The following is a 288358-nucleotide window of genomic DNA, read 5'->3' on the forward strand; positions in this document are numbered from 1 at the left end:
GGAAATCTGGAAGGCCTTTGGACTGGAGAGCCAATTTCACAGCCTTCCATACAGTTATGTTCTTTTTCAACTTGTCCATTCTCCTGGGGATTGTAGCTAGTCATCCTGCTTGAGGTGATGTCCCTTATGAGTAGGTACTGGTGTAGCTCTTCGCTCATAAATAAAGAACCCTGGATGCTATGGTTATAGCTGGGACACCTGGAACAGGGTGATGACCATGATGGTGGTGGTCATGTCTGGGCAGGGGATGGCAAACAGAAAACATGAATACTCGATAATTTTGAGAAAGTACACATTTCCATTGGTAGAAGGGAGGGGACCCTTGAAATCGACCCTGAGTCATTTGAAGGGGTGGGATGTCTTTATCAGGTGCACTTTGTCAGGGTGATAGAAGTGCGGCTTGTACTCTGCACAAACCTGGCAGGACTGGGTTATTTCCCTGATGGCCTCAATGGAGTAGGGCAGGTTACATGCCTTGACGAAATGAGCCATGCAGGTGATGCCTGGGTGGCAAAGTTCATCGTGTAGTGACTCCAACTGGGATAGAGCATCTGGAGATTCATTGAGAGTACCTGGCCTTAATGCTAGATCGTAAATATAGGTGGAGAGTTAAATCCTCCACCTGGTGATCTTATTCTTTATTTTACCCCTCTTTGCATTATTAAACATAAATGCCACCAATCCCTGGTCAGTGAACAGTGTAAATTTTCTGCCAGCCAGATAATGTGCCTTCAGTGCTGATGGCATCTACAATGGCTTGAGCCTCCTTCTTCACAGATGGGTTCCAAACCTTGTGGCCTTAAGAGTGCAGGAGAAAAAGGCAACCAGCCTACCCACCTGGTTAAGGGTAGTGGCCAGAGCGACGTCAGAGGCATTACTTTCAACCTGGAAAGGTGCATTCTCATCCACCGCATGCATGGTTATCTTTGCAATGCAGCTTCAAACATAGTCAAAAGCTGCCTGGGTTTTCACCGACAGTTGGAAAGAGGTGGACTTTAAGATGAGGGACCTACTGAGCATAGTAGGAGAAGCTGCCCAGGCACCTCCTTAAGGCTTTCATAGTCCTAGAGATCAGGAGGTCTAAGTGGGCGCATTTATCGGGTTCAGGGCCATTGAAGTCATTCTCCATCACATAGCCCAAGATCTCCAGACATTTTGTCTGGAACATGCACTTACTGGAGTTGTACAGGAGGTTCAGGGCCTTGGCCACTTGAAGAAACCTCTGGAGGTTGGCGTCATGGTCTTCCAAAGTGTCCAAATGGTAATGCAGTGGAGTTAAGGGAAGGTGGCCTTCAAACCGTATTCATCGACCATTTTGTCCATCTGTCTCTGGAAGACGGAGACCGCATTGGTAATGCCAAAAGGGACCCTCCAGAACTGATAGAACCATCCATCTGCCTCAAATGCTGTGTAGGGGCGGTCCTCAGAATGGATGGTATGCAGCTTTCAGGTTAATCGTCAAATAGACCTGATAATGCGCAATTTCATTTACCATGTCTTAAATTCAAGGGAGGGGGCATGTGTCCAGGAGTGTGAAATGATTAATTGTTTGACTGTAGTTAATCACTAGCCTGGACTTTTCTTCCCCTTTCACGACTATCACCTGAGCTCACCATGGGCTATTGCTAGGTTCAATGATGTTTTCTTTGAGCAGCCATTGTGTCTCGGCTCTAATAAATTACCGATCCCCCGCACTGTATTGCCTGCCCTTTTGTAGCTATCAAGGAGTGGCAAGATGGCCGCCAATGCTTTGTGCAACACTTCACTTCCTGTGGGTCCCATCACGAGGTGCAGCAAAACATTGGCAGTGAACAGCAAGGAGAGCCGGAGGCTGGTCCTTCGAGACTCGGGACCAGGTTGAGCGATGATTTGGGGGTTGCACATGCAGTTGCCCTCTTTGGGTTCCCTTTAGCCTTCACTCATTGCCCTTTGTGGGGCATCAGGTGTGGTGATTCTGTGCCCATCAACAAAAGTAGCATCCCCAGTCTCAAGTGGCCACAGTGGTCGGTGCTGGGGCTGTGGGGGGCTCACACGTGCCCCAATGGCCTTGTCCTCTGAAAAGGCGCCACTTTCACCCATGAGGTCATCAGCTCCCAGTTGGGCCTGCTTGAGCTCTTTTTCCAGCTCCAGGGTGGTGGCCAAGTCTTTCTTTCCCAATTCCAGCAGTTGCTGTCTCACGCATCTCAACCTAACTTTTGCCAAGAGCGTGTCCCAGTTTTGTTCCTCCTCTCTCAGACAGGCTGTAGCCACCTCATAGTGGCATTTTCTGGTCAGGGCCCACAGTTCAAGAACATAGTCATCCAGCAACTCACCCAGACATTGCTGATGTTGAGAGAGTCATTGCCTCATCGGCACGTCATTCTTGGGCCTCATGGAGCAGGCCTTCAAGCCTTCTATGGCCGACTCATTTGTAGCACAGTCTCTGATGATATCGTACCCTTTGGGGCCGACTCGAGAGAGAAGTGCTGATCTCTGGAGATTATCCAAGTTGAACACATCTTGTGTGGCCATCAAATAGCACTGGAAGCATTCCAGCCACTAGATGAATTCCTCCAGAGCCTCAGAGGCATGTCTGGCTTCAGAAGGGCTTCCATCTCATTTCAAAGCTATTAAAATTGTAACACAACTGAATGCACTCAGAAAAGTGAGGAGTACAAACACACTTTTAATATCTACTATCAATGGCCAGTAGACATAATAGTCCTCAGATTAATCTGAGGTGAGCCTGGAAAAGCAGGGTTTATATTGGGGTAGGTGAGGGTGGAGCCAGCCATCAGAACAATACACAGACAGTGATTTCCCGTTCACGGCATCCAGAGTTTAGGATTACCAAAACCAACAGCCTGGAACATCATTAAGAAGAGTGGACTGGTGAGTTCAGTAATCACAAAAGGGACAGGCATTCCAAGGAAGACCTCCACTGCTGATGGCAAGGAGAATTCTCAACATAATGAAGAAAAATCCCCAAACAAATGTCTGACAGATCAGAAATAGTCTTCAGGAAATAGATGCGGATGTGTCAATGACTTATGTCCTCAAAAGTCTTTATGAAATTTAATACAAAGGCTACACAGAGGAATAACCTGATTTTATTTTTTTGCAGACTTTTACCAGTTGTGTATTGCAGGGATGGATGCTTGGACCTAGCTGTTCACTGTCTATATCAACAGTTTTGCTCACATTTTCTGGAGAATCTTTTTGTCCATATGGCCAACAGGAACCCAACTAAGATAGAGTCAAGGTTCATACAACACTGAACAGACACTTTCATCTCACTTCTTCATTCTGACCTTGTCCAATATGCTTTCATTTATCCTCATCATTTAGACCCTTCTTATCAATATATCTGTCCAAATGTCTTTTGAATGTTGTAATTGCTTCTACTTTTAAAGCTTCCTCTTGCAGTTCATCCCTGATGCAGACCACCGTCTGAGCAAAAAAAAAGTTTCCCCTAAGGTCCCTCTTAAATTTCAAAATTATACAAGTCTGAAGACACTGGGGTTGAGTGCAATGCACAAACATGCTGGTGAAACTCAGCAGGTCACACTGCATCCATAGGAAGTAAAGGGTATCCAAAATTTCAGGCCTGGACCCTTTGGCAGGTATGTCAGCTACAGCACCTGATCAAAGTTCCCATGCCCAAAATGTCATAATGCTTTATGACCTGCTGAGTTTCTCCGGCATGCCATTGCATTGCCCTCTTAAATCTCACTTAAACCAGTGCCATCTGGTTCTAGAATCGTTCACCCTGGTAGTTTGGCAATTCCTTTATCCATATCTCTTGTATACCTCTACAAGGTCACTCTTCAGCCTCTTGTTGTCTACAAAATAAAGTCCCAGCATAACTATCCACTCCCTACAACTCAAATTCTCCAGTCCCAGCAGAATCCTCGAGAATCTCCTATATAGTCTTTCCAACTTATTGATATCCTTCCTACAGCTGAGTGACTTGAATTGCACACAGGACTAAGCATAGTCTCACCAACTCCTTGACCAACTGCCTCATGGGAGTCCCAACCTTTGAACTCAATACCCCATTAAATAAATAAAACCACGTAAATGAGTTTCCTGTTGACTTCCTTCCTGCTGTTGGTTCTGCTCTTATTTAATCCTTGTCCATATTGTTTGCTATTTATTTTCTACGAGCCGTTTGTCAACTTCTTTGTATTGTTGGTACACATTTGAGGAGGTGTGAGTGACCCTCACTTAGTTTCTGGGTTGTTCCATGAGAACAGTTCAGATGTTCAGCATGCTACTTCACAGGAAGGTTATACAGCAATTCATCGACCACAAGGCAGATATAGTTATAGGGACAACATGCAGAAGTTTACCCTGCCAGAAAATTTTAAGAACATCTTAAAGGAAAAATAAACAATTGAGCAAGAAAATTCTAGAGCTTCAGACCTTAGCAGTTGAAAATACAAGTGGGGCTGTGAGAGATTACAATACAGAAGGTTAAAAAGTCAGATAAAGTCATGGGGAAGAGGGAATCCAACAAATATATGGCTGCAAAATTAAGATTGATCCATTGTTTAACTAGGAACCAATGTGTTTCAACAACAGTGGAATAATGTAAACAGGACTTGGTGCAAGTTAAGACAGTAGAGATCTGGACAACCTGTAGGTCTGTCAGGAATGCATTGGATTAAGATAACCAGCACATAGAGAGGACTTCCAGAGCAGATGAACATTAGGAAGATCAAGAAAGAAACTGTCTCTGAAAAAAGCATTGTTACATGTCCCCAAGTTCAAATCTCAAGTTCAAACTGGCCATTGAAACTGAAGACAAATTTCAGCTCGAAGTACCGACCATCCTTTTCTCCAATTGATGCCGCTGAGTTACTCCAGCAGATTGCATTTGGCTAGTGAAACTGTACTGTCTCCCTGGCCCGTTCCTCTCACCTGCAGTGCAGTTCACATTGTGCAAGTGAACTGTTAGATGTGCGGTTTCCTGATTTCCCTGGGCAATTGCCTGGCATGTTTTGCACTGCTCCCTGGGCAAATCATTTGCCTCAATGATCACTCATTCCAAACTACATAAACTGAATGATTAGCTCTGGGCTTTGCAGGCACTGAAGTGGTTGGTTGCTCATTTTCTTCCCTTTTCTTGCTGCCAGATGGCAGTATGTGATAACCTATCCCTGTTAAACCATCCACTCAAGCAGGCAACTGAGAAAATGCAGGAAAGCCAATGGTTGAAAGACACTGACATCCGATGAATGTGTCCATACACATCAAGTATAAATAGATAGTTTTATCTTAACAATTCTTAATATATTTTTCTGCAACTATGCTGTAACGCATTCCCAGGCAGGAGAATTTCAGTCAGGCAGCAGCATTCAAAATGCCCAATGCCCTAATCCACTTATTTTCTTCTTGCCTCCCTCAATCTACCCTCTCTAAGCAACAGATCAACCGAGATCTGACCATCTAAACTTGCATCAAGTCTGACCAGATGAATTTCTCCAGCATTGTTTTCACTTGTATCAAGTCACCCTGCACTCACCGACACACCAGTTAACCAATGGCTTCATCTTCAAATTTGGCAGCTACATCTTCTCAGTGTAGCAGATATGTTGTGATAAATCTATTCTAGTGTCTGTTCCCTCCTCCTTTCATGACTGAAGAAGGGTCTTCAGCCTGAAACACTAACTTTTTCACCTTCCACGAATGCTGCCCTTCCACAAGTGTTTCCGCCATTAGAGATTTTTACTTCTGATTTCCAGCAAGTACAATTTTTGATTTTACTTACTAAAGCTTAGTCATTCTGGGAATAAGAGCTGATGTTTATCAAATCAATGAAGTCGAATGTCATACCGGTCATGAATCTTTGATGTGGCGCTGCTGCCAGCATAATTTGGGAAGGTTTTACAGCAGGCGAAAGTGTCCGTGTGAGCAAATGTCCTACCAAAATCGAACACAGTATTGTGTAACAATATCCTTTTGTTGTCTGGACAAATTAGAAAGCTGATTTTTATTTTCTGCATAAACTGCTGAGTTTCTCCAGCATGTTTGTGTACTCCCATTTCTCATGCGTTTAATCACCAAGACAAATGAGGGAAGTGAGAAGAGTTGTGGTTTGGAAGTTTACAAAGTAACTGAGAAAAAGAATCAAATTTTTTCTCTATGGTAGGGAATTGCTGTGATTTTGAGTGGTTGTAGCTTCTTCAAATGGTGGAGCAGACTGATTAGATTGCTTCACCAAAGGCATAATGGTCTGAATGATCTTTTACTGCATTGTACAACTACAGCTCTAAATAAGAGATGAGAGGAGAAGGTCTTTGAAGTCACTTGCATGGTTTATTTATGATGAAGCTCGGCTTCAGCTGCAGCTCAAAGATGTAATTCAGATGAAAATATTTTAAAAATCTGCAGATGCCAGAGATCTGACTTTTTAATAATGTTCTTAAAATTTGGAGATACAGCAGGTTTAAGGGTCCTTCCAGCCCATGAACCTGCACCATCCAAATGTACCTTTGTGATTAATAATTCAGACATCTTTGGAACATGGAAGGAAGCTAGAGCACTGGGAAGGAAGCAATGCCATGAGGTGGACAATGTACAGGCTCTTTACAGACGGTGGCAGATTCAAACCCAGATTGCTGACATTGCACTAACCACTCCATCGAAATAAAAAGAAACAGAGAATGCTGGAAATGTTCATCAAGTCAGGCAAGAGATGTGGGGAGAGAAACAGTTAAATTTTCAGGAGTAAAACATGAAACTCTGCAGTCACTGTGATTGGAGTGAAAGCACAGTGATATAAAAACAGCTTCTTCCTCTCTCTCGTCAGATCCTTCAATGGGCAAGCATGACCTCACTTTCTCTCCTTTTGGACTAATTTATTTAATTTTAGATGTAATTCAATATGTGCGGCTGTAAAACTGCCACAAAACAACAAATTTCATGATGTTTTCATGATGATAAATTCTGATTCTCTATTAAGTATTTTGAGGCATCCTAATGGAGACAAAAATACCACATTGAGAGAAAGTATTCCTTATTTCTTACAACTGACTGACATTTTTAATATGATCCTCAATGACCAAAATTGACATGTAATAAAGTTGACCAAAAGATAAGATAGATGGAGGTGGGGGAGGACAGGGAGACAGCCGTGGACTGTATCACTTCCTTCCGGGCAACGTCTGACCACCTATCTGCCCGCAGCCCCATAAGGTGATGTAAAAACTTTGGGGAGTGCCCAAGAGACTTCACTAATAGATTGTTGTTTTGAAAAGCAACAGATGAAAGAGATCAGAGTAGTAGTTCTGGGAGAGAGGCTTACTGTTCGAAGAGGGTCATGTGGTTTTTGCAAGCAGAGCGAGAGAGCGAGAGAGCGCGAGAGCAGTTATCATTTGAAAAATCCTGATGGGCCAAGTTTCTTCAGCAAGACACTGACGTGGTTGATTAAAAGAGATCAGTTTGTGCCCAGGAACAACAAATCTTTCTCTGAAAACCAACAAGAACCTTCCTGAGCAGTAACCATTTACCTTTCAAGCATCAAAGTTTGGTGAACTTCATAAATGTTAAATTCTGTGCACAGTATAAGAATTGCCTGCAACCAGTGAACTTGGAGGAATGAAAAAGGACTGGGAATCAAATAACTTTTCTAAACTTACATACAAATTACAAATGCGTGCACTTAGAATTAGAAGGGGGTCAAGTTAGGTTAGTAGTGATAAGATAAAGTTTGATCTTGTTTTCACGTTTAAAGATAATTAAAAGCAATTTTTGTTTAAGTAACCATTTGTCTTGCTGTTGGGTTTTGGGGTCCTCAGGGCTCATAACAGTATACAAAGCAATTGCACTACCAGGCATATAATGGTACAGAACGTATGTAACCTATAATACATGTCTTGTTAATTAATCATAATAAACACCTGTTACTGGTTTATGTACTGTACTTTTGTTACTTTAAAGTGAGCTTTCCCTACTTACAAAAAGTTTATCGTACAACAGTGGGCAGCAGCATCCATTCTCATGTATCACGTGTCTTTTGAGTGTTGTAGCTTTGCTAAGTATAAAATATGATGTTCGCACAACACCCAAATCACATAGCGTCCTATTTCACAATGTATTGTGGACATTAAGCAATGCATGACTATACGCCTTTCTGACCTGGTCCTTCAGCATCACGGGAGTCTTAAACAAGGAATTGTAATCTAATAGCATTGAGAGAGTGCCTCTGAAGTATAGACTACAAGTTTTCATTATAGGAAAGATGTGAATACTATAGAGAGGGAGCAAAGGATGCTGCTTGAATTGGAGAGCATGCCTTATGAGAATAGGTTGAGTGAACTTGATCTTTTATCCTTGGAACCACAGAGGATGAGGGATGACCCAATAGAGGTATACAAGATGATGAGAGATATTGATTGTGCGGATAGCCAGAGGGTTTCCCAAGGGATGAGATGGTTATCACCAGGGAGCAAAGTTTTAATGTGCTTGAGAGTAAGTGCAGGGGGAATCTAAGAGTCAAGTTCTTCACAGAGTGGTTTACTCCCATGGAAATGGTGGAGGCAAGTACAACAGGAGCTTTTAAACAGGCATTTAGATAGGTACATGGAACTGACAAAAAATGGCAGGTTATGCATTTGGGAAATTCTAGGCAGTTTTGTTAGAGTAGGTTATTAGGTCAGCACAACACTGTGAGCCATAAGGCCTGCATTGTGCTGTAGGTGTTTATGTGTTATTTAAATTTGTTATAACCCAGAAAGATACTGGAGAGAGATTTTCCATACTTCATCAAACATTTTGATATCAATTTAATTCCGAAACCTTTGGTGGCCCTCTTCGGTACAATGGGAGGGAATGATTCTTTGTCTTTGGTTTAGAGTAGTGCTATCTCTTTTGCCTCTCTTTTGGCGAGGTGAGCAATTTTGCTTAAATGATAAATGGTTGTTGTCCTGTTTGAATATGGAAAAGAAAAGATTTGTCTTGTATCTTTCCATTTTCATTTTTTTCTACCTTCATTTTTCTTTTATTACTAATTATATATAGTAGCATCCTGCAACACTGTTAGGCAGGGGTTCTGAATTTTTCCCTTTATTATCTTTTTCTTTTTTTTAATGTCGATTATGTAAAAGTATATAGTACTTGGAATACAAATTATGGATATGATTTAACTTGTATTTTCCATATACTGAATGTTTTATTAATTTTGAGTAATTATCATTATCATATTATTTAATTGTATTTATTTGTACAAGTTCTTTATTAAAATCAATTTTTAAAATTTTAAGAAAAAAAGAAATTAAAAATTTAAATAATTTAGACTTATAGCACAGGAACAGGCCATTTTGGCCAACGAGTCCAGTTTACACCCAATTAACCTACACCCCAAATACATTTTGAAGGATGGGAGGAAACTAGAGCCCCCAGGGAAAACCCACACAGACACTGGGAGAATGCACCAACTCCCTACAGACATCTCTTGTGGATGTCCTCGATTAGAGTGAAGACTGATGGGCTTGGCCGATTTCACAACTCTAGCATTTTCTTCTCCTGTTCATTGGCACCTCCATACCAGACAGTGATGAACCAGTCACAATACTCTCCACTGTGCACCTGTGGAAATTTGCAAGAGTTTTTGTTGACCTACTACATCTCCTCAAACTCCTCATGAAATATAGCTGCTGACAAGCCTTCTTCATAATTGAATTGACATGGATGCCCCAGGACAGACCTTCAGAGATGTTGATGCCCAAGAATTTGAAGTTCTTAACCCTTCCACTGATGACCCCACCCCCACACCCCCCGAGCATTAGTTTCTGTTCTCCTGATTTCCCCCTCCTGAAGTTCACAATCAGTTCCTTAGTTTTGTTAACATTGGTGCCAAGGTTATTGTGTGAAACTATTGAATCTGTGATTCGGCTGATAATTGTGGATGGGATTTGGATTTTGCCTAGCCACAATCATGTGTGGAGAGCAAGAAGAGCAGTGGGCTGAGCATGCATCCCTGAGTGGCATCCATGTTGATCATCAGTGGGGAAGAAAAGTTACTTGTGCTTCATACTGACTGTGGTCTTATGATGAGGAAGTCAAGGACAGAGTTGCAGAGGGGTGTGCAATGGCCCAAGGTTTGGAGCTTGTTGACCAGTACTTAAGGAATAATGGTGTTGAAAGTAGAGCTGCAGTCAATAAAGGGTAGCCTGATGTACACATTGCTGTTGTCTAAGGAATTCAGGGCTGAGTCAGAGCTGAATCAGAGTGAAAAGTCCTGCAAGTGGTAGTGGACACAGCCCAGTACAGCACAGGCAAAACACTCTCCACCATCGAGAAAATCTCCGTGAAACACCGCCATCAATGAGCAGCAGCAATCAAGGATCCACACCACCCAGGACATTCTCTGTTGCTTCTGCCATCAGGCAAGAGGTAAAGGTGCCACAAGACTCGTACAGGTTCAGGAACAGTACCTGCCCCTCCACCATCAGACTCCTAAACAACAAACTCAGACCCATTTGAGGGCTCTTACTTGGCACATTATGTATTACTGAGTATTTATTTTCTCGATTGCACAGTTTGTTTGCACTTCCTTCTTGTTTATATTTCTCTCTTCTGCATATGTATCATTTCTTGTGTACAAATCTTTTACATTACCGAGAAGTAGAAAATCTGCCTCACCCACAGGAAAAAGAATCTCAAGTTTGTATGTATTCTAATACTAAATCTGAATTTTGAACTGTGGGTGAACCATCTGGGACTTATTTTAGGATTATTTATTTAGTTTTTTTTTTAAAACTTAAGCAATTCCGAACTTGTGGACATCCCTGCTAGTTGTTGAGGCCAGTTCATTAACTATATTCAGAAGGGAGTTTGATGTGGCCCTTATGGCTGAAAGGGTATGGAGAGAAAGCAGGAATAGACTGCATGATTAGCCATGATGACATTGAATGTGGCTGCAGGCTTGAAGTGTAGAATGGCTGTCTCCTGCACCTATTTTCTCAGCTACTGTGAAGATGACTTGCTTTGGTTTTGAGAGCTCGGAGTTGCACCCCTTGCACAAAGCCATATGCATCCCTGATCGGTGTAGATGGTGGCCAAACTAACAGGATAACTGAACAATTAAGCACTGGCAAAGGGAAAGAAAAAGAGTAAAACAAAGCAATGACTTGAACAAAATAAAAAAATCCATTTTGAATTCAGTTGATGCAGAAAAGACAACGCTAATGTTAGATTGACTTCACTCAATTAAAATCCACTTTCAAAATGTCAAATGTTGGTTTCATAATTAAATGTCAAAGTGCTGCTGAATTTTTTGCAAATTACAACAGATACTTGTAAGCCAGATTTATAAACCCAAGAGATGTGTTCACACAGATGCTTTGATTATGCTGATTTTTCTCCCCCTTTTTCAACAAATTTAATTAATGCTTCACAGGACTCAATGAGGTAAACATTAAATGAGTTCAAGGTTAATAATCTTAACACAACAAAGGAGTAGTGTGATGCCATATAACAGTTACAGCACAGAAACGGGCCAGTTCGCTCCTAATCCATGCTGAACCTTCTACCATTTAGTCCCATTGACTTGTACCCAGCCCACAACTCTAACCCTCCACACCTCTTTTGTCCATATACCCATCCATCATTTCCTTAAATATCAAAATCAAACCTGTATCTACCACTCATTCTACACCCTCTTGTTTCCCCTAAATGTTTCCCCCCTTTAATCTCAATCCATGTCCTCTTGTTTGAATCTCTCCACTCTCAATGGAAAAAACTGTACACATTGACTATCTGTCCCCCTCAATTTTAAATCACTCTATCAATATTCTACACTCCAAGGAATAAAGTCCCAGCCTGCCCAACCTTTCCTTGCAATTCCCTTCCCAAGCACATCCAGCTGAACTCCAGTTACCTAACATTGTCTCCCAGGAGTTGCATCCAGAGCATTTGTGCCGTCCCTGACCTCTCACATCTGCAATCAGAGCACAGGAATACCCCAACTGCCTCCTTAATCTACTCTTAAATCAATTAAAATAAGCTTATCAACCTTAACACTGTGAGCACTTTCTCAGCCTCTACCACTGAAGCCCCACTCCTTTATCTAACTCACTCTTTATTAGTCCTTGCCAATTAACTCAATTACTCAATTAGAAAGGCAAAAGTCATGACCCCCTCCCTTTTTAAACCCTCCTAAAATCTACATTACAGCAATACTCGACCCACTGCAGACTCTGTCTCTCCTCCACCTGAAAAGTTGCCACCAGCAACTTTTGGCCCAAGTTGGATGTCATCCTATGGAATATAGATAAATTACAGTTGATGAATTATATATTAAGTTATTTTTTTTTTTTAAAAGCTTCCAATTGAAAGCCATCATGGTGGTTTTTGTGTTTGGGTTAACTGAAGGAAACATGGATATTTCATACAAACCAGCATCCTTTAGCTACACTTTCACTTGAATGGGTGTAGGTAAATATTAAAGAGAGAAAACATTTCAGGACTAAGACCAACTATGTGGAACTGATTGCTAGGTCAAAACTGATGAAAACTGATGAAACTGATGAAAACTGAATGGACTAAATTGCCATATATCATTTGATGATTCCACAGACCATCAGAGGAGCAGAATTAGGGTTTTTTGGCCTAATAAGTCCACCTTGCCATTCCATCATGGCTGATTTCAGTTTAAACATATAGAACAGTTACAGGCCCTTCCAGCCCATGAGCCTGAGCTACCCATATACCCCAAAGAACCTACAACCCCTGTATGTTTTGAAAGGTGGGAGAAAACAGGGCATCTAGAGCAGGGGTTCCCAACCTTTTTGTTCCTCTGTACTCCTTGGGCATTTTTATAGGTTCCCATGTACCACTAAAAATTAAGGATTAAAAAAACACGACATTGTGCAATCTGACTAGTGGTTATTCTCTCAGACCCAGTGTACCCCCTGAAAAGTACAAATGTACCACTGGGGGTACATGTGCCCCAGGTTGAGAACCCCTGATCTAGAGGAAACCCACACAGAGAAGGAGAGAACATGTTAACACCTTACAGAGTCAAATTCGAACATGGGTCATTGACACTGTAATAGCACTGCACTAACCATTATGCTAAACGGGCCACCCATTTACTCTGTTTTTCAAACACATTCTCATGCCTTCTCCCCATAACCATTGATTCCCTTCCTGGTCAATAACCATTGATTCCCTTCCTGGTCAAGAATATCCTGCCCTCCAGCTTAAATATCCACAGTGACTTGGCCTCCACAGCTGTCTGTGGCAATGAATTCCACAAATTCACCAACCTCCCAGGTAAAGAAATTCCTTCTTTTCTCTGTGCTGCAGAGATAAGTTTGTATTTTGAGGCTATGCGCTCTGGTCCCAGACTCCTCCACCATAGGAAGCCAGACATTCAAATTCTTCCTCAATTGCTTGGAATTTTTTTTCTTTTATTCAAGGGATGTGGGCTTTGCATCATTTAATTGCCCATACCTAATTGTCCCTGGGGTGTGCTTGTGAACCCACAATGGGGAGGATGCCAGTATTTTCACCCAGTGATAGTGAAGAAACCATGATATATACCCAGTGTGGCTTTCACAGGGCAACTTCAAGTAAGGAATGAGGATGGAAAAAAACTGTGGAAAAACAGAGACAAACCTAGGCAGGGAAGCTTGCCTAAACATCAATGGAAAGACCTCCCAGTAGTCAACCATTGCAATTCTGAGACATACTCCATAGATTACATGTCTGTCTATGGCCTTGTGTACCATCCCACCCTGACCATGAGAGTGATTGACCATGAGGGTGATTGGAGGAGTAACACCTTATTTTCCGTCTGGACACTCTCCACCCAGTTGGCCTTAAAATTGATTTCTCTGCTTTCTGCTCGCCTTTTCTTTCCCCTCCCCTATCCAGTCTTTCCAGTTCTCCCTCCTTTCCCCCTTACACACCCACCCATCCCTCCTCCCCCTCATTGCTGCTGTCCCCTCCTTCCTCTCTCCAACTATAATTTCCTGCCTTTTCCACCTGCCCCCACCATACCTTTTTGTTCAAACTCCTGCCAGCATTTTTTCATATCATGATGAAGGTCTCAAGCCCAAAACATCAGTTATTTTTACTTTGCTACATAAGGGACACTGTTTGACTTGCTGAACTTCTCCAGCATTTTGTGTTTTAACCTCGCTGGAAAGGCTGATTAGGTGGGAAGTTTTGAATTGAACAGCAAAGAAGAAACAGTTGATGGATGGGAAATTGGAGCCAGTGATGAGCCTGGCCACGATTTACCAGGATGTTGCCTGAAATGGAGGACTCAGGTCAGAAATAAAGATTGGATGTGCTTGGTTTATTCTCATTGGAATGTCAGAAGCTGTGGGGTAACATTATTGGTGTTTAAGAACTATGAGAGGCGTAGACAGAATAGATAGTCAGAATCATTTTTGCCAAGGCAGGGAAGTCCAGCACTAAAGGATGTAAGGTTAGTGAGATGAGGAAAGAAAAGATCTGAGAGATTGGTAGTTATGCAAAACATGTTTGCAGAGGAAGTGGTAGTAGCAGATACAAAGACAACATTTAGTAGTGTTAGAGGCATCTGAGACCAATGCAAGCTGCTGGGATTTGCATCGATGAGTTAGGCTAAATGTCCATTATTGTGCTCTATGACTCACCATCTACAGGATCTAGATCCTCCACTAACCTGACACTGTTGCAGCACAGTGGGATCTGCCAATAAAAATACTCAAAGAGATCTCAGAAAATGTTGAGACCCACCAATCAGCTACAACAGACATCAGGAGTGAAATTCAATGCACCAGCCTTAATGTGCACAGCACAGACTCTGGATGATTGAAGAGATTAATACTTAAAGCTCAAGATCTCAGACCATGAACACGACTGGTCTAAAGAACAGCAAATCCCCTGCTCTCCTGTACACTTCAAACAAATGGACTGTACAAGAAGCATTTTATGCTCATGGAAATAATGACTCTCCCCAAAACCCTTCACATTTTTTTTAGAATTTCAAGCAAGTTAACCTCAGGTTAACATTTCTAGCATTTAATTCCTCATTTCTGTTAGTGGGTTAGATTGGGAAGTCATGAAGCATATCTAAGGACAGATTCCTGTAATAGAAACTCTAATGTAAATTATTTCAAAATCAAGTTCAACATTTTTATTATCTGACTGTAATAGACAACCAGACATGGCATTTTATGATACCTCATTTATTTTCTCTCAAAGCTCATTCTTAATTTTGTAGCCCTTTCAATGACTCAATGTTTAATTTGTACCAATAATTTACTAAAAAAGATCAATCCACTTTACATTTCCACTGTGAATCCCATTGCCATCGAGGAGAATCTGATCATTATCAAAAGCTTTGGATTTAAATGGAAACATTTTATTTTTATAATTTTATTCACAACCAAGTATTTCTGGAACACAGTGCGCACACACATTCACACACAATACACAGCTCATAATAATCACACACACACACACACACACACACACACACACACACACACACACATAGTATATATACAGTATATATTCTATATGTACTGTATATATACTCAGTGTGTGTGTGTATATATACACTGTGAATGTATGCATAAATATATATAAATGTTTTGGGATGATTTATTCAGTTACAGGACACTTTATCAATCTCATAATCTGCAGAAAGATGCTAATTTCCAGCCTGGTAATCCTAATTTTGATGTTCCTGCACCTCCTTCTTGATGGTAATGGATCACTGACACTGTTTGCTGAATAGAAATGGTTCTCAATAATTATTTGAGCCCTCTTTAAATAATGCTCCCAGTGATCTTCTCAGCCATTTTGATGATCCTCTGTATTGGAAGATTAGTCATGGATTACCAGGCAAACATGGGAAAAAAATTCAAAGATATGTTCAAAGACTATTTCAAAAATTCCTGGGAACATCAAAGGAACCTCTGCTTCATGACTACTCAGTAGGAATGAAGCATTTGGGATGACTTTGACAGTATCAAAACCACATCATGGGAGCACACAAAATGCTCACCTCTTCACAAGCTACCGAACCACCTGTCCCATCAGACATCACTGGTCTCATGTGTCGAAGGCTGCAGTTCCCTCATCAGCCTCCTCAGTACCACAGAACCAGATGGATCCTCAATCCCAATAAACTATAGGGACCTTAGAAGAATCAGGTAGAGAGACAAACAAATGATCACTACCTGTGGAGCAGGTTCTAAATGGGAATTGAAAGATATATAAAAATTTGGCACATTGTGCAAAGCTTACTTGGTTGTGAATAAAATTATAAAAATAAAATGTTTCCATTTAAATCCAAAGCTTTTGATAATGATCAGATTCTCTTTGATGGCAATGGGATTCACAGTGGAAATGTAAAGTGGATTGATCTTTTTTAGTAAACTATTGGTACAAATTAAACATTGAGTCATTGAAAGGGCTACAAAATTAAGAATGAGCTTTGAGAGAAAATAAATGAGGTATCATAAAATGCCATGTCTAATTTATCCAGTGCGTTACCAGGAATAACCTTGCACTCAATGTTATCAAAACTAAGAAAATGTTTGTGGACTTCAGGAGGGGAAATCAGGAGAACGCAAACCAGTCCTCAAGGAGGGGTCATCAATGAAAAGCATTAAGATCTTTGAGTTTCTGGCCTCCATGTTGAATCAATCATGAAGAAGGCTCACCAGTAGATATACTTAGTGAGGAGTTTGAGGAGATTTGGTATGTCACCAAAGACTCCTGCAAATTTCTACAGTGTACCATGGAGAGCATTCTGACTGGCTTCATCGCTGTCTGGTATGGAGTTCTCAATGCACAGGACAGAAAAACAGTACAGAAAGGTGTGAACTTGGCCAACGCCATCATGGGCATCAGTCTTCACTATATTGATGATACCTACAAGAAGTAGTGTCTTAAAAATGCAAGGACCCTCTCCACCAGGCCATGCCCTCTTCTCATTGCTACAGGAAGGAGGTAGAGGAACCTGAAGATGCACACACAACATTATAAAAAAAGCTTCTTCCCCTCCGCCATCAAATTTCCGAATGGACAATGAACCACGGACACCACCTCACTTTTTTCTCTTCTTTTGCACTAATTATTTATTTCTAAATAACTTAGTTAAGGAAATGTAATTTATAGCGATTTTTGCACCTGTAAAGCGCAATACTGCTGCCACAAAACAACAAACATCGTGACAGATATTCATGACAGTCAACCAGGTTCTGATTCTGTAGGTTCTCTCTAGTTTGAATTTGAGGGTCTCTATCAAAGTAGTGAACTGTTTCTGAAAGGTAACAGTGAAAGCCATGATACAATCTGGTATTACCTTTTCACAATGATTCTAACTACTTTTAATGACTTTTTGTTACACACCCAACATCCAAAAGTTACAGTCTGAATTGCATTGCTCAGAGAAAGAGCCACTTACAGGGCTCCACTGAGCTTAATTTGTTCAGCAGATGAAACTAAGCCCATCTCACAAATAATATTTAGAACTAGGATTTACATCTCTAAGTAGTCTCTTCGTGATTTAATGTTTTTACCACAACTAATCATGATCCCTGCTGTTGAAAATTAATGCAAGGAAACTCCTTCCTCATTGATAGTTTATTTAAGGAGATTATAATGGTTCTCTCTCATAATTCAATTTGTTGTTTCACTCTTTAATTTTTTAATTGACATTGAATTCTTACCCTCTGATTAATTCTCGGTTTTTACCATTTATTTTCTGAACATTCTCTTCTTGATGAAGGAGGAGGTTTGTAAATTGCACTGTTTATTTGGGATGTCTTGTAATCCTTTGTCCTTGTGCTCCTCCTAATTTATGGAGTTCGGACCTGCAGGGTTAAGATTTTAATGCAACATTGTGTCCTCAGATCTTCTGAATGTTTTGGAATAATTTGCAGAAAGGACTGTGTTGATGAATTTGCTCCTTACTTGAGACAGAACGCAGCTGTCAAGAACCTGGTATAGAAAAGATAAATTTGATTTTCATTTGACAGTCACAGTGATGGATGTACTATGGAACAAGACACTTCTCATATAAAGAATTCAGTATTATTGTGTCAAATATTCCCAAAGAGTGTCAGCCAAAGAATGACTTGATGCAGAGCAGTTTTTCTTTTCTAAGCTTTGCTGTACATCACCTGGGAGTGTTCAAGGAAACATTGCAAAGGGATCTTTATTTTGTATCTTGTTCACCTTTTATTAAAGCCTTGGTTGTTATAACTTGAACACTTGACATTTTCTGATTTTCTTAGGTCTCATTTTCCATCAGATGATTTGTTCAATGCTCTGGCACAACAATTTGAATTAATAATGCATCTTTAACATAATAAGGGAGCAGAGTACTGTAATATTTTCCAGATTCATTCTTTTTGATGATTGAAGGGTAAAAGAGTTTAAGAGATACGCAAGAGTAAAAACTTGAAAGGATATGAACATGAGATAATATTTTTATCTGAATTCTGAAGTTTTGTATGAAGGATCATAAATGACAGAATTTAGACTGCAAGCTTGTTTTACATCCAACTCTTCCAACTTGATTTCCAGATAAATCGATCTATCAGTACTACTAAAGAACAAATAATATAAATGAAGAAATAAGTTCCAATATTCTGGGAATACAGATAACACAGATAAGGGAATCACTGCTCTCTGGAGCAAGACTAGCTGCGGAATGAAGGAAGTCATAATGGAGAAGAACAGAGTGTTTTCTCAAGATGGTGTATAATAGGATATTCGCTACCCTTTAAATAAAACATCCCTTCTGCAAGTATGAAGTAAGGAATATCAGACACTGGGGAGGTATTGTAAGTGAGAGAACATCGGAGGCTTCTTTGAGCTCAACATCTGACAAAATTCCATCTTCATCAGTTAAAGGAACAGGACGATAATGCTGAATCAGAAAGAAGATGGGTTTTTTTATGCAGTCACATTTCAGGTTGTCCCGAAAATTATTGTAGTCCCTGGATGGCACTGTTGTGCAGCAGTTAGTACAGTTACTGCACAGCTCCAGCGACCTAGGTTGGATGCAGACTTCTGCTGCTGTCTGCATGGAGTTTGCACATCATCGCTGTGAGCACTCAGTTTCCCTTGGGCCTTTCAATTTCCTCCCACATCTCTGCACTTGAGTACTGTCTGCAGTTTTGGTCACTACATTGCAGGAAAGATATCACTGGAGATGGTGCAGAAATAATTCACAAAAATGTTGCAGGAATTGATAGGCTTAGGTTGAAAGGAGAGGATGGGACTTTTCTCCTTGATGTGCAGGGGGATAAGGGAAGGCATTATAGAGGTTTATAAAATCACAAAAGGTAAATTTTCATTGTCTTTTTCCCAGGGTAGGGGGGGTTAACGTGAAAGGGGGAAAAAATTAAAAAGATCCTGAAGGGATGGAGGATAGCAGCTATATGGAATGAACTGCCAGAGGAAGTGGGTAAAATTGCAAAGGCCAACAGACATTTAGATAGGTACATGGAAAAGAAAAGTGAAGGAAATGAGCTAAATGCAGGCAAATGTGATTAGCTTGGTCAGCATGGACAAGTTTAGGGGAAGGGCTTGTTTCAGTGCTGTAGACCTCTATGACTCCATGAGACTAAGTGCTGATGGTTTAATTGCCAACTGTGGATGGTTGTTTGTACAGGTGGATGGCAAAATACCTTTAATTGGAGAGCAAATGGACATCTGCTACAGGTAAATAATAGAACTTAGAACATTGCAACACAGTATGGGCCATTCTGCCTATGATGTTGTATCAACCTACGTAAACCTATTCCACAACAATGGAATCCTTCAGTCGATCAAACCCATAATCTTATATTTTTTCTAACATCCTTTATGACAATAAATAAGTGGGGACATTATCCAGTGTGGTCCATTAATGACTCCACATCTGCAGTCATGTGGTTACCTGCCCTCTGAATCATGCCACATTCTTCTGAGACATGACAGAGTAGATACAGAGATGCTTCCCCTGGGTGAGCTACCACAAACCAAGGTCAGTTTCAAAATAAGATTTTGGCTGAAGAGTACTGGATTTCTTTGCCCAGAGCAAAGTGAAGACATTCACTCTCTGAGTATATTTACGATGGAGAGAGTATGAACTCCATACGGACATTGCCAGTGGTCAGGATTGAGCCAGAGTCATGGGAGTTGAAGCAGTAGCACCACCTTGCCACGCAGAAAGACATGGGTAGCTTATTAACCCTTTGGACTCTATGTCCCAGTTTTCAGGGACCACCAACAAGTATATACACTCAATGTTCCTGTTTCCCGGGACTAGTTTTATACCCAACCACCAGCTGGTTCGTTCTGGTGTTTGCACTGTAGTTTACCCATGGACCCAGTCCAGAGTATATATATTATGAAAGGTTAAATATGGCCAGAATCTAAAGGGTTAAGAAACCCAAAGCTGTGTTTCCTGCATTAAAACAACTACACTTCCACAGTATTTCATAGTGTCAGCGAGTTTTACAGCACAGAAGTTGGCCCTTTGTGTCCCCACATATACAGTTTGAAGAAGCGGAAGGATGGGCCAGTAAGTTTGCGGATTATATGAAGGTTGGAGGAGTTGTGGAGAGCATTGAGGATTGTCGTAGGATTCAAAAGGATATAGATTGATTGCAGAATTGGATGGAAAAATAGCAGGTGGAGTTTAAGCTGGAGAAGTGTGAGGTGATGCATTTTAGAAGGTAAAACCAGAAGGCTGAGTACAGATTTAATGGTCAGATGCGTAACACTGTGGAAGAACAGAGGGTCCTTGGGGTCCAAAGCCATACATTCCTCAAGGTTGATGTACAGGTTGATAGGAGAATTAAGAAGGAAGATGGGATGCTGGACTTGATAAGTCGGGAGATTGAATTTAGGAGTCCAGAGGTCATGTTGTAATTCTACATGTCTCTTGTGAGACCACACTTGGAATATTGTGTTCAGTTCTGGTCACCTCATTATAGGAAGCTTTGGAGAGGGTATAGAGGAGAATTGCCAGGATGTTACACAGCTTGGAAAATAATTCTTATGACACAAGGTTATCAGAGCTATAACTTTTCTCTCTGGAGCAAAGAAGGATGAGAGATGACTTATTAGAGATCTACAAAATTCTGAGAGGCATATATAAGGGAGTAGCAAACACCAGAGGACATCTGTACAAGGTGAAGGGAGGAAGGTTTAGGAGAGACAGAGTGAAGTTTTTTACACAGAGGTTTATGGGTGCCTGGAATGTCTTGCCAGAGGTGTTGATGGAGGCCAAAATATTTGCGGCATTGATGCCACTTTAGTTGCCCAGCTCTCCAGCGCATGACGTCCTGTTTTGCGTAAACTGCCAAAATGTTTGGCCTGGAAGTCAGCCTGAAGAAAACTGAGGTCCTCCATCAGCCAGCTCCCCACCATGACTACCAGCCACACCCCCCACCACATCTCCATCGGGCACACTGAACTCAAAACGGTCAACCAGTTTACCTACCTCGGCTGCACCATTTCATCTGATGCAAGGATTGACAAAGAGATAGACAACAGACTCGCCAAGGCAAATAGCGGCTTTGGAAGACTGCATAAAAGAGTCTGGAAAAACAACCACCTGAAGAAACACACAAAGATCAGCGTGTACAGAGCCATTGTCATACCCACACTCCTGTTCGGCTCTGAATCATGAGTCCTCTACCGGCATCACCTACAGCTCCTAGAACGCTTCCATCAGCGCTGTCTCCGCTCCATCCTCAACATTAATTGGAATGACTTCATCACCAACATCGAAGTACTCGAGCTAGCAGAGTCCGCAAGCATCAAATCCATGCTGCTGAAGACCCAACTGCGCTGGGTGGGTCACGTCTCCAGAATTGAGGACCATCGCCTTCCCAAGATCGTGTTCTATGGCGAGCTCTCCACTGGCCACCGAGACAGAGGTGCACCAAAGAAGAGGTACAAGGACTGCCTAAAGAAATCTCTTGGTGCCTACCACATTGACCACCACCAGTGGGCTGATATCACCTCCAACCGTGCATCTTGGCGCCTCACAGTTCGGCGCCAGCAACCTCCTTTGAAGAAGACTGCAGAGCCCACCTCACTGATAAAAGACAAAGGAGGAAAAACTCAACACCCAACCCCAACCAACCAATTTTCCCTTGCAACCGCAGCAACCGTGCCTGCCTGTCCCGCATCGGACTTGTCCGTCACCAACGAGCCTGCAGCAGACGTGGACATACCCCTCCATAAATCTTCGTCCACGAAGCCAAGCCAAAGAAAAAAAGAGGTACATGGATGAAAGAAAATTAGAGGGTTATGGGGTAGGAAGGGATTTTTTTTTTGGTAGGAATATATAGGGTGGCACAACATCAAGGGCTGAAGGGCCTGTACTGTGCTGTAGTGTTCTATGTTATACATTCTATGCCAATCTACGCCAGTCCCATCTGCATTAAGACTGTATCCGTTCATGCCCTCTGAAGTGTCTGTCTAAATGCATGGATGAACCAAAGATGTGGGTGAAGGTAAAGAAAGTTAACATAGAAATTATTTTATTGGCATAGTTGCTGAGCTTCTTCTGCAGAAATAGCACCATGTACCAATCTACAATATCCATGAAATACTTTTCATTCCCTTCAATGGACTGAATTTCAAAGGTAGAACAAAGTATGGCACTCAGCAGCATAGCTGGCCATAAAGGAAACCTGCAAAGTTGTTGAATTTCCTTCCCTGCTGTTTCTCTGCCACACTCTCGTCTACCTCATTGTAACTCAAATGATTAAGGGGACACAGACCATGCTGGCAGCTCTCCACCATTCTCAGCATTTGTTACATTCAGATACCAGTCTTGACAAAGAAAAATAAGCCACTTGATTGTCGAAATCAATCTCAGTGCAGCATTTCCTTGAAAATATGAAGCATAAAAGCAGAAAATAAATTGGTATTGTTCATAGAAATATCGACGAAAGGTTGAAATGAAGGCCATTAGAGTTTTGAACAACAGAAACACTAATATTATATCCTTATTTCTAAAGCCATTTCAATAAAAACATTCTGAAAGCAATTTGTACTCCATTGTTTGCAATGAACACATGATTATTGAACTGATTTCAACAAAATGAAATTTGGAAAAAGGATTTGTCTCACTTAGCATATTTAGCTTATAGAGAACGAGGAAAATTACTACCTTGTGATTTTTAACAAAATGGTTTCCACGGAAATTTATTTATATTTATATGTGAAAGAGGAGGAGTGGTGATTTAATAGAGGTCTACAAGATTCTGAGAGGCAGGCAGCCAGCACCTTTATCCCAGGGCAGGAATAGCAAACACCAGAGGAGATCTGTATAAAGTGAAGAGAGGAAAGTTTTGGGGAGACATGGACAGGGGTGGCTAAAACATTAGGGATGCTTAAAAGGCTCTTTGGCACATGAAAGAAAGAAAATTAGAGGGTTTTGAGCGAGGGAGGAAGGCTTTAGTTTTTTTTTGGTAGGAATATGTAGGTTGTCACAACATCGAGGACTGAAGTGCCTGAACAGAGCCGTAACGTTCTATGTTCAATATGTATATATGAACTGCCTCCGTATAGTTTGTCTTTTGAACTCCTGTGCCTGATGTTGCTCCTACCCACCCCAGTCTGTAAAAAAAGCCACCTGACCTGAAATATTTGTGATGTTTTTTTTATTACAATAAAGAAACTTGGGTCCTTTTTAAACAACTAGATTTATTAACTAAAGCAAACAGCAATAAGACAGAACACACACAGACCAGACCTCACGTGGAGGCATCCATCTTGAATCTACCCAAGATGCAACATTCCCCAGATGCAACACATTCCATCTCCATTCCATTCCATCCCCATCTGGTGGCAGCACTACATCACTACAATATTGACTATTCATTTCTCCCCCGGATGCTGCCTGCTCCACTGAGTCCCCCACAACTCTATTTGCTCCAGAAAAATAATTTCATTGGCTTTAATCCTCTTTAAGACTTCCTGAGAACATGAAAGAAACAAATAAATGCAATAAAATTTCAAGATATTCAATCAAAGTTCTTCAGATTTTGGGTAAATGTGGATTATAAATCAATGGTGTTTTACATAAATAGTGTAATTTAAAAAATATTATTTGCATGTTACAATTGCCTTACAATGTAACACAAACTACTAATACAAATATAATTAATCTGTATAATTCTTTTTATATTTGATTATTGAATTAATTAACATTCTGAAGTCTATTTGGAAGATGCTTGATCCATCCAGTTTTTACTTTAAGTAGGTTTGTAATGGATATTTGGACAGAAGACTTTTTATTGTTCTTCGTGGTTTAATCAGACAGATTGGACACACAGGCAATTCAGCACTTTGAACTCACTTCACCCCTCGATTCAATGAGAGCTGATCAATATTTCATCTCTATTTACTGCCTTTGAGAAAAAAACTTCCTAAACTCCTGTGTTCTACCCTTATACGACTCCATGTTTCCTTCTCTTATGGGTGTCTTTTATGAGGCAGGAGAACACCTAGAAATCCAAGTATACGACATCCACCAGATCCTTCCTTGTAGAGAGCTTCAAGCATTTTCACAACTCAGGACGTCAAGCCAACTGGTCTGTAGTTTCCTATCTTTTGCCTATAACTTTTTCAGAGTCAAAATTTATTGTCTTGAACATGTCATGAAATGTATTGTTTTTCGGCTGCAAAATATTTACAAATTATAAATTACATTTAAAGATAAATAAATTAGTGCAAAGGAAGAGAAAGTGAGGTTGAAGCTGTCCTTGCATAACTGGACATTCATCTTCAAGCTCCTTTGTCATCTTCCTGATGGCAGTGGTTGGGTGGTGAGGATCCTTGAGGATAGAGGCAACGTTCTTAAGAAACCGCCACTTGTAGGTGTCCTCGATGGAGTGAAGACTGATGCCCATGATGGCACTGTTCTCTTGTCCTGAATATTGGCATCTCCATACCAGATAGTGATGCAACCAGCCAGAATGCTCTCCACAGTACAGCTGTAGAAATTTGCAAGAGTCATTTGTGACATACCAAATTTCTTCAAACTCCTCATAAAGCATAGCTGCTGGTTAGCCTTCTTCATGATTGCATTAATGTGGAGGCCCCAGGACAGATCTTCAGAGATGTCGACACCCAGAAATTTGAAGTTCTTAACCCTTTCCACTGCTGATCTCATTTTTAAACCGTAGCGTGACATTTGCTGGGACCTGCACAGAGTCCATAGAATATTTGTAGATTATCACAAATTCCCCTGCTATAACTTCTGCCATTTTTTTCAATGTAATGCAGTCCATCAGGACAAGGAAAGTATCAGCCTTTAGACCCACTAGTTTGCACAGCATGAGCTCTTTATGGATAGTTATTGTATTGAGGTTCTCACCTTCTATTTCATTCGTACCAGGTCGAGGGAACGTTATCTCATTTTTAATGCTGTAATGGCGTTAATGGCAACAAATAAATTTATACTTGATACCATCTTTATTTCGCACTGTGAAGACTGTCGTAAAATAGTTGATCAGGCCTGGACCATTTCCACATTAACCAATATTAATCCCCTATTCTCATCTTCAAAGGGACCTATGTTCACTTTGGCCTCCCTTTCTGCACTACATAATTATAAAATCTTTGACTACCTCTTTTATATCTTGTGCTAGTTTATCTTCATAATTTTTCCTTCCCTTCTTTACTGAACTATATACCTATAGAACTATTGGGGTGGTACAATAGGCTTAGCTGTTAGTGCAATGCTGTTACAATGCCATCAACTGGGTTTGAATCCGGCACTGTCTGTAAGGAGTTTGTACATTCTAACCCGTTTCTCTGTGTGTTTCCTCTGGATCCTCCAGTTTCCTCCCACTTTTCAAAACATATGGGGGTTTTAGGTTAATTGGGTGTAATTGGACAGCACAGGCTGATGGGTCGAAAGGGCCTGTTACTGTGCTGTATGTACATCTGTAGAATACTATAGCCAAAGGGCCCATCTAGTCCATGCCAATCTATGAGTCTGCCTCATCATCTTGACCTGCATCCAGGCCATAGCCCTCCATACCCACCCCATCCATGTACCTATCCAAATTTTTCTCAAATGTCAGTGGAAAAAGCCTACTTTTTAAAGTGTTCCCAATCTTCCAGTTCATCACTGCTCCTGGCAACTTCATATGCATGTTCTTTTAGTTGACGCCTTGCCTTATTTCCCTAGCTTTCCAAGGCTGACTGTCCTCACCCTTATTGTCCTTGTTTTAAACTGGAGTGCACTGTGAGTTGAACACTGTGCAAAATCTCTGAAAGTCTCTGTTCTTTAATTGCCCCTGTGTTTCATACCCTGTGTTCCTAGTCTACACTTGGCAAATCCTTCCACATCCCATTGTAATCTCCCTTGTTTCTTCATAATATACTGGCATTAAATTGAATTATAGCATGCTCTATTTTAATGTCTATGAGCCTGCACAGCCAAGTACACCCATGTGACCAAATAACCTATTAACTCCCTACATTGGAATGTGGGAGGAAACTCACATGGGGAGGATGTACTAACGCCTCACAGACAGTGCCAGATTCAAACTCAGATTGCTGGCACTGAAATATTGTTGTCCTAACCATAATGATAACAATACTTCTTGTGCAAGATATTTAATCATTCTATGATCACCTTTCTGCAATGATCGCTAACTACAAGACCATTAATTGTACCTGTCTCATTGCACAGGGAAGGGGATTTAAACACAGGAATAAAGAAGTCTTTGTGCATTTGGTGTGAAACAAGAAAATCTTCAGGTGCTGTGATTGTAGTTAATACACAAATATGCTGGAGAAACTCAGCAGGTCCCGCAGGGTCCGTAGAAAGTAAAGATATATGACCAACATTTCGGGCATGATCCCTTATGTTTTATGCAATTGGTTCAATGCTGTCATGGCAGGAGGAGATGATGATTTGGATGGAATGTTTCAGCTATTAGGAAATAATGACCCAAGTCCAGTGAGTCACCTCGTTGCATACTCATTCAATTTCAATCTCAAATAATTTATATGCATTGGATTCTATGCAGTACGAGGTGACTGGATTAATTCCCGGGATGAGGGGGTTGTCCACTGAAGGGAAATTGAGTAAATATGTTCTATACTCTGTGGACTTTATAGGACAGGGAGGTGATCAGTGAGAAAGAACTACAAGTTGGACACTTCTTCCTGTATTTCGAGAACTAGTGTGTCAGAGTGTGTAATTGTGAGGATCAGTCGTGTAGGACTGAGATGTGGGGAAATATTTATCTGCAGTAAGTTGAACATGGTGAGGTGGCTGTACATTCCTCATCCTTGAGCAGATTAAATGCTTGGTTTGATTCAAGATTCAAGATGAAACAGGTGTAATATTACACAAAATTGCATTTAGGCTGCCATAAGGCAGATTTTTTTTTGCCAACAGCAGAAATTGCCCAACGCCCAGTACCACATTAAATTAGCAGCAATAGTAGCATATGCTATGGGGCCCTGCATTTTCAAGACCCCCACATTAAATGCTCGCAAGCTATCAATTCTGATCGGAGCTTTCATTGACAGATTTGAAACATGATTATTTGTGTGTGTGTGTGTGTGTGTGTGTGTGTGTGTGTGTGTGTGTGTGTGTGTGTGTGTGTGTGTGTGTGTGTGTGTGTGTGTTTTTATTTATATATATATATATTTATATTTATATTTATATATATATATATATATATACACCACCTTTTATGTTACATTTTAAGGAAGGTGGAGGGCCCAGGGCATGATTTGAAATGTCAAAAAACACAACTGTTTCATTATTCCAACATTGCTCAATAACAATACCTTTGCAGAGGCAAATCGTCACTGACTGACTAGGGGCAGGGAATTCCAAGCAGAACCAGCTGACATGCAGCCTTTTCACATCAGAATGGGATGGAGCCAGTGATAGGGACACATCTTTCCATCCCCCACAAAAAACCAGGTGATCTAAAAGATCAGCATGAGGTGATCGAATCTGGTCTGAACTAAGAACAAATTCTTCGGCACTTCTGTTTTTATTTTTTTTTTAATTTTTTTTAAAAATATGGAATACTTCACGAATTTGCGTGTCATCCTTGCGCAAGGGCCTTGCTAATCTTCTCTGTATGTTCCAATTTTAGTATATGTACTGCTGAAGCAAGCACCTATTTTTATTTTGTGACACTTTTTGCCTGCTTTCTTTTGAAAGAGGCAATATTTCATCAAAAAGCTAAATGCCATTTTTTATTCATAGATGATTATGCAAATAACAATACATCCAATTAAATATTGATAAACAGCACAACGGTTCTTGTTAAAAAGTAGGATAATAAAGGCAAACTAAAACAATTGTTATTTGCAACAAAGCTGAGAAAGTGATCCTGCCCATAATGTGAGTATGAATGTTTAACAGACTCTCTGAAGACCTCATTTCTTGGTAACCTCCAATCTTAAATTTTATGATAAATATAGTTTATTCTCTTGACATCTCCAGTCCTTGTTTTTCTATCTTCTTTCTTTTCATTTTTCTTTTTCTGAGGGTCTGGGGAGGGGGAGTGGGGAAGGGTGGTATAATCTTTGACAGTTATTGATTGAATGAAGTGTATTTATTTTCTTTTTAAAATATTTTTATTGAGTTTAACATAATTATCCATATACAAAATATTAAAATCCAAGACAAAATAATAATGTAAACATTCCATCCCTCAATATTAATTGTGATTATCTGTTAAAGTAGTTATACATATACAGTTTTGGCTTAAAATTTATAAATAAAATATTTTTTAAAAGCGAACCCCGCTCCACACCTATCCTAAAGACAAAACCGGCGACATGCCAGGAAGACCCAGTCGCAGCAAGCTGCCGGAAGGCAACATTATCACTGGTAGATTAGAAGAAGCACGACGATAACTCTGTTGAAAATTATGCAGTGACTGTGGAGATGCAGTTCCACTAGAAATTAATGGGTGGATGATAATGTTGTGTTCAGGAAACAAAATCTTCCAGGTCATGTAGTTAGTAGTTGTGAGTAAGGGTTAGCGTCTCTTTACGAATCCTGATGTTCACCACAAAAGGAAGGAATGGCAGCAAACAAAGGGAGATTAATCTGTAGCTGGATTGTCTTTTCGTGAGAAGTTTACTCTTATGGCTTTTATGTTAATTAAGCAAAAGCCAGTAAGATCAATCTATTTGCCTAATAAATCCTGGCCACTATGCAATTGTGGACATTTCTGGATTAAATTGCAGCCTCATGAATATGTTGATCTTGTTGTGTGTTAAAAGGGTTGCTGTAGCAAACTTTCTCCAGGTAGCCCTTCTAGAGCCACCCTAAAAGTTACGCAATTCTGAAAGGCAAAGCAATTTATCTGCCTGCTGTCTGATAAATGTAAAGCCCACCCCCTCACTCTTCCATTCAGAAAAAAAAAAACAATAGCACATTGTTTATTATGCCGCTGTGTTTAGAATAGACCACAGCAGACTTTTCTCGAGTCGGACCTATTTCCTCAAGTCACTCATGTAAGTTTTTATCCATTCATAAAATGCGGGAGCCTGCATTTGCAATGATATATCACTTTGAGTTCATCTCTCTCCTCTGAATTTAGCTTTTCTTGGCATTTGGTGTCCTACTTGCCTCTTTAATTTTCTCTTTTAAACCACTAAATGTTTTAACATTTATCTGTATTTTTTTTTTAAATTTAGGGCCCCTTTAGGCCCCGCACTAGCTTAATCTGGCCCTGCCGGAACCCATTACAGTCAGAGAAAGAGAAGCAAAAGAGAGACCTCCCACTGTCACTAAGTGTCCGTGCATTCGCCTCCAGCGCTCCCTTTGCCTCCAACTGCACAGACTTCAGACCAAACCACAGAGGTTTTTGGACACAAAGGAGATAGGAGCTGAATGGAAAAGTGATGATGCATTGATCAGCCCATAATGCAGCTGGTTGGCAGAGAGGGTCAACTCCTTCTTTTAGCTCTTGTGGCTTTTATGTTGCAGACCACACCGGGACAATTGAGGAGGGCAAGTTGCTAACGAACGTAATCAGGAGTGACTCTGCAGTCATTGGAGGTAAGGTTAAATAAGGCTGTGCTGATCTCGATAAATGGCACCTTCAGACTTTCAAGCTATATTGGTCTGCAGGCTGAGTCATTGATCCAGGAATTCACAGATCTATCTTGATGATCAATGGAGAGAATTTATGTCTTTCCACATCCATTGTGAATTAATTAAATTCTCAGATTTAAGAAAAAAAGCTTTCAACAGTAATAAATAATTTTGAAACCTATTTCATTCACTAATATCTTTTAGGGAAGGCCCTCGATGTTGTGTTGACCCATATATTCCTTTAAAAAGTACTAAAGTACTAAACCCTCCTGACCCCATAACCCTCTATTTTTCTTCTATCCATGTGCCTGCCTAAGAGTCCCTTAAATGTCCCTAATGTTTCAGCCTCCACCACCATCCATGATAAGCCATTCCAGGCACCCACAATGCTGTGGGTAAAAAAAACTTACCCCTGATATCTCCCCTAAACTTCCCTCCCTTAACTTTGTACATATGTGTCTGGTGTTTGCAATTCCTGTCCTGGGAAACAGGTGCAGGCTGTCCACTCTATCTATGCCTCTCATAATCTTGTAGACCTCTATCAAGTCTCCTCTCATCCTTCTATACGCAAAAGACAAAAGTCCCAGCTCTGCTAACCTTGCCTCTTAAAACTTGTTTACCAATCTAGGTAACATCCTGGTAAATCTCTATAATGACTGAATGCATTAATTGTGGTCTCACCAGAAATTTGTAGAGTTGCAAGATTACCTCTCTACTCCTGAATTCAATCCCCATATGAAGCCCAGCATTCCTTAGGCCTTCTTAATTATCCTATCAACCTGTGCTGTAACCTTGAGGGATGGATGGATTTGACCCCCAAGGTCCCTCTGTTCATTCACACTCTTAAGTAATCCTGTATTCAGCCTTCTAGTTTGTCCTTCCAAAAAGCATAATTTCATACTTATCCCAATTCAACTCCATCTACCACTATTCTGCCAACTCTGCATCCTGTCCATATCTTCTTGTAATCTTCAACAATCTGATATCTTTGCAGTCTGGCATACCTCCAGATTCATAATTAAATATTTATTTTTTTAAATGTGATTTAATTTGGACATCTAGCACAATAACAGGCCATTTCAGCCCACTAGCCCATGCCATTCAAATCCCTCAATTAACCCACAAACCCAGTATATTTTAAAGGGTGGGAGGAAACTGGAGTTCCCGGAGGAATCCCACACAGACACATGGAAAATGTACAAACCGCTAACATACAGTGCTGGATTCAATCCCGGCACTGTAATTACGTTGCACTAACTGCTGTGCTAATATACTGGCCCTCGGGTTAAAGGCAGGTATAACATGTTGGAATGCTGGAGATATCAGTGGGTCATGAAGAATCTATGGAGGCAGATGTATGGTCAGCATTTTGGGTTGAGCCCTTGTTCCAGAACAGGTCAGCCAGCCTTCTGCCTCCGCAGTTGCTGTTCAATCTTTTGAGTTCAGTCAGTATGAAGGAAAATGGAGATGGACAATTGCCAGTGTCACCAAAATCCTGTGAATGAATTAAGTTTAAGGCCAACCAAGGCATGTACTTCAGCAAAGATCAAAGTGGCTTAGCTGATAGAAATTAGAATTGGTTCACCCTAAGTTTAATTAGAAGTTGCCCAGTAAGTGTGAATCATTAAATTTTGGAGAAATAGTATATGAACACCAATATATAAGAGATAAAATCTTTATCCAAGCATTTGATCATCTCAATGTAATATTTTTGCATTGACCCTTCACCAGTTACATTTTATCTACCCCAAACCATTTAAGATGGATTTGGAAGATTAGTTGAAGGATGAGCTCATCATTAAGGAATCATTTGTGATCTTACTGAAGTAAGATTGGCTGGGGCTGAATGGCCTACTGATTTTCCCATTGGCTCTAGTATTATGTCTCAGTTGTGAGCAGTTAGTCATCCCTCAGCCATTTCACACAATCCCTTAATCACCTCCCCAGCTGCCCTGATTTCTTGCATAACCTCATCCAGCTATCTTCATTCCTCAATCCCCATGCCAATCTGTTTCTTTCTCCCTGTCTCCCTCAGTCTCCTGCACCCCCCACCCCTCCTCCACCCATCTTCTCCATTATCACTCACAACTGTCTTAATATTTCCATATGTCTGCCTGAGCTCTTCTTGATAAGGCTTCGTTTCTCATGAGCTGTGCCCATTACTCTCCAGCTGACCTTATGTAGATGGTGTGCATCAACTCCCAATGCAACAGAAGGTATCCTGGGGAGGAAATCTGAAATAAAAGACAGAAGATGCTGCAAACCCTCATCTGTGGAATGAGAAGCAGTGTGGTGCAAGGATGCAACATGTAGAGCTGCTGTCTCACAGCTCCAATGATCCAAATTTAACACAAATGTTTGTGCTTTGTGCGTTTGCATGTATATTCCTGACTGTGTGGTTTTCCTTCAGGTCTCTGGTTTCCTCCCACATCCCAAAGTTTGAGTGGCCACCATAAATTTCCCCTAGTGTGCAGGTGAGTGATAGATTGAGGGGGAGTTGATGAGAACGGGGAGAATTTTAAAAAAATGGGATTAATGAAGGATTAGAGTAAACTTAGACCTATAGCATTGTAAGAGCCTGTGCCCCCAAATATACCAATTAACCTGCATCCCCCATATGGTTTAGGCAGATGAGAGGAAACCAGAGCACTTGGAGGAAACCCATGCAGATACTGGGACAATGAACAAGCTCCTTTCAGTCAGTGCCAGATTTGAGCCCAGGTCGCTGGTGGTGTAATGGCATTGCGATAACCGCTATGCTAACAGGGTCACTGTAAATGGGTGGTGTGAACTCACTGTTTCTGTATTCTATCTCTCACTGACTCTTTAACTCTTTCTTCTTGAAAAATTGCTGTTCTCCTGTTCACAATACTCTCTCAGGGCCATGAGTTAGAGAGAATTGTAAAGGACATAAAGTTTCAGTTGAATTGCAAATTTTTTTTTTTAATGCCCAAGGTATATAGTTTCTGTTGTGTTGGTCTTTGCTAATACTTTTTCTCCTTGCAAAATTCACAGGTGTGATCGCGGTGGTGATCTTTGTCATCCTCTCCATTGTGGCTGTTATGGGGCGTTTGTTGTACAAGCACAAAGGCACATACCACACTAACGAAACAAAAAGAGCAGAATATGCTGAGCCTACAGACACCACGCTGAAGAACAATCCCAATTACCAGGATACTCTGAGTGAAGACAAGAAAGAGTATTTCATCTGACAGCAATACAGACCCTCCTCATTATAACAACAGATTTATAGCAGTCAAGATATGCTGTTTGTTCCAGACTCATGTGAACTAAATGGCCAAATGACAGTCAGAGTTTGCCGAACATGACAAACGGTTTAAACTTTTGTACCCCTTGAAAGGACAGGAGTCTAACCTATTATTTGCTGCGATCTTCAGGTCAGTTCAGGAGAATAGAAAGAAAAGATTTGAAAAGTTTCTGTGAGAACAGCAGAGAAAATATAATTATCATTATATTAACATACTGCATGAAAAATAAGCTACTATAATTGTTTTATTTTCCATTTGGCTCCATTTGCCTTTTCCCCTTCTATGGTCTTTTACACAATACTGATCATACATAACTCAGTCTAAAGTTCCCAGAAACTCTTCTGCCCCTTTATAACATTGATATTTATTCAGATAGCACCTTGGGCATAGAAAAGTAAAGTATTTAACAGAGTGTCACCATATGAGGTTTGATATGCTGCTACTTATTAGGGGAAAAATTAGCAGAATGTTAAATTTGTCTGTAAGGAGGCAGAGAGGTTTACAGAGGGAATTCCAGAGTTGAGGTGCATAAGGTGAAGCTGTGACTACATTGGGTGAAGGGATTAATATCAGGAATGTATGAAAGGGCAGAATTGGAAGTGTGCAGAAATCTCAACGTTTTACACAGCTGGAGAAGATAAAATTTTAAGAGTTTTTGAAACCAGATCAGTTTATTAAACACCAGTGTCATTCCTCACCATGGTCATGGATAGTACATTTTGTCCACATCTTCCAAAGGAGTTTCAGATGGTGTTTGCATTCTTGTGTGATAGAAGATTAAATTGTGATCTGTTGAAGGATGTGAGCAGATCCAATGGGTCGGATGTTATTTCTCATGGTCTTGGCCATGTAATTGAGCTCTATTGTGCAAGCAAGCAATCAGGAGATCCTCATTCACACGAGAGTGAAGTCCCTGTGTAAGTACTGCTTAAAGTTGTTTGAACTCAGGATTAATTGGCTGCCGCTCAGTGAGGTTGATAGATTTTTGTTTAGAAAAGATGTTTGGATGTTATGGATAGGCAACATTAAGATATGGAGAAGCCAATATTCTAATTAAGATATAGAAAAGGCCTGAGTGGCTGAATAGTCCACAATTGTGTGTGCTATGTAACCATTGGACACTTCACAGCCAAGTCGAATAACATCTCACATCAGAACAACACATCAATAATGTGGCTCTATGTGCACATGCACAGACACACACACCCGCACACACAACACACATGCACATGTACACACACAAACACACGCACATGTGCACATAGATGCACACAAGCACATTAAAGCACACATACACAGATACACACACACAAACGTGCATACACTTTTTCACACAGGTACTCAAACACGTGCACGAACGGACACATTCATACACTAAGAAAGAAAAAAACTGCACAAACACCTCCACCCTCAGACTTGGACATCCACACACTTGGTGAAGTCATGGTCTCTTGACAACATCCCATCACCTGGAGAAGTTTGCTAGCATCATTTTTAAGTGGCCTTTATAAAGCCAAAAGCAACTCTCTCAAATCCATTTGTTTTGTGGAACATAAGCTGGATGCATGCACACATTTGGAATGCCAGGGAAGGCAGACTGTTATTAATTCAAAACTACAGTTATAAAGTAAAGTTAAAATGATCAGTAATACCATATTGGTAATTCGTGAGACCTGATAGGTGTGGTAACTGTAGCTTTGATCTTGGAAAATCACATCAGTTTCCCTGATGCTCAGTAATCGAACAGCTCTGGAGTGCACTCAACGTTTCTTCCTCAATGGTAATTTTTCGATACTTTTAATTAATTAAATTCTATGAAATTCTGAGAACTAATCCTATGATCTGACCTTATCAGCATTTCTATAACTTACATTTATTTTGAAATAACTTACCATCTTGCAAATTAATAACCCTCAGATTGTGGTGCTAGAAGGAGCTACATCCATTTTTCAACATATAGAATGTATGTAATATACATAAAATATATAGATATATATATCTGCTTCGTAAATTATTTTGTGATGTACAGCAGATCTTCTCTCAAAGCACAAACTACTTTCAAGGTTATCAGATCAGATCCAAATGTCCAGGGGAAATGAGACAGAGACCTCTATTGTTTGTGAAAACTTTCTCATGACTGTGTAGAAATAATGGGCAATAAAAAAAAAACAGCTTGTCATCTGAGGCTGTTCCAGACCATGGTGGCTGTCACATCTTGTCCAGAGACCTTCTATCACGAATCTCTGGGATTTTGTTACAGAGTGATTGCCTGACTGGATGAGTATTACAAAATCAGGATTCATAATAACACCATAAGACATAGGAGCAAAAATAGGCTATTCATCCCATCGTGTCTTCCCTACTATTTTATCATGAGCTGATGATCCATTTTCCCATTCAGCCATATTTCTGAAGAACGGAGTTCAAACATCCATAGGAACTTCAAATGAAGTAAATACATTTAGATTCATTCCTTCATTCATTCATTCAGGTGCCTTGCCGTTCAGTGTGGCCAATCATGTCTCTCCATCTGTCATGATCTCTGACCCTCCAAATTGTTGTCTCCCCTGTTCTCCTTCGGTGAAGGCTCCATCTTTGAGCTGAGACCGTAATCAGTGTTGAGTTCATGATTATACAAGGGAAAAATACTGAAGTGGTTTCCCGTTGTCTTCTTCAGTTGCAGTATCTGTACTAGACGAGTAACCGTGCCCATTGATCAGCAGATTAATCTGCCTAGTGTTTTTAGTTTTACAACAATAAATTCCAATTTGTAGAATCTGCCTCTAAAAATATTCACCATGAGCAATCCATGGCTTCAAGTGACCCTGATTGGGAAGCTAAACAGGTACTACACCTTGCCCAAAGGTGACCTGTAAGCTATCGGAGAGAAGGAGTGCCTTACACCTCCTTTTACCAAGCAATTGCGCAGCACCAACACAGATATATTTAGATTAAAATGTTAAAAGAATTAAATGACCATAAAACTTCATCTGTCCACCCATGTCCTGCAGGAAAGGAAATCTGCTCTGCCTATCTACCTGGCCTCTGTGGAACTCCACACACTCAGTGGTTCACTGCCCACTGAAATGGCAAGCACATTATTCATTTCACATACATTAAAAACTGTCCTTGCCAGCAGTGTCCACATCCTCTGAACTAATAAATCTGCCTTACAAACTATTCTGTGCCATCATTCAGGAAAGGCACAGAAGCAGGTGGGGGGGGGGGGGGGGATCGTCAAAGGAGATTTTGTATTGTGGGTTCTTTGTATTTTTCTGATTATTCTTTGGCAACTTTCTTCAATTTTACCCAATAATTTGAGTGAAATTATTCCTGTCAGCTAACAGAAACAGGAGGAGTTGATGTTAATGCCTTCTTTGCTCGGTCCTGTAGGCTGTCAGGGCCAGGGTGAGAGTTTGTGTGGAGGCTTCTTTGCTCAGTCCATTAACATCAACCTCCATTATCCATTAGCTCCTCACCAACCCTATCGCTGTCTCTCCCCTTCCCCTGCCTCTATGTCTGCTTTCTTCCATCTCTCTCTCTCTCTCTCTCTCTCTCTCTCTCTCTCTCTCTCTCTCTCCTCTATCCCCCCCCACTTTCCCTCTGACTCCTTTCCTTCAGCATTTACCGAGCCACCCCCTCCCCACTCATTTCTCACCTTTCTTCTCCTGTCCTCTGATCTATGTCCATTTATGGCCTTCTGTCGGTTGACCTGTGCTCCTCCCCCTGCCTTTTATTTCCTCCAACCCCAGCCTTTTTTATTCCCCATCTGCCTGCTTTTTGCTTGTACCTTGAAGAAGGGTTCCGGCCTGAAATGTTGGTTATATAGCTTTACCTCTTACGGATGCAATGTGACCTGCTGGGTTCCTCCAGCAATTTTGTCTTTTAATTTTTAATTGATGGGCCTTTAGAACCAGATGAATGTTTCTATGGCATATATTCCTATTTGAAAGTCTCATCACAACACACTCAGAAGCTGTTAAACTTGATACAAAAAAAATTCAAAATCAAATGCTTAATTTTGAGCAAGTGAATGTGGAACAAACAAAGGCTTTACTGTTATTTAACTGCTGACCATTTATGATTCATATGATGGAGGTGCTGTGGATCATTTAGAAGGTTGTCATAGGTTAAAGCAAGATGTAGGCAGAATGCAGAGTTGGGCAGAGAAGAAGCAAATAGAGTTCAATTCAGATAAGTGTGAAGTGATGCACTTGTTCAAACTTGAACCTGGAGAATGTGGTTAATGGCAGGATTCTTAACAGTGTGGAGGAAGAGAGAGATCTTGGGGTGCAGGTTCATAGATCCCTCAAAATTGCCATGCAAGTTTTAAAGTGTTTTAAAAGTCATATGGTTTGTTGTCCTTCATTAGTTGGGGAATTGAGTTCAAGAGCTGTGAGGTAATGTTGCAGCTCTATAAAACTAGTTTGTCCACACTTGGAGTATTACATTCAATTCTGGTCGCCTCATTTCAGGAAGGATGTAGAATCTTTGAAGAAGGTGCAGAGGAGATCTATGTATGTTCCATGTTCATTTTTTTGCACAGGTGACCACTAAGATTAAATGTTTATACGAAGCTAATCAAACACTCCAAGTCAGTAAATATATTTAGACAAGATTGCTAGATTTTTACATAGTGGGGAAATTACATCGTTATAGAATTAAGGAATATGGGGAAAAGACAGGTCGATGGAGATCAGATTTCAAATTTATTGTCAGAATACATACATGACATCACCTACAACCCTGAGATTCCTTTTTCCTCACAGTAGAATTGCCATTAATTGGTAGTGCAAAAAATAAACTGAACACAGTATGAAAATGTAAGCAATAAAAAGAACTGTAAACAGAAAATGAATGTAAACAAACTGACTGTGCAATACAGGGAGAGCAAAGAAAATCAATAAAATGCACAAGTAAGAGTCCTTAAATTTGTCCCTGATTGAGTTTGTTGATGAGGAGTTTGATGGTGGAAGAGTAGCAGCTGTTCCTGAACCTGGTGGTGAGAGTCTTGTGGCACCTATTCTCTCTCCTAATGGCAGCAGCGAGAACAGAGCATGTACTGGGTGATATGGATCTTTGATGATTGCTACTGCACTCTGATGGCAGCGTTTCCTGTAGATGTATTTAACAGTGGGGAGGATTTTTCCTGTAATGTCCTGGGCTGTGTCCACTACATTTTGGAGGGCTTTATGCTCAGTGGTATTGGTATTCCCATACCAGACCATGATGCATTTATAAAAACATGAAAGGCATTGATAGGTTGGACTGCCAGAATCTTTTCCTCAGGGCAAAAGCATCACCAGGAAAGGACATGTATTTAAGTTGTGGGGGAGGAAGGTAAGGGGAGATGTGCAGGGCAATTTTTTTTTACAGAGAGTGATGAGTGCCTAGAATGGGCTGCTGGGGGTAGTGGTCAAAACAAATACTTTTGTAGCAATAAAGCAATGTCTAGATAGACCCATGAATATGAAGAGGATAGAAGGATATGTATCAAGGGCCAGCAGCAGTGTTTTAAAGTTCACTTGCTCATAGATATATGGGACAAAGGGTTTGTTCTTAGGCGGCACAGTTCTTTGTTCCATCTTCTACAAATAATATTTTTTTTCCTCCAAACCCAACTTGACAAGATTTCTTGTAAAGAAACTTATATCAAATAAAATGAAATTTGACATTTTTACTATTACATTATACATTAAAAAACCCATCTTGAATATAGAAAGGGCATTAGGTTATGGAAAGATGTTCCACAGATGTAATTGCCTCTCAAGAAAATACAAATATATGCTGAATCATGATTTGAATTTTGCAGGAATCTTTATTTATTGTTTTTTTTTGTGTGTGAGTCATTGCAATCACCTTGGCCTGTTCAAAGATTTGTCTCAAGCTGTGAGGACATCAGCAACAAGCTTATCTCCATCTCCTTTCTTTTCAAAGATTCTTTTGGAATTTTTGAATTACCCACAGAGAGTTTGGCAGTTTTCCCTTTTGTTATTGTGGTAAACCACTGCATGTATGTTTAGCTGTCTGGACACACCCCTTGGCTGACTGTACCTGTGACATCCCATAGCCCCCTCCTCAGTTCAGGACAGTTGGCCAACATGGACGTACCTCCATTCTACCAGAAACTGCCAAGTCAGTGCGGAGTGCTTTGCACTTCTAACAACCAGGCAGAGTGTATCTGATAAAGACTACCCGCCCCTTTGAATGCTTGAACATAGATTTCAAAGGACCCCTCCCCACCTCTGACCACAACGTATATTTCCTCAATATAACTGATGAGCATTCACGTTTCCCGTTCGCCATCCCCTGCTCAAACAAACTGTCATAATCATAAAGGTGACTGGGGTTCCTCTTTTATGAGTTGTGTCAGTACCTGCTGGCCAGAGGCATTGCCATGAGCAGGACCACCAGTTACAACCCCCGAGCGAACAGGCCGGTGGAAAGGGAGAACACTATTATCTGGAAGGCCACCCTCCTAGCCTTGTGGTCTTGAGGCCTTCCAGTCTCCCGCTGGCAAGATGTCCTCCCATAGGTGCTCCACTCAATCAGATCACTCCTATGTACAGCCACCAAAGCCACTCCACATAGAAGAATGTTTTCCTTCCCTAGGAAGTCCGCTTCAGGGACAATGCTGCTGGCCTGGCTAATGTCCCCAAGGCCAGTCCTACTCTGGAAGCATGTGAGGAGCCATCAGTCTGACTCACTGGTCGAAAGAATCCATCTCCTCCACGCCAACCCCAAATAGACCTATGTTGCATACACTGATGGGCATGAGGACACAGTCTCTGTTAGGGCCCTGGCACCCTCAGGGGTGCCTGAGACCTTTATTGATCTCCCCGCACCCTCTTCACCTGTCGTTACCCATGATGCACCAAGGCCATGGTGTGCTACCCTAGCCCCAGCAGATGGCATACCAGACTTCACACCATGCATCCACCAAGCCAACACCGACAACCACATGAAGGCATTTCAGACTGTCCAGGACTCGATAGCTGCACCACAGCCATAGCCAATACTACCACAGTCGCAGTGGCACACCAGACCACCTGCAAGACTTAATTTGTACTAATGCCTAATTCACTTCTCCCTGCCAGACTCTTTCTAAAACAAGGTTCTGTATCTACAGCAGGATAGAGTGAAAACAGGATGCTGAAGAAACTTGCCTGGTCAAACAGTATATTTTAAGATAAAGATACATAATCAATGTTTCAGGCTTGAGGCCTTCATCAAGATAACTTTATCTTTGCTACATAAAGTACACTGTTTGACCAGCTGAGTTTCTCCAGCTTTGTGTTTTTACTTCAATCACGGTGCCTGCAGACTTTAGTGTTTTACTACAGCCGGAGACAGTTCATTGAAAAGGATTGCAGCAAAGTTTCATTGGGTTGATTTCCGAGCATGAACAGGTTGTTCAGCTGGGAGAAATTGAGAAGGGGAGGGCTAAAGTTTCAGAAAATGACTGTTGATCCAAGACAATTCTTCAAATTCTTGACAGAGTGATGCTGGGATGAAATTTCCTCTGCTTGAAGCAAGGCTGAGATAAAGAATGAAGCATTTAAAGCAGCGATGTCTTCATTCAGTGGTTTGTGAATCTTTAGAATTCTTAATTCCTGAGGCTTAAGAAAGCTTTACTTTTAAGTCCAAGATGAATAGATTTTTAGATGCTGGAGGAATCAAAGGATGTGAAACTCAGGATGGTGGAGATGAGATTACGGATTAGATTTCATCAAAACAGTGATGCTTTTCAAAACATTTTAACCCTTTTGGCACTGGACATGACATATGAATTCCTGCCTATTACTATCCCACTCACTATTAATTGATGGCAGTGAAACAGAAGTCTCATTTAAGAGGTGACCAATGTGATACTTTAGTTATTTTTCTGCTGCCCGAGGCAAAGGTCTATTGCATGACTCTGCTTATGTGACAGATTTAAATCCGAACAGAGTGATTTCACAATGCTTTGCTCCCAATCTTTCTGTAGAATGATGTCAAATTTCCAAATAGCACAAACAAGAATTATTTTGATGACTGGATTTATTAAATTTTTAAAGTACACCTCATACAACTCATCTGATTGATCTTTTGGTTAACTCGTGACACCCCTGTGGATCTTATTCATCCATGTATTTCAGTTGCCAACCATCTTAAATCAAAGTGAGTGTGAACTGCAGAATGGCACAGATATGTACACAAGGTGGGATGTGAATAGAAATTTAAAGCTCTCTGCGTGGTAAGGAATAGGGAAGATTATCGGTAGTGAAATGATTGGAAATCAGATCTTTGAAAGGGACAGAAAGTGCCACTGGGAACTTGAAACATTTGTTAGATAGGAGGAATTCTTACTTGTATGTAATTCTTGAAGGCAATAGAGTTCATATCTATTTCTTGGCTTTCATGGGATTTATTAGTATCAATAATCTCTATTGGTTCTATTTCTTTCCCCTTTACCAATAAATACACTTAATTTTCCTTTAAGTACCATCAGTGATAACCATAACTAAGTATTAAAAACTATACCATCAAGTTAACCATCAATGATATTAATTATATATTTTAATAATTATAAACAATATAACATACCAACTATTATTGAAAATAACCACATAAGAGTGATTGTTTGTTATGTGGATAAAGTTAAAGCAATTCAATGAATAAATCATCATGTTGCACAATTCTAATTTGAAGGAAACTAATTTGTTAACTTCTGAGGCAATTATTTCAGAATTGCCTCGAAATAATCATTCATTTTTCTTTTTTCAATATTTTTATTGGCTTCATCAAATAAATGTTACATAGGTACATGACAATCATTCACTTTTTAAATCTATCTTTGGTAACATGAGAATCCTTGCATTAATGATCCACCATACTCCAGTATTGAATTCACTCATAATTACTTGGGTATAATAAGTAAAAGCTGGGGGAAGGCCACTCGCCACATGCCTGTCCTTCCATTCATTTCCTGACATGATTTTTTTCACCTTCACATCAATTTCTTGCCACAGCTTCACATTTTTTGAACATAGAAATTTATAGCTCAGTTCAGGCCCTGTGGCCCACAATGTTGTGCTGACCTAATAGGCTATTCTAACTACTGCTGAGATTTTCCCTACTGCATAAACTTCCATTTTCCTCAGAGCACCTATCTAATAGACTCTTGAAAGATCCTTTGGTACCTGCCTCCACTATGATTGCCGGCAGCGGATTCCATGTACCCACCACTCTGTGCGTGAAAACTATACCTCTCATATCACCGCTGTACTTACTTCCAAGCAGCCTAAAATGATATCCTCTGGTGTTAGGCATTTCAGCCCTGGGGAGAAACCTCTGGCCTTCCACATGATCAATACCTTTCATCATATTATACATCTTTATCAGATTACCCCTCATCCTCCATTGCTTCCCCTAATATCTGAAAAAGATTGATCTGCAAATTACACAGTCTAAACATTCACAGTCCTGTTGAGTAGAGAATTCCATCAATTCACCATCCCTGGTTGAATAGATTTCATCTCATATCAGTACTGAATGACCAGCCCCTTATTTTGAAATGGTAATTCCTCATCCTAGGCTCACAATGTAAGATAAGCATCAACCTTTATCTTCACCATAAAGCCCTGAAAAATTATATCATATTAATTCTTCTGTTCAAGAGAGTAAAAGCTCTGAGGGTGTAATCTCTCCTGATTTGACTGTGCTCTCATGATTCCTCTGCTACACCGAAGACTGGGAATCAATTTGTTGAACCATCCGTGCACTCCAATCACAAGTGTGTCCTTCCTTCAGTTGGGAGGCTAAACCTGCAGACAATATTCCATAAATGTTCTCAGCAGGATGTCTCTCCTTTTGCATTTAATCCTCTTCCAACAAAGGAGAACCAATCATTTTCTTTCCTATTTGTTTTGCTGTAACTGCATACGAACTTTCACTAATGTGTAAAATGACTCCCAGGTCACTTTGAACACCCAACTCCTTTCAATCTCTCCCCATTTAAAAATATTTCATCTATTTCTGACAAAATGGTTGATTTCACGTTCATGCACATAATATTCCATCTGTTGTGTCCTTACTCTAGCCCTAAAAACAGAGGTTCTGGAGGAACTCAGCCGGTCATGTAGCGTCCATAGAGGTAAAGATATATTACTGATATTTTGGGTCGGACCCCCTTCCTCAGTTGACCTACCTTGTGGAAGGGCTCAGCCCTGAAACATCGGTTATATATTTTTACCTCCTATGGATGCTACGTGACCGGCTAAGTTCCTCTGTGTCTTTACTACAGTCACAGTGTCTGAAAACTACTGTGTTTCATTTTTCACTCGAGCCTTGCTGATAACCTCCTGAAAGCTTCACTGCAACCTACACAGCCCACTCTGCCATTCAATGTTGTGTGATTAAGAGCATAAGGACTAGGCACTCTGCCATTTAATAAACAAAACATGGATGTATTAATAAAGGAACAAACATGGGCATAGTATACTTGAAACTCTCTTTCAAATGACTGAAATAAGCTGCAAACTCTTGGGGTTTATGTCTGTTTCTCATCACAGTATCATATCTGCCCAATCCAAAGTTCTTTTGTAATCTCTTCTTTCTGACAATGTACTAATGACTAATCCATGCCTGAATATTATTTCAATACCACGCACTCTAATTCTGTTCAATAATTCTACTTGTAGTATCTTATCAAAAACCTTCTGAAATTCAAAAAAAAATCATGTCTCCTCCACCAGTTATACTCCACACCCAATTCACTTTATGTTGACTTCCTTTAGGCCAAACATTCCTTCTTGCTGCACTGAAAGATTTGTTTATGGAGCTGCTAACAAATTTTGCTGAATGTTTATCAGCTGCAGCCTGCAGTCCTAATTGGCATTGAACATTTCATTGGAAGTGTCTGACTGATAAATCGCAGCAGGCACAAACCAGAATGCAACAAAATTAATAGATATTAAAAAAAACACAATATTAATCTAATTTCTAATGTAAAGGCATTGAAAGAATTATGTCAATTCTATTCTAGCTAAATAGGCAAGTGGTAACTTCAAAACATTTAAATCCATGTTTCAATCAATTCATGGCTCAAAAGAAAAGAATAAATAATTTTTAGAGTAAAGGGTAATCTAAAAAGATGACATTGGCATTTAGTGTCAATAAAATTAACTGATCGAAGACTTTGAGTATCGTTTCACAGATTTTATTTCACATGATACATTGTGTAGGGCAGGCAGCAGTCTCTACTGCGATCTGACTCAAAAAATCCACCTCTACAAGCACGCATATTTACACAGAAAGGCAAACAAATTCCCACAGTAAACAGGATTACATCATGGAATAAGCCCATGGAGCCACATCAAGACCTTCACTATAATCTTTGTATATTAAAATCTTAGCTTTATCTAATATAAGAAGAATGTGTCAATAATCACAGTTTGTGTCCTTGAGTATGGTTAAGGCTTCAACTTCTAAATAATGTCTTGCAGAACAGTTGCTGTATTAAAACAGGCTGCTTGTCAATTATGTTAGTGACAGTATCAATTCTTTCTTCATAAAATATCCTCCAGATTTAGGATGCTTAAGGAATAGTGTCAGAAGTGGACAGTTCAACCCATAGGCACTCATTAAAATGAGCCTGACCATCCATCTCAACTGTACATTCCTGTATGATTACGACACCCTTGACCAGGTTGAAACTAGTAATAACTTGGCTAATCTAGAAATATATAATTTAAATGGTCACCAGGAATAATGAAAGGAACCATATTTTAACTGATATGAATAACTATACTGATAACATGTGGTTCTCTGATCTCAGTTAGTTTGAAGGCAGACTCCACACCATTAAAAGAGGATGTATAAAGCTTCCTTCTACTGGTAGTGGAAGCCCAGATTAATGGTTTTTTGGGGAACAATCACTTAATTCAACGCAAAACTAGATATAATATTTGAAAAAGAAAATGAAAGTACAGAGTGAAATTGAAATAAGAATTGTAAGAGCTGATATTGGCACAAGCCAATTACTCCAACTCCAATGGTCATTGGTGAGAATACAATGATTAAATAAAGCAGCTATTAAAAATAAGATTTTTTTAAAATCCTGCATTTTAATATCGTTATTTCATTGGTTACAGGAGATTAGTGGCTGTCAAACTTTTTTTCCCACTCACCTATCACCTATCACCTGAAGTAGGTGGTTGAGAACCAGTGCTGTAGAGCAATGTGAAAACATTTCAAATCAAAATCATTTTCTCTTTCTATTACAAGTAGATCAGAAGGTTTGACATTAAAATCGCTTTATCTGTCTTACATTTCAAAAGTACAGTTTCTTGCAGAAAAGGAGAGATTGTAACATATTTCCACATTTCATTCTCGATGCTGTTCTGGAAGGTTAGTAAAGGGGTAGAAAATGTGTAAGAGTGTGATGTACCAGTAATATTGTCAGTTGGCATTTTGCTAATGTTCACTTATTTTCTACAATGTTTAACTACCTTGTTTGACACTAAACAACGAACAAAGTGATTTTTCTCTTTTCCCCTGTTACTCTGTCCAGTCTTGTGCAAGTAAAAAATACATACACAAGATACAAACCAGTATTGTTAGTAATTTCTTTTCTATGTTTATGAGAAGTGGTGATTATTGGTACTGGAATAGGTGTATTTAATAAAAATAGAATTTTTGGGGATTTTTTTTCTGATTCACTCACTTCAAACAACTAAGAATATTTATTATGCAATTTGTTAATCAAACAAGTCATTGTCACTTGTTGCACTCTCTGTAATATTGTTTCTTCTGATAACACCAGATTGAAACTGAGACTGAAACCACACCTTTTCTGATCTCAAAATTGTATTGTCTCCCCTCTCTCTAACCATTTATGGCCACCGTAAATCAAGTGGTTTGTAACTTTACTTGTCAGGAAGGTGCAACAGCAAACTGCAATTCCTGAGAAGACTGAAGGGGGGGGAAAGGTTACTGGCCACTGTCATGTCAACCTCCTACTGGAGCTCTATCGAGACTCTTCTGGCTGGCTGCATCACAGTGCAGTGCAGCTGCTGCAGAGAAATGGATCAGAGGTCAATCCGCAGGACCATAAGAGAGGCAGAGAGAATCACTGGAGTCTCCCTCTCTCCCCCCAACCCCATCGAAGTGATCAACTGGGTTTATTGTCTGGAGAGGGCACACAAAATCATTGAGGACTCCTTCTATCCTGTGCACAGCATCTTTCAACTGCTCCCGCCAGGGAAGAGATGCAGGATTATCAGAGCCAGCACCGCCAGGCTGAGGAACAGCTTCTTCCCACAGGCAGCATGAATGCTGAATGACCAAAGGAACCGAGACATTCATATTTATGAAACTTTATTTATTTGAATGTATGAATACTTGTTCTGCATATGTATTGTTTGTCTGCATGTGTGTTACATCTGGTTGTGTGCCTGAGTGTTTTGCACTGAGAACTGTAAAACGCTGTTTTGATGGGTTGTACTTACACAATCAGATGGCACAAACTTGGCTTAATTTGGCTCCATTTACTACTACCCTCTGCCATCTATGGGGCAACCAATTTAGAATTTACACAGCCAAGTTTCTGTGGATTCTATGCCCCATGACTTTCTGGATAAGCCTACCATACAAAACTGTCAAATGCCTTAGCAAAATCTATATACACCACCTCCTTCTCTATGCTTCTCCAAATCCTCATGTCCTCTAAATCCTCTCCAATAGTTTGCCCAGCACAAATGGAAGACTTAATGCTTTGTAATTTTCAAGATTCTCTGTATTACCTTTGTTGAAACACAGAGCAACATTTGCCATCCTCCAGTTCTCTGTTACCATTAATGTGGCCAAGACAAATATGGAGATCATTAACACCCTAGCAATCTCTTCCCTCACTTCCCGTATCAACTTGGGGTATATTGCATGTGGCCTCAGAAACTTTTCTATCCTGATGCTTTTTCAGGAACTCCAATCTAATCTATTGCATTTGGTGTTCTCAGATTGGCCTCTTCAGTATCCGTGAATCCAAATGCAGATTGGGTGACTGCTTCACCAAACACTGATGCTCTCTTTGTGGATCTGAGCTTGAATTTCTTATAGCCAACTATTTCATCTCCCCCAACCATTCCTTCATAGATTTGTCTGCTATTGGCTTCATCCTTTATTAAGGTGAGGACAAATGTAAATTTAAGGAACAACATATCATATTCCTCCTGGCCAACCTGAAAGCTAATTTCATAAGCAATTTTTTTCTCATTTTTGGAAACCCCCCAGTTCCATATGATTCCCTTGTTACCAACTCTTCTTTAAATTTACCTGTTTTAACTTTTTTTTCACCAACAAGTATTACCCTCTTTCCAGTTATCTCTCCCTCTAGTCTCTCCAGCTCTTTCATCCAAAAACCTATCACCTTGGCCCTTCCCTAGCTTCTGTCTCCCTTCATACAGAAATTATCAGGTACAGGGAACAATAAATCTTAGGTATGAGGGATCGGAGATTAAGAATAAAGAAGCCTCTCTGCAATGAAATAAGGTTTTGTTGAGTCATTTAGATTATTGTGTACTATGGAATGAAAATGTAATATTAGTAAAGGGTGACCATTATGCTATTGGATTGTGATCAATGTGTTTGGTTCCTTCCTGTTTTTTCAGAAAATTAAATCACTAATCTTATTTGGTAAGGTTTTGATTGGCTCAAGGTTATTCTATGAAATAGACAAAGAAAAACAACTTGGGACAATTAGGATGAAGAATAATTCCCTTGGATAAAATTAGCTATGAATTGTGGTACTCAGAAAGTTGTCAAGGTTCAACGTTCATTTTTAAATGTATTTAAATGTTTAAATTTAGACATACAGCATGGTAACAGGCCATTTTGGCCCATGAGTTTGTCCCACTGAATTTACACCCTAATAACCTATACCTCCGGTATGTTTTGAATGATGGGAATAAACTGGAAACCCCGGTGAAAAGTCACGCAGACACGGGGAGAAAGTACAAACTCTTTACAGACAGCATGGGATTGAACCCCAATCCCGATCGCTGGCACTGTAAAGGCGTTGAGCTAACCACTATGCCAACTGTTCCTCCCTAAAACACCAATATCCCTTGAAACTCTGGTGACAACAGAGGCAACAATTCCATGAAATACAATGAAATAAACTACCCTGATGAAATTTTACAGGGTAGAGCTAATCACGCTGTTGCAACGGAACCATAAAAATGTTGTCAACTTACCTTTCTCATATTTGAAAGTAATTTTGCTTCCTTGACCTCCATCCCATGCAATGTGTCATGGATTCATGGTTTCACAGAGGGAAAGAAAACAAATACAGATCCTTTGGTCTATTTTGCTGAGGCCAATCAAGTTGTGAATTTACATTAATCTGATTTGCCTGCATTCATTCCCTATTCCTGTAAACCTTTCTATCCATGGACCTGTCCAAATTCTTTACCTGCCTCTGCCTTCTCCTCTGGCAGCTAATTCCATAAATTCAGCATCCTGTGTGAAAAACCTACCCCTCAGATTCCCTTTAAATCTTTTCCTCATCTTAAACTATGCCGCACCTTGGCAAAAAGACTGTGAATATATACCCTACCAATGTCCCTCATGATTTTATAAACATCAATAAGCTCACCGCGCAGCCTCCATCACTCCAGGGAAAATAGTCCCAGCTGATTTCCTATTTCCGGCAACATTCTTGTAAATATTCTCTGCATCCTCTCCAGTTTGACAACTTTTTTCTAGCACATTGACTAAAATTGAACAGAATCCTCCAAATGGAGCCTCACCAAAATTTCTAGCGCATTCCAGCATTAACCCCATCTCTCATCCAATAGAACCTCACCAACAATGTCTAGCACATTCCAACATTAATCCATGATCCCATCAAAGATCTCTCAACTTCTACCTTGAATGCAAGTCTATAAGGAGTTGTCATAGCCCCTTTGGGTAGTGAATTCCAACATTTACCACCTCTGTCCCAAACAATGGACCTCTTATTTTGAGGCTGTGTCTCCATTTAACAGGAAAATCTGCAGACATTGGAGTTGAATGCAATACACAAAAGTATTGGAGGGAGTCAACATCTATAGGAAAAGGAATCAACATTTCGAGCCTGATGAGGTTAATTGGCTGCTGTCAATTGTTGGTGAATGGAGATGGATAGGTATTTAGACGTGAGAGAAGTCTAAAGGGAAATAAGGTGCTGGTAAGAAAACAATGGACTGAATGGCCCTTTTGTAGTGAACATCACAAAAATGTGAGTTGAAGTCAATAATTCATTCTTACATCATCGATCCATATTATGGATGTTACGGTATACATCCTGAAGGAGGATGAAACAGGCATCTGATTGTATGCTTGAAGTTACTTTAAGAAGTAATGTTTAAGTGAGGATTCCTGTTGAATACCATTATTACCTGGTATGGTTCTTAAGATTGGAAAGGAAAGAGAACTGTAAGGTAGAATTGATCCCAGCAATGTGGAGAATCAGATTTCCTCCGGATTTTGAAGATTATGTGAGGCCTGAGGAAGTTGTGGACAAGTGCTCAGCCTAATTTTGTGATGTTGTGACTTCAAAGTCCATGAAGTTCAGAAGCAAGAATGGGATGTCGCTGCTCCAATAAACTTTGAGTTATTTAGTTACTCTTAAGTGATATAACAAAATGGTGCAAATTATAGCACTGAATGTCTTTTTACAAGAAATCCCACTCCACACATGCTTTTTCTCCATTATTTATCTACCTCAGCAGAGCCTTTGCAACCTGACTAAGTACCTGGAACAAATTTCAACCCATGATCTATATACAGGAAGTCTTCCAAATTTGGATTAGACAGGGAAAGAAGACTTTCATTTCATGTTCATAGTCCAAAACATTTCAGGCAAGATGTGTACATATAGACAAATATAAAATTATGAGGATTTTAGATAAGGTTGGCAGCCAGCACTTTTTTTCCTGGGTGACATCTGAGGTCATCTGTTTAAGGTGAGTGGAGGAATGTTTTGGGAGATGTCAGAGGTAAGTGAGTGGTGGGTTTCTGGAATCTGGAATGCATTGCTGGGGGGGGAGGGGTGGGTGCTGATGGAAGCTGGTAAAATAGGAACAATTTTAGATAGGCACATGGATGGGAGAAAATTAGAGGGTTATAGGTGTGAGGTAGGGAAAAATTAGATTGTTCAGGAGTAAGTTTAGACAGGTCAGCACAACATCCTGGCCTGAATGACCTGTACAGTGCTCTAATGTTCAATGCCATAATGGAGTTACATCATTATCTTGATTCTGGCTTGTAGTTGCCCTCTACATAAAACCAGCATCCTTCAGGCACATTACATTTAGAATACATATGTCAACAGTTTCATTGATAAAATTAGGTAAAGGGTTGCAGCAATGTAATAAACAAGGCTCATACATACCAAATCTGGCCAGCTGGACGTTTTTATTTTCTTATCTCTGAATTAGTTGGTGTGTTTGCAAGTCCAGCAACAGAGATTAGAATACCTAACCCTGTCTGGAAATTGTGTGCCTCACCAAATATGCATGGGGCAGGTGGACATGCTGTGCTTTTGAGCAAAGTGCCAGGCTATTTTCTTAATGGACACAAAACAAACATCCTTTCGCACCAAGGAAGAACTGAAGAGTTCTCCCTGGTGCAGAGACCGGTTATAATCTCATTCAATTTCAGAAATACAGGTTGAATTTAAACAAAAATAGGTGGTGAAAATCTGAAATAAAAATAGAAAACAATGGAATCACCCAGAAGATGAGGCAGCATCTGTGGAAAGAAAATAGAGTTCATGGTGAAATTAAATAGCTTAATGTGTTACCTGTTGCTAAGAGCTGGGATGCTGGATAGGTTCTACAGGAAGCATTATCTTCTTCTAATGGCCACATTTTGGTCTTATTTTTCATTTTTAAAATTTCATTTAGACGTACAGCATGGCAAAAGTCCCTTCCAGCCCATGAGCCCATGCCGCTCAAATATTCCAATTAACCCATGACTCCAGCATGTCTTGAAGGGAGGGAGAAAACCAGAATGTCCAAGAAAACACATACAGACACAGGCCTTTTTCTTCTCACACTCCCCACCTCTCCACCTCTGCAATTAAAAACTAACTTTATTTCCCTCCCTCACCCATTCTGAAGGGGTTTTGACCTGAAGCATTAACTACACAAATGCTGTCTGCTCTGCTCAGTGTTTCCAACAATTTTGATTTTTTCTTTCCCATAAACAGATTAACCTATACTAATTTTACTGCTTGTGAGAGCTTGCTCTGTTCCAAATCTCCCACATGATTGTATAGATTACAGTTGCTCATTTGCTCTAAAGTTCTTTGTAACACCATAAGGTTGTGAACAGTATTACATAAATGAGAGGCTGTGCTGAATGAGTCCAACATTAAACGCCTCTACTCTCTATTCCAATAAGCATCCAATATCAACATGAAAAAATCTCTGAAATATAATTTTTGCCTTGTGAAAACAATCAAGCCATATAATCTGCTGCAATAAAAAAAAAACTCATAAGGATTTTCTATCACTGCAGTAATATTATCCTGAAGGAAAACAGACCCATTAATTCAATACCTCTGTTAAATCTGCCTAAAGGTTTTGAAGACAGTGGACATCAAAGGATTATTGTTTAGACAGTGGTGCAAATCAATCAGTAACATTTTGCCAGTATTTATCATATTTATCCACTCTGGGTAACATTCTCTCAGTTCCCTTACTAAAACAAATTATATATTTATTCAGAAGCATTTGAATTTATTGGGAATATTTTATATCATGCAGTTATAGTATACAGCACAGAACAGCCCCTACAGCCAATCTGAGATGGCATTCTGAGCTCGTCTAACTTGCCTGTATTTGATCCATATATTTTAAAATCTTTCCTCCCCATATATTTGCTCAAATATCTTTTGAATTACATAATTGTACCTACTTCAACCGTTTCCATTGGCAACTTTTTGAAGATGGAGTCCACAGTGTGTGTGATAAAGTTACCCCTTGGGTCCCTTTTCATTGCCTCCCCATCACTTTAAAACTCTGCTCTCTAGTTTTAAAATTATCAGCCCTCCAGAATAGAAGTTGTTAGCATTCACACCTTTCATGATTTTATATAAGGCCACCCTTGTGTCTTGGTGAGCGCTTGCAGGCGCCTCAGATTGAAGAGACTGCCATCCGTGCGGTACCGGATGTAAACAGCGTCTTCATTGCTGAGATCTTTCATGGCTTGTTTCAGCATCATGCTGAAGAAGATTGAAAAGAGGGTTGGTGCAAGAACGCAGCCTTGCTTCACGCCATTGTTAATGGAGAAGGGTTCAGAGAACTCATTGCTGTATCTGACCCGACCTTGTTGGTTTTCGTGCAGTTGGATAACCATGTTGAGGAACTTTGGGGGGCATCCGAGGCGCTCTAGTATTTGCCAAAGCCCTTTCCTGCTCACGGTGTCGAAGGCTTTGGTGAGGTCAACAAAGGTGATGTAGAGTCCTTTGTTTTGTTCTCTGCACTTTTCTTGGAGCTGTCCGAGGGCAAAGACCATGTCAGTAGTTCCTCTGTTTGCGCGAAAGCCGCACTGTGATTCTGGGAGAACATTCTCGGCGAGACTAGGTATTATTCTATTTAGGAGAATCCTAGCAAAGATTTTGCCTGCAATGGAGAGCAGCGTGATTCCCCTGTAGTTTGAGCAGTCTAATTTCTCACCTTTGTTTTTGTACAGGGTGATGATGATGGCATCACGAAGGTCCTGAGGCAGTTTTCCTTGGTCCCAGCAGAGCTTGAAAAACTCATGCAGTTTGGCATGCAGAGTTTTGCCGCCAGCCTTCCAGACCTCTGGGGGGGATTCCATCCATACCTGCTGCTTTGCCACTTTTCAGTTGTTCAATTGCCTTATATGTCTCTTCCCGGGTGAGGACCTCATCCAGCTCTAGCCTTAGGGGCTGTTGAGGGATCTGGAGCAGGGCGGAATCTTGGACTGAACAGTTGGCACTGAAAAGAGATTGGAAGTGTTCTGACCATCGGTTGAGGATGAAGATCTTGTTGCTGAGGAGGACTTTACCGTCTGAGCTGCGCAGCGGGCTTTGGACTTGGGGTGAGGGGCCGTACACAGCCTTTAGAGCCTCGTAAAAACCCCTGAAGTCGCCAATGTCCGCGCTGAGCTGGGTTCGTTTGGCGAGGCTAGTCCACCACTCATTTTAGATCTCCAGAGTTTGCGCTGAAAATGGCTGCATGCGCGATGGAAGGCTTGTTTCTTCTCTGGCCAGGACGGCTTTGCAAGGTGAGCCTGGTGGGCAGCTCGCTTCTTTGCCAGCAGCTCCTGGATTTCCTGGTTGTTTTCATCGAACCAGTCCTTGTTTTTCCTGGAGGAGAAGCCCAGTACCTCTTCAGTGGATTGCAGTATGGTAGTCTTCTGCTGATCCCAAAAGGTTTCAGGGGATGAGTCCGTGAGGGGGATTGCATCCTCGAGCTTTGCTTTGAGGTTTGCCTGGAAGTTTCCTCTCACTTCGTCTGACTGCAGGTTTCCAACATTGAACCTCTTTCTGGGGGCTTTACTGTTCCTGGACTTTGGCTCACACCAAGACACAGGAGCAACTTGTCCATGAACTACTCTTTGCAGACGATGCCGCTTTAGTTGACCATTCTGAGCCATCTCTTCAGCGCTTGATGTCCTGTTTTGTGGAAACTGCCAAAATGTTTGGCCTGGAAGTCAGCCTGAAGAAAACTGAGGTCCTCCATCAGCTCCTCACCATGACTACCAGCCCCCCCACATCTCCATTGGGCACACAAAACTCAAAACGGTCAACCAGTTTACCTATCTCGGCTGCACCATTTCAGCGGATGCAAGGATTGACAACGAGATAGACAACAGACTCGCCAAGGCAAATAGCACCTTTGGAAGACTACACAAATGAGTCTGGAAAAACAACCAACTGAAAAACCTCACAAAGATTAGCGTATACAGAGCCGTTGTCATGCCCACAGTCCTGTTCGGCTCCGAATCATGGGTCCTCTACCGGCATCACCTACGGCTCCTAGAACGTTTCCACCAGCGTTGTCTCCGCTCCATCCTCAACATTCATTGGAGTGATTTCATCCCTAACATCAAAGTACTCGAGATGGCAAAGGCCGACAGCATTGAATCCACGCTGCTGAAGATCCAACTGCGCTGGGTAGGTCACGTCTCCAGAATGGAGGACCATCGCTTTCCCAAGATCGTGTTATATGGCGAGCTCTCCACTGGCCACCGTGACAAAGGTGCACCAAAGAAGAAGTACAAGGACTGCCTAAAGAAATCTCTTGGCGCCTGCCACATTGACCACTGTCAGTGGGCTGATATCGCCTCAAACCGTGCATCTTGGTGCCTCACAGTTCGGCGGGCAGCAACCTCCTTTGAAGAAGACCGCAGAGCCCACCTCACTGACAAAAGACAAAAGAGGAAAAACCCAACACCCAACCCCAACCAACCAATTTTCCCCTGCAACTGCTGCAACCGTGTCTGCCTGTCCCGCATCGGACTTGCCAGCCACAAATGAGCCTGCAGCTGACGTGGACATTACCCCTCCATAAATCTTCGTCCGCGAAGCCAAGCCAAAGAAGATAAGGCCAGCCATCAGTCTCCCTAAACCTATAGGTCAGAGACTGATGGATTTACAAAGGAGATGGTAGTATTTGATCCAACATACCTGTCTAATGCCTCAAGCTCCCCAGAAAGAGTCAACCCACTGCTTTTTCTCCCCAAACTGGCTTTTTCTGAATGTAAATTTTTCGGAAAGTTTAGTGAACACACTTCCACTACTCTTTCAAACATTAGTCTCCAAATCACTTATCTCACTAATTAAAAATGTTTCTATTTTTTCCCCCTGGGTGTGGTTGCAATTATCTTAAAAGGTTTTGTGCTTAAATATGAATTACCAATGTTCCCACTTGTAGACATGGTTTTCTTGATCTACCATTGCAAAAGTTCTCAATTTTTATTTAGATCCAACAATAATAATTAATGATACTTCTGATTTTTTTTTTAAAGCAGGTTTTGGTGAAGGGTAAATATTGGTCAGGATTTCTTAAACATCTAGCCTGTTCTTCTTTCCAATAGTACTGGGAATTGTTATGCCAAGAGAAAGGTTTGTTCTAAACGGTTTGACAACCAAATTTTTTTCATTCCATTCTCCAGAGTGGGATGCAAACCTCGAATCTCATGTCAACCATCCAACCTCTGCTAAAACCCTTTCCAATGTGTGGGCAATGTCCAGAGAAATACTGTAAAGGGATCTGATCAAATAAGTGAAAACAAAACTAAGTTATGCTCTTTCAGATAATCACATGAAATTTACTTAAAACATAGCTCACATTAAACAGTGCAGGAAAAAAGACATATATTTGCTTCAGGATAATCTTGCTCATTTATAACCGTAAATAGATGACAATGGGTTAATCTTACAGGATGGTTTGTTGGAACTTATTTTCATGTTAATTTTCATTTTGCTAACATTCATTCCATGTTGGTCCAGTCGTACAATTCATTAAATGGTTTATTTCAGCCTATCAGATGAGAGTTGACTTGTGTCTAACTCCCTTTTACTCACCGTGATTCCACAACTCTTTAATTTTAGCAAACAAAAATCTAGGTTCAGGTAAAGGGCCTGATGAAAAGTCGCTGAGTTGAAACTTTTGTTCTGTTTCTCCCTCCTCAGACGCTGTCTGACATGTTCTGTATTTTCAGCGTTTTTTGATTTTGTATCAAACATTTCATCTTCAGGAGAAAAAAACCAAAAAATGCCAAAATACTTAACAGTCCAGACAGCATCTGTGGAGTCAAAGATAATTTTTCAGATAAAAAAAATAAGGAAAATTAAAAAAAACAAGTATGTGTTTAAGATTCCTGCTGAAGGGTTCCAGCCCTATTGCTTTCCATGGATGCTAAATTCCTGCAGCATTGCTCTGCATTGTTTTAATTCCACCTACAGACTCCTGCATGTTTAAGTTGCAAGGGGAGCAAGGTGAAAAAAACACAAAGAGAATGTTTATGATCATGCAAAGAACTGGAATTTCCTCATGTTTTCTTGTATGGAAGGATTCCTGGTACTATTAATTTTATTGTTAGCCATTAGAGACAGAATGAAAAAAAGTTTGAAAAGAGATGCACAACATGATAGTTCTCACAGTCATTGTTGCAATCTCTTTACTCCTCTCTCTCCAGATGCTGCCTGACCTAATGAGTGATTCCAACATTTTTTTTTCTTTCAGATTTCCAATGTTTGTTGCTTTATAGAACATAGAGAATTTCAGCACAGTGTTGGTCCTTTGGCATGATATTGTACCGATCAATACAAATCTAATCAGCAAACTAAACCTTCACTACCTCACACTTATAACACTATTGTTTTTTTTTCCATCCACGTCCCTGTCTAAGAATCTTTTAAATGTTCCTATTGTACTAACCTCCACCACCACCCCTGGCAATGCATTCTAGGCACTCACTACTCTCTGTGTAAAAAAATTACCCCTGGCGTCTCCCCTGAACTTTCCTCCCTTCATTTTGAACAGATGTCCTCTTGTGTTGGCTACTCTCAGCCTGGGAAAAAGGTGCTGGCCATCTATGACTCTCATAATCTTGTAGCTCTCTATTAAGTCACCTCTTATTCTTCTTCTATCCATAGAGAAAAGCCCTAGCTCTGTTAACCTTTCCTCAAAAGATATACTTTGATTTCACCATTGAAAATTTCAACTGATCTCAACCTTTAAAGCTAACAAAGGGTTTTTTACATTTTAGAATGGTTACAATAGCCCATAGTGGGCTATCTTTTTTTTGTATTGTGAGATTTTGAGAGAGTGAGGAAGAACTCCCCTGAACAGATGATGTTTGGAGGCACTTGATAACTCTCCAATTTTTTTATTTACACATAAAAAATACGTCACAAAACCAAGCACCCAAATATATGTTTACAGCTGATGCCATCAGTCTAGTTGAGAGTTTATCACTGCATTTAAGTGATGCCAGTTGTTTCCAAGTTCAATTTCCACCATTTAAGAATCCAAACCACCTTCTAACCACCAGAAAATTATGGTCAATTTCTTTCAACTATTTTGTGTGTTCCATTTATTGAAACATAATGTTCTGAGATGATAATGCCTCATATTATTGTCCTAGAGTTCCAAGTGATTGTCCCATTCCTATTAATATTGGCATGTATGAAGTCAAGCCTAGATTTCCTTACATAAAAATTCATCCATGTTTAGCAGTGTTGTACTCCTTATATAGAAGAGATCACTGGGATGGCAACTTTGGGGATAAGTTGATATAACCTGATGGCTGCTTCTTCTGTCAGAGTTGAGAAAGTCGACATTGATCTGTCCTCATTCAGGACTTGATTTGGGGCCTTAGCACTAATTAAAAGGAGGAGGACTTGTTGGCCTGGATTCCACAGCTCCAGTTCTCATCTGCAGTCAGCTGCAGTTCCAGGTGAACATAGGTACAGCTGACACAAAGTCCAGAATTAGAAGAATGAGAGGTACTGATTTATTGATCCTTGATGAAGGATCTTCTCATTCAGTGAAAGGAAGGACGGAATTGATGGGTGTAATTGGTCTTAGGTGGAAAGCCAAACCCTTCATTTATACTATATTTTAAAATATGTTAACAGTGAAGTTAGTGTTAGTATTTTAATCATTACTTTGTGTTAAAGCTAGCATTTTGTGCACCTTTGAAAACAAGAATCAGAAAATATTGATTTTATTTAAGGATTAACTTTTTTTTCTTCTATTGGGTTATGAGATATACACTGAGAAATGTTTCAGCACAATTGCCTTTAGAGAAAAAAATAAATGTGAAATAAAAGTTACATTTCAATCAACATTTAAATTTAGACATATAGCATGGTAACAGGTCCGTCTGGCCCACAAGCCCATTCTGCCCAATTACACCCAATTAATCTACAATTCCCATATGTTTTGAAACGTGGGAGGAAACTGGGGACATGGGGAAGAACATACAAACTGCTATGGTCAGTGTTTGATTCGAACCTAGGCTGCTGGCGCTGTAGCAGCATTGCGCTACCCACTATGTGATCTTGAAAATGACAAAATTATTGGACTCCAAAAGCAAAACCCTGCCAATATAAACAGACAAAATATTGGAAATATTCAATGGTTCAGGCAACATCCATGGAGGAGGAAACAGATTTAACATTTCTAGTCAATGACCTCTGATTGCCTTAAATATTTTTATAATATAATATATTAAATACATTATAGTAGATACTCAATATGTTAAGGGCTTTGATTGATCTCTTCTTTCAGCTATTGTCAAACATGTTAAATCTGCTCTTTTGATCTTTCTTGGAAATTGGTTCAAATGTTAGCTATTGAAAAGCAATTGGTTTTATCATGAGCAGGGAAAACATTGAGGATTACAGAAAAGAGCTGGGCATAGGACCAATTAGATTACTCTTGCAACAAAAAAAAATGGCATATCCAAATAGCCTTCTTCTATAATGTAACAATTCTTCCCTCAACCACAGATGTACACTTCTCAAATGGTCCAAAATATAATCAGTCTGATAGGTAGTGATGCAAAAATCTGGTCTTGAGGACCAAAGACCAACAAGGTTGTAATCCAAGGTACGACTTTCAAGCATCTGGGTTTTCACCTGCAAGATAAATATTGAATGGCAATGAATTCCAACCCAGTAAGAAACTGAAGCTATATCTATTTATTGAAAAAATGCAACATTGAAGATATGAATTGTGTAAGTGGTCATTCAGATATGTTTCAAGATCTTGGTCATGTTATATTTTATAAAAGGGCTGGAGCATTGTACCTAGCTCACTTGGATGTCATCAAGTAGTTAACAAACACTAACATTATTATAACTAATCCCTCTATTGTTTTCCCTTGATGTACAAAAGACTTTTTTTTTAGTTTGATTGAAATATTAGCACTGGGGCACCTGTAAAACTGAAGATACAAGTTTTCTTTTTAATGATTTCTTTCAGAAAAATAATCTGGGATACAATAACTAAGTCATGACAAGAGTAACTGTAATGCACTGGAGAGGACCAACATTAGATCCATGGCTACTAAAACTCACCCATATTTCATCTTATGCCAGGATCCCTTAATCTTGAGGGGAGAAAATAGTCCTTGTGAGGAAATATATGTGGAAAATGGCTTTGTTGATTGACTAGCTCCTCTATTACATTAATAATTACACTGGACAACATTTTTTTTCAAAAGGTTTGCTTCCTGAAAAAGAATTGGGAATTATGATAGACAGCTTCAAGATGAATAGAAAGATAATTTCAGATTTTCTGTATCACATAGGAAGTTGGAATATCATTAACTTTTCTGAATTTAGCATGTTAATTGCAAAATATTGCTGACACATTGGATTAGTTCAACTGACTTAAAAATGTTTTGCTGCTGGTCTTCATTTGTGCTCAGCATTTAATGCCTCTTGTGTTAGTGGCCAGCACTGATGATTCCAATTGCCATGATATCGCTTTTCCATGGTCACAATGTCCTGTTGAAAACTTTCACCATGTTCGTCACTGACTACAGCAAGATCAGCAGGGAAGATGTCCAAGTCCAAATTCAGAAAATGAATTTTTAATGACATGTTGTTCATGGTTTTGCCTGCTGAAGTAGACTTAAAATATGACAGGAAATCACAAACAGAGGTAAGATCTAAAATAGATCATACATGATAGGAAAATTTTAAGATGATTTTCATGATCTGCAGCCTAAAATCTATAAAATACACCCATAAGGATTCAGGAAGCAAAATCTTTGTTGTCCAGTGTTATTATTGAACATTCAAATAACTAAAGATACCAGAAATTTGTAAAAGAATGCTGCAAAATATTCAGCATGTCATGCAGATCTGTGGAGAGAGAAGTTGCCTTAGTGCTTTAGAGTTGCAGCTGTATATCTTGTTACATTAGCTGATACGAAGGGACATTGATTGAAGATATTAATTATTTCTCTCTCCACAAATGTTTCCCAACATGCTGAAATTTAACAAGAGTTTTCAATTTAATTATCAAAATTCTTAATGTTAGGGTGCAGAGCATTGCTCTGTGGTGGATGTCATATTCCCAATGATCCACAAATATAAACCTGAATCATTGATTACATTGTGAAAGGACATAATTTGATGCAATTACAGCTCCATTGCATCTTGCTCAATAACTTACTTGCTGGAGTTCAACCAATGCAGTGGCAGAGTATTTATTCATTACACTTCGCTGTTTGTGGAGCTTTTTGTATGTCAAATGGAAGATTTTTTGCACGTTATAATGGCAACCATACTTGAAAAGTAAGGCACTGAGATAACACAATGTTTTATTTATAGAAATTCACTTTTTTTCTCATTCCGAATAATAGTCAATAGAAATAGGCACAAGAATTGGACCTCAGATCCATCTGTCAATTATATACAGGTTCAAATGATCAGGTCATATCCAGATGAATGTAGGAGACACATTTTATTGACTCTATCAATGAATTCCAGTGGGAATTACACATTAAATATATTATTTGTTCCATTAATGTATGTTTCTTCACTGTTGCTTCCAACATCTTATCATGTTATTACTGGTCATTCCTCAATGGTTCAAAGGCACGGTTAGTAGACTTGCTGTGCCGCAACTACAGCCACCTGGGTTCGAAATTGACCTTGGGTGCTGTCCAGGTAAAGCTTGCATTCTTGCTGCAACTGGGTGGGTTTCCTTGGGGTGCTCCTGCCTCTTTCCACACCCAAAGATTTGCAGTTAATTACACACTGTAAATTGCTCCTCACATGTAAGTGAGTGGTAGAATCTGGCAGGAATTAATGGGAATAAAGGAAGAATTCAAGTTGGATTAGCATGAGTAGGTGCTAGTGAGTGAAGGGCTTGCTTCCATACTCTATGGCCCTCGGCTGGGTTTACATATATTGGTTCAGGAGGAAGCCTATACATCTTTAATAATAAGTATATATTTATGTAACCCACAAAAAGCTTTGGGAACAAGCTTCCCTTCTCCGTTCTTTCGCTTGCTGGAAGGTAAAAATTATGTCTTTACTCTTAGTAGTGTTTGTTCATCAAATATATTGTAAAATAATTTTAAAACCTACACCCACTGCTTTAACATTGGTGACGAGCTATCAGTACATGGAGATTGCGGCCCCAAGACAGTTCTTCTCCCAGTTTGTTGAACTTCTACTTCTCTTCTGGGGATCTGTGAGGTGGAGAAGAGCTTTGAGCAGATTGAATGCTCATTCGTCTCTGCTGAATTGTCACACAGCACGGTAGGATGTAAACAGGGACTTGTAAAGGGAGTGAAGGCAAGGGTGGTGAAGATTTAATGATCAGTGCCTTGAAGGTCCTGAAATAAATAATTTGATTGGGTAGGACAGTCAGTCATCTGATGCTGCTCCCAGGACCACAGTGAAAATGAACAATACTGAGAAGATATGTACACGCGCGTGCGCGCGCACACACACACACACACACACACAAACACACACACAAACACACACACACAGACACACACACACAGACACACACACAGAGACACACACAGAGACACACACACACACACACACACACACACACACAAACACACACACACACAGACACACACACACAGACACACACACAGAGACACACACACACACACACACACACACACACACACACAATTAAAAAATAACTTTCTAATACTGTTATCCAACATCCTTCATTTCTTACAATGCATAATAAAACTTGAAGTAAAATATTAAAAGGCTACTAGAAATGCCTGATTTAAAGGCTTGTGCTGTATTGAAAAAAATAAGAAAAAAAATCTAACTGAAATAGATTACTTCATGTACATGCGAGGATAGGAAAGAAAATTAGTGCACATAACCCATGGTGTGAAACAGTTATGAGTTCAGCTAAGCTGCACATCAGAGAACAAATAAAGACAAATTATTTGAAGAAATTACATACCTTACACAACAGTAGTATCTGACCTAATGAATTCTTTCCCATTTACTTCAATCATTTACCACATTTCCAGGATGGAGAGAATAATTCTTCATTTACCTCCTGCATTGAATTCAACCCTCTGTGCAGCTCCCAAGAACCTGAGCTTGACTTTGTTCAAGAAGAATTGCTCTTCTGTTGATGTGAGATGAGAGAGGGCAGTGCACAGATTTTGAAGTCACAGACAAATTGGTGGAAAAATTAATTTAAATGAATAATGAGAAACTAATTTCAAATGAAACAGGAAAACCTGCAGATGCTGGGTTCAAGTCCAATGCACAAACCTGCTCGAGAAACTCAGCAGGTCACGCAACATCCACAGGGCATAAAAATGGTGACCAAAGCTTCGGGCCTGGGCCTCAATCAGGAATAAGCAAAAGTCAGGCAACTGGGGTGAGGGAGGAATTGAGGGGAGGGAGGAAGTTGAAGGGAGAGGAGCTGATTTCAATTCTTCATCGAGAAAGTGGATGTGAGAGAGTAACCATTGAATGCTGTCGCTCCTGACATCAACCAAAAAAAGTAGGTAAGGTTGGGATTGGCTCTCTGCAATGCTCAGAAATATGGTCTTCAGTACAAATGCAGCAATAAACAAGAGGATGTTTTATTAACCAAGAGGGGACAAGGCCATAAAATCAATCAGAATTTCTTAAATCAGGGTGTAGAACACAAAAAAATAGCATTCACTAGTATTGGCACTTAAAATGTCAAAAATAGAAAATTGCTCTTGACCAGTGGCCTAGTCTTAAAAAAAAAGATTGCTATGGATTTTGTTATAGATATTATAGCTCTTATGGATCTTTGAAGCAATTTATTAAATCTAGAAGGTGACACCAATTTAATATACATAAACTTGTACTATCTGACACTTGTGGTACTCAACTTTGGAAATCTATGATAGCAAATACACATGGCACCTGCAAAGTCCATTTTTCAAGAGTGTACTCTTTGCTTGTACATGAAGAGCCCAGGTTGTGATTTATTTCCAGAGAGAAAAGAATTAACAATGAATAAACAGGGTTTATTTTTCGAATTCTCCCCTCCCCAACCCTCACTGGAGCTGTTTTTAAAATATAGCACAGATTGCAAGTCCTGGCTGTGGTTTTCAGGGTCTGGAGATCCCGCCATCAGATGAAGTATTCCTTCTTACTTTCATCCACAGAGTCTTGGAAGTTCGGATCGTTCTTCAAAGCAACATCTGCATTCTCGGCAAATTCTGTGCCCTTCGCCTCATTGGTGTGATACGTGCCCTTGTGCCTGTACAGGTAACAGATCAGGACCACGAGGAAACAAATCACCACGAAGATCATGGCCGCTATGACACCTGTGGGTTAAGAAGATAGCTTATTAAAGTCAAACATCACATACATCCCTGAGATTCCTTTTTCCTGCAGGCATGGCAGAATTATCCATAATTGGTAGTGCAAAAATAAACTGTATACAGCATAAATGTATAAATAAAAGAGCTGTAAACCAATAACAAATGTAAACAAACTGATTGTACAATACTGAAAGAAGGAAGAAAATCAATCAAAGTGCACAAGTCAGAGTCCTTCAATGAGTCTCTGATTGAGTTTGTTGCTGAGGAGTCTGACAGTGGAGGGGTAGCAGGTGTTCCTGAAGCTGGTGGTGAAAGTCTTGATGTACCTATACCTCCTTCCTGATCGCAGCAACGAGAACAGAGTGTGTGCTAGATGATGTGGGTCTTTGAGGATTGCTGCTACCCTCTGACGTCAGCGTACCCTATACTCAATAGTGGGAAGGGTTTTCTTGTACTGTCCTAGGCTGTGTCCATTACCTTTTGGAGGGCTTTATGCTCAGGGGTATTGGTGTTCCTTTACCAGGCCATGATGCAGCCAGTCAGCACACTTTCCACCACAGCTCTGCAGAAATTTGCCAGAGTTTCTGATGTCATACCAATCCTTCATGAACTCCAGGGGAAGTAGAGGTGCTGACATGCTCTCTTCATGATGCCATTGGTGTGTTGGGTCTAGGAAAGATCCTCTGAGATTGTGACTCCCTAGAACCTAAATTTACTCACCCTCTCTGCCTCCGATGGTGTTATTTTTGCACCGAGTCACATAGTCATAGGTGTAAAGTGACAAAAGTGTAAAATGATAATGTGTAAGATGACAAGAACACAGACACCAGGACCACATTTGCTTGGCCACCACAAAGTCACATGACTAAATAGAGACATTAAGTTAAACAAGCTATTCTGGAGCTGCTGGTGTCAAGTGCAGTGCACAAATGTGCTAAAGAAACTCAGCACATCACGCATATCCTTTGAGGTAAAGGGTAACCAATGTTTTGGCTCTGGATCCTGTGTCAGTCATATTAATCAATATCAACATAAATCAAGTTTAATTACCATAGGCTGAATAGTTTGTAATTAACACATCATGGACTTGGAGCGCATGGAAACAATGGTGAAAACAAATCCAGCAAAGATCTTTAGTAGGATATTGAATAATTGTTTGAAGGGCAACTTTTGAAGAACGGTGGATAGACTAACTGAATGTGCCTCAAATGGTTTGTTATAATTATGTAATACCATGTTTGTGTTATAATCACAAGCCACCAGGAAGTTACCAAGGAAATGTACAGGAGTCCCAGGTCCGCAAGATATGTGAACACTAATAAAACCAAAAAACAAACATCCATATTCAATCGAGGTAGGACAAACTGGGGTTGTTGTCTCTGGAGCATAAAGATAGTGAGGAAAACCAGCTAGACCTTTGGAGAGGCATAGCTAAAGGTAGACAGCGAGAGCCCTTTTCCCAAGATAAAAATACCAAATACTAGAGGACATGCATTTAAAGTGAGAGGGGAAAGTTTAAAGGGATTGTGTGTGGCAAGTTTTATTTTTATACGCAGTAGTAGGTGCCTGGAAGAGGCTGCAGGTGGTAGTGGTACAAGTAGGGAGGATAATAGTAGCAGTGTGTAAGAGACTTTTCGGTCGGCACAAGAAAATACAGGGACTAGAGGATCAGGAACCAGGTGCAAGCAGAAGAGATTTAGCTTAATTTGGCATTGTGTTCAGCATCGATATTATGGGCCAAAGGCTCTGTTTCTATGCTGTACTGTTCTATGTTAAAAGCAAACACCAAGGTATCCATAGGCAACTTCTAGTTGCCTGCTTTCCCAGTGTGGTCATATTTATACCCAACGCAAGAGATCTCAGATATTGATTCTAGAGTTTATGGGAATAGTGTGAGTGGGGTTAAACGCTAACACCAAATATTCCTTTGTTTATTTGGCAAAGACAAGTTTAGATTCAGATTTGAACCCAGACTTAGCAACAGTGGTGATAATAAAGTGGCTGGAAGTTTGTGGCTGTTCCATCATGAAACTAATGCTATGTCTTGGATTTATGTGCAAGCATAATTTTATTCATTCTGGAATTGAAAGGGCATGTTTATTAGAGATGGCACTGGATTATTCTTACTCATTTAGAAAGATGAAGGAGGATCCTCTGGAGACACAAAATTAGGAAAGAATTAGATAGAAGCAGAGAGATTTCCTCCACTGGGAGGTGAGACTAGAACTAGGGAATAGAGCCTCAAGATTCAGAGGAGTAGATTTTCCAGAGATGAGGAGAAATTGCTTCTTCCAGAGAATCTGTGGAATTCCTTGACCAAGGAAGCTGTGGGATCTGTCTCATTAAACATATTTAAGACACAGATAAATAGATTTTTAAAGAATATGGGAATGAAAGGTTATGAGGAACAGGCGGGTAAATGGAGCTGTGTCCATGGCCAGATCAGTCATGATCTAATTGAATGGGAGAGCAGGCTCCATGGGCTCGCTCCTGCTCCTGTTCCTTGAAGTTCCTTCCAGAGAATCAGCCCTCTTCAATTAGAACTGTTGGAAGTCTCATCTTCCAGAACCTTTAAAATATTCTATTGACCCTATCTTTTAGCACAAAAGTCTATGGACTTACAAAAGAGCAGTAAGCCTTGAATACTGGTGGGCAAGCTATCTGGCCCAGATAATACTAAGTGTGAGAGGATTGTAATATCTAAACCTGACTATTTCATGGAGATATTTTATGACCCTTTCCCCTTTATCACCTCCTTATGCTGACATTTATTTAGGTCTGTTGACAAAAATGTAACCATGAATTTCAATTTGAATTTTCCAATCTGCTTTTTGGGAGTTCGGTAATGCAATTGGCTGCTCAGACAGTTTTACATCATCAAATCTTTCTGGGCTCCAGGGATCCTATTGAATTGGAACTGAAATATAACGTACATTCAGTAGAGTCAAACTTCTGTTGGAGATAACTACTTCTTTCTGGGAAGCTGCTTTCGAGCTAGGTGGCTAATATTTTTCTTTCAAATTGGTCTGAAAACTCAGGGCCAATACTTTTTGTGTTAGGTGTTATAATGAAATTACAAATTCTATCATATTGCTACTTATCAAAGAAAATAAATATTGTTCTTGAGACTCTGATTCACTTGCTTTGAAATGTTATAGCAGCTTTCTTGAGGCTACATCCCATGATAATTAATAATGAGGTCTTCCTGTGAACAACAGCCTCAAAGGAGACATTTACTTCAAAACAGCAAATGCCAGCTGTTCATCACTCTGCAGTGGTATTGTCCCTTCCTGCAGCCAAACTAGCATAATCAACCACTTAACACTGTGACACAAATCAAATGTAGCAAACCCTGTCACTTCAGCAAGGCTGAAACCAACACTGGATTGTGAGCATACAACCAGACTCTATGCATAAAACTCTTAAATATCTCAATCCTGAACCTCTCTTGAATGCGACTCCTCCAACTCAAAAATGGCCATCTACTCTCCACATTATCAGACCCACGGCATCCACTCCATCCCCAGCCCACACATACCCAAACACATTGCTAAAGGCAGCATGGTTAGTATACTGATTTGGGCAACCCTGTTACAATGCCGACAACTAAGACTTGGGTTCGAATCCTGTGCTGTTTGTAAGGAGTTTGTACATTCTCCCAATGTCTGCATGGGTTTCCACTGGGTGCTCCTGTTTCATTCCACCCTCTAAAAGCATATGGGGTATTCAGGTCAAATTGTGTAATTTGGTGGCATTGTTTCGTGAGTGGAAGGGCCTGTTACCCTGCTGTAACTTAAATTTGCAATACCCATCATAGCACAGCGGTTAACACAGTGATAGTACAGTAGCCTGGGTATGAATCTGGCGCTGCCTGTGTAACATGTTTATATGTTCTCCTCGTGACCTGAATGGGTTTCCTCTGGATTCCTCCCATATTCCAGAGATATACAGGGTGAGCAGGTTAATTGGTCATTGGGTGTATTTGGATGACATAGTTCACAGACTGGAAGTGACTGTTAACGTGCTATACCTTCAAATTAAATTAAATAAAATGAACAACTAGCAGGCATGAAAGGAAGATATATGAAGGCAAGAAGATAACAAGCAGAAAGCAAATATTTGAAAGGGAAGAAACAAACATAAAATGCAGAGAAAAGTGGATGACAAACAAAAAAACGCTAACAATAAATATAGCGTATGAGTGAATTGGGCAGCTTCAAAGAGTTTACCTATAGTTCCTTCTTGTGTCAGATGTGTTAACACTAGTCCAGGCATGGTTAATGCACTCTGACATCTGTCTTATGTGCTACCAAATCCTGAGGTAGCAGCACTTTGAACAAGCATTCATTGGTATATTGCATTTTGCCTTTAGTGTGTCTTTACGATTCAAGGTTCATTTTCTTGTCATGCAATAATACAAAAATGCAATGTGAATGAAAATCTTCAATTTTTGCCTTCCGTCAGACAAACAAAGAGTTCTCATGAAGATTGCCTGGCGCTCCTAACAATAAGAGAAAGAGAAGCAATAGAGTGTCCCCTCAGAGACACTGGGTGTCCGTGGAAAACTGGCATCATTCAGTACCTAGGCCTCTGTGGTTCACTGGGTCGCAGGAACTCGAGTTGAACCACACTTCTGGATTGTGACAATTGGCAGCTGCAGCTTCACTGAGCAATTTAGGAAGCGGCAACTGGCAGGAAATGGTGGGATGAAGAGGCCTCTGTACGCCCAGACAGGGAATTTATTTTTCTGTGAAGGTTGGATGGGCAAGAGCAATGCAAAGTTATTAAACAATGTAGAGAAATGCAAAAAAAAACTGTGGAGCTGGGATGCTGAGCAAACAACGTGCAATTGGGGCCACTGAACGGGTCAGGGCGAATCCGTGCGTAAAAATTGTCAGTTCATGTATTGCAGTAGGAATGACCTTATCAAAAGGTCCTGACCTGACACATTGACTCAACCCCATCTGCTCATGGATCCTGCCTGACCCATTGAGTTCATCCCGCTTCTTTGTTTTTGATCTATATCAAGAAACCTGATGATTTTCCAGAGCAATGTTTAAACCAAGATTTACTCTGCATTGTACCATAGACAGAAAAGCGTTGGTGGACTCTTGAAGGGAGGTAAACACGGAAGTCTGAAGACACTGTGATTGTAGTAAAAACACACAGCAAATGCTGAAGGAACTCAGCCGGTCTCACAGCATCCACAGGAGTTAAAGATATGTTACCAACATTTAGGGCCTGAGCCCTTCTTCAATGTATACACAAAATAGCAGGCAGGTATCAGAATTAAAGACTTGGGAGATAAAGGGGGAAGAATGAAAGGGGGAGGAGTCCAAAACAATAAACAAAAGGTGTTGGATACACCTTTTACAAGAGGACAAAAGGTGTTAATTGGTTTTGGCTCTGTGAAAGGGGACGGAGGGAAAAGGGAAGAGAATAAGAGTGAGAAAGACAGAACTAGAGGAAAGGAGACAGGGGTTGAAGATGGGGTGGGCAGGGGAGGGTTTAATGGAAACCTGAGTAGTTGATGTTGATGCCATCTAGTTGGAGAGTGCTGAGACAGAATATGAGATATTGTCCTTCCCATTTGCAAGTGGTCTCAGTCCAGCAGCACATGAGATCATGGATAGACGTCAGCATGGGAATGGAAGGAGGAATTGAAATGGGTGGCCACTGGGAGATTCCCTCTATTGAAATGACTGAGCTCCAGTATCTGCCCCTCCCTCTCAAAATCAGATGGAGACCACCCTAATATCAGCGAACAGAAGAAGTAGATGGAGCCATTTAATAATTCACATTCTTGTTATAATCATGGAGTAAATAATATTAAGCTGTACGTGTAAATGGTCTGGCTATATTTTATTCATTATTGAATTAAAATCTGTGTTAATATGCTGGTGTCCTGTACAGTCAGAGAGAAAGAGAAGCAAAAGAGAGTCCCTTCAGAGACAATAACTTTCCATGGATTCACCTCCAGTGCTCCCGCAACCTCAGCAACCACACGAACTCCATCAGCAACCCAAGCTCTAGATCTAAACCTTCTATATGATCAGGAAGCCCTCAACGCCTGAGGCTGTTCGGGGGCTGTTCTTGTCCTCAGCACCCTCATGAATCCCGGTTCCATGAGGTTCTCGACTGCAAGTCACTGACCACCTGCTATCTGTGTGAGTCCTTCAGCTGCTGAGCCCCTCGCTGGCCCACTACCATGGTCACAATTCTGTCGTATCACCCCCTCTGCTTCGGCTTCTCAGCAGCAGGATGTTTCTCCCCATTTCTAGCTCCCTGCACTGACCTGCTGCTCCCCCCAGAATGTGCAATCCCCCATGGCAGCTGCAAATCATAGGCACCCCCGTCTGGGACACAGACTGTGGATTTGAATTAAAAATACCAGTGACTCCTTCAACAGGCCATTTAAAGCTTGTACATAGCCGCTGGCAATTGGACCAGTTGGCTGCACCCTATGGAGCAGCAGTGTGTCTCTGCTCCACATTCTCCTGGGTCTACACCAGTGGCAGCACTACCGCTACAGCAGCTCAGGCAGTACCTCATTGCTGGGAGATATTCTTCTTTGTTACAGATTTTAGCCCAAGTTACAATTAAGAAGTAAATTTGTCTCAAATTAATGATGTAACAGTGTGACCTCTAAATCACAACTACCCAATTTTTATTACACACAAGGAAAATAAAGCATTTAAGTGTTTCATTCTCAGGGTCAAATGTTATTAAAAGCATCGCAATTAAACAGCAAGGTCCTGAAAAATTAATGTAGACAGGACAAGAACAATTCACTAAGCAACAGTAGAAATCCCACATCAACAGAAGATAAGCAGTAAATCGTGCATCTTAAATTTCTTCTTTTAATCTCAGCAATCAATACCTCATTTAACCTGGCGTTGACACGAGGAAATACACTTCTACCTATCTTCATCAACTCTCACTTGTCCAATACTGTCCAGGCTTGTCAGGTTCCACGTGATTAAACCAGCCCTGTTAACCCTCTTTTAACTTGGGTGATTTCTTAGCTTTCTCTCCCACATCAGCTCCAAAACTCCCTCAGCACAAGGCCTGTGACAATCTGGCCACGCTCACTGGAGAGAGAGTTACTGCTGTGTGCCAGATGGGAAGGTGGCAGCGAGACGTTACATGGTAGCGCAGATTCTTCATTGAACTCAGCGACAGCAAAGAACTGAGAACAGGGCAGAGAGAGTGATTTAGAGTTGATGACAGTCTGCAGGAAGATTGGATTTCCTAATGTGATCATTACTCTAAAGATCTGTATTCTTTGGAGTTTAGAAAGGGTGATCTTATTGAAACATCCACGATCTTGAGGAAGAATGACAGGGTAGATGTTGATATGTTTTCAGTAGAGGCAGAATCACAAAAGTGTGGGTGAAACGTGAAAGTCAGCAGATGTTGTGATTGCTGCGAAAACACAGAAATGCTGGAGGAGCTCAGCTGGCCTCACAGTGTCCATAGGAGGTAGAGATATATTACCATACTATACTACCTTAAGGAAGGGCTCAGGGCCAAAATGTTGGTAATATATCTTTACCTCCTTTGGATGCTGAGAGACCAGTTGAGTTCCTCCAGCATCTCTGTGTGAGGGGATATTGTTACAAGATTAGGGAGGTATGTAGGAACATCTCATAGGGCAATACGGTCAGCATAGTAGTTTGCACAGTGCTAATACAATGGCAATGTCAAGTCCAGTGCTCACTGTAAAGAGTTTTCCGGGTGCTCTGGTTTCCTCCTACCCTCTAAAGACATGCGGGGTCGTAGGTCATTTGGTTACATGGGCATACTTCAGCAGCACGCAGATGGTGGTGAATTCTTTACCTTGGAAAGTTTTGGAGGCAAGATCTTTGGGAATATTTAAAAGGAATCAGATAAATTATTAAAAGATCAGAGAATTAAATGTGGAGCAAGCACAAAATAAGGGTTGAGGATTGAAGCAGATCAGTCATGAAATTTTAAATAGTGGAGCATGCTCGAGAGACTGTGACCTAGTCCTGCTTTATTTTCTTATGCTCTTTTATCCCAATCAAATAAACTATAAAACAGATCAACTAAATAAAGTGGATGACAACAGTGAGACAACGAGACAACGCTGACTGGATACCAGAGTTAAAAAAAAGTATGTGCAAAGACCACCCTGGAGGTTCAATTTACATGGACTTTTGAAAGTGACAGGAAGCATTGAGGCAGTATGGTATTATCCCTGTAATCCAGAATTCAAGCAACCAGCAAAAAAAATCACAGAAAATAAATGGGTAAAAAAATACAGAAGTTTAAAATTGATGCATCTCATCATTAGTTCTCCTCTCATGCAACACACAGACCCAAGCGACCAGAAAAATTGCTTAAACTGCCATCTACCAATCCCCATAGGTGCCGGACACCAGGAGTTTTACTGTAGTTACCAAAGTGCAGAAGTCACACCAAAGTACAAAAGCAGGAAAATAAGCATTTAGGAAGTTCTGGTTTTGCTCAGAATGTTCTGTTCCAGTGACGACAATTTGAGAAGAGTTTGAAAGCTGCAGAGGGTAGCAGAATAGTAAAAGAATGTTAACTGCAAGGTTAAATTGGAGAAGAGTTCACCATCAAGCAAATGAGATTGGGGAGAGTTATGAGTGACTGCAGAATATGGAGGAAAAATATAATCTGAACGACTCAAATATTCACGATGAGTTCCGACCTGAAATTTCAACCATTCTTTTTCTCCCATAGATGCACTTGACCTCCTGAGTTGCTCCAGTAGATTATTTTCTGAAAACAAGGGGAGTTCTGCATGAGGTCTACAAAATTATAACAGGTCTAGGGAAGGGAGATGAAGTACAACTGTTCTCTAAGCTGGTAGTACAAAGTCTAGACCACACAAAAGTTAAGATTTTAGACAACTGATGCAAGGGAAATTTGAGAATTTATTTTAAAAGAAATCATTATGTCAGTGAGTGGAAATGAGCTGGAACATGCTCTTGATAGTTACATGGAGAGGAGAGGACTAGAGGAGTATGGACCGTGTGCTGGTCAGTGGGACTAGGAGGGTGGGGATTTGTTATGGCATGGACTAGTAAGGCTGAACTGGCCTGTTCTATGCTGTAAGTGGTTATATGGTTATATGGTTATATGGACAGGACTGTGGAAAGCAGAACATCAATTTTGAAAGGAAATAGTGTGGGACACAAGAGATAAACCTGAAGGCTTATGAGGCTGGTGAGATCAGATGCTCGTGTGGGGTGGGGGGGGTGGGGGGACAGGATTGATTTACAGAATGTAGCACGTCGAATGACTCAAAGACTTATAGATTCAAACCAAGGCTTTTATTACCAAAAGACTGGAGCATAGTACATCGAGGTCAACCAGTCCAGACTGACCTGGATCTGGTTAGGTGCAGCACCTTATGACCTGGCCAGTAGGTGTGGCTACGGCTCTCAGCCAATCATTAGCGCTATGTACAAATATATACAGAGGTGATAGGATCCCATACTATCACACAGAGATCCAATATGGATTCGATGGGATTTGTGACCTCTTGCTGAGCACATCTGAGCTTTGTGGGTGGGGAGGGTTTTAGTTGTACATCCTGTGATGAATTCTCTGGTCTTTAAGATACTTTTAAACTTCATGCAATATTAACAACTTAGAATTTAACAATATTGAAGGTAAAATACTAATGGTATGGTGTTTGGAGGGGGTAAAGAGATGGGAATTCCTTGTAGGTTGAAACAAAGACCATTTCACATCCGTGACCACTCCCTCCTCCCTCACCACCCCCCCCCCCCCCACCCCGCTTCCCTCCGCTTCTGGCTCCACTGTGGAAACATTGCACAGACAGAAACAATCTGGCTAGAACCACGGGTTTGTAATTAAATTCCAAGGTTCTGTGTGAGGCTTGGCTTGATTACAGCAGCTCAGGATGTTTTTGGAGGAAGATGATTGAAAGTAATCACTCTCAGACTTGCTATTCCCAATATATCTGTATCCACCCACGGGTCCTTTGGAGACTGTAATAAGGCTCAGTTTAACAGGTTTGCTTGATACCTTTCCTGCAGTTTTGCTTCCTTTTGGGTACCCTCACTTTGCCATTACGTTTTCTCAAAACCCATCACATATTATTTTTAAAACTCAATTTCTTAACCCTTCATTTTATTCTGTTTATTTCAATAACTTGGTAGATTTGAGTAAAAATGTTTCCTTAATATGAAACATGGACTTTGGACCATGATGTTTTACTGAACTAAATTAACCTACACCACGACAATTGTAACGATTATATGATTTTTAAAACCACGCCCAGCAATGCATTGCAGGCACCACCTTGCTCTGTGTAAAAAACGTGTTTCTGACGTCTCCCCTAAACTTTCCTCTACCACCTTAAATAGATGTATTCTGCTATCTGTTTTTGTCACACTGGGATAAAGAGTGCTGGCTGTCCATCCTACCTATGCCTCTCATAATCTATGTCTCACATAATCTTATATATCCCTATTAAGTCTCCTTTCATCTTCCATTGCTCCATAGAAAAAATCCTAGCTCAGTCAACCTTGCTTCATAAGACAAGTTCTCCAACCAAGGTAAATCTACTGGTAAATCTCCTCTGCATCCTTTTACAGCATCTACATGCTTCCGTAATTAGGTGACAAGAACTGAAAACAATACTCCAAGTGTGATGTAATCAGTGTTTTACAGAGCTGCAATATTACCTCATGTTACAATCATCCTGTTTTATTTTCCCCTCATTCCCATCAACTCTGCCCACATTCTACTGCTCAGGGCAATTTGGAGAGATCAGTAATCTTTGGGATGTGGGAGAAATTGGAGTACACAGAGGAAACCCATGTGGTCAGAGGGAGAGCATGCAAACTCCACATAGACAATGCAGGACCGAACCAGAGTTACTGGATATCTGTGAGTTGCAGGAGTTTTGCTACTGGGTCACCCATCAATGTCAATATTAAAGGGTAGTTGAGAGTTAACCACATTGTTGTAGGTCACAGAAAGATTGGATAATGGCAGTTCAGATTTCCTTTCAAAATAAATACAATAGATCTCAATAAAACTGCCTGGTCTTTTCAGAGTCAGACCTTTTATTAATTCAAAACAAATTTAATTAAATATTAGTTCTCTTGTATGGGATTTGAAGTTTATTCTCCAACTGAATAACTAATTTATTAACCGTGCCTCTTGCCCGCCAACCAAAGATTCATTCAGAAGTCACGACTAAGGCACATGAGCAATTGAAGGATGCAAAAGAAGACCAAAGTTGAGACATAACAATGGAAAATTGACATAATGCTTTCATTTGAACATCAATGATTCTGTGAATAGATTTGAGATTGTGAGAGAATTAGGGCACAATTTCCGCTCATGAGATCAATGTCACAAGGGGAAGCGCAATATTAAATGGGATGCATATAGTGAAAGAAAATTTATTCACAGAAATGTTGTTTCAAAAACAATTTCTGCCAAATGATTGAGAATTCCAATTCTAACTACCATATTTGACAGCATATAACACTCCGACTGGCATATAACACGACCCCTGCCCCTCCCATTTTTAGCATGAAATTATAGGAAAAAAATCATTTTAGTGTATTTACAGGTAAAACTTGGACAGAATGTGCAACTAGGACATTGGCAAAACTTGTTTTAATTAACGAGAGAAAACCTTTAATAAGAGACGATTAAAACAAGTAGCGATCATAAACAAAAACACAATAAAACATCAACATTCTGCATAAAGATTTTAATCATCTTCACTGCCTGAACATTCAAAGCCCAAAAACTCAGCATCACTCCTTCTGGTATCACTGTTTTCAAATAATGCATCGTCCTCAGTGCCATCAAGGTCCTTACCACACTTCTTAAAAGCCTTAACAATAATTCCACCTCTTACAGAGTCCTAAGAAGCCTTCACCCACTCACACACCTGTGTAATGGTGGGGTGTTTCATTTTTCTTGCTTGTGTTAGTGCACGTTTCTTTTCTCCCATCATATTATTTTTAAACAACTTGTTTATACACACATCTAAAGGCTCCAAATGGCTTGTCAGACCAACAGGAATAGCAGGCATCTGGGTTTTCAGTTCACGTGCTTTCTTTTTCAACGTCTTCAGTTCTGTGTGCCCTGAACTGATCCCAGACCAGAAGTGCAGGTTTTTTTTTAAAAGAATCCACTGGGATGCCTTTGCCCATATTTTCATCAATGATAATTTGATTCCATCTTTGTCCATCCAGCCTTTTGGATGAATATGAACAAGCACACCATGTGGTATTTTTTCTTTGAGGTGAGTCTTGTAAATATTACAAATGACGGCAGTTTTGTGCCATCAACACAACAGGGCAGAACTACTGTGTCTTTACATGACCAGTGGTTTTCACTACAACGGTTTTAGCTCCTTTAACACACACAGTTTTGTTGGATGGAAAATCAAATGTTAATGGAACTTCATCCATGTTTCCTATTTGACTCAGATCAGAAAGAGTTATTTTGCATCCATATATTATAAACCCATGAAATTCTAATAATTTGACTTCATAATCTGCTGGCATTTTCTGTGCAATCAATGTTTTTGTACGCATTGATAAGCCGTGTCATTTCATGAAATGGTGACACCAACCTTCTGTTCAAGTAAAATCTTTATGCTTTTGTTCTTCCAAGCTCCTGGCCTTATGCATTATCATCTTGGTATAAGCACATTTCCCTGTTTCTTTTTCATTTATCACCCAGTTTTTTTTTAACTCCTCCTCAAGTTGTGGCCAATGTGGGGCAGGGCAATGAAGGTTACATTTTCCCTTTTTAGCAGTCTGCAGCCGTTTTTCTTGCTTTCTCCTTGCGTGTACAATTTTTGCTGCAGGCGGTGCTCTAAAGACCTTAGCTGCTGCTATATTACCGTTCACCTTAGCATACATTACAACTTTTAGTTTGTAAGCAATAGTATCGTTTGAGTACTTCCCTCCTCTCGCTATCTTGTGGATGAAAGCCTCCACTACAGTGCACAAAATGGCAGTTCCAAAATGTCGCCTTTGCATGTAAGACTTGGGGTTGTTTTTGAGGAGATTTTTTGGGGAAAAAGGGGGGTCCTATATGCCATCAAGTATGGTAAATATTTGAATAAAAATATTTTTGTGGCCAATGAAAGGGAGAATGCAAGACCAGGACTTCCAGAAGCAGGGCAGAGTTCACTGCCCTGAAACATCTACAGGGCTGAGGTGAAGGTAGCAGGTAGTTCCTCGGGATCAGCATCTTCAATGACTTGACCTGGATCACCCATGATGATGCAATGGCCAAGAAAGAACACCCACTGCCTCTACTTCCTCAGAAGCCTGAGGAAATTCAGCATGTCACCTGCATCTCTTACATCTATAGGTGCAGCATTGAAAAATCAGGGTGCATCACTGTGTGGGTCAGGAACTGCTCCACCCAAGACCACAAATAACTGCAGAGGAATAGAAACGTGGCTCAGGCCTTCACATATCGTCCCCTCTCATTCATCAACTCCATCTATAACTCTCGTTGCTTTGCAAAAGCAGCTAACATATTAAAAAGAATCATCCCACCCCGACCACACTTCTTCACCTTCCTCCTCTCAGGAAGAAGTTTAACGAGTGTGCGATCACTCATCACCAGATTCAAGGATAACTTATTTCCCACTGTCATCAGACTCCTGAATGATCCACAAAAATATATTTTTTTGTATTCCTACATTTAAATTTTGCATTTAATTTTTTTAAAATTTAAATTTACAGCATGGTAACAGGCCCTTTTGGACCAGGAGCCCGTGCTGCTCAATTACACCCAATTGATCTTCAACCCCAGGTATGTTTGTGAAAGTGGGAGGAAACCAGAGCTCCTCAGGAAAACCCATGCAGGCATGGGGAGAACATACAAACTTTTTATAGACAGTGTGAGATTTGAACCCTGGGCCCGATCTCTGGTGCTGTAACAGCATTGTGCGCTGCCCTAATAATACTGCCATTGCTCTGTACCAACTGATCTCTCTCTGTAACCCTTCACTTCCATCCTGTAACTTATTCTTAATACTGATGTCTACTGATCTGCTCCCAATACAATCTCTACAACTGCATCTCGATACACTTGGCAATAAATTTGAACGAAATCATATTTTAGAATCAGAATCAGACTGTGATACACTCATTTCATTCACCCATATGCTTTTTTCCTTTCCTCTTCAATTCCCCGTATAAAAGCCCTTTAAACATTATCGTTGTCACCACCTCCCCTTTGCATATTATTCAAGATAATCAACACCCTCTTCGAAAAACCCTCAGATCTCCTTTCAATTTCTCCTCTCTCGCCGTCAAACTGTGCTCCCTTGTCCTGGACTCACCTGCTCCTTGAAATGAAAATGTAACAATCTCCACCACTCATAATTTAATGAAGGTCATCCCTCAGCCTCCTACGTTTATTTAAAGCATGACTCAGAACTTCACCGGCAGCAGATTAAAGATTTTATCAACCCTACAAAATAACAACAGTGAGAAAAATCAATGGCTCCTATTGAAAGTCTACCATGGAGCTAAAGATGGTAGCAATCATTTTCGGATGTGTTGCATAGTTATGGAAATTCAATGAGACATCCATTTTCATTTTTGTAGCATTGCAGAGAAAATTGTTACATCGACCAATCGTTGGAGCGTCCCCTAGATTTTCAGCAACCGATAGAGAATAAAAAGAATCAAGTATGCAGATGCAAGAAATCTGAGTTAAAGACTGCTGCAGATACGGCAGCAACAAAGTTGACAACTTCTCATTCAAACTCTGATTATCGAACTGCAATGTCAAGTCTGTTAATAATTATGTTTATCATTATACCGGGGAAGAACTGCGAAGTTGAACAACTGCTCTCTGTTGGAGTGGAGCTTGTTGGAACCAGTAGCAGGTCTGTAGTATAAACATAGAAAAAAGGAATGATATCTCTCAGGGTTCTTGATTTAAATAAAGCCTTTTGTTCATCTATTTCTCGTCATTCTCCAAGAGTTTAGAAAGTGACGCTGGTCTATGGCCACCAGACACTCTGTCCTGATAACCACAGAAATGGGAACAGCCAAATGCCATTTTCAAGCAATATTGCAAAGCCTCTCAATTGTGTTAATATGCAGAAACCTATCAATCTGTAGCTCTGAATGAACTAATGACCCAGCTTTGACTGCCCTCCAGCAGGTGTGTCACTCACCAAATAAAAATAATTTCTCTTCCCTTCAATTTTAAATAATCGACCTTTTATTTACAAATTGCATGTCTTTTTCTTGGACTTGTCAGTCACGACTAAAATTCAGGTCTTTGCAAGTGTCTGTATGATAGAACATCAAACACTACAGCACACTACAGGATCTTCGGCCCTCAATACTGTGCCGACATATATATTCCTACCAAAAAAAACCAAAATCCTTCCTACCTCATAACCCTCTTTTTTTCTTCCATGTGCTTCTCCAAGAGTTTCCTAAATCCCCTTGATGCTTCAGCCTCTGCCATGTATTCCAGGCCCCCATAACTCTCTATGTGAAAAACCTACCCCTGATATCTCCCCTAAACTCTCCTCCCTTCACTTTGTACAGATGTCCTCTGGTGTTTTGCTACTACTGACGGGGAAAAAGGTGCTGGCTGCTTAGCTTATCTATGCCTCTCATTCTTCTACCAATAGAGAATACAGACCCAGCCTTGCCACAATATAGCAGGTCCTCCAGCAGTGGAACAAGGCTGATGAATCTTTGCTGCACTCCCTCTTTGGCAGGTACATTCTTTTTTAGGTAATGAGGTTAAAACTGAAGTCAAATCTCAAGGTGCAGTCTCACCCAAGCTCTGTACAACGACAATAAGATTTTCTTACTTCGATTATCAATCCTCATTATAACACAACATGCCCTTTTAATTGCCTCCTTTATTTTTTGTTGTTAACAACATGGTAGAATCATGTTCTAGTCATTGAGATCTGTGTCGCCCAATTACACCCAATTAATCGACAGCCCTGAACATTTTGAAAGGTGGGAAGAAACCAGAGCACCCAAGGAAAACCCACACAGGGCACAGGGAGAGCATGCAAACTCCTTACAGTCAGCGCCAGATTTGAATGCTGAATAGCATTATGCTAACTGCTGTGCAAAGCACACCACTCAGAGTTGGCCTTCAATGACATGTTGGCCTTCACTAATATGTATACAAGCACACCTACGTCTCTTCCACCCTGTCACCTGAATCCACCTTATTGCCCCTTACCTCTTAGCCTGTGCTCTACCCCCCTGCCCATGCCTCTCTCCTCTCCACTTTTCCTCCCTCCACCTTTCTCAACAGGCACCTGCCTATTTTTACTTCTACCTCATGAAAGGCCCAGGCCCAAAACATTGGTTACACTTTACTTCCCATGGACGCTGCATGACCTGCTGAGTTTCTCCAGCACATTTGTGTACTGCACAAGAGAAGATGAAAGGAAGCTTTGGCAGACCTGCTAGTCTTTGCATGAGCATGTTATCCAGAGAATGTGATATTTTGTTCAGCCTGCCTCTTGGCACGTGAATCTAGTTGCTGTGGTATAAAAAATCAGACTCATGCTTCCAAAATGTTTGGGATGGCTCAACAAGGACCTGTTTGAACTTATTAGTTACTTTGTTCATTTGCTACTCAACACCTAATCCAAGGTTTCTCTTTGCAATGTGCTAGTTAATCCCAGTAGAAAATCACTATGGTTTGGAGTCCATTGTTAAATACCAAGCTATCACGGTAAACAAATGGAATTCTTTGCTCTAACTATGAAGACCTCTTCCGAGCCCTGTAGCTTTCAAGATGAGTGAATTTCCTACCTCCAATGATGGCAGAATCCATTTTAGCATCACGACTCACAACAGTGTTTCCAGGCGGAGAGCTTTCTGCAATAAAACAGAGCATTTTGTGACCAATAAACTTTAATTTAAACAGAGACATGTCAACTTGAATTCTAAGGATCTGATACGGTTGGAATAGCAGTTCGCGCAATGCCTTGACAGTGCCAGCGATCGGAACCAGAATTTAAATCCTGCGTTGTCTGTAAGGAGTTTGTATGTTTTCCCCGTGTCCGTGTGGGTTTTCCCTGGGAACCCCAGTTTCTTCCCACAGTTAGAAACATCCTGGAGTTGTAGGTTAATTGGGTATAAATTGGACCACACAGACTTGTGGGCTGAAATGGCCTATGCTATGTATCTAAAATGTATTTTTTAAAAATTAAATTTGTGATGGTACACCATCAGCCTACTGCAGGGGACAACCTCTGTACCTGCAGGAGTGTAAGGGGACAGGACAACACCTGGTCAGTTGCCAATCAGTCGGCCTGAATGGATCAAGCCCCACCCGGTCGGGTGTCAATCACTCTCCAGGATATAAGCCTGCGCCGGCCTCCTGAGGCCTCACACTTAGTTGCTGCAGCCTCAGCCAGCCTGGCTCTGTGGAAGTCTTTGTGGATTCTGTCTAAGAGTGCACCACAATTAAATCCACAAAATTTTCCCACAGCTGCCAGGAAAAACTCCTGAGCGCAGGGAGCCTTGAGGTCGACCCAAGCCACCCGGAAGCCCAGACATGCTTCGAGATCTGGCAGCATGTGGTCGAGGCAATCATCGAGGCGCACGAGGGCGACATCCTGAACTCCGATCGGAAGAGGTTGGTCCTACTCCGGTCAAAGCTGGGTCCCCACGTCTTCCAGGTAACCAAAGGCTGCTCCACGTACAAGAGAGCAATGGACACTCTTGAGAACTTGTACAAGCCCCCCATGAATGTTGTCTGTGCAAGGTACCTCCTCAACACCTGAGCCCAGCAACCCGGGGAGACGGCTGAGTTTTACCTGGGACACTTGCGAGAGTTGGCCCAACTGTGTCTGGCTGAACCTGGGGTAAGTGTAGAGGAGGTTGAGAGGCTGATCCAGGACGCTGTCGTCTGAGGTCTACACTCGAGGGGCATCCGGCAGAAGCTGCTGGAAGACAACATCTATGCCCTAACCAGGACTGTGGAAGTGGTCCAAACCCTGGAAGCAGCAGCCCTGCACATTGAAGCCTTCAATTCCGGGGTTCCACCAGGCTCCCTCATAGCCCTCTCACACTGCAGCTGCAGCCCCAGGATGAGCTGGGGAGGAGAACGTCACTGTGGCACCCCTGTAAGTACTGTGTGTCCTGGTGTGGGTCAGATCAACGATCACGCCAAAACTGCCCAGCTAGGAACCAGTATTGTTCCCAATGCTGCAAGAAAGGCCACTTTGCAAAAGTGTGCCTCTCTAAACTGCCGGCAGCTCAGCGGCCCTCTATGACCTCCCTACCTCCCCCGTAGACTCCCTCACATGCGTGTGCCGGGCAGTGCCGTTGTCCCTGACTTCAACCACACAACATCCGGCCCCGCCAGCAACTGTCACAGCATGTGCCCCCGAGCATCTGCATCAGCCCTCGCCACTTGCTGAGAACTACTGCGACGTCACTTATGGCTGAGTTTAATGGAGTTTAAAACTCATTTCTTCTGCCCCACCCCCCCAGCCCACAATGTAAAGGCTACTCGGCCTTTCGAGTGTCTCGGCGTGGACTTCAAAGGGGCCCTGCCTTCCACAAACTGAAATGTCTACTTCCTCACAGTAGTGGACGAGTACTCACGCTTCCCTTTCGCCATCCCTTGTCTGGTCACCTCCACGACCACTGTCATCAGGGCTTTGGGGAAGATTTTCACCATGTTTGGCTACCCCACCTTCATCCACAGCGACCGGGAGTCTAGTTTCATGAGCTACGAGCTGTGCCAGTAGCTGACGGCAAGGGGTATCGTGACCAGTCGCACGACAAATTATAACCGAAGAGGCAACTGGCAAGTGGAACGTGAGAATGGGGTGGTCTGGAAGGCAGTCCTCCTGGCCCTCAGTCCTCCTGTGCACGGCTACCAACGAGACTCCTTACAAATGTCTGTTCTCATTCCCCAGGAGGTCAGCGACTGGAATGTCACTCCCAGCATGGTTCACGTCCCCGGAACCAATGCTTCTGCGTAAGCATATAAGGACACACGAGGCCAAACCCCTGGTGGAGCAGGTTTTCCTCCTTCATACAAACCATTGCTTATGTTAGGTTCGGCAGTGGCAGGGAGGACACCGTCTCAACCAGGGACCTGGCACCAGCAGGAGACCCACCACACCATGCCACCCTCCAACCCAGGATGACGTTGACTGGGCATACATCCCCGTCCCCATGCAGCTATGGGGCACACAGAGCCTCCTTGACCACCATGGGCCCACTTCAGCCTTAGGAGATGAACCTGCCCCACCCACCCACCCAATACAACCCGCATATGTCGACCCCGGCCCCCCTGGCCACCCCTCTGCGTGGCACCTCAGCAGCCACACACACCCCTGCCACCAGCCCTCCCCCCCCCCACTTCTTCTCTGACCAGTGATCAGGAGTCAGTTCTACGACGGTCACAGAGACCCCGGCAGCCACCGAATCGTCTCAACCTGTAAATATTGTATCTACATAGTGGGTGCAACTCCTTGTTATTGCCCCCCGGGACAATTTTAAAGAAGTGGGTGAATGTGGTGGTACACCACCGGCCTACTCAGTGGGCAACCTCTGTACCTGCAGGAGTGTAAGGGGACAGGACAACACCTGGCCGGTTGCTAATCAGTCAGGCTGAATGGATCAAGCTGCACCCGGTCGGATGTCAATCACCCTCTGGTATATAAGCCTGAGCCGGCCTCCCGAGGCCTCACACTGAGTTGCTGCAGCCACAGCTAGCCTGGCTCTGTGGAGGTTTTTGTGGATTAAAGCCTGTTGTTCAGTCTTTACCTTGTATGTGTCTGATTCTTTCTAACAGCGCACCACAAAATTTAATTTAAAAGATTCCCTCAAACCCTAAGAGAGATTTGTGCAGAGTTATTTAAAAGGTCCTCGGACATAGGGGAGCATCAGATTGGAGAACTGCTAATGTTATTCCGTTGTTTAAGAATAATATGGGGAATTATAGGCCGATGAGCCTGACTTCAGTAGTGGGTAAACTACTGGAAGATATTCTAAAAGACCGAATATACTGTATACAGTATGTACAATCAGATGACAAAAACCTTGAACTTGGACTTACATTACATTGCAGCCTGAATGGCTTTCTCAGTCAGAATGATATGGGTTTAAGTCTCACCTTAGGATGCAAGGAAACATCCATATAGGCTTTCCAATAAAATTTTCAAGGCGCCTCATTGAAGAGGCTAACCTATCCATTGAATGTTTAATCTGCGACATACCATTTCAGTTTAGAACATTTTTGTTCTTGCCAATATCCTCCCTTGAAACAATACTTTGTAAAAAAAAAATAAATGATCTGATTGTTCATTTTTTTTTTCAATCTGGATAAATTAGAACAGGCATTATAAAGTATACAAAAGGAACGAAAGAGGTGCAAATGTTTAGAGAAGGAATTCCTGAGCACAAAACCCAGGCTGCCTGCAGGAGTACTGTAGAATTAAAAAAGAGATAAATACAGTAAATAAAATATTTCACAAACTTGAAAATTTGAATTACTGGGGTGTAGAAGAATGATGTGAGATTTAGTAGAGGAATGCAAAATTATGTTGGGTATAGAGTAAATGCAAGAAGGCTTTTCCAACTGAGGTTGGGTGAGATACAAATCCAAGGATATGGGTGAAATGTGAAAGGGGAAAAAAGTTTAAGAGGAACTTCTTCACGCAGAGAGTGGTGGGAGTATGGAACAAGCTGCCACCTGAAGTGGTGAATGTGGGCTCAATTTTATTATTAAAACATTTTGACAGGTACGTAGATGGGTATGGAGGGATTAAGGACTGGGTGCAAATCATTGGGATTAGGCAGAATAATAGCTTAGCACAGAATAGAAGGACCAAAGGGCCTGTTTTTGCATTGTAATGTTCTATGGTTCTATTTAAAAGTTAGGAAGGAAGTCAGTGATAAGTGGAAAGTTAAGAGAACAAACTGTGAGCAATAATCTGGGTACAGAAAAGAAATATACATTAATCTGCATTATCTCTTTAGGAACACACAAAAATGTAAGTGAAGCTACTAAATATCCGTCATCAGGTCTCTTTGACCTATCCCAAGACATGTCCGCAGATAATATGCACTAATAATACTTCAAAAAATACGAATGATAAATATAATTATAAACAAGTCGTATGCAAATACGTTGAAAGGTGTCTGAATGTTAGAGCCTCATTTCAACAAATGAAGTATCATTAAAAATCATTCATTGTTATGCCAGATTTGCATGTTTTATATAGCAATATTGGAGAATACAGCTGTTTACACATTAGTCTAATATCTGGAGAGCAGTTCAGAAACAGTAAAATAGGAGTGAACTATTAAGCTTTTTAAGATTGTTCCTTCATTCAATACCTTCAGGGCTAATCCTTGAAATCTGTTTCATATTCCGAAGCTTTTTCGCATAACTGCTTAATGGACAGTCTCATAACTTATTTCCATCATAAATGCATTAAGTGAAATAACCTATGCAGCCTACTTTGGTAGAGAATCCCACACGCTCACTACTCACCAAAGGAATTTCTCAACCTGAGGCTATAAATCCTGGTTTCAGGGACTCTTCACCAGAGAAAATGTCCCCCTCCTGCATCCAGACTGTAGAACCCAGTCAGAATTTATTTGTCATTCAGGTTCCTCTTATGACAGTTCAATTATCGCAAGAATCAGCCGGGTGAACTCTTGCTGCACTCCCTCTGTAACTAGTATATCTTGGGTCAAAAAAAACAAACTAAAGCAGTATTCTAGGTGTGGTCTCATCTAATCTCTGTGCAACATTTTTTGATGGCATGAGAAACCAACACATCTTAAGCAGAGGCAGTGATCACTTAAAAGGGCAAGTTTGTTGTCTAAGGTACAGAACGTGCAATTTTGGTAAAAATCCCCCACAAGGCACCAAGTGAAGATCATACATTATGTGCATCCATGCTGATGCTCATTGTCAATTGGCTAGGTCATTATTTTTTTCCTGAATCCAGACAACTCCATATTTTTTAATCTGACATTACAAGATTAAACAGTTATAAGGACAGGTAGGTTTCAATTATCAGGAGGCTGGAGCTTTTCACCCTGGAATATGTGGGAGATTTTATAGAAGTTTTTTTTAATTATAGTGTTACAGAAGAGAAAGTAGTCATCATCTTTTCTCTCAGCTAGGGGAATTTAAGACTGGAGGGCATAAATTTAAGGAGAGAGGGGAAAGATTTAAAAAGAAACCAGAAGGACCATGGTTCAAAATGCAGGGCAAAGGGAGTGATGTTCGGGGTGGGTGTAATTATTCGTTAATTGGGTGGAAATGGGCAGCATGAGTTTGTGGGCCAGAAGGGCCTATTACCGTGCTGTATGTTTGTGGTGCTCTGTTAAACAGAATCAGAACACACAACGTTAGACTGTACAACAGGCTTTAATCCACAAAGACTTCCACAGAGCCAGGCTGGCTGTGGCTGCAGCAACTCTGTGCAAGGCCTCGGGAGGCCGGCGTAGGCTTATATCCTGGAGGGTGATTGACATCCGACCGGGTGGGGCTTGATCCGTTCAGGCCGACTGATTGACAGCCGGCCAGGTGTTGTCCTGTCCCCTTACAGTCCTGCAGGTACAGAGGTTGCCCCCTGCAGTAGGCCAGTGGTGTACCACCACAGTGTTTAAATTTAAAATGTAACTTCTTCACACATGTTAAGGAACAACTGTCAAAATTGATAACCATGGAGACAATTGTAACTTTTGAAAGACATTAAAGGCAGGAACACAAGAAGAAAACATTTAGAACATAAGAAATAGGAGCAGGAGTACACTAGTGCAGATGACATTAAGATTTGAGGCATTGTGCACAGCAAAGATTTGTCTTCAGAGCTTGCAGAGGGATCTGGACTAGATGGAAAAATGGCCTGAAAAATGGCAGTTAGAATTTAATACAGAAAAGTGTGAAGTGTTGCATTTTGGAAGGATAAACCAAGAAAGGACATGCATGGTAAGTGGTAGAAGAATGTCAGAGGGATCTGGGAATACAGATGCATAATTCCCTGGAAGTAGTGTCATATTTGAATAGGGTGGTAAAGAGATCTTTTGGCATACTGGTCTTCAAAACATCAAATTATTGAGTACAGGAGTTGAGATGTTATGTTAAAGTTATACAAAATATTGTTGAGGCCAAATTTGGCGTATTTTGTGCAGTTTTGGTCACCCAACTACAGGAAAGATATCAATAAGATTGAAAGAGTGCAGAGAAGATTTATTAGGATGTTGCCTGGACTTCAGTAATTTAACTACAGGGAAAGGTTCGAACTTTATTCCCTGGAGGTAGAACAATAAGGGGAGATTTCATAGAAGTGTTTAAAATTATGAAGGGGATAGACAGTAAATATGGATAGGCTTTTTCCACTGAGGATAGGTGAGATACAAACTAGAGGACATGGGTTAAGGGTGAAAGAGGAAAAGTTTAGAGGGAACATGAGGGGGAATTTCTTCACACAATGGGAGTGTGAAATGAGTTGCCAGCTGAGATGGTGAATGTGGGCTCAATTTTAACCTTTAAAAAGAATTTGTACAAGTACATGGATGGGAGACGTATTGAGGACAATGGGCTGGGTGCAGGTAAGTGAGACTAGGTAAAATAAATGGTTCTGCACAGACTAGAAGACCAAAGAGGTCTGTTTCTGTACTGCAATTTCTCTGGTTCCAGGAGTTGGCCATCCAGCCTGATGAGTCTGCTCTGCTATTCAATGATATCATGACTGATCTGATGATAGATTCATCTCCACCTACCTGTCTTTTTCCCATATCTCTTAATTCCCTTACTGTGTAAAAATCTATCCAACCCCACCTTAAAGATTTTCAGTGAGGTCACCTTCTGCTTCAATGGGCTGTGAATTCCATAGATTCACCACCCTAGAGGAAATGCAGTTCCTTCTCATTTCTGTCCTAAATCTACTATCTTGTGGCTATGTCCCCTAGTTCTCGTTTCCTCATTAATGGGAACAACTGTCCCAACTCTATCTTATCTATGCCTTTCATAGTTTTATCAATTTCTATATGATCCCCTCTCATTCTTCTAAATTCAAGTGAGTACAATCCAAGATGACTCAAACTCACCTCATAGGCTAACCCCTTCATCTCTGGAATCTGGTGAACCATCTCTGCACTGCCTCCAAAGCGAGTCCATACTTCCTCAAGTAAGGAGACCAGAATTGCATGCAGTACTCTAGATGTGGCCTCACCAATACCTTGTACAATTGCAGTATAACCTCTTAAATTCAATCTCTTTGGCAATGAAGGCCAACATTCCATTTCCCTTCATGATAGCCTGCTGCACCTGCAAATCAAGCTTTTGTGATTCATACACAAGCATTCTCAAGTCCTTCTGCATGACAGCACGCTGCAGTCACTTGCCATTTAAGTAAATATACTGATCTTTCATTTTTCTTTCCAAAGTGAATAACTTCACATTTACCAACATTGTACTCCATCTTCCAAATCCTTGCGTACTCACTCAACCTATCTATATCTCTCTGCAAACTCTCCCCATCTTCTGCATAATTTGAAGGGTCGAATGCAGGCAAATGAACTCAGTTTGGTTGGCATGGACATGTTGGGGTGAAGGTCTGTTTCCATGCTGTGGAACTCTGTGACTAAGATGAGACAGTCTTGTAAGATCGTTGACATTTCCCAAGTGATGCCAGAATAGGACATGCCTCTAGAAAAATGTTGTTCTCCCTGGCCAAAGCAGAGAGGAGATTGAGGAGCCTTTGCCACAAGTAGAATACTAGGCTTAATGACATACAGATTTGAATTTAGAAACGGGAGAGTATTGTTACAATTGAGCAGGAGTTTGTTAAGGCTACACCTGGATTATGACTCACAGCTTTACTCCCTTCAGTGCAGTATTATCTTTTTTTTAAATGTAGACATGCTGCCAAGTAACAGGCATTCTGGCCCAGGCACCTGTTACACTCAATTGACCTACAACCCCTGTACGTTTTGAAGGGTGGGAGAAAACCGGAGCCTCTGGGGAAAACCCTCGCAGACACAGGAAGAACAAACATAACAGAGAGCGATGGATTTGAACCCAGGTGTAACAACGTTGCACGAACCATGATGCTAACTGAAGCCATCAGAGGCAATCCAAAGGAGATTCACCAAGTAACTTTCAGGGAAGGAGAAGACTATTCTATCAAGAATGGCCAAACTGATCGTGTGATTATTCTTAGGAAGTTGAAAGAATCAGGAGGAGGAATGATCTTATTGAACATACATTATTCTAAAGGATCAGAACAAAAGAGATGTTAAGATGTTTTCAATAATAGGTGAGTCTCAAATGAATGGGGCAATACTTCAAAATGAAGGGCTGGTCATTTAAAATGTAGACATTTTTTTTCAGAAGATAATGTAGGTGGGAGGGTGGGTGAATGAATTTGCAGATAATACAAATATGAGCGAAGTTATAGACAGTGTAGAATGGAATCAAGAGTCAAGATATAGATCAGTTAGAGATAGGGAGAAATAAATGGCTGCTTTGTTTAATCCAGATGATTGCCTGGGGCCTGGGTGTCATGGTTTGAGTAGTGGTTCGTACTATGCTATTGGGGAAACAATAACCTGCGATTGAATCCGATGCTCTCTGTCAGAGGTTTGTACATTCGTCTCTTGACCATGTGGGTTTCCAGTGCGTGCTCCAGTTTCTTCCCACATTCCAAATATGTTACAGCAGGGGTGTCAAACTCAAATTCACAGAGGGCCAAAATTAAAAACTTGGACTAAGTCGTGGGCCAAACTAAATATTTATTGAAAATTTTCAACAACATCTGCACGTTTTCTCTTCTTTCAACATATGTAATGTTAAACTTTTTCTTATTAAAATAAATCTTTAATAATAGTTTTGGCTAAACTCTTTCCAGAAGAAGCATTAACAAATGAGAAATAAAATATTCAATAAATAATATTTCTCTAGCCTTTGTCTCTTCTTTGGCTTGGCTTCGCGGCTGAAGATTTATGGAGGGGGTAAAAGTCCACGTCAGCTGCAGGCTCATTTGTGGCTGACAAGTCCGATGCGGGACAGGCAGACACGGTTGCAGCGGTTGCAGGGGAAAATTGGTTGGTTGGGGTTGGGTGTTGGGTTTTTCCTCCTTTGTCTTTTGTCAGTGAGGTGGGCTCTGCGGTCTTCTTCAAAGGAGGTTGCTGCCCGCCGAACTGTGAGGCGCCAAGATGTACGGTTTGAGGCGATATCAGCCCACTGGCGGTGGTCAATGTGGCAGGCACCAAGAGATTTCTTTAGGCAGTCCTTGTACCTCTTCTTTGGTGCACCTCTGTCACGGTGGCCAGTGGAGAGCTCGCCATATAACACGATCTTGGGAAGGCGATGGTCCTCCATTCTGGAGACGTGACCCACCCAGCGCAGCTGGATCTTCAGCAGCGTGGACTCGATGCTGTTGGCCTCTGCCATCTCGAGTACTTCGATGTTAGGGATGAAGGCGCTCAAATGAATGTTGAGGATGGAGCGGAGACAACGCTGGTGGAAGCGTTCTAGGAGCCGTAGGTGATGCCGGTAGAGGACCCATGATTCGGAGCCGAACAGGAGTGTGGGTATGACAACGGCTCAGTATACGCTTATCTTTGTGAGGTTTTTCAGTTGGTTGTTTTTCCAGACTCTTTTGTGTAGTCTTCCAAAGGCGCTATTTGCCTTGGCGAGTCTGTTGTCTATCTCGTTGTCGATCCTTGCATCTAATGAAATGGTGCAGCCGAGATAGGTAAACTGGTTGACCGTTTTGAGTTTTGTGTGCCCGATGGAGATGTGGGGGGGGGCTGGTAGTCAAGGTGGGAAGCTGGCTGATGGAGGACCTCTGTTTTCTTCAGGCTGACTTCCAGGCCAAACATTTTGGCAGTTTCCGCAAAACAGGACGTCAAGCGCTGAAGAGCTGGCTCTGAATGGGCAACTAAAGCGGCATCGTCTGCAAAGAGTAGTTCATGGACAAGTTTCTCTTGTGTCTTGGTGTGAGCTTGCAGGCGCCTCAGATTGAAGAGACTGCCATCCGTGCAGTACCGGATGTAAACAGCGTCTTCATTGTTGATGTCTTTCATGGCTTGGTTCACCATCATGCTGAAGAAGATTGAAAAGAGGGTTGGTGCGAGAACACAGCCTTGCTTCACGCCATTGTTAATGGAGAAGGGTTCAGAGAGCTCATTGCTCTATCTGACCCGAACTTGTTGGTTTTCGTGAAGTTGGATAACCATGTTGAGGAACTTTGGGGGGCATCCGATGCGCTCTAGTATTTCTCTAGCCTTTAAGCTCCTTTTAAATGTTTTTTTTTCACAAGTCAACAAGTCAAAAAAATAACAACATGCTTCAATGAAAATCCAATCTTTCAACTATGAACAGTCCAAAGTTAACCAAAGAAAATATTAATCCAAGCTTAGCTTGCTACACTGTGATTTACTCAGATGCACCTGGGTCTAAACCAGATACTTGGCATCTCTTCTTAGATGCAAGTTCATCAAACTCTGGGGTCAGAGTTTTCCTCCCACCTGTCTTGAAAGGTCCTGTTTTCTGTCTTTCGTTTGGCCATTTTTCATAACGGGTTTATTACTTGTGAGTTAGGCGACAGGTCGCAGATACTAATTAAAGTAAAGAGAGGAGGTGGGGGCGATTAGCGGGCTGACGGGCCGGCGCCAATGCATTCTGGGATTTGTAGTATTAGCTGTGCATGTGCTATACTGGCATGGCGGCCAGCGGGCCAGCTCTAATACATATTTGATATGATCTTGCGGGCCAAATATAATTATATCACGGGCCAAATTTGGCCCGCGGGCCTGAGTTTGACATGTGTGTGTTACAGGGTTAGTAGGGAGCTAATTGAGCCTTGCAGCCCTTTAAGCCAAAGGGCATGCAACTCTGCTGAATATGTAAATTTTAAAAATCCAAACTGTGAGAAGTCAAACATAGTGAAATGTATACGGTTAATAATAGAATCTTAGAAGTATTGATGTACAGATGGATCTGGGGGTCCAGGACCATAGTTCATTGAAATTGGCTCAGCAAGTAAACATGTTGGTAAAGAAGGTTTATGGTGTGTTTGGCTTCACTGGGTTGGGAATTGAGCATAAATGTCCATTGAGATCATGTTGCAGCTATATAAAACTTTCATTCAGCCATACTTGGAGTATTATGTGCAATTCTATTTACCCCATTACAGGAAGTAAGTGGAAGCTTTGGAAAGGGTAACAAAGAGGTTTGCCAGAATATGCTTGGTTTCGAGCATGTGAGCTATGGGGAGAGATTGGACAGACTTGGGTTGTTTTCTCTGTGGCATAGAAGGTTGAAGGGTGACCTGATAGAGTTATACAAAATTATGGAAGGCATTGATAGGGAGAAAGATTCTGTACGTAAATGCATCACACCCCAATGGAAATGCAGTTAAGGGAGATGTGCGGGCCAAAATATTTTTGCACAGAATGGTGGGCACCTCAAATTGGCTGGGAGGAGTACAGGTGGAAGGAGATACAGTGGTAGCATTTAAGAGGCTTCTATATAGATACACAAATACGAAGACGATGAAGGAATGTCTATCAGATACAAGCAGCAGGTTTGTAGTTTGATTTGGACATGGTGTTTGGCACAGACATGTGGATTGAAGGGCCTGTTTCTGTGCCTTTCAATGTTCCATAATTGGAATCTCAGAAATCTTCAACATTTCTGTTTCTTGAGATATTGTGGCAAGTTAATATAATATTAACCATAGTTCATTGAAATTGGCTCAGCAAGTAAACATGTTGGTATTGTTTCTTATGTTCCTGTGTGTTTTTTTTCGGTGTATCTGTGTATTGTGCTTATTTATAGGATAACAAGCTCCCTCCTTCTCAGTCTAACAGAACAGAACAAATATGTTCAAGATGATGTTTTTAATACCTCGACCAGGAGCTATGGTCAAAGGGTTAAACAATTAGGATTGAACTAAGCAGAGACATCATTTTCCTGAGTGGTGAATTTATGGACGTCTCTACCACTGAAAGCCATTGAAGCCAAATCATTAAATAGATTCAAGTCATTGGAAATAGTTCTCAGGCTCAGAAGGGATCAACGTTAAAAAGTAGGAGCAAGAAATTGAAATTGGATGGTCAGTATTATCATATTGAATAATATCAAAATCCGAATTTATTGTCATGAACACACCATGAAATTCATTGTTTTCCAACAGTATTACAGTGCAAACATTCATGTAAGCCACCTTACAAAATAAATAAAAATAGAGCAAGAAAATGAAAGACAGTGTTTATGTTCATTATTCATTAAGGAATCTGATGGCAGAGGGAAAGAAGCTGTCCTTGTGCCGCTGAGTGTTCGTCTTCAGGCTCCTGTACCTCCTTCCCAAAGGTAGCAGAGTGAAGAGGTTAGGAGTCTTTGAGGAATCAAGCTGATCTCTTAAGACACCACCTGTTGTGGATGTCCTCCATGGTGTCGCAGAGGAGATCCAAAGAGCTGAGTGGCCTATTCCTGCCTCTAAAAATCTGTTTTTATGAAAGCCCAATTGGAAAAACAAATACATAGAATACAAAAACCACTCTTTTGGATTGTTATTGAATCATCAGGTAAATGTTTAGACTGCTAATCCAAAGCATTTTAGCTATTTGCATGCAAAACAGATGGCAAAACTTGTTATCTTCAAAAATTGGATTGAATGCAGATGCATAAATAACCACACCCATTAAATATACTGGAAGGAGAAATAGAGAAGGCAGACAGATGTCCACAAACTTGGGAGAAGTGGTGTCAATCCATGGCCAGCAACAACTCCTCTCTTCATTTCTATTGCAGAATAAGAGAGACCCAGCAGCTAGCCCTGCTGAAGTGGGGTGTTACCCACATGGTGTAGATTTATTGTGTTTGGAACACTTTACATTGCACTGTCAAAAGGAAATGTTTAAATCATTGATTGGCCAGAATTCTAAAGTGGATTAGAAAACATATGAGATTTTTGCTGCATCACTGTCCACTCTATTTGATGGAATTATATTGTTTATTGTCATGAGTATTGAGATGCAGTGCAAAGCTTTGCTTTGTGTTCTACCCAGCCCATAGTCACAGCTGATTTTGAAAAAATAAAACAAAGATACAAGGTGTTGTTAGAATAAGTGAAAGAACACCAGGCATGGTATCATTAAGACAAGGTGCTGGGTGGGAATAGAGAAACATACAGTTAGAAAACAATGCAAGGGTATCATCTTTTACCAATGAGGGGTCCATTCACGACGTAGATAACAGAAAGAGCAAGACTGTCCTTGAATCTGGAAGTTTGCGGCTTCAAGCTTGTATTTTTTGCCCAACAGAATGACGGGCGTTGGTGAAGGGTGAAGACAGTGTGAACAGGCCAGGGCTAATTCTTTAATGTCCCCAGCTTTCCTAAAATAGCAGAAGGCATAGATGGAGTCGACAGAAGGGAGGATGGTTCACCTGAGCCACATTCATAATTTAATGTTCAGAATTATTGTCAGAGTACATACATGACATCACATGCAACCATTCTACCCCCTCCACTGTGCATGCATGTGCACACAAAGGAAATTAATGTGTGGACAGTTTAATGAATAAGGACAACAGAAGATTTTTTGCACACACTGACTACTAAAACTGAGAGGGAACATTGCATTCAGCCCTGAAGTTCTTTTTCCTGTGGACAAGGCAGAATTACCATGTATTGGTAGTGCAAAAAAATACTGTACTCAGAAGATATATATACATGTTAACAAAGAAAGAAATGTAAACAAACTGTAATACACAGAGATAAAACATCAATAACTTTCAAAAGTAAGAGCCCTTAAATGAGTCTTTGACTGAGTTTGAGAAGTCTGATGGTGGATGGGTAGCACCTGTTCCTGAACCTAGTGGTGCGAGTCTTGGGGCATTAATACCTTTTTCCTGATGGTAGCAGTGAGAAGAGTGTGTTCTGGGTGATGTAGCAGCATTCCCTGTGGATGTTCTTGATGATGGTTGTGGGTGGGGCTGGTGGGGTGGGGGGGTGGTAGATGGAGTTTGCTTGTGATGGCCTGGGTTGTGTCCATTTCCTTTTGAAACTCTGAAATTTCTTGTAGAATTGGGTAGACTACTTCCCATACCAGGCTGTGATATTTTGCTTGGTGCCATGGAAATATTTGTAAGATAACGTAGGGGGCATTCTAGATTTCAACGAGCTTCTTACAAGAACAGGTTCATTCCAAAAAAAAAACAACTGTGAATATTAACTGATAATGGTGGATCACAAACATCTCCAAGGCTTTGCCAAATGTGGGAGAATAAAATGGAAATGGTGTGAATGGCTGGTGAGATGAATGATCTGTTTCTACACTGTATGATTCTACAGCTTCAGAACTAAAAACATTGGGGCAAATAGTAGGGTTAAAAGGGTGAGAAAGAAAGCTGATGCAGAGCATGTAGGAGGGTGCATTTTATGTTATCTAGTGCAGAAAGATAACAGGAGATGAAAACACATCTGTCAAAGCAATTAAGGAACTGGTGCTTTAGGTGTCTTTAATCTCATGTGCATTTACAATACTACATATTATAAAATCCACACACTCTTGCTTTGTCCACCAATACCCAAGCAAACACATATGTACTCATTTGAACTTAGCACCAGAAGACGATTACCAACGAATATTTTATTCAAGCACCTGCCTGCTAATCTCCAGTTTCCATGAGGCTCCTCCCCTGTCTCCCTCTCTTCCCCATCCCTCTGTCTCCTTTCCTCCAGCTCTCTACCTCCGTCCCTCACCATACAGAGAGCTATCCCCTCCCCCTATCACCTCAGCATTTTTCTCTTCTGCCCTGTTCTCATATTCACCTGCGACTTCATGCCCGTGTTCTTCCCCTTGATGAAGGGCTCAGGCCCAAAACGTTGGTTGGGTATTTTTATCTTTGCTGCATTACTTGCTGAGTTTCTCCAGCAGTAAATCCAAAAATTCTGTAGACACCATGGTTGAAGTAAGAGCACAAAATGCTGGAGAAACTCAGCAACGGCAAAGATACCTAACTGACATTTCGGGCTTGAGCCCTTCAAAGTATGAGAAATCCTCCAGCAAATTTGCATAAACAACCCTGATCACTGATTTTGGTGTACACTATGGATATAGTTAAGATACAAAAAGACAAAGGGAATTTAAAATAAAATCACCTAAAACAATTCAAGTGCAGGTTTATTGTCACGGGTATTGAGGTATAATGAGAAGATTCATTTGGCCAGCAATCCAGCCAAGCAATCTTTACGATATATAGCAGGAAAACCAAAGTATGGTGAGATCAGTTGATATATGAGCTAAAGGCAACGTTACTTTACTGATGTGAAATTTATTCAGGAGTCTGATGATCGGGGAAAATAAATTGTCCTTGAATTTGGTGGTTCTTGCTCTCACTCTTGAGAGGAGGTGAAGAGATTGTGGCTGGGGTGGGACGAGTCTTACTATGTTGTCAGAAATTTGTTGACAGAAGGAGCCAGATTCCACTCTTAAAATTTTTATTTTTGGCCAAGAAATATTGACAGTCAGTCATAAACAGCAATAAATCTCCAAAGTTATGATGAGTTAATGCACATCCAGAAAAATCATGAAAATCAGAGTTTAATTGTGAGCTTCTATTTATCAATAAATGTCAAGATTCCTTCATTGTCATGTAATAGTACAGAACATGTAATATTACACACAATTGCCTTCTGCCTGCTGTAAGGCAGACAAAAAGTCACCATTAGTTTTGCCCAGCACCTCTTACAGTAAGAGAGAAAGAGAAGCAAAAGAAAGCCCCTTCAGTCACCGAGTGTCCATGGATTTGCCTCCAGCACCTCCACAGCCTCCTCAACTGCATAGATCCATGTTCAATTCAGCGGCAAACCAAGCTCCAGATCCAAACCTCCGAAGTGATCAGGAAACCTTCAGCACCTGAGGCTCTCCAGGAGCCCTTCTTGCCCTCAGCGCCCTCTCATATCCTGGTTCTGTCACTTGAACCTCATGAGGCAGTCTCCAGCAGCCCATCCAGGTCCCCTGACTGCAAGTTACCGGCAGTCTGTCTGAATCCCACAGCCATTGAGCCCCTTGCAGGTCCACCTTCCCTGTAGTGTCCTTCAGCCACTGAGCCCCTAGGTTGTCCATTGCTGTAGTCACTGCCCTGTATGGTCATCTCCCTTGTTTCTCCTTCTCAACAGGCTATATTCTCTCTATCTCTGGCACTAAATCACATTGAGAGATTACTCATCCAGAGAAGCCAGGAGTTACAAGGTAAACCTCACGTTAACTCGGAGAATTGCAAGGAACTCCCATAAATTGGGTGGAGGAACATTTTGAACCTGGCACTGAAGATGCATTAATGAATCTATTAGAAATTTGCCAGTTGAACAGATCCAACAAAATATTTCAGTTTTTAAATGATGTGTTTAGTGAAGAATGATGCCTTGTTTTTTTTTTTTGGTCGCTCAGTATGATTAATAATGCTATCATACTCAGGCAAGAGGTGCCAAGACAAAGAAAGGAGTGGGTGAGCCTTGCTAATGACAAATGGCACAACCTTGATAACTCAGGCCCAACATTTGGTCAGAACCGATTCTCTCTGTAAAAAAAAAATGTTATGAAGAAACAAACCATCTGGACCTTTTTCTTAATTGCTCACCTACTCTGTTAGATGACAGATTACAATCATTTTGAATTTCCATGAAATAATCCAAGTGTCTACTTGTTGGATTAAGTATCACACTCAAATCCAATTTGTGTTTTTTGAAGAAGTAACAAAATAAATTTATGAAGGTAGAGCAGTAGATGCGATGTACATGGATTTTAGTAAGGCATTTTACAAGGGTACCCCACCCCCACCCATCGTGGTAGACTCATTCATAAAGACCTTTGGCATGCGTATTCAGAATTGGCTTTCTGTCAGAAAGCAGAAGGTATTAGTATATGGGATGTATTCTGCCTGGCAGTCAGCAACCAGTGGAGTTTTGTAGGGATCTATTCTGGCACCCTGTTTTTTGTGATTTTTATGAATGACCTGGATGAAGAAGTAGAGGGATGGCTCAGTAAGTTGGCAGATGACACAAACATTGGAGGTTTTGTGGATTGTGTCAATTGTTGTAGGTTACAACAGGTTGTAGGCAGGATGTAGAATTGAGTGGAAAAGTTGCAGATGAACTTCAAACCGGATAAGTGTGAAGTGATGGATTTTGAAAGGTTAAATTTGAAGGCAGAGTACTTTATATAGGAAAGATAAAGATACTATTCATATCCACTGTTTTGGATTTGAAACCTTCAAGGTATGAGCAAAATGTAGACAGTTTGAATAAAATGGTGAGGTGGGGCAGGGGGAGGACTACAGGCAAGAAGTAATAGGTGGCTAAGAGAGGGAGGGTACAAGAGAAAATAGGGAGAGGGGATAACTCTGTGAATTGAGAGGGAAGGGGGTGAAGAGCTGGAGAAAAGGGAAAATGGAAAGTGGTCCAGCAGAAACCAGAAAAGTCATATTAATGCCAGCTGGTTGGAGAGTGCCCAGATGAGATATGCTTCTCCCTGGTTTGACAGTGCACGACGCCATGCACAAACATGGGAGTGGGGTGCAGAAATGAAATGGTTGGCCACTGGGAGATCCCAGTCATTGATGCAGACTGAATGAATGTGCTCAGCCAAGCAGTCTCCCAGTCTGCATTCAGTCTGTCCGATGTAGTGAAGGCCACAACAGGAGCACCAGATGTAGTAAATGATTCCCACAGATTCACAAGGAAGGAATGTTTGAGGCCCTAAATGGTAATGAAAGAGAATATCTGGCCACATGTGTGGGACTGCCTGTGGTCACAGGGGAAGGTGTTAAGGGGGCGATAGTGGGAAGGGATGATTGGACAAGGGAGTCATGGAGAGAGCAGACTCCTCAGAAGGCAGAGAGGGGAGAAAAGGGAAAGATGTGTCTAGTGGTCTGATCATATTGCAGGTGACAGAAATAGTACAGGATAATATGTTAGATGTGGAATCTGGTGGGGGGAGTCCTGTTCTTGTTGCCTCTAGGGACAGATGTGCGGGAAATGGAGGAGATGCGGGTCAGGGCTGTTGAAGGTGATAAAGAGGAAGCCAGGTTTTTTTTTGAAGGAGAACATTTTGGATAATCTGGAAAAGAAGACCTAATCGTGGGAGCATATTTCAGATTTTAGATTTATTGTCAGTGTATGTATGTGACATCATATACAATCCTGAGATTCTTTCTCACTCTGGGCACAGCAGAACTACCACTAATTGGCAATGCAAAAAATAAACTGTACATAGCGTAAACATGTGTAATGGAAGATTTAAAGCGTGTTTTTTACTTTTGAAGCCTTTGCTTCTGCAAGGCTGAGAACCTGCTTGTTTTTTTTTAGAATCAGCAGACATAAACTAAATTCCACCGAGGGGCCAGAGATGCTGTTATCTGAAGAAAGGACATCTGTGTACCAAGAACATTTAATCTTTCTGCTTGTTTTGGTCACAGACTGTCAGAGGCCTAGCCTTGATGCAAAATAAAGCATTGTATTCAAAGTGATAACTGAAAATTACATTATTCGATAGAAGCCTAGCATGCTAGCTTGCTCGCTTATCTTTCTTACTGTGCTAGGAATAGGTGCTTGGGTAAGCAGTTTTTGGGTAATATAAGCCATGGTCCCGCTGCTGAATTTTAGACTCTCCGAGAGGTGGCAACATCTCGCAGCAAGAAGAAGAACTTCTAGAGTTCAACTAACGTCCCGGTCGAGGGAGGTGGAAAAGCTGCTACCGGCGCCCCGACAACCTATTACAAATGTGCAGTCGTTGCCTCGTTTTGGCAGTTGGGACCAGTCCAGGTGTTGATAAGTATAATTGGGAAGGGCTAGCATATTGAAGTTTGAAATCAGCTTTTGAATTTGTAATAAACATTTGTATGAACTGAACTGCTCTCAGTGTGGGTGTTTGTTTTCTTTCGGTAGCTCGAACACTGTGACCAATCTAAAAAGAACAAAGTGAGAGGTACAAGTTTACCCAGAACAACATGTAAACACAAAGAACTGTAAAAATCAGATAATGAATGTAAACAAACTGACTATGCAATACAGAAAGAATAAAAAAGAAAATCAATAAAGTGCACAAGTAAGAGTCCTTAAATGAGTCTCTGATTGTGTTTGTCATTGAGGAGTCTGATGGTGGGGCAAGTCTTATACATCTTTCCTGATGGCAGCAGCGAGAACAGAGTGTGTACCGGATGGTGAGGGTCTTTGATGATTGCTGCTGCACTCCGATGGTAGCGTTCTCTGTAGATGTAATCAATAATGGGGAGGGTTTTGGCTATGATGTCCTGGGCTATGTCCACTACCTTTTTTGAGGGCTTTACGCTCAGGGGTATTAGTGTTCCCATACCAAAGTATGATGCAGTCAGTCAGCACACATGATTAATGGAAAGATTCTTCACAGTGTAGAAGAACAAAAGGACCTTGGGGTCCAAGTCATTAGGTTTCTCAAGGTTGCTATGCAGGTTGATAGTGTAGTTAAGGAGCCTTATGGTATTCTGGCCTTCACTAGTGGGGACTGACTTCAAGAGTCATGAGGTAATGATGCAGCTCTAAAACTCTGGTCAGACCACATGGAATATTCTATTCAGTTCTGATCGCCACATTTCACGAAGGAAGCAGACGCTATTGAGAAGGTGCAGAGCAGATTTACCAGAATGTTGCTTGAAATTGAAAATGTGTCTTCTGAAGCAAGGTTAACAGAGCTAGAGCTTTTCTTTTTGGAGTGAAAAAGAATGAGAGATGACTTCGAAGGCTACAAGATTATGAGAGGCCTAGAAAGGGTGGACAGCCAGCACCCTTTATCCCCAGGGTGAAAGTTAAAAAAAAACAGAGGACATCTGTTTAAGTTGAGGGGAGGCAAGTTCTGGGGAGACAGTAGGGGTAGTTTTATTTGTTACACAGAGAGTATTGGATGCCTGGTAAACACTGCCGGGGTGGGAGTGGAGGCTAGTACAATGGGGACATTTTAAAGACTCTTAGACAGGCACATAGATGCAAGAAAAATAGTGGCTTACGGGTGTGAGGTAGGGATGGTTTATATTGTTGAGTAGGTTTCAATGGGTCGGCACAACAATATGGGCCAAAGGCCCTGGACTGTGCTGCATATTCTGTTCCATGTTCTATGCTGGGACATCTAGAAAATAATATTGTCACCAACTTAGAGCAATGATGAAAAACAATTACTACAAATTGGGTTCTACATATTTGGTCCATGATGGATTTATCCACTCTACTGAACACCACATGCCAAATAGCACAATTAACTGCACAGCCACAACATTGTTTAAACCCAAAACACGTTTGTTCAATAAGTAAGTCCTTTATTTTGTTGGAAAGATTGATCAAGAAGCCATGGACTTATTTTTCTTCTACAACATCCAAATCATGCTCTGGTTAAATTTGTGCTAGCATTAAATCACCTCATGACCACAATAAACTTCATTGAGGGCAACACAATTCCTTCACAAGTTATCAAGGCAGACAGCACAAAAACATCACACCATTGCTTACTCATCTATACTAATCCCATTTACCAGCCCTTTGGAGATAGCCAATAATGAATGCCTTGGCAATTCAAGTACTCATCCAGATGTTACTTGAATGTCAAAGGGACTATCTGCTTCCACATCAACTCATGCATTGTGATCCAAGTTCCAACTATTTCATATAAGGGAGAAAGATAACCCTCAAATGCCTTCTAAACTTCCCATCTCTTTTCTTAGATCTTTGAACCCAATGTGGGGGGAAAATATCATCCTCCCTATCTATCCACCTCAAATTTTGTATATCTCGAACAGGTCATCCCTCAATCACCTCGGTTCCAGTGTAAACAAACCCAATCTATCCAGAAGAAATATTCATATTCATCCAATGCCTGGAAGCACAGTGGGCAGCAAATTCCTACACACACCATCAAGTCATACAGCATAGTCCCTTAACCCAACCTATCTATGCTGGCCATCGTGGCATTCTGGACTGAGTCCCATTTGTATGCATTTAAACCTAGGAAGAGGCCCTTCAACCCACAAACACAATACTCAAGTCAAACTAAAGCTCTCCTGCTTGCGCCTAATAGATATCTTCCATCTCCTTCATAATAATTTGTCTTTCAGCATGGTCTATATCCTTCCAAGCCCTGCCTATCCATATTCTTGTCAAATCTCTTTTGAACATTGAACTTCTACAGCTCATTACAGATTTGAACATTTCCAGCCGAATCATTGTTTTAGGGGAGTTAACCAAGGAATAAATACTAACCAGGTTATGGAGGATAGCTCCTGTGGAGTCTTCCACAAGATGAGACGATGAAGGATGAAGATTTAATATTCCAACTGAAAGGGTGGTGGCACCACAGCAATGTCATTCACCATCAATATTTCACTGGAACAATGGGCAAGAATTTTGTTTTTTTTTGAATCTGAGTGGGATTTGAATGAACAGCTTCATAACCTCATGCCCCAGGTGCTATGTTAATTATCATGATCCAGCATATACAACTTATTTACAGTTTGAGAAAGACTTCCAGGTGATTTTCATGGCTGGATTAGAGATCTATAAGGATTTTTAAAACTCACCAGATTAGGGAGATGATTTAAATTGTTCATTCAATTAACCCAATTGAAAAACGAATAATAGCACCATTGTAAAGGAAACTACTTGTTTGTTGTGTAAACCTACCTGTTTTAATTTGCACCCTGAAAGAGAATAAAAACCCATCACTATCCCAGTCTGCCTCATGGCAAGCCCAGACCCATATTGCTCAGCTTGTTGAATGGTGTCACGCCAACAATTTTGCACTCAATGTTAGCAAAACTAAGGAGATGATTGTGAACTTCAGGAGTCAGGGGAATATAACCCAGTCCTCATCAAAGGCTCAGTAGTGGAGAGATTCAAGAATTTAAAATTCCTGGGTGTTAACATCTATGAGGATCTGTCCTCGAGCCTCCATGTCAATGCAATCATGAAGAAGGCTTGCCGGCTGCTATACTTTATGATGTGCTTGAGGAGATTCCACCCACATCTGAAACAATCCATGCCAAGTGGTAGAGAAATGAGTCTCAATTGTAAGGCCAACAGAGGCAGGAGGACAATGAATTGAAGTAGGTGGCAGCACAACTGGATGAGTGCCTTAATCTGACACCCCAGCTCTGTTGGCATCATGCCAGCCTTTTCTTCCAACCCAATTCAAAACCACCGATTGATGGAAATCCACCACATTTGGGAATGATCTGTCAATGTATTTCACTAGAAATTAGACAAAAAATATTTAAAAAAATATATGAAGGTCAGACATTCACATTGCAGAGAATGAAGTGTTTCTTGTCAAGGACCTGTCAAAAGAAAACTAACATTGCTAGAACAAACAAATGCTTGAAGTAAAACGAACAGTTTTGCACACATTTGTGCCCAAGATATTAATCTTTGTTTTCTGGAGTGCTGGCAACCTAATTATAATGAGATTTGAAATGCATCTGTGTGGCATTGAAGTTAGTTCTCCCTCCTGCCTTGGATCAAATTCACAGCGCGGTGTTATTAATTTTCATCCAGTCACTCAGCACATCTAACCTTTCAAATTCTAGTCTCAACATTTTCCTTTTTTTTTTAACTCCCCCTTGTTCATATAAATGGAATGTGACAGAGATTTTTCCCATATAATGCAAGTGCTGCCAACCCTATTTGAATGTGTTTCAGTGATTAGGGAGTTGATTAACACATCAGGCTCATACAGTCATTTCTCCCAGGACCACAGAATGCATGCACACCTCACAGATGGAGAAGAGATGATATCACAGCTCAGGCACAATAAGCATTTTCTAAAATGCTCAATAAAAACAAATCTCAAAGTACATTACAGATTCAAGTCCCTTCCTGTGGCAAACAGTCTTCAACCAGAAACAAACTCTTCCTCCACTGATGCTACATGACCTGCTGAGCGTTTCCTGAACTCCAGTTACATTTCAAATTTTCAGCATCTGAATTTTTTTATTTCTAACTGTGTGGCCTTAGGGAGATTTTATGTTTTTTTTACATAAAATTTGCATGAATTTCTGTTCTGAAGTGTCTCCCTACCTTCCCAGAATGGCCGTTCACACAGGAACGACCAAAACTCCAACTATCTGTATCTCACCGCGAATTTAGATAGAATACATGAAATGCGGTATTTTCATAGGCTGGGCATCCTATTCATTAATCCATTGTTCATGACCCCAGGTGATCCACGAAAATTGCGAGGGGTCAAGGAGGTAAAATGCTGGAATCAGAATGAGTCCTTATTCCCGTTCCAATATTTTTACACAGACTGCATTCCGGGAAATTGGGAATTGGCTGTGTAAAAAAGCATACCTACTCATCAGACTAAATCTATCATGCATTGAAGAAAAGGACATTTCCTCATTCCTGCTTTTAAACATGTTTTGTCTTTTATCACCTTGACATTGAGATGAGTGGATGATCAAAGCCAAAATAATGACTACTCTCAAAGCAGGGAAGAGCCTAAAGATAACATAGATAACAGAGCTGTTGATTAATTAAGACTCTCTTCCTCTCTCAAGAAAAGATCAGAGCTCACAATGAAGTTCAAGATGGTTTATTCGTCACTCAATTGAACAAATACAACTTGATGATGCAGCAATCTCCAGTCCTCGATACAACACACTGCAAACGCACAAACAGATATAACACACACACACAAATGATACCATCTGCACAATATTCATATACAAATATTAAAATTGTTGGTAACTAAATAGTTGAATCACAGAGGGATTATATGAGCAGTTCAGAAGTCTCACTGCATATAGGAAGAAGCTGATTCTCAGCCTACTGGTTCTAGCTCTGATACTCCAGATACTTCCCAATGGGAGTAGCTGAAAGATGCTCTATATGGGGTGGTAAGGTTCCTCCCTGGTTGTGTGAGTCTCTTTAGGCAACAATCCTGTTAAATCCCATCAACTGGGGGAAGGAGACCCCAGTGATCCACGCTGCTGTTTTTATGGTCCTATGGATCTGATGCACTACAACAAACATACCATACAGTGATGCTCGCAGTAGAGCTCTTGTAGAAAGTTGACTGGATGGTGAACAGTGGCCTTGTCTGCCCTACTCTTCTCAGGAAGTGAGGAGACATTTTGTGCCCATAATAGGTCACTTCTCAAGTGGATTCTGAAGGACTTGATGCTCTCAATTCTCTCCATGACAGAGCTATTAATGTGTGGTGGATGGTTGTTGATCCTGGTCCTCCTGAAGTCCACAATCATATCCTTCATCTTGTTGCCATTGAGCCTCAATTTGTTATTCTCACACCATTTCACGAGATTTTCAGTCTCTTTGTAGTGCGACTCTTCGTTGTTGCTGATGCAGCCAACGACTGTTATGTCATCTGCAAATGTGATGACTCTGTTGGAGCTGGATCTGGCGTTGCAGTTATGGGTCAGCAATGTGAACAAATACAGAATGAGCACACAGCTCTGTGATGCACCAGTGTTCTGCATGATAGTGCTATGTGTTCTGCTACCAACCCTGACAGACTATGGTCTTTCCATTAGCCCAGAATCCAGTTACAGAGTGGGTGTTGAGCCCTAATGAGGACAGCTTCTCCACCATTCTCTGGGGTATGATTGCATTAAATGCCAAGCTAAAATTGATGAAGCCAGGCGTATGATGCGTCGTTCTCAGTTTTGAGAAGTGCCTGGACCTCTGCATCCAACCATGGACCCTGGTTAGCCCTGGTTATGCAGCATTTGATCTCTGTGACATCCTCAATGCACTTGTTAATGTAACTAGTCACTAAGCTTGTGTACTCTTTGAGGTTTACATCGCTGTTTTAGGTGGCCACCTCTCTGAAACAGCTCCAGCCCATAGTCTCAAAGCATTCTTAGACCCCTGCTGTACCCCCACCCCCATTTCCCCACCAGTCATATCTAGATCTCCCTTTGAACTGGCTTCATTCATTTAATTAGTGGTCTGTATGCCAGGGTTAGGATATTTATGTGGTCTGAATAACCAAGTTGGGGGTGAGGGGCAGCCTTGTACATACCAGGGACATTGGTCTATTCCACTCCAGGTGTTCTCTCCTCTGGAGGTGAAGTTGACATGTGTTTGAAACTGGTGCATGGTTGAAGTTACTAACTACAATCATGGTACCATCAAGGCTGAATGTCTGTGTTGCACAAATGTCACCTGTTCTCCAATGTCCTTCAGGGAAGGAAATCTGCCATCCGTTCCTGATGAAGAGCACATCTCCAGATCCGTGGCAATGACTACTTATTTTGAAGGTGATTCAGGATCAGTGATAAATGCTGGCCATTACAAATGAATGAATGAAAAGACATAGTTTAAAAAGATTAAATTTATTGAAACATATTTAGTTGAAGTAAAGGATCTTACAGACTCATTTATTGGCCATGAATATTTTTATACACCAATGCAGATCATGCAACATGCAAATTAAACTATGAGGTGCAAAAGGCATTAAGTGTAATAACAGAGGAATGGAAACTTCAGTGATATAAAAAGGTTTGGCAATCTGCAATTGACTCTGTCATGTGTACTGGACCTTGTCAGTAGCTGTTAAAGTTGCTGTTTGTTATTAGACTCCACATTGTTAATGTAATATTGTGCAGTACAAAATAAAAATTGAAAATACTCAGGTCATTCAGTATTAATTTAATTTTAAAATACAGCATGTTATAAGGCCCTTCTGGCCCATGAAACCCTTGCCACTTGATTACACCCAATTAACCTGCCAACCTTGTACATTATGAAGGACAGGAGGACACAGAGCACTCACAGAAAACCCACAAAGGTCACAGGAAAAACAGGCAAACACATTCAAAATGTACAGAGGTTGTAGGTTATTTGGCAGCATGGGTTGTATGTCCAAATTTAAAATTACATTAACAGACAGTCCCAATTCAAACCTTGCTCTCTCTGGTACTAGAATAACATTGTGCAAAGTCAATAGTTCTCTACCTTTTTTCCCCCCGACTTGGATACCACCTTAAGTAATCCCTTACTAACCACAGAGCATCTTTGACATCCTATGTGGTTAGCAAGGGATAACATAAGGTTGTATATGGTGGGAAAAAAAGATAGAAAACCACTGCGCTAAATGCTACACAGATTACTATTTCATATTGTTGACCATATGACTTTTATCCATTTCCCATAGAGATGCTGCCTCAACTGTTGAGTATTGTATTACATAATTTCCATTTCCAGTACATGCAGATTTTTGTTATGCTTCCATAATGTTTAAAACAATGGTTCTCAATCATTTATTTTCCACTCACATATCACTTTAAGAAATCCCTGACTAACCACAGACCACCCATGGCATAGGAAGCCATGGGTGCTCTGTAGTTAACAAGAAATTATCTGGGGTGGTAGGTGAGTGGAAAGAAAAAGGTTGAGAACCACTGGTTTGAAGATCGTAGTGCCACAGAAGAGGGGGAAAAAAAGTGTTCCCTTGATATTACAGGTCTGTTCATTTTTGCCTCCATAATACATTTGCAAGAACCCATAACATTAAAATCCTCATGGATTCATTAATCATCAGTGAAGATTAAGAAGGAGTTTGTGGTAAAAAGAGTTAACACTACCTAATGCAGGATGGGATACCTGACTTGTACAAGCAAGCTGAATTTAAAAGTACTGATGCAAACTGAGAGCAACTTTCAGTAATAAGTAAGGCGCTAAGCGTTCCAATAAACAAGACATGAAGTATTTGAAGAGGAAGTGTCCCACAGTAACTCTAAAAGACTATTAAGCATGTTAAACAATTGATCAGATTTTAGATTTATTGTCAGTGTACATACATGACATCACATACACAACTCTGATTCTTTTTTCCTGCGGGCAAGGCAGAATTACCATTAATTGGTAATGCAAAAAAAACTGCACAGCGTATACATGTAAACAAATACATTGTTAACAGATAATGGATGTAAAGAAACTGTACGATTTAAAGAGAATAAAAACAAAATCAATGAAGTGCACAAGTAAAAGTCCTTAAATGAGTCTGAGTTTGTCATTGAGGAGTCTGATGGTGGAAGGTAGGTTCCTGAACCTGGTGGTGCAAGTCTTGTGGCACCTGTACCTCTTTCCTGATGGCAGCAGCGAGAACAGAGCGTGTGTTGGGTGGTGAGGTTCTTTGATGATTGCTGCTGCTCTCCAACGGCAGTGCCCCTTGTAGATGTATTCAGTAGAAGGGAGGGGTTTGTCTGTGATGTCCTGGGCTGTGTCCACTATCTTTTGGAGGGCTTTACACTCCGAGGTATTGGTGTTTCCATACCAGACCATGATGTAGCCAGTCAGTACACTTTCAACCACACCTCTGTAGAAATTTTCCAGAGTTTCTGGTGCCATACCAAACCACTACAAACTCCTGAGGAAGAAGAGGCACTGATATGTTTTCTTCATGATGCTACTGGTGTGTAGGGACAAGGAAAGATCCTCCGAGATAGTGACTCCCAATAACTTTTTTGGCTCACCCTCTCCACCTCTGATCCCCCAATGATCATTGGATTGTACACCTCTGATTTTCCTTTCTTGAAGTTAACAATCAGCTCCTAAGTTTTGGTGATATCAAATGCAAAGTTGTTGTTGGTGCACCATTCAGCCAAGTTTTCAATCTCCATTCTGTAGGCCATCTCATCCCCTTCCTTTATACAACTCATTACCATGGTATTGTCAGCAAATTTGTAGATGGTGTTAATTATGGTTTTTAGACTGCAGACATGTAACAGCACAGAGTGATACAGTATGGAAACAGCCCCTTTGGCCCATTGCCATATGGTACACCTACTGTGCCTGAACACTAACCTATTTTATTCTCCCCACAATCCCATCAGCTCTCTAAATTACAGTACTCCTTTTCACACAAGGCCCAATCTAATATGGCCATTTAACCCACCAAGCCACAAGTCTAGTTTGTGGAAAAGGCATTAGTGAACTCCTCAGGATACAATGAGATCATGAAGACTTCACACAGATGACAGTGAAGATCAGGTCTGAACCACAGACACAGGAGCCACGAGGCAGCAGATATACTAGCTCCACCACTGTGATTTGAGAAGCAAGTCACATCTGAAAAATACCTATTAACACAGGGCTACAAGAAAATAACTGTTTTTTGGATATAGGATTGCTCTTTCCAAAAGCAGTCATCTTAAACACAGGCATCTATGACATTTCAGTAATAAGAAAACCGAATGACCATTCTGACAAAATCCTAAATAATTTAATGATTTCTGAGGGACATTTCCCCACCAGTTGCATCTTTCTCCCCTCCCATCTGATTCAAATGAATGAGATGTGGGAACCATCTCTCTTTATCTCCTGTCCACAGTCTTTATAAACTGTTTGCTCTGGCACCTATCCCAGACCTAGGACTGTAGCATATTTTTCAAATCCAGAGGCACAGTCTTTGCAGGGTTGTTAAGTTAAAAGTTGATAAAATGTGGCATGATTCATAGTGGGATCTGCAGCTTTATAATTACAGCATATCCCACAACTCATTGCTTTGTCAAAGTAAGACTGCAGTAAACCCTGCTGATCGGAAAAATAAGTGTAAATGAAGTGCAATTAGGTCCTTTAAAAATGTAATGTGCCTGTGGGTTAGTGAATATAGGGCAGATCACCAGATCTTGCAAATTCCTAGATTACCTCGGAAAGCTTCCTTCTTTAAAATAGAACTATGACGAGAAAACATTTGTTGAAAGTATAAAATCAAGGTAAACTGCGGACGATAGAAATCTGAAATAAAAACAAGTAAAACAGAGTCAGCGCCGGTCGGGGGTGGGGGTAGGCGCATCACTCGCTGTCAGACCCACCCCCACCCCCTCCGGTGTCACTAGCGTCTAGTGACGCTTGATGCAATAAAAACAGTGCTCTCATCACCTACATTGGAGGGCCGGATGATGTAAATATCACCCCCCCCCCCACCCACACCATTGAGTGAGTTTATGGGTGTCGCACTAATACACTAATGCCCCCCTCTAACATTCATTCTAGAGCTGACCCTGAAGTAAAACCCAAGTCAGGCATCATCCATGGAGAGGAAAAAAACAATTCATGTTTCAGGCAGAAGATCCTCCATTAGCACCCAGCGGAATAGGAATAGTTGCTTTCCCATCAGATTCCTGAATGGACAATGAATCACACACACTACATCACTTTATCCTATTTTCTTGCAGTCTTTATTTATTTTTGAAATGTAATTTATAGTAATATTTGCACAGTAAGACTGCTGTAAAACAATGAATTTCATGAATTTCTGATTCTGATTGAACCAAGAACAGAAAGAGGTGCAAGCATAGAAATGTGACCATTAAGGTGAAGTTCAGATGCTTTGTCTGACTAATAATCTTGCAAGGCTAGTATTTAGCAAGTTCAAAATCACCATCAAGGAAAGCCATGCACCGGCTTGCATTGTTTTATAACTGTAAAGCTACCAAAGTAAATATTTATTCTGGCTGATGATGCTGAACTTAGTTTTAGTTGACCATTGCTCGGAATGCCTGACACATTTCATTATGTTAATGACTAATCTAATATCTCATAGCAGTACAATAGGATGATATAAAATTCATTTGCTAATATACCAGTCAGTCTAACTGGGCTTAACCAAGAAATGCTGTAGATGCCAGGGTCAAGTTCAACACACAAAAATGCTGGAGAAGCTCATGCTCCATCCATAAAATCAATGTTTTAGGCCAGGAATAATGACAAAGTGCTTAGGCCTGAAAGCTTGGTTACTCATTGCTTCCCATAGATGGTGCATGACCTGCGAAGTGTCTCCAGCACATTTCCACCAAAAGAGCCAATGCACAAAACAAATATTATGGAAATCTTTCTCCTTGGCAGCCTTCCTTACACTGCTAATGAAGCAGGTGGTACAAGTACTCAACAAGATGAACTGCACAAGATCAGGCTGTAAACTATCCAAACCACATTCGCTTCTACATCCCAGGCATATTTTAATCCAGCACTGGTCTAGAATTCTGACTCACAGCCAAGTCATTCAGGAACTCTTTGCATCAAGCTATTTTTCAAATACCATCATCTTTTTTTTTCATAGAACTGGGGATTTGGTGGCACTTTTGCTCCATACATGTTGAAATTAAGATTAAAAATCAAGTGTGCAGGATTGTAAATTCTCCTCATTTCACAGTGGATTTGCCTTCTCACTTCTCACTTCAAACTATTGAAACTTTATTTTTGGATGCTCCACATTCCAAAATCCTTTTTTTTTAGTTCATTGTGATGCCCTGCACTTTGGGGCTTTATCATTCAAATAAAAATTAAATTATAAAGGTGTGATTGCAAGTGGAGTACACAATGTTCTCACTTACCATCTATCATGTCAACCACCCATGTGAACCCAATCCACGCCCTCCCCTAGTTAATTATCAACTAGTTATTGCAAAATACACCAAGAGCAAAACGTAAGACATTCAGCCAAATCTATTCAATTGTTTCACAGAGCATTAAACTCCTCAAAGGTGGATCTTACTTCACTTAAGTAATTTCTCAGACCAATTTCTATAAAATTGCTCCCAAATCACAAATGTAATTGATCACAACTTAAGAATACCTATCTAATTTTATAACTTTCATTATTCAATCATGGCAGGTTCCATTTCATAACTGACATTGCTAAAGTCACATGCTATCTTTGATTAAGTATTTGATCGATTATGTCAATATTTTTCTTTCTAATCCCAATCCACATTTGAAATCAGTTCTCTTAAAAAAACAAAAGTTGTTACACTGGCAAAAGATGCATTCTCACAATTTAATATTCCTGTGATTTTGATTCTTTTGAAAGATCATTTGCTTCCTTGCGTTAACCACTTCCTCGCTCACTAGAAGCAAGTCGGGGTGGCACAGTTAGCATGTTATTACAGCGACAGTGATCAGGTCAAGAGTTCGAATCCTGCGCTGTCTGTAAGGAGTTTGTATCTTCTCCCCATGTCTTCGGGGTTTCCTCCGGGTGCTCAAGTTTCCTCCCACCTTCCAAAACATACCAGGGATTGTAGGTCAATTGGGTGAACTTGGGTGGCACGGGTTCATGGGCTGAAATAGTCTGTTACCATGATGCATGTCTAAATTTAAATTTAAAAATTTAAAGTGACTTGATTCATCTGAATTAAGGAGTTGATTTCAATCACACCTCACCACTATCAATGCTCTTTCCAGCCGATGGACACCAAGGCAAGCCAATGGTTATCAAATTCACAACAAGGAATATGCTGAAAGACCAGCTAACCATGAAATAAACAAAATTTTGGAGATATTCAGCAAGTTAGGCACTTCTTATGGATTGAAAAATAGAGATATTACTTCAGTTTACTCCCATTGGTTCAGCTCCCTCTCTGCAATTAATATTTTTTATCAAATGGGATTGGTGACAGCACCTCCTCCACAATCATCCTCAACACTAGGGCACCACAGGCTGCATACTTAGGCCTCTATCATACACCCACTATATCACTAAACACAGCTCCAAGTTCATGGATGACACCACCATCGCAGGCAGGATCACCAGCAATGACGAGAGAGACAGAGGGACTTGGAACAACAACCTCTCCCTCAATATCATCAGGCCCAAAAGAGATGGCTGTAGACTTCCAGAGGAGGGGAAGAGCTCACTTTCTCATCTGCATCAATGATGCCAAGGTAGAGATGGTGGGCAGGTTTAAGTTTCAAAAGGTTAAATGTCTCCAGTCACTTCTTCTGATCCATGCAGGTCAATAAAATGACAAAGATATTATACCAGTGCCTCTACTTGCTTGAGAAAATTTGGCACAACACCCCCACATACCTCACATTCTGCAGCTCCACCACTGGAAGCATCTTGTAAGGAAGCATCTCTTCATTGTATGGGATCAGCTCCACCTAAGACCACAAACTGTGAATGTGGCAAAGGCCATCACACTCCCATTCAGTGACTCCATCTACAACTCCCACTGCCTTGGAAAAGCAGCCAACATTTAAAAAATGCATCCCATCCTGGATCTAATCACTTCACTACTCTCTATTCAGTAAGAAGTTTCACAAGTTCCAGATCAGTCACTAACAGGTTCAAGGACAATTTCTTTCATTCCGTATCAGACTTCTGAATGAACTTCAAAACATTACAGTTATGCTGCCTTTGCTCTGTCCTAACTAATCTCTGTTATTACACACTTGCGAACTTTTGTCTTATTTCTTGAACTGTTTATGAGAAGTATTTTGGTCTGCTCGCAGACTTATCACCACATCTTGGCATATGTGACAATAAACTTGAACCAGTAAACTTACTACCAGAGAGAACACTTTGCTGAAATTGTTTAAGAGACATAAATTTCCACAAACAAAAGTCAAAGGGTTTAGGAAGAGAGCAAGAACATAGTGCAAGAGAGACAACTCATCCAAACTGAATTGAAACCTATACTAGGCATGAAAGTCCATATGGCCTATTGCTGCTTCTATGTTCAGATGAAACCTCTTATTGAGGATGAGCCATGGGACTACACACTAGGTGATAACTGACAAAAGACAAAGGAGGAAAAACCCAACACCCAACCCCAACCAACCAATTTCCCCCTGCAACCGCTGCAACCGTGTCTGCCTGTCCCGCATCGGACTTGTCAGCCACAAACGAGCCTGCAGCTGACGTGGACATTTACCCCCTCCATAAATCTTCGTCCGCGAAGCCAAGCCAAAGAATCTATTATGTAGCAAGTACAATTAGTTCATTTCATTTCACTAATCTTTGAACATAGTTTACGTATATACACAATGACATTCTCTTTTGCATTTAATCTTAAACAATATATTAAGAAGTATTGTGATCAAAAGACTGATCAAGGTGTTCCTGGAACAGGAAGGTGATCAAAGAATATCTTCCTCCAAATCAGTTTTGCATACAGTCTTTTGCATATACAATATATCAATATTCAAACTAAAATTTCAGTTTATTGAAAGACAAGACTTTAAAACTTGATGTGTGGACCATTACTACTGCAAACCATTCTTCAGTTTATTTGTTACTCTTTGCAGTTTTTTTTTTAGTTGACAGATAAACCCAGCGTTACCATCACCAGAAGTCAAGAGAAATTCTACCTTTTAGAATTCACAAATAACTGTATCCTGCATCTCAAATTCACTCCCATGAAATCTGCAAAAAGTAAATCACTTTCTTGACATGCGGACAGATGCTGCAACTACATTCCAGATATTAGCAATGCAGATGATTTTTCAAGAACACAATTACCCAAAGTGATTACCGGTACATGTATGCTCAAAAACTATTCAGTTCTAACTCTCTTTCACTCTCTGTAGTTTGAATTTCTTGAACAGCACACAAGGTTCTTTGAATATTGTGACTGTCAAACACGGTAGTTCGAATGAGCAGATAGATTGGAGACATTCATGGACCATAACACAAACAGAAAATAAAATTATTTCTATTGTTGCTACTAACTATCCCGTACTGATTAGAAGTTACTTTGTTGGATAAAGATTAAGACATTTTTTTTATTTTGCAAAAACAATGTCCTGTCAAGCTCCATGAAACATGTTGCTTGTATGCAATTTCCACACACCTACCTATTACTTCATGTTGAGAATATACAGCAGTACATTTAAAATATTATCACTTGGAAGTTCACTGCAATACCCTTCAAAGAACCTAATGCATACATACATATCAATAGCTATAGATCGATCAACCATTGTTTTTTTTAAAAAACACACACATAGAGATGTTGGACGAACTCAGCTGGTCGTCTCATAATATATTTCAAGAGAGATTAGTTACAGAATGATACAATATAATTTTTTACATCAATTACATTTTACTCCTCAGAAATTAAATGGATTAAATCCAATTTTTTCATTTAAGTGTTTTAGATGTAATTAGGAAATAGGTACCTTTTTTTTGTACATTCTACCTGGATATGTCCAAAGTTAAGACCTTTTTAGATAGAACTAGGTTTATTTTTAGAGTAAGTTGCAAAAGTTTAATTTCCTCAAGATCCAAATATGTTTTGACTTGGAAATATAATACATAATTGAAATTAAAATTAAATAAATATCAAAAAGAATTCATATAGATTGCTCTAGCAGTAGTGAGGAAATGCATAGCAGTAACTTGGAAGTCAGATGTTTATTTGGGGATGAATAGTATTATTTGAACTCCTTTTCTCACTAAATCATGTAGCTCAAAGAATCTTAAACTGGAGACATCAATTGTCTGAATGCTGCTTGACCTACTGAATGTTTAAAGAATAAAATTTTCATTTTGATGCACAGGGCTTTGTTGGGACCTTACCTGAAATATTATGTACAGACTTGCTCTCCCATATATTTGCCTGAGAGAGTGTGTGAAGGTTCATTAGATTGACTCCTGGGAATGGGATAAAAATGATTTTCTGTAGAGAGATTAAGTAGACTGTTTCCATATCCTCAAGTGACAGAACAATGAGGAATGAAGTCAATGAAACACAAATTCTTAAGAGGACTAACCAAGGTAGAGCATGCACAGTAAATGGTAGACCAATAAGGAATGAACTAGAACAAAGCGTTCCTGGTATACAGGTACCTGTACATAATACCCCTTAAAATGGTGTCACAGATATATAGGGTTGTAAGGAGAGCTTTATGCAGATTGGCCCTCATAAATCAAAGTACTGTGTATGGGAGTTGGGATGTTATGGTAAAGTTGTATAAGACGTTGGTGAGGCCAAATTTGGAGTATTGAGTGCAATTTTGGTCACCTAACTACAGGAAAAATACAAATATATTAAAAGAGAGCAGAGTAGATTTACAAAAATGTTGCCAGGACTTGAGGAACAGGATAGCAGAGAAAGGTTAAACAGGTGAGGACTTTATTCCCTGAAATATTGGAGGGGAGATTTGACATATATAAAATCATGAGGGATATCGACAGAATAGATGCAAACAGACTTTTTTCTGCTGAGGTTAGGTGAGACTAGAGGACATGGGTTAAAGGTGAAAGGTTTAAGGGGATGTTAGGGGGAGCTTCTTCACATAGAGAGTGTGGAATGAGCTGCCAGCTGAAGTAGTGAATGCAGGCTCAATTTTATCATCAAAGAAAATTTGAATAGGTACATAGATGGGGAGCAAGGGAGGTATAGAGGACGATGACCTGGCTACATGAGCTGAAGAGCCTTTTTTGGTGCTGTAGTGTTCTATGGTTCTATGACATGTCAGATTGATGCAGAAATGATATTTCCCCTGTCTGGGTTGTTTATAACTGGGGTTGCAGTCTCAAAAGACAAAATCAAAAAAGGAATCCCCCCCACCCCCTGTCCCCCAAAGAGCAGTAAATCTTCAGAATTTTTTCACCCAAGAGGGCAGTAGAGGCTCAATAACTGAGCACAAACAAGGCAGAGCCACCAGTGGAAAGCTGGAGGGACTCGGAAAGTCAAGACACATCTAAGGAGAGAAATGGAAAGCCAATGTTACAAAAGCTGGACCATTTATTAAGATCACTAGATCACAAGATAAAAGGAACAGAGTAGGACATTCAGCCCATCGAGTCCACTCAGCAACTCCACACTGGGCTAAACTGTTCTCACATCTAGTTCCAAATTCCAGACTCTTCCCCATATCCATTGATACCCTGACTAACTAGAAAATTATCAATCTCCTCCTTAAACTCTCCCAATGATCGGGCCTCCACAGCTGAATGTGGGAATGAATTCCACAAATCCATGACCCTCTGGCTAAAGAAATTTCTCCTCATCTCTGATTTAAATGGGTACCTTCTAATTCTAAGACTGTGCCCTCTTGTCCTGGATTCACCCACCAAGGGAAACATCTTATTCACATCTAATCTGTCCAATCCTTTCAGCATCGAAATGTTTCTATGAGATCCCTTCTCATTCTTCTATACTCCAACAAATACAGTCCAAGAGCCAATAAACATTCCACATTTGTTAATCCTTGCATTCCAGGAATCTTCTCTGTACTCTCTCTAACATTATTACATGCCTTTTAAGATAAAGGGCCCAAAACTGCACACAGTACTCCAAATGAGGTCTCACCAGTGGCCCATGGAGCCTCATCAACACTTCTTTACACTTGTACACTATTCCTCTTGAAATGAACGCCAACATAGCATTCGCTTTCTTTACTGCTGATCTAACCTGGTGCTTAACCTTTAGGGCATCCTGCACAAGGACCCCCTTAGTCCCTATGCACTTCCAAAACTTGAATTTTCTCCCCATCCAAATAATAATCTGCCTGTTTATTTCCTCTTCCAAAATGTACAACTGTACATTTCTCAACATTGTATCTCATCTACCATTTCTTTGCCACTCTTCTAAACTGTCCAAGTCTCCCTGCAAACTTTTAGTTTCTTCAAAGCTTCCTACTCCACCATCTATCTTGGTAACCTCTGCAAACTTCACCACAAAATTGTTCAATCCATAGTCTAAATCATCAAGATAGTTTGTAAAGAAGAGCGGTCCCAACACCAACCTCTGCAGAACACCACTACTAACCGGCAACCAATCAGACCAGGATCCTTTTATTCCCACCCTTTGCTTTCTGCCTATCAGCCAATACTCCACATAAACTAATATCTTTCCTGTAATTCCATGGGGTCTCATTAAGGAGCCTCTTATGCAGCACCCTATTGATGGCATTTTGAAAATCTAAATACACAACATCCACAGCCTCTCCCTTGTTCATCCTACTTGAGATTTCCTCAAAAAATTCCAATAGGTTGGTCAGGCAGGATCTTCCCTTCATGAAGCCATGCTAGCATGGACCTATCATGTCATACACCTTGAGGCATTTCATAGCTTCGTCCTTGAGGATCGACTCCACTAACTTTCCAACTACCAAAGTCAGACTAATAGGCCTATAATTTCTTTTTCCTGCCTCCCTCCTTTCTTAAACTGTGGAACTTCATTGGCGACTTCGCAATCCTCTGGATCCATGCCAGAGTTTAGTGATTTATGGGAAATCATTTTCAATTCCTCCACAAAGATGAAGTGGAAAAGGGAGACAGCAAAAATTGAATGGTGGTGGCAGTGGGGAAGGGAGGAAGAGACCAAGAGGTAATAGTTTACAGGACAAATGAAGGTGGGAGAGGTTAACTGGGAAGGCAGGTAGGAAAGGAGATGGCTGTGAGAATGGGGTGAGGGAAGAGCGGGATGTTTTGGGAATAGGCAAAATACTTGGAGAATTTATGAGATCACAGACCAGCAGGTTCATTCCCACTGTACTGACAATAACCACACCAGCAGTGCGAGTATAAGACAGCTTTAATAAACTAATATGCACACTAAGAGGTCTTGTCTCTCTGCAAGACGAACCTGGAAGGCTAGACTGAAGCTCTGGACTACTTTATATACAAGGTCACCAGGATGACCTTGTAACATATCACCACACCCACCATTAATCAGATTGCCCAGTGAACCTAATAATGATGTTGCCTTCACTTTATACCATCTGATTCCTTTCTTTAACTCTACTCTTTGGTACAGTATCTTATTTGTTGTACTATGTATGAAATATCAAGCTGGACTTCTTACAAAACAATCACGGAGCCTTGGTGTGCATGACAAACTTGAACTCAAGGAAGGAGGGAAACTGTGGAACTTGATTGGAGTGGGTGTTACAGAAAGCTCGAAACATTCACTCAAGATTCCTGACTCTGCAGTTCTTCTGTTTCTCTGTTCAAAGCTAAAATGGTTAGTTTAAAGTAAAAATATAATGCTGGAGAAATTCAGCAAGTCAAATAGTGTGCTTTATATAGCAAAGATACATAACCAACATTTCAGGCTTGAGCCTTTCAGAAAAGTATGAACAAAATGTAGGCAGGCACCCAAACAAACAAAATGGTGAGGGTCAGGACTGTGGTGGGGGTGGTGGGAGGGGGGCAGGTGGAAGAAGAGAAAGCACAGTCCTACAGTGGGAGGTAATAGGAGGATAAGGGAGAGAGGGCACGCCAGCCAATAGGGAAAAGGAGGATGTAAAACACAAAAGTCTGCAAACACTGTGGTTTAAGGATAAACGCAATACTGGAGAAACAGCAGGTCAAGCAGCGCATCCTTTATAGAGGATAGATAAAGATACCTAACTAATGTTTTGGACTCGAGTCCTTCATCATCTATGCCCAGTCTTGTGTAAACTGCTCCCCTCCACATCTTTCTATCAGTTTCACTCAACTAGTAAGAAACACAGGTCAGTCAAGCCAGGCATTTGTTACATACACCTGTAATACTTAAAAGAAATGTGCAAATTAAAGAATTTGGCACAAATTCCAAGCAATATAAATGGTCACTCAAGAGAGAAACTTTAAGTTACACTGCAGAAGGCTTTTGAAGAGATATGTTCTTTAATTATCACAACTTGGTCGCAAGTGGGGTGGAGGGGGGTGCGGGGGAAAGAGGAACACCTTATGCTGACACCAAGTATTCCCAATCGAAAACCTACACTGCAAACATCATTTCTCAACCTGTGATCAACAAGCCACTGGTGGTCCATCCCAACAAATATTACTGATCAGAACAAACAAATCAAATGCAATGCAAGGCTGTAAATTTGACAAAGAAGAATATTCTCAAAATACTTCCCCACAAAAAAAAATCTCAGAACAAAATCCCATTGATCTAGGAAGCAGATTGAGCTCATGAGCCCACCACCCCGACGATGGGTTTGGAATCGTGGTTCAGGCTAAGTGAATGAATACTCAAGATGATCTGTAAGTGGGAAAAAAAAGCTAAGAACCAATGCTCTCCATTTTATAAATGATGCTATGCAAAGGAATATTTGTTGACTTTCAAACATCAAGGTCGTGAAAAAATGTTATTTAAATGCAAATTCTTTGAGATCCACGAGATAGCATAGCATTAAAATTAGGTTCCATGAAAGAAAAAAAACCATGTCACATTCATATGGGCTCAATGGGGACTCAATTCAACAATCAAATTTATATATTAAAAGATACTTTAACCTTGGCCCAGACCTTGCATTTTCAATCTAGAACAGATGTTACTGGATTCAATAGTTATTAAAATTGTAAGAGCAGAGTCGACGTCGCTGCATCAAGATCATATCTTGGACCAGTTCTCACTAATTGGCTTTTAGAACAAAGATGAGATAGTGCAGAGTACCCATTTGAGCCGTATTAATTTTATATTAGTTCAATAACAAAGTGGTAGATGCTAGATTTTACACAACATTATACAGTAAAAGTTACTATTTAGTGATCCAATTAGAAAAAGCAATACCAATCAAATCAAGCTAAATCCAATTTTGACTGGACTGTAATGCTTGATAAATGAATAAAGAGAGTGTACAAATGATCTTTTAATTTTATAAAAAGGTTTTTATTTTATAAAAAGGTATCATCCTCCAACTTTCTATCCTTTTTATTCTAACCTGTTCAGCCTATGCTGGCTTTCAGCATTTCATTTCTACTTCCTCCATTTCCATTCCTATAACTATCTGATCTCTGTTTTTCTGCAACTCAAACCTTCTACTCTTTCCAAATGTTAATTGCTCTACCCCATGTGGCCATGCCACATTTCAACAACCCTGTGAGCACTGACCATTCTATTTTATCCCACTTCATTTCAAAGAGACACTACCCTCCAGATCAAGACAATGCTACTTTCAAGCTTAAGGGGGATGTGACCCTCCCCCTCCCCCCACCTCCAACATTATGCAGTTCAACGGAGGGAAGTATTTAGGTACGGCACAGTTAGCACAAGGGTTAGAATAGTAGCGGATAGTGTAACGCTGTTACAGTGGCAGTGATCTGGGGCTGTCTGTAAGGAGCTTGTACGTTCTCCAAATGTCTACATGGGTTTCCTCCAAGCACTCCAGTTTGCTCCCAACCTTCAAATCATGTGGGGTTGTAGGTTAATTGGGTATAATTGGGTGGCACATGCTCATGGGCCAAAAAAAAGCCTGTTACCGTGCTGTATGTCTAAAAATAATGAAACTTGGAAGGCGCTGCAGCACCCAAGATTTCTTAAGAAGTTGAGGGGTGCAAGCCTTAACAATATTTTACAGGAGCCCAACTAAAAGTGTCCTATCTGGCCACATCATCGTGTGGCACTCCAGCTGCACTGTATTAGACCAGAAGTGAATAAGATCAACAAAATGCCAAAGAGGAGATTGGGGTCTCTCTTTCCTCTATCGAGATATTCATCTGCAGCATTTCTTAAAAATACTTATCAAGGATCCCAAAAATCCATCATACAGCATCTTTGACCTAGTACCATCAAGTAGGGAGATATAGAAGCTTCAAAATCAAGCCTGCCAGGCTGGGAAATAGCTTCTTCCCATAGACTGTGAGATTGATGAACACTATCCTGTAACCTTACGCCTCTTAAAAATGAAACAAGTAAATTATTCTGAAAATTTTATTTTATATTACATCTTTATGTATATGGGTGATTATTATTTGATGTGTATTATCTGTGTGTGCTCCATGGTCCAGAGAAACTCTACTTCTTCTGATTGTATGTACAGTCATATGATAATGACCTTGAAATTGAACAGTTGCTGGTTGCCACTTAATGTAATAAAGGAATCCAGGAAAAAGTCCATGCTGGGAAATGTAGAACTTGCACCCAGCACAATCCTCCACTGAAAAATCTTGTGATTTCTGCTCCCATAGTCTTCTAGCATTGTCAAGGATTGGATTCTTCTCACCATCCATAGCACTAGTCCTCCTGCTCTGTATCTTGCACCTTAGCAGTGTCCATAATCAAGGGATCAGCTGAAAGGTTCTGATACCTCCAACATAGTGTCACTCTCTGAATCCATGAAAAATGGAAACATCTAACATTAACTGTTCCTCTTTCCATAGTTGCTGGTCAACTCAGTCAATTATCTCCAACATTTTTTTACTTTTTAAAAATTTTAGATGTCTAGCATCTGCCATGTCTTCACATTCCATAACACCCCCAAAGGGTCACAAAGATAGGGATGGATAAAACTATGATGAGTGAATGACATCGGAAATTGGAATCGAGACAGCAGAGCTGCCAGTGACTTCTGGATGGAGGATTCAATGCAAGGTTTTGACTTTGAATTCTGAAGAAAGATTTTGTTTTCAATCACAATTGAAGGTTCAATAGTTATTGTTTGTTAGCTTTCATTTCTATAAATGATCCTACTTGCACAAGATAGGAAAAAGTTGCAATACTAACTTGGGCTTAAGGACGTCTTCAAGAAATGAGGCCAGAATGGTTAGCATGGTGGTTATTGCTATTAGAACATCAGCAAACCTTGTTTGCATCCGGTGCTCTCTGCAGTATGCAAGTCCTACTTGTAACTGGCATGGACTTTCCCAGGATGCTCTGTTTTATTCCCAATATCCAAAAACATATGGGGTTGGTAGGTTAAATGGGTGCAATTGGGCAGCACGGGTTTCACTGACAAGAATCAACTTCTAAAATTTTTAATTAAAAAAAAAGAATTAGATATACAGCACCATAACAGGCCATTTCAGCCTACGTGCCCATGTTGCCCAATTACACCCAATCAACCCTTGGTACATTTCGAATGGTGGGAAGAAACTGGAACCCCCCCCCCCTGAGGAAAACCCACACAAACACGGTGAGATCATACAAACTCCTTACAGACAGCATGGGATTTGAACCTCATTGCTAACCGTGCCGCCCCTCGTTAAATCTGTTTTAAAAAAATCTACAATAGAATGATAAAGGTTGTCTTCTTAGCTTTACCTCATAACACATTTATTGACCAGGCCAAAGTTGGGACTGTTAATTGATGTTTGAAGCAAAAAACCCATCCTCTCCTGACCAGAGAGCAGAAATGTAAGTGTGAAGCCAGTGGAGGATAATATTTTTTTGTAATCAGCGTTCTTGAACAATAGTAAGAGCTGCCAATAGTTTTACATCCACAAAATCTCCCTCCCATGACGAGGTTAAAATTTGATTTTTAATTCTCCATCTATCAAGAGTCCACAAATAACACACTTCTCAGCAGGAGTCACCCATATCCATCTACAGATCAAGTTTTAAACAGGAAAGTCTGCAGAATCTGTGACTAGTAAAAACACACAGAAATGCTGGAGGAGCTCAGTCAGTTTCACAACGTCCACAGGAATTAAAGATATATTACCAACATTTCAGGTTTGAGCCCTTCAAGGAGCAAAGAACATCAAGGTGTTAGGGGAAGTGTTCAGACCAACAAAAGGTCTTAATTGGATTTGATAAGAGGAGAGATGAGAATTGATTTAGGCTCTGAAAGAAAATAGAGGAAAAAGGGAAGAGGGAGATAGAGATAGAGCTGGAGGAAAGATGACAGAGAGGAGAAGGCCCCCCTTCCCCCACAACAGGAGCAATGAAAGCAGTAGATGACCCCTGTAGATCCACAAGTGAAATGTTTCTTCACTTGGAAGGACTGTCTTGGTCTCTAATTGGTGGTGGTGGGGGGGGGGGGGGGTGGATATGGGTGCAAGTGGAGCAGTGATCATAACATGATTGAGTTCAGTTTCAAATGTGAAAAGGAAATGCTGATATCAGGTGTGCAAATATTTCAGTGGAACAAAGGAAATTGCAGTGGTATGAGAGAGGAACTGTCTCAAGTTGACTGGAAAATAAGCTAGACAGAGGGATGGAAAAACAGAATTGGTTGATATTTCTATGAGAAATAAAGAAAGTACAGGATAGATATATTCCAAGAGAAAAGAAAATTATGAATGTAAAATGGAGGAAATGTAGCTAACATGAGAGGTTAAGGCTAAAATAAAAGCAAAAGGGAGAGCATACAAGGAAGCAAAAATTAATGAAAAAAACTGGGACTCTTAAAAACATAGGCAAAGAAAGTCATTAGGAAAGAAAAGAAGTTGGCAAATAACATGCAAAAAAATACTAAGTTTTTTTAATATATAAAGAGTGAAAGAGATAGGACTGATTGAAAATGAAGCTGGAGAATTTATAATGGTAACAAAGAGATGGAAGAGGAAATTAATGAATATTTTGCAATGAGGAAGACAAGAGCAATAGACCCGATAGTCAGAGGTCTCAGGGAATAGAATAAGGTACAGTCAGGATTGCTACTGCTTATAAGCTAAATGACTATAGATAGATTTCTCCCAAACCAGAAAAGGTGCCCCATGGGTTCCGAAGGAGGTGGTTTAGAGATTGTGGAGGCATAGGAATTGATTTTCCAGAAATTAATAGACTCTGGCATGGTTCCAGAGGATTGGAAGGTCACAAATATAGTTTTACAGTTTAAGAAAGAAGGGAGGTAGATAAAAAGAAATTATAGGCCTATTAGTCTGACGTTGGAAAGTTATTGTAATGGGTCCTCAAGGATGAGGTTATGAAATGCTTCGAGGTGCATGACAAGATAGGTTTCATGAAGGGAAGATACTGCCTGACCAAACTATTATAATTTATTTTTGAGGAAATCTCGAGTCGGATGGACAAGGGAGATGCTGTGGATGTTGTGTATTTAGATTTTCAAAAGGCCTTTAATAAGGTGCCACATAAGAGGATGTTTAATAAGATGAGAGCCCTTGGAACTACAGGAAAGATATTAGATTGGGTGGAGAATTGGCTGATAGGCAGAAAGCAAAGGGTGGGAATAAAGGGATCCTGTTCTGGTTGGTTGTCGGTTAGTAGTGGTGTTCTGCAGGGGTCTGTGTTGGAGCTGCTTCTTTTTACAAAGTATCTTGATGATTTAGATTATGGATTGAACAGTTTTGTGAAGTTTGCAGAGGTTACCAAGATAGATGGTGGAGTCGGAAGTGTTGAAGAAACCAAAAGGTTGCAAAGAAACTTGGATATCTTAGTAGGCAAAGAAATGGCAGTTAAGATAAAATGTTGAGAAATGTACAGTTGACCATTTTGGAAGAGGAAACAAACAGGCAAATTATTATATAGATAGGTAGAAAATTCAAAATTTTGAAGTGCAAAAGGACTTAGGGGATCCTCGTTCAGGACGCCCTAAAGATTAACCACCAGGTTAGATCAGCAGTAAAGAAAGCGAATGCTATGCTGGCATTCATTTCAAGAGGAATAGTGTACAAGTGTAAAGAGGTATTAATAAGGCTCTATGGAGCACTGGTGAGACCTCATTTGGAGTACTGTGTGCAGTTTTAGGCCCCTTACCTTAGAAGGGCTGTAATGATGTTGGAGAGAGTAGAGAGATTTACCAGAATGATTGTTTAGCAGCTCTTGGACTGTATTCATTGGAGTATAGAAGAATGAGAGAGGATCTCATAGAAACATTTTGAATTCTGAATGGATTGGACAGAGTAGATGTCAATAAGGCGTTTCTCTTGGAAGGCGAATCCAGGACAAGAGGGCACAGTCTCAGAATTGGAAGGTATCCATTTAAAACAAAGATGAGTAGAAATTTCTTTAATTTGAGGGTTGTGCAATTCATTGGGGGAGTTTAAGGAGGAGATTGATAGGCATCTAATTAGTCAGTGTATCAAGGGATATGGCAGAAAGGCCAGAATTTGGAACTAGATGCAAGAACAGTTTAGCTCTGGGTGGATTTGCAGAGCAAACTTGATGGGCTGAATGGTCTACTTCTGTTCCTTTTTCTTGTGATTTCCTGTGGTCACAGGGGTATGTACCCTCAGCAAGTTATACAACATCTATAAGTAAAGGGTAACCAATGTTTCAGCACTGAGATCATGTGTGACGTCAACCATTATCTCAGTTCAAACCGAATGAAATGATGTGCGATAATTGAAACATCTTTTTAGATGCAAATCCAAGGAGGAAGCAATTGTCATCCTTGGCGGGATTGCTTCAAGAAACGCTACTTTTCTATAATCATTTTTTCATTTGTTCGGTAGCAATAAAAAAAAATCATTTTCAGAATTTGAGAGAAACACATTTGCAAAACAAAAGGCGACACTTAAATACAAGTCAAAATTATCTTCTCCCTTTGTAGAGACCAATAAGCAGGCATCGTGATTTTTAACATTTTCTGATTTGTACTGAGAAGCAGCCAAGAGAGCAAAGCAGTATTAACAGATAAAAGTTACTGCTGGCATGTATTAAAATATGTGCTCTTAAACTTGAACATCTCCATCTAATTGGTAGTCATTGCAATTCTTTTAGGGTGCACACTGCATTTCACCATTCTGAATGTTCAAAATGTAAGAAGTATTATTAAAGTGTTGATGTATTCAATATTACAGACGAGTCTGAAAAAAACATTCTTTGAAGGCAACTGTTCTCTTGTGTCTGGTACACTGCGTCAAGGTTGTTACACAGGTTGTACACAGTACCTACAAATGGTCCACTCATTCACGTATCACTTTCCTTTCAGAACAAAGCCACTTCTTTAACATTCAGTTAACATTCAAACATAGCATTAGACAAAGTTAGAAATAGTTCTATATGTAAACAAATTTATTCAATAATCTCATAAAACTATTTTAAAAATGATTCTCCATGTGCTTCCCCCTAAATTAGACTATAATTTTATTTATACTTTTTCTTTATTAACTAACTGCTCTTCATTTGGAATTTCCTAACCAACGGTGAACAGATCCAGATTTTCTAAATCATCCATTCTGCCTACACCATTACTTAAAATGAAATTCTACAGCTTGGCTTCAACAAGGAGTTTCCGGTTCAAACTTCACAATATTGTTTATATCACTTGCTCACAAGTCCTGATGATCCTTAGGAATAGACATGTGCTCTTTGGTCCATTGAGTCTGCACAGATCCAAGACTTGAACTAATCTGATAAAATTATCTTCACATATTACCTGTCACCAGTCCCTCCCACTCACCCATACACTAGGAGCAATTTATAGTGGCCTATCAACCAGCAAGTCTTCGTGATGTGAGAGAACACAATGCATCCAAAGGAAATGCATACAGTCAAGGAAGGACATACAAGTTCAAATACAGGCAGAGAAGAATAGAAATTTTGTTGCTGGTACTGAGTCAGAGTGCAGGATAGGCCATTCAGCCCAACTATTCCATGCCAACCATGGATATTCTGGGGGTAGTTCTGTCTGCCCACATTTTGTGCTTATTCTTCCAAACCTTTCCTCTCATTATCTGTCATAATTGCACTTGCTTCTACTTTCTCTGACACTTTGGTTTTTGATACAAAACTTCCATCAGAGTGATAAAGTTGTCCCTCAGGTCCCCTCTCAAATCATTCCCCTCTCACCTTGAACCTTTGAGCCATTATTTCTGCTCGAAAAACCTCAGTGCTATCCCAAAAGTGGATTTCAATCAGGTCTGATCTTTTCCCCATTCAGTGATTCTCATGTTTTCATCCGAACTCACACTTGGACACTCTCTATTTTTGTATCCACATTGGAAGCAAGTGAAGAAATGCAAGAGATTCCCAATTAAAACAATGGGACTTCTGTCTATGCTCCTCAGGTATTCATTTACAATATTTTATCAATATGTTTCACACTTTGTCAAGCCTCAAGTCAGTGGGATTTGTAATGGGAAGATCACGTGACCTCTCCAGCAGGCAAGAGATCGGAAGTGACCTCATCTACCAAAGGATAGATCTGCCCACCAGTGAGGCTGATGCAGGATTGGCACTTACAGCTGATGTGTGATAGGTCCTCCAGGAGCTAATCAATAGCCACAGGTGAGGCTGATGCCTGATTGGTCCTCGCAGGTCACATGGATGGACCCTCCATTGACAAAGCACACACATAGCCCCGACTGTCTCTCTTTACTGCTCCCTCAAAACCATTGCTGAGCTACAGGCCGTAGCTGACTGTAAGGCTGACTGTGATGGGCCATCCTGGATTCTGAGTTACAGCGGCACTGGAGACCAGGTTCATGTGTATGTTCTTGTTTAGTTATGTGGTATACTGTGCCTGTAGGTGGTGGGCACGACAAGCTTAACCCTCCTTTATTTGTGTACATGGTATACTGTGCCTCTGGGTGGTAGGCACTGTAGTTTTAACCCTTGTTTCACAATCAGGAGTTGAGATTGTTTTTCCTTGCAGATGATATGTAGTTATTTGTATACTGTTATTAGTCTTTGCTGTACATCCATCAAATGTCTTTCATGAAATTCCCCTGTGCCTAGATGAATACCAGCATGTGTCCGACCTTGATTCACCTTGCACCCATTGAACGTATTCTGTACACAACAGGTTCTATCATGACTGTTTCCACTATTGTATTCATGTCAAAACCCACCATCTCATCTGTATTGTATTCCTTCAAATTCTGCCATATTTCCATAACATTGTAGAGTCCAGAAGATGAACAGCAAATGGACTGACCCACACCTTCATTCTACTCCAAAGTTCATACCTCAGCTACGTCAAGCTCAAAGTTCAAAATTAAGACAGCAAGGGACAAGGATTCTGCCCATCATGGCACACTTGAAGTCAACCAGGTTCTTAAAGTGTGGAACATTACACCATTCTGCAAACACCTCTTTTCACCTCAACTTTCATGGTTGTTTCTCTTCCCTCTTAAAATGATGATCACTTTCTTCTCCTTGCATTCCTCTCCCAATTGAAGGAACTTCACTTTGACTTCCTACTTCAAATCATTGTTAATACTTGGTTCTGGAAACATTTGTTCATCTTCCATAGACAAGATGTCATGGTGATCCTCTCAGCATCCATGAGACATGCCAGTTCGCAGAAGCTCACCCTCATTCCAAGGCATTCCTTCTTCCAATGATGTCGACAACAAGTTCCCCAATTTCCAGAACACATCTTCAATTCCAAGAGAATTTGAAAGGCAGCATCTCTCTCACTCCTCCTTCCTCATTGCAAACAGACTCATTGCCTCCTGCAGTCAGCTCGCTCAAGTCACAACAGATTCCTGTAATGAAATATCCCTCAGCACCATCCATGCTCACTCATCAAGCAAATTAAGAAAAGCAAAAGAGACTCAATGAGTTGAGCACCATCCATGGAGAGAAATGGGCTGACAGCATCTCCAAGAACAAAGGAAATGGGCCAAATAGAAAAATTTCCATGGCCTATGGAAAAACTTGACAATACTCGTAGCATTTCCAGTATTACTGTGAGCTGGTGACCTGATGTACCAAAATTACCAAGCCTTAAGAAAGAGGATCACTTCATCATTACTGATTTGGTAGGCTTGCTCTTTGCCAAAAGTGAAACTGCTGTCCTTTCTCACAGTTCGCAGACCAGGGAGCACCAATCCTGAGTTTCCCTTGAGTTTATTTAATTTGCTTTGATCCTCCCAAAATCTTCTGACAGAGGATACTGTGGTGGTACACCACTGGCCTACTGCAGGGAGCAACCTCTGTACCTGCAGGAGTGTAAGGGGACAGGACAACACATGGCCGGCTGTCAATCAGTCAGCCTGAAGGGATCAAGCCCCACCCGGTTGGGTGTCAATCACCCTCCGGGATATAAGCCTGCGCTGATGCCTCACTCAGAGTGGCAGCAGCCACAGCCAGCCTGACTCTGTGGAAATCTTTGTGGATTAAAGCCTGTTGTACAATCTTACCTTGTGTGTGTCTGATTCTGGATAACAGCACACCACAGATACAAATATTCCCTGCTTTCCATTGACTTCATAACCTCTGCTGTGATTCATGGTGCTCATATGCCTCATATGTCTGGCCTTACAACAAACAGCAATATTGCTTCCTCATGTTATTTTGCACCTCCTATTTATCACCCCCATATACACAACAATGGATCAAAAACTAAAATTACAGATGCAAAAAGTAGAAAATAAAAACAGAAAATGGTAGAAAAGTCTCAACCGGTCGGGTAGCATTTGTGGAAGGATGAAGAACTGATGGAAGGCTCTTTGGCCAGAAATGTTAATTCAACGGTGCTTCTCTGGCTGACCCCTTCTCTGGATGACTGACCCCTTCTCTGGATGACTGACCCCTTCTCTGGATGACTAACCCCTTCTCTGGATGACTAACCCCTTCTCTGGATGACTGACCCCTTCTCTGGCTGACCCCTTCTCTGACCGACCCCATACACTACATCCTGTTCAATCAAGATTTCAGAACTCTGTTATAACCTTATGGGGGCATGGACACATATGCAGTTGAACGTTGCCCAAACAGACGTTATGCAGCGCATGACCGTATTTTCTCTTTAATTTGGCAGAACAGTTGGCACGATGGTTAGAGCTATGCTATTTTAGCACCAGTTCTTTGGCTTGGCTTCGCGGACGAAGATTTATGGAGGAGCACCAGTAACCCAGGTTCAAATCTGGTGCTGTCTGTAAGGAGTTTATATGTTCTCTCCATGTCAGCATGGGGTTTTTTTTTGGTGATCTGGTTTCCTCCTACTTTCCAAAACCTTTGGGGTTGGTAGGTAAATTGGGAGGCACTGGATTCATGGGCTAGAAGGCCTTTTACTGTTCTGCATTGTTAAAATTAAATTCCACAACATTATTTCCTTCAAGAAAATATGCCACTAAATCTACAAGCTCACAGAATGCCTGGAATCTGTTCATACTTCAAGCTTCTGCATACATGCATTTCTTATCATCTTCACCACTCTTCCGCCTGTTCACAGAAGCCTGTTTAATTTCAGTCCATTGAACTCTCCCATGGAGACAGGAAAGGTGACCAGCAATATCTTAAAATACTCTTAAATCCTGCTCATTATTTATTTAAAAGAACACTTCCTGTAACTACGTAACTCAAAAGAGTGTTGAATGCAAAAAAAATGTCAAGTTCTGATCCTTTCATTTCCTCACCTTTACAATCAAGGTTAGGAAATTACAATTTCCTGTTTTAAGAATTCTACTGAGCGTTACACCCATTCTGTTAATGGCTTGCCAAACAATTCCAGAATGTAACCTGAAACAAGCCAAGTGAAAACAATTACTTTGTTTAGTTTATTTTCTCCATACTGTGGATCCTGGACCCACAATACCTCCTTGTCAGTTTTTTTTTGGGGGGGGATGGGGGGTGGAGGAGAGGTGAGGCTACCAGCCTCTATTTTGACAACCTTTTACAGGAGCATAATTGAGAGTGACCAATCTGACTGCACCATTTTGTGGTATTGTAGCCGCAAAACATCAGATTGGAAGTCAATGCAGAGGATCATTGAAACAGTCAAGATCATTAAGGCAACTGGGGTCTCCAATCCTCTATTTATGACATTTACCAGGAGCATTGCTCAAGGAATTAATGAAGGCCCCTATCATCCATTGCACACTATCTTTGATACACTCCAATCAAGGTGGAGAGGAGGGTGGTGGAAAAGGAGCCTCAAAATCAGGACTACCAGGCTGGGAAATAGGTTCTTCCCACAGGCTGTGAAATTGATGTAACCAAGTAAATTCCAAAATATTTATATACACTTATTTCACTTATTTTAATTACATCATTCTATATTCATGTGATTTTATCCATCACATGTTGTGTACTGTGTATACACTTTCATTGGTTATACATGTACAAATTGAACTTTATATAGGAGTACAGGCAAGGACATCACACAATGTTCATCTTGATTTATGCTCACATCAGGAGCCACCATCAAGCTGCCCAAAATCTGTACCTGATTCAATGATTGGACCAAAGCCATGATGATGTCTTAAGCCTATTGTTGGTTGCAAACCACAAAAGTGCCATTTGGTTGAATTGTTGAAGGCAAAATGATAGAGGATCCTGCTGCAGACTGATGGTATTAAGGTTCCTTGGATTCATCTGCCTTGCGTAAGGCATTGTTTATTACAATTTAAGGTGGTACACATCTAAACTTAATCACATTTTATGCAGATGTTGACCAACTATGTGAAAAGTGCAAATGTTTTGAAGCTTCATGATACGTTTTGGGAGTGCCCCAAATTAGGATTATATTGGGAGAATAGCTTTCGATCTTCATCAACAATTTTTAAGATTGAAATAGATCCTTTAATAGCCTTGTATGTTCTCTCTTGTGAACCAGATATACCTTTGTTGACATCGCAAGAGTAGGTTTTAGCACGTTGATAGCTAGATGACCAGTTTTAATGAAATGGAAAGATGAACTCTCACCAGCTATGGTTACATGACCTAAGGTTAGAGAAAATTAGATACAATATTAACAATAGAAAGTTTCAGTTTGAAAAGATATGGGGCCCATTCATAGAATACTATCACAATTGGCAGTTTTAGGTCATTTGGATGCTTCAGTGATGCTCTTTCTGTCCTCTGAGGGTCGCTACCTGATCCAGTTTTTTTTTCGGTCCTAGTAAGTAACCTTAATTAGAGGGAAGAGTTGGATTAGTATTAGTTTTAGGTTTTTTTTTCCTTTTTCATTTTTTTTTTAGACAAGTTGATCATATGTGGTTTAATTTTGATCGTCCTAGATCATAATTAGTGAGATATACCAAGCTATGATGAGTGTTGGTATAATGTAACTCAGTTGGTTTATATTCATAATTATTTAAGGTGGTACACATCTAAACTTAATCACATTTTATGCAGATGTTGACCAACTATGTGAAAAGTGCAAATGTTTTGAAGCTTCATGATACAATGAATGACAAATGAACAATTATGGATGAAATTCATTGTAAAATGTATTTATATTAATTATATGATATGTATGGATAATCATGTTGAGGAACTTTGGGGGACATCCGATGCGCTCTAGTATTTGCCAAAGCCCTTTCCTGCTCACGGTGTCGAAGGCTTTGGTGAGGTCAACAAAGGTGATGTAGAGTCCTTTGTTTTGTTCTCTGCACTTTTCTTGGAGCTGTCTGAGGGCAAAGACCATGTCAGTGGTTCCTCTGTTTGCGCGAAAGCCGCACTGTGATTCTGGGAGAATATTCTCAGCGACACTAGGTATTATTCTATTTAGTAGAATCCTAGCGAAGATTTTGCCTGCAATGGAGAGCAACGTGATTCCCCTGTAGTTTGAGCAGTCTGATTTCTCGCCTTTGTTTTTGTACAGGGTGATGATGGTGGCATCACGAAGATCCTGAGGCAGTTTACCTTGGTCCCAACAAAGCTTGAAAAACTCATGCAGTTTGGCATGCAGAGTTTTGCCGCCAGCCTTCCAGACTTCTGGGGGGATTCCATCCATACCTGCTGCTTTGCCACTTTTCAGTTGTTCGATTGCCTTATATGTCTCATCCAGGGTGGGAACCTCATCCAGCTCTAGCCTTAGGGGCTGTTGAGGGAGCTGGAGCAGGGCGGAATCTTGGACTGAGCGGTTGGTACTGAAAAGAGATTGGAAGTGTTCTGACCATCGGTTGAGGATGGAGATCTTGTCGCTGAGGAGGACTTTGCCGTCTGAGCTGCGCAGCGGGCTTTGGACTTGGGGTGAGGGGCCGTACACAGCCTTTAGAGCCTCGTAGAAACCCCTGAAGTCGCCAATGTCCGCGCTGAGCTGTGTTCGTTTGGCGAGGCTAGTCCACCACTCATTTTGGATCTCCCGGAGTTTGCGCTGAAGATGGCTGCATGCGCGACGGAAGGCTTGTTTCTTCTCTGGACAGGACGGCTTTGTAAGGTGAGCCTGGTAAGGTCGGGTCAGATACAGCAATGAGCTCTCTGAACCCTTCTCCATTAACAATGGCGTGAAGCAAGGCTGTGTTCTCGCACCAACCCTCTTTTCAATCTTCTTCAGCATGATGCTGAACCAAGCCATGAAAGACCCCAACAATGAAGACGCTGTTTACATCCGGTACCGCACGGATGGCAGTCTCTTCAATCTGAGGCGCCTGCAAGCTCACACCAAGACACAAGAGAAACTTGTCCGTGAACTACTCTTTGCAGATGATGCCGCTTTAGTTGCCCATTCAGAGCCAGCTCTTCAGCGCTTGACGTCCTGCTTTGCGGAAACTGCCAAAATGTTTGGCCTGGAAGTCAGCCTGAAGAAAACTGAGGTCCTCCATCAGCCAGCTCCCCACCATGACTACCAGCCCCCCCACATCTCCATCGGGCACACAAAACTCAAAACGGTCAACCAGTTTACCTATCTCGGCTGCACCATTTCATCAGATGCAAGGATCGACAATGAGATAGACAACAGACTCGCCAAGGCAAATAGCGCCTTTGGAAGACTACACAAAAGAGTCTGGAAAAACAACCAACTGAAAAACCTCACAAAGATAAGCGTATACAGAGCCGTTGTCATACCCACACTCCTGTTCGGCTCCGAATCATGGGTCCTCTACCGGCACCACCTACGGCTCCTAGAACGCTTCCACCAGCGTTGTCTCCGCTCCATCCTCAACATCCATTGGAGCGCTCACACCCCTAACGTCGAGGTACTCGAGATGGCAGAGGTCGACAGCATCGAGTCCACGCTGCTGAAGATCCAGCTGCGCTGGATGGGTCACGTCTCCAGAATGGAGGACCATCGCCTTCCCAAGATCGTATTATATGGCGAGCTCTCCACTGGCCACCGTGACAGAGGTGCACCAAAGAAAAGGTACAAGGACTGCCTAAAGAAATCTCTTGGTGCCTGCCACATTGACCACCGCCAGTGGGCTGATAATGCCTCAAACCGTGCATCTTGGCGCCTCACAGTTTGGCGGGCAGCAGCCTCCTTTGAAGAAGACCGCAGAGCCCACCTCACTGACAAAAGGCAAAGGAGGAAAAACCCAACACCCAACCCCAACCAACCAATTTTCCCTTGCAACCGCTGCAATCGTGTCTGCCTGTCCCGCATCGGACTGGTCAGCCACAAACGAGCCTGCAGCTGACGTGGACTTTTTTTACCCCCTCCATAAATCTTCGTCCGCGAAGCCAAGCCAAAGAAGAAAGATATGTATATACTATGATATTCCTTTGTTATATTAGTACAACATTTATATAGGATTATGTTAAATGCAATAAAAATATTTTAAAGAAAGGATTTGTCCACCAATTTGGAGGACAGGATGTTGAGCAGTTGTCTGTATTTTCATCATTGAAGTGAAATGAATGTAGCTTTACTGGAACAGCTGGTTCTGAGATCAAGCCTTCAGTGGAATGACCGATTTTGTTCGTCAATTACCACCCATCTTGTGACATCACTTTGCAAGGTTGATAACTAATGTGACACTCTTGGTGTGTTCTTCTAAGATACTAATGGAGAGAGGAATGGATTTCCGGCCTAGAGATACTTTATCACCCCAATTCATAGTCGAGTCACCTGAATTTTATAATCAGACCAATTGTGAAGGAATTTAGCTTCAAATACCTGATCAGCAAGCACACATCAAGTTTATCTTTGCATCTTGACTTCATCAGGTGTGCCAAGTACGTTTCATAAACAACACAGAAAGAGCATTTCATCTGGGACAAACCTGTCATCATATGAGTGAAATGAAATGCCAATTACACACAAAATGAGGGAACCTAAATTGCCTATTTTTCCTGCTTATATCAAGCCTTTTTTCACTATGGTTACAGTTTATTTCAGTGGTACATGGTGCAATAATAAAATGTTGAGTACATTTTCTGGCTTTTAGAATGATGGCAGTGCTGACAAGATCAGTAATTATTGCCCATCCCTCTTTGTAGTGAGGGATAGAGCACTACAGCAGAAAAACAGGCCCTTTGGCTCATCTAGACTTAGCCGAACAATTTCTCTGTCTCATCCCATTGATTTGCAGCTGGACCATAGCCCTCCATACCCCTCCCGTCCACGTACCTATCCAACCTTTTCTCAAATGTCCAAAATCAAGCCTGCATGCACCATTTCAGCTGCCAGCCTATTCCACACTCTCATCACTCTCTGCATGAAGTACCCCCTTAAGCATTTCACCTTTCACCCTTAACCCATGTCCTCTAGTTCATTTCTCACCCAACCTCAGTGGAAAAAGCCTCCTTGCATTTACTCGATCTGTGCTCCACAGTTTTGTGATGGTGCGTCACATTCTTGAACCTCTGGAGACTATTACAAAACAGATAGGTAGAAGTACTGGTCTGTCGTTCCATGGAAGTGGTGACTCAGTTTGACAGGGGTGGAGGTGGCCACATTTGCTTTGCTTGCCTTCATTCGATTGGTTATTGATACTAAGTTGGGACCACATGATTCAGCTGCACAAGGTGAAAGACTGTATTTCCCCTACAGCCGAGAGGCTACTGAACGAATCCCTCAGCAATGCCATCATGCTACCCTTGCTTCAAACTAATTGATCTTTTCCATTGTAATCTTTTACTCTGTAAATTGTGCTCTTTGGATGAATGTTTTTTTTTATTTTTTATTTTTCACATCATACACCACATTAACCATGATACATACTTTTTCCTTTTCAAATATATACAGTGCCATTTTCTCCCCCCCCCTCCTCCCATCCCACCCTCCCTACCTCCCCCCTCCCGTCCATTTAAAGTACAAAATCTAGGATACATTAAACCAGTCAAACAATGTTAACATTCAATAAAAATAAACAAGAAATTCTACTGAGTCAATTCTTTTAATTTCCTTCTCCTTTCGTTAATTTAGGTAGTGAATGTCCCCGGTAGATTTTTGCTATTGTGTTTCATGTAAGGCTCCCATATTTGTTCAAATATTTCAATATTATTTCTTAAACTATATGTTATTTTTTCTAATGGAATACATTTATTCATTTCTATATACCATTGTTGTATTTTCAAATTATCTTCCGATTTCCAGGTTGACATAATACATTTTTTTGCTACGGCTAGAGCTATCTTAACAAATCTTTTTTGTGCATCCTCCAAATCAATTCCAAATTCTTTGTTTTTTATGTTACTTAGGAGGAAGATCTCTGGATTATTTGGTATATTGTTTTCTGTAATTTTATTTAATATTTGGTTTAGATCTTCCCAAAATTTTTCTATTTTCTCACATGTCCAAATTGCATGAATTGTTGTTCCCATTTCTTTTTTACATCGAAAACATCTATCAGATACTGTTGGGTCCCATTTATTTAACTTTTGAGGTGTAATGTATAGCCTGTGTATCTCTTTAGATGAATGTTAAGGATAACCTGTTGAGCTGATTGCAGAAGAACATTTCTCACTGAACTGAGCATTTTATGACAACTTAAAAATTTCAAAAATGACAGGTCTCAGAACAGATGCCTGCAGAATGCTATGAATAACTGAACTCCAGGAAGAATACAGTCCACTTACTACTACCCTCTGCAGGCAAACCAATTCTGAATCCACACATCCAAGGTTCCATGACTTTCTAAATTATTCTGCCATAGGGAACTTTGTCAAATGCCTTCCTAGAATCCATATCCATCACATCTATTGCCCTATTTCATCACATTCTTTTGTCACTTCCTCAAAACTCTCAATTAGGCATGATTTACCCCTCAAAGCTGTGCTGACTGTCCACGAGAAGACCATTTCTCAATGCTCATAAATCCTGTCCACAAGAATTCTCTCCAATATTTTGCCCACCACGGAGGCAACACTCACTGTTGTAGAATGCCCAGAATTCTATTACATTTTGTTTAAACAAGGGACCACATTTGCCTTTCTCCAATCCTCTCTGAGGTCAGTGAAGACACATTGCCAAATCCCCTGTAACCTTTTGCATCTTTTCCTGCAGTAACTTTGCATACATCTCATTCAGACCTGGGACTCATCAATTCTAATGTTTTAAGAAGATCCAGCATTTCCTCTTTCTTAAATGTCATGGTAAAGTTCAAAGTCCTAGTATTCATAACTAACAGAGGAAGGAGTGTGATATTATCCCAGGTCAGAGGAACTTGTAGTAAGCAATGTTTTGTGTTTTCCATCTTTTCTTCCTCTTTGGTAGAGAATGTTAGTTTGCAAGATACTACCTAAATTTGGACATACATACAATACAGGATATACCACCCAATTGCATTCAATTGACCTAAAGCACCCATAATGTTTTGAATAGTGGGGGAAACCGGAGCCTTTGGGGTAAAACCCTTGCGGACATGGGGAGAACATACAAATTCTTGCACAGGATTCGAACCCATGGTCCCAAGCGCTGGCTCTCTAACAGCTTTGTGCTAACTGTGCTGCCCCATCGAAACCAATTATTTACCTCCTCTACTAATTTTGCTTTAATATATGGCTTATGGGCCAAAAGGGCCTGCTGGTATATTTTATCTCCAAATTGAAAATTAAATTAAATTCACTTTATGCTCACCTACTATGCAAATTACTTCAAGGAATGTTAAAACTATAAGCACACAATCATTCCTATGCTTCTACTTTTGATAGAGCAATTGTATTGGTTGCACTCTGAGCACTTTTGAAAATCACTTGAATTGCTTCCTAACTTCATATCGCATCTTCCAGATCATCCACTCGGTCATAGGTTAACTTCTCAAAACAAGGAACCATGAATGAAATATTCAATTGTTGCTATCAGACATGGTGCTGCAGAGTCAGATGTGCGGAGAATCAAAGAGATACAAGCCGCAGAAGATTATTGATAAGTGCTGTCAAGATCAGGATCTACACTGTGGCACATGACAGTTTGGGAACCAGAGTTTGAATGCACACAGACCAGCATGAAGCGTTACATGGAAGGGGGGAAATTTCATGATTTCTCTAGCACAACTTCAAAAGGAAGTTTTGGAATGATGGGATATCACTGTACAGAAACAGATCCTTGAGCCCTTCTGGTCTACATTCAACTTTGAGATATTTCATTTTCATAGCAGGGATTTGATACTAACAAATTCATCTATAAACGGAACCCTCTGCAGCCACACTCTGATTCATCATGAATCATTCCCTTCGTAATCAAATTCAGGGAGTAAAATGGATTTTATTACAGGCCCCTTAACAGGAGATGCAAAATTTTGAAAAATTCACAAACCTTGTATTATTTAAATACAAGTGCCAACCTCTCAAATATTTTAAAGCATTCCACAAGATGAATGCAGGCTCCTGCATAAAACTGGGCAAAGCTATTTCACGGGGAAACTTACAGACAGTGGTTTCAGCAACAACTTTAGCACCAGCCACTTCTTAAGAGACTTGACCCATTGCTGATGTGCTGCATGAGACATTGAGCTTCTGGTCTTTAAAAAGATGCTTTTTGTACACTGTGCTAAACTCTTGCTCTGTTTCCTTCACATATTGGATTACTCTTGATGGAAATATGATTACGCCTCCTTGAACAGTTCCTTAAGATCAAAAACAACCTAATCCTTTTTTTGTGCAGGTGGAGGTTCACAAGATGGTCAGCTGGATAGCTCTTGAAATGAACCACTGCTTGTGCTAGTATTCTAGGTGTTCCTGATACATAACTTCTTTGCAGTAACATTCCAACTGCAGCTCCTCCACTTTGAGTCATCGTGGGCCAGGGAATTCCAAGGGTGCATCGAGAGATATGGCCCAAACATAAGCAAATGGGACCTATTTGGGTCAACAACTCAGTCAGTATGGACAAGTTGTGCTGAAAGGCATTAGATCCCCAAATATGAGGCCTGGTTTTACATTTGGTGGGTCATGCTGCACAGGCCATTTCACTCACGTGCTAAACATCCTTCGATTTGGTCCTCTCTCATGGAAAGAATATCGGATAGAAGAAAAGGACCACCTGAAAGCCTCCATGAAGCATAGAGTCACACAGAGTGTTAAAGCACAGAAAAAGGCCCTTCAGCACAACTGGACCATGCTGGCCGAGTGGTTGACCCAAACCCATTTGCTTGTATTTGGCCCATATCCCTCAATGCACCCTTGGAATTCCCTGGCCCACGATCACTCAAAGTGGAGGAGAAGCAGTTGAAATTTTACTGCATGCATACATAAAATTGATACTGACCTCATTAAGTACCATGCAGAAGAACTTAAATTTATGTACAATAATCGCAAGTTACTCATCATAGAATGTATTTACTGCATTATGTGTTGAATTTCAATACAGTGTATAGATTTGGTAAGAACCAGAATGGACATAATTAGATATAGATCAGCATTTCACGAACACAAAGTCAAAAGACGAACATCAAACATAAATCATCACCCCCAAAGTTTTTCCAAGCAAGTGCTGGTAACACCAAATTTAAACATTAAATAAAAGCTCGTCCATTTCCACAAGGGAACAAAAAGATTGTGTGGCATTTTCAAAGAGTTACACAGGTACTCCAACTACCCTGGGTAACACTAGGCCTTAAATCAGCTACAATAAAATGATCAGGACACTTAACAACATGATAATAACCAAGATAATATCAAAATGGGCCGCTGAATCTCCTGCATTAAAACAATAATCTCATTTCAGAAGTATTTTATTGAGAAGAAAGTACTTTGGGCTCACAAAGGGCACCACAATAGACATGTTGTTTTGTTGGGCTAAAGGCTTAGCTCGATTGTATTCCATTTTGGGACGTACAACAGAAGATATCATAATGCATGGGTAAGCAAAGTTTTTGTGTGTTGAGGAATGAAAAAGGTCATAAGAGAACAAACAAAACTAGTGCAGGAATGAGGAACAGAGAAAGAAAAAGATACGAGAGGCCGCAGATACTGGAATTAGGAACAAAAAATAATCTGCTGGAGGAGAAAAAGAAGTTTGAAACCCTTGAGAAGGAAAATAGTCAGCTTGATGAAAACAGGGTTGGGAGGGGTTGGAGAGGGGCCAGGAAGGAATTGGTGAAGGACAGATGGGGAGGCAGTTGATTGGCGGGTGCCAGACAAGGGAAAGAGAAAAAAAGAACAGGCGGAGGAAGGAGAATCATACAGGGTTGGGTTGTAGACAGAGAAGTGGGTGGGGGGTGTCGGGTGTGATAAGTGAAGACAAAAGCTACCACCACTGGAAAGAAGCAAATTAAAACTTTGAAAGTCTAGTTGACATTGAAAGATTTTTCTTTTATCCCTGGTCCACTTCAAAGGAAGGGATGATGGATGGAGGAACAGACAAGATAATAGAACAGAACTATATGTGTCAATGAATAAGTGTCCAAGTTGTTTATGGGTCACAGGAAGTGCACAGGGTATGAGGCCAAGCAGGTGTGAAGGAGTTTGTATGGAGGCAGAGGTTAAAGAAAGAGGCTTGAGTGAGACCAAATGTGATAGATATTCATTGTCCCGGAAGCTCCCCGCACAACTTTTCTTTCTCTCCACAATGCTTATTGTTACACTTGGCTTTTTAGCACTGTAGAGATATTGCCCAAGGTTGGAGAGGCTTAATGGGAATTAGTTTATATTTCCAGCTGTCAAGGTTCAAGTTACTTGCTGCTGAATGACCGTTAAAGTGTCTAACTCAAAGAAACTGCTTAAGGTTCAGGAGATAAATGTTTAACTCATACTCTTTGCCCATCCTCTTAGCATGATCTAGAGCTCCAGCTGTGGCCTCCTCTGCATCGGAGAGGCTGATCGCAGGCTGGGAGATAGAGCAAAGTTGCTCAGCGAAACTTTCTGCTGTAAAAATCATGGATCCCCAAGTGGTCAATCATTTTCATTCCACCCACAGACACATCTATCTATGGCCTCAGCACTGCCGAACCAAGGCTACCCGCAAAATGGAGGAGTAACACCTAATGTCCTGTCTGGATACTCTTCAACCAAATGGCATGAACATCAACAGCTTCTATTAAATCTCTCCCTGTGTTTCTATCTTTGCCTATCCCCATTTCCTTTCCACTAGCTTCCTAGTTCCTTCCCTTCATTCACCATTCAGCATTCAGAGAGTAACTCCCACCTCTGCTTTTTTTTCTCTTCTACCCTCGCATCCCTATCCTCTCTTTCTTACCCGTTAGTCCACACCCCTCCCTCTGCCTCTCCTCTTTTTTTCAGGCACCTGCCTACTTTTAGCTCATACCTTGACAAAGGGCACAGGCCTAAAATGTTGGTTACCCTTTTCTTCTAGATGCTGCGAGACTTGCTGATTTTCTCAGGCACATTTGTGCATTGCAAAACAAGACTATCTATAACAATCTGAATTAAACTACAATATCTCAAGCACTTGATTTTATCAAAGCTAATAATACCACCAAATCTGCTTTTTAGACTATTTAACACGATAAGAAAACATGTCTGAAATGTCTGTCTTCAATAAATGTGCTTTCCCCTCCTCCACCATCAACTCAGCCCTCACCCACATCTCCATTTCATACTCATCTGTCCTAAGCCCCTCTGCCCCCAAATGCAACAAACACAGGATTCCCCTTCTCCTTACCTACCATCCCACCAGTCTCTGCATGCATCACGTTATCCTTCTGAATTTCTGTCACTTACAACAGAATTTCTCTACCAGACACCTCTTCCCCTCTATAGGGACCACTCCCTCTGTGACTCCCTTATGGACTCATCCCTCACTGCCAACACTTCACTTGTATAATCACAGATTTGATTACTGTGTCCGGTGCTCCCTTTGTATCTTTCTCTACATTGGAGAGACTGGCCACAGACTGGGAGATTGCTTTGTTGAGCACCTTCACTATGTCTGCACCAGTGACAGCGACAACCCAGTGGCCAACCCTTTCACCTGTATCCCATTCCCATACTCACATGTCTGTCCATGGCCTCATGTATTATCTCACCAAGACCACCCATAAATTGGAGGAACAACACCTGATTTTCCATCAGATGGCATTAGCATAGACTTCTTTGGTTTCTGCTAACCTGCTCTCCTCCCCATGTATTCTTTTCATCAGTTCTCCACCCATTTCCCTCTCCTTTCACCTAGCCATTCACCCTCCCCCTGCTTGCTTGTGTGTCCTCCCTCCCTTCTCCACCTATTACCTCCTGCCTTTGCGACCATGCTCCTCCCCCCATGCCTGCCAACATTTTTCCATGCCTCGATGAAGGGCTCAAGCCCAAAAGTCAAAAATATGTATCTTTATTTTAAATATCACTGTTTGACCTGCTGGGGAAGGGGGGGGGGGGGGGGGGGGTTGGTGTGATCTCATTGAAATGTTTCAAATATTGAATAGCACGAGCAGAGTAGAAAATGTTGTTTCCCCTTGGTGGGAGAGTTCAGGACAAAAGGCACAACTTCAGGATTGAAGGGTGTCCATTTAGAACAGAGATGTGGAGAAATTACTTTAGCCAGAGTGTGGCGAATCTGTCAAATTTGTTGCCACAGGTGGCTGTAGAAGCCAAGCCATGGGTGATTTCAAGACAGAAACTGATAGGTTCTTGATTTGCCAGGGAAACAAAGGTCGTGGCGAGCACTGGAGCTTAGTGGGAAATGAATCAGCTCATGATTGAATGATGGGGCATTGACTTGATGGGCTGAATAGACCATTTCTACTCTGATGTTTTCTGGTTTTATTAACCAAGGCAAAAAAAAATAAGCATAAAAATTAGAAGACAAGTTAGGTGTCACAAATGACTCCACAGACTGTGCTGCAGCTAATCATTGTTCAAATAATGATTATTGACAGCTAAATCCCTTTGAAATAAGACTAAGGTAATTAAGTAAACTGGTCCATGAAATAGAGATTGAAACAATATGATCTTCCTAAAGTGAGCGAACTCAGACTGAACGTCTCATGTTTGGGTTTCTCGAACAGGTAAATTCAATAGCTAAAAAAAACTGAAAAGCAGAAGCTGGAGTGTGAAAGTACAAGACATACACTTAGGATAAATTAGTGGGTGGAAGTTGGTGCAGGAATCAACAGACCATTTTCCAAAAGAAGGAGATCAGATTTATTGTCAGAGTACAAATGACATCACATAAAAAAAACATATTTCTTTTTCTGGAGGCGAGATAGAATCACTACTAAATAGGCACTTTCAGGTGGCCAATTACCCCACTTGTAAAGCCCAATATTTTGGCAAAATGTGCCTGTGGGAAGGCCACATGAATGTGCAGGAGGTGCCTGCAAGGCGAGCTTGGTAACCCTCCTCCAAGAGGGATAATCCCCGCAGCACAGTGGCCTCCCCAGCCATCTGAATGCAGCCGCCTAAAAGCGGCTGTATTCTGATGACAGTCAGATGGCCAGTGCCTGACAGCTCCTCTCCCAGTCCCCACACTGTCGGGCGGCCGGCGCAGGCTATCCCCACACTGTGGTGTCTGATTTTGGGAGTGGCGAGAAATGGGCTGGCGGGGAAGGAGGCCGGAGCAGCCGGCGGGGGAGAAGGGGGCTGGCCGAAACAATGCCAGTACCCGACTCGAGTGCCTCCTTCTCCCCCGCTGGCCGCTCCAGCCTCCTCTGCCGGCCGCTCCAGCACCATGAGTGGAGAGAGAGCGTGGCACTGGGATCAGTGTGGGGATGTCCCGCGCGGGACATCCCTGCGCTAATAGCCAGCCATCCTGACTTGACAGCCCAAGGGACAGGAGCTTTCAACGCTGCCACCTGAACGGCAATTTAAAGGGCTGCTTCTTCGGGCGCATTTTTAGCGGAAAATGCACCTGAAAAAACCTATTGGTTGTGCAGAAAAAAATCTATACCAAATGTACACAAGTAAACAGAAAACAAATGTAAACAAACTGTGCAATACAGAGAGAATATTTTAAAAAATCAATAAAGTGCACAAGAGTTCTTAAATGAATCTCTGATTAAGTTTATGGTGGAGGGGTAGCAGTTGTTCCTGAACCTGGGCTGGGAGTCTTCTGGCATCTGTACCTCTTTCCTGAGGACAGCAGCAGCGAGAAGAGAGTATGTGCTGGGTGGCTTGATTGCTGCTGCACTCCGATGGCAGTGTTCCCTGTAGATATTCTCGATACTCGGGAAGGTTTTGTCTGTGATGTCCTGGGCTGCGTCCACTACCTTTAGCAGGGATTTACACTCAGGGGTTTTGATGTCCCCATACCAGACTGCAATGCAGCCAGTCATAATACTTTTCACCACACATCTGTAGAAATAACAAACCTCCACAAACTCCCGAGGAAGTAGAGGCGCTGATGTGCTTTCTTCAAGATGCCATTAGAGTGTGGGTCCAGGGAAGATTCTTCAAGATAGTGACCCCAAGAACCTAAATTTTCTCACCCTCTCCACCCCTGTTCCCCCAGTGATCACTGGATTGTAAACCTCTGGCTTTCCTTTCCTGAAGTCAACAATCAGCTCCTTAGTTTTGGTGACAGTGAGTGAGTGCAAGGTCATTGTCGGTGCACCATTCAGACCAAGTTTTCAATCTCCCTCCTGTATACTGACTCATCACCTTCCTTTATTCAACCCACTACAGTGGTATCGTCGACAAATTTATAGATGGTGTTATTGCCATACCAAGCCACACAGTCATAGGTGTAAAGTGAGTAAAGCACAGGACTAAAAATGCAGCCCTGTGGTGCTCCAGTACTGATGGAGATTGTGGAGGAAATGTTCTTGCCAAATCACATTGATTGTGGTCTGGAGGTGAAGAAATCCATGATCCAATTACAGTGAGTGACAGCAAAGCAAAGTGTTCAAAGTGTTTCAGAACCAAAATGATAATGATTGAAGGTGGTATGAAACCATCTCAGTAAATATTTGAGGGGGTTTGGGCAGGATATGAAAAGAGGGTGAACTATCAACATCATCCACAAGCTCAGTTTCAGTCAAATGACAAGCGCGCAGACTGGCAAGGGGAAGTGAAAGTGGAATGAACTGCAGTCGGGGCAATAGAGAATGGTAAAGGGTGTTGTCAGCAATGTTTGGAGAAAAGGACCTTTGTTAATTTGGACTTCACAGCATCTTTGTAAACTGCAGCCAAGGATACTTTGGCAGAAATAGAGACAGATTCAAATCTATTTATATGGTTGTTTGCAAAATAATTACATCCACTGGGAGAAGGAATAAGATTGATAAATTGACTTTGTACTCAAAATGTAAATCTTGACCTTTCTGTTTACCAGGTTAATAAATCTGAAAAAAATATTAAATATTTCAGAATATCGTTAAACAATGTGATCCATTAGCGAACCTAAATGAAAATTTTGTTCATCCTTCTTTGGAGGACTCTTCAGCCGAGCCCAGGAAAACTATTTACATGTTCTTGCCTAAAGAGCACAGGAAACCTAGAATAGTTTCACTCTTTACTCCTTTGATATCAGACAGCAAAATTCTCTCTTGTGTTATATACATGTTGAAAAACATCCTAACACCAGTTTTCAGCAAGGTTTTTTTTTTAATGGGACATCATTGATTAATTTGAAGTAAAAACACAAAGCTGAAGAAACTCAGCAGGTCAAACAATGTACTTTATATAGCAAAGAAAAAGATACCCAACCAACATTTTGGGCTTGAGCCCTTCAAACTTTGGTATGAAGGTAATCAGACATTGGTGAAGAGCTCAAGTCTCATATGTTGGTGGTGTACTTATATCTTTGCTAAATAACATACACTGTTTAACCTTCTAAGTTTCTCTAACATTGTGTTTGTACTTCAATCATGGAGTCTGAAACTTAGCAGGTCATGCAGCTTCTATAAGAATTAAATAGGAATGAAGATTTCGGGCCTGATCCTTTTTTCAAGGTAGGAGCAACAGGAGGGTGAATAAAAAGGTGAGGGGAGGCAGGGAAGTGGCAGGGGGTGGGGTGGGGGGGGAAGAGGAGAAGAGGGAGTGGTGCTGTTGTGGTCTGGTGCACTGAACTCTATCAGACAGCTCTCAGACACTTCGTCCAACCTCTCACAGGATCCCACCACGGCACATCAAGTCATTATTTCCAACACCATCTCCAACCTCATCACCTCTGGTCACTTCCCTCCAAATCCTATGTTTTGAACAGTGGGAGGAAACTGGAGCACCCACGCAGACACTGGGAGTACGCAGACACTGGGAGTCTGGGCAGGGTTCGAACCCTGGTCCCGATCACTGACACTGTAATACTGTTGTGCTAACCACCACACTAACTGTGTTGCCGTTGATGAAATAGTAATACCAGATGGAAGCAGGGGTATCCAAGTTTAGAGGGGGAAACAAAACATCTATATTCATCCTATCAGGTTAAGGCTGTCCTGGATGAGTAAGTTGTATTGTTCACTTGCTTTTCAAAGGCTTTCGATTCCACAGGCATGTACATACTTAGGTTTGGACAGATCATCCACTTCACTCTATAGATGCTGCCTGAGAGTCTTTCCAGCTTCTCTGTGTTTGCTCAATATTATATCAGCATCTTCATGTTTTGTTTTCTTTGTATCTTTTCACACACTCATGGCTCAATTCATTTCTTGGCTTTTTCAGAATCTCAACAGCAAGACTAAAAGTTTTCTTCATATTATCTTCAATGCGCTGATGAGGTTCAACACATTGTAGGTGGATTGGTCAATATAGCTTTGGCTGTAATTGCATCAACATACAACATTCGGCCCTCAATGTCGTGCCGACTGACATATACCTACCAAAAAATAAAAACACTGGACCCTCCCTACCTCATAATCCTATTTTCTCTATTTGCCTATTGAAGAGACTCTTCAATGCCCCTGTGGCCCCACCCTCCATTACCTCTCCTGGTAATGCACCTATAAATTTGCGTATGTAAAACCCATAGCCTGATGTCTCCCCTAGACTTTCCTCTCTTCACTTTGAATAGATGTCCTCTGGTGTTTGCTACTCCTGCCCTGGGGAAAAAAAAAGTGCTGATTGCCTTATCTATGCTGAAAGGATTCAAGAGTTTTTTTTGTAATCAGAACTGCAGTAAAGTACAGACAAATCAAAAGGCAGGAAAACCCTGCATCATCAGTGGTTTTCAAACTTTTTCTTTCCATTCATATACCACCTTAAGTAATCCCTATGCCATAAGTGCTCTGTGATTAGTAAAGGATTACTTAAGGTGGTATGTGAGTAGAAAGAAAAAAAGGTTTGAAAACCACCATTTTAATCGTAACTAATTGACTCGTTATGTGCACAGTTTCATAACTCCAAAAGAAATGGGCTTTGGCCCATTGAGAAATATTTTTCTCAACCAAAATATTTCAGAAACAATTTGGTCAAGAGCAGTGGTTCTCAACCTTATTCCCATCCCCCCCTCACATACCACCTTAAGTAATCCCTCACTAATCGCAGAGCACTTACGGCATTGGAATTACTTATGGTGGTTAAGTATGTGAGTGGAAAGAATAAGTTTGAAAACCACTGATATAGACTATCATTTCTCCAAAAATATCTAAAATGTGTATATTAATCTTAATGACATATAAAATACTGCTCGTGATATTTCCCTAAATATACACCTGCACTCTTATCCCAACTGAATTCAATGCATTGAGAAGCAAGACAAGAGGCAGATGACTAATTAACGTTGAAGGCATGCTTCGCATCATATTACTAGGGCTTACGTGACAAGCATTCCCAGCAGATGGAGATTTAAAATTAAAGCACTTGAATCATCTTCAGCCATCACAAGCCCTTGCCTTGGTGATTTTGTTTGAAAGAAGACAAAAGAAGGATCATGCTCAATGTGATGGGAGTTTGAGCATCTGAAAGATCATCAACCCTCAAATGGTAGCTCAGGTTCTTTTACCCACCACCACAGCCCGACCTGTTCATTTTCTGAAAGGCCCGACTTTTCAGCAAGAACAGTGTTCGATGTACCTGGACAACCTGCTCATCCAGGAGGGAGATTGAAAACTTGGATGAATGGTGCAACGTCAACAATCTTGCACCCAACTTCACCAAAACCAAGGGGGAAAAAAAATCAGTGGTTCTCTAGTGATCATTGGAGGAAATCAGAGGTGAAGAGGGTGAGAAAAATTTATGTTCTTAGGAGTCACTATCTTGTATTGTGAAGAAATACATTAGCTCCTCTATTTCCTCGGGAGTTTGTGAAGGTTTGGTGTGATGCTAGAAACACTGTGCTGATTGGCTGCATCACGGTCTGGTATGAGGATACCAATACCCCGAGTGTAAAGCTGTGCAAAAGGTAGTGAACACGTCACAGATCATCATAGACCAAACGCTCCCCACCGTCAAAATTATCTAAGGAAAACTGCTGTCAGAGAGCAGCAGCAATCAGCAAGGATCCCCACACTGTGTTCTCACTCCTACCATCAGGGAAGAAATATGGGCCACAAGACTCGCATCACCAGGTTCAGGAACAGCTGCTACCCCTTCACCATCAGACTCCTCAACAACAAACTCAGTGACTGATGCAAGGACTAACATTTGCACTTTCTTTTTGTCCTCTCTGTATTTTCTGCAGAGTTTGTTTATATTTCTTTGTTTATTTACATGTTGAATACAGTTTTTTTTGCACTTCCAATAAATGGTAATTCTGCCTCACACGCAGGAAAAAGAATCTCAGGGTTATATATGACGTTGCATAAGTACTCTAACAATAAATCTGAAATCTGAAAAAAATCATCTATAAATCAAAACCTCTTTTGAAATTGTAGAGTCCTCATTATGTTAGGACTTTCCAAATATGTCACACAAAGTTCCATGCAGAATTTAATACCAAAATGTAGAAATCAAAAGTCTGCAGCCAGTCTATTACAATAGCAAATTCAATTACCCATCCCTCTACTTGTTAAGTTCTATTTTCATCCAAGATTCCTACCTCAGACATTAGGCTTCATGGCACCCACCACACTCTGGTTGTAAAAATACAAACTTTTTTTAAACTTCCTTCTCACCCTGCCATTAAATACCCTAAATCACACTTCCCCTTTTCATTATACACAAGCAAGCATAATTAAGGAGCAATATCTAAGGAAGTGTTCACAGAAGTGGGTTTTGAAAGGAACACCTTAGAATATAAAGAAAGAGAGAGTGGACGACTGTATTAGGGACTTAACTGAAGGAGGCATTGTATCATTAGAAGGATTCTTTAAAGTCAGGGTGATCAAGATGCGAGAATTTGAGAAGAACAGAACAAACACAGGGAGGGGAAGGCCACTAAGGAATTTGAGAATCAAAAAAACAAAATTACGGAAGAAAGGGTTACATAGCATGAAACAGTTCCTTTCAGACAACCATAACTGCATTGACTGTGGTGTAACCCTATTTGCCTGCGAGGCTCTAACACTCTGTCTTTCCTTTCCAAGTTCTTGTCCAGAAACCTTAAACATTGTAAGACTATTTTCCTCCACCACCTCCTCTAGCAGCTCATTTCAATTAAACATCACCCTCTGCAGAAAACTTACCTCTTGGATCTTTATATATCTCTCCTCTGGTCAAAAGCATCACAAGAGTCTCAACACCCACCCTGAAACACTCACATTATTTCAAAATGCCGTTACCTGGGAGAATGGTTGACATTGTCCCAACTCTAGCAGGACACCGTGGAGCAAGAGGTAGAAGAAAATTAAAGTAAATGCAGCTATGGCTCTTCGTCAGGAGACCAGATTAAAGCAGGTGAACGAGTGAGGAAGTCGATCTAAAGCCTCCTGGTCTGAAATGCAAAATGAAAGAGCTCAATCACTTTGAGAAACTATCAATTTCTCTGACAAAATGAATCCTTTCCAGGCACTTGGATCACAATGTTGCATCAAGCCCATTTCCAAAAGGTCAAGCATATTCCAGAAAATGTATCCCCACAGAGATCATTTAAGGCAAAAGGGGCTCATCTGGACCATTCACGGGAACATTAGCATCGGCACTGTTATCGGCAAATATATCTTTTGGTGGTCTTGTTAATCTCGCCAACAACTTCACGAAACCAACCAGCCTTAACAAGGTTTCTCATTGCTTGGAAGAGAACCTACCATGCCTAATCATCATCCTACAAAAATATTAACCATAGAGGTAAATTAATAGCATGAGAAAAAACCCACTCGGATCCTCCTTCCTGACTGACATTATTAGTTAATTGTCTGCATTCTACCCCAAACATATGGAGGGTCCACTTTTAATGAACTAACATGATTAGAGTAACATTAAAATCCTGTGAATGAAACATAGTTTATATTCCATATTTGTCTCACCTTTGCTATCAACTCAGAGTATTGCATCACAGACACAAGATCAATCTTTGTACATTTTTTCCCACTCGCCTTCACCACTCTCCCCCTCACCTTCACCCCTCCCTCCCCCCGCCCGCCTTCACCCCTCTCTGCACCCGCCTTCATCTCTCCCCCATCCGCCTGCCTTCACCCCTTTCTCCCCGCCCGCCTTCACCCTTCTCCCCTTCTCTCCCCACCCGCCTTCACCCCTCTTCCCCACAACCTGCCTTCACACCTCTCTTCTCCCCAACCCACATTCACCTCTCTCCCCTCCGACCCACCTTCACCTCTCTCCCCCAAACCCGCCTTCCCTCCAACCCACCTTCACCTCTCTCCCTTCCCCTCCACCTGCTGTCACCTCTCTCCCTTCCTCCATCTTCACCTTGCCTATATTTACCCTCTCACAGGGTATTGTTTGTCATGAGGTGTATTGTAATGCCAGCCATGTGTCTGTGCTATTACACCTGACAAAGAAAATAAAAGGAAGGGGGAAAAAGTGTCCCAGTGGAGAAGAAATTCAGAGTGTATTGGTAACAAGAACCTGAGAGCCATTATTCTTCCAAGTCAATATAATGGATTACAGTGTGCAGTTAGATTAAGGAACTCAGACACAATTATCCAAAATTAATTGGCACTGTTGAAAGTGCAAAGTTTTACTTATTGATCCAAATTACAATTATAATGACTTGTGCAGAATAATTTCAAACAACCAACCAGATCACAGATCATTTATCTGTGGATTTCTGATCCACTGCACAATCACTTGCACCTGCACCATGACTGAGACTATAATTTATTGTGGAGACAGTAGAATACTAAAGAAGCAAGTATTCTGTAATAAAAGCATTGGCAACTTTTCTTAAGCACTCTCTCATGATCCAATATTATTTGTTTCCACAGTAGTTTTAGGGGTGTTCAGAGAGCGAATGGGGCCAACAAAAGATCTGCAGACACTGTCAAGGGGGAGCTGAGGGATGACTGATAGGATGGGTGGTTTGTGAAACAGGGGCTTTCTGCTGTCTCCACTAGGATCCTGACGAATGGATACCACGTTATCAGTTTCATCCTGCTGGTCAGCTTCTCTTTGAAAGGTGATAGGTCATCTATTGTTCCAAACTGGTGGGAAAATTAAACTTGTCAGGAAGGCACAAGAGCGAATGCACTTCCCGAGAAGTCTGAAGCAGTTAAGGCTACCAGACACCATCATTCAACAGGAGCTCCATTGAGAGTGCCCTGGTTGCTGCATTACAATGTGATGTGGCAGGGGGATGGGATCAGGAGTAGAGACGGAGGGGTTTAGCATGAGGGAAGAAGTCAGAGATAGGAGGGTGAAAAGCAAAAGAGGCAGGCAGGTAACCTCAGGGCAAAAATGTAAAAGGACCACTTTATAGTATAATGGTGATAGGGTTAAGGCTCTGGTAAATACAAGCTTGAAGGCCTTGTGTCTTAATGCAAGGAGTATTCGTAATAAGGTGGATGATTTGAATGTGCAGATAGCTGTAAATGACTATGATATAGTTGGGATCACAGAGACATGGCTTCAAGGGGACCAAGGCTGGGAGCTTAACATTCATGGATTTTCAATATTCAGGAGAGACAGACAGAAAGAAAAAGGAGGTGGTGTAGCATTGATGGTTAGAAAGGAGTTAAAAGCAATAGAAAGGAAGGATGTTAGCTTGAATGATGTGGAATCAATGTGGGTAGAGCTGCAAAGTGCAAGGGGGCAGAAGACGTTAGTGGGAGTTGTATATAGACCACCTAACAGTAGTAGAGAGGTTTGGGATAGCATTAAACAGGAAATTGGAAATACGTGCAACAAAGGCAAGGCAGTTATAATGGGTGACTTTAATCTCCATATAGACTGCATGAATCAAATTGGTAAGGATACTGATGAGGATGATTTCTTAGAAGGTATTCGGGATAATTTTCTAACCCAGTATGTTGAAGAACCAACGAGGGAACAGGCCATTCTAGGCTGGGTTCTGAGTAATGAGGAAGGGTTAGTTAACAATCTTATTGTGCGAAGCCCTTTGGGCAAGAGTGACCACAATATGGTGGAATTTTACATTAGGATGGAAAGTGACAGGGTTAATTCTGTAACTCAGGATCTGAACTTAAAGAAGCGTGACTTTGAATATATGAGACACGAATTGATTAAGTTAGATTGGCAAATGTTACTTAAAGGATTAACTGTAGAAAGGCAATGGCAAGCATTTAAGGATCACCTGGATGAAATACAGCATTTGTTCATCCTGGTTTGGAAAATGAATAACTCAAGGAGGGTAGTACATCCTTGGATAACAAGGGAAATCAGGGAGAGTATCAAGTGTAAAGAGGAAATGTATGGACTAGCCAGGAAAGACAGAATACCAGAGGATTGGGAGAAATTCAGAGTTCTACAAAGGAAGACAAAGGGATTAATCAGGAAAGGCAAAAGAGATTATGAGAGAAAGTTGGCAGGGAACATAAAAAATGACTGCAAAAGGTTTTATAGATATGTAAAGAGAAAGAGTCTAGTAAAGACAAATGTGGGTCCCTTGCAGTTAGAAACAGGTGAATTGGTCATGGGGAACAAGGACATGGCAGACCAATTAAATAGCTACTTTAATTCAGTCTTCACTAGGGAAAATATGAATAATCTTCAGGAAATAATAGGGGACCATGGGGCTAATGTGACGGAAGGACTGGGGAAAATAAATGTAAGTTATGAGGTTGTGTTGGATAAATTGAAGGGATTAAAGGCAGACAAGTCCCCAGGGCCAGATGGTCTACATCCCAGAGTGCTAAAGCCCACGAATAGTGGATGCATTCTTGATAATTTTTCAAAACTCTTTAGATTCTGGAGTAGTTCCTGAGGACTGGAGGGTGGCTAATGTAACTCCACTTTTTAAAAAGGGATGGAAAGAGAAATCAGGGAATTATAGACCGGTTAGCTTGACATTGGTAGTGGGGAAAATATTAGAGTCAGTTATTAAAGATGTGATTGCGGCACATCTGGAAAGTGGTGAATTCTTTGGTCAGAGCCAGCGTGGTTTTATGAAGGGAAAATCGTGTCTGACTAATCTTACTGAATTTTTTGAGGATGTAACTAGTAGAGTGGATAGGGGAAAACCAGTAGATGTGGTTTACCTGGATTTTCAGAAGGCTTTTGATATGGTCCCACACAGGAGATTACTGTACAAACTTAAGGCACACGGTATAGGGGATATGATATTGAGGTGGATAGAGAATTGGTTGACAGATAGGAAGCAAAGAGTAGGAATAAACGGGTACTTTTCGGAATGGCAGTCATTTACTAGTGGGGTACCACAAGGCTCAGTGCTAGGACCCCAGTTATTTACAATATATATTAATGATTTAGATGAGGAAATAGAAAACATCATTTCCAAGTTTGCAGATAACACGAAGCTGGGTGGCATTGTAAGCTGTGTAGAGGCTGTTAAGTGTGTGCAGGGTGACTTGGACAGGTTGGGTGAGTGGGGAAATGCATGGCAGATGCAATATAATGTGGATTAGTGTGTGGTTATCCACTTTGGAGGAAAGAATGGGAAGCCTGAGTACTATCTTAATGGTATCCAATTAGGAAAAGGGGAGATGTAGAGACCTGGGTGTCGCTGTGCATCAGTCATTAAAAGTGGACAGGCAGGTGCAGCAAGCAATAAAAAAGGTGAATGGTATGTTGGCGTTCATATCAAGAGGATTCGAGTTCAGGAGCAGAGACATATTGATGCAGTTGTATAGGGCCTTGGTGAAATCTCACCCGGAGTATTGTGTTCAGTTTTGGTCTCCTTATCTGAGGAAGGACATCATTGCCATGGAGAGAGTGCAGAAAAGGTGTACCAGATTGATCCAGGGATGGTGGGACTTGCATATGAAGAAAGGCTAGAATGTCTGGGCTTGTACTCGCTGGAGTTTAGACGATTAAGAGGAGATTTAATAGAAATGTTCAAAATTCTTAAAGGATTTGACAGACTAGATGCAGGAAGATTGTTCCCAATGTTGAGCAAGTCTAGAACCAAGGGTCACAGTTTAAGGATAAAGGGGAAGTCCTTTAGGACTTAGATGAGGAAGAATTTTTTCACTCAGAGGGTGGTAAATTTATGGAATTATCTGCCATAGGAAGTGATTGAGGTCGGTTCCATCGCTATATTTAAGAGAGAGTTAGATTTAGTACTTGTGACTAGGGGGATCAGGGGGTATGGAGAGAGAGCTGGAACCAGGCACTGAGTGGATGATCAGCCATGATCAAAATGAATGGCAGTGTAGGCTTGAAGGGCCAAATGGCCTACTCCTACACCTATTTTCTATGTTTCAATGGTTTGCTACAGAGAAATTGTCTGGAAGTCAATCTACAGGACTATAAAAGTAGCAGAGAGGATCACTGTGTCTCCGTCTCCCCTCCCCACCCCCCCCAACTCCCACAACTCCATCGATGCGATCAACCAAGATTGTTGTCTTAAGAGGATGTACAAAAATGTTTAAGACCTCTTCCATCCCTCACAAAGCATCTTTCAGCTGCTCCCCTTGGGAAAGAGATACAGCACCATCAGGCTGAGAAAGAGCTTCTTCCCTCGGGCAGCGAGAATACTGGACACCAAAATGATCTGCACACACTAAGCCTCTGAGACTTTCACATTTATGAAACAATATTTATTTATATATGAATACTTGTCCTGCATACTTGTCTGTATGTGCATTATGTCTGGTTGTCTGTTTGCACGTCTTGCACCGAGGACTGCAGAATGCTGTTTTGTCAGGTTGTACTTGTGCAGGCAGATGATAATAAACCAGACATCTCCAAGTTGGCTTTGAGAAACAGCTTTCAGTTGATTTAGTTGTCCATCTTACTGTGCTTACTTGTGACATCTGATCTCAAGCACAAAAGAATGTGGCCAATCCAATGGAGTAGGCTGATCTGTAAATAAGGCACTGTCGTTCAAACTGTTGGCCTCGGAGAGGAGTCTGATATTGGTTCCCTTATCCTGACAATAAACAAAAGCATAGGAAGCAAAAGGTAACCAATATTGCAGGCCTAAGCTTGTCATGGACAATGAAAGCTGGAAGATTGGAACTCAGTGCCTGAAAGGGTTATGGAATTAGAAATCCGCACCACATTAAACTCTCGACAGCTAAATAACCTGAGATTTGTGGAGAAGATCAATTCCTGACTCAGGAGGGATCTAGACCTACTTCAATTCCCTATTGCCACAACAGGTCAAAGAGAGACCACCATCTTGTCAGCCCTTCACTTTACATTGGATTATCTGGATGACAAGAACATCTACATCAGACTGTTAGTCATTGACAAGAGCTCAGTGCTCAATAACATCATCTAGCAATACTTATTACTAAACTGAGGGATCTACAAGTCTGTTTATCCCTCTGAATGTGGATCCTCACTTACAGACCCCCAAATCAGTGTGAATTGGCAATGTCACCTCTTTCATCCTGATCACCAACACAGGCACCCCAAGGCCATGTGCTTTTTCCCCTACACTGTTCCTTGTACGCTCATGATTGCATAACCAACTTCAGCTTCAACTCAATCTACAAATTTGTTGACCACACCACCACTGTTGGCCAAATAACTGGGAATAATGTCTCATAATACAGGGTGGAGATTGAGAACCTATGGGTGGCGCCAGAACAGCAATATTGCTTTCAACTTCAAGGAGACCAAGGAGCTTATTGATGATTTGAGGAAGGGGAGCCTGACAGACCACGCATCTGTTTGCATTGATGGGAAGAAGGAGGAGAGACTCGGAACCTTCAAGTTCCTGGGAGCCCATATTTCAGAAGACATTTCCTATAGCCAGCACATTGAAGTAACCATGAAGAAGGTATACCAACACCTCTATTTTTTCATGGGTCTGAGGACATTTGGCATGTCATCAAAGAGTCGATCAAACTTCTATAGATGCCCTGTGGAAAGTAATGCTGACTGATTGGATCACAGCTTGATTTGGCAATTCATGTATCAAACATAGCAGAGTCCATGAAGGATTCTGACACCACACCCCCCCCCACCCCCCTCACCCCATCCATTGCAGAGAGAAGGTACAGAAGCTTAAGAAACAACACCTCTAGGTTCAAAAGGATTTATTTCCAACTGCTATCAGACTCTTGAACGTTCCATTAATGCACTAATCATAGACAGTTCCAACAGCACAAATGCACTATTGAAAGTCACCTTTTTGAAATCTGATTCCTATGAATATTTATTACCTCTTATTTTGTTTATTTTAAATTTTAGACATACAGCATGATAATAGGCCACCAAATTACAACCAATTAACCTACCTTCCCCCCTCCCCCCCAGTCGCTGTACGTCTCAAATGGTGGGAGGAAACTAGGACTCCCAAAGAAAGCCCACACAGACATGGGGACAGCGCAGGATTCGAAGCTCAATCCTGATTGCTGGCGGTAATGGCATTGCGCTATTGGCTTCGCCAACCCTGCTGCCCAAATACATCCATGTGATAATTAACCCATGAATCCCATATGTCTTTGGAATGTGGGAGGAAACGAGAGCACTCAGAGCAAGCCCATGCAGTCACAGAACATACAAACTCCTTAGAAAATGGGGAAGATTCATACGCAGACCATCGGAGCAGCAATAGGCTTGCCAGCCAATCAAGTCTGTTCCGCCATTCATTTTCCCACCCAGCCCCACTGCCTGGCATTCTCCCCAAAAATCAAGCACCTATCAATCTCTCCCTTAAAAACACTCAACGATGGCCTCCACAACCACCTTTGGCAATAAATTCCACCAATTCACTACCATCTAGCTAAAGAAATTTCTCCACATCTCTGTTCTAAGTGGATGCCCTTCAATCCTGAAGTGTACCCTCTTGTCCTCAACTCTTCCACTAGGACAAACAACCTTTCTACATCTACTCTGAACATTCAAACTGTTTCAATGAGATCTTCCCTCATTCTCCTAAATTCCAACGAGTACAGGCCAAGAGCAGTCAAACATTCCTGATATGATACGAAATAGTGGAGAAACTCAGGGAGTCAAACAATGTACATTATATAGCAAAGATAAAGATATATAAGGAACATTTTGGGGTTGAGTTTTTCATCGAGGTTCCTGGTATGATAACCCTTTCATTCCTGGAATCATCATTGCTAACTTCCTCTAAACCCTTGCTATTGGCAGCACATCCTTTCTGAAATGAGGATCAAAAAACTGCTCATAATGCTCCAAATGAGGTCTCACCGATGCCTTATAAAGCCTCAACATCACATCTCTGTGCTTGCATTCCAGTCACTGGAGCTGCAATAGTGATAACCCAACCGTTACATTTACAGTACTGCTCCTTATAGTTTTTCTTTACAAGTACAATTTTGATGCATATGTACACTGTACAATGTGTATGACAATAAAGTCATTATCATTAAGAAAATACTTAGGGTAGAACTTGAAGTCCCATAATCTGTCATACCATAGGCTAAGAACTTGGAAATGGGCTGAACATACAGTCTATTGGTGAACATCTAGGACATGGACTGAATTGGTTTGTATACCATAAGTTCCTGCAAAAACCAAAATGGATTGAAAAACCCAATTTTAATCAGCAAAATTATACAACATATTGAAGCATCGCCTCATAAGACATATAGGTTTCAAGGGAGAGTTTATTCATAGAAAATGGATCTTTCTGTCCAAGCCATGAATTAACTATCAGTATGTCACTAATCTAACATTTGATATTGTAGTGAATATCTTTTTTTTTTAATTTGAATGGCAGAACTGAGAGGCAACAAACAGAAGTAGTTAAAATTGTAAAAGGAGATTGATGGTGTCTTATGAAGGGGATCAGACTGAAGTGAAACTCTGGGCTCACTTATTATTTCTCATGTTCGAATGTCAACTATGAAAAATTATTTCCACTGGTTGGGGAGAACAACAGACGGGGGATCATTTAATTGTCATGGAAACCTGTGGAGTATTTTCATTCACCCCATGGGGGTGGTGGGGGGTGGGGATGTAAAGCCATGAACCTTACACCAGAAATGTATGGTTAGTGTCCAGGATTCAAATCTGTGTGGTCAGTAATGAGTTTGTACATTCTCCCCGTGTCTGCATGAGTTTCCTCCAGGTGCAGCTGTTTCCTCCCACTGATCAAAATGTGTTAGGTCAATTGGGTGGCACGAGCTTGTGGGCAGAAAGGGTCTGCTACCATGTTGTACATCTAAATTTAAGAACTAGGAAATTTAAGAGATGCTTGAAGAAAAGATGCTTTTGGTAGCTGGGAAGCAAGGATGAGATAGAGACAGTGCAAGTGCATCAGTGCCCATTGAGAAAGGGAGGTAAATGTCTGTTAATTACAAATGATTGGTCTGAAGGTGAAGTAAAAAGGAGTTGAAGGAGTACACAAAATAATTGAAATGATGGAGCTGCAACACAGAACACAGCAGAAGCTGGAAATCTGTAGAAAACCATAATAGTGGAAATACCCACATGGAAAGTTCTCCCAAATAGAAGAAAAAATCTGAAGGGAAATCCAGTGGAATCTTTAAAATCATGAAGGGTAGATACAGAAAGGAAGTCCAAATAAAAGGGCCATAAAAATTAAAAATTGCAGATGCTGGAAATCTAAAATAAAAGCAGTAAATGCAGAGATGATCAATAGTCTCTTGGAAGAAAGAAGCAGTCAAACATTCAGAGAGATGTCCTGCCATCATAACATTTATTTTATTTTGGCTGAAACTTCAGCACTTTAAAATAACATTGCCTGAAAATTCAACAAAAGGGATTAAGAACAATTTTTCTTACCCATTAAATGAAAACAATGTTGAACATTATTCACAAGAATGATTCCTGGAATGAAGGGATTAACATACAAGGAATGTTTGACAGCTCTTGGACTGTACTCCTTGGGAGTTCAGATGGATGAGGGGAACCACAGAAGCATTTTGAATGCTGTGAGGCCTGGAGAGAGTAGATGTGGCAAAGTTTTTTCCTACGATAGGGGAGTCTATGACAAGAGAGCACAACTTTAGGTTTGAAGGGTGCTTATTTAAAACAGATGTGGAGGAACTTCATTAGCCAAAGGGTGGTGAACCTATAAAATGTGGGGGCCAAGTCATTGGGTGTTTTTCAGGCAGATTGACAGGATATCAAAAGGTTATGGTGAGAAGGTAGGGGAGTGGGGCTGAGTGGGAGAATGGATCAGCTCAGGATGGCAGAGCAGACTCAATCTCGAATGGTCTTATTATCAAATAGACTTGAAAGATGCATGTCTTGGGTTGCCACTTGTGCCCTCTGTTGTTAAAGCAAAACATTTTCATACTGTGAGAAATTAGTGTAGCAGTTAGTGCAATGCTGCTAAAGCATCAGCCATCAAAACTGGGGTTCAAATCCTGTGTTGTCTGTAAGGAATTTGTTTGTGTCTGCGGGGATTCCTCCAGAGCCTCCAGTTTCCTCCCACCATTCAAAACATACCGGGATTGTAGACCAGTTGGGTGTAATTGGGCAGCCCAGGCTCATGGGCCTAAAGAGCCTGTTGCCATGCTGTATGTCTCAATTTAAAGAAGGCAAATGTAATTTAAAATGTACATTATTCACATTTTTTTTTAAACTTTCATCTCTTGGAGGAGAATAAATTTGGCTTATTGCAGTTCTGGTCGGCTTATTACGTGTTGGAGGTAGATGCTTCAGAAAGGATGCAGAGGAGTTTTGCAAGGGTGCCTCCTAGATTGGGAAATGTGTCTTATAAACCAAGGCTAACAGAGCTAAGGGTTTCCTCTTTAAAGAAATGAAGGGTGACTTAATAGGGAGAAGATTATGATGGGCTTAGGTATGGTGGGCAGCCAGTACCTTTTTCCCTGGGGCAACAATAACAATAACAAATACCAGAGGACGTCTGTTCAAAGTGAGTGGAGGAAAGTTTAGGGGAGATCTCAGAAGCAAGTTTGTTTTAAAAAAAAACAGAGTGGTGGTTGTGGAAACTGGTACAATAGTGAGATTCAAAAAGCTCTTCAATAAACCCACAGATATAAGAAAAGTAAAGGGTTATGGGTGTGTGATAGGGAAGGATTAGATTGTTGTGGAGTAGGTTTACATAGGCCAACACAAAATTGTGGGCAGAAGGGCCTTTAAAATGCTATAATGTTCTATGATCTATGTTCTTATGAAGAGTTCATTGTCATTTACACAAGTACAATATACCGATGCAATGAAAGTCTTACTTGCTGCATAATAATGACTAATGTGCAAAAGTACATAATAATTTTAAGACTAATTAGCACAAGGCCGCATGAAGAGAATATACAGTGGAAAATAGTAGTATCAACAGAAGGAGACAAATAAATCAGGACCAATGAAAGATCTCCACCTGAAACATTGACTCTCGACATCCCTCTATTGATTCTGCCCAACCCAATGAGTTCCTCCAGTTTCTGCATTTGACCATCTATAGGGGCGCCACACTTATTGCAACATTGTTACAGCATCAGTGATCGAGACTTTGGTGCAGATCCCATACTATCTGCATGGCTTTTCCCCAAGTGCTCTGGTTTCATCCCACCCTTCAAAACATACCAGGGTTATAGTTTAATTGGGTGTGATTGGGAGGCAAGGGCTACTAATATAGGCATATCAAATGACAGTGAACAGGTCAAAAATGTCTGTTATATTTTTATAAAATAACCTTTTATGGTTCCCCATCTGGCAGGAGTTTGCAAGTGGCGGGTATACCATTCAAGTATGAATGCCTGCCTATAGGTGCTATGCCTGGATAGCATTTAAAAAAAAAGCTTTTCACTGCATCTTGGCACATTTGCAAATAAACAATTCAATAATATCAAAATATAGATTTTTCACTGTTCTAATCAAACAAAGTACCCAAGAAAATCCTGTTTGCTATTGATAATATAGAGGTATAGGTGCCATAAGACTGGTACCGCTAGATTCAGGAACAGTTGCTACCCCTCCACCATCAGACTCCTCAACAACAAACTCAAAGACTAATCTAAGGACTCTTACTTTTGCACATTAGTCATTATTAAATATTTATTTTCTGTTATTGTATTTCTTTCTTGTTTACATTTCTCTCTTTTGTATAAACATCTTTTCCAGAGTAAAGTTTTTTGCACCACCGACAAGCAGAAATTCTGCCTGGTTTGCAGGTAAAGAATCTCAGTATGTGCTGACATGTATGTACTCTGACAATAAATCCAAACTTTGATCAACTTTCAGGCAGAGTTTCACAGAATTCTTGAAGGTACAATAACCTAGTCGCAACATTACTTGACTACTGAGCATGTCCCAACAACGAATTCTGGAACATAGTGAAATAGAGAGAGAACAAAGAAAATTAAGATAGATATCAATAAGATAGAAAAAGTGTAGAGAAGATTTACTAGAATGCTGCCTGGACTTCAGGAACTGAGTAAATGCTAGCAGAACTCAGCTGATCTTTTCAGCATCTATAGAAGACAGTTAGGCAACTCAGGAACTGTGTTAAGGGGGAAAAGTTAGGGTTTTATTCCCTGGAGCATTGAAGAATGAGGGGAGATTTGATAGAGGTATTTAAAATTATGAGGGGAATAGACAGAGTCAATGCAGATAAACTTTTTCCACTGAGGGAAGGTGAGGTACAAACCAAAGGACATGGGTTGAGTGTAAAAGGGGAAAAGATTAGGGGGAACTTCACACAGAGACTGGTGAGGGTGCGGAACAAGCTGCCAGCTGAAGTGATGAATGCGAGCTCAATTTTAACATTTAAGAGGAATGTGGACAGGTACATGGATGGGAGAGGTGTGAAGGTCAGTGAAACTAGCCAAAAAATTGTTTGGCACAGACTACAAGGGCTGAAGGGGCCTGTTTCTGTGCTTAATGTTCTATGGTCCTGTTACAGCGCTGTACAAACCCTTCAGCCCTCGATGTTGTGCTAACGTTTGTAAATCTACTCCACGGCAATCTAATCTTTTCCTACTGCCACCTTATAACCCTCTATTATTCTCACATCCATGTGCCTAAGAGACTTTTGAATTCTCCTATTGTACGAACCTCCCTCTCCAACTCCAGCAATGCATTTCAGGCACTCACCACTCTCTGGATTAAAAAAACTTGTCTCTTGACATCTCCCCTAAACTTTCCTCCACTTACCTTAAACTGATTACCTCTGGTATTGGCCATTGTCGCCATAGGAAAAAGGTGTTGGATGTCCACCCTATCTATGCCTCTCATAATCTCTACTGAGTTGCCTCTCAAAGAAAATCATTCTCCTGCAAAAAAGAAAATGACCTGTTAGTGCATGAAACAGGCAAGCCAGTTAACCCCAAAATTCTTCCACTAAGAAACAACTCAGGACCTGGCCCATTCCCCTCATTATAGCCTCTGCCCTTTGTTTCCTGTCCCTGCTGTGCTTCTGAGTTCATTTTGGTTGGTCTACATTGTAGTATGTTCCTCTGTATGTTTACAGTTTAATAAATAAATGCTCCATGTTTACCTTCAATTAAACCATCATTAATTACTCAGATAAAATAACATCGCCATCAGTTATTGTATCCAACTGGAGTTTGTTTAGCTAGCATTCTCATTCCCAGGAATGTGCTACCTTCAGAATGTTGGGATATCACTATCTTAACACATGATGCTCATTCATGATGGCTAGAAACAAAAGAAAGCATTGATACTTCCAGCTTTAGTGACATGCAACCTTTAACCATGGAAATGTTTAACCATCAAAAATGTTGGTCTTATTTGTACTTTGAGTGTTTGCAGATGGGCAGTGAACGGATCATGCAAGGACATCAACTTTGAATTGTGAAGGTGGTGAGGTTCAATTAGTCCTTTGTGACTCCCTTGTCCACTCCTTCCTATTAATCACCCCCTTGGTACCTTCCCCTGTGGCTGCAGCAAGTGCCACACTTCCTCCCTCACCACCATTTGGGGCCCCTGAACAATCCTACCATGCGATGCAACACTTCACTTGTGTGTCCAAAGGAGTCACCTACAGCTCGTGGTGCTCCCATTGTGGCCTTATCGTTGGGGAGACTGGGAGATCACTTCACTGAGCACATTTGCTCTGTGGGCATCAGTGACAGGGATCTCCCAGTGGCCAACCATTTCAATTCTGCACCCCATTCCTGCATTAACAGGTCTCTCCGTGGCCTCATGTACAGTACTGTCAAACCAAGATCACCTGTAAAGGAAGAGCAACACTAACTTTCCATCTGGGCACTCTCGAACCAGGTGGCATTAACATTAACTTCTCTGGATTCTGCTAATCTACTCTCTGTTCTCCCCCTCTTCTTTATCCCTCTGAATCCTTTCCTCCAGCTTTCCACCCCCTTCCCTCTCCATTCAAATTATCCACATTTTCCTTGTTTGCTGGGGTGCCCTTATTCACCCATTACCTCCTGCCTGTGGGTTTGTGCTCCTCCCCTTGCCATCCCCCCCCCCCACCATTTTGTTTGGGTGCCTGCCTACATTTAATGAAGGGTTCAAGCCTGAAATAATTGATTATACATCCTTATCTTTGCTACATAAAGTATACTGCTTTACCTGATTAGTTTCTCCAGCATGGCGTTTTTACTTCAATCACAGTGCCTGCAGATTTTTGTGTTTTACTCAAAGTTTAATTTTTTTTTACTCTCTTCAAGAGAAAGATGCTCAAGTACGCTCCTCTGGATTCAAGGACAGTTCCTTTCCTGCTGTTATCCATCTCTGGATAGACCTCCCATGAGTACAAGATGACGCTTTGCGTTGTTTAACTATATTTTTTTCTCTTTTCCCTTACATGACACTACATTCTGCATTTTTGTTTTATAAAAACACTGCCTCTATTCTCACACTACCTGATGTACTATGTAAAGGCGGCAAGCCTGGATGACAAGCAAAACAGAGCTTTTCACTGTATCTTGGCACATTTGATAATAGACAATTCATTTATATCAAAAATAGATTTTCACTGTCCTAAGCAAATAAAGTACCAAACCAAAATTCTTTTTGCTATTGACTGACTTTCAGGCAGAGTTGAAGAATTCACAATGAGCATCTGTTGAAGGTACAGCACAGATGCAACATTACTAGACTGCTTAGCATATCCAACAATTAATTCCAAAACACAATAAAATAGAGGGAGAAGTAATCTCCTTATGTAAAAAAATAGCAGCCTACATTTTGCAATCAATGCTGAAAGTCTTCCATGCATTTCCCTCAAAGCGATGAACACGTTTGCATTGGAAATTTGATGATAATAAGTTTATTATCATAAACATTGTTCAATTTACATGTCTTACTTGCTGCAGCTGAACAGGTACTTCATTTAAAAACAATCTACAAAAGTATATATTAAATTAAAAGGATAATAAATACAAAAATAGGTAGATCATATATTCAGTTACCATATGGCAAAAAAAAAGTAGCATTACAATCATCCAGACAGTCCTTTTGTGTTGTTGGAGCAGTCTCTGATCAGTGTAACAAGGGAGGTTCAAAAGCCTGATAGTAGTTGGAAAGATAAAGTTCTTGAGCCTAAAGGTGCTAGTCCTCAGGTTTGTGGACATTCCACTTGAAGGTGGCAGTGAGAACAGGTTATGACCAGGGTCTTTTATGATGTTGGCTGCCTTCTTGGGCAAAATACACATTGGTACAAATTGCTCTGTATGGGTGCAAAGGTTTATGTACACAAAACATGAAGCTTTTATATTATGAACCACAGAACTAGGAACTGCCTGGTGAAATGCTTGATTCAAAATAAACGATTCAAAGAAGAAAATATTTTGCAGAATTATTTTTGGAGGGTTTTTTTTTAAAGTCGGTTTCAAATCATAAAGGAAGACTTGGATTTTCCAATTGACTGTTATTTTATTTAAGAACTGAAAGAATGACATTCCATCTTTGATCTAATTTCACTCGCATTTTTCTTGTACTATTTATATCCAAAGTTGTTTTAACCATTGCTTCAATCAACTTTAACAACTGTGTTAAAAATGTCTTCATATCCAAGGAGGGAGCTGAGTGTAGAGTGGTACATATTTCTCTCACTCAGGCCCTCAGTGATCTACATACCTCCATTCTGACAACCCTCCGAAGTCTCTGCACTCTTCTGGCCAGATTCTCTGCACATTCCACTCCTTATGATTGACAGCTCAGTTGTTGGGTCTCTCGAGTGTCACATTATAATTATTCTCTTGCCTGCCCCTCGTATTTCTGCGCCCTTGGTCCTCAAAACAGTTTTTGAGATTTTTGTTTTCTATTTAAACAATCAACACCCCTCTTAACCTTTGTTGCTTGAAGAAGAACAAACCAAACCTATTCTAAATGTAGCCAAAAACACTCATTCCTAAAACTGTTTTAGTACATCTTTTCAAAGACATTCACATCCTTCCAGAAATACACTAGGAATAGAACTCTATACCGCTTTCAAATTGTTGCCCAACCAAGTGTTATTGTGAAAAGTTCAGCAATCAGTTCTCTGCTTTAGAGTTGTGCTTTTATTTATGAACCTGGCCTTCCATTACTTTTAATGATTGATGAACTATCACACCCAGTTCCTCATGTTCCCATGTACCTTCTAACATAAACTACTGTGACACAGAGGAATAGCATTCCAACACTGCAGGAGATGAATTCACAAGAATTATTCCGTAATAAACAGGATTTCCTTGTCCAAATACCTCCTAAATAAGGGTAAAGGAGGTCATGTAATACATGAAATTCTTTGACTTTTTTCCCCATAAAGTAGACAGAGTCCACTTTGTTCCACACCCTTCACAGAAATAAAGCCCCAGTGAGGTCACAGCCCTTGTTTTACAAGACCAATGCTCTAACCACTGAGCTATCGGAGCCTCTATTAAACCATCTGTGGCTACGTCCTCTGTATCTGCATGACAGTGAGAAGTTATTGTACTGCTTGTTTAGAACAAACACAAAGCAGAGTGAATCCATGTTGAGTTATATATAAAAGTCCAAGCTCAACTTCAGTGTAGTGTAGCACCACCTTTCCTGAGAGATAAGAGGATTGTGAAGAGGTTATATACTCCATCAATTTCAAGAATAGGAGGGATTTTCAATTTGTTAATTTATTTCCCATTTATAGAACACTACAAAAGAGTACAGGCCCTTTGGCTCTCGATGTTGTGCTGACCTATATATTCCAACCAAAACAAAAACTAATCCTTTACAATGTGGCTATTAAGAGTCTTTTAAATGCCCCCATTGTTCCAGCCACCACCACCACATTAGGCAAGGCTTTCGAGGCACCCACAAGTCTGTGTTTTTAAGAAAAATCTTACTCCTAATTCCTCCCTTAAACTTTCCTTGCTTCACTTGGCACAGATGTCCTTTGGTGTTTGCTATTCCTGCCCTGGGAAAATGGAACTGGCTGTCTCTCTTATAATTCTTTTGAGATTATTATCTTTTATTTTTCCCTTTGCATGGGTTAAAATGTTTTGTACATTTCACACACCTGCAAAACTGCAGCAAGACTTCCATTGCATCTTGTTAATACTTGTTAATATAATAATAAATCACATTCTTTCATTCATACATCTGCCTATATTCCAGAAATGGAGTTTGCTCTGCATAAAAGCAGATGGTTGAAGGATTTGTTCATATTAAAGGAAAACATTAAAACATTTGCCAATAGCCAAGCATTAATAACACTGGATGGATGACAATCTTTTCAAAAGGTTTGCTTCCTGGGTGGGGGGGTGGGGGGGGGGGAAATTGGGGATTATGATAGACAACTTCAAGCTGAACAAAAAGATAATTTCAGATTTGCGATATTATGTAGGAAGTTAGAGAAACATGAAATTAACTTTTATTGAATTCATCTGTGTTACAGGCCCAGAGGATCCCAAAACCCAGCAGTAATAAAAATTCACCAAGACAAATGGTTACTTAAACAAAATGTACTTTTTATTTCCTTTAAAAACAGGATCAAATTTTAACTTATTACTATCAACTTAACCCCATTCTAATTCTAAGCGCATGTGCATGTAATTTGTACATGTTCAGAAAAGTTCTTTGATTCACAGTCCAATCTCACTTCTCACTCCTCCAAGTTTAGGCAATTCTTATATTGTGTGCAGAATTTAACATTTATGAATTTTCACCAAACTCTGGTGCTTAAAGGTAATTGGTTACTGCTCGGGAAGGTGCTTGTTGGTTTCAGACAGAGATTTGTTGCTCGTTGGATACACACAAACTTATTCCTTCTGATCAGCTACTTCAGTGTCTTTCTGAAGAAACTTGCCCCATCAGGGTTTTCCAAATGATAGCCTCTTCTTCTGCAGGTCACCAGAGTTCCTTTTGTTTCCCTTACTTCAGGTGAAACACTCTAGCCAGCCATTTCCTCTTGTATGGACCACAAGGGTTTTCAAAAGGCTGAACTCAGACCTCATAACCAGTCTTCAAAATGGGGTTTCAACAAGCTACCAGCTTGCCATGACTGCAGAAACCAGTTCTTTATTTCTCTTAGAGAAAGCCGGTTTGGTCTCTTCTTTCTCTCTGCTTGCAAAACCACATGAGCTTCTTAGAACAGCAAACTGCAGCCAGACAGATTGGAGAACCAGACCCAAACTTCTAAGTCCGTTCATCTGTTGCTTTCAAAACAATAATCCATTACTCCACAGCAGGTCCAATTAGCACCTAATTGTGAAGTCTCTATACGCATTCTTCCAAGTTTTTGGAACGGTTCTCGGAGCCTGGACTATCTGGCTTGAGCAAAGATCTGGTATTTTAAATGAGATTGGGTTTGTTTGTAACCTACACTACCCCCACAATCTATCTCCTCCAAAAACATATCAATGCATAATATAAAATATAATTCGTCACAGCTGTTTAATCACATATTGATGCTGACACATTGCATTAGTTCAAATGACCCAAAAATGTTTTGCCACTGATTTTCCTTTATACTCTTCATTTAATGCTGCTTGTGTCAATATGCAACAATAGTCAACCATATAACCATATAACAATTACAGCACAGAGACCATAATTGATGGATTCCAGTTGCGCCAATACCTCTTTTCCATGGTCGCAATGGCCTAGTGAAACCTTTCACCATGTTCGTCACTGACTGCACCAAGGTCAGCAGGGAAGACATCCAAGTTCTAATGCATAAAATGAATTTTCAATGACATGTTGTGCTTCATGGTTTTTAATATGCTTCAAGCATATTAAAAATATGACAGGAAATCACAAAAAAATAGGGTTTATCTAAAAAGTGGTACATGATAAGAAAATTTTAAGGTGATTTTCAATATCAGTGATACAAAATTCATAAAATACACCTGAAGTGTTCAGGAAGCAAAATTTTCATTGTCAAAGTGTGAACTGTTAAGATGATTAGCCAATATTTTTTTAAAAAGGAAGATGAGAAACCCTCAAAAATCTTTAAATAGTTGGGACTAGGAAGACATTGATTGAGTGCTAGATTTTTATACAATAGCAGATTCAGAATTCAATTAAATAAACACTAGGGGAAGCAATCCCATTGTGATGGGAATCACTGCACTAACCTATTCATCAGCATAAGAATTAGGAGCAGGAATAGGCCATTCAGCCCCTTGAGTCTGTTCCACCAATCAACAATATGGCAACTGATCAAAGAGGAGCCACATCTACTCCACCTAAAATTGGGACAATGCTAGTTCATCTTTTGCTGAACTTGATAACTGATCCATGTCTGCAGCTTGGTCTTGCCACAATTGCCCAAAGTTACACAGGAGAAAACAAGCTCTCCAGTGATATGCTATGGATATTCACTGCAACAGGGGTGAAAAAGTTACATTTTTTCAGCCATTATTTTTAAATTAATTGAGCTTAAAATAATTTAGACATTTAATAGTGTCAGCAGCAATAAAATGGTGGGGTTTGTAGAGCTGGTGCACCTAATCTTCATCTGGTTCAGTCTTAACCACAATGCCTATCAGACGAAGGGCCCAGGCCTGAAGCTTTGGTTACCCTTCACTTCCTTCGGATGTTGCATGACCTGCTGAGTTTCTCTAGCACGTATGAGTATTGCCCTCGACCCCAGCATCTGCAAACTTTCTTGTTTAACTCAAGGGATTGCTTAAGGTGGCATGTGGGTGAAAAAATAATTGAAAACCACTGTTTTAATTGTACCTAATTGACTCGTTATGTGCACGGTTTCATAACTTCCAATGACCATTTTTCTCAAGCAAAATATTTCAGTGACAATTGGGTCTAGAGCAGTGATTCTCAACCTTTCCCTCCCCGTCCCCCACCCCACCACTCACAATCCCTTACTAATCACCGAGCACCTATGGCATAGGGAATACTTAAAATGGTAGGTGAGTGGAAAGGAAAATTTTGAAAACCGCTGGATTAGTCTAATGCAAGAACAATGAAGGCTCCTATTATTGTTATGTAATAATACATAAAAATGTAATATACATAATAGGCCAACTTTTGTCTGCATTAAGGCATTGGCTGGTGCTCTTTGCAACAAGAGAAAGAGAAGCTGAAGAGAATCCTTTCAAGACACAGTGTCTGTGGATTCACCTCCAGCACCTCCTGCAGCCACACAAACCCCTGCTCAAATTATTGGCAGCCTGAGTACCAGGTCCAAAACTCTGATACAATCAGGAAGTCTTCAGCACCTGAGTCCCTTCAGGAGCACTTCTTGCCCTCAGCTCCATCTCAAATCCCAGTTCCAGGCTCCCATGAGCCAGCCTCCAGCAGGGTCCTTCAACTGCAAGTCACCAACACCCCTCAGCTTGTGCAAGTCCGTCGGCCACAAGTCGCCGACTGCCCGCAGCCTATGTGTGTCGTCCTTCGGCTGCGGAGCCCCTTGCAGGTCCACGGCTGAGGTCACCATCCTGCAGGGTCACTTGCAGGCTTCTCTGACTCAATGCGGTTTGTTCTCTCCATTTCCATTGCCCTGCACTGGTCCACTTCTCCCCTTGAGTCTGCAACCCCTCACAGTCTGCTGCCTAGCACAAATACCATTATCTTGGGCGCAGACCTCCCTGATCACAGGATTTTTTAAAAAAAAAAACACCTGATGTCAGCTCCTTTAACGGTTGTTTAAAGCACGTATGGAGCAGTCAGCATCAGAACAAGGCAGCAGGACCCTACGGTAGAGCTCTGTGTCTCCACTCCCCACTTTCCTGTTTCTGCACCAGTACAGCAATTCCGGCATTGCCGCCTCTTTTTTATGGTTATGGGCTAGGAGGTTGGGAAGGATTAGACTGATGAAGAGTAGGTTTACATAGCTCGGCACAACACTGCAGGCCAAAGGGTCTGTACTGTGCTCTACTGTTCTACATGTTTGGGTACTTGACGGTCTGCAAGGACTGGGTCTGTTTGCATATCACATGACACTATTTAAAATAATTAAAGCAGATTCCCAGCTCTCTTTTCTTTGCACAGTATGAAGGTCTGCTTACTGGCTTCGATTTCTGTCTAAAGCCAACAGAGCTAATATTTTTCTAAAACATTTCCATGGCACCAGGTACACATGGCCAACAATGTTAACACTCTTTATCTAGATCAGGCAAGCACTGAGGTGATCTAGCCCAATCCATATCATTATTTTAAAAACACTGATTGGATTGACAAGATAGTAAAAACATAGTGCTAGAGAAACTCAGCAGGTCAAACAGTAGACTTTACATTAGCAAAGATAAAAGATATATGAGCAATGTACATCAGAGTGACGACTCGTGCTAAGGACATCGCTTTGCTGAGGATCTTCACTATGTCCTCATCAGTGACAGGGATCTCCCAGTGGCCAACCATTTCAATTCTGCACCCCACTCCCACGCTGATATGTCTGTCCATGATCTAATGTACTGTCCCACCAAGACCACCCGTAAATTGGAGTAACCCTTAATTTTCTGTCTGAGCACTCTCCAACCAGATAGCATTAACATCGTCTTCTCCCGTTTCTCTGCGTTCTCCCTCCCCTTACCCTTTGCTTTTTTTCCTGCAGCTCTCCACCCCTTTCCCTCTCCATTCACAGAGCCATCCCTCCTCCCCCTCACTGTCTCTCCCCCCCCCCATTTACTGGTGTGCTCTCCCTCCCTCCTGCCTCTGGTACTGTACTCCACCCCCCCTCCCTCCCCCACCAACCATTTTGTTTGGATGCCTAGGGAGGCATCTCAGACATGATGAAGTGCTCAAGCTAAAAACATTAGTCATGTATCTCTATCTTTGCTACATAGAGGATACCGTTTGACCTGCTGAGTTTCTCCAGCACTCTATTGAAATTCAAGATTCAATTTATTATCATAGTAATAAAACAGTGTGATATTACATGAAATTTCTTTTATCCTATTGCAAGGCAGACAGATTCGCCATTGGCAGAAATTGCCCGAAGCTACTCTTACGGCCAGAGAAAGAGAAGTAAATGAGAGCTCCCCTCGAGCATCCACAGATTTACCTCCAGTACTTCCGTGTCCGGTCCAAACCATCAGCGACCCGAGCTCCAGATCCGACCCGAGCTCCAGATCCGACCCGAGCTCCAGATCCGACCCGAGCTCCAGATCCGACCCGAGCTCCAGATCCGACCCGAGCTCCAGATCCGACCCGAGCTCCAGATCCGACCCGAGCTCCAGATCCGACCCGAGCTCCAGATCCGACCCGAGCTCCAGATCCGACCCGAGCTCCAGATCCGACCCGAGCTCCAGATCCGACCCGAGCTCCAGATCCGACCCGAGCTCCAGATCCGACCCGAGCTCCAGATCCGACCCGAGCTCCAGATCCGACCCGAGCTCCAGATCCGACCCGAGCTCCAGATCCGACCCGAGCTCCAGATCCGACCCGAGCTCCAGATCCGACCCGAGCTCCAGATCCGACCCGAGCTCCAGATCCGACCCGAGCTCCAGATCCGACCCGAGCTCCAGATCCGACCCGAGCTCCAGATCCGACCCGAGCTCCAGATCCGACCCGAGCTCCAGATCCGACCCGAGCTCCAGATCCGACCCGAGCTCCAGATCCGACCCGAGCTCCAGATCCGACCCGAGCTCCAGATCCGACCCGAGCTCCAGATCCGACCCGAGCTCCAGATCCGACCCGAGCTCCAGATCCGACCCGAGCTCCAGATCCGACCCGAGCTCCAGATCCGACCCGAGCTCCAGATCCGACCCGAGCTCCAGATCCGACCCGAGCTCCAGATCCGACCCGAGCTCCAGATCCGACCCAAACCTCTGTCATGCTCAGGAACCCTTCAGTGCCCTCGGTACCCCCCTCACATCCTGGTTCTGAAACCTGGTTCCCCTCCAGCCAGTTTGAGCCAGACTCCAGCAGCCCACAGTTTCCGTGGGTTCCACTGGTCCTCTGCCCTTGTTTCCTCCACTTAAACTTCTCAGACAAGGTGGGGGAGGGGGGGGGAGTGAAAGGGTGATCATCCTGTCCTCTAGTGTCCTGCTCCAGTCCTTCACTTCCCCCAGAGTCTGCAACCCCTGTGGTCACAGGATTTTAAAAAAAAACTCTGTTGGGTCCCTCAAAAGACCATTCAAAGCCCATGTGGAGCTGACAGCAGTCGACTGGATGGCTGGACCCCATGGGAGTGCTGCATCTCTGTTCCCTTGCTGCCCGCTGGCCTGGACCAGCGGCAGTGCTGCTGCTACAGCAACACCGCCATAATCCTTTAATATGTGAAGGTCTGCTTACTGGCTTTGATTTCTGTCTGAAGCCAGCAGGGCTCAGATTCTTGCAAATCATTTCCATGGTACACATGGCCAACAACAGGCACTTTCAGGTGGCCAAAATACCCCGATGTAAAGCCACCTATTGTACTCCAATGCAGCTGTCGGGTGGCTACCTGAAAATGGAGAACCCGGCTAGGAGGAACACTTACCTAACCTTCCTCCTGTAGGTATAATCTCTGGCTCCAAGAATTCCCCCATTGCACCTGAAAGCAGCAGTGAGACTACAACTACAGTCCACAGGAGCCGGTGTTCGTTCGGACGCGGCTCTCCTTCAGCTGGCACGTTCAGGTGACAGAAAGGAGTCTTCTCCACAGCCAAGTGAACATCCCAGCTGTACTCCCCCAGCTGCGTCTGCTGACACATTTTTAACCATTTGTTTCTGAACCCGTGTGCGTCCGAGCATCTGAAAGCGGCTAACGTTAACCTTCTTTATCCAGATCAGCAACCACAGAGGCGATTTTGCCCAATACACATCATTATGTTAAAAACACTGAATGGAATGACAAGAACAGGATTGTTCTGCAAAGGAGCTGGCTCCGATTAAATGGGAAGAATGGTCTCATTTGGGTCGTGTTACTCTATGGGGTGAAACACAGATTATTTCCCCCTGACACAAGCACACAGCTGCACTCTTAAACAGCGGTCCCACTTATCACTGGCCATACAGGACGGATCAGCTGAAAAATAGAATGTTCTGTCCCAGTGAGAATCTTCCCACTTAACAGCTGGCAAACTGCATGCTACTGGACACAAGGGTCATGCAGTGGACTAAATGACTGTAATTAGCATGCTGCAGACATAAAGCCTTAAAAGAATCACAGACCACCAGAAGTTGTAGGAATTAAGTGTGAAATGACTTGCCAAACCCCTGAAGGCTCCAATGAATGTTAAATGCCATTACAATACTGTTGTGTATTTAAATTAAAGCTGCCTGCAGTGACATCACTCAGATTTTTTTATATACATTCATTGCCCTTGAGAAGTTTACTTGAAATACAATCTTTTCCTCTGTAATTTTTCAGAGAACACGTTCAGGAGTTTAGCAAGGCTGAAAGAACTCCACAAAGTAAGGAAGAATTTTACAAAGCAGTTGAAACCAACTTGCTCTGAGGAAGAAAAGTAAAAACATAAAAACTCAGCTCTTGATACTACCTCAGAAGGGTTGTGGCAAGGAAGGAGAATAAATCTCTCTGCTTCAAGCTGCCCACTTCTCGCAGCCTCAGATTCCTACTGGCTGAAGGTGAAACATGGAAAAAGCTGTCTTTGAACGTGACTGCAGGCTTCTTTGAGGTCTACAACTGGGAGGGCCAGAGCTCTACCCCTTGAGATTTCCTGTTGCACTATTTGCTGTGCGCCTTTCAGAGCTGGGACCAATTATTGACACAAACCCCTCCCATGCAAATTCAAAGCAGCTGCCTTCTGATCTCTGGGGCTATTATGTAATAAGAGGCCAGTTTGCCGGGAGATTCCTGTAGCTTCAATACGGCCGAGCCTCTCTTGGAGATAATTACAACAGCTCCCCATCCTGTCCTTGCATAGAATAACTTGAAAATAACTCCGTTCATCTATTCCACAGCTCCATTATACAGCATTTTATGCTTTGTAATATTAAATGATGAATCTTTCCTGCAACTGATCCTTTACTCCCATTTTATATATGTCCCTCATTACAAAATAGGAATCTGACTCAAAATACAACAAATCTCGGCTTTGTTGGGGAAGGCAGTGGGTGATGCGCTATCAAGAAGTTGAAAGACTGGAGTTATAGAACAAAAGGCTTTTATTCACAATAAACTTGAAGGTCATCCTGTGTTGTAACCCAGGCTTTCTGGGGAGGGGTTTTGGTGTTGGAGCCTTTATACAGGGTCTAGCCTGAATAAGAGCTCTTACAATTGGAGGGAGAACAAATGCTTTAATTAGCTTGTAACTAAGGATAGGGTTTCATAATAGTCTTCCGAAGTGTTCTGGGCTTAGGTGGGAAACCAGGGTTATATGTGAACAGATGGGGGCAGGCCAACCATCAGAACAACACCCTACCAGTGAATCGCAGTTCACTGCATTCACCCCTTCCTGTAGAATTTAGGGTCTGTGAAGACAGAGAACATGGGTTCAGAAACAAATGGTTAAAAAAATATATACAGTTATTTACAAATTTACAGATTTAAGTGGTCCGAGGGTCTGGAGATTCTGGCGGAGCCCCTTAAGCACCTGTGGGCCTTGGACTCCTTGGGTCTCCTGGTCCCCTTGTGAGGGAGGAGAGGTGGGCTGGGTCTCTTTCTCAATGGTGGAGGGGGGTGCACTTTTCTCCTGACCTGGATCACCTGAGGCCCTGACTGGGGGTGGCAAGAATGAGCTCCATGGTTTGCAGGGCACCTGAGGCAATGGACTCTCTGTTGTGGCATGGTTTGCAGGGCACCTGAAGCAATGGACTCTCTGTTCTGGCAGGTGCCAGGTCTCTGATGGAGACGGTGTCCTCCCTGCCATCCAGATACTTCACGTAGGCGTAGGTGGGATTGGCATGGAGCACTTTCACCCTTTCTACCATGGGGTTGGTCTTGCTTCTCCTCACGTGCTTCCTGAGAAAGACTAGACCAGGAGTAGTGAGCCAGACTAGGAGTGTAGTTCCCAATGCCATCCTTCTTTCAAAAGTGAATAGGAGCTCATGAGGAGTAGTATTGGTCGTAGTACATAGTAGCGACTGGATGGTATAGGGAGGACTTCCTGCCACCGTGAGTCTTGGCAAGTTTGACAGCCTTCCAGACTGTGGCATTCTCCTTTTCAACCTGCCCATTCCCCCGGGGGCTTTAGCTAGCAGTCCTGCTGGAAGCGATGCCCCTAACCAGCAGGTACTGACATAACTCGTCACTCAAAGGATGGGCCCCAGTCACTATGAATATAGCTAGGAAACCCAAACAGAATGAAACTGGAGTCAAGGGCCTTCATAACTGACGAGGTTGACGTGTTTGGGCATGGAATGGTGAACGGGAAGCGGGAGTACTCGTCAATGACAGGGAGGAAGAAGGTCTTCACGTTCATGGAGGGGAGATGTCCCTTAAAATCGATGCTGTGCTGTTCGAAGAGCCTGGATTACTTGGTCAGGTGCGCCTTTGCAGAGCGGTACAAGTGCAGTTTGCACTCCGTACAGACCTGGTCATTTCCCTGACGTCTTCCATGGAGTAGGGCAGATTGCGCACCTTGACAAAATGAGCCATGCGGGTGATCCCTGGATGGCAGAGCTTATTATGCAGAGACTGCAGTTGGCCAGTGTGTGCAGAGGCATAGTTTCTTCTGGATAAGGCATCTGTAGGGTCATTAAGGGCTCCTGGCTGATAGGCAATATCATAATTGTGGGTGGAGAGTTTGATCCTCCACCTGGCAATCTTGTCATTCTTGATTTTTCCCCTCTTGACATTAGTAAACATGAAATCAACTGAGTGCTGGTCAGTGAGTGAAGTGCCAGTGATGAAGTAGACAAAGACAACGTGGTCAAACAATAATCTTGGCTTTTATTAGTAGAAACTCATGGTACAATAATGAAAGACAATAGGTGCATACACAGTTATACCCAAGGGGAGTGTCCTTAACAGTAGAGATAATGCACAGCCAGTGTTAGTACAGCAAGGGTTGCCAGAGGGGAGACAATCAGCTTGGCAGACATTCACCACAGTAATTCTTCTACCATCCAGGTAGTATCTCCAGTGCCTTTCAGCTTCTACAATGGCTTGAGCCTCCTTTTCCACTGATGGTTCCAAAACACATGGCCTTGTAATGTCCATGAAAAAAATGCAACTGGCATGTCTGGTTGAGGATAGTGGCCAGGGATATGTCCAAAGCGTCGCTTTCCACTTGGAAAAGTACATTCTTGTCCACCACAAGCATGGTGGCTCTCACAATGTGGTTCCAGAAGTAGTTAAAAGCCACTTGGGCTTCAGCCGAGAGGAAAATTTAGTGGCTTTTAAGAGAGGGCGAACCTCATCAGCGTATTGAAGGATCTACTGGGCGTAAAATGAGAAATAAACCAGGCATCTCCTCATATCCTTTGTGGTCCCAGAGATGGGGAGCTCTAACAGGGGGTGCATCGTATTGGGATTGGGGCCAATTATGCCATTCTCGACCAAGGATAGCCAGCTGTTTAGTCCTGAACATGCACTTGTCAGAGTTATATGTGAGGTTCAGGGCTTCCGCCGATTGAAGAAACCACTGGAGATTGGCATTATGGTCTTCCAAGGTGTGGCCGCAGATGGTGACGTTATCGAGGTTGGGGAAGGTAGCCTTCAACCCATACTTGTCCCCCATTCTGTCTATCTACCTCTGGAAGATAGAAACGCTGTTGATAGAAATGACCGTTAGCCTCAAATGCCACATATGGATGGTCCTCAAAACAGATTGGCAGCTGGTGATAAGCAGCTTTCAGGTTGATGGTCGAATAGACCCGATACAGCATAATATCATTCACATGTCCAAAATACGAGGGAGGTGTTATGCATCCAGGAGTGTGAACCAATTAATAGTTTGGCTATAGTCAATTATTAGCTTGGACTTGATTTCCCCTTTTACCACTACCACTTGCACTCTCCACTGGCTGGTTCTAGATTCAATGATACCTTCATTCAGCAGATGTTGAGTCTTAGACTTTATAAACCCTTGGTCTGCTGTACTGTACTCCATTTCAGGTGGAGAGCAACGTGTCCAACTTTGCCCTGGTTGCCACCCTGAACCAGGCAGGTCAGCTCATGGCCTTCTTCTCCTGTACCCTCCAAGGTCTTGAAATCCGACAGTCCTCCATCAAGAAAGAGGTGGTTATGGCACTGGAGGCATATGGCAGAGAAACCCTTTATGAATGCTCCATGCATGTAGGTATGCCTACAGCCCTTTCTCTGTCACATGGAATTCTGGGAGGGCAGGTCCACCATTGCTTTTTCCCCACGGTATTTATAAGTTGTTCGCGATAGTGCTACCAACTTACCCACGCTGTTTAAATTGGGCACTATAGCGCTATAAACTTTCCCACATGATATAAATTAAGTGCTATAACACTACCAACTTTCCTACGCTGTTTAAAAATGGTCCACTATTGCTATTTGTTGCTCACACTTTCCCACAATCCGTATAAAGGTTTATATAGGTCGGCCCAACCACAGGGCTGAAGGGTTCCTACTGTACTGTTATGTTATAATTATGTATGATTAATTTTGTCATAATTATGTATGATTAATTTTGTTCAAATATAAAATGATGATACATTTATCAGGATTTAGGGCAGGTCCACCATCACTCGATGCATCATATTGTCATCGGTAGAAGGTAGAACAGTTCTAACCCCGGGGATGGCTGCTTGCAAGTGTGAAAACGTTCAGTGTCCCAGTTAGGAGTGGTCAAGGGTGAAAGGCTAAACCCCCATTCCTATCCCAGGACACTGAACAGTGAATTTAGTGGGATGCAAGTGTGAAAGGGGCTATTGAGAGTATAGATAGATGTGTAGGGGAAGGGTGAATAACTAAAGGTATAGAAGTTTACATGGTAAAGTTATAAGTGAAAAGAGGCTCAAATGCCAGTTAATAAATGTCAGCACAGACTGGTTGGGCTGAATGGTTTTTGTCCATCCTGAATAAACAGATCTAATACAAACAAACAATAAAATGCCTTGAAACAGATTGAAATGAATTAAATAAAAAGAAATTAATTTAGCATTCCCTGAAAAATTGATTCTGCAATTTAATCTCTCTCTCTCTCTCACTCTCTTTCTCTCTCTCACACACACTCACACACATACACGCAGATACATATTTTCAGGCATCTATTGAAGTACAGTATAGTATATATTTATTTGCTGAGTTCTATTTTGATTCCATTCCTGCAAACTGCCTTAGAGTGTCTTCTCCTTCAAAGGTGAGTCATTGCTTAAATACAAGATTCCTATAATCTTCAAATCTATAAATATTCTAGGTATTCTGCAGGTTTAGGTGCAAATATATTTTAATAAAAACAGTTTTGAAGATATTTTGTGATGTTTTACATTTGAATAAATTGGCTGAAGAAGGCTTGCATAGGCATTCAAATAATAATCAATTCAAAATCAATATTTTGAATTAATATTGACCAGCACGGTTAGTGTAGCGGTTATGACAATGCTGTTAAAGTACCAGCAACTGGGATTTGAATCTGGTGCTGTCTGGAAGGTGTTTGAACGTCCTCCATGTATCTGCATGGATTTCATGTGCGTGCTCCAGTTTCCTCCCAGTCTTAAAAGTGTTCCATGAGTTGTCAGTCAATTGGGTGCCATTGGGCAGCACGGGCTTGTGGGCCAGAAGGGCCTGTTACTGTGCTAAACGTCTACATTATTATGCCAGACATATTCAGGAGAGAAAATCATTTGTAACTCCTGGGATATTTTGCTTCTAACTGAAAACACATCAAAAATTATAATAAAGGTTGGCCCAGAGGTGAATGTCAGCCATACTACAGAGCTGAGCTGAATGTTGTCATTGAGTTTCTACTCAGACAGAGCAGAATTGTCATTCCTCAATCACTGTGACAATATGATGAAAAGGGTGCACGAGGGGCACCTTGGAATGGAAAAATGCAAGAGGAGGGCCCGCTCTGCTGTTTATTGGCTAGGATAAATGCTGACATTGACAGGATGGTCACAAGCTGTGAGACTTGTCTGAAACATCATGCAAAGCAACCAAAGGCACCTAAAACCATAAATGATTTACCAGAGGAGCCATGGCAGAATGTTGGGACTGATCTGTTCTACCTGGATGGAAAGAATTTCCTCCTGGTTATTAACTATCCTGAGATGGTGTTCCTTCACAACATGTCTGTTGCCTGCATGAAGTCAATCTTTGCAAGACATAGCATTCCTCAAATCATCTACAGAGACAATGGACCATACTACAGTTGTAGAGAATTCCAGAACTTTGCAGAAGAGTGTAATTTTTGACATGTGTCTTAAGATCCTCTGCATCCATAGTCAAAGGTAAAACAGGGAATGGAGTTCACATTGTTAAACAGCTGCTCAAGAAAGCACAAGACAGTGGCTCAGATCCTTATCTAGCTCTTATGAGTTACAGAGCTTCACTGCTTGAACATGACTCCTGAAGAGTCGTAAACTATGTACCACAGTTCCCTCCTCTGCAAACACAAACAAGAAAAGATGGAAATAAAAGCATCTTCAAAGAAGACAAAAAGCAAACTATGGCAAGTCAGCAAGAAGCATAGGGCCACAAGCACAACATGACACAGCGAGACCCAGAGATTCCAACACTTGGGACTAAAAGGCCACTGTTCTGGAGGAAGCAAACCCAAGATTCTTCACTGTCAGAACAGAGGATGGTCAAATACTGAGGAGGAATCGAAAGAGCCTGCTGAAAACACAAGGGACACTGCAGGAACAGACAAATACAGAAGATCCAGCCTGCACAGCAACAGAGGTAACACCACCAGTGCGAGACAGTAGTGGATCAGCGGAGCTGACACATGCACCTATCAAACACCTTACAGACAAAAAAACTGCACATTTAAAAAGTTTGTGCTGATGATGCTTGTGTTTAACTTTAAATTGAAATGAATACTGTATACCATGTCATATTGCTAGATTGAACATCTAGAGGAAAAGGGATGTAGTGATTGGGAGTTGGTGATCCTCCTGGCCACTAGAGTGAGGCAGAAATAAATGTTCCACCTCAGATTAGATGCAAAATGGATGTCCCATGAGATCGTGAGTTGATATTAAAATATAACCACTTTTTTCACAAAAATAATGGCTCAAAAATATCCTTATAGGGACTTATATGTCAAGTTTGAATTAGGGTGATAATAGTGAGTAACACTGACAGTGATCATTGTCACTGTGTGGCTCACTAGTATCACCACTATCTATCATTGAGGGTTGGTGGTGGACTGTCAGGGAGAGCAGGGATCAGTGTGGATCAGTGTGGATCTAAACCTTCCCAACCACACACCCAATATTCAAATATGCTAGAGGCCATGGGACCAGTGCAGGGACTGACAGTGGGTCGCCGGGAGAGAGCAGGCAAGTGGGACCATTGTGGGGATTGACAGCGGGCCGCCGGGAGAGAGCAAGCAGCGGGACCAGCGTGGGGACCAACAGCGACAATTGTTTTTATAAAATGTTATCTGCTCTAGATAAACTGCTTTTGTTATCTCTTGTAAATTACAACAGTATTGTTATTAAATAGATTTTTACTGTTGTCCTATTGCATGCTTTGTCCAAGTTATTTTCTGCTTTACTGTACTGTAGCTACATATTTCAGAAACCTTAAATACTTAACTGTAAATACACTAAAAAAAATTCTTAATAGTTCCTGCTGAGATTGGAATGGTGGGGGGGGGGGGGGGTGGCTTATATGCCTGTGTCTCTTATTTGCCATCAAACATGGTGGTTAATACAAAAGAACCCAAGTTTCTTTATTACAATAAAAATGAACACATCTGGGAGGTTTGTTTGCTGACTTGTACATGGGCTCTAGACTGAAGTTTATGTCAGAATGCCAGCAAATGATATGGACCTGATGCACTAATAAAGGCACTTTGACATATTCAGTACATAATCTTTGCATTCTGCATACCCTGATGAGGTTTCATTATTTCATTGCCATGTTTGGTAATTTGAATGCTCAGGAATACAGAATTCTCCAGAAGGTAACAAACATAAATAAATAGTAGGGGCCCAAATAAAAAGGTGGTGCATCTGCCTGTTCTTTCTTATACCTGACGAAGGACCTAAGCCTGAAATTATGGTTACCCTTTATTTTTTTGGATGCTACATGGCCTCTAGCATATTTGACTATTGGGTGTGTGGTTGGGAAGGTTTAGATTGTTGTGGAGTAATTTTTAAATTTTAAATTTAGACATACAGCCCAGTAACAGGTCCTTCCAGCCCTCGAGCCCATGTCTCCCAATTTCACCCAATAGACCCACAACCTCGATATGTTTTGAAGGGTGGGAGGAAACAGGAGCACTGAGAGGAAGCCTTAACAGACAGAGGGAGAATCTACAAACTCCTTACAGAAAATTCAAACCTCCGTTGATGTTGCTGTAATGACGTTGCATTAACCACGACGTCAGTGGTTCTCAACCTTTATTGCCCTAGACCACACTTTAATTTTTTTTGTAAAATGTACACCCCACAATTAGCATTTAAAAAATTATATATTCAAAAGCATTTTTAATTAAATAATTTACTGCAAATGTATTTCAATGCATTTATGGTCAGGAATATACTGGAACACATATTTCATATTCAACTACTACTTCAATATGTCAACCATCTCAAACACATGTTCATCAATTGTTGTCACTTCAATGGGAACCTTGGCCCTGACACTGGCTGCAGATTTTTTTGATTCAGGGGACTAATTTTGTTAATTTCAACCTCTTCCTGATCAATATACCTCACATATGCCAATAACAGATCCTCACTGTCCCATATGATAGATTCACCCAGTTGTATTGAGAACTTTCATGACTTCGACTTCTCAATAAGCTGTTTTCAACATCTTGACACATGTCATCCATTCTGTCGCAGACACTGCTATTACTCTATGGCATTGCTCGGACATCTTTGTCATCCATTTGCATAACTGTTTTGAGAAACAGTGCGCTACGCTAACCATGCCTTTGACATAGATCAGCAAAACACCTTGGGATAAAGGGGCAATGTTCTATGTTCTGTAACCACCTTATTCAGCTCAGCTCCATAAACAGTTTTCTTAATTAGAATCCCTCCGTGAGTCACAGGAATTATGAACCCTTTGGATATTGTTAACCAGTGAACATGCAGGAATGTCCACAATATTCTTTGTTGTAAATCCCCTAAAGACTGCAGTTTTTTTATATTTAATCTTTCCATAATTTCATTGAAATGATACTAAATGTAAGACATATGTGGGACATCAGACAGTTAGTGACATCTGAACCTTCTGATTGTTAACTTAACCAGCAGTGCATCAGTCCTCATTAATGGGAGGAAATGGACCAATGCCTGGGGATGTACAATTATTTAACTGCACTGTCTGTTCATCATTAGAAACTTTTTTTTAAACATGTCAATTCTTCCTCTCAACAGTAACTCTTCATGCCAAGCTTGTGCAGAAATATGATATGTTTTCTTTAAAGTCAAGGAGCTCCACTATGATGGATACATTACGTAAAAGTCATCGAAGGGGCATGGAGGAAGGAAAAGAATGTGTGGCAGGCAAATGGGTAGCAGGCACAAAAATATGTAATCAAGATTGATTTGCCAGAAGGAATTCTTTGCATCCAAAACTGAAAAAATGGTGCGTCGGCCATCTGCGCGGCAACTTCCTCCATGGTACACATTGGATGGTGTGGTCATTTTAAAGTTGTACTGAGGTCTCTCAGGTTGATGCAGATCCAGATCTCCTGTCCCTCTTTTTTCTTAGCAGCCATCATGGAGGACACCCACTCTGTGGGCTCAAAGACTGGGGTAATCACGCTCAGGTCCCGCATCCTGTCCAGCTCAGCCTTAGCCCTGTCCTTCATTGCTACCACTATACAGTGTGCCAGACGAACCACTGGCCTCACTTTTGGGTCGAGCCGCATGGAGTATGTCACTGGTAGTTTTCCCTGTTCCTCCGTAAAAAGGCCATTGTACTCAGAAAACATTCTGTGCATCACATCATCTTTGGTCAGACTTATCTGGTGCACCTCTCTGCTGAATGAAACAAGACTTATGTCCATGCTTGCGCTCAGGCCCAGCAGAGGTAGGACGTTTTCTTGGACTACAAAAAAGGTTAGCATGTGCAGCTGTTCTTGAACGTAGCACCACAGTTGCACTGTACCATTGGTTCTAATTTTGCTGCCCCCGTATGCCACTAAACTTGTTGGCAGAGCACGGTATGACCTGTTCTGACTTGCTCAGTAGGTTGAACATTCTTCGTGACACAATTTTGCACTTGGCTCCAGTGTCAACTTTCATGTCTGTTGCTTTACTATTGATCCTCATTGTTACAAATGCTTCGTTATTCCTTCCGATTCTTGTTGGGTCTCCTGTCATCTGCAGAATCAATCCATCAATGTAATATTCATCATCTGAGTTGGTTTATCTTTGCTCAGGTTCCAACTGGTTAATCATCTTTCTGTATCTGGGTCTCGGGGTGAGTTGCTGCCTAGCTCCATAGCAGCTGCTGAATTGGTTCCATTTCCACATGCACTGCATTGCTGACTGAACGCCGAGCACATCTCTCGTCTTGCCACATGGTTACCACCGCAGTTGCCACAATCCATCCTGAGTGAGAGTGTAGCAGGGCTTGGTTGGCTTCATCTTCTTCTGGCTTCTGGCTTGTAGCCACTGCATGTTTTCAGGTCCTCCCTGGACTGCGTCTATGCTTGTGCCTTGCTGCTGTGGAGGGGCTAGCTTTCTGCTGATCTTTTCTGAAGTTTCGTAAGCCAGATACGTGGAGATGGCCTTTGCGAGCATTAGTTCATTATCTCGCAGCAGTGCCTTTCTCGTTGCCTTCACTGCAGATGCCGCAGACTATCCTGTCTTTAATCAACTCATCACAGAGCGCTCCGAAGTCACAGGTCCTTGCACTGATTTTTAGGTCACTGATGTACGTCTGAATTGACTCGCCAGACTTCTGGTTCCCGTTATTAAATCTGTGCCTTTCCATCATTAAGTTCTTTTGTGGTTTGCACATTTCTTGAAATTTTGTTTTTAAACACTTGGGGTCCTCTCTTGACTCAGCCAGGCTGATAACAATACCCCCTTCACACACCTCGTTTGCATATACGAATAACCTTTCCCTTTCAATGGCCTCAGAGCCCATTGAATATAGTAAAATGTACGCTTTGACTTGGGCAGACTTATCACTATGCACTGCTGCAAAGAAAATGTCGTATTCTTGTTCAGACGTGCCAATTCTCGGCCACATTGCCTTTGAACATGAGTAGGGCAGGCCTCTGAATCAGTCTGCCATTGTGGCACATTCACAAATGTGTTGCAAATGTGGCGTTGGTTACTCGCTTTTCTCTTGAAGGCTTTGGGTTCAGACTTTTGACACCACATTTGTTGATGCATCGAATAACCAGACAGCACAAAACGGCACCCTCTGATGAATGCTTTACTGTTAAATTCCACAAGTACAATGTATAACAGGAGCCCCTGGAAATGGCGTCCACCACCAACCAAGCTCCTTTTCCTTTTTCAAATACCGCCCTTTGCGGGGACTCGTGCATGCGCAATAGCTTCGTAGAGAGTTTAGTGGCTGCAGCAGGTGCAGGCAGCCAGTAGAAGCGGCTGTCTACATTACTGGACTGCAATCATATCCTTTATTTTGGGTTCAACAGAAGAATGGGACTGGTGGATTTCTGGAAAAGGAGGGCAATGTGGGAAGGTTGAAATCACATTACACTGCATTTGAGAAACATACAGTAAATGCAGTATCCAGGAAATAACAACATGAGGTTCTTTATGCTGCATGAACTTGACATACTGCAGATGAAGTAAATGCACAGCAATGTAGTAGTGATGATTCAAAACACTTGCTGATATCAATCTCGTCTTTCTAAAGGAGTCAGATGGAAAATAATTTGGAGAGCTGTTGTGAAAGAGCAGAAGATGGAACTGAATGGAGGGTTGAATTTTGCACTAGAAGAATCTTAAAACTTACCAGCCATCTTCTCACTCCTCTCCCTCCCAGCCTCAAATACTATGAGACTATGAAGTCCGCAACAAATGATTGATACCATTTAAAGAATTGTGTCATGCGATTAACTATTCCCTGAGCATAAAATATATATTGCAGTGACATTTGACAATGTCCACAGGGTCTCTGGAGATGATGTCTGGCTGCTTTTTGGAGGTGGAGAAACACCGCTTCACACAATTTAATTTACAAATAAAGTATCTTTGTTGATTTAAATTGGAGAAAGTAGCTACTTCTTCATGCCATGGTCATCTTGCAAATTGAGCAAGTTGAGGATTCCACCTTACTTCTCAGTTTACTGATGTGTGAACTGACCTCGCTCATTAAAGCAGCATCAATCTATTGCTGGAATAACAGGAATGGATGTGAGTAAATAACAGGACTTGTTTTGCTGTAGAGCTTTTAATGATGGCATGACAGAGAGATACAACACAGAACAGGCTCTTCAGCCCATCAGGTTCACACCAACCATAGAATAGTACAACATGGACAGAACCTTCAATCCATGATGTTGTGCCAACTGATTTAAGCATCGTTTAAACCTTTCCCCACCTCACAGTGTATACCTTCCATTTGCCTATCTAAGAGACTTTGTACCACCAACAGCCCCAGAAATGCATTCCAGGCATCCACTGACCTCTGTGTAAAAGAATTACCTTTGATGACTCCCCTGAACTTTCCTCCACTCACCTTAAACAGATGCCCTCTGACATTGGCTATTGCCACCGTGGGAAACAATTGCTGGCTATCCATCTATTGTTGCCTATTATAAACTAATACTCTTCTATTAAGTCACCTCTTATTTTCTGTCACTAAAGAGAAAAGTCCTAACTTGGTCAAACATTCCTCAAAGTGTATGTTCTCCTATTCAGTCAATTACCTGGTAAATCTCCCCTACATCCTCTCTAAAGTTTCCACATCTTTTCTATAATGAGGCAAGTAGAACTGAACACAGTAAGTGTGGTCTAACCAGAGCTTTGAACAGTTTGCATTATTTCCTTTCTGCTCTTGAACTCAATCCCCTGACTAATGGATGCCAGCTCACTGCCTGCCTTCTTAAACACTCTCGTAACTAGCACAGTATCCAACAGTATCCATGGTCTTGGAACCTAAGAGACCCGGTTCATTCACATTGCTAATAATCCTACCTTTAACCATATACTCTGTCCTTCACATTTTACCTTCAAAAGTGCATTACTTACCTCTTTTCCATATTAAACTCCATCTGATGATCCTCTCCCCAACCCTGCATCTTGTCTATACCCTGCTGTAACCAACAATAATCTTCTATACTATCCACAGCATCTCCTACCTTCAGTTAATCTGCAAACTTACTGTCCCATCTCTCCACTTCTTTGTCCAACTCATTTATGAAAAATCACAAAGAGCAGGAGTTCCAGAACTCCACTTGTTACTGACCTTCAGGCTGAATACATTCCATCTACTACCACCTGCTTGCTGCCTTCTGTGGGCAAACCATTTCCGAATTCACAGGGTGAAGTTTCCATGGATCCATGCCTCATGACTTTCAGGATTAGTTTACCATTGTGAACCCTGTCAAATGCCTTACTAAAATCTGTATAAACCACATCTATTAAAACACAGTTAGTCTGTGTGACGGTACAGATTCTATCACCATTGTGTATATGTACACATGTACAGATTGAAGTGTAGGAATACTATGGTTGGCTGAGAGCGTAGCCACACCTACTGGCAGGTCTTAAAGGATTGCTCCTAGCCAGACCAGGTCATTCTGGACTGGTCGACCTATGTGCGATTTGCTCCAGTCTTTTAGTTAATAAAAGCCTTGGTTTGGATCAACAAGTCTTTGCCTCTTTCGACGTGCATTACAGTCTGCATTTATATTCTTCCATACATTCTTCAACTCCATAGAACCATAGGACATTACAGCACAGAAACAAGCCCCTTTGGCCCTTCTAGTCTGTACCAAACTATCATTCTGCCTAGTCCCACTGACCTACATGCATTCCACAGCCGTCCATACCCTTCCCATCCATGTACCTGTCCAAATTCTTTTTAAATGTTAAAATTGAGCACACATTTACTACTTCAACTAGCAGCTCGTTCCATACACCACTACTCTCTGTGTGAAAAAGTTCCCCCTAATGTTTCCTCTAAACTTTTCCTCTTTCACCATTAACCCATTGCCTCAGGGTTTGTATCTTATCTACCCTCAATGGAAAATGCCTGCCTATATTTACTCTGTTGATCCACCTCATAATTTTAAATACCTCTATCAAATCTCCCCTCATTCATCTACGCTCCAGAGAATAAAGTTCAAACCTGTTTAACTTTTCACTGTAACTTAGTTCCTGAAGTCAAGGGAGTTAAGGGTTATGGGGATAAGGCTGGGATTGGTTTTTGAAAGAGAAAGATCAGCCATGATCCGATAAATGGTGGTGCTGGCTCAAAGGGCCAATTGGCCTACACCAGCACCTATTGTCTATTGTCAAAATCCTAATAAATCTTCTCTGCACTCTTTCAATCTTATTGATAGCTTTCCTATAGTTGGGTACCAGATTGAGTCTCTCATCCACACAACCTGCATATCTTTGGGAGTCTGTGGGAACACACCAGAGCACCCAAAGGAAATCTATGTTGCCACAGACAGTGCATGCAAATTCCATGTAGACGGCACCCAAGGTCAGGATTGAACCCATATCTCCCGTGCTACAAGGCAGTACTTCTACCAGCTGGGCCACATTCAGTGCTTCAGAAGAGTAAAGAATGTTTCAAGTGTGAACACTGCTGTAATGCAATTTGTGAGCAAGTTCCCGAATAACAAGCTATCCATTCAGTTGTATAAATCCGAACAAAATGTTTCCTCCTAACTGACGATCAGCACGGGCACGCCACAAGAATTTAGGCTTAGCCTACTGCTCTACTCACTTTACACCCATGACTGTGTGGATAGTGTGACAGATTATGTTGTGTTTGTATTGTATATAGATGTTTTTGAGGGATAAATTGGGACAGTATTTTTTTAGTGTAGGTCATATATAAACACTTCAAAATAGATCTCATTTAAAATACTAGAGCTTTGCTCAAGCCAGACAAGGTGGCACCTGGGACTTTTGCAAAAACTTTGGGGAGTGCCCAAGAGACTTCACTAATGGATTGTTGTTTTGAAAAGCAACAGATGAAAGAGATCAGAGGAGACGTTCAGATCTGCAGGCTGTCTGGGGTACAGCTTGATGTTCTAAGATGGTCGTGTGGTTTTTGCAAGCAGAGAGAGTTGAACAGGCTTTTTCTCTGAGAGAGAGAGAGAATTCAGTTCTGCAGTGTTACAGTTAGCAGCAGCAGCTGGGACTGGAACAGGACAAGCTGGAAAGCTTGTGGAAACACCCCATTTTTGAAGACAGGTTGTGTGATAGTACAGATTCTATCACTAAACTGTATATGTATAGATTGTAGTGTAGGATGATTGTGATTGGCTGAGAGCATAGCCATGCCTACTGGCAGGTCTTAAAGGGTTGCTCCCAGCCAGACCAGGTCATTCTGGAGTGGTCGACCTACATGTGATACGCTCCAGTCTTCTAGTTAATAAAATCCTTGGTTTGGATCAACAAGCCTTTGATTCTTTCGACGCGCTCTACAGGTTGTGGGTGCTTGGTCAAATCCCTTGTGGTTCATACAAAAGGAGAGGACTGGCTGCCTAATGTTTCACTTGAAATAAGGGAAACAAAAAGGAACTCTGTGGTGAGCTGAAAGAAATAAATTATCATCTAGAAAACCCTGATGGGGCAAGTTTCTTCGGCAAGACACTGACGTGGCTGATTAAAAGGGATCTGTTTTTGTCCAACAACAAATCTCTCTCTGAAAAATGACAAGAGCCTTCCTGAGCAGTAAACATTTACTTTTCAAGCACCAAAGCCTGAAAAACTTCATAAATGTTAAATTCTGTGCACAGTATAAGAATTGCCTGCAACCAATGAACTTGGAGGAATGAGAGTGAGATTGGAATGTGAATCAGAACATTTCTGAACTTATACACACATTACATACATATGCACTTAGAATTAGAAGGGGGTTAAGTTAGGTTAGATAAGTTAATAGTGATTAAGATTAAGTGATTAAGTGTGATCCTGTTTTCATGTTTAAAGATGGTTAAAAGCAACTTTTGTTTAAGTAACCATTTGTCTTGGTGAATTTGGATTATTGAATGAAGCAGTGTATAATTTATAAAGGACAATTGCTGCTGGGTTTATGGGTCCCCTGGTCTCGTAACAATAGTCAAAATTAAAATGCCATCTACAAATTGGCTGATAACACCAGAATGACAGATGACAATGAGAAAGCGTATAGAAGTGGGATAGATCAGCAAGTTGAGTGGTGACATCAACCTTGCACTCAATGTCAGCAAAACCAAGGAACTGGCTGTGGACTCAGGAAGGCAAATCCAAGATTACATGAACCATTCCTCATCAAGGGGTCCGCAGTGGGTCCCTGGGTTTCAGCATCTCTAAGGATCTGTCCTAGTGCTTCAATGAAATCATGAAAAAAGCTCACCAACTTCAGAAGAGTTTGAAGGGATTTGGTATATCCCAAAAGCCTGGTGCAAATTTCTACAGGTGTACCATGGAGAGCACGCTAACTGGTTGCATCACTGTCGGGTGTAGAGGTGCCAATGCACAGGAGAACTCCCCAGTACTTCAACCCATGAAATAGAGAGGATCTTGTTTTAAAATCACCCACTAACAGAGGAAGATGCTGGATTTTTAAGGCATAATTTCTTGTACTGTTCACTGCAGTGAGAACAGATCACCTTTTACCTCAGAGTAATGAACTGAAGCAATGGAGTCATACTTACTATTGGAACCAACAGCAGACAAAGACTGATATTATTTCCAGTTGAATGGAGGTTTTATAAACAATCAAAAAGCAGATAATCAGTGATGTTTAACTAATCCTGGATTCAGCTCCAACCCTATACAAAACAGATGAAATAAATGCATGTTAAATTCTAACGAGCAAGATAGCTCAGAGAGAATTTGGATTATTGAATGAAGCAGTGTATAATTTATAAAGGACAATTGCTGCAGGGATGGATCATTATTTCCTTCTCTTTTTGGTTTAAAACATCTTCCAGCTATGTTTTGGCCATAAGGCGAACAGCATATGCTATGCTTGATAACCATTAGAGTTCGTAATTCATCACTTAAAAGTTTTACAGCAAAGACCATTATAAATCTGGAAGAAGAGGGGCAAGTGGCTATGGAGATAACAGCATTGTTTGAAACTCGTTCATGTATGTTGTAGGCCAGTATGTATATTGCCTAATGCCCATTGCCTGGACTGGGAAGTTGCTGGGCCATTTCAGAGTGTAATTAAAGCAGTGATGGTTTTGATGTTGGCCTGGAACCATGTAGAGGCTAGATAGAATTAGGCAACCAGATTTCCTTCCTCACAAGTTCAAATTCAAGATTATTATCATCCAATTGCACAAGTACAACCTGACAAAATAGCCTTCTTTGTTCCTCGTTGCAAAAACATGTAAATACACAACCAACATAACACACATACAGACAAGCAATGCATATGCAGTACATACATACATATATAAAAGTAACTAAATATTGTTTGATAAATAGTAGAGACTCAGAAGGTTATTATGAGCAGTAAATCAGATTGGTTTTTAAAGCAAACCAATACTTCCCTATTGATGATGACTGAAAATAGCAAGTTGGCCTTGGAAAACAACCAATGAGATGAAAGAGAGCCCTTCGTTTCTCTGGTGAAGGAGGTTTAAACATGATGCATAAGATCGTTGAGTGTACTCAGGAGAGCTTGGAGCTGGTCCCTGAGCTACTCCTTTCATGAACAAAGAATGCTCTTTTTCTTGAAATGTTTGGCCGAAATAATCAAATCCATGAAGCATGACATACCTTATCTGACAGTAATCGACCTGCAGTTATTTAGGCCACTAAAAAATTGAAGGACACAAAGTATGAGAAAAGCTATTGAAGGAGCAATGATATGTGCTTCAGTTATAGGGACCCTGGATATAGAAATGTAGAACCATAGGGCCCAGAGATAGGCCCTTTAGCCAATCTTGTCTGTAATAACGAGAATCACAATCAGAATTTATTGTCATGAATATGTCACAAAATTCGTTGTTTTGCAGCAGTGTTACAGGTGCAAATACATTTTAGAAATGAATAAATTAGTGCATAAAAGGAGAAAATTAGGTCAAGTCTAGTTCATTGTCCATTCAGAAATCTGATGGCAGAGGGGAAGAAGCTGTCCTTCTGCACTGGGTATCCTTCTTCAGACTCCTGTACCTCTTTGGTGATGACAGCAATGTGAAAAGGGAATGGCCTGGGTGGTGAGGGCTCTTGCAAGGCTGCTTTCTTAAGACACTGCCACTTGCAGATGTCCTTGGTGGAGTGGAGACTGATGCACGTGATGGTGCTGGCCAAGTTCACATCTCAACGTGGTGTTTTTCTTGTCCTGTGCATTGACACCTCCATACCGGACAGTGACATATCCAGATCAAAGGCTCTCCACAGTATACCTGTAGAAATTTGCCAGAGTCTTTTGTGACATACCAAATCTTCCAAAGTTGGCGAGCTTTCTTTGGAATTGTATTGACATGAAGGCCCCAGGACAGATCCTCAGAGATGTTGACACCCAGGAACTTGAAGTTTATAACACTTTCCACTGCTGACTCTTCAATGAGAACTGATTTGTGTTTCACCTTCCTGAAGTCCACAATCAATTCCTTAGTTCTGCTAATGTTGAGAGCAAGTTGGTATTGTGGCACCACTCAACTAGCGGATCTATTTCACTCCTGCACATTTCCTCATTGCTCATGGAGTCATAGGTGCAAGAGTGAGTAGAGCAGTGGGCTAATCATGCATCCTGTGTTGATTGCACTCTACAAAACATTTTTTGCTTCCTTTAAAAAAATATGGTTATTTAGACAACTTCAAGCTAAAGACAAAAATAATTTCAGATTTGCTGCATCACTTAGAAAGTTTGAGAAACATTAAATTACATTTTATTGAATTTAGCATGTTTAATCACATATTGATGCTGACACATTGCATTAGTTCAACTGACCTAAAAATGTACTGCCGCTGATTTTCATTTGTACTGAGCATCTGATGCCTCTCATGTCAGTGTCCAACAAGACTAGGTGCAAATGCAGAAAATGAATTTAAAATGTCATATTGCATATGGTTTTGTATGCCTCAAGTAGACTTAAAATATAACAGTAAATCAGAAAAATAGATCTATGTAAACAAAAAGGTGACACGATTGGAAATATTTAAGGTGATTTTCATGATCAGCAGCCCAAAATTCACAAAATACACCCAAAAATGTTCTGGAAACAAAATGTGCATTGTCCACTGTTGTCAGTGAGCAGAAGACATTGTTTTTGATTTGTACTGACTGTGGTCTTTTGATAATATGGCATGTCCATTAACATAATAATGTTCAGAGTCTGAAAAGTGACAGGACTATGAATAGAACAATTATTATGCCAGAATTGCTGTTATTTTTGATTTAAATGTTAAATTTGATTTGCCTGTAATGTCAAAGTTAAATACCGTCATTGCCATGATTAAATGTATTATCGTTTGTGAACATTTAGATCAAAAGCAATGTCAGGGTACGCCAATTTATTGAGAACTACTTGAATGGCTTGCAAAACAAAGCTTTTCGCCATATTTTGGTGGAGGTGACAAAAAAAAACAACTCCATGCAATTCAATTCAATAACCTTCCCAGATATGTTGAGTGAGTGGGAAACTGCTTGGATCTTAATGACATCTTTGAAATCTGTCTTCCAGCTGTGTATGAGTGTAAGCATTTATTTAAGTATAATGAAAAGTCAAACACGGAACTCTCTGGACACTGTGGTTGTAATAAAGATATGATGAAGGACATCATCTTGATCAAGGGCTACCTTGATAAAGGGTCAAGCCTGAAACATTCGTTATGTACCTTTATCTTCGCTATATAAATTACCCTGTTCAACTTGCTGAGCTTTGCAGCATTGAGTTTTTATATAAGTATAATGTACAATTGAACTGAATTTCTTACTTTTTGCAGCCGCACAGGTACTAGATAAACTAACAACGATAGTATAGGTTAACAAGAATACAATAGGCCATGGGACAGAAAAATAAATTAAAAATATGTTTAAATAAAGACTATAAGACCACAAGGGGCCATATCGTTGGTGTAGTAGTTAGCATAATCCCTTTACAGTGCCAGTGATCGGGTGCAGGGTTCAAATCCTGCGCAGTGTGTAAGGAGTTTGCATGTTTCTCCCCATGTCCGTATGTTTTTTTTTCCCCTAGGGGCTCCAGTTTCCTCCCACTGTTCGAAACATACCGGTGGTATAGGTTAATTAGATGTAAATTGGGCGGCATGGATTCATGGGCTGAAATGACCTGTTACCATGCTGTATATCTAAATAAATTAAGACTTAGGAGCAGAATTAGGCCATTCGGCCCAAAGTGGCTGCTTGTCATTCAAACCTTTAAAATAAATGTATGCATACTGTAGTGTGAATAAAAGTTCTCATGATTGAAGGGAGAACAAACACTTTTATTAGTTTATAACTGTGGGTAGGGTTTCACAGTAGTCATCAGAAGGGTTCTGGGTTTAGGCAGGATACCAGGGTTATATGTGAGCAGAAGGGGGCGGAGCTGAGAGGTGGGGAAAGCCATCAGCACAACACACTACCAGTGAATCACAGTTCACTGCACATACAGCATGATAATAAATCCTTCTGGACCACAAGCCCGTGTCTCCCAATTACACCAATTAACCTATCACCCCTGTTCATTTTGAAGGGTGGGAGGAAACTGGAACACCCAAAGGAAACCCACGCTGACATGAGAAGAACATATAATCTCATTAAGGACAGTGCCAGATTCAAACCAAGGTCTGTGGTGCTGTAATAGCTTTGCCTAACCATTTCGCTAGCTGTGCTGTCCATATCATGGCTGATGTGTTTTTCAACCCCATTTTTCTGCCTTCCCTTCATGGCTTTTGATGCCTGCACTAATCAAGATAATCAAATAAATATGCAGTGTCACCACTGGTTGTGATTCTATGTTCTATGACAGACATCCCAGTGGGTGGTGTACCTCCATCAGAGCTGAATACATTGGGAACCACCTACATTGCAATCAGGTAGGCCACCAAAAAAGAGCAAAAACTTTATCCTACGTGGGCAGGCAGGCAATTTCCGTTGTTTTCCCTCGATGTCCCTTCAGCAACATTCAGAAAATAGGAGAAGGATGCTGGCAATTCATTCTTTGAGTAGAAAAACAACTCCCTTCATTTTGCAGAGACTCCAGCCAAGAAAATGACCAGTGAAAGGAAGGAAAGTCTAGTCACATCAAGCTGCCAAGCTCTGGATGTCATCACTATTCACACTATCATTTGAATAGTTGCTCAACCAGGTGTGCACATCATCCTGACTTGAATATGTATTGCTGTTTCTTCACCTTGCTTGGTCAATACCTTGAAATCTCTCTCAAGAAGCATTATGAATACTCCAACACCTCATGGACTGCGATGGCTCACTGCCACTTTCTCAGGGCCAAGTCGCGTTGGAGCAATTCTTGGGACACATACAAAAACAGACATCCAGTGCTGCTGGAACGTCATAAATTTGGTGAAAGGCACCCTTTGGTAGGCCTGAAACTTGTTGGTCTCCCAGCAAAAGGAGATGTTGGTGAGGGAATGCAAATGAGTGGCACATTCCAGGCTGCAGGAGTACGTGCTCAGGGACACACTGAGGCTTGGCACAGCCAATGCAATGAATTTGTGGAGAAGGGCCACCGTTTAGAGTCCTTTTGCCATGAAACAACAGAGGTGGGAGTAACAGAGTCTAGTTTGATTGCATTATTGTGTGGCATGGTAACTGAAAAGCATCAGACTGGAAGTCTATTGAGAGGATCATTAAAATAGCTGACAAGATCTCTGGAATCTCCCTTTCTTCTATAGATGACATTTACAGGGAGCCTTGCTTAAATGGTGCTCAAGGAATTATTGAAGCCCATCTCCATCCAGTGCACAATATCTTCAACCCACTACCATCAAGAAGAAAGCACAGGAGCATCAACATCAGGACAACCAGGCTAGGGAATAGCTTCTTCCTGCCGCTGTAAAACTGATGAACATTATGCTGTAACTGTGTAAATCATCCTAAATATTTATACCATATATGCTCATGTAAAAACCAAAGTAGTCCAATTTTATTGTTAAATTTGTGGAGTCGACAATGGCATGGTGTAGAGCAATTAAAAGCTCTCACGACTGGAGGGAGAACAAACTGTTTTATTAGCTTATAACTATGGGTAGGGTCTCACAGTAGTCTTCAGAAGGGTTCTGGGTTTAGGCGGGAAACCAGGGTTATATGTGAGCAGGTGGGGGTGGAGCCAGCCATCAACACAACACACTACCAGTGAATCCCAGTTCACTGCCTTCATCCCTTCCTGTAGAATTTAGGGTCTGTGAATGGAGACAGAGAACATGGGTTCAGAAAAAAAGTTGAAAAATATACAGTTATTTACAAATTTACAGATTTAAGCGGTCCAGGGGTCTGCATATCCTGGATGACAGTGTCATATATAGTGCAGTCCCTGATGACTGCATATCCTTTCATTCCTACCCTCAAATCGAGTGCGAACCTCCTGAGTTCATCATTGTGGAAAACATCTCTGGTCGCATTCAGGTAGGCCTGGAATCAATCTAGACAGAACGTGAACTCCTCAGCCACATGGGGGGGACAGAGGGTCTATCAGTAGCATACCAGGCTTGAGTAGCACTTCCATCATATAGGGAATAAGCAGAAAAAATTGTAGCATGAATAAAAGATCTCACAACTGGAGGGAGAACAAATACTTTTATTAGCTTCTAACTATGGGTAGGGTTTCACAGTGGTCTTCAGAAGGGTTCTAAGTTTAGGTGGGAAACTAGGGTTATATGTGAACAGGTAGGGGCAGAGCCAGCCATCAGCACAACACATTTCCAGTGAATCCCAGTTTACTGCACATGGATACTACTTTTTAGGGGCTGAAATTCAGACTAGAATCCAAACTACCATATTAGTAGCAGATATCCAAAAGATCTCTAAACAAATAAAGAATAAAAAACACAATTAATTAAAGCAATAATATAGAGTCTTCACATCAAAATCCATGTCCTACCATGGGAAGGTAGGAAAACCATGTCCTACCAGAACCATGGTAGGTATCTGCGTCATTGGAGGTGGGAGTTCCGATCGGTGAGCACTCGGAGCTGAGGCGAGAGTCTGCGCTCGAGACTTTTAGAGTCTATCGGGAGGATCATTAAAACAGCCGACATGATCACTGGAATCTCTCTTTCTTCTATAGATGACATTTACTGGGAGCCTTGCTTAAATAGTACTCAAGGAATTATAGAAGCCCTTGCAGTTGACGCAAGCCAAAGTAAGAGATTACGGTCGACTTTTAAATGAGAGATATGGAAAATTCCAGATTTTTTTTGGCCAAAATCAGGCATTTGACCTTTACATGAGATCAACTTTGACAGTATCTATTTTAATTATTTATATGATCATTAGTAGTGTGTTTTTGTGTGTGCGACATGGCCTGGAGTGACGGTGTTTTGTTGGGTTATATACATACAATCAGATGATGTCAAACTTGAACTACAAGAAGCCATAGTAGTAGCAATAGTGTTAAACAGCAAATTTGAAGATTAAGGTTACAATGTACAGTAATGAAATGTATATTTGAATATGACACTGAGGATGCAAAAATTTTGCATGATTTTCCTTAGTACAGCGTTTTATTGGGAATAAAATTTAGTTTAAAAAAAATACTGCGATAGCTGTGAAACCCATGATGAATGAATTTTTTAAAAAAGACCCCCCCCCCCCAAATCTTGCCTTCTACAAGACCTAATAGTGTGAATATGTCTGGGATTGTCTGATCTTGGAAGCTAATCAGGCTCAGGACTAGTCAGTACTTGGAAGGGACACGCCTGGGAAGACCAGGTGTTGTAGGTTTTTGTGAGGGTGGTAGACAAAAGTTAAAGAATTTCATGTATGTTATATTCTAGACGTAGTATTATGTGACAAAAATGGAACCTTTATCTTTCAGTGGAGAAAGAACGGAGCAAGGAAATTAAGAAATAAGATGTGGCCAGCACTTCATCACAAGCAATTTATTCTCAGCTCAGTCCCGATGGCTATGCATTTACATTGTATCTGCAAACCTTTCATTTTAGCACAAGAATTCTCCAGGCTTCCTGCCCAATATTTAGCTTTCAGGCATTGTTACTGAAAATTACACATACAAGCCAATTATGGGACAATGGCCTGTAGCATTGTTAGCTGAATTTCAACCCACAGTGACTGTACCTCAAAGAGTTTTTGCCTGCTGTAAAAAAAAATTTTTGAGGATAATTATCATCTTCCTCAAAGCTGAAAATAATAATCCACTTGGTGAAAGCAGCAGCAGCCTGGAGATACATCAAAACAAGCTCCGTAGCTCCACATTTTCTTCAAGTCACCTGCTGTGGCAAATGGACATTGGAGACATTTACATGAATCAAAGATTTCTGCCCATGTAGAGTCCTGACATAATCTGACCATTTCTGCCCATGAATGCTGCCTGATCTGCTGAGTTCCTCCAGCTTCTCATCATTCACTCAGGATCCCAGTGTCTGCAGTTGATGTGTTTCACTATGCCTAAACCAGTCTTTATAAATGTTATGATACTGAAGGGAGAATGATAGGTGCTTTGCTACATTGTATGAGTAAATGTCTGTAGTTGTGTGTGTGTGTGTGTGTGTGTGTGTGTGTGTGTGTGTGTGTGTGTGTGTGTGTGTGTGTGTGTGTGTGTGTGTGTGTGTGTGCGCGCGCGCGCGCGCACATCTGGTGATTTTTAAATTAATGCTTCAGAGGAATTTTTAATTTGGCTGCCTGGCAGCAGTAAAAAGATTGCCACCCTTATGCCAATTTAATGGCAGCAGTCATTGCTGGAGATCACGGATTTGCACAGGAAATGGTGCCATCAGAATATTGAAAGAAAGATTCAAAATTCTTCTTTATCCTGTAATAAAACAGAAAAAGTAATATTACACAACATTTCCTTTAGTTTACCATGATTCATCATCAGTAGAAATTGCCCGGTGACCCTTAGAGCCAGAGAGAAAAACGAAAGGGAATCCCCCTGAGTGTCAATGAGTATCCATATAGTAGGTAGACTTATTGCCTCACACTTCCAGTGATGTGGATTCAGTCTTGGCCATTGGTGCTACAGTTTGGAAGTTACTCCTTCCTCCTGTGACTGCACCAGTTTCCATTGGGTGACCCAGTTTACTTGGTTTCTTTCCACATCTAAAGGCATGCTGGTACCTTAATTTGGCACTGTGATTGGCACTCATGTGTAAGCCAGTGGTAGAATCTTGAAGATAGGTGCTTGGGGGTCTGTGGTAGAATAAAATAGGATTCGTGTGGGATTAGTGCAAATATGTGTTTTGACACTTATGTGATCTGAGTGCTGATTTCTGTGCTGTATTACTACTACAGAGATTTGTCTGTTTGCTCTCTCTGTCTTTCTTTTTATCCCTCTTGCTCTCTTCTCTGCCTCTCCCCCACCCCCTTTCTCAGGCACACAGACAAGACATGCTGGCAGGAATATCTCTCATCATTATTTGCTGTAGCTGTGTGATCTGATCGATTCCAGCATTTTCTGTTTTCTTTACTTGTCCTTTTTAAATTTAATTTGTTCATGGAATTGTGATTGACGGTATGTTTGTTCATCCCTAATTTCAAGTGAATAGAGGGGTCAGTTAAGCATATTAATGGGTCTGGATGTACATATTGGTCAGACCCAGTTATATGGCAAATTTAAATTATAGAGACTGCGAGGGGGAGATGGATAGGACAAAGGCAATAGTTCAGATAGGGATGGACAGGGAAGGCACAGAGATTTTACAGTGATTTCTGATTGGTAGAATAATTAGGGAACCTAGAGACAAGCTAAAGATGTGAATTTCAAAACTCGCTGAGATCTGAAACCAAAAGGGGAAAGCTGTAAGTGCCCATTTGATCAGGCAGTGCCTTTGAAGAGTGCAAAGTTATGTTATATTATGGATGGATCACCAACTGTAGAAAAGGCCAACCCTGTACATTGGTTATTTAGCGGGGATCTAGAATTCAATATTGAACCAAGCCATGAAAGACCTCAACAATGAAGACGCTGTTTACATCCGGTACCGCACAGATGGCAGTCTCTTCAATCTGAGGCGCCTGCAAGCTCACACCAAGACACAAGAGAAACTGGTCCGTGAACTACTCTTTGCAGACGATGCCGCTTTAGTTGCCCATTCAGAGCCAGCTCTTCAGCGCTTGACGTCCTGTTTTGCGGAAACTGCCAAAATGTTTGGCCTGGAAGTCAGCCTGAAGAAAACTGAGGTCCTCCATCAGCCAGCTTCCCACCTTGACTACCAGCCCCCCCCACATCTCCATCGGGCACACAAAACTCAAAACGGTCAACCAGTTTACCTATCTCGGCTGCACCATTTCATCAGATGCAAGGATCGACAACAAGATAAGCAACACACTCGCCAAGGCAAATAGCGCCTTTGGAAGACTACACAAAAGAGTCTGGAAAAACAACCAACTGAAAAACCTCACAAAGATAAGCGTATACAGAGCCGTTGTCATACCCACACTCCTGTTCGGCTCCGAATCATGGGTCCTCTACTGGCATCACCTACGGCTCCTAGAACGCTTCCACCAGCGTTGTCTCCGCTCCATCTTCAAAATTCATTGGAGCGCCTTCATCCCTAACATCGAAGTACTCGAGATGGCAGAGGCCGACAGCATCGAGTCCACGCTGCTGAAGATCCAGCTGCGCTGGGTGGGTCACGTCTCCAGAATGGAGGACCATCGCCTTCCCAAGATCGTGTTATATGGCGAGCTCTCCACTGGCCACCGTGACAGAGGTGCACCAAAGAAGAGGTACAAGGACTGCCCAAAGAAATCTCTTGGTGCCTGCCAATTGACCACCGCCAGTGGGCTGATATCGCCTCAAACCGTACATCTTGGCACCTCACAGTTCGGCGGGCAGCAACCTCCTTTGAAGAAGACCGCAGAGCCCACCTCACTGACAAAAGACAAAGGAGGAAAAACCCAACACCCAACCCCAACCAACCAATTTTCCCCTGCAACCGCTGCAACCGTGTCTCTCTGTCCCGCATCGGACTTGTCAGCCACAAACGAGCCTGCAGCTGACGTGGACATTTACCCCCTCCATAAATCTTCGTTCACGAACCCAAGCCAAAGAAGAAAAAAAAAGAATTCAATATTGAATTCTAGCATCAGGCGAGTTGATGTTCTTTAATTTTACACTGACTCTCAATGTAGAAGACATTAGATTGTGTAGAAGACCATAGATTGATAGATCATACTGGCTGGGATGGAGAATTAAAGGCAACTGGCAGACTGAGGGCATTGCTTCACAAAGCATCACCCAATCTGTGTTAGTGTACCAGTTAACACGAGACTATTATACACTAGTGACCTAGGTTCGATTTAGAAGCTGTCTGTAAGGAGTTTGTATGTTCTCACTGTGACCTATGTGAGATTTCTCTGGGTTTTCCAGTTTCCTCCCACTTTCCAAATCTTAGGTGATTATAGGTTAATTGGGCAGCATGGGTTTCAATGGCTGGAATCAGCTTCTACTACAGTAGAGGAACAGGCCCCTTCCATCCTTCTCGACTGTGCTGAACTATTTTACTGCCTAGACTCACTGACCTACACCCAAGTGCATACCATCCATACCTCTCCCATCAAGGCACCTTTCCAAATACTTCTTAAATGTTCAAATAGAGCATGCATTCACTGTGCTGTAAATAAAAATAAAGCAAAAATTAAAACTGAAGACACCAAATCATGCACTTAAAGTGAAAAATGTCCAAAGTCAATTGCCGCTTCACTTGAAAGAACTGTCAATTTCGCTGGAAAGTGGGGAGAATGAGGTCACTGCACTTTCTTGCAGTGCACGGGTAAGTGAGCTCTCTGGCCTACTGATTCAGATTTCAGGTTTATTGTCAGAGTACATACATGACATTAAACCACCCTGAGATTCTTTTTTCTGCTGGCATGGCAGAATTACTACTTAGTGCAAATAAAAAACAAATAAAGAATTTTAAACTGATTACGAATGTAAACAAACTGACTGCACAATACAGAGAGAATAAAGAAAAACAACAAAGTGCCAACTAAGAGTTCTTAAATGAGTCCCTGATTGAGTTTGTCGTTAAGGAGTCTGATGGTGGTAGCAGCCTTTCCTGAACCTGGATCCCTTTTTTCCCACCCTTTGCTTTCTGCCTATCAGCCAATGTTCCACCCAATCTAATATCCTTCCTGTAATTCCATGGGCTCTCATTTAAGCAGCCTCTTATGCGGCACCTTATCAAAGGCCTTTTGAAAATCCAAATACACAACATCCACAGCCTCTCCCTTGCCCATCCTACTTGAGATTTACCCAAAAAAAATTCCAATAGGTTAATCAAACAGGATCTTCCCTTTATGAAACCATGCTGGCTTGGACCTATCATGTCATGCACCTTAAGATGTTTCATAACCTCGTCCTTGAGTATCAACTCCAATAACTTTCCAACAACTGACATCAGACTAATAAACCTATAATTTCCTTTTTTTTCTGCCTCCCTCCTTTCTTAAATAGTGGAACTACATTTGTGACCTTCCATTCTTCCGAAACCATGCCAGAGTCTATTGATTTCTGGAATATTAATTTCAATGCCTCCACAATTTCCAAAACCACCTCCTTCAGAACCTGTGGGTGTACCTCGTCCGATCCGGGAGACTTATCTATCTTTAGTCCATTTTGCTTTCTAAGCACTATCTCTTAAGTAAACTTGACTGTACTTAATTCTATTTCCTGAGAACTCTGACTATCAGGTATATTGATATTGAATTCTTCAGTGAAGACTGATGCAAAATACTCATTTAGTTCCTCTGCCGTCTCTTTGTTACCCATTATAATTTCCCCAGCATAATTTTCAATTGGCCCTATATCTACCCATCTCTCTTTTTAACTCTTCATATATTTAAAAACCCCTTTGTATCTTTTTGTATGTTATTTGCCAACTTCTGTTCATAATTCATCTTTTCCTTCCTAATAACTTTCTTTGTCTCTTTCTGTAAGTTTTTAAAAGTTTCCCAGTCTCTGTTTTCCCACTAATTTTTGCTTCTTTGTATCCCCTCCCTTTTGCTTTTTCTTTCGCCTCATCCTGTCTTGTTAGCCACATTTTTCCATTTATAATTTTCTTTTTTCTTGGAATATATCTATCCTGCACTTTCCTTATTTTTTTGTAGAAATATAATCCAATTCTGCTCTGCCGTCCCTCCATCTAGCCTACTTTTCCAGTCACCTTGGGCCAGTTCCTTTCTCATACCACTGTAATTTTCTTTATTCCACTGAAATATTGACACACCTGATATCAGCTTCTCCTTTTCACATTTGAAACTGAACTCTAACATGTTATGGCCACTATTCCATTACTTTTAGTTCCCTAATCATCTCAAGTTCATTACACGGCACCCCAAAACTGCCGATCCCCTGGTGGGCTTATCGGCAAGCTGCTCCAAAAAGCTATCCCTTAGGCATTCTACAATCTCTCTCTCTCCAGAGATCTAGCATCTTCTTGACATTGCCAATCCCTTTTCATGACATGCTTTTTTCTACATCCAGCTGTAACTCTTAGTCCCCTTCCTGGCTGCTGTTTGGAGGCCTGTATATAACTGCTATTAGGGTCCTTTTATCCTTGCCATTTCTTAATGCAACCCATATGGATTCCACCTCTTCTGCCCCTTTGTCCCTTCTTTCTAGTGATTTAATACCATTGCTTACCATTTGGGCTACGCTGTCCCCTCTACCTATCTGCATATCTTTCCTACACACTATACACCCTTGGACGTTCAGCTCCCAATCACATCCATCATTAAGCCATGTCTTGGTGATGGCCACAATTACAGTACATTTAGACCAGTACCTGTTACCGATTTTGCTGCATTTCTATTGTACAGCAAATTATCCTGTTTTTTCACCTACCTGTCCTTTTTGTCTTCTTTGCTGCACATTATTTTTGATTTTTTTTTTTAAATTTTCCTCTTTCTCAAACCTAATATCCTGATTCCCTTCCATTCTAATCTCAGCATTCACATTCTGGTTCCCATTCCCCTGCTAAGCTAGTTTAAAGCCTCCCAACAGCTCAGCAAAGCTGCCTGCCAGGATATTGGTCACTCTCCAGTTCAGGTCCAGCCCAACCTTTTTGTAGAGGTCAGACCTTCCCCAGAAAAGATCCCAATGATCCACAAATCTGAACCCCTGCCCCCTACACCAACTCTTCAACCATGCATTCATCTGCAATTAATTCCGATTCCTACCCTCTTTGGTGTGTGGCATAGGCAGCAATCCTGAGATTACCATCCTTGAGGTCTTGCTTTTTAACTTATTTCCTAACTCCCTGTATTCATCTTCAAGACCTCATCCCTACTCCTGTTTACGTCATTGGTCTCCACATGGACCACGATGCCCGGCTGCTCACCCTCCCCTTCTAGAATGCTATGAACTTGATCAGAGATGTCCCTGACCCTGGGACCTGGGAGGCAACATACAATCCGGGACCATCAATCTCATTCACAGAACCTCCTATCTAGTCTAACCAACAGTATCCAACATGGCATACCTATTGTTGATGGGAACAGCCTCAGGGGTACTCTGCACTGTGTGCATTTACCCTTTCCCTCTCCTGTCACCCAGCTACCTGTTCCTGAATTTTAGGGATGACTACCTCCCTGAAACTTCTGTCTACAACCACCTCTGCATCCCTCAAGATCTGCAGTTCATCCAACTCCAGCTCCAGTTCGCTAACTCGGTTTATAAGGAGCTGCAGCTGGATGCACCTTCTGCAGGTGTAGTAATCAGGGACAAGTATACTGCCCCAGATTTCCCACATCCCGTAACCAGAGCAATCCACTGATCCACTTGCCCCAGATAGCACCATTTCCTGTACAAATCCTTGATCTCCACCTATATCTTCACTGAAGGTTGTTGCTTTTTGACTGTAGTCCAGCGATTGCATCTGAAATACTTTTCAAAGAGCAAGTTCACTGGGGAAAAATAATATTATCAGAAAACTAGCACTCTCATGTTAAAATCCCAAAAGAGAAAAAGTAGAAGCACTCTTAGTGACATCCTCAAAAACAGGCATTGGATTGGAAAATAACACCAACAAACATTGACCATACCCAGCTGGTCCCAGATTCATGCTACGATTACAGACAATAGAACAGAAATAGACAAGGAACCATAAACATCCTCTTCACAGCATTATCAGCTTTGCTGTTTGCACGGGGCTCAGTAGTTGGTCCACGTGAGCCACATTTAAAGATTAAATTAACGATTGAACAACTCACGGGAGCTTTTTTTTAAACCAACACTGAAACAAAAGCAGATCTTGACTGAAAATCAGAAATCAGTTTCACTTGAGTTGGGTTAAAGGTACTTATCAAACTTCCAGGGCTGTGGTTCAACGGCTGTTCGGGCATAGCATTTGTGAAGGCAAAGGAATGGTCAATATTTTGGGTTGGGAGTCTACACCAGGTCTCAACCCAAAATGTTGACATCTCCTGACATCCATAAATGCTGCTCAAACTACTGAATTCCTCCAGAGGTTTGTTTTTTTCTTGCTCCAATTATAGCATCTCTAGGTTCTTTTGTCTCCTGTTTCATCGAAGGATTGAAAAATGGCAAATATGTCCATCTTGTTTAAAAAGTCCTGGGACTTACAGACCCATGAGTCTTACATCAGTGATGGGTAAACTACTGGAGAGGATTCTTAGGGACAGGGTTTACAAGCATTTAGAGAAGGATATTCAGCATGTCTTTATGAGAGTGGTAATTCATGCCTCTCAAGACTAATTAAGAATTTTGAGGAAGTAGCAAAATAAATTGATGAAGGTAAGGCAGTAAATGTAATGAAAATGGATTTCAGTAAGGCAATTGACATGGTTTCCCATGGGAGATTCATTCAGAAAGTTATGAGGCATCAGACCAGGGAAACGTGGCTAAGTGGATTCAGAATTGACTTGCTTGCAGGGAGGGTAATAGTAAATGGAATGTATTCAGCCTGGAGGTCAGGGATGAGAGGGGTTCTGCAGGGATCTGTTCGGGGACTCTGCTATTTTGATTTTTATAAATAACCTGGATGAAGAAGTAAAGGGATGGGCAGGGGTGGAGTGCTGCTGGAGCTTGCTGGATCAGCACTCTGCCATCTCATCCGCATTGTCCGGCACTTCATCGGGCCAGTTTGGGACCGCTCTGGCACCTCAAGGGCCCACTCAGGGTGGTGGCAGTGGTGGCGATGGCTCAATGTGGGATCAATGGCCATCTTCATCACCCATAAACCCCCACGTAGCTGGAATTGCTCTGTCAGTGCCAGTGCCAGGGAAACACAAATGCCTGTCGCTTTGAACCCCCCCACCACCACCACCAAGAACTATTTTATATTCTGGACATACCTATTCCTTTCACAACCAATCATATAACTTCATAGTCTACAGTTCGCTGTCAACATGGTGGCCACCAAGGCCATATTTTGTGAGACCTTGTTGCCATTTTTGGTGAGCCCCAGCACCTAAAAAATTTGTGCTGCACCTCTGTGGATGGGAGAGGATATAGACAGGATGCAGAGTTGGGCAGAAAAGTTGCAGATGGAGTTCAATCCAGATGTATGAAGTTATGCATTTTGGAGGATAAAACTTGAAGGCAGAGTACATGGTTAATGGGAAGAACCTTAACAATGTGGATAAACTGATGGACCTTGGTCTCAAATCAATAGGTAGGGTAGTTAAGAAGCCTTACAGTATGCTGGCCTTCATTAGTCAGTGGATTGAGTTCAAGAGTCATGAGGCAATGTGGCAGATCTATAAAATTCTGGTTAGACTACCTGTGAAGTGTTGCATTCAATTCAAGTTATCCCATTGCAGGAAGGACATGGAAGCTGTGGAGAGGATAGAGGAGATTTACCAGGATGTTTCCTGGATTAGAGAATGATTCTTATTAGGCAAGATTGACTGAACTAAAGCTGTTCTCTTTGGAGCAGAGAAGGATGACAAGTGACTTAATAGAGATTCACAAAATTATGAAAGGCATAGATGAGATGAATAGCCAGCACCTTCTTCCCAGGGTGGGAGTAGCAAACACCAGAAGACATGTCTACAAGGTGAGGAAAGGAACATTTATGGAAGACCTCGGGGTAGGTTTTTCTTTAACACAGAGAGTAGTGGGTGCTTGGAATAGAATGCCGGGGAGGTGGTGGAAGCTGGTACAATAGGGAGATTTAAAAGACTCCTGGAGAGGCACATAGATGCAAGATAAATAGAGGGTTATGAGTGTGAGATAGAGACAGTTTAGTTTGTGAGGTAGGTTTATGTAGTTCGGACAACATCATGGGCTGAATGGCCTGTGCTTTGCTGTAAAATTCTATATTTTAAATCAGCCATTCTACTGATAATATAGCTGATTAATTAGTCTAGTTCATTGTTCTCAGAGACAATTGGATTCAGCATTAATTTTATCATTAGGTGCTGAAAAGGGTTTTGACAGATTAGAATGGATTTATTTATTTAAAGTTTTGCAAACATTTCAATTTGGGCCATTATTTACGAACTGGATTAAAGCTTTATATATAAATCCTTTGGCTAGAGTAGTTACCAACAGGCAACTTTCTTCTTTTTCATTAACTAGATTGGCTAGACAATGCTTCCCCTTAACTCCTGCATTATTTGTTTTAACAATTGAACCATTGGCACAATCAATAAGGCAAAATTTTAGTATTAAAGTGAATAAGGAGTATAAAATTAGTTCGTTCACAAATGATGTATTGATTTATATAACAGATCCTGAAAATTCTTTAATTTCTTTATATAAAAAATTGCAGGATTATGGAGAAATATCTGGTTATAAAATTAATTGGGTTAAAAGTGAAGTTATGCCATTAGTAGAAGATTATGATCGTTGTATCATGTAGCTCAATTTAAGTGAACATATAACCAGATTAAATATTTAGGTATTTGAATTGATAGAAACTTAAATAATCTGCATAAGTTAAATTATGTTCCATTATTTAATAAAATTAAAGATGATTTAAATAGATGGAATGACTTACCTATTACCTTAATAGGTAGAATGAATTGTATTAAAATGAATATTTTTGCAAGGATTCAATATCTTTTTCAATCCATTCCTTATTTAGAACCTCAAAATTAATTGTAAGGACATTTTTTTATGGAAAGAGAAAATGTATAGGGTACCTTTGGAAAAATTAAATTGGAAATTTGAATTGGGTAGTTTAAAACTTTCACATTTTCCAAATTATTATAAAGCTGCACAATTGAAATTTATTAATGCAATGCTTGATCTCAATAAACCTTCTATTTGGGCAAATATGGAGTTAGATAAAATTGATGAGAAGTCTATAATCAGAATTTATTTATAAATGGAATTCAAAAGTGTTAATTGGCAAGGATCCACCAATTTTGAAACATTTAATGGAGGACCATCGCCTTCCCAAGATCGTGTTATATGGCGAGCTCTCCACTGGCCACCGTGACAGAGGTGCACCAAAGAAAAGGTACAAGGACTGCCTAAAGAAATCTCTTGTGCCTGCCACATTGACCACCGCCAATGGGCTGATATCGCCTCAAACCGTGCATCTTGGCGCCTCACAGTTTGGCGGGCAGCAACCTCCTTTGAAGAAGACCGCAGAGCCCACCTCACTGACAAAAGGCAAAGGAGGAAAAACCCAACACCCAACCCCAACCAACCAATTTTCCCCTGCAGCCGCTGCAACCGTGTCTGCCTGTCCCGCATCGGACTTGTCAGCCACAAACGAGCCTGCAGCAGACGTGGACTTTTACCCCCTCCATAAATCTTCGTCCGCGAAGCCAAGCCAAAGAAGAATAAAATTTATTATGAGAAAAGGAAAGATTTCAGTGAAAATGCCTTTATATCAAAATAAACTTTTTCCTTTTACTGTAAATAAACAGTTTTTAAGATATGGAATCAACTGGGGATTTAAAAAAAATTGAAGATTGTTTTGAAGCCAGGAAGTTTGTATCTTTTAATCGAATGAAGGAGAAATTTCAAGATCCTAGTAATACTTTTCTTGTTATTATCAGGTTAAAACTTTTTTATTGGGAAAACTAATCATAGTTTAAAATAACCTATACAATCTGCTTTGGAATTATTGCTTACTAAGGAAGAAACATATAAGTTTATTTCTGAGATGTACAAGTTAATACAAATTAAAATGTCTAAGTTGAATATTCATAAATCAAGCTTGAAATGGGAACTTGATCTAAAGAGGAAGATAGACCAAAATGTTTGGAGAAATTTGTGTAAGGATAATATGACTAAGGTTTTAAATGTAAGATATAGATTAGTACAGTATAATTTTTGTACATCATTTGTATTTAACCCCTCAAAAATTAAAGAAATTTGAATTAATTTCTTTGGATTTGTGTTTTTGATGTGGAAAAGAGATAGGTACTTTATTTTATTCAACTTGGACTTGTTCTAAAGTTATGAATTTTTGGATATAAATTAAATTGTGTTTGGAGCAAGTATTAAAAGTGAGTTTTTGCTTGATCCAATGTTGTTTTTATTAGGAGATATTGTCGACTGCTTTAGGATTGAGACTGACTATGTACCTAATTGAATTTTTATGTTTAGCTTTGGCCATTTCTAAAAAGTGTTTCGCTATTACTTGGAAATCTGATTTAGTTTTAGGAATGCAAAGATGGCATATTGAAATGAAATCCTGTATTCTTCTAGAAAAGATAATGTAAAATTTGAGGGATAAATATAATTTTTTGTAAGAGTATCGGCCCCATATTTAAAAACTCTTGGTTTGAAGATTTAATCTCTCGGACGCTCCAATGGGCTCTCGGTCTCTGCAGCTAAAAAGTTGATTATTGTTGCTTTTAAGTGATTATCTCCTTCCTTCTTTCTTTGTAGGTGGAAGGGGGAGGAGAGAGGGTGGATGTGGGAGGTTGGGGTGGGGTTTTACTTAATTATATAATATCTGTATGAATATGTTATAATTAATGTTATATGATTTAAAATGTTATAAAATGTACACATTTAAAAAATAAATAAATCTCTCTTCATTAGCTCAAAAAAAAGCAAATCGTTCACCTTGCCTGTTGAGATTTTCCAAGCATTTTCTGTTTTTGTTACTCTTGTGTCTGTTGAACTCATCAAAAATCTTGTAGCATTATAAACTGTTGGAGAAATTAAAGGGGACAAATGTGTGAAAAACAATTTGGAAGCTTTTCCAGGGTGAAGCTTTAATGGATAAATTGATACCATTAAAATGTCACATTGATTTTAGTCTGTTGGTCAGGACTGGAGCCAAAAGTAAAGTTTCTTTAGAGGTTTTATCACTGGCCTGTTCTGCAGTCATGGAAGAGTTCCAAATTCAGAGCACCTGCATCTGTGAGCACCACCACTTCAGACTAAGCTCTCTTCCTGTGTAGACATCAATTGCTCATGTCAGTTTCAATGCAGCTATCCTACCTGCCATCATACTTATCATTTGATGAAGTGAAACTGAACGCCATGACCTGAATGCATGATAAAATGTCTTTCACAAAAAAAAATGCAGTACTTAAGAAAACTTTAAGGAAATTTTACACAGAAATATTAAATCATACATCAGTAAAATGGCTGACATGTTTAGTTTTATAATGAAATGGGGACATATAATTCATTGTCCACAAAAGGCTTTGGAAAATTGCCAGGATATGTGGCAAAGCTTCATATTACATTGTTGGAGATGCAAGTTACCACCAATATGAGAAACTGGAGCAGAATGCAAACTGCTGGGGAACTTCAGCAGGTGAAGCAGCAAATGTAGAGGCAAAGGGGTGGTCCAAGTTATAGGTCGAGCTCCTACATCAGAACATTATTGATGTAGAAACCCAACCCAAAATGGGAACCATCCCTTTGCCCACACAAACGCTTCAAGACCTGCTGAGATTCCTCAGCAGTATGTGTTTGGTTTATTTTACAAAGGTGAATGGACGATAGTTTTGAGGAGACATTAGATCTACTGCACTTAATTTTTATGGAACTTCACAAGTGAAGATTAACACTCTGCCATAAAAGTGCCAGGTAATGACTGCCACAATAACAGGGTAACTGAACCACTTATCTTTGAAATTCAACGTCATTACAGTTTTCCTACCTGCCATCAAAAACATCGCATCACATAATAAACTCATGGGGTTCAGCCATATAAATACAGTGGTGTATCAAAGTCAGAGACTTTGAATCTGGGGCGAGTTACACATTTTCTAATATGTTAAACTTTCCATCATCAACAAGGCACAACCTCTTCACCTTCCTGGATGAATGCAATTCCAGCAAGAGCTCAAAAAAGCTTAGTATGATTCTGGACAAAACAGTTCACATGTTGGGCAACTCATCCACCATTCTAAACATTTATTCAATAACTACATCGAGGTTACAGTGGAAGCCATTTATTCACCATGACTGTTTCAATAGCATCTCCCAAACCCACATCCCTTCCCATCAAATGGGACAAAGGCAGCAGGGTGGATGGGAATACCACCACTTGCCCTTCTCTCTCTCAGTGTCACCTGGTAATAGATTGCCATTTCTTCCTCCTGATGAAGTCTCACTTGAGGAGACTTCACCAGGAGGACTGCTGCAGTTTGAGGAGAAAGCTAATCCCCTCCCCTAAAGGCAAATTAGGCAGAGGTAATAAATCAGTGGTTCTCAACCTTTTTCTTTCCACTCACATACCACTTTAAGTATTCCCTATGCCATAGGTGCTCTATGATTAGTAAGAGATTGCTTAAGGTGGGTGGAAAGAAAAAGTTTGAAATACCACTGTTTTAATCATACCTAATTGACTCATTATGTGCACAGTTTCATAACTCCAAAGGAAATGGGCCAATGACAATTTTTCTCATGCAAAATATTTCAATAACAATTGGGTCTAGAGCAGTGATTCTCAACCTTTCCTTCCCACTCACATACCACTTAAAGCAATCCTGTACTAATCACCAATGGCATAGGGATTACTTAAAGTGGTATGTGAATGGAGAAGGGTTCAGAGAGCTCATTGCTGTATCTGACCCGACCTTGTTGGTTTTCGTGCAGTTGGATAATCATGTTGAGGAACTTTGGGGGACATCCGATGCGCTCTAGTATTTGCCAAAGCCCATTCCTGCTCATGGGTCAGATACAGCAATGAGCTCTCTGAACCCTTCTCCATTAACAATGGCGTGAAGAGAGGAGTCACGTGATGGAGTAGTGGCCGGACGGAGAACTCCAGCCCTCTCCAGAAAAGTCGGGAAAAACAAGAGAAAATACAAAGGCACAGAAATAAAAGTTAAAGAAAAGTGAGTATAAAGGTGGAAAGAAGATGGAGACAAAAGAAGAAAAATCAAAATCAACGGTAAGAAGAGAGGAAGAGAAGACAACGGAGGAAAAAGGTGAAGGCCTTACCTGTCCGAAGAGGCCCGCTGTGGAGAGAGGAGCCCGCTACCTCAGGTCGGTAGAAAAAGAACTACAACAATGGCTCACAGAGCCGAGTAAAAGTGCGCAACCGCGCATGCGTGACTCCTCGCGCATGCGCGATGCGCATGAAAAAAAACACACCGACGGGAGGGGGGACCAGCTGGGGAGTCGATCTCCACAGCTGGCAACGACAGCTGCAGAACACCTGCAGCAAGAGGAGAACACAGAAGACAATAGAAACAAGAAAGAAGAGACGGAAAGGGCAACAAAGAAACAACAGATGGCCAACCCAGAGAAAGAAGAAGAGGAAGAATACAGTGAAATAGATGAAGGGAAAGGCAAGGTAAAGGATATACTTGCTCTTGTTAGAGGATACATGGAGTCATTTAAAGAATGGCAAACACAGGAATTCAATGATTTAAGAAGAAGAATAAACAACACAGAAGAGAAAGTGAATAAAATAGATATGACCTTAACAGAAATGGGGAAAAAAATGGACAAGATGGAAGAACGGGCAGTAGCAGCAGAAATGGAGGTAGAAGACTTAAAAAAGAAATTGGAGGAATCTAATAAAAAACTAAAGAGACACAAGAACTACTAGCTCAAAAAATAGATATAATGGAAAATTATAACAGAAGAAATAACATAAAGATAGTGGGCCTTAAGGAAGATGAAGAAGGCAAGAATATGAGGGAGTTTATAAAAGAGTGGATCCCTAAGACCCTAGGATGTCCAGAACTACAGCAAGAAATGGAAATAGAAAGGGCACATAGAGCATTGGCCTCTAAACCACAACCACAACAAAAACCAAGATCTATTGTAGTAAAATTCCTAAGATATACTACAAGAGAAAAGGTACTGGAGAAGACAATGGAAAAAGTAAGAGAGGGCAACAAACCACTGGAGTATAAAGGGCAAAAAATCTTCATTTATCCAGATATAAGTTTTGAACTCCTAAAGAAGAGAAAAGAGTTCAATACAGCAAAGGCGATTTTATGGAAGAAAGGGTATAAATTTATACTGAAGCATCCTGCGGTATTGAAAATATTTATTCCAGGACAACAAAACAGACTGTTCTCGGATCCAGAAGAAGCATGAAAATTTGCAGAACAATTACAAAAATAGACTGAGGGAGGAAGACGGGTAATGAGAGTAAAAATGATCACGATTGATATGTATGTGGGTAAAGACAAAAATAGACTGAGGGATGAAGACGGGTAATGAGGGTAAAAATGACCACGATTGATATGTATGCGGGTAAAGAGGTATAAGAGTGAATAGAGACAATGGGCATACGTGAAAGTATCTGTAATTAGAGGAAAACATAGATAGTATAGACAAGAATTAATAAGGGAAGGTAATGGAATAGAGAGAATAAGGAGGGAATTAAAAGAGTGACCTTTGTGACATATGAAAAGTGAAATCTTTTCTGGGGGGGGCTGGGTGGGGGAAAAGAGCGGTCACTGCAAAATCAGTTGACGCTTGCGAGTGGATTCGCAAATCCAAATGGAAAGGGGAGATGTGGTTGTCCGACAAGGGATAAAGGACAACTCAGGAGGGGAAGGGGAGATTGGGGATAAAGAAGATAGAATTAGGAGAATAAGGAAAATGTTGGATGTTGTAGGAATGTTGTCTGGTAAAGAGTTGAAAATAAGAAAACAGAAATGGAAAAGGAGGAAAGGTAATGATGGAAAAACGGAAAGAGAAGATAAACAAAATATAAAATGGCTACGCTGAACTATATGACTTTAAATATTAATGGAATACATAACCAAATTAAAAGGAAGAAACTACTAAATTTACTGAAAAAGGAAAAAATAGATATAGCATTTGTCCAAGAAACACACTTAACTGAATTGGAGCACAAGAAATTAAAGGGAGATTGGGTAGGACATGTAACAGCAGCATCGTATAATTCAAAAGCAAGAGGAGTGGCTATATTAATTAGCAAAAATGTGCCATTTAAAATAGAAGAGGAAATAATAGATCCAGCAGGGAGATATGTTATGATAAAATGTCAGATATATTCGGAACTTTGGAATCTACTTAATATATATTCACCTAACGAAGAAGATCAAAAGTTTATGCAAATATCTTTTTGAAGGTAGCTAATACGCAAGGGAACATACTAATAGGAGGGGATTTCAATCTGAATTTGGATCCAAATATGGATAAAACGGGGAAAAAAATTAACAGGAAGAACAAAGTAACCAAATTTATAATTAAATCAATGCAAGAAATGAAACTTGTGGACATATGGAGGAAACAAAACCCAAAAGAAAAGGAATACTCATACTACTCGACTAGACATAAAACATACTCAAGAATAGACCTATTTTTGTTATCAGCTAGTATGCAGGATAGAGTAAGAAAAACAGAATATAAAGCGAGAATGCTATCGGACCATTCACCCTTAATACTGACAGTAAAGCTAGAGGACATCCCTCCAAGTATGTATCTTTTTTCTTTGGCTTGGCTTCGCGGACGAAGATTTATGGAGGGGGTAAAAAGTCCACGTCAGCTGCAGGCTCGTTTGTGGCTGACAAGTCCGATGCGGGACAGGCAGACACGATTGCAGCGGTTGCAGGGGAAAATTGGTTGGTTGGGGTTGGGTGTTGGGTTTTTCCTCCTTTGCCTTTTGTCAGTGAAGTATGTATAGATGGAGATTAAACCCCATGCTACTTAAAAGACAGGATTTTAGAGAATTTATTGAAAAACAATTAAAAATGTATTTTGAAGTAAATACGGAATCAGTGGAAGATAAGTTTATACTATGGGACGCAATGAAAGCATTCATTAGAGGACAAATAATAAGTTATGCAACCAAGATGAAGAAGGACTATAATCAGGAAACAGAGCAGTTGGAAAGGGAAATAGTAAACATAGAAAAAAAATTAGCAATAAAGGAAGATACAACCAAAAGAAGAGAACTGGCGGATAAAAAAATAAAATATGAAACATTACAAACACATAAGGTGGAGAAGAATATAATGAAGACAAAACAGAAATATTATGAACTAGGTGAAAAAACACACAAAATCTTAGCATGGCAGCTTAAGACAGAGCAAACTAAGAAAATGGTATTGGCAACAAGGAAAAAAGACAAACAAATTACATATAATCCAAAAGAAATTAAGGAAAACTTCAGAGAATTCTATGAACAATTATACCGAACTGAAAATGAAGGGAAAGAAGGGAAAATAGATGAATTTTTGACTAAAATTGAACTACCAAAACTACAAATAGAGGAACAAAATAAATTAACAGAACCATTTGGAACAGTAGAAATACAAGAGATAATAAAAAAATTAACAAATAATAAGACACCAGGAGAGGATGGACTCCCAATAGAATTCTACAAAACATTTAAAGCCCCTCCTGGATGTAATCAACCAGATTGATGAGACACAAAACTTACCAGATTCATGTAAAACAGCAATAATTACAGTGATACTAAAACAAGGGAAAGATCCACTCTCACCAGCGTGATATAGACCAATATCTTTGCTAAACACAGATTATAAGATAATAGCTAAACTATTAGCAAACAGATTAGCAGAACAGGTACCGAAAATGGTAAATTTAGACCAAACTGGATTTATCAAAAAAAGACGCACAACAGACAATATTTGTAAATTTATTAACTTAATTCATGCAGTAGAAGGAAATAAAGCACCTGCAGTAGCAGTTGCTTTAGACGCAGAGAAGGCCTTCGACAGAGTAGAATGGAATTATTTGTTCAAAGTATTGCAAAAATTCAGTTTACCGGAGAAGTATGTTAATTGGATTAAAGCATTATATAAGGGACCGTTAGCGAAAGTGACAGTAAATGGACATGTATCAAAGCAATTTAACTTAAGCAGGTCAACGCGGCAGGGATGCCCACTATCACCATTATTGTTTGCGCTAGCTATAGAACCACTAGCAGAATCGATAAGAATAGATAATAATATAAAAGGAATAAAAATAAAAGACAGGGAATATAAAATCAGTCTATTTGCGGATGATGTGATAGTGTACTTAACAGAACCAGAACTATCAATAAAAGAACTATATAAGAAATTGAAGGAATATGGAGAAGTGTCGGGATACAAGATAAACGTAAATAAAAGTGAAGCAATGCCTATGAATAACGCGGATTTCTCAAAATTTAAGAAGGAATCCCCATTCAGATGGCAAATGCAGGCAATAAGATACCTAGGTGTACAAATAAACAAAAATCTAGGCCAATTATATAAACTCAATTACAATCCACTAATGAAAAAATTACAGGACGATTTAGAGCATTGGAAAGAGCTACCACTAACACTGATAGGAAGGATAAACTGTATTAAAATGAACATTTTTCCAAGGATACTATACTTATTTCAGGCATTGCCAATACAACTGACAGAAAAATTCTTCAAAGAGTTAAAGAAAATAATAAGGAAATTTTTATGGAGAGGGGGGAAACCGAGGATAGCACTAGATAAATTAACAGAATGGTATAAACAAGGAGGCTTACAATTGCCAAACTTCAAAAATTATTATAGAGCCGCACAATTAAGGTACCTATCAGATTTTTATCAAACAAGGGAAAAACCAGACTGGACGAGATTAGAATTAGATAAAATAGGGGAAAAGATACCTGAACACATATTATATAAATGGGACGAAAAATTGGTACAACATAGAACTTCTCCAGTATTACACCATCTCCTCAATATATGGAAGAAGATTCATGTAGAAAGAAATAAAACAAATTATCAAATACCAAAACTAATATTGACGCAAAATAAGCTACTCCCTTTTACAATAGACAACCTTTCCTTTAGAAAATGGGAAAAAAAAAGGGATTAAAAGAATAGAAAATTGTTTTTCAGGAAGTAGATTCTTATCCTTTGAACAAATGAGAGATAAGTACAATATAACTGGAGATACAGCGCTGGCATATTACCAACTGAGATCCTACTTGAAAGATAAATTAGGAAGCAATTTGAGTTTACCAGAGGGAAGTAACCTTGAATATGTGATTACAGATACAATGTTAATCAAAAGATTTATAACAAATATGTATATTAAACTGCAAGAAAAGGAGAATGAGGAAACAAATGGTAAAACTAAACAAAAATGGGAACAAGATTTAAATATAAAGATAAAAAAGGAAACATGGGAGAAATTATGTTCTGGAACGATGAGAAATACAATAAATACGAGGCTGCGTATGATACAATATAATTGGTTACACAGACTATACATTACACCGCAAAAGTTAAATAAATGGGACCCAACAGTATCTGATAGATGTTTTTGATGTAAAAAAGAAAGGGGAACAACAATTCATGCAATCTGGACATGTGAGAGAGTAGAAAATTTTTGGGATGATCTCAATCAGATATTAAATAAAATAACAGAAAACAATATACCAAAGAATCTAGAGATCTTTCTCCTAAGTAACATAAAAAACAAAGAATTTGGAATTGATTTGGAAGATGCACAAAAAAGATTTGTTAAGATAGCCCTAGCCGTAGCAAAAAAAATGTATTATGTCAACCTGGAAATTGGAAGATAATTTGAAAATACAACAATGGTATATAGAAATGAATAAATGTATTCCATTAGAAAAAATAACATATAGTTTACGAAATAATATTGAAATATTCGAACAAGTATGGGAGCCTTACATTAAATACAATAGCGAAAACCTACCGGGAACAAACATTACCTAAGTTGATGGAAGGAGAAGAAAAGAAAAGAATGGACTCAGTAGAATTTCTGATGTATTTTTGTTGAATGACAACATTGTCTGACTGACTTAATGCAACCTAGATTGTATACCTAAAATGGATGAGAGGGGGGGGGGGGTGGGGGGTGGCTTGGGAGGAGGGAGGGCGGGGGGAGAAAAAGTCACTGTATATGTGTGAAAATGAAAAAGTGTATATCATAGCTAACGTGTTTTATGGTGTGAAAAATAAAAAAAATAAAAAAAAAACAATGGCGTGAAGCAAGGCTGTGTTCTCGCACCAACCCTCTTTTCAATCTTCTTCAGCATGATGCTGAACCAAGCCATGAAAGACCCCAACAATGAAGACGCTGTTTACATCCGGTACCGCACGGATGGCAGTCTCTTCAATCTGAGGCGCCTGCAAGCTCACACCAAGACACAAGAGAAACTGGTCCGTGAACTACTCTTTGCAGACAATGCCGCTTTAGTTGCCCATTCAGAGCCAGCTCTTCAGCGCTTGACGTCCTGCTTTGCGGAAACTGCCAAAATGTTTGGCCTGGAAGTCAGCCTGAAGAAAACTGAGGTCCTCCATCAGCCAGCTCCCCACCATGACTACCAGCCCCCCCCACATCTCCATCGGGCACACAAAACTCAAAACGGTCAACCAGTTTACCTATCTCGGCTGCACCATTTCATCAGATGCAAGGATCGACAATGAGATAGACAACAGACTCGCCAAGGCAAATAGCGCCTTTGGAAGACTACACAAAAGAGTCTGGAAAAACAACCAACTGAAAAACCTCACAAAGATAAGCGTATACAGTGCCGTTGTCATACCCACACTCCTGTTTGGCTCCGAATCATGGGTCCTCTACCGGCATCACCTACGGCTCCTAGAACGCTTCCACCAGCGTTGTCTCCGCTCCATCCTCAACATCCATTGGAGCGCCTTCATCCCTAACGTCGAAGTACTCGAGATGGCAGAGGTCGACAGCATCGAGTCCACGCTGCTGAAGATCCAGCTGCGCTGGGTGGGTCACGTCTCCAGAATGGAGGACCATCGCCTTCCCAAGATCGTGTTATATGGCGAGCTCTCCACTGGCCACCGTGACAGAGGTGCACCAAAGAAAAGGTACAAGGACTGCCTAAAGAAATCTCTTGGTGCTTGCCACATTGACCACTGCCAGTGGGCTGATATCGCCTCAATCCGTGCATCTTGGCGCCTCACAGTTTGGCGGACAGCAACCTCCTTTGAAGAAGACCGCAGAGCCCACCTCACTGACAAAAGGCAAAGGAGGAAAAACCCAACACCCAACCCCAACCAACCAATTTTCCCCTGCAGCCGCTGCAACTGTGTCTGCCTGTCCCGCATCGGACTTGTCAGCCACAAACGAGCCTGCAGCTGACGTGGACTTTTACCCCCTCCATAAATCTTCGTCCGCGAAGCCAAGCCAAAGAAGGAAGATGTGAATGGAAAGAAAATGGTTGAGAACAACTGGAATAAATGCTGGCCTTCCTGAAATGCCAGATTCTGGAGACAAATATAGAAAAAAAAATAACACTAGCAGAAATTTGGAACACTCACACAGTTTGGTGTTGGGTTTAAATCTGAGAATGCTGGATTTATCTGGTTATCAATAGAGCATGCAGTTAATGCTAATGCCGCCTCTTAGCTCCAGTTACCCTGGTTCAATCCTGACTTCCAGTGTTGTCCGTGGGGAGATTCCATGTTCTCCCTGTGACCCAACGGTTTCATTTAAGTGCTCTGGTTTCCTCCCACTTCCCGAAGTGTTGGAGTTGGTAGGTTATGCAGGTGACCTGTGCTGTGGGAGAGTGGCACACAGGTGCCCAGGTATCAGATCCAGGATTTGAGGGTGCTGAGGGCAAGAAGGACTCCCAAGTGACCTCGGTCACTGAAAGCTTGTGTTGGATGCTTGGGTTGACAATAGATCAAACAGGAAGGAGTCTGTGTAGCTACAGAGGCTGCAAGAGTGCTGGAAGCAAATCCACAACCACTCCTTATCTCTGAAGGGGCTCACTTTTGCTACTTTTTCTCTCCTACTGTGAGGAGCGCTGCCTTACGGTAGGCAAAGGTAATTTTGTATATTACGTGTTCTGTACTATTACATGACAATAAAGGAGTCTTGGATCTTATGGGTTCTGTAAATTGTCTCTAGTGTGTAAGGGAGGTAAAACCTTGAGAGGGTGGAGGGGAGGCAGTGTGGTGGCCATTGATTGGAACATGAGAAGAATGAAGTAGGGCTCATGAAAATGGGACTCTATCAAGTAGAAGACATAATAGACTGCAGATGCTGGAATCTGGAGCCAAACAACAAACTGCTGGAGCGAAGAACAATCTACTAGAGGAATTTAGCAGGTCTCGCTGCATCAGTGAGAGAGAAAAACATTGTTGATATTTTGAGTCCATGTCAATACTAAGTCTTAATGAAGGGTTCTGACTCAAAACGTCAACAATTCCTTTCTCTCCATCTATTTAATCGTATAAGTCCATTCTGGACATTTAAACCCAGCCACTCAATTAAACCCAAATTAACTGAAGCCCTGTATGTTTTTGCTGGTGGGAGGAAACTGGAGTACCCAGCAGAAGCCCACGCAGACATAAGGAGAATGTATAAACTCCTTAGAGACAGAGTGGGATTTGAACCCAAGTCACTTGTGCTGTAATTGCGTTGCGCTCACCATTACACTAAACATGCTGCCCAGCGCTGCTTGAGCTGTTAAATTCCTCCAGAATCTAACACCTCCATTCTTTAACGTGGCTCTAAACTGCTGGAGGAACTCTGCGTCTTTGGAGGGAAAGGAATAGTTGATGTTTTGCATTGAGACCATGTATCGGGACCAAAAGTGGGGAGGGAAGAAACTATAGTTGGTGTGAGTGCTTTGTGGAATCCAAAGGAGATAAAAGTGGAAATAAACTAAGTTTGACAAGGTTTCAGAGGTTTAACTGGTAAATTCATTTACTTGCATTCCTGCGAATTAAAGACAATGCAATCCACACTCGGGCAATGAAAACAAAAACTGCTGATGTTGGATGATTAAAGAGAAAGAAGTGTCCAAGTTCAGCAAGTGAGCCAACATTCATGGTGAGGAAAGGGAAGGGAACACTTCAGGTTAACAAACTTTTCATTGATGAGCTTTCACAAAGGTGGCATTGAGCTGATGTTACATCTCCTTCTCACTTCACAATTGCTGCCTGCCCTGTCAATGCTTCTTGCAGCTGGTTCAATACAGCACTTAGGCCTGCTCCTCGCCATAAGTAGCTTCTCTGCTGCGAGGTTTCTAGCCTTAGGCTGATTATAGAGCCATGGCAACAAGGTTAATCAGAATAACCATAAGGAAGGTTAAGTTTGGAACAGAGTAAGACAGACTGACAGACTTGCTAATAACAGACAAAACTGTCTGCTTGGCATGTTCAAATTTAAGTTTAAGTCATCTGACTACATACAGAATGTAACCCAATGTTTCTCAGGATCACATTGGACACACAATGACACAGCACATAATGATCGCATAAAGATAAACTATAAAATATACAGTTCATAGAAATATTTTGAAATCATTTACTCAGTACCATTCCACAAGATTTTCCCTCTATCTCCATTCACAGAGCCAAAATTAATTTGCACCTCTCCTCTTGTCATCTCGAATTTACACCTTTTGTTGGTTTGGACTCCTCCTCCTGCCAGTCTTCAGTCTTTATACTGATGCCTTCCTGTTCTTTGCTTACTCCTTCACAAAGGCCTCAGGCCCAAAATATCAATATCTTTGCCTCCTATGGATCCTGCAGGACCAGCTGAGTTCCTTCAGTATTTCTGTGTGTTTTTACCATTCAACCATCTCACTACCTGTGGGAAGAAGCTATTTTCCAGCCTGACAGTCCTGATTTTGATGTTCCTCTACCTCTTTCCTAAATGTAGTAGGTCAAAGATTTTGTGTGGTCACTAGAAAGGGTCCTCAATAATTCTTTGAACCCTATATAAACAACATTCCTGGTGAATGTCGTCAATAGAGGACCTTGAGGGAGATTAGTGTAGAAGTTGCAAGGGCCCTGGCAGAAATATTTAAAATGTCATAAGGTGCGGGATGATTAGAGGGCAGCTTATGTTGTTCCATTGTTTAAAAAAGGCTTATGTTGTTCCATTGTTTAAAAAAGCCTGATGTCAGTAGTAGGTAAATTATTAGAGGGTGTTCTGAGAGATTGGATATACAAGTATTTGGACACCCAATGGCTGATTAAGGATAGGCAGCATGGCTTTGTGCATGGTTGGTTGTATTTAACAAAGCTTATAGAGTTTTTGAGGAGGTTTCCTAGAAAGTAAATGAAGGAAAATCTGTGAATGTTGTCTACATGGACTTTAGTAAGGCCTTTAACAAGGTCCCATATGGGAGGTTAGTTCAGAAGGTTCAGACACTAGGTATCCATGGAGAGGTTGTAAACTGGATTCAAAATTTGCTGAATGGGAGAAGACAGAGAGTGGTAATAGATGATTGCTTCTCAGATTTGAGGCCTGTGATTAGTGGTGTGCTTCAGGGATCAGTGCTGGGACCAACGTTGTTTGTTGTTTATATCAATGATCTGGATGTTAATGTGGGAAATTGCATTAGCAAGTTTACTGATGACACTAAGATTGGAGGTGCTGTTGACAGCGGGGAAGGCTTTCAAAGCTTGGAGAGGGATCTGGACCAATTAGAAAAATGGGCCAGAAAATGGCAGGTAGAATTTAATATAGATAAGTATGATGTGTTGCATTTTGGAAGGACAAACCAAGGTAGGAGGAACAAAGGAATCTGGGAATACAGATTCATAATTCCCTGAAAGTGGCATCACAGGTAGACAGAGCTGTAAAGAAAACGTTTGGCCTTTTGTCCTTCATAAATCAAAGTATTGAGTACAGGAGTTGGGATCTTATGGTGAGGATATATTAGACATTGGTGAGGCCAAACTTGGGAGTATTGTGTGCAATTCTGGTCACCAAACTACAGGAAGGATATCAGTAAGATTGAAAGAGTGCAGAGAATATTTACTAGGATATTGCTAGATCTTCAGGAGATGAGTAACAGGGAAAGATTAAACATGTTAGGACTTTATTCCTTGGAGCGTAGAAGAATGAGGGGAGATTTGATAGAGATTTACAAAATCATAAGGGGAACAGACAGAGTAGGTGTGAGTAGGCTCTTTCTACTTAGATTGGGTAAGTTAAGTATGAGAGAACATGGCTTTAGTGTGAAAGGTGAAAGGATTAGGGGGGACATTAGGGGGAAATTCTTCACTCAGGGAGTGGTATGAGTTTTGAATGAGCTGCCATCTGATGTGGTAAATGCGGGCTCACTCTTAAGTTTGAAGTATAAATTTAATAGTTACATGGATGGGAGAGGTCTGTAGAGTTATGGGATGGATGCAGCTTAGTGGGATTAGCAGAATGATGTTTCAGCCCCGACTAGAAGGGTCGAACAGCCTGTTTTCTGTGCTGTAGTTTTCTATGGTTCTATGAATGCAGGTGGGAGTGGGAAGAGAAAAAGAAGCAGAGAAGTGATAATGAGTGGGCAAAGGGCTGAGAAAGATAGCACTCTGATGGGAGAAGGAAGGGAAGGGAGCTGTAGGAATGGAGACAGGGGGATGGGCGAAGGAGAGAGACTGTGCAGGGTTTTAATGAAAACTGGTGACGTTGATATTCATAGCATCTGGTTGGAGACTGCTGAGATGGTATTGTTCCTCCAATTTACATGTGGCCTCAAATTGGCAAGATTTACATGCTGGAATTACACACCATGGACTGAACTCGCCCACAAGGTTTTCCATTCTTGCCAGGAAGGTACATTGGACTACAACGTTACCAACATTTTGTCAACTGCTGCACAAAATCCTCTTGTTCAGTCCAAATTCCGATCTCACTAAGGCACCGAGAAACTCAACAGGTCCCACAGCGTCCATAGGAGGCAAATATATACAACCAATATATTGGGCCTAAGCCTTTCAGCAAGGCATGAACCAAAAACAAGCAGGCATCTGAATGCAAAGGCATGGGGAGAAGAGAAGAAGGGGCGGGAGGGGTGGAAGAGCTCAGGACAACAAACAAGAGGCCATGAGTGGATAAGGATAGGAGGACAGGAGAAAAAAGCTGAGAAGTGATCATAGGATGGGAGGAGATATTGTTGTTTTACTCACTGAGGCACCAGAGGAATTCAAACTCAGTTAATAATTTGTTTTTTTAGTATGTCTTTTAATAATGATAATAGCAGGAGAAAAATCTTTCAGGAAAGGAAACATTGCATCGTCACTAGTTTTGGCTGTCACATGATTTTAGATCCAGTAGTATAGTTGAAACTGAAAGGAAATGGGCAAGCAAATCAGGTTCAGAGAAAATGAGAAATGAGCAAGCCTTGCTAACAATACCCAGATCCAGAAAAATACTAAAGACATCTTTATTTAACATTTAAAAATCAATTGCAAACACTTGAAATTTGATCTATGAGCAGAAAATGTTCCAAATACTCAGTGTACCTGACAGAGGTGTAGTAGGTAAAGGTGCTGGAGAAATTCAGCAAGTCACGCACCATCCATGGGAAGTAAAAGGCAGTTTAGCTCTTTGTCAGGAGCGCTGACGGTAGTGGGGTGGGAGGGGGTGGGGGGGGGAGGTGTGCGATGGAGAGGAAAAGAAAGGTGAAGAGCACGTGCTAACATTTAATAGGTGGGAGGGTAGAAGCGAAGGAATCTGAGAAGTGATGGAGGAAGATGGCAGAGGGCTAAAGAAGGAAAATTTGCTGAGAGGGGAGGGAAGGGAAGGAGATCGGGAGCTGGAGGAAAGGGGATTAGAGGGGTAGGAAAAGATACCAGAGAAGGGGTTAATGGAAAAGGGAGGTTGATATTGATGCCGTCTGGTTTGAGAATGTGAAGACACAATATAAGGAGCAGTTCCTCGAATTTGTGGATGGCCTCGATTTGGCAGCACACGAGGCTATGGACAGATGTCCGTGCAGCATTGGTGTTTGGAATTAAAGTGGCTGATAAATGTCCTTATCTGCTAAACAACTCTTTGATAAAGGTCTGAGGAATGTCAATGGGTCACACAGCATCCATTTCACTTTCTGGAGATACCTCATGACCCACTGGGTGCCTCCAGCATGTTTCGTTATTGTGTGTGCTTGTGTGGCCTTGCTTTACTTCAGATAGTGGCCCTGAAGATATTGCCTCACAGTACCAGAGACCTGAGTTCAACCCTGACTTTGGATGCTGTCTGTGTGGAGTTTGTATGTCCTCCTTGTGAACTCTGGGTGCACTGGCTTTTCTCACACTCGCTATGAACTGTCCCAAGTATGCAGGTGACTGACAGAAATGAGAGGGAGTTGATGAGAATGTGGGGAGAATAAAAAAAAAGGACTCAAAGTGCTGTGATAATCATATGACTTTACAACTCTATGACAGTACTTTCACAAATATTTATGACCCAGAGGTTTGAACCGTACCTCATTTCACGTCTTGTAGAGTCAAAGAGTCCTAGAACAGTCTCTTTGGCCCAACTTGTGTATGCCGACCAAGTTGGCATTCTGGGCTAGTCCCATTTGCCTGTTTTGGCAAGTGGGGCTTGCCCAGAATTCCCATCTTAACCACAAACATGTCCAAATGACTTCAGTAAAACACAAAAGTCTGCAGACATTGTGGCTGATGTAAAAACACAATGCTGATGAAATTCATCAGGTCAAACACCGTACTTTACATAGCAAAAATAAAGATACAAAACCAAGTTTTCAAACCTGAGCCCTTCTTCAAATGTTTTTAGAATGCTATAACTGTGGCCACTTTGATGGTTACGTCCGCCAGATTGTTCCAGATATTGACAAAGTGAAAAAGTTGAGTCCTGAGTGAAAAGGTTGCCTCTCAAGTCCCTCCTAAATCTTTCCCCTCTCTTCTTAAACCTATATGCTTTTGTTCTCATGAACATTCTCCCTTATTACCACAGGAGAGGGTGAGATTAAATCTTTCTCTATTCTCAACAATGCTTCATATGAGCTCAGCATTATTCGTGACTTAGCTTTTGCCTGTCACTGTAAGAATTTGAATTTGAGCCTTCCCATTCTCTAACTCTCAGGTGTCTGTTACAAATAGCATAAGAGCCCAGGAAAGCTGATTTAAAAAATCATTTTTAATTCTTTTGTTTGGAAAAACCAATGTACTAGGATGTTGCATTTGCATTATTTAATGAGGCAAACTATCCTGAACCTCTCCCACTTCATTTTCAATCACTTACTTCCATGGTCCAGACATGGAGAGCCAAATGAGATGACCTTTTGAATTTGAGAGATGAACCAGGTTCCAAGTGATGAATTGGCCTCGGGCAAAGAGAAGCCTTGACTCCCCTTCTCAGAAAGTCCTGATGATCTCTAGATATATAAGGAAACAATTGCAAAGCATTAAAAAACATCTCAAGCTACTGAAACAAATATATAATTCTAATTAAAATAATATTTAAATTCTCAAGACTGCAAGAGTTTACAGTGTTGTGAATGGAGCTCAGACCACTACATAAGCAACTTCTCCTCCATTGATTTCATCCATACCTCCTGTGGCCTCAGGAAAGCTGCTGATGTATTTAAGCACCCATCCTATCCCGGACACACTCTCTTCTTCCCTTTTCTGTTCATTAGAAAACATAAATATCCAGTTTCAAAGAGTGTTTCTATCCTGCTATTATCAGACTCTTGAATGGACCAAAGTAAGGACACAGAAATGTTGGAGAAACTCAGTAGCATCTATAGGAGGGAAAGATATATTACCGAAGTTTAGGGCCTGAGCCCTTCTTTGAGGTATGGAAAAAGCAGGCCTGCTTTTGGCAGAAGATAATCCTCTGTATTGTTGAACTACACTGTACTTTGTTTTGTACTAGTAACACTGTACCCACACTTCTTGACTTTTTCTAACACTATATCCATCACTTTTATTTATTATTGTACTTAAGTATATTTAGGTTGACTTGCCTGGATATTACATCTTGGTCCACATGACAATAAGCAATTAAATAAGAAATGGCTTGTCATTCCTATGCCCTTAAGCTTGAGGTGCATCAGAAATCTCTCTTCAGTCATTATCTGCCTCACCCTCCATGACAAGTTTAGAGAGGACATTGAGTTCTGGTGTTCAGTGCACATACATGTGGAAGACTGAGTTGAGATAAAGCTTGAAATGCTGGTGATTCTTTTCAGAACTGCTATCTCTCAAACAGAGTGGTGTGGACCAACTACTCGCTTGATCAAAGGTTAAAGCTTCATGCAGTATTAATAAACCTGGAATCAAGAACAAAGATATGGTTCGAACTTCTGTACAATTTTTATGTCATGTCATCGCGTATCTCAGTAGGGCTGCCTGCCTGGATTTAGATTTAAGAAAAATACATTTGTCAACAGTTGTATCTCAGTGGCTTGTACTGTTAAAGTGAGGGGTGAATGCAGGCATTAACTTTTGTTACTTCTAACTGATGTCTTAATCATGGGAAACAAAATTGAGTCAATTACTATTGGCATCAACTCAAGGCACAAAAGGAACCGATTACTCAAAACAATCAGTCAGAAAGTTGTTCCACATTCACAGTAATGAAAAGGTAGTTTTTATTGGAAGCTTTTGCATTAATTTTGAGGAATAGTTAAGGGGCTTTAATTTCACCTCATTATAAGGCCATCTAACCATTTGTATATGGGAGCTTCAAAAGCATCCCTTTCAACTACCCTTTTCTCATAAGCATGCTTGTTATTTTAGTTTCACTGTATATTTTAAATAGACAAGGTCTGTATGGCTAGAGTTTAGATCATTGGGAAGTGATCTCATTGAAACCAAAGTTTTTGCAGGACTTGAAAGAGAAGATTCAGAACGGATACATCACCTGCTGATGTATAGAACCAAGGATCACCCTCTCTTCAGAAGTCTCCTCAGCAAAAGAAGGATATAGAAGCTTTAGAGAAGGTGGAGAGATTGATAGGATCTTGTCAGGATTGGAGAACATGTTGAAAAGCTTGGGTTTTTATGTGATGAAGGATGAGAGGTGACCAAAGATATTTAAAATTATGAGGTGCTTTGATAGGGTACACAGCCTACCTACACTTTTATCCTGGCCCGACAATAGCAAATACCAGAGGACTATATTTTAAGGTAATTGGAAGAAAGTTTAGGGGAGATTTCAGAGGAAAGTTTTTTTTTAATCAGAGAGTGGTGGGTGCCTGGAAGATACTGCTGGGGGTGGCGGTGGAGGCTGGTACAATAGGGACATCCAAAAGACTCTTGGATAGGCACACAGATGCAAGATAAATAGAATTTTATGGGTTTGAGTTTGGGAAAAATTCAGTTGTGGAAGTCAGCACAGCAACGTGAGCTGAAGGGCTTCCTATATAGGGCTGTGGTATTTCGTAAATCTATAAAGTGTAAAACTGAGATGAGAAAAGATTTCTTCATGCAGAAGGAGGTGAATCTTTGGAATTCTTAATGCCACAAAGCTAAGGAGGCTTAACAAGTGTTCATTTAAAATAGAGCTGGACAAGTTTCTGAATGAATGCTAATGGAATCAAAGGGTATGAGGATAGCACAGGAAAATGGAGCTGAGGTAGAAAATCAGCCAGAATCTAGCACTCTAGATGAGCAGTTCTCAACCTTTTATCAAGCAGTGATCTCCTTAACTATTCCTTTACTTACTCCTGACCTCAGGATCAGTAATTGGGAGGTGGTGAATTTGGGATACACACATGCTTTGGCAGGAAGTGCAGGCCATTACAGCCTACAAAGTGAGGGCGAACACCATAGAAGGCTGTGATGCTTCTCTACCTTCTATGCCCTCTTTGAGAAGGAGAACCCAACAGTGCCCACAAGAATCCTTGCAAAGGCTGAGGACCCTGTGATATCTGTCTCTGAGACTAACACTAGAACATCATCCAAGAGGCATCAGGTCCAGATGGTGTACCTGGAAGGATACTGAAAATCTGTGCCAACTAACTAGCAGGAGTATTCACGAACATTATCAACCTCTCTTTGCTGCAGGCAGAGGTTCTCACCTGCTTCAAAAGGGCATCAATCATCCTGGTGTCTAAGAAGAATAGTGTGAGCTGCCTCAATGAATAATGCCTTCTATGATGAAATACTTGGAAAGGTTGGTCATGTCCAAAATGTACATGTACTAAGCAAGGGTGTAGACCCACGGCAGTTCACCTATTGTCACAATCGCTCCACAGCAGACACTATATCACTGGCTCTCCACTCAGTTCTGGATCATCTAAAAAACAGCAATTCATACCTACGGCTGCTCTTCATTGACTATAGCTCAACTTTCAATATATTATTCCCTCAGTGCTGGTCAAGAAAGTTAATTGGGCAGCCCAGTCTCATCTGTTGAAAGGGCCTGTAACTGTGCTGCATGTCTAAATTTTAAAAGTTAAAACTGCTGCGACAAGTTTACTTCCCAGCTCTTCTTCTAATCATGTCATCATTTGCCCTCCTGCAATGTTATTCTTTTCTACAAGGCCAAAATTTATCCTTGTCCATAAAAATCTTGAAATTTACTGAAGAGTGAATCACTCTTCCCAAAATTTTCCCTGGTGGATCTCGCTGACAGCACAAGGTCTATTATGGACCCCTTCCTGGTTGGACTATCCGCAAGCTGCTTCAAGAAACTCTCCTGGATGCACTCAACAAATTCTGCCCCATCTAACTTTCTGGCACAAAGAACGTCCCAAACGATACTGGGGAAATTAAAGTCACATTATCACAACCTTGTAGATTTTGCAACTTTCCATAATTTGTCCAGATATCTGTTACCTAACCTCCCAGTGGCTATCGGGAGGCATATAACATTGCTCGATCGGAGTGATTGTACCTTTGTAATTTTCAAGGGAAAATGTGAGCTCTGCTGGTGCAGATTTGGAGAGAGTGGAGTGCAGAGACACAGCACTAGTCTGCAGTGCCCTATTGTCCGGTCTTGATGCAGACAGCCCTATACAGGTTTTAACCAGCCTGTTAAAGAAGCTAATTGTGTTTTGTTTTAATCCTTCAATCAGGAAGGTCTGTGCCCAAGATGGCGATGCATGTGCTGGGCACCGTACCACAAAGGGTTACAGACTATAGGGAAGCAGTGGACCAGTGCAGGCCACCAGAAACTGGGAGAACGTGTCCTGCTGGAAAGGAGAAGCATGGGAGGAAACACTACAAGGAAGGTGACCACAGCACTGGATCAGCAAGAAGGACCTGTGATGTTTCCTTTATTATAATAAAGAAACTTGGGTTCTTTTAAAACATCTATAGTTATAGAACTCATGACCATGAGGGGGCATCCATCTTGAATCAAATCGAGCTGTAACAAACTAGGCTCTGATTCCTTCTAGTGGTTAGGTGTATCACGGCTTTTATTAGCAAAAGACAGGAGCTCTTCACAGGTGGCCGACCAGTCCGGAATGATCCGACCTGGCGAGGGACACAACCCATTAAGGCCCAGACAATAGGTGTGGCTAAGCTCTCAGCCAATCGCTGTAAGCACAGTCATTACATACTCTAGATACTCTAACTATATATATTGGTGATAGGTCTGTACGTCTGGGAACTCAACGTAGGCGTAATGCGGGTTCGCGTGGAGTAGAGTCACTCGGTCGACCAAGGGGTCATTCTTTGAGTGCCAGACGTGGCGTCACAAAAGGACGGGGCCAGGGACGGTGAACCATGCCTGTACAGCGGAAACTGCTAAAATGTTTGGCCTGGAAGTCAGCCTGAAGAAACCTGAGGTCCTCCATCAGCCAGCTCCCCACCATGACTACCAGCCCCACCACCCCCCCCCCCCACATCTCCATCAGGCACACAAAACTCAAAACGGTCAACCAGTTTACCTAGCTCGGCTGCACCATTTCATCGGATGCAAGGATCGACAACAAGATAAACAACAGACTCGCCAAGGCAAATAGCGCCTTTGGAAGACTACACAAAAGAGTCTGGAAAAATAACCAACTGAAAAACCTCACAAAGATTAGTGTATACAGAGCCGTTGTCATACCCACACTCCTATTCAGCTCCGAATCATGGGTCCTCTACCGGCATCACCTACGGCTCCTAGAACGCTTCCACCAGTGTTGTCTCCGTTCCATCCTCAACATTCATTGGAGTGACTTCATCACCAACATCGAAGTACTCGAGATGGCAGAGGCCGACAGCATCGAATCCACACTGCTGAAGATCCAACTGCGTTGGGTAGGTCACGTCTCCAGAATGGAGGTCAATCGCCTTCCCAAGATCGTGTTATATGGCGAGTTCTCCACTGGCCACCGAGACAGAGGTGCACCAAAGAAGAGGTACAAGGACTGCCTAAAGAAATCTCTTGGTGCCTGCCATTTTGACCACCGCCAGTGGGCTGATATCGCCTCAAACCATGCATCTTGGCGCCTCACAGTTCGGCAGGCAGCAACCTACTTTGAGGAAGACCGCAGAGCCCACCTCACTGACAAAAGACAAAGGAGGAAAAACCCAACACCCAACCCCAACCAACCAATTTTCCCTTGCAACCGCTGCAACTGTTTCTGCCTGTCCCGCATCGGACTTGTCAGCCACAAACGAGCCTGCAGCTGACGTGGACATTACCCTCCAGAGCCAGCTCTTCAGCGCTTGACGTCCTGCTTTGCGGAAACTGCCAAAATGTTTGGCCTGGAAGTCAGCCTGAAGAAAACTGAGGTCCTCCATCAGCCAGCTCCCCACCATGACTACCAGTCCCCCCACATCTCCATCGGGCACACAAAACTCAAAACGGTCAACCAGTTTACCTATCTCGGCTGCACCATTTCATCAGATGCAAGGATCGACAATGAGATAGACAACAGACTCGCCAAGGCAAATAGCGCCTTTGGAAGACTACACAAAAGAGTCTGGAAAAACAACCAACTGAAAAACCTCACAAAGATAAGCGTATACAGAGCCGTTGTCATACCCACACTCCTGTTCGGCTCCGAATCATGGGTCCTCTACCGGCACCACCTACGGCTCCTAGAACGCTTCCACCAGCGTTGTCTCCGCTCCATCCTCAACATCCATTGGAGCGCTCACACCCCTAACGTCGAGGTACTCGAGATGGCAGAGGTCGACAGCATCGAGCCCACGCTGCTGAAGATCCAGCTGCGCTGGATGGGTCACGTCTCCAGAATGGAGGACCATCGCCTTCCCAAGATCGTATTATATGGCGAGCTCTCCACTGGCCACCGTGACAGAGGTGCACCAAAGAAAAGGTACAAGGACTGCCTAAAGAAATCTCTTGGTGCCTGCCACATTGACCACCGCCAGTGGGCTGATAACGCCTCAAACCGTGCATCTTGGCGCCTCACAGTTTGGCGGGCAGCAGCCTCCTTTGAAGAAGACCGCAGAGCCCACCTCACTGACAAAAGGCAAAGGAGGAAAAACCCAACACCCAACCCCAACCAACCAATTTTCCCTTGCAACCGCTGCAATCGTGTCTGCCTGTCCCGCATCGGACTGGTCAGCCACAAACGAGCCTGCAGCTGACGTGGACTTTTTTACCCCCTCCATAAATCTTCGTCCGCGAAGCCAAGCCAAAGAGAGACCCCTCCATAATTCTTCATCTGTGAAGCCAAGCCAAAATAAAGAAAAAAAGAAAAGAAGCACTCTATCACAACATCCCCTTTCCTTGAGATGTTTAATCTAACATGACACACTAATACAGTATTAATTTCAATTTAAAGTTCAACACAAACTTAAACACAACATCAGCAGTACAAACTTTTTCAGTGTGCAGTTCTTTTTCTTTTAGAGATTCATTCTTTCAGGTGTTTTGATAACGTGTGGATCTTCTTAACACAGATGCTTGTGTCAGCTCCGCTGCTCCACTACTGTCTCGCACTGGTGGTGTTTCCTCTGCTGCTGTGCAGACTGGATCTTCTGCATTTGTCTGTTCCTGCAGTGTCTTTTGCATTTTCTGCAGGGTCTTTTGTTTTCTCCTCAACATTTGACCATTGTCTGTTCTGACAGTGAAGGATCTTGGATTTACATCCTCCAGAACAGTGGACTTTTTGTCCCAGGTGTTGGAATCTCTGAGTCTGAATCTCATGTTGTGCCACTGGCCCTAAGCTTCTTGTTAACTTGTCATAGTTTGCTTTTTGTCTCCATTGCAGATGCTTTTGTTCCGTTCGACATCTCTGTTCTTGTCTGCAGAGTAGGGAAATGTGGTGCATAGTCTACATCCTATCAGAAGCTAAGTGGGTGAAATACCATGTTCAAGTGGCAATGCTCTGTAACTTAGTAGAGCTAGATATGGATCTGTGCCACTCTCTATCCAGTGCTTTATTGAGGAACTCTTTTAACTATGTGAACTTGGTTCTCTGCTTTACCATTTGACAATGAATGCAGAGGACTTGAAGTTACATGTCAAAAATTATACACTTCTGCAAAGTTCTGGAATTCTCTTCAGCTGTAGCATGGTCCATTGTCACTGTAGACAATTTGAAGAATTCCATGTCTTGCAAAGATTGATTTCATATACTTGATAGAAACATAGAAACATAGAAGATTGGAGCAGGAGTAGGTCATTCAACCCTTCGAGCCTGCTCCGCCATTCAACGAGATCGTGGCTGATCTTAAAGTTCAGTACCCCGTCCCCACCTTCTCTCCGTAACCTTTAATACCCTTATACTGAAGAAATATATCTAATTCCCTCTTAAATATATTTAATGAACCTGCCTCCACTGCCCTCTGTGGCAATGAATTCCACAGATTAACCACCCTCTGGGCATAGAAATTCCTCCCCATCTCGGTCCTAAATGGTTTGCCTATTATCCTCAAACCATGGCCCCAGGTTCTGGATTTTCCCATCATTGGAAACATCCCATCTGCATCCACTCTGTCCAGTCCTGCCAGAATTTTATATGTTTCTATGAGATCCCCTCTCAATCTTCTAAACTCCAGCGAGTACAATCCCAATTTGCGCAATTTTTCCTCATAAGTCATTCCTGCCATTCCAGGTATCAGCCTGGTGAATCGCCACTGCACTCCCTCCATTGCAAGAACATCCTTCCTTAGATAAGGTGACCAAAACTGCACACAATACTCCAGGTGGGGTCTCACCAAGGCCCTGTACAGCTGCAGTAAGGTATCCTTGTTCCTATACTCAAACCCTCTTGATATGAAGGCCAACATACCATTTGCCTTTTTAACTGCCTGCTGTACCTGCATGCTCGCCTTCAGAGACTGATGTACAAGTACCCCTAGGTCTCTCTGCACTTCCCCATCTCTTAATCTATTGCCATTCAAATAGTAATCTGCCCTCCGGTTTGTATTACCAAAGTGGATAACCTCACATTTATCCACATTGTAGTGCATTTGCCATGTATCTGCCCAGTCCCTCAATTTATCCAAATCACACTGGAGCTTCCTGACCCCCTCTTCCGTGCACACAACCCCTCCTAGCTTAGTGTCATCTGCAAATTTGGAGATATTACATCCAATCCACTCATCCAGATCATTAATGTAAATTGTGAACAGCTGGGGTCCCAGTACAGATCCCTGTGGTACCCCGCTGGTCACCGCCTGCCACTCAGAAAATGAGCCATTTATCCCAACTCTCTGTCTTCTACCTGCCAGCCAGTTCTCAATCCACATCAATACTTTGCCCCCAATCCCATGAGCCTTGATTTTGGAAGCCAGTCGTTTATGCGGGACCTTATCGAAGGCCATTTAGAAGTCCAGGTACACCACATCCACTGCCTCTCCCCCATCTATTTTACCTGTCACCATCTCAAAGAATTCCAATAGATTTGTCAAGCATGATTTACCTTTTGTAAATCCATGTTGACTCCGTCCGATCCCTTCTCTACTAGTCATATGCTCCGCTATTACATCCTTAATAATGGATTCCATCATTTTGCCCACTACTGATGTAAGGCTCACAGGCCGATAATTCCCCGCTTTTTCTCTACCCCCACTTTTTAAATAGTGGGGTAACATTAGCTACCCTCCAATCCATGGGTACTGATCCTGAGTCTATCGAGTTCTGGAAAATAATTCTTAAAGCATCTGCTATCTGAATGGCCACTTCCTTGAGTACCCTAGGATGTGGATTATCAGGCCCTTGGGATTTATCTGCCTTCAATCCCATCAATTTCCCCAAGACCATGTCCTTAGAGATACTGATTTCTTTCAGTTCCTCCCTTGCATTAATCTCTATGTTTCCCAACATCCTTGGGAGGTTATTTGTATCCTCTCTTGTAAAAACAGAACTAAAGTAAGAATTTAATTGGTCTGCCATTTCCTTATTCCCCATTATATATTCCCCTGATTCCGTCTGCAAAGGACCTACTCTGGATTTCACCAATCTTTTCCTCTTGACATATTTATAAAAGCTTTTGCAGTCGGTTTTTATATTTGCCGCAAGCTTACTTTCGTAATTTATTTTTGCTCTCTTGATTAATCCCTTTGTCCTCCTTTGCTGCATCTTGAACTGCTCCCAGTCTTCGGTTGCGGTACTTTTTTTGGCCAATTGATATGCTCTCTTTTTGGACCCAATGCTGTCTCTAATTTCCCTTGTTATCCACGGTTGAGTCACCTTTTTTGGTTTATTTTTTATGCCAAACCGGTATAAACGATTTTTGCAATTTCTCCATTAGATCTGTGAATGCTTTCCATTATCTATCCACAGTCAACTCCCCCATAAACACCACCCAATCAATCTTACTCAACTCCCGTCTCATACCATCATAATTCCCTTTATTTAACACAAGCTTTACACAAGCTGCAGACATATTAGAAAGCAATGCAATCTCTGTATAGTTCGATAGATAATTAATAACCAGCAAGTCATTATTTTGATTCATGTGGAAGAGATCAGTCCTAACTTTCTGCCATGGATCTGCAGATAATTCAGTTATTATCATGGGTTCCTTTGTCTGCTTTGTGTGATGCTTCAAACAGGTCTCACAGCTTGAAACCATCCTGTCATTGTCAGTATTTATCCCTGGCCAATAAACACCAGTTCTGACCCTCCTCTTACATTTTTCCATCCCAAAGTGCCCTTCATGCATCCTTTTCAGCATCTCTTGTCTCAGTGACTAAGGAATGATAATTCTGCTCTGTCTGAATAAAAGCCCATTGTCAACACCCAGCTCAGCTCTGATGTTGTAGTATGGCTGACATTCACCTTGAGGCCAACTTTCTTTCAGATTCTTGAAGACTTTCTGTAGAACTATGTCCTTTTCTGTTTCAGACACAAGCTGCTTGGATTTTATGTCAGATACAGGAAGAGATTTAGTGATCAGGTTCACTTGGAGATTCACATCTGTATCTGTGGAACTCCCACTGTGTGCTTCACTCTGCATCATTGCTCTGGATAATGCATCAGCGAACACAATAGATTTCCCTGGTGTGTATACCTTTTGTCTAGGCTTAAGTTTTCACATGCTTTGTCACCAAGCAATAATTCATGTCCATCTGGGACTACTGCGATCCTGAGGTGGTGCTCTTTAGCTTTAACTTTCATCTTGCATTGACATGTACCTCTCATGTCCATTGTCGGCTTTGAGCTGCACATGATTTGAATGGATGTATGGCTTTACCTTCATTGCCCTGATATCGAGCTTGAAAGGAATATTTGTTCCATTTGTACATAATGGCAAAGTCCACCTATTCTGCTTAACTCTGTTCACGCTGGGCTGTTCAGTGTCGGTTTATAATATTCCTGTACTGCCATGCCAATGAAAAGTGTATCACTGAGGGTAGTTTCTTCTATAGTATGTACAGTGTGCAAACTTTCGCTTCTGCTTTTGTTTCCCTTTGGAAAACATTGTTTTGCATAGTGATTCTGTCCTTTGCACTCATTACCTTTCCATAGGCTGGGCATCGTTTTGGCGGAATGTTGAGTGCCCATCATTTGCACTTGAATGTCTTTCCATCTTTTTATTGTTTCCTAGATCTTGGTTTTTTTTTGTTTATGTGTGTGGACACACACTGTGGCTATAGCTATACCTTCATTTTCATTGGTGTTGCACTCTCACCAAACTTTTCACATGCTACAGAGCTATCTCACTGGCATTGCATATCTTTGCAGCTGCAGCTACGGTATAGCTTTTGTCTCTCACAACAAACTCTCTCTCATTTTCTTATCAATAATCCCGAACACAATGTGACTTGCAGCAATCCAAAATCTCATGTTCTTGCTTTTAATTTCAAGTCCATTTTAAAAAAAAGTATTAAAGCTCTCTCCCTGCAACTGTGAGCATTATTGAAACGTACCTCTCTAATGTTTCATTTTTCTTTGGTGAACAGTGTTTATCAAACATCTTGATAACCTTGTTGAACTTGCCCTGGTCTTCTGCCTCCGTAAATCAAATGTATTGAAAAACTCTAGTACTTGAGATCCATCCACAGTAGGTAGCAGTGCAATCTTCCATGCATCAGGTTTGCTATTGACTCCAATGGCTTGCAGGTAGTGTAAGGTTGAACAGTCTCCAGCCCTATTTACAGCATCAAGAATTTTCACACTTTCCATTTCTCTGCTATCAACTGGTTCTCACTGCTGGTACCATGCAATGTTTCTTTTATTGTAATAGAGTGTCTTGGGTTCTTTTAAAACAACTATACTTTATTAGCTATAGAACTCATGACTGTGTGGAAGCATCCATTTGGAATCAAATGAGCAGCCACAAACTAGTCTCAGACTCTCTCTAGTGGTCAGGAGTAACACTAGTACTCTTTGTTCTACAACATTATCCAGGGCCCTGCCATTTACTGTGTATGCCCTAGCCTGGTTCAACTTTTGAAAATATAGCAATATGCACTTGGCTGAGTTAAATTGCATCTGCTATTCCTCTACTGACATTCCCAATCGATCAATATCCCACTGTAATCTTGGGCAACCTTCTTCACTTTCCACTATATAGCATATATTTTGTGTCATCTGCAAACATTAATCATGGCATTTACATTTACAAGGCATTCTTTGGATTTTCACACTGTCTTCTCAATTTATTTATCCATTGTCTATGTTATCTGAAACAAGCCTAATCCACCATTGCTAGCAAAGATACAGCACCAGCTATTTAATTCCACCTTAATGATTTTCCAGCCATTTCCTCAACTTTCGATTGAAATGTCTCCTGTGGCCTTACCCCATAATTTGTGAAAATTGTTGTTTCACCAATTTACCTCAATCAAACTGATTAAATATGATGTCAATTGCTTGTTAGCTTCCTCACATATGACAGATGTCTCGTCCCCTCTTCACTGCTGGAGATCTATGAGCTGAATTATTTGCGACTTATGTTCATTGAGATCCTGAAAATCATTGCTGAGAACAGAACTAAGGAGGATTTAAATTTGGCCATACAGCATGGTTACAGGCCCTTTTGGCCCATAAGCCTGTGCCGCCCGATTACACCCAATTGACCTGCAACCCCCATATGTTTTAAATGGTGGAAGCAAACCAGAGTGCCTGGATGAAACTTACCCAGAGACGAGGAGAAGATACAAAATCCTTACAGACAAACCTCAGTCCTGATTGCTGGCACTGTAACAGCAGGGTGCTAACCATGCTGCCCATGTAAAAGAGAAGTTTCTGTCATGGCTTAGCTTCACAGGAATCCTCAGCTTTCTATCTGTGTCGAAAAGGATCAAGGTAAACAGCTCATTGCATGGGGATACGGTGGCTAAGTTACTCCTGTCCAGATGCCAAGGTGACTTGTCCATAAACATCAGTTCAAATCCCTCCACATCTGCACATTTGTGTATTGCACCTAATACTTTTCTCATATAAATCACATTTCAAAAAGTGGTAATGAAGATAGCTCTATGTAGAATTCACTGCAATAAGACACTGCCATTTTCCTCTGAGGGTGGGGGGAGGGGGGGTCCATGATCTCAATAGATATAAAAGTTTTCTAAGGGGAACAGCAAAAGTCCAATACCAGAAATCCAGACCACCCTAGAATCTGGACTCTCAGACCTTTTAAATTTAGTAGGCTTTTGTGTGTGTGCATGCACTACAGATCCACAGTGGCAACAAATTACCACCCTTAATACAGGTAATGTTATCACAAAGAAATTCATTTATATACTGTAGTTTTCTTTTATAATGTTCATTTTAAAACATAATTGCAAACATTACACCTTCCTTTACTGGAGTGAAAAAAAGATTATGTTTATATTTTTTGTCAAGAGTTGGCTTTATTTTTAATTAAAACTGTTCTTTTTGATAAATGAAGCACGATGTATTTGCTAATGAAAAAAAAAACAATCAGTATTTAGCTGTTCATCTCTTCTTTATTCCTCCTTAAATTTGAATTTAAAAGCACTACACAAAAATCCAGAAAATCTACAAATCTGGACTGACCCAATCCCCGAGTAGTCCAGATTTTAGGACTTTAACTGCAATTGGCACTGTACTAACCCCTCAGCAATGATGTTATGCAACCATAATGAGATTCTTGGCAAGATCATACCTCAAATTTGATGTTTTGTGGAGGTCTTTTATAGAGTTGTTGGGGCGTTTAGCTTGATTCAACATTTGCAACAAGATCACAAGAACACACACCATCTACGTTTATTATGCAGAATACCACTGGCACAGCAAAAACTAAGAATTCATCTTGTTGATCATCAACATCAAAAATCCTTCCAATTATATGGGCTCTTTAATGTAACAAGTCTCTCCAAGGCATTTCACAACAATATATAAAATCATGATGGGCATGGATAAAGTGAATACTCACCATCCCTGTCCCAAAGTAGAGGATTCTAGAACTAGTAGGCATAGGTTTGAGGGGAGAGATTTAAGAGGAACCTGAGGGGGAACTTTTTCACTCAGGTAGTGATCTGCATTTGGGGTGAACTACAAGAGGAAGCTTTAGAAGTAGGAGGAATTATAATGTTCAAAAGACATAGGTTTAGAAGGATATGGATAAAATGCACACAAGTTCTGAATAACCAGGACAGCAGGAATATGTTGGGCTGAAGGGCCTGGCCCATGTTCTTTGCCTCTTTGTCTCATATTATTGGCCACATTTGACAGTGAACTGTATGAAGTTAATATTAGGCCAATTAAAGCTGAAGTATGAATACTATTGTGAGCTTCCCAAACTAGCTGATTTGCATGTTAATGTTTATTAAATGAATATGGATCTTTAATGTTAATATTGTTTCCTGACTGTAATGTGGTTGGATCCATTTTCAACCAGAGTTCATGTAGCACTGCTCTACCTAGTGGCTATTTCATACCTTATCACCTGATTTTGAACAGTCTAGTCTCTGGAGTCCTTCCATCACCAGGCATTGAGGGGCTGAGTCCAAGGGAAAACTCAGCAGAAGTGGGGGGGGGGGGGGTAGCGTAATGACAGGGTGCCACAGCAGTGGCAATGGTGTAAATAAAGAGTGCGTGTAAAAATGTACGAAGGTGGGAATGTATGGACATGACACTAAGGGTGCAATGAGACTTTGAACGGTTTTCTTTTTGTAAATAATTTACTGTGAATGAAGTCTAATTTTGGCTTAAAAAAGAGGTCTCAATGATAGTTTCTGTATCAAACATTTTTCCTATCATTCTGTAATTCATTTCACTTCAATTGAACACACATAAAATCATGAGAGACAGATAAAATGGATGATCACTCACATTTTCTCAGGCTAGGGGAGTTTAAAACTTGAGGGCATAGATTTAAGGTGAGATGTGGAAGACTTACAAGTGACCTTCATGGCAATTTCCTCATCCAGAGGGAGGTGGGTAAGTGAAATGAGCTGCCAGAAGAAGTGGTAGAAGCAGGGCCAACTGTAACATTCAAATGACAGACAGGTACATGGAATGGAAAATATTAGATCGGAGAGACTGAACGCAGACTAGTAGATCACTTCATTGACCACCTCAGCTCTGTCTGTCGCAATAGTGCGGATCTCCCAGGGGCCACCTATTTCAATTCCCTGTCCCATTCCCTTGCTGACATGTCTGTCCATGGTCTCATGCATGGCCAGACTGAGACCACCTCCAACTCATCTTTCGTCTGGCCACCATCCAACAGGATGGCATTAACATTGACTTCTCTGGTTTCCATTAAACTCTTCATCTCCCTGACTCTTTTCCTCTAGCTCTGTGCATGTCTCTCTTCTCCTTTTACTCTGTTTCACACAGCCAAAATAAATTATCGTCTTTCCTCTTATCACATCCAATTAACTCCTTTTGGTTGTTTGTCTGGACTTTTTCCACTCTCTGCCATTCTTCAGTCTTTATTCAGTTGTCTTTCCTGTTTTTTTTCTGCTTAGACCTTGAAGAAGGGCTCAGGCCCAAAATGTTGGTGATATATCTTTGCCTCCTGTGAATGCTGCATAACTGGCCGAGTTCCTCCAGCATTTACTGTGTGCTTTTACTACAATCACTGTGTCTGCAGATTTCCGTGTTTCACTCCAAAGTTTAAAAGGTTATGGGCCAAATGCAGGCAATTGGGACAAGCTGAGGTAGACAATCTGGTTGGCCATAACAATCTGGGCCGAGGGCTTATTTACCTGCTGCAAAACTCTGTAACTCCATAACTCGAGAAGAGGTCCCGAACCGAAACACTGAGTGATCGTTCCTCTCCATGGATGCTGCCTGACCTGCTGAGACTCTCCAGCTTCTCATTATTCCGGCAGCTCCTCTTTTTGTGTTACTTGATAACTCTATCTAGTTTGTTTGTGCTCATCTGTGGTAGGAGGATTGATGAGCTTACCTGGTTTGGTCTATGTGTAGCTTCTGAGTGATACAAACATGGATAACTCTTAACTGAAATGACCCCAATGGAGATTAGGGATGGCCAGTGAATTCAAACCTTGTCAGTATCATCCATATCCTGTGAATGAAAACAAATTTGCCAAATGATAAAATGGTAAAGGTTCTCCCTCAATACTTTAAGGTTGCATTGTGAGCATAGCAGTTAGTATGTTATTACAGCTCCAGTGACCCAGATTCAAATCTGGCTCTGTCTAAGGAGTTTGTATGTTCTCACAGTGTCTGTGTGGGTTTCCTCCCAGTGCTCCAGTTTCTTCCTACACTCCAAAATGCATGGGTATTGTAGGTTAATTGATGTAATTGGAGGTCATGGGCTGTGGGCCAGAAGTGTCAGTTTTGGTGCTATATGTTAAATACTGTTGGGAAGAGCATCTCAGGGTTTTGACCAAACATTATTTTGTGGAAACATTATTTCTGTGTCAGATTGGTGTTTGATTAATGGAGAGTTTAGAGGTTGCAGTGTTCCCGTGTACTTAGAACTTTAGACAATAGAAGCCTTAGAGTTATGGAGACAAAAAACATCTTGCTTAACACATCATGTCCATGTCAGGCTATTAAATATCCAGTATACTAATCCTCTTTACCAGATACTCTGCCAAGTGCCATCCAGATATTTCTTAAATATTTTGAGAGTACCTGACTCCTCCATCCCCTTAAGCAGCACAATCCAAATTGCAACCACTTATTTTAACCCAGACTCCCTCTAAAACATTGTACTTAAGGGAGGTGCTAAATGTACCTAAGATGAGGTGCAGTAGCACTTAGTAAATCCAATGGACTGTCAGACATCAGCAAACATCAGTGTGCTAAATCTGAATTCGATGGTGAATGACTGATCAGGCAAGTTATAACACTAACTGATCCTCTCCTCTTGGATGCCTGCAAATGCCACGACAGAAAAACCTCTAATAAAAAGTTGGACCTCTTTAAAATAAAGGCCAGACAAGGGATTAATAAAGATAGAGATGAAATAAAGAGGAACTAGAAGAAAGGATGTGGTGAATAATGCATAACGCAGTGAATTCCTAACTCTTGTCACAAGCAACAATGGTAGAAGATGAAATGGGCTTCACTAATGATGCTGTCGAGTTTATCAGCTCAGATCGGAATGATTGATGCTTGTTTTGATACATTGTTCTCCAAGAGGATTACTTTTATAGGTTTGTAGAAGGCAGGGCAACCTCAAGATGTTAAAATGTTGCACCGTGATTCATTTCTGCATGAAGCTCATTAACTATAGGCTGCAGAGTGAGAGTGGGGTGATGTGTTACTGCAGAAGTCAACACCTGTCCTATTTGTGTTATGGGCATTTAACTCTTTGAACTCTTCCACCATTCAGTGAATTCATTGCTACAGTTGCAAACAATTCCCTATAGGATAATTTTTAAATGGACATGTCTGTCCATGGCATTATGGACTGTGAAATGAATGCACCCACAAAATGGAAGAACACCACCATATATTTAATCTGGGCACTCCCCAATTAGAGGGTATTAACATCAACTTCTCTGGTATCAGTTTTTTTTTTAATATCCTGCAATCACAGAGGTCTGTGCCCAAAATGGCAGTGCCTATGCTAGGCATGAGGGATTAGATAATTGAATATAGAACATTGTAAAACAGTACAGGCCTTTTGGCCCACAATGTTGTCCTCATCTATGTACACCTACTCAAAAAAACCAAAACTTCCCTACCTCATAATGCTCTATTTTTCTTTCAGTCATCTGCCAAAGTGTCTTCTAAATGTCCCCATTGTACCCACCTCCACCACTACTCAGGCACTCATTACTCTGCAAAAAACCTTGCCTTGACATCTCCCCTAAACTTCACTCCCCTCACTTTGCATTGATGTCCTCTGGTGTTTGCTGGTCTCGACCTGGGGGGAGAAAAAGTGCTTGTCGTCTACACTTTCCGTGCCTCTCATAACCTTATAGACCTCTATTCAGTCACATCTCATCTTCTCATCCTTCTTCACCCCAAAGAGTAAAGCCCAAGCTCTACTCCAATCTAGGCAACATTCTGATATATCTCCTCTGTACTCTTGTCACAGCTTTCACATCCTTCATGTAATGAGGTGACTTGAACTTAACACAATATTCCAAGTGTGATCTACAACATTACCTTTCGACTCTTGAACTCAGTCCCCCAGCCAATGAAGGCCAGCATACTACCCTATCAATCTGCGGAGAAACTTGGGAGATCTCTTTGTTCTTCCAGACTGTTAAGAACCCTGCCATTAACAATGTATTCTGCCTTCAATTTTAACCTTCAAGAATGAATCACTTCACACTCCAGCTGCCGCTTCTCTGCCCAATTCTGTTTCCTGTCTACATCTTGTTGTAACCTATGACAACCTTCTTCACTATCCACAGCACCTGCAACTGCCGTGCCATCTGCAAACCTACTGACCGATACATCTACTTCTTCATCCAGGTCATTTATAAGAATCACAAAGATGGGGTTCCAAAACAGATCCCTGCACAACTCTACTAGTCACTGCCTCACAGTAGAATACATTCCATCCACTATTACCCTCTGCTTCCTGCAGACAAGCCAATTCTGAACCCACACAGCCAAGGCTCCAGGGATCCCATGCCTCATGACGTTCTGAACAAGTCTTCCATGGGGGAACTTGTCAAATCCTTTACTAAAACCACATATACCACATCTACTGCCCTACCTATCAATTTCTTTTGTAACTTCCTTATAAATCTCAATCAGCCTCATGAGGTATGACCTTCCCCATACAAAGCCATGCTGACTATCTCTGAGAAGACTATTTCTCAAAATGGTTGTAAGTAAGACTCACTTTTCTGTAATTCCCAGGATTCTCCTCATTACCTTTTTTTAAACAACAGGACTGGATTTGCCATTCTACAATCTTCTGGTACCTGCACTGGGCCAGGGAGGATGTCATCAATCCAAATGTTTGTAAGAAGATCCAGTACTTTCTCTTTCTTATCTGCTCCATCACATACGCTTGTTTAATTCTGATATCACTTTGACTAAGGTTCCTCAATGAAGCAAAGGATTAATTTAGCAAGTCTTCCACTTCCTTATGTGGTCCTACCTTCACAGTATCAAATTATTGAAACCTTGATAAAGGGCTCAAGCTCAAAACATTGGTTATGTATTTTTACCTTTGCACTGTTTGACCTGTTGAGTTTCTCCTGCATTGTGTTTTTACTTCAGATTTTCATGTTTTACAACTCTGCCAGGAATCTTCCTTGGACATGTGACAAATTCTGACCCTCCACCCTCTTGCAGTAAGAAAGTCCTACTCAATGTTTTGGAAGTTGAAGGCACCCATGACAACAACCCTGTGATTTCTGCACCATTCCAAAAGCTCCCTGCTTCTCTGCTCCTTGAAGTCTGGAGGGCTATTTGCTTCTTGACCTCCAAATACAGTGATTGCTCCCTTTCTATTTCTGACTTCAACCCACACTGACTCAGTAGACAATACCTGCACAACATCCTCCCTTTCTGCAGCTGTGATACTATCCCTGAGTAGTAATGCTACTCCATCCCCTCTTTTTTCTCCCATCTTATCCCTTTTAAAACATCAAAACCCCTTTACCTAGATCAGCCAATCCTGTTTTTGCCTCAGCCAAGTCTCTCTAATGGCCGCATTATTTTAATTCCACATACAGATCCACGCTCTAAGTTCATCCCCCTTATTGCTAATAATTCTTGCATTAAAATAGAAACATTTAAAATAATAATTCTTGCATTAAAATAGACACATTTAAAACCCTCCAACTGATTATATTTATGCTTCCTCCACCTCCTGTCCTTATAAACTCACAACATCCTCCCACTCCCCACCCCTTTCCATTGAGAAGGAGAAGCCTGAAAGATGACCCTACAGTAAGATGATCACAGCAATGGACCAGTGAGGGGCTAACACAGGACACGTGGGCTGTTGGCAACATGGTCAAAGGATTCACATGGGCTGCGGGCTCCCCAGATCCAGGTAATGGAATCTGGATTTGAGAGGGTACTGAGGGCAAAAAGGGCTCTCAAAAAGCCCCAAAAACTTCCTAATCATATCAGAGGTTTTGGATCAGGTGCTTGGTTTGCCAATAGATTGAACAGGAATATGTGAGGGCTGCAGAGGCTGCCAGAACAAATCCATGGACATGCAGTGTCTCTGAAGGGAGTCATTTTTGCTTATCTTTCTCCCACTGTTAGGGGTTCCAGATGATGCTTACGATGTTTCTGTTTTCCTTACCGTTGAAGTATATTATATTTTTCATATTGTTATATGACTATAACAGGAATCTTTGAAATCCCTAGTTTCTTTCTCTCTCTTTTCTCATCTTTCTCCTTTCCTCAAGCTCCTTCTCTTCCCTCTCCATTCAGAGAACTACCCTCTCCCCATATCACTTTTTTCTCATTTAACCTCCCACCTGTATCTAAATATGACCTCTTACTTTTCAGACACTGTTCATCCCCCTCTACCTTCCTCTCCTCTCCTCCCCCACCTTTTTATACAGCCAGCTTTATGCTCATACTTTTCTACAGACGCTGCGTGACCTGCTGAGTTTTGCCAGCACTCTTGTGTTTTGCTCTGTAAAATAAGAACAGGTTGTAGTTCTTCCCATATAATATTCCTAAATCAGGGACATAGCTAACAGAGTCATGGCACCATATCACACAGAAACAAGCCATAATTAATAGTAATCCTGTTTATAAACATTTGGTCTATAATCAAAGATCAAAAGGTTCAAAGGTTTATTTTATTGTCATGTAAAATAACTTAAAAATGTAATATACTATACATGATATACATTGAGTTTTATCACCCATAAAACAAAACAGAAACTCACCATGAGCATTGCCTGGAAATAGGAGAAAAACATGTAAAAGAGACTCCTTTTGGAGACCCTGAGTATCCGTGGATTCCCTCCAGCACTTCCACCACCTCTGCATGTGCACAGACTTCAGTTCAAACCATCGGCAATCCGAGTTCCAGTTCAATTCTCTGACACGTTCAGGAAACCTTCAGCGCCCGAGCTCTTCTGGAGTTTCCGCGCCCCAACCCCCACCAACCTCAACACCCTCTCAAATCTTGGTTCCAATTCCTGGTTCCCATGAGCCAGTCTCCAGCAGCCCACAGCCCGAGTGAGTCTTTCAAGCATGTTGCCACAGACTCTGTGGGTCCTTCAGCCACTGACCCCCTTGCAGGTCCGCTGCCATTGTCACCATCCTGTCAGGTTACCTCCCAATTAGTTATTCCCCAGCAATTCAAGAGCTCATCCAAATGCTTCTTACATAGTATCTGAATCCACCACCTCCTCAGCAGCCATTCTCAACAGCAGACTCAATTTAAGGGGAGCTACAGAGTGAAATTAGAATTTTTTTTTGTAGTCAGAGAACTAGGTGGAAAAAAATAACTAAATTAACTGTTTCACAGGAAGTAGCCCATAAACATTGAGCAGAGGCCTCAGGGGGCCATAGTCAAAAAAAATTTTAGTATGACTTCGAAATGACAACTATCCTCTAGGTGAGAAAAATCCATCCCCACATCCCTGACCTTAAACATAAGCTCTGGTTTCAGGCACATGCCGCAGGGGAAAAGCTCTTACTATCATCCCTAATGATGCCCCTCATATTTTTTTGCATTATATTCTGTATATTGTAAATTATCTCTGTAAAAATGCAGCCACTGTGGGTTCTAAGTTGAATATCTGGGGCAGTGTTGGGACTGGAGATACACAGTGGTGTGTAACATAAAACATAGCAAATAGATTAGATCAGGACAGGAATAACCCCTCAGTCCACATATCGATGCCAAATCAAATTAAAAATTTGCTTCTGGCACTTGATAGATATCTTCCATCCCTTCATATTCAGTGTACAGGCATACCCCACTTTACGAAATTAAAGCATTCCTATGAAACTTTTCATTAGCCAAAATGACGTAAAGTGAAGACCCATTCTCTACTATCGAAGGATATTTTCACAAAAGCGAAATGCCATTCAAAGCCCATTCAAATCCTTTTGTAAAAGCAAACACAGTTTCTTCGTAAAAGTGAATTTTTGTAAAGCAAGTATTCAAAAAACAGAGTATACCTGTATATCAATAATTTCTTAAGTGCTATTATAGTATCTGCTTCTACCATTATTCCTGGCAGCCCATTCCAGGCACCTTCTTCACTTTGTGTAAAATAATTGTCCCATTCATCTCCTGAAACTTCCTCCCAATGACTTTAAGCACCTGTGATCCAGTGTGTGACGCTTTTACCCTGGGGAAAAGATTCTGAATGTCTACCCTTTCAATGCCTCTCATCATTTTATACACCTCTATCAGGTCACCCATAAGCCTCCTTCACTCCAGACGAAACAACCCAAGTTTGCCCAATCTCTCCCCATAACTTATTCCCTCTAAACCAGACAACATCCTGATGAACCTCTTCTGTACCCAATTGATAAAGACCAAAAAGAACTCTATCACTGAATGTGTGGGACTGAGATAACTAAATTAATGAGCTAATAATTTGGAATCCTGAACTAATATCATAGGTCAATACAACATTGTGGGCTGAAGGGCCTTTAGTGTGTTGCACTGTTCCATGCTCTATATCAGCCTTATCCATTGCAACCTTTGTATACTTCTGCATGTTCCTCTTATTAATTCTTCAGAATCAGAATTTATTGTCATGAACAAGTCATAAAATCCTTTGCTTTGTAGCAGCATCACAGCGCAAACTTTCATAAAAACCACCTGACAAAATAAATAAAAATGATGCATCAGAAGTCAAAGTAAGGCAGTGTCTTTGGTTCATTGATTATTCTGATGGCAGCAGGGAAGAAGCTATTCTTGTTCTTTTTCCTGATGGTAGCAGAGTGAAGACGGCATGGCCTGAGTGGTGGGCGTCTTTGAGGATAGATGCTGCTTTCTTAAGACACCGCCTCTTGTAGATGTTTTTCTTTTGTCCTGAGTGTTGGCAACTCCATACCAGACAATGATGCAACCAACCAGCATGTTCTCCACAGTACACCTGTAGAAGTTTTAGAGAGTCTTCGGTGACATACTGAATCTCCTCAAACACCTCACAGAGTATAGCTGCTGGTGAGTCTTCTTCATGATTGCACTGTAATGAAGGCTCCAGGACAGATCCTCGGAGATGTTGATAACCCAGGAATTTGAAGTTCTTCACCCTCTCCACTACTGAGTCATCGATGAGAACTGGGTCATGTTTTCCTGACTTCCTCCTGAAGTTTACCATCACTTCTTTGGTTTTGCTGTCATTGAGTACAATGTTGTTGGTGTGAAACCACATTAGCTGATCTACGTCCCTCCAGTACACTTCCACATTACAGTTTGTGATTCTGCCGACAACTATGGTGTCATCGCCAAATTTATAGATAACATTGGAAACGTGCCTGGCCACACAGTCATGGATGGATAGAGAGGAGATGTCTTCTCAAGATTCAAGATTATTTTATTGTCAAGTAATAAAACAGAAAATGTGATATTATATGAAAATTCCTTTAGATTGGTTATTAGCAGACTTTGTCCAGTGCCCTTTACAGTCAGAAAAAGTGAAGCAAAAGTGTGTCCCCCAGAGCCACTGAGTGTCCAGGGATTAATCTCCAGTGCTTCACACAGCCTTCAGTCTCGAGCACTCTTGTGTACTGCACTAGACACCAGGATCTGGAGATTTTCTTGTTTTCCTATGTCAGAAATTAAGTTCTCGGTCCTGGGCTCATTGAAACATCACCAAAGATCTGCTGGCCTTGCACTGCTCCAGCTTGCATCCGGAATGATGCCTGGGTTTGAAGGATTAAGGTACGAGGAGAGCTTCTATAAATTTGTCTTTCACTTCTTAGTTTACAGTGTTGAGGGATGCAGCTATTTCAGAAGGGATTTTCCCTACTCAGGAGGAGTGAGGATAATATTTTTTTTTAATCAGAAATGCCCACATCCCACAAACAATTCAATCAAATTCAAAGAATTTAAACTATTAAGGCATATAAAATTGGTTAACAAAAAATAAAGCAACACATGATTTCACAATTGAAGCTATGATTGTGGACAGGTGCAATGGTCAGCATAGTCATGATGTGCTGAGGGCCTGTTTCTGTCCTCTACAACATGAATGATGCAGTATCTTTGCACAGATGGTAGTGGCCAGATATTGCCAGTAGAGAGGGAAAATAAAAGAATGGACATTTATCTGAACGAAGACATCAACAGAATGAGGCATGAACAGAGAATCATTGTATTATAGCCAATCAATACATCATGCAAGGAATGTTATTAAAATGATCTGGCATTTAATTAAAATAGCATGTCAAAACATTTAATATTATACAATAAAACTGCACTCATGATATATTACATATGATATATTAATTTAAGAAAAGGGTTTAAGAAATGTATTAGTTGAAGTTAATGTACATGTTTATATTTAAACATCTCAGAACAAAAGCAACTATCTTACTTGTGAGGGTGAGCCCCTTATTTCATGCATTTACAAAATGTACAATAGTACAATTATACAAAATGCGTGTTTGACTGTTCTGCACCGTGGACCGGATAATGCTTGTAGGGCTATTGAACAACCACATTAGACAGAGAGTTGTGATTAATAGGCTTTAAGCACCTAAAGATATCAACACCTCATGTTGCTGGCACAGTTCCAAGGCAGGTACTGAGGGAGGAGCTTGGGCATAACAACCTTTATGGGGATTTCTGAGGAGAGGAGTCACAGGTGCAGGAGGTAGGTCAGGCCATACAGTACATACATACAGACAGTGCTAAGAGCTATACACAATGCTGTTTTGTCGAGTTGGACAGGTAGAATTGGATGACAAATGAACTTGTACTTAAAGTTAGTTAATGCTAATTCACATAACACTAACCCCCAAAATAATCTAATCTTAAAAAGAGAAACATTTGTGAATTGTGATATAGCTTCAAATTAGAGATCTGTTCCATGATACCATAAGAGGAAGCCTTACAACAGAGGCATAAAGTCCATCTGATGAACACAAATCACCCCACACTATGGGCAATCAAATTCATGAGGGAAATGGGCCCAAGGAGATCTGATAACATAGGTCAGAGCCTGCGATAAGCTGTTTTTCTATTTGTTCAGAAATGGCAATTTCTACTTTTCAGTAGGCATTCTTTCCTGCTGTTATCGGACTCTTGAATGGACCTCTCATGGGTAAAGTGATGCTGCCCTCACACCATTTTAACTGAATTTTGTCTCTGTGAAAATATAGTCTGCACTTCTGTTTTATTTTGTGATACCTGTTGTACTGAAGTATGGGTTATCCTGCCTAGACAGCATGCAAACAAAGCTTTTCATTGTGTCTCAGTGTACATGGCAATAAAGACTTAATATTCCAAGTTTGTTGAAGACATAAAACTACCTTCAGTACACAGAATCTACAACCCACTGCCATCAAGCTGGTTGTACAGGAGTATCAAAATCAGGAATGTCATAGGCTGGGGAATAGCTTCTTCCCACAGGATGTGAGATTGATTTATAATATCATGTAACCATTAAAAAAAAATCATCATATATATATATATATATATATATATATCTCTTTGGCTTGGCTTCGCGGACGAAGATTTACGGAGGGGGTAAAAAGTCCACGTCAGCTGCAGGCTCGTTTGTGGCTGACAAGTCCAATGCGGGACAGGCAGACACGATTGCAGCGGTTGCAGGGGAAAATTGGTTGGTTGGGGTTGGGTGTTGGGTTTTTCCTCCTTTGCCTTTTGTCAGTGAGGTGGGCTCTGCGGTCTTCTTCAAAGGAGGTTGCTGCCCACCAAACTGTGAGGCGCCAAGATGCACGGTTTGAGGCGTTATCAGCCCACTGGCGGTGGTCAATGTGGCAGGCACCAAGAGATTTCTTTAGGCAGTCCTTGTACCTTTTCTTTGGTGCACCTCTGTCACGGTGGCCAGTGGAGAGCTCGCCATATAACATGATCTTGGGAAGGCGATGGTCCTCCATTCTGGAGACGTGACCCATCCAGCGCAGCTGGATCTTCAGCAGCGTGGACTCGATGCTGTCGACCTCTGCCATCTCGAGTACTTCGACATTAGGGATGTAAGCGCTCCAATGGATGTTGAGGATGGAGCGGAGACAACGCTGGTGGAAGCGTTCTAGTAGCCGTAGGTGGTGCCGGTAGAGGACCCATGATTCGGAGCCGAACAGGAGTGTGGGTATGACAACGGCTCTGTATACGCTTATCTTTGTGAGGTTTTTCAGTTGGTTGTTTTTCCAGACTCTTTTGTGTAGTCTTCCAAAGGCGCTATTTGCCTTGGCGAGTCTGTTGTCTATCTCATTGTCGATCCTTGCATCTGATGAAATGGTGCAGCCGAGATAGGTAAACTGGTTGACCGTTTTGAGTTTTGTGTGCCCGATGGAGATGTGGGGGGGCTGGTAATCATGGTGGGGAGCTGGCTGATGGAGGACCTCAGTTTTCTTCAGGCTGACTTCCAGGCCAAACATTTTGGCACATACATAAAGCGAAGGAGATATAGGTACAGATTTATGTATATTTATTTTGATTATTTATGTGATCTTTATGTGTTGTGCGTTGTGTGATTTTGTGTGTGCACAATAGTCTGGAGAGATGCTGTTTCATCAGGTTGTACACCCCTCCATATATCTTCATCCGCGAAGCCAAGCCAAAGAAGAAGATATGTATATGATGAATTTGAACTAGAAGTGGAAATATGATCAATGATGAGGGTGCAAATTTACTTCCAGGAGAAAGAGACAAGGTAATAGTGTACCCAATAACATGGCAGATGGATAACAACATGGAAAAATTATGAGGTTGTCTAGTTTGGTCAAGAAAATTAAAAAGTTGAGCTTTCTCTTAAATCGTATGAGATTAGTAAATGCTACTTAAAGGGAGCTTGATGTTCTTGTACACAAGTCACTGATAACCAATATGCAGGCACAGCAGGTGATTAAGATGGCAATGTTACATTGGCCCTTCGTGGTAGAGGATTGGGGTATTAGAATAAAAAGTTCCTTATCAGATCAAAGCAAGATCATGCAGGAGAATTGTGTAAAAGTTTGGACCTTACTGAAAAGATATATTGCTACAGAGGAAATACTATGAATGATCGCTGAGATGGCTCCTGGAATGGAGGGTGTTAGCATCTAAGGAGTGATTAACTCTTCTTATACAGGAGTTCTTCATACAGGATATGACTTCATTGAAATATTCAAAATTCTTAGAAGTCTCCCCAGGATAAACTCTGGAAGAATATTATTCCTAAGTCCAGAGCCAAGGACTGCAACCTCAAAATAAAGGTTAGGCCACTTCTGACTGAAATGAGGAAGTAATTTTTCAGATGGGGTAAGGAATTTTTGAATTCTCTGCCTCGCAGAGGCTCAGTTCATTCAATATAGACGATTTCTGAATGTTGTCAGAAATAATGAAAATTCCAAGGGAATGGAGTGCGAGGTAAAAGATAAGCAGTATTATTGTTGAGTGGAAGAACTTGCTTGAAGGGACAAATGAACTCCTTTTGCTCCTATTATTTATGTATCGAAGGCCTAGTCACTGTGTTGTGATTCTATATGATGGCTTTTGTTATCACTATAGAGTCATAGGACCCTACAGCACAGATACAGGCCCTTTGGCCCTTCTAGTCTATGCCAAACCATTATTCTACCTAGTCTCTCTGACTTGCACCATATCCCTCCAAACCCCTCCCATCAAAATATTTTTAAAAGTTAAAATTGACCCCTCATTCACTGATACATCTGGCAGCTCATTCCGCCACTCCCATCACTCTCTGTGTGAAGAAGTTCCCCTAATGTTCCCCTTAAACTTATCCTCTTTCACCTGTAACCCACGTGTTATTAATATGGGAACTTTTCTTTTGAAAAAGAATATTTGTGTCAGTTGTAAAGGGTCAATCAGAGTTTACTCTGTGTATCCTCGCCACGAGTTAAGAGGTGTCACAATGCTACAGCATTGGAAATTGCAATTTCTGACTGGAATGCCACAAACCTTGGCAGTTCAGTGGTACCTGCTAGCACAAAAAGGTACCTTGACACCCCCTCTGACATAATGCATTTTTGGAAAGTTATCTCAAATTACACAAACCACCAAAGAATTATTCATACAACTGGGAAACAAAAGGCTAAAAGTAAATTGAGCTATGCATTCTCTTGCATTATCTCACAACATCCCCAAACACTTCATATGTTTTAAATGTTGCAAAATAAGAAACACAATGCCCAATTACACAGAACATAGAACATTACAGCACAGTACAGACCCTTTGGCCCACAATATAAACCTGTTCCATTACAATTTAATATTTCCCGACCTCACACTCACAACTCTTGCATCAATACATCTAAGAGTCTTTTGCAATGGCCAAACAAAAATGTGAGAATGATCAAATCAACTTTGTCATGTGATGGTAGAGAGAGAGTTTGGGCAGCAAGTTTAATGTGTCGCTATTAAAGCGCCAACAACCCTGGCTCGAATCCACCACAACCTGCAAGGAATTGGTACGACCTCCCCGTGATATGTGTTGGTTTTCCCCGGACGTTCCAGTTTCTACCTCAAAAACATTAATTGGGTGTAAATGGGAAGCATGGGTTTAAATAGCTGGAATCTAAATAAAATTTTAGGAAATCATTACCCTTGACACTGGCATAACTCATCTATTTTTTTCTCCCAAATTATCTTTTATGTTTCGATTGCTAATACTCTGCACACTGTCCAAATTTACTTGCACACTAGTATCACCATTCAATATTACATAATATTTCTGTAGAGTTTTCCCATCAGGAATCTAGTTCCAGGTCAGGCAAAGTTGAATAAATCACTCTTTGTTTGGAGATCAATGGCATGGGATATTTTGTTCAGTGATGTTAGTTTGCCCTGACCTCCCAATTAGTTCAAACTTATCATTAATAATCTATTCAGTGCAAAGTTTTGGAAGTTGCTGAAAGGAATGAGCATCAGTAGGACAAAATTATCCCAGACCACCAAAAGGCCGGCCCATGTCAACTTTGACAACAGGTCAGATCTGCCACCTTTGCTGACCATTGGAGACTGTAACTGTTGACATCTTACTGCAAGAAATGGGCCAGGGAAAAGGGAAAGGGTGAGGCATTACTCACACCAATGTACAATCCATTCCACCAAATACATGGATTGCAATGCTGGCAGCTCTGCAGCCAGCTGAGGTTTTCGGCATTCATTGTCTCATGATACAGCATGCTCTTAGGTTCAAATTTATCGTCAGAGTACATATGTATATGACATCACATACAACCCCGAGATTTTTTTTCCTGCAGGCCAGGCAGAATTTCTACTTACTGATAACTGTAAACTGTACTCAAAGAGAATGATATTTATACAAATAAGAGAGAAAGGAAGAAGAAAGAAAACCTAGGGTTTTGTGAAGAAGCATCTAAAATGGGACCTGAAGTCACAACCTGCACTCTGAAGTTATACTGGGATCTTAGATGTGCTCTTGGATAACAATCATGGCAGATTGTGTTAATTTGATTCATGTAATAAGTGTACCTTACACGCCTGTGTGGCTGCAGCAAGTATGAATGTTGGTGTATCTGCATATTGCACTTGATGACAATAATCATTCAGTCATTCAAGATCTTGGCTGTAACAATGGTATGCTTGGTTTCATTGGGCAGGGCACGAAGTATAAAAATAAGGAGGGCACGTTCCACCCACCATATATACTCAGGTAATAGTTGATCTGTGTAATAGTCATCTGCCCTTTTTTTTTGCACAAAAACTGCAGATTTTCCACATGACTCGTATAAAAGATGATTTTCCCTCATGATTTTTTGGCCTCGACTCTGCCCTTCCGAGCTCCCAACAACCCGACCACAGATCCTCACCTCAGCTGCCTGCTCATCCGATCTCCCGACACCCTGCCCATCTGAGCTCACGATGTCCCAACCACAGATCCTCACCCAGGCCACCCACTTGTTCATGCGGACTTATCTCCCGGTCATGGCCATCCAAGCTTCCGACGCCTTGAACATTGCAGTTACTTATGGCGGCCAAAAGTATGACCCATATAACTGTCGACCTCTCTCCCCCATCAAATTTTACCACAAAAAATGGCCCAAAAAACTCAACTATTACACAAATACAATAGGGTACATAAAATGTTGGTGAGGCCACACTTGATATTCTTTGTGTACTTTTAGTTGGCAAATTACAGGAGGTTGTGGATGTTTTGGAAAGGGTACAGATTATGTTCACCGGGAGGTTGCCTTGTTTAGTGGGTGTGAGTTATGAGAGTGGAGCAGAGATTGGACAAACATGCTTTGTTTTCTCTGGAGCATAGGAGGCTTTAGGGTAACCTAATGGAGGTATATAAGATCATGAGAAGCGTTGATAGAACCTTTTCCCCAGGAACAAAGCATCATACAAGAGAGAACTTGGGATGGCATGGTTGGCATAGCTGTTACCACAACAGCTTTACAGCACCAGCAATTGGGAGTCGCGTTTGAATCCCACGCTCTCTGTAATGAGTTTGTACGTTCTCCCCATGTCTGCTTGGGTTTTCTCCGTGGGCTCTTGTTTCCTCCCACCATTCAAAATGTACCAAGGGTGTAGGCTAATGGGGTGTAAATTCGGCAGCACGGACTTGTGGTCTGAAATACCCTGTAACTGTAGTGTATGTCAAAATTTAAATTTAATGTATTGACTTGGTACATAGAACATTACAGCACAGTGCAGGTCCTTTGACCCATGACGTTGTGCTGATTTATAAGGACAAGGAAGTTGAAGGAAGATGTGCGAGGCAAATATTTCACACCAAAAGTGGTGGGTGCCTGGAACTAGTAGTGGCAGAAACAGATGCAATATTAATGTTTAAGAAGCTTCGATATCAGTCATTCTCAACCTCTTTTTGGCTATGGCCCCCTTAGGACTTCTCAAAGCTTATGGCCCCCTTTCCCTGTGCAGCGGTCAAGTTTAGTTGGTTTCTTCCGTACTGCTCTCCTACCAACTAGGTAAAAATATTTTATGATTTCAGTCCATGATCCCCATTAAATGTACTATGGCCCCCACGAGGGGGCCATAGAATGGCTGTTCCAGATAGACATGAATATAAAGAGGAGAGAAGGATATCGATTAGGTGCAAGCAGCAAATTCTCAATTTGATTTGGACATCATGTTTGGCATAGATATGTTGGTTGAAAGGCCTGTTGTTGTTCTGTACTGTTCTACGTTTTTTTTTTAAACAGGAATAAGGTGTGTGAAGAGGAGATAAAGACCATTAGGTTGAAAGATGGCGTGTCAAAGAAAGACATGTTCAGCGTCACCAATGATTCTTCTTGACCCAAAGAGTTCCTCCAGCAGATTGTTTTTTGTTCCAAATTCCAGCACCTGCAACCTTGTATGCGTCCCCAGACAGGGGAGGGAGTTGACTTAGAATCAGGACTCGATTCCCTGGTCTATGAAAAGTAACCTAATCTTTCTCCAACTGGAAGATAAAGGATTCTGAGTAGAATGTACTAGTTCTAGTTTTGATCCACTAGATTACACTCTCCTGTGAATTGTAGCTGAGGGTTACTGATGAGATACAGATTGTAGACAAGAGAACTTAATATGGAAATGCATTCAACACAAGAATGTGGGATCAGACAGGATGCAATAATTGTAAAATTGCTTCTGAACTGTTTCAACTTCATTGGGGTCTCAGAGACTGACGAAAAATGTTTTCTGACAGTGGAATAGCTTCTTCAAATCACATTCCTTTTGTGTTTGGCATCCTACTGTTGGTATAGGTTTGTGGAGTTAGTTGTCTAACTCTATAAAATAAAATATCCGCTGCTAGAATCATTGCTGCAGCCCAATATTTTTACATGATGTTTAATGTTTCAGCTTAGTCACTGGTTCAAGATACAATCCAGAGATTTGAGCACAGAATTCAAGGCAATTCTATTTTATTTTTGGCAGCAGAAAGTCCACTATGTCATTATAAATCATGATTCAAGGTTCATTTTATTGTCACATAATACATTAAAATGTAATTCTGTGTACATGATATACTTCAACTTTTGTCTCCTGTAAGGGAAACAAAGAATTGCCCTGACCATTGTCTCTAACAATAGGAGAAAGAAACAAAAGAGAGTCCCTTCAGGAATCCCAAGTGTCCTTGGATTCACCTCTTGTGTGTCCGCAACCTCTGCAGCCTTGCAGTCTCCTGTTCAAACTATTAGTAACCAGAGCTCCAGACCCAAACCTCCAATACGATCAGTGCCCGAAGCACTTTGGAAGCACTTCTTGCCCTCAGCACATTCTAGAATCCTGGTTCCGATACTTGCTCCCTTGAGCCAGTCTGCAGCAGGCCGCAGCCTGCATGGGTTTGTGAGAGATGAGTAAAACTAATATGAAAATATGAAAGATGAAGAAAACTAATATGGATATATGTGTAATGAATAATGCCAGTATGAATAGGATAAGGATAGATAATAGAATGTAGGAAGTAAAGTTAGTCTGAATAAGATAAGGGTCTTCTAGCCTTAGACATTATTAGCAAGTTCTGCATACAAGAAGTTAATAAGCCCTGAGAGTCGGGAAGGTGTGAATAAGGACAATGACATGATGGGACACTGACAGGATACCCCCTGGTCCTCCAAGTTCACAGAAACAGCACGTAGGCAGACAGGATTGCCTAATGCCAAACTCATCCAGGAGGCAGAAGAATGTAAGGGGGAGGGTACTTCTATACTGAAATAAACTGTATAAAAGTTAGGTGAGCCCCAGTGTATGTGTGTATTCCCAGGGTAAGGGGAAGCACTCAACTTTGCATTGTTGTATAATAAATGTTCTTTGTTCTCAATTTTTGTCTCGAGCAAATTCTGTGAAGGTACTTCTGTTTCTCACAGGTTCTTCAGCTGCTAAACCTTGTAACGAAGCAATATTTTGGATCAGACATTAATCTTCATGTCACATGCTAAATCACATAAACAGATGGCCTGGTCCTTTTGCTGAGTGGTCTCTGTGGGATATTGTTGTGCAGAAGTTGGACTGTCAAATTTGCAAAAAAACACACAAGTCTTTCATGAAGTGCAAGTTTTTCTAAAGAAGTTGATGACCCTTGGTTTTCTTGATCTATGGCAACATTCAAATAAAACACAACAGATGCTGGAAATCTGAGACAAAGCAGAAAAAGCTGGAAAATCTCAGCAAATTATGCAGCATCTGTAGACAGAGACTCTGCATTTCAGGCCCTTCCTTAAAACTCTACCACCAACCTGCTTCTGTTTCTTAAGTAAAGATGCTATGCTAACTGTCCCACTCCTTCAAGGTTCTGTCTAAAAGTTGAAGGTCCCTCTGTTTCTCAGGAGATTTGACATTGAAAATCTAGGCTGACACTCAACTGTATTACTAGCAAAACTTTTTGGGTATGTTATTAAACTAATTGACTATTTGTTTTCCCAGGTATATGCAAGATATCTATGCCCTACTTCAAAAGGAACTGTTGGGAATATTCCATTGACATCTCCCACTGTGTCAGAATAGCTGCCAACATTAGCTTATCAATTAAGAGATGGAGCCGGGTAATAGGCCTTTCTGTATAGAGTAGGAGACCAGTAATTGCCCAACCAGGGAAATCCCCATGAAGATGCTGCAAGCTAATAATAGCAGATTAGGGATCTTCACAAAGCAGCTCTCCTCCCAAATGCTGTTGGCCAGTGTCTGCCTATAATGAGAAACAGGAGAGGGCGAATCACTTTTACTCACCTCTTGTCAGAGAGGGAATGTTTATAAAACTGTGATTGGGTTCAATATGAAACTAGCTCTTCAATCTAGAATAGGCATGATTTGGCCATGGTGGACTGGGATGCTACAAAAAATATGAAAGTAAACAAATAATGGTTATCTTTAAAAGATATTGCATTAGTTACAATAAATATTTATCTTTTTAAGGATCAAAAATACAGTACGAAAAGTGTTCCATTCAAAAATAACAAGAGAAGTGAAAGATTCAAGATTCTATAATTATATTGAATGCAAAACAAGATGACAGGAATAATATGTGGAAATAATGAAGTAGCAGAGAAGTTAAACAAATATTTTGTATGTCTTTACGGAAGAAGACAAGCTATCCTTTGGGGATAGTGAAGAACAATGGGGCTGGAGAGAGTGAGGAGCTGGAGGTAATTAACAAGAAGCATTTAAGGGTTTGAAAAACAATGAATCTCCAGAACTTGATGAACTGTATCCCACAGCAATGGAGATATCTAAATTCCATAGATTTCCCACAGATTAGAAGGAAGCAAGAACATATCCATTATTTAATAAAAGAGATTAGGAGACATGCATACTGTTAAGGGAGTGAAAACAGGACAAAAATCGAGTTGGGCAGAGTCAGCATGGATTAATGAAAGGGAAATTATACTTTATCAAATCATTAGCGTTTTTAAGGGTGAAGGATTTATAACGTTGAACCAGTGGAAATGGCATATTTTGATTTTTAGTAGGTCATTCATAAATATCGTTCAGGAGGTTACTAAATTAAATTAGATTGTGCGGGATTGGCAATAATACCTTTCTCTAGATTGAGGATTGGCAAAGAAAACTGAAAGTGGAAAGAAACAATTTATTTGGTTTTTTAAAATATTTAAAATTTAAAAACCACAATACATTTAATTAATAATGAATTATGCATACAAGACAATACATGAGGTATATAAACAATCCCTCCCTCCCTCCCCACCACACTCCCACCCACCTCCCTCCCAAACACCCCAAAGAAAGAAAGGAGATTATCAATGAATATAAATTCTAATCAACTGTCATGGAACCGAGAGCCACCATCAGGACAAGCTATTAAGATTTTAAATTTTCAAACCTACCTGTTGTAAATATGGAAGATGGGTTGTAAGTGCTTTGTTCACCCTGGTCAAAGCCCTTGTGGTTCATGCAAGAGGAGAGGACTGGCTGTCTAATGTTTCTCTTGGAATAAGAGAAACAAAGAGGCACTCTGTGGTGGCCTGAAAGAAAGAGGATATCATCTGGAGAACCCTGAGGGGGCAAGTTTCTTTGACAAGACTCTGAAGTAGCTGATGGAAATAAATGTACAACAACTCTCTATCTGAAAACTGACAAGAAACTTCCTGCGCGGTAACCATTTACCTTTCAAGCACCAAAGTCTGGTGGACTTTATAAATGTTAAATTCTGTGCACAGTATAAGAATTGCCTGCAACCAGTGAACTTGGAAGAATGAGAAGTGACATTGGATTGTGAACCAAAGAACTTTTCTGAGCTTAAACACACATTGCATACATGTGCGCTTAGAATTAGAAGGGGATTGTTAGGTTAGTAAAGTGAATAGTGATAAGTTAAAGTGTGATTCTGTTTTCATGTTTAAAGATAATTAAAAGCAACTTTTGTTTAAGTAACCATTTGTCTTGGTGAATATCTATTGCTGCTGGGTTTATGGGTCCTCTGAGCTCATAACAAGCATCTAATGATAAAACCACTGCTAAATCAGATTTCTTCAGAGAAGCATGAATTAAACTAATTAACAGCAATATTATCTGAAGAATATCATTTTTTAACAAATCCAGATTGATCTAAATGAATTAGATTTGGTAAATGTTTGGCCAATCTATTTGCTAAAATTTTAGCAACAATCTTATAATCAACATTTAATAATGAAATTGTTCTATAAGATTCAGTCTTTCACAGCTCTTCATCTTTCTGAGGTATTAATGTTATAATTGCATTACAAAAAGACTCCAGTAAAGAATGGACTTCCCTTGCCTTTTTTAAAAGGTATTAACAAATCTTTAAATTTCTTGTAAAATTCAGATGGCAAACCATCTTCACCTGGAGACTTGCCATTTTACATAGAACTAAGTGCATTAATAGCTTCTTTAACTGTAAAATGGGAATCCAAATCTTTACAATCTTGGAAATTTAAAGAAGGAAGATTAACTTCAGATAAAAATATTTTAATCTTTATTTCATCATTAATTGATGAATAAATAAGCATAAAAATCTCTAAAAGAATCATTTATATCTTGAGGTTTATAAGTAATTTTTGAATTTCTTTTAATAGCATTAATAGTTCTAGAAGCTGGTTCTGTTTTCAATTGGCAAGCTAACTCCTTATGAGCTCTCTGCCCTTATTCATAGTATTTCTGTTTTAGTTTTCTGAATCAACTTCTCTGTTCTGTTGGTTGGTATCAAATTATAATACATTTTCTTATTTATTAAATCTAGCTTTTCAGATGAAAGATTCAAATCTTTCTCTAAATTCTCTATTTCTTTCTCCAATTTATATAGTTCTTTAAGGTAGTCCTTCTTAATTTTTCTAGAAAAAAGTTATTATTTGACCTCTCAAATAAGCTTTTAAAGCATGCCATAAAATAAATTTATTATCAACTGAATCAGTATTAATATCCAAATATTCTCGAATTTGATTTCTCAAATAATTACAAAAATCAATATTTCTTAACAAAGAAGGATTAAATCTCCAGCTATAAACTAGTTTACACTCTTCAGATCCTAAACATGAAATCAATAAAGTTGAATGATTTGATAGAATCCTAGCCTTATATTCTACATGAATTACTCATCCTTATAATTGAGCTGAAATTAAAAAGAAATCTATTCTAGAATAAGAATCAAATCTCAAAGAATAAAATGAATAATCCCTTTTCCTTCATTTTCAACCTTCTTCAAATATCAACTAAGTTCAAATTTTTCATCAACTTTAAAAAAATTTTGCAGTTATTAATTTTTGTGATTTATCTAATAATGGAACTAAACAAATCACTACCAACTAATACATTCTCATATGCTTCTGAAAGTTTAAGGAAGGAATCCTGAATAAATTTTTCATCATCTATATTAGGAGCATAAATTTTCATAAGCGTCCAAAATTCCAAATAAATTTGACAATTAACTAAAACAAACTTTCCTGCCGAATCAGTAGATTGCAATTTAAAAGGCAACTTCTTATTAACTAAAATAGCAACTCCTTTTGGTTTAGAATTAAAAGATGAAGCTATAACTTGGTCAACCCATTCCCTTATTAATTTTTGATGTTCTTTTTCAGTTAAATGAGCCTTCTGTAAAAAAAAAGCAATATCATTTCTCAAATTTTTTTAATATAAGCCAAGACTTTCTTCCTCTTGATTGGATTATTGAGCCCATTCACAATATAAGTTACAAAGTTAAAATTATTCACCACCATATTATAGATCTAAAATACACATCTCTTGCCACCCATCCCGGTAGGGCTCAGCTCCACAGCTGTCTCCAAAAGTAAATAACATCTCTTAATAAGAAAGAAACCCTAAAAAAAACCCCAAAAATGTACTGAAAAGAAACAACCAATACTACCTCCCTCTACTATCTGGGAAGTGTCCTTCACCACTGTGGCATGCGACTACGGAAGGAGAAAATAAAAAAAGTCCACTCCCCCCTCCCCTGACAGAATATTTTAAAAAATTATCAGTCCATCAAGTATGATAAGCTCCTTCAAGGTCTTTATTCACTTGATCATCATCAATCTCAATTGATTATTGGCATTCCAACATCTGCAATCCATCTCGTGACTTTTCTTGACTCAATTTAGATTGCTGAGAAGAATAACATTGATTGCCATTCTGTTTATTATTGGGCAATGAATTAGCAAACATAAATGATTCATTGGTAAAACTGTGACTGAAATTCTCCATAAAAGACTTCAAGTACAACTGTATATCGAAAGGCAAATTCATATCTTTTTTTCCATAAAACAGATTTTTGCCATATTAAATTATTTCCTTCACAATAGTTTGACTCAAATCTGCATTAAACATTAATTTTTCCCAATCATTAACAGACCTTGTTGTTTTCTAGTATTTTGGACTGCCAATATTAATATCATTTCTTTGTCTTGATAACATTAACATCTAATTAAGATAGCATGTGGCTTCTATCTGGAAATGGTTTATTTCTAATAGCTCTATGAGCACTATCCATTTCCAAATCATTAGGAAAATTTTCATAACCTAAAACTTCAGGTATCCATCTTTGAAAAAACTGTATTAAATTAGAAACTTCAAAATCTTTAGGCAGTCCAAAAATTTTGACATTATTCCTGTGACTTTGATTCTCCAATACATCAATTTTCTGTACAAAATCTTTTCTTTGGACTTCCCAAGCTGAAAACGAATCTTCTGTTTTGATAACTGTATCTTTACATTGTTCCACATCAAGATGACAGTCTTGAAAATCTTCTTCAAATTTTTGAACTTTAACTTTAATTTTATCCACTTCTTTAGCATATTTTGCCATATCAGTTTTAATAGTAGTTATTTCATCTTTAATACATTCAAATTCTGAATTAAATTGAGCCTTAACAGATATTGTTTGATTAGACATTGATTGGATTTGCTGCAAAATCAAACCAAATCGACTTGAAGGATCAACAGAATGTGGAATAATTTGAGGTTTTAATTTTACCTTTTTGAATAGTTGATGTTGAGGCCTGTATCCACAGTATATCAATTTATCTCCCTCTAATTCTTGTGAAGACTTCTTCTGTTTTTTATTTCTTCATCTTCTGTTGATGAACTAGTTTATTTGACTTCTCTATGGGCCTTTTGTTTTGCCATGGTTTGACTAGCAATGCTAGCCGACAAAGGCTCTATACACTCTGTAGTTTGATACAGAATAGCTGTTTCAATAACACGCAAGTGCAGAGCCCCACGCATGCACAGTTGCTCCTGCGACGTCAGTTTGCGAACTCTCTTCCTCACTCCAGCACCATCTTCATTGGCTCCCCAGAGATGTAGTACTGGAGTAACATGGACTTCAGCCATTGTTGTTATGTCATCCACTGCAGGAGAGGAAGCAAGATGGCAAGCTCAGTCACCAAGGTAGGCCCCGTTTCTTCAATCATACCAACCTCTTTAGTATTTGTTTTTTTTTTCACAACTTGAGCTTTAGATTTCTCCATAGCCATTGTTAGTGAGGTTTTTTAAAGTTTTAATATCACTAATTGTTAAGAGGCCCCAATGACTTATGCTGTTCACAGACTTTATTAATAATTCAGATGGTGATAAAGAGTAATATAGTCAAGTTTTATATTCATACAAAATATAGCAGTGTCTGCTCTGAGGATGTTTAGCCCAGGATGTTGTACTGGCTTATATGAACTTACTCCATAATAATCTAATCCTTCCCTACCTCACACATTCAAAACTGTCTAGTTTTCTTCTATCCATGTGCCTATTTGAGAGTCTTTTAAATCTCATTATTGTACCAGCCTCCTCCACTACCTCTGGCAATACATTCCAGGCATCCATATCTCTGCGTAAAAACATATATATCTCCTCTGAACTTTGCTCCACTCACTTTGAACAGATACCCTCTGGCATTTGCTATTGTTGCCCCAGCTAAAGGGTGCTGGTCCCCCACTCTATCTATGCCTCTCATAATCTTATATACCAAAGTTATCACGCAGGTACTTGGCAATGCAGCTTGTATGTTGGTATTCATTACAGGAGGACTTGAGTATGTGTAAAAATATCTTACCACAACTAGAGGCTAGAGAAGCATTGCACGTGCGCTATTGTGCACACATGGGCTTGAAAGAAGAGATGCATGGATAATATATCGCCTGTGTGTTTAGAACAACAAGGGGTCACTGTTTGAAACACAATACACAAATGTGCTGAAGAAACTCAGCAGGTTACTCAGCATCGATAGGAAGTAAAGGGTAACCAACATTTCAGGCCTAGGACCTTCATCAGGTATAAGCAAAAACAGGCCTGGATAAAAAAGGTCAGGGGGAGAGAGGAAGGGCAAAGGGGAGCACAGGTGAGAATGTGGAAGAAAAAAAATGCTGAGAAGCAATGGGGTGAGGGCAGAAGGTAGCTCTCTGATTGAGGAAGGAAGATAAATGGTGGGGAGTCAGAGGAAAGGAGAAGAAGGATAGGGAAAGAGAGAGACATGGGGGAGGGGTGAACAAATTCAATGTTAATGCCTTGTTGGAGACTGCAGAATCGGAATATGTGACTGTTTTAAAATAAAGAATGGCCATTCAGGACTGAGAGGAGAAGATATTTCTTCATCCAGAGGGTAGTAAAACTTTGGCATTCTCTCCACAAGGGAGATATGGAGGTTCAATTACTGAATATCTGCAAGAGCACTACAAGAGATTTTTGTTAGAAATTAAATGAATCCAAAGGAATATGGATTCATGCTGCTAAAATGAAAGATCACCTATGATCACCCATGCAGGTGCAGGGAAATGGCTTATTACTTTTTTCCCTTTCTCATATCCTCTTGATAACTGCACAGGGTCATAAAAAACATTTGTGATTTTCATCATTTGAAAAACAATGGCCATGTTTTCATCAGCCTCGATATTAAATCGACCCCCAGCACTCTCTATCCCTGCTATTATTTCAGGTGCTTCTTTGACCAAGTGGTTGGCCACCTTTTTTCATCTCTCCTTATGAGGTTTGATCTGAAATTTTATTTGTTAATGCCTCTGCAAGTTGTCTCGAGGCAATTTATATTGCTAAAGGCAGTAATGAACAGAGTGCAGCAGGTTCAAGTAGATAACATTACTTCCTCACCGTCAAATAATAGGACCTAGAAGTCAGTCCTGCCATCAATGTCCACACCCCATAGCTGAATAAAATGTACCTGCTGATGTTGAGCATATGCCCACCATTAATTACTGCCTCTAGCTCAGCTCATCTGACCTTGAATCGAGCTGAGTGCTGCTTGTAATGAACGGAAACTGGAAGGATATAGAATTTGTTTTCTACTTGCCTTTGCCTGCAACTGATGGGATAGTAAAAAACTGAGGCCATTACCTTTGCTGCTTTTGTTAACACCAGGACTGGAGTTGGTCCAGGTTTTAAAGGATACACTGCTGGGTAATTCCATTACTGTCTATTCCAAGAAATGTTCCCTTTTGAACCAGAAATTGGGTGCTACATCATAAATGGGAATCTAATTGCTACCTTAGGTCAGAGTTTACATACTGCAAACAAAGCAAAAGGGAGCACCATTTGTTGGTAAAATTATCCAAACTATATAATCTCTATTCTTGAAATATTCTTCACAACAAATAACAAAATTAAAACATTTATAACCATCAGGAATATGGTTGAAGGTGGGAATATTATAGAATAAAATTACATTTACACAATATCCCCATGCCAGAAAATTTAATTGTAACATTAGAATCAGAGCCCTTTTCATCACTACCACATTATGCATCTAACTCAATGCACAATGGCAACAAAACAGTGTTGTTCAACAGCATTTTACAAACCTGTGATCAATATACTTCACACAAATTGCCTCCAAACCTGTCCATGTCATCTAGTCCTGGAAGTCATCTCTCATTCCATCAAATCCCAAAACTTCTTGCCTAAGAGCAGAATGTAGTAGTTCAAGAAGGAAATACTATGTTTATGGATTTGATATTGCATTTGACAAGGTCCTCCATGAGAGACTTGTTCTGAAAGCCATGAGCCATGGGATCCATTGAACCTTGGCTGTGTGAATTCAGAATTGGTATGCCTTTAGAAAGCAGAAAGTAGTAGTGGACAGAAAGTATTTTGCCTGGAGGGCAGTGAATAGTGGAATTCCACAGGGATCGGTTCTAGGACCCCTGCTTTTTGTCATTTTTATAAATGATCTGGACAAAGACATAGAGGGATAGGTTAATAAGTTTGTGGATGAAACAAAGATTGGAGGAGTTGTGAATAGCATTGAAGATTGTCGCAGGTTACAACAGAATATAGACAGGATGCAGAGTTGGGCAGAAAAGTGGCAGATGGAATTCAAATCAGTTAAGTATGATACATTTTGCAAGGTCAAACTTAAAGACAGAATACATGGTTAATGATATTTTATTTAAGAATGGAGGGACCTTGATGTTCAAATCCATAGATCTCTTGAGGTTACTGCACAGGTTGATACAGCTTGCATACCCCTTAAGGATGGAACCAGAAGAGTTTTGGATTTTTTCAGATTTTGGAACACCATCACTCAGACTTAAAGATACATGCATTCACATTACAATACAAATATTTACATATGCATCTACATTTTATAATGCATTACTTACATCCATTATGTCCTGTTCTCCCATTGGGATTTCTGAACTCTATTACATAATACATATTACCTTTATGGGACCATGGATGAAAAAGGTTTCGGATTTTGGATCAATTTGGATTTTGGGTATTCAGATAAGGAATATAAATGTGTGCTTAAAGAAACCAAAGTTAATATTTCATAAGTGTTGAAAGTCTGAGATGTTACCCGTTTCTCTCTGCTATAGAGAGCAATGGGGTTCCAATAACTGTTATGTACAATCAGGACATCCATGTATGTGTACATCATTCATCTATCACCTTCCAAATGTGGTCAGAATTTTCATACAGTCTGCTGGAGGAACACAGCAGGTCAAGCAGAATCAGTGGGAGAGAAAGAATGGTCAATGGTGTGGGCTGAAACCCTTCATCCTTCTTCCTCTCTCACAAATACTGCTCAACCCGTTAAGTTCCTCCAGCAGGCTGTTTAGCTTCAGCTTCCAGCATGTGCAGTTCCTGTGCGTCGCAAAATTTTCCATACTTTTTTTTTATTCCTGCTTTCTATGAATGCAGACTGACCTTCTGATTACTTTTGTAAAATTCTGCTTTTACCATGGGCCTCCTGCACGCACAGCGTGGGATCTGTGGAAATTTTGTTATGAACCACGCAAAACAAGCAGCAATAGGCAATGAACCAGACAGTGTTTAATTTTAAAACACTAATTTTATTTTTTACTCTTAAACTATCGTTAACACTAAATCTATCCCCAACTGTGCACAGGTGTCATGCGCGCGCATGTGTGAGACGACTGGAGAGAGAACAAACACTTATGACCTTATAACTAGTCTTCAGAAGGGTTCTGGGTTTAGGTGGGAAACCAGGGTTATATGTGAACAGATGGGTGTAGGCCAACCATCAGAACAACACCCTACCAGTGAATCCCAGTTCACTGCATTCAACCCTTCCTGTAGAATTTAGGGTCTGTGAATGAAGACAGAAAACATGGGTTCAGAAACAAATGGTTAAAAAATATAGTTATTTACAAATTTATGGATTTAAGCGGTCTGGGGGTCTGGAGATTCTGGTGGAGTGCCTTAGCACTGGAGGGCCTTGGATTCCTTGGGTCTCCTGGTCCCCTTGTGAGGGAGGAGAGGTGGGCTGGGTCTCCGGCTCAAATGGTGGAGGGGTATGCACTTTTCCCCTGAACCGGATTCCCCGAGGCCCTGACTGGAGGTTGGTGAGAATGAGCTCAGTGGATTGCAGGGCACCTGAGGCAATGGACCATCTGTTCTGGCAGGTGTCAGGTCCCTGATGGAGATGGTGTCCTCTCTACCATCTGAGTACTCCACATAGGTTTATATGGGATTGGTGTGGAGTAGTTTCACCCTTCCCACCATGGGGTCGGTCTTGCTTCTCCTTATGTGCTTCCTGAGAATGACTGGACCAGGAGTGGTGAACCAGACTGGAAGTGTCATTCCCAATGCCAACCTTCTTTTGAAAGTGAATGGGAGCTCGTGAAGAGTAGCATTGGTCAAAATAGATAGTAGCAACTGGATGGAATGGAGCGCCATAGGGAGAACATCCAGCCAGTGCAAGTCTGGAAGGCCTTTTGACTTCAGGACCACTTTGACAGCCTTCCAGACCTTGGCGCTTTCCTTTTCAACTTGCCTGTTTCCCCGGGGGGTTGTAGCTAGTAGTCCTGCTGGACACGATTCCGCTCACCACCAGGTACTGTCGTAGCTCGTCACTCATAAAGGATGAGCCCCTGTTGCTATAAATATAGCTGGGACACCTGAACGGGGCAAAAATATCTAGGGTCTTCATGACTGACGGAGTGGATGTGTCTGGGAATGGAATGGCACACAGGAAGCAGGAGTACTTGTCAATGATAGAGAAGATTAAGGTGTTTCCTTTCGTGGAGGGAGAGGTCCCTTAAAATCGACGCTGAGCTGTTCAAAGGGCTTGGATGACTTGAACAGGTGCACCTTTGCGGGGTGGTAGAATTGCGGCTTGTACTCTGTGCAGACCTGGCAAGACATGATCATTTCCCTGATGTCTTCTATGGCGAAGGGCAGATTGCGTGCCTTGACAAAATTAGCCATGCGGGTAACCCCTGGATGGCAGAGCTCATTATGCATAGACCGCAGTTGGCCTGTGTGTGCAGAGGCAGAGCTACCTCTGGATAAACTGTCTGGAGAGTCATTAAAGGTTCCTGGCTGATAGGCAATGTCATAATTGTAGGTGGAGAGTTTGATCCTCCACCTAGCAATCTTGTCATTCTTGATTTTTCCCCTCTTGACAATATTAAACATGAAACCGACTGAGCGCCGGTCAGTGAGGAGCATAAATCTTCTACCAGCCAGGTAGTGATCCCAATGTCTTACGGCTTCTACAATGGCTTGAGCCTTCTTTTCCACAGATGGGTTCCGGAGCTCATGGCCTTGTAATGTCTGCGAAAAAAATGCAACCAGCCTGCCCACCTGGTTGAGGGTAGTGGCCAGGAATACATCCCAAGCATCGCTTTCCAATAGGAAAGCGTGCATGGCGGCTTTCACAATGTGATTTTAGAGGTAGTTAAAAGCTATTTGGGCTTCAGCTGAACAGGGGAAATTAGTGGCTTTTAAGAGAGGGTGAACTTTAGCAGCATATAGAGGATCCACTGGGCATAATATGAGAAAAACCCCAGGCATCTCCTCAAACCCTTTGTGGTCCTGGGAATGGGGAGCTCTAACAGATGGCGCATCTTATTGGGATGAGGACCGATGATGCCATTCTCCACTACGTAGCCAAGGGTTGCCAGCTATTTCATCCTGACCACATACTTTTCAGAGTTATAAGTGAGGTCAGGGCTTCCGCCACGTGAAGAAAACTCTGGAGGTTGGCATCATGTTCTTCCAAGGTGTGGCCACAGATGATGACATTATCAAGATAGAGGAAGGTAGCCTTCAACCCATACTCGTCCACCATTCTGTTCATCTGCCTCTGGAAGACAGAAACCCTGTTAGTAATACTGAAAAGGACCCTCCGGAATTAATAGAGGCAACTGTTAGCCTCATGCCATATATGGACGGTCATTAGAATGGATTAGCAGCTGGTATAAGCAGTTTTCAGGTTGATGGTTGAATAGACCTGATATGCGCAATATCATTCACCATGTCCGAAATATGAGGGAGGGTTTATGCATCCAGGAGTGTGTACCAATTAATAGTTTGGCCATAGTCAATCACTAGCATTAACTTGTTTTCCCCTTTAACCACTACCACTTGCGATCTCCACAGGCTGGTGCTAAGTTCGATTATACCTTTGTCAACTCTCAGATGTTGGGTCTGAGACTTTATAAAATCTTGGTCTGCTGCGCTGTACCTCCTGCTCTTGGTAGCAATTGGTTTTCAGTTTGAGGACAGATTTGGGAAGAGAGGAGGGGGGGTCGATACTTAGTGTGAAGAGGCTGCATATGGGTTCTGATTTTAGGGGCCCTCTCTTCAAAACCGTTACGGGGGTGGAGGAGACCACGATACTCCAAGAACACATTTTTAAGGTGACACAGGAAGTCCAGACCCAACAACATCGGAGCACACAATTCATCAAGTATATACAGGCAAAATTTACAGAATTTCACCCCCTTCAAACGACAGATGTACTATACAATGTTGTTGAACATACGTAGAATGCGAATGAGATGCAAGGAATATGTGATAATTGGAAGGATACATCTTTAGGTTGTACTCTCGCACAGTGTGTGAGTCTATGAAGCTTTCAGTAGTGCCTGTGTCAATTAGGCATTTAGTGGAATGTCCATTTACTTTCACAGTCACTATGGAGTTGCTGAGCTGATGAGGTCTGTCCTGATCTAGGACCACCAAGGCTAGGTCCCCAGAGATTCCATGCTCCTCACTCAAGTGGTCCCCACTGTCCTGAGCTGCCCTGCATGGGTAAGATGGTGTCAACCTCGTGGTGCAGCAAGATGGATGCCCTCCTTCCTCCTCCGATGACGATGGCATCGAGTTTGAATTTGGGTTATGGCAAGATGGCCACCAAGCCTTTTTGTGCCATTTCCTCACTGCCACCCACCCCCCCCCCCCCCCATCAGTGTGTTGAGCAGCTTGTGGGTTTGGGTGAATTTGGGGCAAACAGCTTGGGGCTGGAATCAGATCCAGGAGGGGTGCAAAGCCATGGATTTCCCCGGGCTTCCCCTCACATGGCAAACCATCACCCAATGCCCTTTCTTGCCACAGCTGGAACACAGTCTTTAGACAGGCAACGCGATTGGGGATGCTGGCTCTTGTCGCAGAAAAAGCACTCCCTAGCATGGGAAGTGGCAGCCTAGGGAGGGGAAGCAGGATCAGCTAGTACTTGGAAGGAGTCACCTGGGTGAGCGAGTTCTCTGGCTTCGAGGTTGACATTCTCGAGCTTGGCCTGTTCCAGTGATTTGGCTAGCCAGGTCCTTCTTTCCCAACTCAACCAGGCACTGCCTCATGTACTTCGAGTGCACCCCTGCAACTAGAGTGTCCCAGTTCTGTCCTTCCTCATGAACACAGCCCATAACCGTTTTGTACCTGGACTTCTTTGCAAGCATCCACAGCTCCAGCAGGTAGTCATCGATGGTCTCTCCTGGCCAGTGCCTCACTAGGACCTCTTTTTGTGACTTCAGGTACCGAGCCTTCGATAATAGCGTCGTATGCAGAGCAGTCCCTGATGACTGCATTCCCTTTCATTCCCACCCTCGAAACGAGTGCGGACCTGAGTTCATCAGTGTGGAAGATGTCTCTGGTCATGTTCAGGTAGGCCTGGAAGCAGTCTAGACAGTATGTGAACTCCTCAGCCATGTCGAGGGTCAGAGAGTCTTATCAGTGGCATACCTGGCTTGAGTAGCATTTCCATCCCTTAGGGAATAAGCTAATAAAATTGTAGCGCGAATAAAAGCTCTCACGAATGGAGGGAGAACAAACGCTTTTATTAGCTTATAACTATGGGTAGAGTTCCACTGTAGTCTTTAGAAGGTTGTGGGTTTAGGTGGGAAACCAGGGCTATATGTGAGCAGTAGGGGGTAGAGCCAGGAGGTGAGGCCAACCATCAGCACAACACACTTCCAGTGAATCCCTGTTCACTGCAGTGACTAACCTTTTCCTCTGGTATAGCTCCCTTGATGAAACTTTTGAATGTACTTCTGCTAGAACTTTTTGAAAGCCACTATAGTGTCGTCAGCTTCCCCGTCCATTACTGGGTGCAATGCTGCTGTCGTGGTCATTTTCTTCTCCAGCACTGGTAATCATATAATGGTGCTTTTTCTTTGTTTCGTTCTCTCCGTGTTTATTTCAATTATTTTCCTATATGATGTGGGTTTCAATTGATCCCACTGTTGTACCATCTGAAGTCTTACTAAACACTAGAAAGGCTTGTAAGTTAACAGCACATTTCTTTACTCAGATCAGGCTACTGGATCACGTATAGATACAATGTCTCTCACTGCGCATGCACCACTCTCAAGTGTAATGTGGCTCTAACAGTGTTAATGTTCATTTTCTAGCATAAAATAGTCCCAGGTTTCCTCAGTATATAACAAGTCCTTTATGAAGGTATGAGCAAAAAATTGGCATGCATCAGAATGAAACAATGGGAGGAGGGAGGAGGAGAAGAGGAGGAGAGAGGAAACAGCAGGGGGAGAAACACAAGCTAATAGGTAAGAGGAAGAATTCTGAGGGTTAGGATTAACCTGGGTTGAAAGAGACAAGGATTTAAAAGGGACAGGTACCATAGGTTTGTCAAAGGGATATTTTTTCATTATTTGATTTTTTGGGGGGAGGCAACTATATGTATTGTGTGGATTATGCTATCAGTGCATGTCTACGTGGTTTCAAATAAGGCCTTTGACAAGATCCCAAATGGGAGACAGGTGCAGAAGGTAAAAGCCCCTGGTGGCCAGGTTAATTTAGCAAATAAGTTCCTAAATTGACCTGATGCCCACCTACACACGTGCAAATACGAAACTGAGGTCACTTGCAAATGTTTGTACTGCTTTAAAAGTAATGTTAGACATTAGCTTTCACAATGCTTCATGGCTTAAAAGTTGGCAGGTCAAGAAGAGAAAATTAAGAAGCATTCTTCATAAGTATTAGCAAACTGTGCTGAGAAACCTTTGCAATTCAACCCTCTCTTCTTGTGAAGCAATCAACAATTCACACTTGTGATTAGACTCTTGCCTGACAGTTCCATTTGCGAGGTACTGATAAGATGTGATGGACAACTGGCCAGAGTCAATTTATTTCTTTGCCAAGAGAAAAGAAATGGCATAAAATTATACTGATCATCTGTCTCATCTTTTGCATGAACTCAGTCAGTAGTGTATTTGGTGTTGTGCGTGTGTGTGTCTATCCATGTGTGTGTGCATGTGTGCACGTGTGGTAAATGTATCTCATCAAAAAGATGAGACGAGAGTTTATTGCATGCACAAAAGTGCAGTGTAAAAATGCACTGAGATTCTTACTTGCTGTAGCTACAAAAGACACAGCAGTCTCTCCAGCACCATCAAATTTCAATTTTTAACTCAATGGTGACGAACCTGCAGCAACTGCTGCCCTGAAAACCCAAGGCTCCCTCAGTGATCAATCTGCTGCATTCAGATGACACTTGATATGCTCAGAGCTTGAGCTCTAAGCCATCATCAAAGGTTTCACTCAAGCACCCAAGGGAAGCGACCTTGCATTCAACATCCACATCCAAACTGCCTCTTCAGAAAAGCTGCCCTCCAACAACAATTCACCATGAGATCCTGCAAATAAATGGTCATTTCACATATCTCGGGCAACGATCTCACAGCAAAGCAAACATTGATGATGATCTTTTGGTCATCTGAGGAAAGGATCTTTGAAGAAAGACACCAGATCTGAAGTTAAACTCATGCACTCTGAATCTATGCTCTCCTGAATGCTTCAGAACTTTGGACTTCCTGCAGCAGACACTTCAAACCATTAAAAACTGAACATTAATGCTGCTTCCCAACATCCATCAAGGCGACTTGAAGGACAGTTAATACATATCAGAGTTCACTCTCATGCCAACATCCCCAGTACTGATATCCTGGTAACCTTGACATGGTTAGCTTAGCGATTAGCACCAGTGAACCGGGTTTGAATCTGATGCTGTCTGTCAGGAGTTTGTATGTTCTCCAAGTGTCTGCAAAGGTTTCCACTGATTTCCTCCCACCTTTCAAAAACTGTGGGGGGTTACATATTAATTAATTGGTGCACTTGGGAGACATGGGCTCATGAACCAACAGGGCAATGTCACACATTACAGAGAATGCAGTTTGTTGGCAACATGTTATCATATTGTGAATCTAAATTTACATTTAAAAACATTTAATCAGCAACATTAGGCCAGTCACATTATTTATGTCTATGACTCTTGATTCCGAAAAGAAACAATCGAACCTTGACAAAACTCCTCCTTGGGTTTTGTTCCAGGAACAAATTACTCTGTGCAAGGAGTGAAAGATTCAAAGCATCCCTGAAGAAATACAACAACTTCACTGATTTCTGGAGAAGATGCATTTGGGATCACATGTTGAGCCACATCTCAGGTATACGCAGAGGTCCTTTGTAAGTGGCGGAAAGAGTACAGTGCCATACAAACTGCCCAACTGCCCAACATGTCTGCCACCCATTGATGCATCTATTGGTGTCTGCAGTTCCCACAATGGCCATCTCATAACCCACAAACTCAGGAGGGATTATCACATTGATACGGAAACTGCTCTGCCCAAGGTACATAGGAAATTGCAGTTTTAAATGCAACTTAGACCATCATACAAACCAACCACCCTCACCATAAACTCCCACTGTTTCACGGAAGCTACCAACAATTGAAAGGACTCAGCCCATTCTTCTCAATGCCCCATCCCCAAACTTCCATTGGGCGAAGATACCAGTGCTTGAAAACATGAACTTCTGGGTAAAGATACATTTACATCTCTCTGCTGTTCAACCACTGTAAAACCATTCCTTACCCTGTATTTTATGTTTATTTCTTATACTGCTGTCTGAGATCACTTACCTGAATAGCATGCAAATTAAGCTTTTAATTGCATTTCTGTACACACGACAAATAATTCAATTCAATGAGTCATTCTCAATCCCAAGAGTCCATGGAAGAGTGTACAGTATGTGCATATCCACACACCTGTACATGTTTACGTTTTGTGTAGGTTTATAGGTATGTACCTGACTGTATGAATGGCTGTGTGTGTGAATGCATACTTGTATTTGTGCTTACATTCATGTGTTTATTTAAATACATGCATGTGTGTGAACATGTCTATTTCTCTATGCACACTTTCATATGTGATCATGTGAGAGTACATGTATGTGTGCACATTTGCAGAAGGAGTGCCAACAAACTACAGTCTCTGTAATGTGTGACATTGCCCTGTAATTTGCAGAAAAAACCTAATTCAAGATAAATATTCACTGCTTCACTGCAGAAATGGAGAAAGATGAAATCTTACAACAGGAGAGGGACCATTTGTACCTGTCAATGCAGAACAGGATGATAATGGTAATTACCACAAAATACTTTGACTGAATATTCAGACTCACTTTGTAGATTCAGGTCCCATTATTTTTCCAGGTCCAAAGCACTGGATGGACATCAGGTGGGAGTGTTGTTGAAAATGATGGTTCTGAACTTCTGGAGTCAGTTAAATTAGATGCAGAGATATGCACTTGGCTATTTAAATTTAAATCAGGAGTGGAATTTATGCAGCTTCAGGTGATTTCCTGCTGAGAGCTATTCATTTGTTTTTCTTTATTGGCAGTCTGTTATATGAACATCTGAACATAAGAAATAGGAGCAACCAATCAAGTCTGCTCTGCCATTCAATGAGATCACAGCTGATCTGAGATAGGCTTATATCCACCTACTTGCCTTTTCCACATATCCCTTTAATTCCCCTTCCTATGTAAAAATCTTTCCAAACTTATCTTAAATATATTTACTGAGGTAGCCTCCACTGCTTAAATGGGCAGCCATTTGGGTAAAAGCTGTAGCCTTTTTTAAACTGCTAGCACTGGGTAGCCCTCCTGGGACCCAGGTGCGATTACTGAGGCAAAGGTGCTAGAAGCACCTTTTAAATTGCAGGGGGATCTACCCATTAAATCACCAACCTCTGCAATGACACATAACGCCCTCACCAGAAGTACTGTCAGATGTTCCGATGGTGGCTGCCTGGTGGTGCACGCACACAAGTGGTGACATCACCAGAAGAAGCAGGTCAGCCATTTTTGCTTTCAAATCGCCTGTGTGGATGCGACCTTGGTAAGTTTAACTGGGCTCCCTGACTATCTCTGAGGTAGGTCAGGAACCCGGTTGGATACCAAAGGGGTTGACTGGGTCAGACCCTTTCTAACTGCCACGTAACTGAGGCACTAACTGCGCAATTTGCCAAGTTAACCCCATTTTACACAGCATTTTGAAAGGGCTTAGTTTCTCTTCAACTATATCCTAAAACTACCACCCTGAATCTTGAGGCTATGTCCCCAACCAATGGAAACAACTTACTTACCTCTATCTTATCTATACCTTTCATAACTTTAGAACATGGCAGCACAGAAACAGGCTGCATCAGCCTTTCTAATCTGTGCCAAACCATTTTTTTTGCCTAGTCCCACTATCTGCACTCAGTCCATAGACCCCCATACCTCTCCATTCCATGTTCCTGTCCAAATTCTTCTTAAATGTTAAATTTGAGACTGCATTCACCGCCTCAGCTGGAAACTCGTTTCAAACCACCACCACTCTGTGGGAAGAGGTTCCATCTCATATTCCCCCTAAACTTTACCCCTTCCCTCTTAACCCATGTCCTCTGGTTTGTATCTCACCTCCTTCAGTGGAAAAAGCCTATCTACATTTACTCTGTCTGTCCCCCTCATAATTTTAAATATCTCCATCAAATCTCCCCTCATTCTTTTACTCTCCAGGGAATAAAGTTCTAACCTGTTTAATCTTTCCATGAAACTCAGTATCTGAAGTCTGGGCAACATCCTAATAAATCTACTCTGTACTTTTTCTATTTTACTGACATCTGAGAACTGTATGACGTACGGCAGATTACACCCATTCGATGACCGCAAGAAAAGCCCCGTGTTTAGTTCGAAGTTCAGGACCTGTGGGAAGGTCAATTACTGGGAAAAGATGCATAGGTCTGGCATGAAATAAAAGAAAAAAACAAGAATACAGAAGGAAAGTACACCACGTCAAGGGAAGTAACAGCAGTGACTCCGACAAACTGAAGATCAACATCGAAACAATGTTCCTCTATGAGACGTCCAAGAAAGGGAAGGGAGGAAAAAGTGAATTGCACAAGTGAAGAGAAACATCAGAAACAAATAGACAGCATTCAACTTGAACATAAAGTTGGACACTGGATCGCAAAGCAAAGTCCTCCTGCTCAGACTGTACTGTCAGATGTTCCTCAGGAATATAGTGAATGGGTACCTGAAGGAAGGCACACTAGAAGCCATAAATATCATGCTCACAGCCTACAGTGGCCCCATGATGAAACAACTAGGAAAAGTCCTAATAAAAGGCAGACATAAAGGAAAAAGCATCATATGCACATTCTTCGTGGTTGACGCTGACGGACCAGCAATCCTAGGCCTGAATAGTTGTCAGGAATTGCAGCTAATCTATGTGAACAATGAGATCAGGGAGAAGGAAATGTCCAAGAGGATCAATAGCGACCTTCCGCTTGAGCAACACCCTCCAATCACAAACAAGGCCGAGCTCATGGACATGTACGCAGAACGCTTTGATGACACAGTTGGGTGTTTTGGAAATTTTGAATACCACATAACCATAGACCCAGAATGCAAACCAATAATCCATGCTCCACAGCAGGTGCCAATAGAGCTGAATCAAATGCTAGAGCAAGAGCTCAAAGAAATGGAAGAAAAATGAGTGATTGCGAAAGTTGTAGAGCCAATTGACTGGGTGAATTCCATTATAATAAAGGGAACAAAAAATGAATGGCCACCTGAAGATATGTCTGGACCCCAAAGACTTAAACCAGGCAATAAAAAGAGGTCACTATCCAACACCAATGCTGGAAGACATCATTTCTGAACTAGCAGGATCCAAAATTTTTAGCAAACTAGATTCAAAGAATGGATATCAGAACGTGAAGCTGGATGAAGAATCGACACTGCTCACAATGTTCAATACTCCATTTGGCTGGTACAAGTTCCTGTGACGACCTTTTGGCCTAAAGGTGAGCCAAGACATTTTCCAGCAAAAAACAGATGAGATCTGTGGGGGATGCAAGGGCGCTGTCGGCATCCAGGTCTTTGATGGAGACGGGTATCCCACAATCTTCACCTACACAAAGCCATGGAGAGAACAAGAGGGGTTGGCATCAAACTCAATGCAGACAAATGCATCATTAAGATGGAGGAGTGCCAATTCTTCGGAATGGTGTACACACCTGAAGGGTTCAGGCCAAGCCCAGAGATGGTAACAGCCATTGCTGAAATGGAACACCCAAAGGACATAAAGGAACTAAGAAACTTCTTTGACCTGGTCCAGTACAATTGTTCCTTCACCCCACACATGTCAGAACACACAACCAACCTCAGGCAAGCTTAAGGAAGTGGTCTGCAGAGAAGTAAAACTGAGCTATTACGACAGAAAAAAAGCTGTCACATTACAAGTAGACACTTCCATCAGATGCCTTGGAGCAGCATTGGTGCAAGAAGGAAAACTGATAGCCTTTACCTCTAAAGCCCTAACAGCAGAGACCCGATATGTCAATATCGAAAGGGAGCTGTTGGCAGTCATATTTGGATGCAAAAATAATTCCACAAATTCCTCTATGGGAGACAGTTTGTGGTAGAAAGTGCTCATCGCCCGCTGAAACCTCATCAAGGCACCAGCAAGATTACAGAGGCTTCTCCTCCAGCTCCAATGTTATGACTTCACCTTTAAATCAGGCCAGGGAAAGAAATAGTGGTCGCCAATGCTTTGTCATGTCTTTCCCCAAATGAAAAATACAAAATGAAAGACATGGAGATCAAGGTACATCACCTTGTCAGTGTGACCAGGAACAAACTAAACCTGATCAAAGAAGAAACCACAAAGTTTGAATTGCTGCAACTGCTCTCACAACAGGTGATTCAGGGATGGCCAGAAAGGATAAAACAGGTGAAGCCTACAATATGTTAGTATTGGCCTGTCACATATGACATATCCCTGGACAACAGTGTACTGCTGGCAGGGTCTCGGCTGATAATACTAGAGACAATGCAAAAAGAAATTCTCCAGAGAATACACCAAGGCCACATGGGAATGAAGAAATGCAAACTCAGAGTAGAATTACCAGTTTACTGGACAGGCATGTATAAAGACATCATAAAAAAAGGCTACATGTCTAGCCTGCCAGAAATACACAACAAAAGGAAGAGTTGATTCTCACTAAAATACCCGCCAGGCCATGGCACGTTGTGCGAGCAGACCTAATCACAGAAAACCGAGAGTGGTCTCTCATTGTGTCCTGCTACTACTCCAAATTCCCCTTCATCAGGAAAACGAAGGACTTGATAACACCATCCATCACTGATGCAGTACGAGTGCTCTTCATGGAACAGGGGATACCCGAACAAGTGATGTGTGACAATGAGACCCATTCACATCACGTGAATTCAGAGAAATAGCTCCAGAATATGGATTCACCATCACTACATCATCACCATATTACCCCAAGGGGCATGGATTCATTGAGAGACATGTACAGACAATTAAACATACTCTCACTAAGTGCTGGGAGACAAAGGAGGACCCTTATCCTTGCTCTTCTGTCACTGCGAGCAAAACCCTTGAGGGCTGACATGAAGTTCCCGGCAGAGCTTCTGAATGGCAGAAAATACAAGACAACCCTGCCAAGCAAAATCTGTCCATTAGACAACCAAGAGGAAGTAAGAAGAAAGTTGACTAACATACAAGAGGAAAGTCGTCAACATTATAACAAGCATGCACAAACATTACCAGTGAAGAGGACCGCAGAGCCCACCTCACTGACAAAAGGCAAAGGAGGAAAAACCCAACACCCAACCCCAACCAACCAATTTTCCCCTGCAGCCGCTGCAACCGTGTCTGCCTGTCCCGCATCGGACTTGTCAGCCACAAACGAGCCTGCAGCTGACGTGGACTTTTACCCCCTCCATAAATCTTCGTCCGCGAAGCCAAGCCAAAGAAGAAGTAGTAATAAATTTTTTAAATGTTAATTTTTTTTAAGAAGTAGGTGTGACGGTGCACATCCTCATGGCAAACCGGCCCTGCTTGTGTTGCCACATGGACGGGCAGCCATGGGGATATGGTGTTGTTTCTCTCTGACTCCAGCATCCCTTCCAGCGCGCACCCTGGGCAGCGATTATGATATCACAATGCACCAGGTGACTGAGCTCATGCTGCCCTTAAAGGGACACGCTGAATTTGAATAAAAAGAGTCGTTAACGACCCTCAACATGGTGGCTGTGTTTCTTCCACTGCTCACACTGCCACAGTGGTGACCCCGACGAGCCCAGACATTTTTCTGGACTCAAAACACCATGGATCAGCAGAAACATAGCAACATACAAAATAGGTGTAGGGGTAGGCCATTTGGCCCTTCAAGCCTACACCGCCATTCATTATCATCATGGCTGATCAGTACCCGGTTCCTGTTTTCTCCGCATATCCCGTAATCCCCTTGGCCACGGCCACAAGGGCCAAATCTAATCTACACTTAAATATTGACAGGGAACCGGCCTCAACTACTTCCTGTGGCAAAGAGTTCCACACATTTACCACTCTCTGAGAAAAGAAAATTTTCCTCATCTCAGTCCTAAAAAACTTCCCATTTATCCTTAAACTATGGCCCCTGGTTCTGGTTTTTCCCAGCATTGGAAACAACCTTCCTGCATCTAGTCTGTCTAAACCCTTAAGAATTTTATGTTTCTTCAAGATCCCCCCTCAATCTTCTAAATTCCAGAGAATACAAGCCTAGTGTAGTGTGCGTCGAAAGAACCAAAGACTTCTTGATCCAAACCAAGGCTCTTATTAACTAAAAGACTGGAGCACATCATGTAGAATGACCTGGTCTGGCTAGGAGCAATCCTTTAAGACCTGCCGGTAGGTGTGGCTACACTCTCAGCCAATTACAGTCATCCTACACTAGAATCTGTACATATACACATTGGTGATAGAATCTTTACTATCACACCTAGTCTATCCAACCTTTCTTCATATGCGAGTCCCTCCATCCCCGGTATCAGCCCAGTGAACCTTCTCTGCACCCCCTCCAAGGCAAGGATATCCTTCCTCAGAGAAGGCGACCAAAACTGCTCACAGTACTCCAAGTGTGGTCTCACCAAAGCCCTGTACAGCTGCAGCAGGATCTCCCTACTCCTGTACTCAAATCATCTTGCTATGAATGCCAACATACCATTCGCCCTCCTCACCGCCTGCTGCACCTGCACGTCCATTTTCAACGACTGATGCACAGCAACACCAAATCTCTCTGCATCTCCCATTTTTCTAAACAAATACCATTTAAATAATAATCCTCTTTCCTGTTCTTACCTCCAAAGTGAATAACCTCGCATTTATCCACATTATACTGCATCTGCCACGTCCTAGCCCACTCGCCTAACTTGTCCAAATAACCCTGCACTCTCCTAGCATCTTCCACACAGCTAATCCTGCCACCCAACTTCATATCATCTGCAAATTTTGAGATACTGCTATCTATTCCAACATCTAAGTCGTTGATATATATCGTAAACAACTGCGGCCCCAGCACTGAGCCCTGCTGTCTCCATGAAGCTTCCCCTCTTTTGGACCCACCGACCGAGAACGTGGTTTGTGCAGGCAGAAGCACAATTTCAAATCTGCAACATCTCCTTAGACGCCACGAAGTTCTATCATGTCGTGAGCGCTCTGGACCAAGGTATGGCAGCGAGGGTGGACAACATCATCCACCACCCCCTGGCTACGAGCAAGTACCCCACCCTCAAAGACTTGCTGCTTTGAACTTTCAGGCTAACTTCCCAGCAATGGGCTTCCAAGCTCCTTCACCTAGATGGGCTTGGCGTCCATTGGCACTGATGGACGAAATGCTGGCCCTGGTGGAAAACCACAAGCCGTGTTTTCTCTTCCGCCAGATATTCCTGGAACAGATGCCGGAGGTCATCCAGCTGATCCTCACAAATGAACACTTCTCGAACTCGAGGAGAGCAGCAGCCCATGCGGATGCCCTCTGGCGCACGAAGAGGGAGAACGAGACAGCCCTCAACCAGGTGGCATGACTAGGAGCCAGCCGACCGCAAGCACCTCCCAAGACCAACCCAGAGGAGGCCAGTCGACCTGGTGTTTTTACCACCAGCGCTGGGGAGCGCAAGCCCTAAGTGCCACCAGCCCTGCGGGTTTCAGGGAAACTACCAGGCCAGCCACCGTTGATGGCTGTGATGGCTGGCCACACAAACAGCCTCCTTCATGAGATGGACAGATCCACCAGCCGCCGATTCCTGGTAGACACAGGGGCTGAGCTCAGCATCCTTCCCCTCACAACATTCGAGACACACCCGATCTCGAGGTTCAACCCTGTGGGCGGCCAACGGCTCCACCATCAGGACCTACAGCACCCGCAGGGCACAGATCCAGATCAGGAAGGAAAAGTTCCACTGGCGGTTCGTCCGAGCCTCTGTGGACACCACGCTGTTAGGGGCTGATTTCCTCAGAGTTGACGGCCAACTAATTGACATGAAGGACAATAGGCTGGTTAATGCCCGAACATTCTACTTCACCCGACTGGACACAGCAGAAGCCCACGGGCCTAAAATCGCCACCATAGCTGCCGCCAGGGACGAGTTCGACGAGATCCTCCTCAAATTCCCCACCATCTTAGAGTCACAGTTCAATGCCGCCCTTCTCCAGCAAGGGATCTTCCACCACATCGCCACACAGGACCACCCGCTGCATAATAGACCTAGATGGCTGCCGCCCAAGAAACTCCAGCAGGCAAAGAAGGTGTTCTCCAGGCTCCAGAAACTAGGAATCTTCCGCTGCTCGGACAGCACCTGGGCATCACCGTTCCATATGGTCCTGAAATCATCCGGGGGATGGAGACCGTGTAGGGACTACCGTCAGTTGAATGATGCAACCACCCCCGACAGGTACCCGGTGCCCCACAAACAGGACTTCTCTGACAACCTCCACAGAGCACGGGTCTTCTCCAAAGTGGACCTCATGCAAGGATACCATCATATCCCGGTGCATACAGATGACGTGGGTAAGACAGCCATTATCACCCTTTTCGGCCTCTTTGAGTTCCTGCGTATCCCCTTCGGGCTAAAGAACAAGGCCCAAACATTCCAGCGCCTCATGAACACGAATGGAAAAGACCTGAACTTTGTGTTCATTTACCTGGACAATATTTTCATTGCCATCACAACCGCGATGAACACAAAGCCCACCTCTGCACATTCTTTGCCCGGCTGGCGGACTTCGGCCTCATGGTCAATGTGGCCAAATGCCAGTTTGGCAAGGTGTCCCTCCAGTTCCTGGGGCACACCATTTCGGCGGCTGGCGCCGCACCAGAGAAGGTAGCAGCTGTTCAATGATTTCCCCAAACTATACATCTTGAAAGGCCTCCAAGAGTTCGTGGGGATGGTGAACTTTTACCATAGTTTCATCCCCAGAGCCGCGCACACCATGCGCCCATTTTTCATGCTCATGGCCACCAAAGAAAAGACTTTATCATGGTCAGAGGAGGCAGACAGGGCTTTCATCACGACAAAGGAAGCTCTAGCCAGTGCCCTGCTGCTGGCGCATCCACGGCCGGAGGAGCACACGGCGCTCTCCGTGGACGCCTCAGCTACAGCAGTGGGGGGGTGGGGTTCAGGAATAGTGGCTTGATGGACAATGGCACCCGCTGGCCTTGTTCAGCAAGTAGCTGCACCCGCCGGAGCTCAAATACAGCGCCTTCGACCGGGAGGTCCTGACGCTGTATTTGGCCATCTGCCACGTCTGCTACTTCCTCAAAGACAGGCCATTCAAAGCCTTCATGTATCACAAGCCCCTCACTCAAGGGGAAATGGCCAAGTATCCGTGGTCCGCCAGACAGCAGAGCCACCTCTCGTATGTGTCTGAGTTCATGACCGACATCTGACTCAGGGCCGGCAAGGACAATGTAGTGGCGGATGCACTCTCCTGTCCAGCCATCGACATTCTCACGCCCAACCTGGAATACGAGCAACTGGCTCAGGCACAGAGGAACGATGCAGAGATGCAGGCCTTGCAGACCACCATCTTGGGCCTCAAACTCAAGGATGTCCGGGTGCCCAGCAGCCCGGGCACATTGTTCTGTGACGTCTCAACAGGCAGGCCGCGCCCAGTTGTCCTGCCGCACTGGAGGGCAATGGTCTTCAATCTGATCTACGACCTCACTCACCCAACGGTAAAGACAACCGTGCAGATGGTCCCAGAGCGGTTTGTGTGGCATGGGCTGAAGAAGGAGGTGGCAGAATTGGCCAGGAACTGTACCAGGTGCCAGACCTCCAAGGTCCAATGGCACACGTGAGCCCCCATCCAGAACTTCGACTCGGCGGTTCGCAGATTCCTACATATCCACGTTGATGTTGTCGGGCCACTGCCGGTGTCCAAGGAAGCTCGTTACCTCCTCACGGTGGTGGATTGGGCCACAAGTTGGCCGTAGGCCGTCCCGATTATGAAGGCCTCCTTGGAGACGTGCGCCAAGACTCTGGTCAGCCAATGGATCACTTGTTTCAGAGTCCCAGCGCACATCACTAGTGACAGAGGGGCGCAGTTCATATGGCGAAGCTCCTGGGGGTCAAGCTCCACCACACCACAGCATACCACCCACAGTCCAACAGGTTGGTGGAGAGTTCCACAGGGACCTGAAGACATTGCTTATGGCCAGGCTCTCTGGACCAGACTGGGTGGATGAACTATCCTGGGTCCTCAACGGGATTAGGATGGCACCCAAGGAGGACCTGCAGGCTTCAGCAGCAGAGATGGCACACCACTTTCCCTGCCAGGTGAGTTTCTCGGCCCAGACCCTGACATCACGGCCACCTACAAAAACCTGCTAGCAGACCTACGCAGGTGACTGGCCTCCCTAGCTCTCCCACTCCCGGCATGCCACAGCATCCAGCCATTTCATCTCCCCAAAGAGCTCGACTTGGCCTAGTTTGTTTTTGTGCAGAGGAGACCACAAGGTGCACCACTACAGCGACCATTCGAGGGGCTATACAAAGTCTTGCACTAGTTCGGCAGAACCTTTACCCTGGACTTTGGGCGGAGAGAGAAACTTTTTACGGTGGACTGCCTGAAGGCAGTCTATCTTGACTTATCACAGCCGCTGCAGACGACCGCACCAGCCGCCAAAGCGACAGGAAATGTAGCCGGTTCTAGGGCGGGGTTGTGTGGCAGTGCACATCCTCATGGCGAACCGGCCCCGCTTGTATTGCCACATGGCGGGGCAGCTATGGGAAAATGGCATCATCAGAGGTTTCTCTCTGACTCCAGCATCCCTTCCAGCGCACACCTTGGGCAGCGATTATGGCTTCACAATGCACCAGGTGACTGAGCTCATGCTGCCCTTAAAGGGACGCGCTGAATTTGAATAAAAATAGTCGTTAACGACCCTCAGTGTGTCGGCTGTGTTTCTTCCACTGCTCACACCGCCACATAGGGATGTTATATACTGAGGAAACTTGGGACTATTTTATGCTAGAGTATGAACATTAACACTGTAAGAGCCACATCACACTTGAGAGTGATGTATGCACGGTGAGGGACATTGTATCCATATGCGACCTAATAGCCTGATGTGAGTTAAGAAATGTGCTGTAAACTTACAAGCCTTTCTAGTGTTTATTAAGACTTCAGATGGTGCAACCCAGACACGATATGGCTCATCCTCAAAATGCTGGTTATCCTTTCTAGCCAATTATTAAATGGATGAATCCTTAGACATAGAACACTGCCCAGGAACAAGGTCTTCAGCCCATCTGTCTGAATTGAACCTGATGTTTAAATCAAACTAAAATTCTGTTGCTTGCACTTGGTATATGTGGTGCGCTGTTAGACAGAATCAGACACACACAAGGTAAAGACTGAACAACAGGCTTTAATCCACAAAGACTTCCACAGAGCCAGGCTGGCTGTGGCTGCAGCAACTCAGTGTGAGGCCTCGGGAGGCCAGCACAGACTTATATCCTGGAGGGTGATTAACGCCCAACTGGGTGGGGCTTGATCCATTCAGGCCTACTGATTGGCAGCCAGCCAGGTGTTGTCCTGTCCCTTTACTCTCCTGCAGGTACAGAGGTTGCCCCCTGCAGTAGGCTGGTGGTGTACTAAAACAGTATATATCCCTCCACACATTCCCTCCTCCCCGTGTTGATATCGAGGAGCCAAATATGTGCTACTGTTGCCTCTGCTGCCCTCTGGTAGCCAGCACTATAACAACTCGTTTGTTTTGCACAGGGATTACTGTGAATATTTAGTATTTACCATTTCATATTTATTAACTCTTTTTCTGTCCTGGCACGTTGTGGTCATTTGGTGTATTCTATTGTTCTTGGTGTGTCAAATTGGTGCTGTTTGGCTGCAGCAAGTAAGAATTTCAGTGCCTCTGCACATTGTACTTATGTGTATGTCAAATTTGCTCACCTCCTTAGTTTGGTGACATTGAATGCAAGGTTGTTGTTGGCACACCATTCAGCTAAGTTTTTAATCTCTATCCTGTATGCTGACTCATCACCTTCCTTTATACAACCCACTACCATGGTATTGTCAGAAAATTTGTAGATGGTATTATTGTCGTACCAAGCAACAGTCAAAGGTGAAAGGAGCAGGGGAACATAGCCCTGTGGTGCTCCAGTACTGATGGGGGTTGTGGTAATGTTCTTACCAATCTTCACTGATTGTGGTCTAGAGGGCAAGGAAATCCATGATCCAATTACACAGTGGGGTGTTAACTCCCAGTTCGTGGGGTTTGCTAATCAATTTTGAGGGGATGATGGCATTAAATGCTGAACTGTAGTCAATAAAGAGCATCCTGATGTATGCATCTTTACTTTCCAGGTGTTCCAAGGCTTTGAGTTGAGCCAGTGAAATGTCATTCATCAGAGACCTGTTTCATGCCCAGGTGGTGTGGATCTTTGATGATTGTTGCTGCTTTCCATGTAGATGTTCTTGATGGTGGGGAGAGTTTGTCTTGTGATGTACTGGGCTGTGTCCACTACATTTTACAGGGCTTTCTATACAGAGGTATTGGTGCTCCATTCCAGACTGTGATGAAGTCAGTTAACACACTCTACATCGGTAGAAGTTTGCCAAGCTTTCTGATGTCATACTGATCCTCTGCAAACTCCTGAGGCAGCAGATGCACTGACCTGCTTTGTTCACAATGACAATAGTATGTTGGGTCCAGGAAATGTCGTCTGAGATAGTGACTCACAGGAATTCAAATTCTCTAATGCTGATTTCCCCCAATGATCACTGGATTGTACACCTCTGGTTTTCTTTTCATAAAGTCCA

At 41.4% G+C, this 288358-nt stretch overlaps 2 protein-coding genes, 1 long non-coding RNA gene and 1 other non-coding gene across 42 annotated transcripts in view; 1 reads left to right on the forward strand and 3 right to left on the reverse strand.

The window, feature by feature from the left end:
• The window catches only part of LOC138761898 (contactin-associated protein-like 5), a 1131905-nt gene extending 1098367 nt beyond the window's left edge, over positions 1–33538 (forward strand). For 7 of the 9 annotated variants that reach the window (XM_069934827.1, XM_069934823.1, XM_069934836.1 and 4 more), the window contains 2 exons: positions 29933–30004; positions 33056–33538. In XM_069934827.1, the coding sequence (XP_069790928.1) occupies positions 29933–30004; positions 33056–33252 (269 nt within the window). In that variant the 3' untranslated portion in view covers positions 33253–33538. The other 2 variants (XM_069934824.1, XM_069934828.1) reach the window with 2 other exon arrangements.
• On the reverse strand, positions 28001–28106 carry LOC138762538 (U6 spliceosomal RNA). Its single transcript, XR_011356946.1, has one exon. It is a non-coding gene; the product is annotated as a U6 spliceosomal RNA (small nuclear RNA).
• Positions 33539–55654: 22116 nt separating the features above from the next.
• Positions 55655–174248, reverse strand: LOC138761901 (glycophorin-C-like). 29 transcript variants are annotated; one of them, XR_011356590.1, is made up of 8 exons: positions 165304–165645; positions 162394–162512; positions 154957–155257; positions 149574–149725; positions 80451–80516; positions 63460–63633; positions 61421–61671; positions 55655–58954 (listed from the first exon to the last, which is right to left on the reverse strand). XR_011356590.1 is itself a non-coding variant. In XM_069934848.1 (8 exons), the coding sequence occupies exons 4-8, from the start codon at positions 149590–149592 to the stop codon at positions 58935–58937; spliced, it is 405 nt and encodes a 134-aa protein (XP_069790949.1). In that variant the 5' UTR covers positions 149593–149725; positions 154957–155257; positions 162394–162512; positions 165304–165645; the 3' UTR covers positions 55655–58934. The 29 variants fall into 29 exon arrangements, 14 of the variants coding, with proteins under 14 accessions (XP_069790949.1, XP_069790950.1, XP_069790952.1 ...); XM_069934848.1 differs by lacking the exon at positions 61421–61671 and adding an exon at positions 81461–81586; XM_069934849.1 differs by lacking the exon at positions 55655–58954 and adding an exon at positions 81461–81586 and having other exon boundaries at positions 60629–61671.
• A 35808-nt stretch (positions 174249–210056) lies between these two features.
• On the reverse strand, positions 210057–244146 carry LOC138760106 (uncharacterized). Of its 3 annotated transcripts, none has more exons than XR_011355412.1 (4): positions 244088–244146; positions 241654–241773; positions 226203–226335; positions 210057–210212 (listed from the first exon to the last, which is right to left on the reverse strand). It is a non-coding gene; the product is annotated as an uncharacterized lncRNA (long non-coding RNA). The 3 variants fall into 3 exon arrangements; XR_011355411.1 differs by lacking the exon at positions 244088–244146 and adding an exon at positions 243407–243481; XR_011355413.1 differs by lacking the exon at positions 244088–244146 and adding an exon at positions 243407–243481 and having other exon boundaries at positions 241451–241773.
• Positions 244147–288358: the final 44212 nt, after the last annotated feature.

This window comes from Narcine bancroftii, chromosome 4 (assembly GCF_036971445.1).
Source record: "Narcine bancroftii isolate sNarBan1 chromosome 4, sNarBan1.hap1, whole genome shotgun sequence".
NCBI classification, from domain to species: Eukaryota; Metazoa; Chordata; class Chondrichthyes; order Torpediniformes; family Narcinidae; genus Narcine; species Narcine bancroftii.

Bases quoted from the DNA above. Each gene is read 5' to 3' on its own strand.
- LOC138761901 (XM_069934845.1), bottom strand. The intron at 80,517-81,460 runs GTAAAACTCAGC...GTTTTATTGCAG, and splicing joins AACTCTCGCAAGTGTCCCAG to AAAGCTCTCCGCCTGGAAAC. The intron at 63,634-80,450 runs GTAGGAAATTCA...CTTAACCCACAG, and splicing joins GGATTCTGCCATCATTGGAG to GTGTCATAGCGGCCATGATC.